This window comes from Periplaneta americana, chromosome 11 (genome assembly GCF_040183065.1).
Source record: "Periplaneta americana isolate PAMFEO1 chromosome 11, P.americana_PAMFEO1_priV1, whole genome shotgun sequence".
In the NCBI taxonomy this organism is placed as follows: domain Eukaryota; kingdom Metazoa; phylum Arthropoda; class Insecta; order Blattodea; family Blattidae; genus Periplaneta; species Periplaneta americana.
The window spans coordinates 110,451,765-110,740,122 of NC_091127.1; the positions used below are offsets into that span (position 1 = coordinate 110,451,765).

General features: G+C 34.7%; 3 protein-coding genes across 10 annotated transcripts in view; 1 reads left to right on the top strand and 2 right to left on the bottom strand.

Moving 5' to 3' along the window:
• Positions 1-1,551: 1,551 nt before the first annotated feature.
• On the bottom strand, positions 1,552-170,826 carry Isha (Insulator su(Hw) mRNA adaptor). Of its 5 annotated transcripts, none has more exons than XM_069839880.1 (20): positions 170,666-170,826; positions 168,596-168,724; positions 167,626-167,787; positions 163,896-164,261; positions 160,346-160,566; positions 156,041-156,206; positions 152,798-152,868; positions 141,088-141,279; positions 136,276-136,403; positions 134,581-134,789; positions 129,354-129,525; positions 127,380-127,775; positions 123,412-123,576; positions 119,357-119,581; positions 116,871-116,967; positions 107,217-108,008; positions 51,057-51,304; positions 21,746-22,462; positions 18,549-18,617; positions 1,552-2,867 (listed from the first exon to the last, which is right to left on the bottom strand). In XM_069839880.1, exons 1-20 carry the CDS (start codon positions 170,693-170,695, stop codon positions 1,903-1,905), a joined length of 5,520 nt encoding a protein of 1,839 aa, XP_069695981.1. In that variant the 5' UTR covers positions 170,696-170,826; the 3' UTR covers positions 1,552-1,902. The 5 variants fall into 5 exon arrangements, with proteins under 5 accessions (XP_069695981.1, XP_069695979.1, XP_069695980.1 ...); XM_069839878.1 differs by having other exon boundaries at positions 152,603-152,868; XM_069839879.1 differs by having other exon boundaries at positions 156,014-156,206.
• A 76-nt stretch (positions 170,827-170,902) lies between these two features.
• On the top strand, positions 170,903-196,056 carry LOC138709243 (glycoprotein endo-alpha-1,2-mannosidase). Its single transcript, XM_069839881.1, has 4 exons — positions 170,903-171,005; positions 189,200-189,943; positions 192,513-192,920; positions 195,358-196,056. Exons 2-4 carry the CDS (start codon positions 189,244-189,246, stop codon positions 195,762-195,764), a joined length of 1,515 nt encoding a protein of 504 aa, XP_069695982.1. The 5' UTR covers positions 170,903-171,005; positions 189,200-189,243; the 3' UTR covers positions 195,765-196,056.
• Positions 196,057-226,880: 30,824 nt separating this feature from the next.
• The window catches only part of LOC138709244 (exportin-4-like), a 117,445-nt gene continuing 55,967 nt past the window's right edge, over positions 226,881-288,358 (bottom strand). The window contains exons 13-24 of one of the 4 annotated variants that reach the window (XM_069839884.1): positions 288,178-288,358; positions 286,587-286,746; positions 283,277-283,446; positions 274,299-274,467; positions 268,279-268,396; positions 263,771-263,946; positions 255,804-255,866; positions 238,589-238,769; positions 236,522-236,868; positions 231,101-231,193; positions 228,084-228,324; positions 226,881-227,821 (exon numbers count right to left, since the gene is read on the bottom strand). The exon at positions 288,178-288,358 is cut by the window's right edge and continues 6 nt beyond it. In XM_069839884.1, coding sequence (XP_069695985.1) covers positions 228,130-228,324; positions 231,101-231,193; positions 236,522-236,868; positions 238,589-238,769; positions 255,804-255,866; positions 263,771-263,946; positions 268,279-268,396; positions 274,299-274,467; positions 283,277-283,446; positions 286,587-286,746; positions 288,178-288,358 — 1,853 coding nt within the window. In that variant the 3' untranslated portion in view covers positions 226,881-227,821; positions 228,084-228,129. Of the gene's footprint in view, positions 227,822-227,869; positions 228,325-231,100; positions 231,194-236,521; positions 236,869-238,583; positions 238,770-255,803; positions 255,867-263,770; positions 263,947-268,278; positions 268,397-274,298; positions 274,468-283,276; positions 283,447-286,586; positions 286,747-288,177 lie in introns of those variants that run through there. The other 3 variants (XM_069839883.1, XM_069839885.1, XM_069839886.1) reach the window with 3 other exon arrangements.

Here is a 288,358-nt window from a genome sequence, read left to right on the forward strand (position 1 = left end):
TGTGATTCAAAATGTTAATCCAAAACTGATTCTTTTCCCATAACACAATTTTTTTTTATTATTAACACCCATCATGATACAAGCACAACTACATTATCATACTACTGTTTTGCAAACTCTTCAATGAAATCTAATATTTATAAACTGAAAAGAACAATCCACTGACGTAGAGAAAGAAATAAAGGAGTGTAAATATGAAACATACAATTCTTATATACTATGAATACAATGAAATTCATGTTACTTTTTTGGGCCACCATTTGAACAACTTCATGTTTTCATGGGAACACAACATGGACTCTAAATTGTGTATGTCATGCAAATGTGGGACTTTGGAACCTATCTCTTTCTCCTTAATGAAATATATAAGATTATATATACATATATATTTATAGAATAGCATACAGTTATCAATATTAAGACGTATAATGTGAGTAGCTGCAGTGATCATACACTGATAGACATATTAAAAAATAAGAAATATAGTTCATATCCATCCTCTAACGTGTAAATAAATATTCACAACAGCTCTTGACTCTACATATATTTAACTACTGAAGTCAAATGCACACTCCATTTTTAAGCTAAAACACTTTCTTCTTCCATACAGTACGTAAAATCTAGCTCGCTGTATCATAATCTGAATTTCAACCAATATATCTGTAGGTCTTGCATTATTACACAAGAAATATAAATTCCTAAAGTTCTAATAACTGATATACCTTTGGTGCAAATAAGAAAAGAAAACCACAAGGACACAAAGAATTGTTAACTCTAGTATCAATATAATATTTATTATTTACAATTTACGACCTATCCTAGAGGTATGTCAATAATAAAAAGAATGTAATGAAGCGTCTGAAGTAATGCAAGAGGTAATTACTTGGTCTTTACTGTCTATATGACTAAATTGTATTTTGATCGTTAAAATTACCTGGATACCTTAATGCAAACATTTCTTCCTTTCCTACTGCCCCTTAACATCCAAAACCTCGACAAAAGGTGAATGTGCATCTGTTATCCCCCAAATCACCATATCAACATTAAGCTATAAAGCGAAGGAAAACATCTAACATTCCAAGATTGACAAAGAGGACTGCTTCACAGAAATTCTAATATCTAGTGTCAAGCCTATCACACGCTGATTGGGAGGAAAGGGGGGGAACTACCACATGAAAACATGAAGTTGAGGAGTGAGGCAGCAGAATTCGATTTCTTCCAAATGTCTTATTGCGTTGGGCACTCTGATGTCACATTTCTTCTCGTTGGTTGAACAGTCTTGCACAAGTTCGTTTACAACCAACCAACATAGCCAAAGATAAAGCACTGCCACAGTACCTTGCACTTGTCACTCCATTTGAGTGCAAGCGCGTGTCTCCTCCGTGCGCGCCGAGCCGACCGGCTGCGTTGTCCGTGAACACAGGAACACACCTACCTTGGAAGCAATGAGTGCACGCTTACCACAAACTAAATCTTTAAAAAAATCAAACGTAGGGTTTTGTACACTACTTTTCAAATTTTGCCAAAAGATGGAGACTGTTTTCTAGTATATAAAAATATAAAAGTCCTCTTTTATTGAGCATTATTTTGCACAATTTTACTGGCATTGTACTGAACCAAACTTGGATAAAATAACGACCAGCTTCGACAGTTCTTTAAACAAAATCTTTTGTACGATAGACCGAGCACCACATGCTTACTGACTAACACGTTCATGACGTATTGCACCACTATACGTTTACTAAAATCATTAACTTCCTGTGTTCACTTCATTCACAACCTCAGCACACGGGACACACCACACTTGCCGCAAAAGTTTTTTCGATTCATTCATACGAGTGACTGTAAACGACTTTCTTTGACGAGATAAAATCAAACACACCTAAATGGACTGACCAGAGGTTAACCAGTGTCTTCCCCACCTGGGGGAGCATCACCTTCTGAGCTCTGCTCAGCAGTACTTGGTGGGTGTTCGTTATTACTAGGAGTAAGTTCACTCTGGGATTCTGCAACTGGCAGGGGATTATTGTTACCAGAGTTATCAGCACCAAAATCAACACTGTTTGCGACAACATTGCCATCACCAACACTACTATCATCGCAGATTCTATCATCGACTTCAGTATTATCATGTACTCCACTGGTATTGTCAACTGTGGCACTATCATCGACTCTGCAACTATTATGAACTCCTGCATCATTGTCAAACCCTGTGTCTGCGTCAAATTCAGCAGCTTCATCAATTCTAGAGGCATCATCACCTCTGTTACCATCATCACAACTGATGTCACCGCCAATGTTGGACTCCGTGGGCTTTGGCTCCTCTGCACACAGACTTGAGTTTCTTTCCTCGACACTTGTTTCCATAGGCTCACCATCTCCACCATTATCCCCACCACCCTCTGCTCCAGCAGAAGGTTCAGAGGATGGTTCTGGAGCCACTTCTGTCATTGGAGAAGCATTGCTCCATCGAGACTTCCTAGCCCGATCCCTCTCTTTGACAGGGGGTGTGGATGGAGTCTTCTTCACATCATCTCCCTGTTTCCCACCTGCCTCCTCAGACCTGTTGCCCCTCCTGGGACTACGGCTTGAATCCTCGTCTCTCCTCCAAGGACCGGGTCCATCCCTCTCCCCCCCTCGAAACCTGCCCTCGTCACGCCCCCCTGGAGGTCCGCTGCCAGGTCCCCTCCTTGGGCCCCGTGGTTCCCAGCCACGAGGATGACGTCCATCTTCTCTTCCTCGCCTATCCATCTCATCGAACGGTGGACGCCCAAAGTACGGATCTGGTGGTCCTCCATCGACTGGTGGGCCTTCAAATCCCCGTGGATACATAGGAGGCGGTGGTCCCTGGCCTTCCATCCAGATACCTAAAATTACAGCAACATAATACATGCAACATGTAGGAAACTAACCAACGAACAGGACATCTATACATCTTAACAACAAACATGAATACTTTTTAAACATCACATAAAAGATAATAAATAGCTAGATTGCAAGCATTTTCTACAAATCAACGTTAATAACACAATAATTCTCAACAAAATTTTTGTGGATCAAAACATGAAAATCTTATTTTGTACAATATTCACAAGTCGAATATCATGTACTCCATTCTGATAAACCCCCTTGAAGACTGATAGAATAAACAAAACTGAAGTAAAAAAATTTACTTCAATCCAGGTGACTTGGTATCAGTGTCCCAGTATTAATATGTAATATCCATCCACCCACTTCTCTCTCTCTTTCTGTATAGACATCTCAGACATTCAATATTTTTAGGCATACAAAAGAATGCCATTTATGCATCAGCATTTTCTACTGAATTTGAAATGGACATGCAGAAAGCAACAAGGCGACCATTCATAATCAATAAGCCTACAGGATATATTTGAAAAACTTGTATCCCTAAGAAATTTGAAATGATTGTTCAATTATGAAGCACCTGCTATGTGTCAAAGGAAATTTTTTCAGTATTGGCTGGCAAGGATGAGTGCTCCATTCTTGAACAATGATAATAATTACATGGAAAATCGAAGGACTCATGATGATGGCAAAAATAAAGGAGGCTACTGTGAATAAAAAAAGACTAAATATATAGATATAAGGTGACAAAGTTGAGACAAGACGACATGAGACCACAGAATCTTCAATCTTATTTTGTACAAGAATATCGAGATTAAAAACAACTTGAAACAGCTTGACCGAATGAAATAAAGAAGGCTGTCAAATATTATTCATTTATTACACTTGGATACCTGCAATTTGAAAGTTCATGATGACTTGGTGTAAAGATAAACATTTATGATTAATAATAGAATATCTGGTTTTCAATATAGTGATTTTTTGTTCCTTGTTAAAGAAATTATTAACTGTTTGGATAAAGTGAACTATGTTCGCCAATGAAATCAAGTGCTCTAATAGGTACGTAACATTTCGCAAATATGAACTGCAACTATAAACTAGTTTGGGTACATATAACTGTTTTCTCTTGCATTCAGTAGGGATCTGCGTTATTTATTTTATTTTTTGGTGAAAATCTAGATTTCGCGTTATTTTTTTTAAATGGACTTAAGTGCATTTTGAAGAATGTGTCATTTTTACAGGTTTTCGGTGATATTATAATGCATGTATCAATTATCGCAGGACAATATTGAATTTTTAATTAAGAAAAATATTTTGCATCATGTCAAGTAACTAAAATTAGAGTCACTCTATAATATGTACGAGACAAATGGAACCAAACATAACCTTCCTTAATGCACAATCCACAAGCACTTACAATGGCTTTATTTCTAGTAAATACAAGGTACAAGATTAAGAAACAGATCTCCAGTGGTTACAAGCAGCTCTTATGGTAGTTAGGAGTAATTATAGCAACATTACTCATAATCAGTGGAGTGGAGGTGAAGTCAGGGCCAACATTGGGAGCAGACGTCAACCTTGACTATGATCAGAGAAAAAATGAAGAAAGGGTTTGGAGAAATGATGCAAGAAATTAAACACGGGAAACAATGGAGAGATCATAGAAAAATTACTGCAAGTGAACAATAAGCTTCAAGTTAGAATCAACAATCTGGAAGACAAAGAAAAAAGAACCCAACTTTTTCAGCATCTATGAAGTGAGAGAGTGAGAGTAATAGTGAGAGTGAGAGAGGGGGGGGGGATTCGGTCTAGAAATATACGATGTAATATATCATATATGTAGAGAAATCTTTGATTTGAACTTGGATGAGAGAGACATAGAAGCATATGGTATAGGGAAAGGCAGAAATCGCCCAATTCTAGTCAAATTTACGAGCTTGAGGGCTAAAGAATTGATTAGGAGTAGATTAAAAAATCTGAAAAGGACGAAATTAGGGTAGAGCACGATTTTAGCTTAAAAATTATAGTGAAAAGAAAACTCTTGCCTACATTCATAAGGAAAGCAAGAAGGAAAGGACATTTTGCGACTGTAGTGAAGGATAAGCTGAGTGTTATTGTTGTTTTCTAATGCCAGGCATTTGACAAAGTAATTTGACCTCTTGCACTCCAATATTTTTCAAAGATATTGTCATGATCAGTCACTGAAGCACAGATTTTGAGGTGTTCCGAATCCATTTCTCAGTTTGAGTTGCACAATGGGCAAGGATAATCTGTAAATAAACAGAAATATTTTTGACCTTGAATATTGTCAGAAAATCTATAACTCCTCACAATGTTGGATAAGTAGATTACACAGAAGAGTAAGAACAGCTACAACACTGAATTTTTCGAGACAGGAATATCGACAGAGCAAGGAACAGAAACGACTGGATGATACAGCAAAAAGTGAACATATGGGTGAGAATACAAAAATCAACAAAGATTAATCAGCTGAAGCATAAAGCTGATGAATGGAACAAAGACTTAAGAGAAAAACTAGCATAACAAGAACAATCGAGACAGCAAAAAGATCTTTGAATGAATTGATATCATCAACAAATGGGAGTCTTGCAGTTATAGAGGAGAGGAGATGAATAAACCGTGAGGTGTATGATTAGAATCATAGAGTGAAATGAAGGCTATAGGAAGAATGGAAAACAATACACAGAAATTACACATAAAACCAGGTCAGGAGGAAGGGAGTTCAGACAAAGGCAAGAATCGAGGGGAAGGGGAAAGAGATGAGAATAACTTCAGTAAAAGAAAGCATATTAACAAGAGAGGGAGAGGGAGAGGGAGAGGGAGAGGGAGAGGGAGAGGGAAACAGAAAACATATAACTTTACAAATTGGTGTATAGAAGGGCTAAAATGATGTGTGGTGGGCTACTGCAGTGTATAAAATGATAAAGAAAGGATATAATAGTGTTCTGTTGTTTTTAAGTACAGAAGGAATAAGTTTAATATTAGACCTGTCAGATTAGAAGATGCTAATTAGGATTGTGTGGAACGTAAAAAGTAATACAGGAATAAACATTGGCGTTTTATTAGAGATTAAAATGACGAAAGAAGGAAGATTAGAGCGATTAATAGGATAGTCATTGACGATACGAGACAGAATACTAAGACTAATAAAGGGACTAAGGAAAATGCTTGTTATTATTCTGTCGAGAAGCTTTTATCATCCAGTCTGCTGTCAAAAAATCTGAAAGTTAGAATTTATAAAACAATTATATTACTGGTTGTTCTTTATGGTTGTGAAACTTGGACTATGATTTTGAGAGAGGAACAGAGGTTAAGGGTGTTTGAGAATAAGGTGCTTAGGAAAATATTTGGGGCTAAGAAGAATGAAATTACAGGAGAATGGAGAAAGTTACATAACACAGAACTACACGCATTCTATTCTTCACCTGACATAATTAGGAACATTAAATCCAGATGTTTGAGATGGGCAGGGCATGTAGCACATATGGGCGAATTCAGAAATGCATATAGTATGATAGTTGGGAGGCTGGAGGGAAAAAGACCTTTGGGGAGGCCGAGATGTAGATGGGAGGATAATATTAAAATGGATTTGAGGGAGGTGGGATATGATGGTAGGAATTGAATTAATCTTGCTCAGGATAGGGACCGATGGCAGGCTTATGTGAGGACAGCAATGAACCTCCAGTTTCCTTAAAAGCCATAAGTAATAATGGGACTGTTACAAGCATAAATGTAGAAAAGGGATAGCAGATATACTAATGAAAGATCGGAAAGGTGTTATGAAGAATAATAAGGAGCTTATATGATAAGATGGTTGTATTATTATTATTTCAGGTAGGAAGGAAGAATTGTAATGAATTAATTTTCAGTGAGGGCAATCAAGGTTGTATTAGCAGAAGACAGTAATGTGGTTAAGTGTGTTTGAAGTGTGCAAAAAGCAATTTTAAATGAGTTATAGTGTAGCAAAGTGTTTTAAAATGAACTGGAATGTGGGGACAGATGCAATGGAAATGAATAGAAAATAGACTAAGATAGTAGGATCAGATTACAAAAAAGTTAAATGAGACTAATATAGGGGACTGTTATTAGTAATAGGCCAGATAAAAGTGATATTCTAATGCAGTTTTGAAGGTTATGTCAATAAAAATTATAGTTTAGGATATATTTATTAATAGCTATTATAATGATAATCAGATGGTACTTGTCAACAATGTATGCAATGGAGGGGGAAAGGAACTGGCGACCGTACCCCTTTATCTCTTGGCTTAGCTGCCTCATGAGTGATGCCTCATTGGTGTCATTTATGAAATTCAAACCTGTCTTCGGATAGTTGACTAAACAAACAATCAGATGTTAACATAAATTAGTTATAGTGTGACCAGTATACAGAAATGTGAAGGCACACCGTAACTTGTATGTGTATTGATGACATTAAACATTCATATTCATATTAAATTTATCTTTTCACCTTGCAGCATAATTTGGTATGTTTGTTCTTGAACTACACTGTACCCTTTCATGATCATTGAATCAGTTTGATTTCCAAAGAACAGAATCGACTTCACCTTTCCCACAGTGTAGTATCCACATTACTGTTAATGATGAATATAACTTGTTAGCCAGGTCTTCAGAACTGTAATTTTGTAAGTGCTATTGATACAGTGATTTTCATAGTTGTTTTAACATTCCTCTTAACATCTGCACTTTTTAAGCAATTTAGTGTCTCTTCTGTTTCAAAATACAAATTCCATTCTTTAGCTACTTCAAAATTTGTCACTATCTTTCTAAGTTCAATTGAATCAGATCAGTGATGTATTCCACTAAATCCTTGACCTTGGAAGGAATGCGGTAGCTTTCTTTTCTGGGGGGCGGGGGAGGAGGGAATGCAGGGATATCTATCTTAAGGCAAGGGAACTGGGTACAGCAAGAAACAGTTTACTGGTTACCATTATGTGGGATGAAGCTTTTACAGTGGAGTTTCAATTATAAAACAACAATAAAAGTAATTTAAACCCATGTTGCTGCAACAATTCGTTCCGAAAATAATACCTTGGCACATAATGAAACTATTATTTGCATAAAGTTGATAATTTTGACAAATTCGCGTTATTTCGCGAAAAGAAAAACTTCTTAATTTCGGTTTATTAATGTACATAACTGCTTACTGAAGGATGCACTAGAAGGAATGGTGAACGAGAAGAATTCGGGATAGAAGAAGGTATCAGATGATAGACGACATTAAGATCATATGAGGAAACAAAGACGAAAGCAGAAAATAGGATAGATTGGAGAAAGCTGGGTTTGCAGTGAAAGACCCTTCGGCAGAACAATGAATGAATGTATATAATGCCTAGAAACAGTTTCCTAAGTATTTTGTGGTATATTTAATAAAGACAGGTTTTACTGCAAATACAGATCTCTACTAATCAAGAATTGGCTATTTTCTAATTCTTGTGAAGATTTTGAACTAATTAAATATTCCCATTCTCAGAATTTTTTTTTGTCATAATTTGTGTAAGTTGTAAGATTTGTAATGATTATTGTAATATTACGAACACCTAAAATTTTTGTGCATGTTATCCCCACTCCCGCCAAATATTTAATTTCAGTTTTGAGATAATTTGAACATTTAACACATGTGAAATTGTGATATTCTATTTAATAATCCTTAATGTCTGTATTTAACAATGCTCACACAACAGAAGCTATTCAGCATGATGAAAAATTGATAAGCAGGACAACAAGAAAACCCAAAATGAATCTTGTAGATCACACCTGCTTAGCGATAGCAAGATCATTCTAGATCACAATGTTCTGATAAGTATGTTGATGTGCAGTAGATCTGTAAGGTTGTTTTTAAACATGTTTAAATTTTACTTCCTATTTCTCCAATTCAAGCCATTACTTCAAATATTTAAATATTTTTCTGTTATAAAATATCAGTCATGTTCATTACTCGTTATATTTTCATTAGCCGTTATTGATGGTGCAGTGGTCACCGTGCTTCCCATTCAATGTTTCACAGGTTCAAACATTGCTGTGAACAATAGATTTGGCAATGAAATCATTTAGTAGAGCTTCCAGAAAGAAAGCTTATCCTTACATAACAAATACTTTTCAGAATAAAGAGAGCATCAGACAAAATTATTGGTGGCCATTTTCTCACTAGGCTTCTTGTATTATGCTGACAAATGTGTCTGTGAGATTGTAGTCGTCTCTGATGATCAAATCAAGAAAACAAAATCACATTCTGGCACTGTTGTGAAGGTTCTGAAGAACTAAACAAAACATTTTCTAATGATAGTCTCCTTTCCAGACTGTCAGAAGACTCTGAAAACTCAATACAGGTTGGAACGCAGGGATCTCTCTCTGAAAACTTACTACAGATGCTGACACACAGCGATATCTATCTGCAAGGCAAGGGAACTGGGTACAACAAGAAACAGCTTACTGGTTACCATTATCCAGGATAAAGCTTTTACAGTGGAGCTTCAAATAAAACAACAATAAAAGAAACATTTAAACCCATGTTACTGTAACAATTCGTTTCGAAAATGAAATCTTGGCACACATGAATATTTTTCTTTTAGATTACAAGTTGAAACAAAATTATGTATTACAAGAAATATTATCCCTTACACTACCATTTTAGCTCATGGGTAACGAGTTAGTCTCCTGATAGAAGACTACGATGGCGCGTGGGTTCAAATTCCACTTGGACTGATAACCTGATTTGCATTTTCCCTAGGTTTTCCATAACTATAATGCACATTGTAATACACAGCAAATTTTAAGTTTCATCTCGTCAAAATATCATCTTCCTATCACCAATTCTACCAATGCTAAATAACCTTGCATAATAATGGATTTATCACACTGGTTAAAAATTAATCAAGAACAATTAAATCCATTTCACTGTTTATCTACCTCTGAGTGAGGTTCTGGCTGATAATGTACATCTATTATCAGTAGGGACCGGATTTTTATGTAATATCAAGGTGAGAAATATGTACATATTTATGTAAGAAAAATAAGCTGAATATGTACCAAAATATGTAAAATCATGAAAATATTTAATATCAATATCTGGCAGGTATAGATAGATAGGTAAGACTCTCTAGTTGTGATTTCATAGAGCACCCGAATTTTTTAACGCACACTTGACACATTACTATTTTTCCATCTGTAGTGAAAGCTTCGTCCATTGCAATCCATGATTTTATTTTTGTCGTTAGGGTTGAAAATATAGATGCCATTTTAGTTAGTTAAAAGCAGTAGATAAACTCACTTGCACTTTATAGGTACTGTTAGTACTAAAACTAGAGAACTGAGTGAAATGAATGACACAACAGTACTGCAAGCACTGTTTCGCTTTACTGGATTAGGAGAAAATAAGAGGAGATGTGGGACACATGCATTTTAGCTGCTCCGTTTAAGAAACAAGTACCTACTAAAACCTCAAAATATAGGCATTTACAAACTGTTGTTTGAAAAGTGACATTCCTGTCTCATTCAGAAAGGTAGGATTACTCCAGCTGAGAACCATCTTTCTAATTGCTCGGAAAATCCTGTTTCCGTATAGGTCTACTAAATTTAAAATAGAGGCGTCAAGCAATAACCTGAAAGTCTCAAGTCAGACTTGACATGGGTTTTCCATGGGTGGGTAAGATTGCAAATTGAATGGGAACGGCTTGTTAAGACGTATGCAGAATATTATAGTTCGAGACAAATCATGTCATTCTCGTCCCACTCCACCGCATGAAGACAGCGCTACTTTCTGAGTGATTTTTACAATACAAGGTAGTTGTATGAGAAAGGTTGCCTTTTGTTCACTCATATTTACAGTGGGCAGTATGGGGTGAGTGCCTCTATTACTTCCTGGAACCAAGGATGTTATGTTTCGTTCTGAAATATATCCTTTCTTGAGTAAGTAAAAAGGCTTTTTAAATCTGTGTATTTCAAATTGTAAACTTCCCCAGGAGAAGTTTTTTCTCCTCTCAGAGAAGTAAAAATGAATAAAACCCCTAAATATGTAGATTTATGTAATACCAAGCCATAATATATAATGTGGAATAAATATGTAAAAATATGTAGTATCAAATTTTAATATATTAATAGTAATTACAAGATTCGCAAAGATTTGTTATTTATATACGGTTGGGTTGAAAGGAATATAATATGTAATTACATAAAAATCCAGTCCCTAATTATCAGGCAGTACATCTCACTTGACAGTATGTGTCAGGGGAAGAACAACTGTTTGCATACATCTGAAGTCTGATTAGTGTAATATGTAGCTAATATGTATGTAATGGAGGGGGAAAGGAACTGGCCATCCTAACCCATTATCTTCTGGCTTAGTTGCCTCATAATGATGCCTTTTGTTATTACTTGTGAGATTCAGACCTTTCTTTGGACAGTTAACTAAGCAATGACAACACTGCTTATAAACTTAAATAAATTCTGTAAAAGTTAATGTATTTTGATAAAAAGCCATGTTCTTAAAAATTTTGGATACGAAATTAACAGCCAACATGGTCTTAGACGCCTATGTAACAAGGACAGTGGACCTGCAAAACTAAGCACAGGCACATGACTGGATGTCCAAAATTGTGCAATTGTAAATCATTCAGGATAAATGTACCAGTACATGATCCTGCAAAAATGACTGCAAGCAGAATTTTTATGGAAACCGAAGAGCTAATATGGCTTGCCTAACATGGCGAAAACATTTGTAAAAACAAATTAATGTAATGATAAAGGGTCGGTGGAGCTGAGAAAAATCCTCTCCAGCACCGGAATTAGAACCCGGGTTTTCAGCTCTACGTGCTGATGCTCTATCCACTAAGTCACACCGTATTCCAATTCCGATGCCGGATTGAATCCTCTCAGTTTAAGCTCCACCTCTTAGCTTCCCTTTAGTGGCCACTCCTCACGCACTGTCACAGATATGTGACAGTGGCACAATGTCCAACATACTAATGTGCAGAGGTGCACTCATTACGAGTGACTAAGTGGCCGGGATCTGACGGAATGAGCGCCATCTTAAATCACAAGTGATTATATACACATATCATATGACACACGCATTAAACTGAGAGGATTCAATCTGGCATCGGAATTGGAATTCGGTGTGGCTTAGTGGATAGAGCATCAGCACATAGAGCTGAAAACCCAGATTCGAATCCTGATGTCGGAGAGAATTTTTCTCCACTCCACCGATCATCATATGATAACGCAGAATTCCTGTACGGAAATACTTCAGTACATTGCAATAAATTAATGTAAGCTAAATAAAACAAATTACTCTATGTTAATAAAACTATAAATTTTAGACTATATTTTAAGATCAATTATCTATATTTAAAAATTTAACAAATTAAAAATTTTTACAGCAGAATGAAAGGAAGGAAGAAAATAGAGAAGTAAAGAACGTTAAGAGTGGTACTCATAAAGCTTCCAAATATTAAATAAAAATTCAGAAACTTACATAGTTACTGAAATTTAGTTTGTCTTTAAAGTTTTTACATCAATGTCATACATTCTCTGTATAAATAATGTCACTATTGCACAGCTTTCGGAGTACTGATGAGTCCTAGTGGAATCTGTGATTAAAACGATATGTTGGCTCATGCTTTCTTGTTCTACTTCTGGTTCTCTTTAATTAAACACCACGGGATTTATAGCTGCACAGAACAATCACATAAAATCTTTGAAGTTGGTACCAACACCTGAAATCAGGCAAGAAAACAAGAGAAAGGAGAGGAACAGGAAAAGGGAAATATTAGGCTCAATAGAAACAGTTTTGAAACGGTCTAATTGATAGCACTGCTGAAAAGAAAGGAATATATTTAGAATTTCATTATAAATCTCTATGATAGTTAACATTAATGATAAATTAATATTAACATTAATAATTAATGATGGCTGGAGAGCAAAAGACAGAGATGGAGAAGGGTGTTAAACTATAATCTGCTATCAAACTTTCACCAAGTACCAATACAGTAACTACAAACATAATAATTCAGTGATCCATTATAATACAACACAAATGCTGTTGGGGGGGGGGGGCAGGGTGAACCGTAAGTAATGTCAATTTCAGGGGGTTACTCTTCGAGATATTCAGACAAAAAAAGCACTGAACTAAATACACAATGTCGCCAACATAAGGACATGACATTGGTCTGTGGTGTCATTAGAAGGAGAAATTCGTTTTTTTTTTCCTCTCTACCGCCCTCGTTCTGAACATTACTGAGAGATAGCACCACTGTTAATGACAAGATGTATTTGCGTAAATATTGCGAGTAGATTACGTGTCTCAGATGGGGGCTCATGACAGGAACAGTTTGCTGTAGCGCATGCTTGGTCCTCTCATGCAGTGGCAGTGTGATACTTACTTGAATTTATTTTCGTGTGTACATTCCAGATCAAATCAAGAAGATCCCTTCTTGCTCCTGTTACATATCTTGCATATATGAAAGTTAGGTTTGGTTAGTTTAGGTTTTTATTAACCGAGTCCACGGATGCGCAGGCAGCTAAGATTATCCTGCTGGACATGGCCCTTATGATAGTTTTTGTTTTGTAACATTGATAAACAATACTATGATGAAAGCGGTGAATAATTTCATGGCCGATAAAAGTTTTCTTCGTAAAATGCTAGGTATTTTCTCTAGACCAAAAATAAAATGGAAACGTGGTCATAATTACGTACTTAAAACTTTGGCGAACATTAACTGGAAATTTACTTTCCTTCATTTGAATGACATTCCCTGAAACACACCTCTTCTCCCTTTATTTCGTTGTGATAGCCCTACTTTAAGATCTTACTACATCTACTCGGCATATTGGGAATTCAATCAATAATTATTGCTCTGCACCCACAATCGAATCAAGATTTTTGTAAAGTATAAGTGAAGTACGTTATAAATGTTTAACCTATGAAGATACACAGTGAGGCAGTCTTGTCCAGTTATTATTAAGAAAATTGCTGCAACTTTTCTTTGGAGAAAATAGACTATTATTTACAAATAGAATATTAATATTCCACTCTTACTTAAGTTGTGAGTTTTGAACTTTGCTGTGACTACTGTTTCAGCTCTATTTAATTTTGTAATTAGAGGAGAAAAATTCGCTCCGACGCCGGGAATCGAAGCAGGTCCTTGGTTCCATGTACCAAGTGCTCTAACACTGAGCTATGCCAAAGTTCAATCCACAGCACTGGATCGAATCCCCTTCCTCTAGTGTTTTCCCCCTTTGTGGCCTTACTCCAAATTCGACACGTATGTTGACATACAGAGTGATTCAGTAACTATGTTACAAACTTACAGGGATGATAGAGGAGACAATTATGAACAACTTTCACATGGAACCTATATCCGGAAATGTTCCGTTTTGTAGTTACAAGCCTAAATATGTTAGTCTAACCAGCTATAATCGAACTCAAGGTCATCCTTTTGAAGTTTGGTTGCAGGTGGCTTGTTCCTGTAAACGGTGATTTCTCATAAACATGATATAAGCTAGTTGGTAAGGTAAATTATATTTTTACAAGTTAAACCTTGCAACTTTCCTTCCATTTTCTTTTGCTCTTTCATAAATGAAATGCATATGAATAAGTTGCAAGGTTTAATCAGTCAAAATATCATTTATGATGCCGAATAGCTGATGCCGAATAGCTTATACCGTGATTATGAGAAATCAACAACATTTGCAGAAACAGGTCGTCTGCAACCAAACTTCAAAAGGATGGCCTTGAGTTCGGTTCTACTGTTTACACTGAATAACATATCTAGGCTTGTAACTACCAAATGGAATGTTTCCGTACATAATAATAATAATAATTCTTTATTTATACTGGCAGAGTTAAGGCCATAGGGCCTTCTCTTACACTCTACCAGGTCACAAAGTATTCAAGCAGTTAAAATTTAACAAAAAAAGTTACAGAATAGAATACTAACATATTACAAAGAGAAATAATAATAGCATAATAAAATCGACACTAAACAACAAGAAAATAATACCATAATAGAAAAAAAAAGAAAGTAAAATACATTGGCATATAGCAAAAGCAATTCATTTAGCACATAGGTTTCTACATGAAAGTTGTTTATAATTGTCTCTTCTATCATCCCTAAAAGTTTGTAACATAGTCACTGAATCACCCTGTATACTGAGTCAACTGTCATTATACAAGGAGTGCACTCAATTGAGAGACTTGGTGGCCGGGATTCCACAGTATATAATACTGTTGGACGAAGAATCTACGTAAAGATTAATTTTTGGTCCTACAGAATTTATCTGTTATGGCAACAATTACAATTACAGGAGAAAAATTCGCCTCCGGGGAAAAACATAAAATCCATGAACATCCATTTCACAGCCCTAAGGTGGTTGTGTGGTGTGCCATTTCAGAGCAAAAAATTATCATCCCCTACTTCTTTGAGGACAATAATGGTGCTGAGGCGACCATCAACTCCGAACATTACCACCACATGCTGACAACATTCTTCCTGCGTGAGTTGGTACGTAGTAACTGGAACATTAAGATCCTATAGTTTCAACAGGATGGAGCCACAGCACATATGGCACATCTTTCAATAAACATGCTGCATGCTGTTTTCCCTGGGCGACTTCTCTCCACGTTCAGTGACAGTGAATGGTTCTCCATATCCCCAGACCTCATTGCACCAGACTTTTTTTGTGGGGGTATGTGAAGGTGAAGGCTAAGGCTAAGGTCTACGCTCGTAGACTCCCTGATATCAACAGCCTCAAAAATGCAATTCGTGAGGAAATTGCTTGTGTCACACCAGACACTTTGCAGAGATTAATGACTAGTGTACAAAGAAAATTACAACAATGTACTGATGCTAATGGTGGGCATCTTAAGGATGTAATTAAAAAAAATTAGGTAATAATCTGTAAATCCAAGACTATAACGTGCCTAATAGTGTCCATGGTTTATACTTTCTTTAAACAATAATTGTGATATTTTGAAAATGAGAAACTTTGCCGGACCCTGTATTTGCTAAGAAAGGTTTACGCTCTTATTTTAAAGAAGAAAAACTTCTCCGGCATCTTAATTTATTAATGATCTCAGTTTTGTACATGTACATGTCATGGAAGTTTAACTCGTTCTGCTAACATTTCTGTCACAAGAAACTAAGATTATTTGGGCTGTGTAATTCCATACACCATGAATAAGTGAAGAGGAAGACAATAGCAAAATGCAATGTGAAAGAATGACTCCCTAGTAATCACATAAGAAACTAAGATATGTGAGAAGAGTTTGATATATATGCTGTAAGGTAATGAAAGGTATAAGAATATATAAAATGCTGAAGACAACATAAAAATTGAACAAGTAGTGAAAGGATAATATAAACTGTGAAAGGATAATATAAACTATGTTTGGTTATTACATGCGGTCCATGAAGACCTTAGTGAATCATGTTTCTAGTCTCATAGTATGAGAAATTTCTGAGATGGCAGCACCTATAAGACGGAATCTATTACCTATGACAGGTGAAGATAACTAGCAGGGTTGAATTTTTAAGTGGCAGAGAGATTTGTTCGAAACTCTCTCATTCAAGGACAGGATTCTTTTACTTTTTGTAAATACAACAGGTTCTACCTTGGCTTACAATACTTCTTTAGAAAGCCAAGTTGAGTACATTGTTTTTTTTTTTAATCCACTCTTCACCAGATTTGAACCCACAAAATAGAGATCTAATTATAATAACATATAAGCCATTACATCAACTATAATGAAATACAGAACGAGGTGATGATGAAATATTGGACATTCGAGAAAAATATGTAGTTAATAAAATAATGTGAAAAGAAAACAGACATTTTCCTAATTTCTGAAAACAATTAAGAGATACAGACTTAATTTATAAATCATAAACTTATTTGCATGCAATAAGTATTCATGTAGGCCTACTGCAATAATTTCTAGTATTATCTACTTTCCAATTTTTTTTATTAAAACTCGTATTTAAAAGTGGTATAAATATTAAATGACATTATTTGTATCACCACGAATAACAACTAATAACCTAAAGTGCACAGTGTCACAGTTCAAGTGGTCTTCGGGATCTGCATTTCTGTGACATCATGTGGCAACAAAATAATGTAGAAATTAACGTGTTTAGATTTGTTTTTTGATATACATATATATAACACGGTGTTAGTGTCAAATTGACATAGTAGGAAGCAGAAGCCAGATGACATTTGTGCAATGTTGCCAAAGCTCAGGAACACAGAGCTAAAGCTCGTAAGATAGATGTGAAAATTGTGAGATCAAACATTATTCAATACACTGATTTTGTTGCATGAATTGAATATTGTTTGTAGTTACTTTATTGGTACTTTGTAAAAGACTGATTAATTATAGTAGATTACAAGGTAACATTTGACCACCTCTGTTGTGTAGGGGTCAGCATGCTGGTCTCTTACGCAGAGGGCCCAGGTTCGATTCCCAGTCGGGTTGAATTTCCTGGTTGAGGTTTCTCAGGGTTTTTCCTCAACCGTAAGGCAAATGCCAGGAAATTCTGACCACAACATCCCTGAATATCACCGGCCTCATTCATCACCGAAATCATATTCATAGAAATCAGTAATATATATACAATCGCCATCTAGTTCACACTAATAGAACCAGTCTCAACAATATTACACAGGCCTTTGGATTTCAAGCAAAAGATTAACTCGCGATATGACCAAAGATGTCAAAGCGAGTATAAATAACAACGAAAAAAAAAAAAAAAAAAAAAAAAAAAAATTATATATAACATCTATCTCCATATAGCAAGATAATTAATGTGAGGGCTCTGAGAAGAATTGTGAGGCTAAAATATTGTTAAATACAATAATTTTGTTACTTTGTAAAAGACTGACAGCAGATTACAATCTAATGTCCATCTTCATCTGTTCTTCGCTCTCCATGTGTGACTATCAGCCATCATTCATTTTGATTATCATAGAGGTTTATAATGAAATTCTGAACACATTCCTTTCTTTTCAAGTAGTCAGCAGTACTATCAATCAGATTATTGTAAAACTAATTTTTCCATGGAGGTTTAGAACTAGGAGCTGTTAATTACAAAGAGGAACTCTTGCTTACCTGTACAGTTTTCTGTGTCGGGGCAGTGAATACTTGGAGTGAAACCAGAATAAAAGTTAAAAATAATACTGTATATTGCGTAACTTATATCTCTTAGGAAATCAATTTCTGCTTGATATGAACATTACATTTGTCAGTTTATTCTATGTAATACAATAATCACAAAGAAAATGTTCTGACTTGATTTGAAGTAAACTGTCATTATATGTTGTTGATTTCAAATAAAGACCCATTAATTTTTTTACTGAAAGTCATATTTCATGTGCATCATTCGTGGATACATTGACTTGTGAATACTGAATATTAACCTCTGACAAGTAGTTTAGAAGTAATAAAGTACATAGACATATACAAGCATGTCCAAGTCAACTTCAAAATGAGCATAACAATTTCAATTTTTTTTGTAGCATTACAATTCTCTTTCTTTACACTTCGTATAATAAGAAAGTAAATGTTAAAACTTTAGATTGATCTACGACCAAATAGGAACAGCAAGATGAAAGTGACAAAATACTTAGGTAGGGTGGAAAGGATAACTCACCAGGTCGAGGTCCTGGCCCCCTCATTCCCATTGGTCCTGGAGGTCCTCGTGGATGGAACATGGGTCCTCCTGTGAAGCACAATTTTTGCATTAAAACCAATTCTAATTTAATACAATCAATTTCATTAAACACACATAAAAGTTGATTTTCAAGATTTAGTTTTAAAATAAAAATTTTCATTATCAATTTTAATCACTGTAGCAGGCAATCAATGTTAGCAATTACTATGCCTGCCTTCCTGCAAAAGCTACATAAGTTACAAGAACTTAAATTAAACTTACCAGCATCATAAAATTAATGAAAGTGTCAAGAATTTATCAAATAAATATCAAAATGGCACTATCACTACTCACCAAATTTCCTATTTAAATAAAATTGTTACTTTATAGTATGAATCCTGCACTTATTTACTTAAAAAATATAAATTAGAGCGAAAGAGAAAACGAAAATAAAATATAAATTTGAAAGGAAAAAGAAATGGCAATAAATAATACAAAGCAAGATAAAGAAGAGAGAAAACATGGCAAGAAAATAGGAAAGAAATAAGGAAAAAGTCAAGAAGAAAATAGAATGAAATAAGAAAGAGAAACTACGAAGAAAAACAAGAGAAAATGAAGAAAACAAGAAGAAAAACAAGGTTGCAGTATGTTCAGAATAAAAAAATAGAGGGGGGGAGAGAAAAAAACAAAATATCTGTATCATTCTAATTGTACATGCATGATTGTATTACTAACACTCATTAAATTTTAGATTTTCGAATTTATGTAGTAAAATATTTTTTATTTCTTTAAATGTTTATTTAATCATACTGTATTGTTTCATTTCTAAATATTTCTTACAAGTACCAGGAAGATAGATGGGGGGGGGGGAATCCTGATGTTTAAATATATACTGCTTTTACTGTGAACATCACAAGTCTAATTCAAATCAACTTGTTTGATATGTGTTGCTAAAAAATGACAGCTGAGATTTGGCTCTACTAGCCACATAGCCTGGTTCATATAACAAGTCACAAAAAATGGAAATGACAAGGAGATAAGTCTGGGCTGTAAGGGGTAGTCTGCTTGTGTTTTCCAGTCCCTTGTTGATATCCAGTGTGAGCTCCAGCATTGTCATTGAGTAAGATTACTCTTTTGGTCAAAAGGCCTGGATATTGTCTAAGATGCCCAAGAGTGTCTTTATAGCATTGGACAATGATCATTTATCCATGTTCTTTAAATTCCACAGCAATACAGCTCGCTCATAAAAAAATATATGACACTTCCTACATTTCCTTCAACTTTTTAGGAATGGGGGAGGGGAGGAGATCCAGTGTGTTTTCATTCCATACTAGACTGACAGGAGTGTGGCTTAAAATGATGGCACCAGGACATGACACTTGTCACAATATGATGAAAGAATTGATCACTTTCCTCCTGATATCGTCTGAGGTTCTGTTGATAAATTCTCGCACATTCGGCTTTCTGCTCAGGAGTTTTGAAGTGTGGTCACCCACTGCACACAAACTTTGTGACATTGCAGGTGTTTGCAGAGAATTTTATGGATACTTCCCTGGCTATTACTCAGCAATAAACTAAGTTCACTTAATATTCTCCTAATTTCTAGAACAAGAGCATCAAATTGTTGAATTGAATTTGGTGTGACAGCATTAAGTGCTTGTCCTAGTTGTGGACTGTACTACAGAGATGTTTGGTCGGAATGAAACTGTACACAACAATCCTTTATAGCTGATTTCCCTAGGCATGTCTCTTCATATACTGCAACGATTCTGCGATGGATTTCAACAAGTGTATGACCTTCTGCAGTCAAAAAACGAATTACAGCATGCTGTTCACTTTGGGACGCTTCCATCTTGCATCATTCACTTTTCTTTTTCCATTTATTCAAAACAAAAATGACAGGAATGCCAACATCATTTACCAATAAAAAGTTTATAACCATTGTTGCCAACCATACTTACCAATAAAAAGCCTATTACCATTGTAGCCAATATTCCTAAACCAGGGCATCATTCATTTTAATTAATCATATAATTTACCTTCCATATTCCACCAAGTGAAACACCCCATGGTGGGAGAAAAAAAATTACAGCTTCGGTGTCATGCTCAGAGATGGAGATGATTAAGTAAAGTCAAGAATTTTCCCATTTTGAACTGTCTCGTGTGTTCAAAGGCTTAACTTTAAAGTATTTTCCTCAAATTTTGATCTGTGAAATATTTTACTGATGTGCAAGGTATTTTCATTTCTCATCTTTTGACACTACTTTCCTTTTGTCCATATGTCTGCAACCTCATTTTTCCACAATCCATAATGCACTGATATACACTGTATGATTATTTTCTTGCTGAAATTTCGTATGTTTAATGATATTACATATTTATTTGATTCTATTTCTTTTAGGTACCAAATAACATACTATAACCTGTATGGTTGTTTTCGAATCGTAGAACACATTTGATTCAGCATGAAAAAAAAATAATTGAATACCCTGATTCTCCGTAAAAAAAAAAGATATATATATATATATATATATATATATATAGAGAGAGAGAGAGAGAGAGAGAGAGAGAGAGAGGGAAAGGTAGCAAGGGAAGGAGGAAGGAAGAGGTAGGAGGGAAGGAGGGAGAGAGAGAGAGAGAGAGAGAGAGAGATGGAAGGGAAAAGGGAGAGGGAGGGAAAGAGAGGGCGAGAGAGAAGTTTTTTCAAGAAAACATACAGAGTTACAAACTACAGTATATGATGCAAGGAAGATAGAGGGATGAGTTGTTTACGAATCTTATGTGTTATTCTCCTCTACTTTGTCCATTGATTCCCATAAGCAAGAGGCCTCTATGGTCTCATAAGATATCCTTCAGACACTTTGCATTTTCAATAGAGACAGTAGCCAACAAAGAATTTATTTCTAAATTAAGAAATTATGTAGAATGCAAAACAACACGCAATTTTATCATCAATAACAATCTTTCTACGAGAAACGAGACTACTATTAATTTTTATCATTCCTTAAAAGTCCATCACTATTTGCTAAGTTTGACTCCCTGATCACTGGACCCAATGCCAATCACTACATTACAGGATATGTGAGCCTTGGACTATAGAAATCATTATTTGCAATGAAGGATTAAAAATCAAAATAACTTGAATTATCACTTTCATCCTTAAGACATATTACAGCATAAAATAAGAGCTTATTTACCTGGTCCACGACCAAGCATAGGTCTTGGTCCAAAACCTTCAGGTCCCATTCCCATTCGAGGACCCATCATTCCTCTTGGTCCAAATTCATGTCGAGGAGGGAAGAAATCAGGACCTCGTCCCCTATGGTCAAAGCCGTCGGGTCTACCCCGAAGGTCAAAGTCATCTGGATGAGGCATGCGAGGATCGAATCCTTCTCTTGGAGGTCCCCTTGGATCAAACCCATCAGGAGGTCTGCGGCCACGAGGTTCATAATCGTCAGGATGAAGTCCTCGTGGATTAAAGTCCTCTGGTATCGGTGGATGAATATCGAAGTCATCTGGATGTGGACCTCTGGGAGGACCAAAGCCTTCATATTCCTCTGGATGAGGTGGTAACCTAGGTTCATAACCGTCTGGTCGAGGATGCCTGGGATCAAAGTCTTCTCGTTTTGGATCATAATCATCAGGTCGTGGACCTCGAGGTTCATACATATCCCGCCCACCATAACCTTCCGGGTGTCTGGTTTCTGGGTGCCTGTCCATACCAGGTGACATAATCATGCCTTCTGGTGGGGGAGGACCACCCCTTGGATACGGTCCTGGTGGTCTCCCACCATCAGGCCTGAATCCTGGCCCTGGAGGTCTAAAGCCTTCTGGACCAGGTGGCCGGAATCCATCAGGTCCTGGAGGCCTGAAATTATCTGGACCTGGACCCCTTGGACTGAACATAGGGCCACCTGAAACAAACGACATGAATGTGTGCGATTATTGCTGATGCCATATAATTGGAATGAATTTCGAATCTTTATTATGTTTTATGTTATCTTCCCTTGAATCAATTTTTACTTTCAGAAATAGATATACTGAGCTATTCCATGTTATACTTTATAGAATGAAATAATTATATACTTTATTACCAATAATGTATACTGAGAAGAGGATTTAAGATACCTAGAAATCTGGGCAATGTAGTTAACTCCCAATAAACAACATCACAAAGGACAAGTGGATAAATTATTATAAATCCTTATGGCATGACATACCTCTGATTGAGGTTCTGGCTGATATGTACAGCTACTATCAGGCAGTACAACTCACTTGACAATATGTCAGAAGAAGAACAATTGTTTGTATACTTCTGAAATCTGACTAGTGTATACAGTAGCGTACAAATTAATCTGAACACGACATATTTTTACATTTTCTGTCATTGTTAGCTTCACAGCTGCTCATACCGCTTTAATTGACATCTGTAGTACGTGTAATTCCATTGTTGAAGGTCTGTCGTTATGTCGTTTTGTACTTATAAGCATTTCAGTTGTGTTGAAGACTTAATACTGCAATCGTATGTACATTCTGTCGTCTTCACAAATGGATACAACTCCACGAAAACGGTCTAAAATTATAACATTAGCAGAGCAGAGGCAAATTGCTGCAGAATGTCACATCGGTTTGGCTACTGTTAATTCGATCATAAAACGATACAGGGAGACTGGATCCATCACACCCCAGAAAAAGGAAACTGTGACCGGAAAAGGAAGACTTCACCTGCAGATGATCGTTTAATTGTCAGGAAAAGTAAATTAAATCCTAGACTAACTGCTGTCGACTTAACTCGCGAGTTAATGACTACCACTGGGGCGAATATTCACGTCACAACAGTGCGGCGTAGGCTTTTGGAAGCTGGACGAAGGGCTCGTAAGCCTATTAAGAAGCAACTGCTAATACCTGTTATGTGCAAAAAACGCTTAATGTGGGCAAAATTACATCAACACTGGATAGTGGATGACTGGAAGAATGTACCTTTTTCCAATGAGTCTCATTTCGAGGTCCACGGCCACTGTGTTTCTTATGTACGGAAAGGATCCGAAAAAGTAACAGCAGCTCATCTCCAACAAGCACCCAAATACCCCCCTAAAGTAATGTTTTGGGGTTGTTTTACACATTAAGGGCCTGGAGCATTAATACCTATCAAGGGAATGATGAATTCTGACAAATATATTCACTTATTGGAAACCAGAATTGTACCCCAGCTGTAAAAATCATTTCCGGATGGCAGAGGTGTGTTCCAACAAGACCTGGCACCATGCCATATGTCTCGAAAAACTACAGAATTCTTCAACAAGAAGAATATTCAGGTACTCCCTTGGCCAGGCAACTCACCCGACATCAACCCCATTGAGAACTTGTGGTCAATTTGCAAAAGAAGAATGCAAAAAATGGATTGTTCTACAAAGGAGAAGATGATTTCTGTCCTCATTGGTGTATGGTTTCGCGATGAAATGAAGAATATTTGTGGGTAATTAGTGGAATCCATGCCAAATCGTCTCAGAGCTGTTATTAGGAACAAGGGAGGCCACATAGATTACTGAGGTATGTCTTAGATCCTTTTTTTATCCCGTTTGAGTGTTTTTGCATAAGTAATTACGTTGTTCGGATTAATTTGCACGCTACTGTATGTTACTAGACAACAATGTATGCACATTTGAACAGTTTTTCTATTTACATTTTTATCACATTCATTAGGTTCAGACCTGTCTTCGGACAGCTGACTAAACAGCTACATCAATTTTTTTTTTAAACTTAAAATGGTACAGGTATGGGGCACTTTTGAACAACGTCCAAATCATCTGTAAAGAACTAATTAATGTTAAAAATATGAACGCTAATGGCTTCGTTGCCAAAGCCCAGCATTAGATAACAACAACATGTTAAAAATATTATGTAAAGAGCACTACTATGGTTACACTATTTTTTCTTTAAAACTACTTAAGTCCGCATCAAAGTGTGAGCATTTCCTCCTAAATTCTCGGGTTGTGTGATTTTCATGACAATATCACTTTTCTCTGTCTTACTGCAGTATTCAGTTTTAGGATACGTAAAATTCCATGTTTAACGAAACCTCCACATAAACCTGACATTGCCCATCACCTCTTCCACTTGTCCAACATAGAGAACATTGGTTTCCTGTTGCATATTATTTGTATGTCAGCAAAAAAATTTCCTCGGTGTCATTTCTTTCTACAGTTACTATATCCTGTAGAGTTCCACATAAAACTAACATTGTAGATGTAGCTCTTGAGAGACTGGTGTTCTAAAATTTATTATAGGGTCATTCCATATCAAATCAACAAGGCGCTCAACCCGACTGACTCAGATTTCTTTCAAAATTTGAGGGTTTGTTTTACCTGCCACGCTAACTAAAACTGCTGAGTTTCATATGTCCTGTGCTTTTCGTTTTCTGTCAGTGGCGTTTCAAACATGAAGAAAAATCATATTTTTGTAAGCACGCCGCTTCAATTAAAATTATATATCTCAACAACGTCTCCAGATAAATTTACAAAAATTGGGTGATACATTCTTAATATGTGATAGTTTTTATTGCTTATATTGTTTTCTGTATGTATTCAATTATACTAAAAAAACATGGTGAAACAATTTTCATATATTCATATTTAAAAATGCGGGGGTTCTATTTTAAGGAAAAAAATATATAGTACGCCTCAATTAGTGATATAATGAACTGATAAGTTTCAACTTGGAATCATCATAGGTTACAAAGATAAAAATTATTATGTCACTGCAAGCGTAAGCTAACCGTATAAGTCGAGATAATTATGTCCCACACATTCGTTGTATTTAATTATATTTGATCATATTCTTGAATGTCACTATGTAATTTAACATGTAGTACATAATTCGATTTTTTTTTAATTATTACCTCAAATAAATTATTGTCACATGGATTTTGTTAAACCTGAAGTTCTGTAAGAAATGCTTATCTTTCATTGCTGAGATGAAATAGCCTGATCATCTTTCCAGACAGGATGCTGCGTTGATTCAGCTGCATTTTAAAACTGCTTAGCAAGTATAATACCCATCCTAGACAGCAGGACTGTATGAAACTTGTGTTCCAGGCACTGCGGTGGATTTTGCAAATCGAAGAGCAAGCATTTTTTCCTCTTCAGTATAGCTTTTTTCAGTCACATAAACGGTAGTAATGTTTGGGAGATGATCCCTTGTCCAGTTGTACAATTCCCTAGGTGTAGTTATTTGTTTATCAGATGGTCTCTGCAAACTAGCACAAGCCGTAAACCTTTTAAGTGTCCCACCTACAACGTCGCATGCTCTTTTGCCATGCGATATGCAAAAATAATGCAATTCTGTTGGAAATCCAAAATCTTCTTCATGTAATGTGAGGTTCAGGAAATTTTTTCCTATTTTTATACTGAGCAGATCATCCATCGGAGAAATACATAATTTTTGTGGTGAATTACAGATGTTTGTTTTAATGACTCCATTAGATATTTTTGAAATAGATGTACAGCTGTAGTGTCATATTTCGGGCAGTGTGAAATTATTACCAGATTTTTAATAGAGACCATATCAGATGACAATTCGTTATAATATATTACGAAAGTATGAATGGTTGTCTGCACATTAGTCCTGTGATATGACTGAATTTCATCTTCGATTACGAAATAGTTTTCAGCGAAGTCGCATAACACAAGAAGCTGGCATGTCTGTAGAAATGATTTCATATCACGTAGAAACTTACTTTGTTCAGATGATAAAAATGAGTGAGTCAGTAAATCACCAAGTTTCTCCAAGAGACAGTCGAAAAATTTGTCTGTGGGTTTCATTATGGTCTCAAGCGTTGATCGATCAGTCTTCATCCATTCTTGTAGGTCACTGATTCACTGAAGTTTTATACGAAACATTTCTCTAAACCCTCTCTTATTTTGAATGGTTCAGGACATTCTGTACATTTCCTGAACAAGAAATTTATATGAGGAGGATTGCACACCATAGTAGCCAAGAAATGTTGATAAGTTGGAAGGTATAAAGAAAAATTTTCTAGAAATCCACGTAGACCTGAAACTTTAATAAATTACTTCCGGCATAAGTTTTACATTCTGATAAGGACACAAACACAGACAGTATAGTTCCACTAACTCCAGCTAGAATACAATTTCCTGGTCTAAGAGCTGAAAATTTGGAGAATATTACCTTCATTTCAGGGTTAGAATTTTTAAACACTGCATATAATTCATTTCTGCTCATGTGATTTACTCCCTGATTCTTTAATAACAAATATTTCTTACCAGGCATCATTCTGCTTATCTCGTCAGAACAACAGAATTCTTTAACTTTACCAGCAACAGCCGCGAGCAAGAGTTTTCCAGGTTTCGGATTTGGTGAACACAAAATTCCCTTTCCCTTTGCCAGGACTTTTGCTTTCCGAATTATATATTCGAAAGCTGAAAGAAACTCTTTTTTTATATTATTTACGCTCCAGCTTTTAGTAGTAGTGTTAAAATGGTGATTTTCTCACTTTTACCTGAATTTTGAAAATTGTCCTGCAACTGAGACAAAATTTCAGAATCAGAAAGGTCCTGGTTCCTCGGCGTCTTTAATATTGAAGACTTTATCTTTTACAATATTTTCAAATTTCTGTCTCTTATATTTCTCTTGTTGTAGCCTTTTTTGTTTAATAAGGAACACACCTTGGTCAAAAAGACTTGTATTTAATTAACTTACATTTGCTGTAGAATCGACGTATTCTTCATTACTAGAGTCATTCTGAGGATTCTGCGTAATAGCATCATTTTTTTTTTCTTTGCGACACAAAGGGCACACCTTTTGTTCCTGTTTTAAATCAGGGAATACATTAAGCATCCACGATATAACACTTCTTAAATTTTTCCTCTAATTACAATGCCCTGATTTCTCGAAGGGATTGCAGCAAACATAGGCCTATAACTTAAAACGCGACTCCATTACATTGCATAAAACTATCACATACTACAAAAACTAACGACACTGCACTTGAAACAGATCGCACGTTTTGTATAAATTGAAGACTGCATGAACTGCCACTCATGACGGCCTGACTGATCGGCGATGCAGATAATCAGACAAGTACGAACTCGCGCGCATGCAGTGTTGGTGTAAGATGGGTTTAAGTGCTACAAACCAATACACTGATATATTTTTTTTACTGATATTCCTGAAACGTTTCCAAAATGAAACTTACACCAAGGGGAGAATACTCTTACCTCTATAACATACATTTTTCGCGAAATAATTTATGACCCGCATATATAGATATTCAATGTTAAAATGTGTTTCACGTGACCATTCAATAAAGAATTCATTACTTTGATGCAAACCTATTTTTATTGAAACGTATGATCCCTTAGCTTTAAAATAAGCCCAAGTTTAAGATTGTACCTCAGTTACAAGAGAAGTTATGAATTATTTTTGTTGAAGTAGTATGCGACATTTTTACATTTTTTCTCATATTGACAGAATTGCTGTATGGATATCGTGCATTATTGAGGGCTAAAATTTTACATAATTAATTAACTTAAGGTTCTTTACCATCCCACCAAATTTAATGAAAATCTGAGGTGGTCGGGTTGAAAAGTCCACTTTTTTGTGTTGATTTGACGTGGAATGGCCCTATATATATTATTATGATGTACCGAAGTACATATGACATTTCCGTGCAGATATTCTGCGTCATCATATGATGAAAGATGAGTGGAATGGAGAAAAATTCTCTCCGGCACCAGGATTTGAACCCGGGTTTTCAGCTCTACATGATGGTGCTCTATCCACTAAGCCACACCAGATTCCCATCCCGATGTCAGATCGAATCCTCTCAGTTTAAGTTCCACCTCTTGGGTTTTCTCTAGTGGCCTACCCTCATTCACTGCGTCATAGATGTATGACAGTGGGAACATGTCCACACACACACATGTGCAAAGGTGCACTCGTTATGAGTGATTAAGTGGCCGGGATCCGACGGAATAAACTGAGAGGATTCGATCTGACATCGGGATGGGAATCCGGTGTGGCTTAGTGGATAGAGCACCAGCACGTAGAGCTGAAAACCCGAGTTCAAATCCCAGTGCCGGAGAAAATTTTTCTCCATTCCACTCATCTTTCATCATGTTCTAAAATTTTCCCATTCTGGATTATCATGTAGCTTCATGAAAACCTAAAATCAGCCAATTCTATTACTATCCCATGCTTTGGTATACTTGCAAATGACGAGCATAATCATATGCTAATTGGCATATATTTGTGTAGGTCTTAGTACATTTAATATAATTAAGTAATTGGGACTTTTGCTCCTCGGTGAACACGTGTTGACTTGTGTAACACAAACCATATTTCGCACCTATATCATTGCCTTCTTAAAGTTCATTTGGTAAAATAATACGTGTGAGACATGTCATACTTTGAAGCTGCAACTGAGAATTTTCCTTCAATGGCAGACCTTGTTGCTTCCTGAACAACTTCATTGGAGTTTTCTTTATGTATGTCCGAAAAATTTTATGCCCTAAAAACAAATATACTATCACCAATAAATTCGTTATATAAAACTTTTCAAACGGTTTTCACAGTATTGTTAAATTAATGTTGTGGGGCAGTTTTGAACACTGTTAAAATGTGCCCCACATAATCTATCAAATACGATCATTCATTAAAAGGAACAATAAGTAAATAATAGAGATCTACAATAATATGCGAAAAGTGAATTCATTAGGCTCTAATATTACATAATAAAACTCACCTCTGAAACATTCATGTTGTCGGAATATCCTTGCGAAATTAGAGAAAATACTTTCTAAGCACTTCAACAGAAGTTCATCTACTGAGTTCACACCAATAAATTAAATGGAAGGAAAATGGCAGTGAGTACATCAGAAGGGCTGCCTTCTGCTGTCTGTACCGGCAACTTCATGAAAATTATGTTGATGTGGGAAATTCAATCTGTGTCCTCTTCTGCCATATATCAGAAGATACCATTTTTGTTGCTTTGTGAGTAAACGATAAAAGTTACAAAAAAAGTTTTAGTAAAAGTTGTTTCTTTTTAAAATTAGTTTCCAATGGTACCTTCAATAACCTATGTTCTTATTTGAAATTTCGAAGTTGACCACAAGTATGCCTACTTCCGGTTTGTTACGGGAAATGGTCTACCACCAATCGATTCTTTACATAGGTTTTGGTCCTCAAAATTTTTTTATGAACAACCAGTACCATATAGTTTTCGAGAAAAAAACGCTGATACAGGTGGTCTGAAACACCCGGTATATTCTTGTTTTGTCAACTTTCCCAAGACAGGTTTGAACATAGTGACACCAACAAGGAATCACTCATGAGACAACTTAGCCAAGAAATAACGCAATAGGCTGGTCAGTTCCTTTCCCCCTCTATTGCATACATTGTCGACTAGTAGCATATCAGCACGCGCGCACATGCACGCACGCACGGACACACACACACACACACACAGAATAATATGATGTTATGTAGGTATTTCAAACATGTTTCAGAATAGATGTGCAGTTCTTTAGCCCCTCCTAATCATACTCTAGTCTCCCCCAAAACTAATTATGGCCTTGACACTCACACAAAGCATACAACACTTTTTATATTCTGTTGCTATCACACATATATTTAGACATGAAGACTATAGAGCTGCATCTCATCTGTTTCCATTATGTCATAATGGATTCTAGAATGTAAGATGGTAAGACAACAGTTCTAAAATACTGCTTGGTACTTGCAGAAAAAGGACGAGTCAAACTCAAATCCAATACAATTTATGTGAGACTTCAGATGAATGTGCAGTATCATTATGACATATCAGACTATCATACACAGGTTTTTGTGTGTAGTAGAAAATAATGTGGAGACCAAAATGCTGGTGGTGCACTAGTGAGTTGGTAGAACATCTACTCTACTCACCAGGTCTAGTCCTGAGTGACTTCAGACTGTTCCAAAAATTTGGTGGAAAAGAGACTTTTTTTCAATGAAGAAGTGATGAAAGCAGTTAACTAAGTGTTTTGCAGAGCTCGGAGAGTATTTCTTCTTAGAAGTTATAGAGACACTGAGAGGTGATAGGGCAAATTTATCAGTCTACAAGGAAACTATGTTGGAAAATAAGGTAATAACCAACTTTTGATTCCTTAGGGATGAACAGCTCACCTCATGTGCACGTAAGGACGTGTATGTGTCTATATATACAGAATGGTTGTAAAATGGTATACAAGATCTCCAAAATAAAGTACAAGTTGAAACAAGCACAAACTAGGATAGGAACCTACCTTCCAGCTTGTGAATTTTCTCAAAATTTGAATGGGGCAATTAAGTTTTGGGTATGAAACACAGCTGTACCCTAAGTGTAACACTCGAATCTCGAATTCTCATTCCTTCACTTTCTCTCTTATATATGAATTATCTCTAATCCACCTTTTGTTTCTCAATAAAATAGTTATGCAGTAATTGTGAACGTAAGACTCCAGCCTCTAACCATGCACCATGTGTAGAGAACCTAATGTGTTTACATTATGTTGGCCGCACCTCAATAGGATTGAGGGTTATAAAAGAAGACGTTTCAAAGTACTTGCAAGTAATTTATCGAAACGTTACACTGTGTGCTACATCATAGAGTACACTAAGGAAAAATACTATCTACTGTGATATGTACCTCAGCCTGCAGAATGCAGAAGTATTTCGAATGCCACTGCTAGAATGTATGCAGAGACAATGGCAGACACCACCCTGCTGTCAATCTTTTTCAAAGACTGGACTATTACATGAGAACAAAGGAGTTAGTCTCCATGTGAACACCATAGCAGAAAGTCTTTTGTGTGCTATCATTAGCAAAACAAAAATCTGTAATTCATGTACAGTGCTTGTTTCGTTGTCAGTACAACCTTAGGGCGAGAGAAGCCGTTCTCAAGTACGTATCAGTAATGAAATGGAATAGGCAGCTCAGAGAAATGGGAAGTTTGTTATCCAAAGCAGGTAAACATTCCAAGCGTAAAGTTTCTGAAGAAAATGTCAGGGATTTGTTAAGGACCAAGTCTACAGGACACCAGTATGTGATTTGGCAGACTTACAGGAAAGACTTTAAAGCTGCTGTCAACAATGTCACACCACAGATGCTTCATAACACATTGCTCGAGGTAGAATATCGATTGGACATTTCCCATGCCACTAATGGAAGCCATGTTAAGGTTTAGGGGACACAAGGTAAAAAAAATTCCCAGTTTTCACTCTTTGTAACAATTGGTTTCATCAAAAAATTCGTATTAGTTCAGAAGTTACAGCAAAATCTTTTATTATACTTATAAACGGAACACCCACACAATAACAAATACTGAACGCAAATTTTAACTTCCTTTTTAAATTTGAATCAACCAATAATATGTTAATGCTTTAAAATCCGATCATATTCAAACTTTAAAACATCAACTGACAATATTGAGTAGTTGAAGACAATATAATATCGTTTCAATTCTCTCTTACATTCTATTTTAATGCACCACGCAAACTAGACTAAATGAAAAGATGCTGAATAAAACACAAATTTCGTGTCATTAATCAGCTTAGGAAGATCTTTCTTACATGCTGGTAATTTTTCTTCGAAATCCATTGTAGAACTTGGAATGAATATCTAGTTCATATATTATACATTTTCTCTCACTTCCATGGAGCTTCACGTGCAAATTCCATTAACGCCAACTATCTGAACATATATCTGAGACTTTTATCTTAGAATAACTCTACCAGTTCATCATTTTCCTTAATATTCAATGACTCTGAAAACTGTTCTCATTAAAAGCTATTCTCTGACCCCAACATTATGTTGTAAAATGCTAGTCAGAAATATATTTTTAGGCCTATATTTAGGTTCCAATGATGCTATTTCAAATTCTGTGACACAAACATGCAAGAATGAAACTTATGAAGTGGAGTTCTGGAACCTCTACTCTCAATAACTCATCTTTCCGTAAAACTTGTCACTAGGTGGTGGTTCTTTCTTCCCCAGTACTGTAGCAGACAAATCACGCAATTAAGAGAAGCTAATCGGGTGCAGTTTTAGCCTTATCAGTGCTACTATTGTTTGTGATTGATATCTCAAGGCCTGGAGAAATTCTTACATACTTCAAATTCTTGTAGCTGGTGTGAAGTCATGAATGACACTGTTGTGGACAACGATAAGAGAGCCTTATACTAATGAAATTATTAACAAGTCTGAATGGCATACCTGAATCTTGACATGGTCCTGTTTCTTTCAGTTTACCATTGACCTTTCAGTTCAGTGGACGTGCCATTCCATTTTTCATTGCATCGTGCAGAAAGTTTTCATTGAAGTCTTAGCTTATTTAGTGCTTTGTTGTGTAACAGTACAGTATGTATCAGCGAGAATGTTGCGCGACAAAAAAAGGAAGAAATAGTGTGACATGGAAATGAAATTCGATGTGTTGAAGGGATTGGATAAAGAAGTGAACGTGAATATAATCCTGATGGACTTAGGTGGGCAGACAACAATAGGAGGCTGGAAAAAGAGGTCCGAGATTGAATCTTGTGTGAAAAGAACTTCTGTTGAGACTTTAAAGAAAAGAAAAAAAATATGAAAGGGGTGAATATGAAAAAAGTAAATAAGGTGCTTTACATGTGGTCTATACAGCAAAGGTAAAAAGGAACGCCCATTGCAGGAATCATTTTGCAAGAGAAAGTCCTAAAATTCTGCGAGGAATTTCAAGGATAACCTGGATTTACTGCAAGCACTGGCTGGCTCGACAGATGAAAAAGCACTATTGGGGTCAGACAGCTGAGTGTTTGTGGAAAAAAAATGTATGTTGATATAAAACAGTATTTCTAGATTTAAAAAGAATTTTCACAAACTGATCGAAAAGGAGGGTCTCTCTATAAACCAAGTTTACAACTGTGATGAAACCAGTCTTAATTTTCTAATACTGCCTCCAAAGACACTTGCATTCCTACTCCTCTATTAATTTGTTTACCTTTTTATTTAAAAACTTTAGTATTGTTGGTTAGCCTTTTGGGTGGTTGATTTGGGTATGAAATTACTAGGATTAATATTGGTAATAAATTATTGTCTATTAAATTTTATTTATATTCAAGATTTATAGGTTCTATATGATTTATACCATACATTTCTACTTATGGTATATCTAACATGCCTTTATTTTTGGGTTATAAATCATATAAAGTATTTGATTCGAACTGAGAAATCTGCTCCAGACTACAAGACAGTTACAATCCTGGCACGCAGCAATGCAACAGAAGATCACACTGTCATATGGAAGTCATAAAATTCACGTGCTTTTAAAAATATAACGAAGTGCACAAATGAATGGCGTTCTGTATCAACTGGCTAAGTGCCACTTTTTAAAAAATTGAGATTTTGATGCCACTTGTCATACTGGAGGATAAACTAACAGTCTTATTAATAAAAACTCTTACACATACATTTAACTATCTTATACTTACACAGCAAATAGCTCGTTTACAGTATGCAGCAAAACAAAAAATACTGAAATTATTGCTCATATGCTGTCCATTTTCCCTAGCAACCAAGTATTGGGATTGGACATATTGTATATTCAGTGTTGGGGTTAGTGCTGTAATTATGGTTCCCACAACAGAAGAGAAGGTGTTTATCGTCGAGCATTATTTGTGGTCATACGGAGTACTGAAGTTACAAACATACTCTGAAAATCAAGATAAGTAATTATAACATGCAAAGTGACATAAGACTGATCCTGTTTGACAGAACTTTTTGATGACAGCTAACATTGTTGTATTATTTGGTGCCGTATTGATAAATCGCTTTTGGTACTGTTCTTTAACATGGCACAAGGTCGACACATTATGACATTTTACTCTGTATGACCGGAAATAATGCTCGACGATAAACACCTTCTCTGCTGTGAGAACCATAATTACAGCGCTAACACTAACAATGAATATACAATATATCAAATTATCATATAAAACTTGGTTGCTTGGGAGGAAACATGAACAGCAGATGAGCGATATAATTTGAGTATTATTTGTTTTGACGCATACTGAATACTAAGTCGTGTGTAAATTCGACTAATAATCACTACATACGTCGTGGATAACAATACAACTGTTACACAGCTACATCATAGTTCCGTCATTTTTTTTATTACGGAAGGTAACAGAATAATTGAGATTCTCTATTGTATCTGATAGTGTGCACTAGTGTGCCATGCTAAGTACTGATAGTACAACTAGGCCTGATTGATTACCACACTGTATTTTGATCAAAGAGTATAGCTACAGCAATATTATTCTAATTATTCTATGCTATTTGTTTTGTTCTTCTGTGGTTACAAGGCAACCATCATAAAATGACAATTGTTAAAAGGAGGCCTTTTTTTTCTCTCTATTTACAAGGCTTAAACAGGGTGTTGCATGTGTATAACAACTGCAAAGCAATTCCCATGTATAGTTAATTATATTCTCCTTATGCATCTATCACTTATGCATAGTTTATTGGTAGCATTTTCTGTTCCAACTCTGCACAAGTCTTGTATAAAAATTATACACAGTTTATTAGTAAGACCGTAAGTGCATGCACACTTTTGGTGCCTTTCCTTTAAATATAACCTTATTATTAAACAAAACTGTACGAACCATTGCTCGAATCCGAGCATTCCAAGTTTAGCATCAAATAGCTATGCACCTAAATCTTTATAAATGCTAAACGTAGTTCTGCTCCAAGCAGCTAAGCTGTATGTTCCTGGCGCTTACATTGTTGATTCATATCTGGCATATTTTCAATATCCAGCATTGTGGAGTTTGTCACTTGAATGAGGTTGTCTAGAAGATTGTCAATCTATTGTTAATTTTATTATTGAAGTCTAGTCACTCGAGTACAAATTTCTAAACTAATAATGACAAGCAGAGCACAAAAAATTATATATATCGTCCCTCCTCTGACAAACTAGCGAAAGTGACAAATTAGCGACCCTCCACTTAAGGTCTATATTGCACTATTAAATAATGCAATATAGACCTTAAGTGCCAGGTCGCTTATTTTTTCACTTTCGCTAGTTTACCAGAGGAGGGACGATATGTTAATTAAGAATCACCCTGAAACTGAAGAAGAAGCTTTCAGCTCATTACAATTATGTGACAGTGCAATTATTACATATACACTGGCATAATTTTCCATTGCGTGAGAGATAGAATACGCAATAGGCACTACTTTGTTTACTAGGAGAGCAGAATAGGATGGGAAATATGAACTGTGACATCTTATTTTAATCATTCAGTGGTGGATTCCAAATTTGAGGATAATGAAGAAGTCGATGACCAGAAATTAAGTGTTATTTGTATATACTACTTTCGAGAAAATGTAGAATACTAAATATTATGAAATAATTCAATATTAAAATAAAATTCATAAACTAAAGAAAAATATATTTCGCTTATGACTAGAGATAATCAAGATTTCTGATACCTTTTGATTCAGCATGTTCTTTATGCCATAAGGAGTACCATAATGTAGTCGTATATTATTCAATTTATTAGTGTTCAAAAGAACTTTCGAACATAACATTATAATGTACGTTCTCCACTTCTAAACTGCAAAAGAATTCTTCCTCTCATTCCACATTATAATAGGATTGTTAGGGGCGTGCCAGGACAATGTTATACTCTGGAATTGTTTATTTCACTTCGACAGATTAATTTGGCAGCTTTAATCATACATTTTATGTTTCTCTGACAATGGTTTCATAACTAGCTAATAATAGTCCATCATGTCTGCATTTATTCTCTTGAATAATCAGGCATTTCTTAATATTACTTAACGGATGTATACATTTTATATGTACCTTCATGATTTAGAAGCTCATGAAAAAGCCTTAAAATACTCCATTTGTACTGAACTACACTTTAGGTATGATCTTCAGATATTCTTTGTAATTTTTTAATGTTCGAATAATTGTTCAGTCAACTGTCAACAAATAACATCTGTGTTGCAGATGTCGTGACCAATTAGCTGGGAAGAGTAAACAACATTTTTTCACTTAAATTGAATTATTTTCTATTTAGTAGCTGCAATATTGAAGTGGTTTGTCTCATTGTTGTAATCAGCTTGCAGGCCTTAACCCCTTCAGACCTGAATTTATATTAAAAACAATTAAAAGAAAAACTGGTCACATAATCATTCTGGGAATCCAAAATTCCCAAATCAAGTCTTTACAGAAGATCAAAATTTGGGGACAATTTTGACCCCTGGGGCCCCAAAATTTTAAATTTTATTTTTAATTCGGGTATAAAAATGTTTAAAAATATTCTCCATTTCTATCACATTGAATTTTTCAAAATATTTAAAAGTATCGAAGACATTCCAAAAAATAAAAAGGAAACAATGTACACTATAATGTACATCAGGCCTGAAGGAGTTAAGAAAAGTAACAAATTCCAGGAGAATATCTCGTGGCTGGTATAATTAATGCCAGGACCTGACGGTAAGAAACACTGCCTCAGTCAATAATCTGATAATCCTTGTGATCATTTGTCCCAAACTAGCACATATACAAGGTGGGCCAAAGAAACAAAGAGATTTTAATTTTGTTGTTGATAGTACAAGAATTATTTTAGTAGGTTAGATTCATTGTCATTGTTTAGCCTGATTGTTATAATTTATTAAACATGGAGCATTGAACTGGTGAGCAACAGGATTTTTCCGTAAAATCTTATTATCTAAATGGTCAATGTGCAGAAGCTGCTCAGAGGAAGTTTCGCTTCACATGCGATTCAAATGTGGGTTCACAATTTAGAAGAAACAGGCTCAACACTAAAGTCTCTTCCAAAGAAATTATTGGGCCATATTTCTTTCAGGATGCCAATGGTCATGTGCAAACTGTTAATGCAGATCGTTATGTGATAATGGTTCAATTTTTTTAAAGTGGTCAATTGAGAAGATAAAATTTTCGTATCAACAGATCAACTTGGTTTCAGCAAGACGGTGCAACAGCACATACGGAAGCCATCTCTATGATGGAAATGCGAAATTTGTTTGGGAATCATGTCATATCGAGAAATGAAGACATTCCATGACCTGATTTAAGTTCATGTGATATCTCTTTATGGGGCATCTAAAAGGTAAGATTACATACAGTACAAACAAATCCCGAAACATTGAACAACTGAAGACAGGAATTCGTGAAGAAATTTCGAACATCACAGTCGAAATGTTGCAAAGTGTAATGAGAAGCTTCAAAGAGTGATTACAAGAATGTATGGACGTTGATGGAGGGCATTTGAAGTATGTCATTTTCAAGAAGTAGTGGTTACATGCAAATGGCATACTTTATTCTATATTTACATATAATAAAAGTTCATTTAATACAATATCTAAAGTTTCATTTCACTATTTAGAAATGCCCCATTTCTTTGGCCCATCCTGTAGTTGGACGAATTCATACTGAAGGGGTGGTTGGACTTATTCATTACATAGGAATGGACGTTAAAATGGAATTAATTAATGTGTAGAAAAAGAGATTAAAATATGTGCAAAATAATGGACATTAATAACCAAAATGTTTAGGGAAACATCAAAGGAAATAAAAGTGAAATAAGGACTGTAGGAAAATTTAATATTCTGAAATTAAAAGACGAGAAAACTAAGCAATATTATCATGTCGAAATTTCAAACAGGTTTGCTGCTTTAGAAAGTTTCGACGAAGTTGGGGAAGAATTAGATGTTAATAGCATGTAGGAAAATATCAGAGATAATATCAAAACTGTAGCCGAGCAGAGCATAGGTTATTATGAAACTAAGAAAAAGAAGCTGTAGTTTGATGAAGATTGTCGCACGGTAGTAGAAAGAAGGAAACAGACAAAATTGAAATTCTTACAGGAATAAAGATATTTCATTTCAATGAAAGACGGGAAGTAAGTCATACACTTACGAATTAAAAGAGAGATTACTTGAAGGAAAAAACTCAATGAGGTAGAAACAAATAGAATAAAAATATTACAGACTTATATAAGGGCATAAAGGAATTGAGAGAAGTTTTATATAATATTCTTATTGAATTTGGTATTCCCAAGATACTAGTTGGATTAATTAAAATATGTACAGCAGAGTCCATATAGGCCAGTTTCTGTCAGATGTTTTTCAAATTCACTGTGGGTTAAAGCAAGGAAATGAACTATTACCTTCACTTTTTAACTTTGTTGTAGAATATGTCATTAGGAAAGTCCAGGGTAACAGAGAAGGTTTAGAATTGAACGGGTTACATCAGCTCCTTGTTTATGTGGATGATGTGACTGTGTTAGGAGAAAATCCACAAACTATTAGGAAAACATGGGAATTTTACTTGAAACAAGTAAAGAGATAGGTTTGGAAGTAAATCCGAAAAGACAAAGTATATGATTATGTCTTGTGACCAGAATACTGTACGAAATGAAAATATAAAAATTGGAAGTTTATCCTTTGAAGAGGTGGGAAAATGCAAATATCTTGGAGCAACAGTAACGAATATAAATGATACTCGGGAGGAAATTAAACGAAGCATAAATATGGGAAATGCATGTTATTATTCGGTTGAGAAGCTTTCATCATCTTGTCTCCTCTCAAAAAAGAATTTATAAAACGATTATATTACCGGTTGTTCTGTATGATTGTGAAACTTGGACTCTCACTTTGAGAGAGGAACAAAAGTTAAGGGTGTTTGAGAATAAGGTGCTTAGGAAAATATTTGGGGCTAAGAGGGATGAAGTTACAGGAGAATGGAGAAAATTACACAATGCAGAACTGCATGCATTTCATTCTTCACCTGACATATTTAGGAACATTAAATTCAGACATTTAAGATTGGCAGGGCATGTAGCACGCACAGGCGAATCCAGAAATTCATATAGTGTGTTAGTTGGGAGGCCGGAGGGAATAAGACCTTTGGGGAGCCCAGACATAAATGGGAGGATAATATAAAAATGGATTTGAGGGAGGTGGGATATGATGATAGGGACTGGATTAATCTTGCTCAGGATAGGGACCGATGGCAGGCTTATGTGAGGGGGGGGGGCAATAAACCTCCGGGTTCTTTAAAAGCCATAAATGAAATAAATGAATGGGATTTGTGACTAAAATTCAACGAAAGTACCCCAAAGAAATGTCGAATAGAAAAAAAATGCTCTTAAGAGGAAAGAATGCAAAAAAATGTCCTAACAAATATGTCAAACACTCCATTTATCAAATGCAGCTACATTTCTGGTTTACCAAAAAATAAATAAATGGAATTTCAACAAAATCCTAGCCCTAGTAATTACTCATCCATCAGAAACTTCTTCAGGTAAGTTTTAGGATTCAAAGGCATCTATACAAATTGATATGTAGAATTAAATGTAATCCTGGCCATAGGTGCCGACTTGTGAAATTTATTGTGGGTGCTCACTCAGAAAGGGAAAACCACATTCAAGTTTAATAAAAATTTATGTTGAAACTGTTGAAATCCTTCCTCATTACAACAAACGACATTGTTAATTGGTAAACATAAACACTCTGGTCCACACCTGTGGAGTAATGGTTAGCGCATCTAGCCATGAAACCAAGTGACCCGGGTTCGATTCCCGGTCAGGGCAAGTTACCTGGTTGAGGTTTTTCCAGGGTTTTCCCTCAACCCAATATGAGCAAATGCTGGTAACTTTCGGTGTTGGACCCTGGAGTCATTTCAGACGCTAAATAACCTAAGATGTTGATAAAGCACCGTAAAATAACCTAGTAAAATAAAATAAAATGAATATACACTCTGTTCATAGTCTGTTTAACCAATAATTATTTCATTATTAACACCACTACCATTTTTCATGAGGATTAATAAAATCTTAACATGTTGTACCACAGAAGGGTAACCATAGCAAATGTCTGCATGCAAATTTCATTTCTAGTGATGGACTCATTTGCTATTTCATCCAAATCTAAATGCAGAGCTTCTTCTCAGTTAGAATGAATGATAGCTACATCATTCATTTGCTGTTGACCCATGGTAGACCTAGTGTAGGATATAAGTCTACGGAGAGAGGAGAATGATCGCTCAGCAGTAGAGGTAGACACTGGTATTGCAAGAACTAGTCTCATGAACTTAACAAGTTCTGGTAGCATGTCACGAAGAAAAGCTCCTTTCCAAAGGAGATCAAAAACAGTCTGAAAATATGTAATGTGATGCAGTTTTAATCTTGCAATATCTAATATGTCCCTATGTAAAAGTAGCCTCTCCTTGTCCAAGTCATCGCCATAAAATGAGAGAATTTCTTCCATTTCCTTATTGCCGCCATTCAAACCACCAATTATAAAATTCTCAATCTTAAGAAGAAAACCTGCAGTAAAAGTGTCAGTGCAATCATCTAAACAGTTCACAATATTGTCAACAACTTAGTATTTTGATGCTTAAACAGTACAGGTCCCTAAGAATCTTACAATTTCTCCATGATTTTTGTTGCCTTTGAATATGACTTTTTTTTTTATCTAATGGCTAGTCTTGAATTGAAAATCCAGAACTTATGGAGCATGAATTTCTGGACGCTACTTCAGTGATTGAAATGTACAATGAAGTACAGCTGGTGAAAATTCTGAAGAGACAGAACAAGTCTGAATCTGACAGGAAAAAAATAGTTGAGAAGGGAATGGATAATGTAAATGGGTGGTTTTTGAGCAATGCTACAGGTGATATACTGACATCTATACTGATACATCCACAGGGACAGAACTTGCTTGCAAAGTTTTGGAAAAAAGGAAGTAACTGCTCTTGCATCTCATTATAGAGACCTGCAAGACAAGAGAAAAGAAGATATACTAGGTAAGAAAGTCTTTCATGAGTGGTACGAATTTAAAGTATGTGCTAAAAGTCTTTCATCAAAAGATTAACTGGAAAAGAAAATTTTCCATGGTGATAGGTTTGCTGTTCTTTTGAAGCTCCTTAAAATTACCTCATGGTCATTCTATGTCAATCCAACCAATATTCTTTCAAAATATCACCCACCATCTCAGATCATTTTGAATTTTGGTAAGCATGTTTGCTTACCAGAGCTATGAACATAACCAAAATATTTATTTTATCTGTTGCATCATATCTTTGTTTAACTGTATAAACTTATAATAAAGTTAAAATATGGAGCAAAATACTTTTTAAAACCACAATATATTTGACATAAACAAAATTAACCATTTATAATTGAACCTTAAGTATCAATATTTAGTACTATAATGTTCACACAAATGTTATATTCCTGTCTTTTGGAATTAGTGCGTTCATTTGTTTCGTTGGTCACTTGGTTCTTCCTGTTGCTGCATGCACACTGATTTAACATAGTACATGCTGAAAAGGAATCTCATTACTTTGAGGCCAATAATATGAAGAAGCTGGACCATGTGTATTTTAACAGTTGTGTCCAACTCATCAGTATTTACTGCTTCTGCAAATCCTATGTAGCAATGTGAATCATATGCACAAGCTATGTAGAAGTTTACACACAAACTGCAATCACTGCATGTGTCTTTTAAATTAAATTTTGAAATGATTTTGTAAGTTCATTAGCACTTAATCTTTTCACACCAATTTTATTTACTGACAAGGGCACAAATTGATACAGACTGTATCAGGAACTGTAATAGTTTGCCGGAATCGTCCATTCAGATGAACATGTGAGTATAATTTTTTGATACAAAGACAGTTTCAATTTCTTTAACTGTTTCCCTACAGAAGTTATCTGAGCTTTAAGGGACCTCTCCAAATTATGTTTCGTAGTAAGCAGTTTTAAAGTTCCACCAATACACATTGGTGACTTAACATGACTAGTAGAAAAAAAAAAAAAAAAACTATTTTCCAGTTAAACTTTAAAAGTGTTCCTATGATAACACAAGTTTACGAAATTTTTACAATTCTTGCACTATGCAGCACAACCATCAGTAACATATTCATTGTTTGATAAATCTGACAGAGGTTTTTCAGAAATGATAACATAATTTGTTCTACGTCAGACCTGTCTGTGGAACTATCTAACCATTCATTCATAGTGTTCTGCCCAAGAGTAGATCTTTCACTGCAAACCCACCATTCTCCAATCTTCCCTGTTTTCCACCTTGTAGTTTCTGCATATGAACCATTAATCTTAATGTTGTCTATCATCTGATATGTACCATATATACATCATGGTTTGCATTGTCTGATATGATGCACATGCTTTTGGCACAAGATGATCCTCAATCTTATAATAAACCACAACAGTGTGAAGAGTACAGTGCAACAATTTTTCCAGTGGTAACTCAGAACTACATCTTGAATCACAAATGTATAATTTTCACGACAATCCATAGTGATGAGCACATGTTTATCATGTAACTATTCTTTTCTCTCTTCTCTTCCAAAGCGCTGCATTAAAATTGTGTTTGGGAATGCCTAAAACTACCTCAACATGTGCAATAGAAATTGAATGTAATGTCCAACCTGTTTGGTTATATATATATATATATATATATATATATATATATATATATATATATATATATATATATGTCAGAAAATTCTTAAAATTCATCTTAAGCTTCAGTCTTCGTCAAGATGTTGTATGTTTTTTCAAATAATGGATCACAACTTCAGTAAGTTTTATAATATACAAATGGAAGACGTTCCTTTAAATGTAATTTAACGATGAAACAAAATTTAGTTGTCAATGAAACTCCACCATGGATGTGGAAAAGGCCAAAGTGTTATATTAATATTCCTGGCGATTATACTAAGAATGATGCACCACATGTTTTAAAATCTAGTGCCATGGAACTAATCTGTAACAAATATGAAAATTTTCTTCATATCTATACTGATGGGTCACGGAATCCTGATGATGGATTTTCAGGCGCAGGGTATTATATCCCAAAATATAACGAGAAGTATTATATATCATGTTCATCTCCCTCTAGTCTCGAAACAGAACTCTGCTTCATCTGATATACTTGCATGCATTTTCAGTGACTCGATGGGAGCTATTCTAAATATCATGAAATATACTCCAACTTCCTATGCACAAATTACAATCTCTATACACAAAATATTAAATAAACTAAATCTTCAAAAAGAAACAGTATTCCAATGGATACCTAGTCATTGCGACATTACTGGAAATGAGATTGTAGATAATATTGCTAAACAGACAACATCTTTGGGGCCCAAATCCATGCAAATACAACTTCTTTAACCAGCGCATATTCTGCAGTTAATTCTCACTTAACAAATTTATGGGTCGAATTATGACTTTCTTCTGATAAAGGCCAAGTACTTCAAAACATTCAAAAGAAACCTAATGATTTACAAATGTTTCGCAACATTCCCAGACACATACAAACTTTCTTGGCAAGAGCCAGGACAGGCCATATTGTCACTTAGAAGTATCTTCACCGCTTTAATCTTGTTGACTCTAGTAGTTGTTGCTGGTGCAACAATAACGAAGAAGATTTGGAACATATCCTCTTAAACTGCCTTGTCACAAGCATCCATAGAACTAATCTAAAATCTGCAATCCCTGTAACCTTGGACAATTCCCTCCAGTACATATGGATTACACCTAATCTTTGGAATGTGGCTGCTGAAATATACAACCAGCATCGTGCTTTTTACCCATCATTTGTAAGAAGAGGAAATTCACAGTGGAACACGTGTTGTCAGCAAATGGCTGGATACACTATGAAGATTGATTGATTGATTGATTTCTCTCTTGCAAATATTTAGACTGTGATTTTTAAGTGCATGTATATGGTGTAAGCTTTTCATTTTTATTAATTAGAAAGTCAATGAGATCTGAAATTTTCAAATTTTGGGTTATTAAATCTGTCCTATCAGTTGATATATTCTTTAAATTTAGTGAATAGAAACTGCTTCACACATGTCAAACAATCGTAGTCTACATACTGTTGTTCATGTCGCAAACAACCATTTAATATGATCTTTATAGTTCTCTTCTAGTTCTATACAGGCCAATAGGAGCTGAGCATTTTGGTGTATTGTGCATAACACACGAAACATGTTCCTGGTGATTCTGTTAGCACACAGTGCTTTGGTCGTAATTGGCAAAATGGATGCATGTCTTGCTTTAAAATAGAAGTATAATTCTTGCAGATTGCGAAGTATAAGGCGTTTCTGCTTTTCCTTTCATTCCTGGCAATATTCTGGTAATCTCTGAATTACTATAAAATTCAGTTACCATTTTCACCGTTTCGTCTGCTAGCTTCTTTCCTATTATATTTGGAAGTGAAAGTATCCCTTTCTTCTGCATAAGTTTTCTTGATTGCTTAACTATACAGAGTGGAATTGATATAACCATGCAAACTGAAGGGGGCAAGAGAATACATTAAAATAAATAAAAAAAAAAAACTATTGTGCACTTTGCATGGTTAATTAGAACTGAAAGTCTGTGTAGTTTGGCAATACTGCACTAAGAATGCACAACACGCACTTGGTATGAATAGCAGTGTTTCATTTCTTAAGTCACTACAGTAGAGTTGTGAGACTTCCTGATGGTAGGAAAAAACAATATCTGTTAATCTTTGAATAGTAATTAATTTGCAAGAAAATAGTTAATTTTATTTAAGAACTGCAAAGAGATAAATCATTCTTTATCAGTTTCTCTAATGATATGAGTAAAAAACAGGATCATATGGATAGTACTCACTGAGTGAAACAGTGTTAACATTTAGGGGAATTTTTTTTCTGAGGAAAGTATTTATTTGGTACTAATATTCATTCATTTCATTTATAGTGTTATGCCCAAGGCAGGTCTTTCACTGAAAACCCAGCATTCTCCATCTTTGCTACTTCCTCTTAGTCTCTGTGTATGATCCATGTATCTTAATGTTGTCTATCATCTGATTATTCTTCTGCCCTGAACTTTCCTTCCATTTACCATTCCTTCCAATGCATCCTTCAGTAGAGAGTTTTTTCCTTAGCCAGTGGCTCAGCCAATTCCTTTTTCTCTTCCTGATCAGTTTCAGCATCATTCTTTCTTCACCCACTCTTTCTAGCACAGCTTCATTTCTTATTCTGTGTGTCCAGTTCACATGTTCCATTCCAATCCATATCCACATTTCAAATTCTTCTACTCATTTCACTTCACTTTGTTGTAATGTCCATGTTTCTGCTCCCCATACAATGTCACACTCCACATAAAGCAATTCACTAGTCTCTTCCTTAATTCTTTTTCCAGAAATCCGCAAAAGATGTTCCTTTTTTTTCTAATTAAAAACTTCCTCTGCCATTGCTATCCTCCCTTTGACTTCGTAGCAGCAATTCATATTACTACTTATAGTAAATCCCAGGTATTTGAAGCTGCCCACTTGTTCCACAGCCTCATTTCGAATTATTTAGTTTTCTTCAGATAACCATGGCTATCGTTTTATTTGCATTTATCTTCATCTCATACTGCTCACAGCTGTCATTTAGCTCCAGTAGCAAATCTCTTAGTATAGTTTCCTCTTCTGCTAACAAGGTCCTATCAGCAGCAAATCTCATGCCCTACTATCATACCTCCCATGTTGTGAAAACAGTTCACTAAATCCTTCAAGTAGATGTTAAGCAAAGGTGATAAATGGCATCCTTGTCACACTCCACCCCCTATTCCACTTCCCTTTGATATTTCTCCTTCTATCCTGAGTTTGATACGTTTCATATAGGTAAATATTACAGAATGTCCTCCCCTTTTTACAGTGGGACTAATATGATATTAGAATTTTTTGTTGTACTTTATCCAAGAAATATGCCGCTGAAATCTGCACAATTATATTACTTCCATTCTATAAAGTTTTGTCACTCGAAATATTTCACTCACTTTAACACCAAGCAATTTGAGCTTCTTAAAATGATACAGAAACAAAAGCTCACAATATTCAATTAACCGACCTCTACATAATTGTAATTCCTTTGTGCCGACAAAATGGGATGCCATACCATTAACTAGGTGGCACTGTATTAGTTTTCTTTGTTTTTAAGACGAAGCTTGAAAATGAGATTTCATAGATGCTTTATGTGGCTTAATTTTTAGATTTTATCAAAAGGAACTTTTTTTCTTAAGAACCTCTCATTTCTCCATAACATATTTCTTTCTTAACAAACACTGGTGCAAAACTTAATTGTAAAAAAATATCAACAATTTTGAAGATACAGAAAGTTGTTTTTATAATTATAAAATATATGTTTTTGGTCAATTTTATAATATGTTCATTAAAACTGATAAAATACAATAACACACATATTCAATTTTATTGTATTTTATCAATTTCAATGACCTCTGTTATAAAATTGACCAAAAACGTGTATTTTATCATTAAATATGGCTAGTGAAGAAATGTCGGTCAACCTATACCACGACTTACGACTCAAAATAGAATTCTTAAATAAGAAAATATGGTTCAACATATTTGCTAATTTTTCAAGTAAATTAGATAATTTGGTAAATAAATTTCAATAAACGCATTATACTGACTTCAAAAAACCATACTGTGAAGATCGCCAATGTATACTGAACAAAATAAAGCAAGAATCAAGTCTCTTTTTCATCTTTCACTTCTTATGTCTACTTTTGTTTAATTCTGCACTCATCGATATCACAGTTACTAAGTGAGAACACATGAACTTTAACAGGCTGCAACTCAGAAACGCAACAACTAAATAGTCTAAATTTTGCCAGATTCCTATGCTAGTACATGTTGGTGGGTGACATGTTCTGGTTGAACAGACACTAAATGACTCCTCTGTGCTTCTAGTTCCCTACGCTGGCTGTGAAAGAGATTTGAGTGAGATGAATCTGATCAATAACAAATTCAGGTCATGTTTAGATACTGGAAGTTTGGATGATCTTATGGTGGTGAATCTAAATGGAATCCGACTGACACTATTTAGGTCTAACAGTCATGACCTACTGCGGTGCGGAATGTCACAACAGCTTCTCTTCTGGGCCATTCGGGGAGAGGGGAGTTTAGTGCGTCCTTCCAGTGTTTATCCTTAATTTGTTCCTCCAAACTCTTATAGAAACTTTGTCTCACTCGACTTCTTATATTTGTAGATGCTCTATGAAATGGCAGCATGTTAGGATATGAAAGGGGGATAGTTGTTCCTTCCTTTGTCAGAAAGTCTGCTGCTTCATTCCCGGTAATACCACAGTGAGAAAGTATCCACTGCAGATGTACAATTTTATTTAGTTTCTTGATGTCTTCTCTACATTGTTGAATGTCGTCATTAGCTGGTGGTAATAAGTAGTTTCCAATTGCAGATAACAGTGCTTTGGAGTCACTGAGGAGGGCAATGTTTGGAAATGGGAAGAACCTGCAAAACAGTTGTTTCACAGCAGTACATATGCCTCTTACTTCTCCATCAAAAGATGTATGGTTGTTGCCTAGAGCCTAGAGTGAGATACATAGAGAACAGTTGGCAATGAATTCCGGCTCCAGTGGGCCTGTGTTTTTCTATTTGGGAGCCGTCAGTGTACACATGTAGGCATTTGTCTTGTGGGTAGCGGATTTGTAATGTTTCTAAGGCAGAAAGACGGAGTACTTCACTACATTCGTCCTGTTTATTTTCTATTGCAATAAGATCTAGTGCATAGTCAATATGATATAACGCAAGTGGGTTGGTTGGTAGTATCAATTGCTGGGGTTTCCAGGATAGATCCAGATTATGCCTTTCAGTGATTACTTTTTGCATGAAAACCCTCTTGGGTTTTTAATCTGTGGTTGGTGTGTGAGGAGCAAGGGGAGTATTCAATATCAGACAAACAATGAGTTTTTCATGAAGTTTTAATGCTGATTGTCTTATTTCTGATTTGATGTCCATGTTATTGGTATGTAGCAATAGTGAGTTTATTGGTGTTGATTTGACAGCACCAGTAATCAGTCTCATGGCTTGGTTTTGGACACAGTCTAGCTTACTGATTGTCTGATCAGATGCAGTTGTAAGGGCACCACAGCTATACTGTATATCATGATTGGTTTCACATATGTCTTGTAAGTACAGTTTAGCATAGATGTAGCACAATGGGGTACAATGATAGACTCACCTCCTTGTGGTGTACCCTGGAAACGTTTATAATAAACGACGGCTAAGTAGTCTATCACCTAAGCACAAAAATCAATGGCACCAAAAAACCGCCTTTTTCAGAGTCTCTGTGTATTGTATTAATATGTAGTTTATTAATTGTTTCAGCAGATACTGTTATAACAGGTAAAAGTGAATGAAGGCCCAGTTTAAATTTGCAATGGAAAATTGCACTTCTGCAGTTTGACCATGCTATTGAAATATTTTCTGACTGGTGAACTACCATAAAATTTTAAAAATCATTGTTATAAAGATCATCTTTGTAATCACAGATAATATCTTAACAGACTTCTTCTCCTTGAAAAATTTACTGTCATAGTGCTATTGGTTGTCTGACAAATAAATAATGTACTTCAAATATCATTAAAAATGATAATATCATTAAAAACGACTAATACATTTTTAAATATCCCCATCAATTTAAATACCGAATTTTACAAACTTTAAAGTAATATTACATGTGGTTACATAATTAACTTCAGTCATCTAATTAAACAATAGTTAAGAAAGTAAGGTTTTATTTTTCTGGATTATGTTGTTGTTGTTTAATGCCTGGCATCTGGCAATAAAGCCATAAGCACTCTTGCTCTCCAGACAGTGTGTTGCAGGTTTTCAGAGGTTCTTTGTTCATACCAGTTTGAGTGTTGCATACATTGCAGGATGGTGAAGTCAGAATTCCTATTTTGTTAGAGGTGGCTTGCAAACAATCATGGCCTGTAAGCAATCTAAAAGCTGCTACTGCTTCTCAATTATAAAAATGACTTTTGCGCACAGTGTAGAAAACGAAAGTATATCTTCTTATATAGGTACAGAGCAAATTATTTAATTTATTTTTTATTTTTATGATGACTATTACACTTTTACTACGTAACACTACTTTCGACCAATAAAACGGTACGAAAGGACGTCTTTCAATCAATCATGGCTGCTTATCGCACAATTTTATCGTGTCCCTAGCATTTGTTTAATTTTATCGCGTCCCTAGCATTTGTTTATTTTTATCACTACCCTAGCATTTGTTTCTTTGTTTGCCAACATTTGAAACTGCACTGGTCTGGACGTCAAAAAACAGAAAATTACAAACCACTCCAGTCGATGCACAGCACTTTCAAATATGACTCGCATTGGCATGTAAGAACACGAATTAATATAGATCACTGGTCATATATGAGAAGCACCATTCGGAAATCCTCAATAAGTTGAGGGATACACCATGTACATCAACGAGTTCACTTCTTTTACGCACACGTTCAATATAACATCAACTGAACCACCTACTACTAGAACATTCAAATTTGAAAATTGTATTTCAATAATTGTTTCTTTTAAAATTATTCATGTTTATTTTTTATTTCATCATCATTAATTAAAACGTTCGTTTATTTCATCATCCCTAATTAAAACTTTTCTAACACTTGTTTATATTATTTAGGTTATGTTTGTTATAGCTTCTGCTATATGATATTATGGATAGTCACGAATCAGAGATTGTTTAATACTAAGATTTATTGAAAATCATCTGTCAAGTGACGTTGATTACTGGGATCCGGATGATTGAAGTGAAATGCAAATGTTTTAATAAAAATGAAACTGAATCAACAAAGCCTTCTTGACTAGTAACAATCCACGGAGTTCAATGATGATTCCATAGTTGGCACAACTGATACCGGTAACAAGAAAACATAATCATAAAACACTACTGCCATCTAGCGTAATGTTGAGATGGTACAATAATACATTTGAAGACAGTTGTATTTTCGTAAGCCAATTAATATTTTATTGTATTGGAGTACTTTGTTACTTCTAATCTTTATATACTTTCTTCTAATCGTGTAATAGTCAAGTAAATCCCACTCGAGTTTTGATTTTCTCTAGATAAATCAAAACCTCTAGTGAGATTACTGTTGATAAATTACAAACAGGATTACCACTAGTAGATGGTAAAGAACTTTATAATTTTTACAAAATGTGTAAGAAAGGTGATGAGAATGTGTATGTCATCGTAAAACCGATTTTTTGAACTACATAAAACGAGTGTTAAGAAGATTAAGTGATGACGTATTATGATCAATGATCTAGCAGGAATTGGGGTTATACTGGAGTTAAAACATTTCCATACATTTTAAAAATCAAATGTTCTCAGACGAAATCGGAACCTGCAACTTCAGAGGTCATGCAATGCACAGAAATCCATGAGAATTACCGTGACTTGTGTTAATATACTATTCTTAATATGGCGAAACAATATGTGTCCTACAATTACTAAGAAATGGGGTAGATACATTTATCAGTAGAAAAACCATGTTTACTTCAGGGTTAAAGTAAAGTTGAAGTAGAACACAGTATATTTGCAATTCACTGTACGAACACACTTTCTTACCTGGTCCAGAAGGGCCTCTAGGACTCTGGAATCGTGGTCCTGGTGGAGGTCCCTGATGAGGATCAGGTCCAAGAGACTTTCTATCGGAACCACCCTCCTGTATCCCTGGTGGAGGGATTTTAGGCAGGTCCAACAGAGAGGGTGGAGCATTGGGTCCAGATGCAGAACCATCTCTTTCACTACTCCGCTCTTGAGAGGAACTTCGATCTCGGCGTGAAGGTCTGGAGTCTCGTCCTCCAAACGAACTTCTACAATCAAACACAAAAACAATTCCTTACTGAATAAACAGTGTCAAATGACGTATACTTTCTTATTATACATACTACACAGTAATTATAAATAACTGTTTAAATAGGCAAGTAAAACGATCAATGAACAAATTCTTACATTTATCTTTCATTTGTCAAGATACAATATTCACATTGCCTGAATATTCAATCAGCACTAAACTTTACTCCAGTGACTTCCACTCCATTGGCAAGGTCAAAAAACTCATATATTATTACGATGTACCGAAGTACATATATTTCCATGCAAAAATTCTGCATCATCATATGATGAAGGGTGAGTGAAACAGAAAAAAATTCTCTCCGGCACCGGAAATTTGAGCTCTACGTGGTGACACTCGATTAAGTCACACCGGATTCCCATCCTGATGTCAGATTGAATCCTCTCATTTTAAGTTCCACCTCTTGGGTTCCCTCTAGTGGCCTACCCTCATGCACTACATCATAGATGTATGACAATGGCACATAGACCAGACCATAGAGGGAACCCAAGAGGTGGAACTTAAACTGAGAGAATTCAATCTGACATCAGGATGGGAATTTGGTGTGGCTTAGTGGATAGAGCGTCAGCACGTAGAGCTGAAAACCCAGGTTCAAATCCCGGTGTTGGAGAGAATTTTTCTCTGTTCCACTCACCCTTCATCATATGACGATGCAGATTTCTGCACGGAAATATCATATGTACTTCGGTACATCGTAATAATATATGATATGCGAATAATCACTTAGTGATTTAAGACAGCGCTTATTCCGTCGGATCCCAGTCACTTACTCACTCATAACGAGTGCACCTCTGCACATGTATGGTCAATGTGCCATTTTCATAAATCTATGACGCAGTGCATGAGGGTAGGTCACTAGAGGGAACCCATGAGGTGGAACTTAAACTGAGAGGATTCAATCTGACATCAGATGGGAATCCGGTGTGGCTTAGTGGATAGAGCTCTAAGTGCTGAAAACCAGGGTTCAAATCCCGGTGCCGGAGAGAATTTTTCTCTGTTCCACTCACCCTTCATCAAAAAACTCAGTTCACCAGGGAACATGTCTGACAATATTAATTACCATGCAGAGTATTCACGACATTAGTTCAGTGTGCATTGCCAAATATACATATCAGTACTTAATGCAAAGATATATACTCTTCGAAACATATATGGTAAGACATCATGGTGTTCACTGCTGTGGAATACCAGTTAGTCTGCCTGACCATGAAATGAGCAGGCACAGGTTCAAATCTTGCTTGGGACAAGTCACCAGGTTGATGTTTTTTTCTGGGGTTTTTCCCTCAATGCATTAAGAGCAAATGCTGAATAACTTTCGGTGCTGGACCCTACTCATTTTGATGGCATTATCACCTTAATATCATTCAGACGTTAGATAACACAGCTGTTGATACAGAGTCGTAAAATAACAAAAAAAAAAAAAAAAAGATGTCATGGCAACTCAAGCCAATGCATTTCAGGAAAGGGTTGCCGAAATGAAGTCATTCCTCTCCCATTTATCCAATTACATAAGAAGAGGATTTAAAGAAAAGTGTCTGCTGGAATCATCTGGTCACCTCTTTTTAAAGACTTGACTTTGGCATAAAAATATAATCAAGAAGAAAACTGTTATTGCCAACTGTGAGTAAATCACTCTTCTCTGCAAGTTTATCGTAATTAACATAAAAATTTTCTCATTAATCATATTATACAGGAACTACTGCTTTAAATAAAGGTTGATGGAATTATTCACCATCTTCTCACAGACGACAATTTCTACCTGTTATAACTCCAACCAAGGTATCTACACCACATAATAATGATGAGTGCCATACTAAACAATATCAGACTCCGGATAGTTTTAATTTCGGAATTATCTCTGATAGCAAACTAACATAGAGAAATCACATTAAACATATTTCTGGAAAAGCCAGTAAGAGGTTTCTCTCTTGAAGAGACTTGTAGGAAAAAAGTGGTGATGCTCTAGAAATACTTTAAACTTTACATATAAAATGTATATATAACTAGTGCTTGCATATTGTGGAGAAGTTCTGATAACGAATTAGAACATGTACAAAACCAAGCACTTGAACTTAACACTGGAGGAATTAAAACATCCCCAACAGATTCTATGAAATGCCTTACAAATACCATTCGTATCAAAATGACAGTAGAAGAAAAAGCACTCATTCAATACGAAAAACTCTATTACCACAAAATAATTGACATTCATATACATCTTTGTGGGATTAAAAACTCAAAAAAGTTTTATTTCACTGGTTCAGGAAATACAGCGAACTTAACCTTATAGATTAAATATATATATTAAAAATCAAATCAAATTCCCTAACTCTACTAACATAGAATACAATTTAAACCTTACAGGGGAAATATGTAAAACAGGAACAAATCTCGAAGAAATGAAGTTACTATCTTTAGAGATAATTAATATCAGATATCCTTTAAGCAATTGGCTCTATACAGTAAGTATACAGACTGATCTTTGATTTCCAGAGCACAAGCAGGAGTTACCTGCTCTTTTTTTTCACATTATAAACCTTTGGGTTATGGTACAACAAGTTTTGTGGAGAAATTAAAGCCATAAATGAAAGTCTTAGAAATCTTTTATATCGTATCACCAAATTTCGAAACACAATCATATTGTCGGATTCTAAATTGACTATTTTATCAATAGTCTCTAACTCCTACCTTTCTTTTCAAACAACTGAAATAATTCAGATGCTCTTCCAATTAATAACACTAAACAAAAAAATTATTTTCCAATGAATTCCATCTCATTGTGGAATTCTCAGAAATGAAAATACCAATGCTTTGGCTAAGAACAGTAGTACAGCCATTTACAGATTTGTTGCTAAATCCACATTTCATTCTGTAAAGCGACTCATTATATTAATATACAAAGATATTAATAATCAAAATTTTATATACAATTCGTAAGGAAAGAAACTGAATATTTTGTATCAAAATCCACACGTAATTCCTGATTTACCACGGAAATCTTCCGTAGTAGCTTCAGATTGATCACAGGACATGACTGACTGTGAATATTATAAATTATCAATCAATAGCATCAAAACTAGATTTTACAACTGATTATTAAATAATCCTTTTTATTCTGTTGCTGAGTTTTTCAACACAAATTTGTATGAAATTATATTTTAATAAATAAGTTAAATTGCAATTTAGTTAGTTTTCTTTAATTTAAAAGTTTCAAATTATTTCATGTTTTCATTGCATTATTTAAATTTTACTGTTTCTTTTATTAGTGTTTTTTAAAATGTATTTATATGTTTTTCAATGTATTCTGACGAAGCCTAAAACTGTATGTCTAATGGCCAAATAAATTGAATTGAATTGAAACATTAGCATAGAATTGAAATATATCAATCTCAAAATTGCCTGTTATGTGACTTACAAGAAGAAACGGATTTAGATCATCTTAAAATCTGTGTATCAGTAACTCATCTTGAAAATATCTATGAAAAATATTGGAGTGCGAGAGGCCAAATGGTTTTGTTGTCAATCATCCGGCAATACACAATAACAACAACATCAGACTAGTTGTAAGAATAATCCTACAGAAAACAATGGCACGTGACTGAAATGAGGCTTGATTGGCCGCAGTTTAGCGCCAGAGATTCTCTGTAAGTGATCCTGCCCACTATTGTACATTATGTTTCATGTTAAACATTTCCTGTTACTTGTCAAAGTACACTTAACCTCACTACTATGCATTTGTTTGCTTAGAAAACTGTTACTTTATAATTAATTAATTGGATTCAACTCACTTAACTTATACATTCAACACTATTTCTTTCTCTCTGCTTTTGAGGGGGTTTCCACTCTTATGTTTAGTAACTACACACATTGAGTATGCAGAAGTCATACTTATCACATGCTTATGACAACAAACTCGAGTGGCGCCATCGTATTACAAGAACAGACTACCTTGGTATTACTCTTAGTATTCATCCACTTACAACATAAATAACAAAATATAAAAGTAGCTTTTCTTTACATAGCATTTTACATGAGTGAAGTTATATGTCTCATTCAATTTTTATTTTCAAATAATATAAAGTTATGGTTTCCTAATACAGAACTATATTTTCCTGCGCCATGTGAGAGTTTCGACTGAGACCCAATCATGGGTATGACAGCCAAATGCTTGCGTTTACATTAGAATTTTTCTTACAGCGAAAAGGGTACAGTTTGCTACAATCCTATCTAACAGTTTAACAGAGAAGGCTATTCTGTTCACATGGATACAGTTTTTTTTTTAACTAATTTTCTATTTTCATATTCAATATCTACGAGTCAATTCAATTGGGAATGATTAATTATTATTATTATCTTCCTGTCATGTCACAGTACTTTAAGAACTATCACAGCCTACAGTCTAGAAGAAATTTTCCACCCATCTCTCCATGTGGTGTCCCAATGATCTCCTCCCATTTCGCTGACAATGTAATTTTGTCTTCAGGACTCTGGATCTGGACACTCTATTCCCATACTGATATCAGTCATTCTTATAGTGATGAATAAAGATATTAGATATTTGTTGTTGTTTAGTCAACTATCCGAAGAAAGTTTGAACCTCATTAGTGACACCATGAGGCAACTAAGCCAAGAGATAATGGGGCAGAGTGACCAGTTCCTTTCCCTCCTCCATTGTATATACTGTATGCTGACTAATAACACATTTCACTGATCAGACTTCAGAACTAAATTATGTATATTTGCTTTTAACCATATAAAAGTACAGACTGAAAATCAGATTTACATAAGGTTAAAATAATAAGATTTAAAACTTAATATTATTGAACTCATTGACCCTGTAGAATGGGTTTGTCAACAATGCCCCTCTTAAAATAAAGAATGATTTATTTCTTATTTACATAGTTACTTGGAAATAATTAGAAATGAGTGGAACATATCAGTTCAGAAAATAAAATCACCAGAGCACAAACCACAAAATTCACATAAGTTAAAAGAGGAATTTCAAATATGTATGGATTTATTATTATACTTATCGGACCCAACATGCCTTTGAAATTGTTAAAAGAGGAAGTTCAAACAATAAATAGCTTAAAATCAAATAAGAAGAAGATTAAAGAACTACTGCAGGAAAATAATGAAGTGAAGAATAAAATAAAATAATTTGAAGATGAACAAAGGAAAAAGAATCTGATATTTGGACATAAAAGAAGTGGGGTGTGAATATGGAATAGAAACTGATGAGGCAATGTACGTGTGTTGAAAACTATTCAATTTGGACGTAAGTGAAGGACACATTGAAGAAAGATACAAACTAGTAACAGGACCTAGACCAATTTTAGTAAGATTTACAAGCATGAAAACGAAAGAAATATTATGAGTAAACGGATGAACCTGAAAAGAACAAAAATTAGACGAATATGACTTTAATTATGAAATAAGAAACAAGAGAAGGCTATTGCTTCCATTCTTGAAGGCAGAAGAAGTAAAAGACATTTTGCTAGAATGTGTAAGCATATAAGCAAAGTGAATGGAAAAATTTACAATCTTAATTTCTGCCAAGAAAACATACATCACAAGGAGTTTAGGACAAGTAACTATGCGAAGGGAAGAGGGGATTTAGTAATGGATGCAATGAATGAAGATGAACAAACGAAGACAGGAAGAGTAGAAGTAGACAAAAGATAAGTGTCATCATCGAAGAAAGAGCAAACAGCACAAAGAAGCTGATATCAGCAAGCAACAAACAACTTGAAGTGAGGACAGGTTCCAGAGCTACAGGAAACAATATGAGGAAAAAATGTATGAGTTGGCAAAAGAAACCCAGCTGATGATAGAGGATGACAACAGGAATATACAGGTGAGGGAAAAACAGACATCAGCAGAATTCAGACAATCGACAGAAGAGAGCAATGACCAGGCACTACGATAAGCAGAGGGAAGAACTGCTGACAAAGCTAGGGTCCACTTGATATGTGGAAAAAAAGGGGAAAAAAATGGGAGTGCAAATAAAAATAATAGAAAAGGTAGAAAGAGAAGGGGATAGAAAATCGTCATCAAAGGGTCGCTAAATAAAGCTAGGAGGAACGGAAGCTTACAACCTGAGGAATTGGTGTTTGGAGGGGATGAAGTAGGTCAGGTTTGATATCATAGAGAGTGGGGTTGCCTGCTCAAAACCTGGGCACAGAGAGAACTTTAGTGTGGTCAGCCATTGTGGATTTGGGAATGCGTCACCAGAGGGTCATTTTTCTACATACTCTTTTGCAAATTGTTACCCCTTGTTTCTGTTATTTTGCTTATGTGTGGTTTCTTTCTTGGTACCCTAGCTTTGAAGCCAGCGCTATGTAGAACTCGTTTTATTGTTCGTGAAGTTACTGGATTGTTAAAATATTCTTCTACTTGAACTGCTATTTCAGATGAAGTTGTTTTAGGTTTATTACATACCTCTCTTCTTTTAAGGAAAGTTTCTTTGGACATCCACTTCTTTGACTGCTTGCACTAACACTACTGTTTTACCTTTGAATCTATTTATTATGCTTTGGAGAGTAGCTCGACTCCTTGCAACTGTTTTTGTTATCTCGGAATATGATTTTTCATTTTGAAGTGAGAGAATTATTCGTTTCTCAACGAACATTTCCTTACTTTTTCCCTGCATTTCGATGGAGCAGTCTCTCTCCAGACAATAAGACCTTCTCTATGAGCATATAGTACTGAATTGAGGAGTGGCTACTGTTCACTAGTCCATTTATCCCTTTTAACTCGCACTGTAGGAATAATTTTGTCCGGCCAAAAATCATTGTGTAAACAAATACAAGTTCGTCTTATAACTTTATTGTGTAATGTAGAAAAAGTATTTTATTATATTTATATAATACATACTATGATAACGTATTTTACTATAGAACTGTCACTAATAAACATGATTACATGAGATAATAGATATTATACTTGAATCATGACTGTATGAATACTTTTGGCTATGTCTGTGTGTGTATATGTATATAGTGATGATGGTGGACTGAAAAGCAGAAATGTAAAAGGACTAATATGTAAGGTTGTCAATAAAAAATATAGCTAGCACATATATATGAGGGGTTCAGAACCATAGTAGACCAAGTCCATCTTACTATATGTTAAGAAATCAACTCTTAAAAGTTTTCAGTAGATAATTAATTCAGGTTGAGTGATACTGTAATAATACATATGGCAATAATAATTTAAAACTATCATCTTTATAATACTCTGCATTGAAAAATAACAAATTAATATTTCTATTTTATGTTTTACCCTTTAATTAATGAGAACTTGGTTCACTATGCCTATTAAATTTTCAGGAAATATTATGTTACAGGTAAATGAAAACTATTTTATATGTTTAGAAAAGAACTTTGTATTTATTGATATTGATTTATTTATTACATTAATTCTATTGTAAAATTTAGGAAGTGAATCATGTTACCATTTGTAGTACATCAATCACAGTGCACAATATTGTCAGCTTACTCTTCTCTAGTGGAAGTAGCTTGGATTCTAGTATTTGCCTCCACTGGAAGATTCTTAAAGTATGCATGATGAATTAACAGAATGTATGGGAGAAGATCCATCATAATTATTATATTTCCTTTTGGCCACACTGATCTTTCTACGGCCTGTGTACAGTACATCTTGGGTGACATGCGACAAGGAAAGCAACTTTTGCCGAGTTTGCTTTTTCCAAATTTATTTTGTCTCTTCATTCAAGGTTTCCTTGAATTGTAATATGAAGCGACAACCTCTCAAAACTCTCATCCATCTATTGTCCATCCAACTGAAAAAAATACCCTCGGTATCATTCTTTCTGTTTATGTCAGCTTCTTCCAAAGCTGCAGTAGAAAGGAAATCAAAATTCTTAACTTTCGTAATGCAAAATTTTGGGCACTTCCTGTTTGTGTTCATGACAGTTTTCTTCCAGTTTCCAGGAACATAGATGTGTTCTTTCTTGCGACTTGCTGCTTCAATGGTTCTGAAGTTAGCATTGTTTGGAAGAAAAGTGTGGCCGGACGCCATGAATTTGTGGTCAATTGTCTGTGCTGTTGACTAGTTGTATCACCGACATTTTACCTGGCTGGAAGCCCGAGAAAATTTCGAGTCGCCAGGAAAGCTTTAGTAGTTATTTTAGTTGCAGGAGTGTAAGAGACATTTCGATATTCCGATTTTGACCACCACATGTATCAGAATATTGAATAATGCTCTTATGTCAATATCCCTACTCATGTTTACTAAAATGTTGTCTGATAGCAATGAGACAATATTCTGAACCACTACAGACTTAGTTCAGTATGGCTATGAAGGTTACATGAATTACTTCATCTCTTCTGGATTGAGGTGCTATCTCTGAAAAGTAACTGAACTATTGGCTTAGTTCACTATTACAGTGAATAGTGTAGGATTTGCTGTACTTTATACATGAAATATCACATTTTTCTTAAAAAGTGGACTTGGTCTATTATGGTTGTGAACCCTCATGTTATATATATATACACACACACACAGTATGTCTTCATTCATCTTGTTCATCCAAAATAATTTTTTTTATATAACAAATGAAAAATTGTTTCAAACGAAAGTTGTGGGGATATCTTCCTTATAACCTTCCTCATAAAATAGAAATATGTATACAATCCAGTGGCCTTGGTTTCCAGAGTTTCTAACGAAATTCCTTTAAAAATTGCAGATAACGATAAATGATCTCAGATTAAATATTTCTCTTGGATTAGCAAATCCAACAATCCAATTAAGTTTGTCAGTATATATTTGTGCTTTTTTTTTGTATGATTTAATTTCTTTTTATTTTACACATAATTTAAACATTAAGACTTATGTATAATTAACTTATTAAAATTAACAGTCAAGCTGCATGTAGCGAATTTAACTGAGCAATGAGATATTCGTCTGTCATAAGCGAAATTCTTTTTGATTTTACAACTGATCCTGTCGTGTTTATGTGAATATTGCGTAACTTCGAATGAACAAGTGATGGCTAAGGGTAGGGAGGGAGATCATGCCTTACTCCTCCACCCTGCTTGTGTGCTAAGGGATTGACTCGTGAGTAAAAAAATGGTGATCACTGCTTTATAGTAATTAAAACGTTTCACAATCTTGATCTCTCTTAATCCTATTACAGTACATAAACTTTGTAAAGTGCTTACATTGTCTAGATTCATTTTGAAGTAACTATCATTAACTTGACAATTAAGACCTTGTAACCTATCCGTAATTCATTAAAGCTACGTGTATTCGTCATACTTAGAAAATCAACATGGTTGGATTTTCTATGCTTTCAAGATTTGGATACATATTAAAATATTGGATATTTGTAATATTCCTCCCCACATACTGTAAATACAGTACATTCAAAATGACAAAATATGAGCAACAGACCACCAGTAACAAAGGTTGAAGGAAATTATACTGGATTGGTATTTGGAAGACTGAAATTAATCAATGATGTCACTGCTGCTGAGATATTTCAGACAAGTAATATATTTCGGAATATGTATGATAAGACTTTCGTGTGTTAAATTCTAACGTACCTTGTTTACATGTTTCGACCTATTTATGGGTCATCTTCAGAACTGGTCGTTGTTGGTCTTGGCACCTCTTGTTTTGTTTCCTGTGATGGTGTGTTCGTGTGGTATAATGTAGAGTCAAAGAGTATGTGTGTTCTGAAATTGAGTTGTGTGTTGAGAATTTCGTTGGGGTGTGTTTTCGTGTCTGTATATTTCATATTGCTCTAGTGTGTTTAGTTTCTGGCTTTTTGGTTGGATGTGTAAGTATTTCCATCCTGTGTTGACATCTCTATATGAAATATACAGACACATGAAAACACACCCCCAACGAAATTCTCAACACACAACTCAATTTCAGAACACACACACTCTTTGACTCTACATTATACCACACGAACACACCCTCACAGGAAACAAAACAAGAGGTGCCAAGACCAACAACGACCAGTTCTGAAGATGACCCATAAATAGGTCGAAACATGTAAATAAGGTATGTTAGAATTTAACACAAGAAAGTCTTATCATACATATTCCGAAGTGATACAGTGTTAAAAGTTGTGTAATCAAGATGTACAAGTAATATATTTAGAAATAACTATGGAATCAATAGTGTTGGTCAGGTATCCATGCAACTTCAAGTAAGTTATAGCACAGTTAGAAAAACTTGAAGAAAACATCTTTGTCTGTAATAGTGTTACGGAATTTAATCGATTAATCGATCAATTTCTGGTGTAAGATTAATCGAACAAAAATAATTAATCGAATAATCGAGTCGATTAAAATTAATCGGTTGTACTTGATATTGATTATTATTTTGTTAATGCAAACTCAGACTAAAAACTCCGACAATATTCGTCTCTCAGAAATTGCTTACTTCAAAGCACAATAGTACCCTTATTTTGTAACTGCAAAGCAAGTAGAACAGGACAAATCTTTGCACAAACACTTCAGAAAGAGATGGAGTTACTGTCTACCCCTATTGAAAGTTGAAACACAATGTGAAACCCTTATTGAGTTTTATGGTTTTTCAAGAAACCTTTCACCTTGTTGTCAGCTCTTCTTCCTAGCATATGAAATGCATTCTTTTCTGGGATTCACTCTTATCCCCTAATCATGGCTACACTCTGTGCAAGTGAGAGAGTAACAATCTTCTTCTCTTTCTAAAATTTTGTAATCCGATTACAATAGGAGCCAGTCTGCTGTTTGGTTGCAGTTTCTTTGCTGAATTTGTAGATGAAATGTTTATGTTTAGTTTGCTAAAGAAAAAAAAAATCAGATTTCTGTGGTCTGTGAAAACTCCATTATGTCATATAAGAATTTGAGAGATAAACTCAGTGAAACGTTTGGATTTAAATTGAATGATTGTGGAGAAGTGCTTGACAGAAAAAAAAAAGTTTTTCGTGTTTAATGATGCAAGAAACATTATTACTAAATGTAGAACAGCACTTAATTCGGAGCATATGAATGCACTCACATGTTTAAAATCGCGGATGAAGCAGTATTAACTAGGTGAGTCTTCATATTTTTTTTATTTGTATTTGTCTCAAAAATCCCAGGAGAAACTGACACAATAAATTATAAGCCTCGTAATAAATATGTTAGTAAATAACTAAAATATTGTTTTGTAATACAAGATACAGTACATACAGATATACAAAATTTAATACTTATGCTTATCACTGAACACAAATTAAGTTTAACAATAATTGTGTATTACAGTATATGAAAAAACTTTTTTCAAATTGATCGAAGTTTGATTAATCGATTAAATTCAAATAGTTAATTAATTAAATATTTTGATCGATCGACAGCACTAGTCTGTAATCATGATATGATTGTGATTAATTTGTGATCATAGACATTCAACTTAAGTTTTTTTTTTTTTTTTTTTTTTTTTTTAGACGAAGCACACTTCTTTCTTATTGGTGGAGTTAACACATATAATTGCTGAATTTGGTATGAAAATAACGCACAGATTTTAATTCAACAAGGCTCATGATTCGAAAATCACTGTATGTTCTGGCATGACTTTGAAATTTATCATTAGTTCATATTTCTTCAAAGAAGACAATGGAATACAGAGACTGTCGCAGTCAATGGGTAGCATTACTACAGTTTGCTACAGAACTTCGTTCTCCTAGACCAGGCATGAGCATAAGGGTGGGGAGGTATAAATGATCGATATTACTCCTGCCACAATATTTCGAACGTAGCTGCTGTGTTTACATCAATGGGTAACTACATTTCAAATTAAGTCAAATACGTAATATAGGCATTCATATGGTCACTATAGTTTAACACTCATTATAAATAATCACTTTTAAGCTCTAGATCGCCTATACTGTTTGGTCAGAATGAGTCTGACTATATTAGGATGAATACTATTACTACATAAACATACAGCAGTTACGAGATGATAGGCCATTAGATGTGCGCAATATTTTTCATCGGGTTAATTTTAGAAAAAAAAGTTGTTTGCGCACATACATGGATTCAAACATTGCAAGCATCTTAGCTGCGAAATTACGCAAGTTAGGAGATATGTCATTAGGTAATATTCATACAATTCCTTGCCGGATTTACCTAACATTTGGAAAAGGGTATTGTTCTCTATGACTTGCCTGTTTTCGAAATGCGATAAATTGATCGGACTACATTTTTCAACTAGTAAGTTGAGTGATTGTAGGTCGGCTTTTCCATTAACAAATTATTCTTGTAGATTCTTGAAAACTTTCTCACTCTTTCAACCTGCACAACTAATTAAATTAAAATAACGCATTGCTTTATAGCATGAAACAACTATTTATTAATATAAACCATTTTTAACAATCCTATTTTAAACTCTTACCAAAATCCTTCTTATGTTCAAGATCGAAGTGTCATCTGATTTATAATACGTTATATAAATCTCCACTGAACAGTTTAGGCATTGAGCTTTAACTTTATTCATAAAATAACAAAATAGTTTGTTTCCATGTTTCTTGGAAACTAAAACGAAACCTACAATTTATTTGCCATATTCCACCATTTTACACACTCTGAACAGAGTTCAACCTCTGTTTAGCACTACGTACACGCAGTCAGATAGAATATCTGTGGAGGGAGAAATGAAGGTGTGGTGTATACAGCATCTGTGAGGGAACATATTGCCCATGCCTGTCCTAGACTGAGGAATTGCGACCTGGAAAACAATCTACTTTAAAGATTGAGCACCACATCACATCTACACCCCTGTAAAATAATTACACTGATCTTTGACGATCATGTCATCAGCAGGTACTTTCCAACAATATGGATTTCACAATCTCCAGATCTAAATCCGGCTGACTTCTAAAAGAACGAATTTCCGTATCACAACCAACAACTCTACAGCAACGGTAAGATTCTATCTCGGAAGATATTTTGCTGTTCTTCAAAGTTCTCATTATTAAACTCTGATTTCGATTTACTTCACTCTCTCTCAAAAGTTATATACAGGTTGGAGATTTTAATGTTAAGAATATAAACTGGAATTAATCAAATCACAACTTTCAGAGTATTTATCGCTTACTGATCATGCAGCTCAACATCAGTACAATTTCCTCTATATTTTCAGGAAAATTTTCTGCCTGACCAAATTGTTAATTTCTTCATTCCCTTGTTTACAACTTCAAGGGTTGCACACTAGTATCCTACAATGTTCCAATATGGGAGAGACAACCAAGACAACACAAATTTCGTCTCATTTCAAATGAGAAACTAATCACAAGATAAAATTCTTAAGTGGCTAAAAGATGAGTTGAGGACAGTCAATATTTTTATAACAAGGTGAAACAAACACAACAGGTCTCCTCCTGCAGAGCGAACATTGGCGAATATCGAACATCGCTATACTCGACAAACTTGAACCAAACATAATGCCTGTAATACATGACGCTACTGCATACACATTGCTCATTTAAGGGTTTACCAGCTTATCAAACTTAAGTCGTAAATCGTTTAACCTTTGATGGCTTTGTCAATACTGACTATAACTATAGTCTGAGAACTTTACTGCTCTAATCTAAATTGTCACAACACTATTTGTTCCACATGGAACTGATATTAATATCCGGTAATGTTCGAACATAATAGAGGCAACCAAGACATTACAAATTTCGCCTTATTTCATATGAAAAACTACTGCAAGATCTGTGCTAAAATCCTTAAGAAGTAAAGTACAGCTTACAGCAGTAAATTTTTTAAAAATATTTAACATTTTTCCCCCCATTACTGTATCTTGTACAATAATGAAAATTGGTATGTGTAAAACATTGTCCTTCTGTTATATGAAAACTTTTACGATTACAAAAAATTATATATATTTTCAAAATCCAAAACGGTGGCAGTTCATTGTGCAGTGATGAAGCATTTCCCTCTAACTCATAAACTTGTTCATTTTCCACGTTCTCTCTTATTTTATTGCTAAAACTCATGTTTACAATATTATGCTCTTTCAACTACATTCCTTAATAAATAATATTTTTTTAATTTTGTGTTAGAAGAAAATACTAATATTTGACTATTTTTTAAATGAATATATTTTTATCAAACAATCTATCAAAGGTAGAGAAGTGATATTGTAGATGACATGTACAAAGACACACAAAAAATTTCATCACAGAATGTTGGATAATTTTTTAATTACGAGGGAAATGCTTCATCACTGCACAGTGAACTGCCACCATTTTGAATTCTGAAAAAAAAAAAAAAAAAAAAAAATATATATATATATATATATAAAATTTGTTTTTAAATTGTAAAAATATTTTTATCAAAAAGCAGGACAGTAATGAAGGAAAAAAATGTTGAGTATTTTCAAAATTTTACTGCTGTAAGCTGTACCTAACCCCTTAAGTGGATAAAACATGAAAAGGTGGGAGTGGAGAATAGCGAATATTTTTATAACAAGATGGAACAAACATGACAGGCCTCCTCCTGCAGAGTGAACATCAGCAATCGTTGCTATATTCAACAAACTTGAACTAAACATTTTGCCTGTAATGCACGATGCAAATATCTATCATTTAAAAATAATTCGGTATTGTTCCATATGAAATTTATTTTAATACCCTGACCTGATTTGAATAACACGTGTACAGTCTTCGTGTGGTTATGTAATACAGAAAATATGTTCTGTAAATGATGGCTATTTGGGTATAAATTAATTCATTTACCAATGAGGATAAGAGGTCAGTGACTTAATCAGTACAATTATAAAATGTAGCAAAATGAATGACCTGAAAAATTGCTTAGCGTAAGGGGAAAATTTATAATTATATCAGTGCAATAATGTTCTTAGCAAAATCGAAATGCTAAGAACAATTATACTTATTAAGGAAGAAATTTTTAGGAAAGCTTTTACATCAGTACAATTATACAACTTAGTAAACTAAATACGTTAAAAAAATTGCTTAATAATGGAAATATTTCCAGGGAAATTTACAATTACAGTATACAGTGCAATCGAAAAGTCTCTCCGCAGCTCTACTAGTTCTAGTAATCCTAGAATGCAACCCTGTAGAAAGTTGCCACTCCCCCATTCATTCCGGTTTGACAACCTCACATCTCCTGTCCATCATATGCTTAACAGCCAGTGCTGCCACTTGAATTCTCTACCAAATACACTTGCATTCTCTGCCTAGTGGATTCTCGGCTAAACAAGCACTGCAGAGAGACTTCTCGATCGCACTGTATATGTGAGTACAATTATAAAACTTAGCATAAGCAATTAAGCAAGAAAATTGTTTAATATGAGGAAAATTCTCTGGTTAATTTGTAGTTATATCTGTACAATTATAAAATTCAACAAAATCAATAAGCTAAAATAAAAACTTGTTTAATAAGGGCAAAGTTTCCAGGAAAATGTATAATGATATCAGTACAATTACATAACTTGGCTTTTTTTTTTTTTTTCTTTATTGTGCTAAAACAGCATGTTCCATTGCATAATATATTTGCAATACTACATGCTATGTTTATGTTACATAGCCAAAATTTAAAATAAATAAAATGTATCTACTCTACACAATATATGATCAACTAGTAATTATAAATCTTATGCTTAAGAACATTACAAATGCACAATTATTTAATACATCACAAATACACATTACACATCCACAATTAAATTATCTATGTACTATACAGAATCAATCCGCTCGCCAGTTACAAAGCTTATGCCTAAATGCATTATCAGAAAAATTTAAAAAAAAATCTTAATGAGAAGAAAATTTTCATTACTAATTCAAAGTCAACATACACATATTTCACATACTCATTGACCGGTTATACTGGATATTTCAGTATTTAATAAAGCTATAGCCACTTTCACTAACAACTCAACTTCTGATCATAACACTGTGATTCTTGTCTTGGACCATTCTAAAGTTTCAACAGCAGTGAGAGTTAAAATTGGCATCAACATTGATTGGAAAACTTTCAAAAGCTACAGTATTTACAACTTTTTTTTGTCCAATGGCAGGGTCCTTAATTTGCCATTATTCGCCCTGTCTCTACAAGTATGCTCATAGATGTCGCTAGTGCTGAGAAGTATAGATCACTTAGTTCATCAAAGACTATCCAGAGTGCAACACACGTGATGGAATAGACATTGCACTCATAATGTGGATGATAATGGAGAAATGCTGGGATGTCACAGAGAAACTGAAATACCAGGAGAAAATCCTTGTGTTGCCTTGATCACAGGGTCGACCTGGTTGGTGAGTTGGTATAGTGCTGGCCTTCTATGCCCAAGGTTGCGGGTTCGATCCCGGGCCAGGTCGATGACATTTAAGTGTGCTTAAATGCGACAGGCTCATGTCAGTAGATTTACTGGCATGTAAAAGAACTCCTGCGGGACAAAATTCTGGCACATCCGGAGACACTGATATAACCTCTGCAGTTGCGAGCGTCGTTAAATAAAACATAACATTTGATCACAGGCTTATTCAATGTAACTTACAAATTTAAGGGTGGATCAACTGGAATTTGAACCCGGGTTCCCTGGCTTGTAAGGCTCAGTGCTCAGTGCACTAACACTGAGCAACCGTGGTGGTTTACTTACAACAATCCACTCCTGGAAATATTCCTACAAGTAATGCTGATTTGGAAATTGCAGTAGATATGTAGGCCTATATAGCAACTACAGCCCTCAAAGAAATTATTGCATATTATTTTATTCCAAACTTGAAGAAATATGCAAATTTATTTTTGTGCTCAAAAAAGTATCGCATATTTTATAAGTTTGCAATAAAAATAATATGCAACAATTTCTTTGAGCACTGCATTAAATTTGCAATCTTAACAGCTACAAAAAGATACGACTATGCTGATCATTCTAAAACAAACCTAGAAATTAAACATTTATGCTAACTCTAAACGAAGAAAAGTGGAGGGAGGGGGAAATAGATCGAAGGCTAAGAAAAAAGTATATAATCTCAAAAACAGAATTAATTAGGAGAATATACGAGATAAAAAGTAAACAAATATGAGGCCAATATTCGAGATACCAAATCTCTCAACATAAACTCTCAATGCATCTTTACAACCTATTGAAACATCCACTAGCCTGAAATATCATCCTGTGAACAAAGCTGAAGGTCTGAAGACCGTTTTAGATAGTCTTCTATTCCTGGATTAAATAAATTATTGCACAGAAAATATTAGTATACCTTACACTACTATGTCCATCATGTGGTCTGAATAAAGAGACTTTTGAGAGCCCCTCGTCAGATGTCCAATCCTGCAGAAGGAAACGAACTACGAAAAATACTGGAGTGCAAAACGGTACTGCTAAGAGTCTGGCCAGAAAATAACACTACTCTCTCAAAGTAAAGAAGATAATTATAACTCTAATATTCTCCAAAGCTTCGAGATCTGCTAATACAAATAATCTTACTTTGGAATACTAAGATGTTTAACATATCAATTAGATTGGAATGTTTTCCTCAAAACGGAAACAAGCACTCATAATACTGTATATAAAGTCAACAAAATCCTAACAAACACAGAATAAGAGAACAATGAGTTTGCTAGATACCCATGGCAAAATTTTGGAATAAATATGAAAAGAATTGTGCCATACACAGATCAAGAAATCTCTCCTTGGCAAGCTGCATATCAGAATAGTAAATGACAATTTACTTGCATTGTTCAAAGATAGGTTTTACAAAAGCTTTAATACGAGATCATATACAGCTATCTTCTTTGATGCGCAGAATGTGTTTGACAGAATTTGGTAACAGTGATTAATATATAAAATAAGCAATTAATTTCTTTCTAAGTCAATAACATTACTAATAAGCAGTTTCCTAAACAAGTCCAAGTCCATAAGGACGGGATGTTGCCAGAACTTATAAGTTAAATGCTGGAATACCTGAAGGTCCTATATTAGGTCCATATTTATATTGCTTATGCACCACTTATAAACCTCTCACACACGATTAAAATTATTTTGTATGAAGATGACACTGTAATGTATAGTACGAGTCAAAATCCCTCTTATGCTGTCATTAAAATCTGACAATACATAGACATTTTGATACACTGATTTCAAAAATACCACATCTCCGTAAATATGAACAAATATCATGTCATAATGTCATAATCTTTACTAAATCCAGTTAGAAATCAAGGGAAATCTTTCAGATCAATAATCAAGTTCAAATTTAATACAGTATTTAGGAATCCATCTCGATCAAAAGCTTATCTTGCATTTACATATTCAATTAACTAAAGTAAGGTCAACTGAAAGGATTAGCCAACTTAATCCATTACTAAAATCATATGTTTTAAGCATTAAAAGGCGAATCACGATCTTCGAAATGTTTGTTTTGTCCATCCACGCTTATGCTGCCTTTGCTTAGTATTATATTCCAAGGAGCATCTTCAAACCATTAGAGGTAACACAGAACAAGGCCATCAGAATTACAGATATGATTCCTACTGGTACACAAGAACTCTTCAAATTCATCAAGACCTAAATATCATAACTTTAGAAGAAAGACTAATGACTGGTTTCTGGAACATCATATCTATTCGGTATCACTATTTGTTCAATAATTGTTTCTGAAACATCAGATAGCAATTGTTGACTACATAAACCTTCCCATAACTTATCTGAAGCTAAATGAGCAGATAACTCTTTACGTATTCAATACAGATTCAATATGGCAACTGAAAGCTGATATTCAAACCAGAAAATATTGATGTTACACAAATTGATGTTGTCCAAGGGAATGCAGCTTCGAGGACTACACTCAACACAAAGGGTGCTATTCATAGACATTTCGCTAGCCCGGGCTACGAGCGTGCTAAACAGGATTCATATCATATCATATATCGCTGACACTTGTTTATGAATACGAAAAACGTTAGTTTGCTGATCATTCACCGAAAGCCTGCGCTAAGAATGTCTATGAATATGGCCCTTATACTTTAGTTAAGGAGTAAAATCACATTTTTCGTATTTATGTTGGACTGTAACAATAATTACACACAGTTAATTATAACTTCAGTAATATTGAAGAATGTCGGATAATAATAATAATCATTGCATTCTTCCATGATATTTTAAAGGATTATCTTAAAATAAACGAAGTTTGACCTTTAGATATACGGAAAAATCAATATCCGCCTGTAAACCATGTCGAATTGGCGTCAATTTTCAAGACTTCTGCTTTTAATTATAATCACATCCTTATAACAGTGTAACAGGCTACACAAGAGGCTGTAACCCTAAAAAGTTGAGTAGCCTATTGGCTAACATGTGAAGACATATATCCCAGAGATTAGTAGTTGAAGCACATGCATTTCCTATTTTTTTTTTCTAGTTTTCTTTCACTGTGTCACTGTATTCTTTAATAGTTCATGTTTCTATCAACTCTCCTTATTTCTGTATTTATTTTTATTATCGTCAAATATGATGATATAAGCACATACAAACTTCAGCAGCATGAATAGACGACAACTTTCTCCTTCTTGAAATATAAGAACAAAAACGCGCAAGTTGTGCAAAAAATATTTCCATACCTACAGTCTTTAAAAAACCACAGAAATTTCTCCCACATTTGATTGTCATTTTTACATGGAGTAATTACTTAAAATCAAAGCTGGCAACTCCAATTCATGGAAGGTCTTAAAGAAACTGTCTGAAGTCGTTAAATACCTGTATCATCGATGATGGACATTGTATGTTTGTCCCAAGAGAAGTTAAAAAATTGATAAATTTCTATATAAACAATTATAAATGCTTATGTGGTAATTTCTGTACTGAAGGCACTCAAATTTGCAAGACTGCTCAAATCAAACTGAACACATGTCACCATCCAGCAGCCAAATTTAAAGCATGCTATCGAATACATAGGGTATGTACAAGACGGAGCCTGGTTGGTTACCAAGCTAGTGGCTCATAACCTAGTTGGTCGCTGGGCAGAAAGTCGGGATGTACAAGACAGAGCCCGGCTGGTTATTGAGTTGGTCGCTCGTAAGCTAGCTGGTCACTGGGCAAAAAGTCGTGATGATCAGAACAAAGCTTGTTTGCATCTGCCAGTCAGTGTAGCTGAAATTAGGCTACTCTATTTTTTCAAAATTATCTCTAAAAAAACAATAACAATTTGTAAAAGTGCCAGGATGGATTGTATTCTTCAGGATCTCCTAAATGTACCTTAGATATATGAGCACTTTCAGTACAGAAATTACCACATAAATAATTTCACTTTTTTGGAAAACATCTTCTGTCATAATAAAATCCTTTCATTAAATCCCATATAGTTCATTCTGATGCAAACAGAACATTTATAAAATATGTATTAAGTGCCGAAAGGTCAGTATCGACAATTAGATTGTTTGTAAAATCGTCACTTTCTGTAAAACATCAATTATTCATTTACATTTACAAAGTTACTTATTTTTGGTACCCATTTCACACCACCTCATTCTAGTTCCGAGATCAAGAAAGTATGGGGCTCTACCTCCATGCCCCCCCCCCCCAAGTGCCTTTATGGTATGTGAAGGGGCTAGCTTTACCTTCATTAGTAACCATTTCAACTTCTACTTCATCTGACAATTTCACAATAAGATATGGGCTTTGGTGGTCGGTTTGAGTCTATTCCAAAATTTGTAAACATTGATTATCCTACCAAAAAATTGTTTTTAGTCTTTAAAATACATCAATTTATATCAATGCATAAGAAATGAGCACATCTATTTACCTCCAACAGTTCGAAATTTAAAAATGTATGTAAACAATTTGTTATTAGTAATGATTAATTTTTAGATGTTATATTGTAATTTATGCATGTATATATTACGTATCGAATCCTCCCCTGAGCACAAGAACACACTCTTTTTCGGAAGTGCTAGAATTTTGTAAATTTACACTGCCTTTGCATTGTATTATTATAACAAACATTATTATTATCATTATTATTATTATTATTATTATTATTTGGAATTAATCTTTCGCAATTCATTATACACGTCAAAATGGATAGCAGTAGGCATTTAGCACATGGAGAAGTTCTACGGACTCGCAGGACGCATATGCAGTAAAGGCATTTAGATCGCTGGTAGTGGAAAAATGAGGTGATCCATTCTATCAGCTACAAACAGGCTAACAGGCTAGGTAGCAGTCGACCGAGCAGGTCTCGTCTTGCATGTCGCCACTGCTCAACGTTTGGGCATTCCTTCCAGTCAGGCTACCAGCTACCAATCAGGCTCCACTTGCACGTACCCATAGGTATTAGATAGACAGATTTGCTTTCAGAAATAGGCACAAACTTTTCCATTAAGTTATGGAACAGATAACTATGGAATAAATATATAGAGTTTTATACAACTGGGCATAAAAAAGGTTAAAATATTTAATGATAAAAACTAGTGAAAATACATTTAATTGAAGAGAATTTTTATTCAAATGGTTTGAACGTAACTGAACTGTCATACATTCATTCTACTTCTAGTTTCTCAATTATCTACTATACTCAGCGCATTTCGAATGGCAGACCAAGGTACGTGCAAACCACACATGAGTTCCTGAACTGAATGTCCGGGAATGGGGTAAGCACATGTGGTAAATGCAGTCCATTGCTTGACCTTGATCAGCCAGTTCAAAATGCGCTGAGTGTAGTTGATGTCATTTTCGTTGAAGCAGGACACCACATTACAAGATTTCTTTCTAGTATCTCCTATTGACCGCACAGCGTACATATTGGGCTTGCTATTATATTGATGCAATGCAGGTAATGAAGCAGACCAGCGGTCATCAGCACAGTGCACTCGCGGGTTAGTGTCTCTTACCTGAGGATAAGACACTGCACTATCATGCATCCATAGCTGCTGGCGGGTATGCTTCCTCCCTCTCCCTTCTGCACAATGGTGCATATTCAGATACACTTCTTACCCATTACCCATTTCAGTGAGTGCTGATCACCACTGACAGACAATCATTGCCTGTGGAATTATGTAACAGCTACACATCTTGGAGAATCCAGGATACATTTTACAGTTTTACTCCATTCTTTGCCTGAAGTTCTTGTTGATAGCTGAAATTGAGAAGTACTAATGCTGATCTTACAAATAAGTTTACTTATTGTGTTGGTTCAAGTTTCCCTGCAGGATTTGGGAGCCTTTCTTGACTAGGGCATCAGAGATCCAGTTTCATTTCACGCCACAAAGTCCAGGAATCCAATGGAAAACAATACACTTTTTCTCGGATAGTAACTGTTTGTACAATGTTGTACACTCTTCTATATTGGAAGATATGGGAAATTCCATACTTACTAGTTTGAATAGCAAATTTGGAGTATATTTAGAATTGCCTGATAGCCTTAACCCCCTTTTTTTCTCTGTAAATCATCTCACTAGATAAACTGAAATATCATTTTCATAATTATTAAAAAATGTAATATGGAAATATTGCTTTAATTTTATACATTACGTTTTTGTTTGGTGAATAAAACATGTTTTTCTTTAAGATGATTTTTCATCATGCCAAAGAGGAAATGTGTAGTAACAGATAACCTCAAAGAAAAATATCCACGTTTTCGTCCTGGAAGAGTACAATGGGAAGAAGAATGTATGACTTGCTGCCTAGGGACCATGTTTCACTTGCACATCATGGCATCAATGACTTGGAACTCCACATCAAGATAAAGAAACATATGAAGTGTGTTGGTGGTGTTTCGACATATGTGAGCAACTATGGCAATATGAAGATCTTCCCCATTATTGTTCATTATTCTGACCATAAGAATGCAGAGTTACAAATTAATATCACTCAGTATTGAAAGTAGGTCAAATGAAACAGCAGAAATAATGGCAACTTACGTCAGTGACTCTTAACAATTTGAAAACACAGAATATGTATGTGGCTTTTGGAATAATTGAATCGGGGATTCCAGAAACAGCACATGACATGAAAACTAATTTTTTCAGTAGACACAAATAACGGTATTACTGGTGGTAGACCACATCACTGGTTATAGTACTGGCTTCTTCAGACAGAAGCCTAATAGATGTGTCGTTTTATACCAAATTTATTGGAATCTAATGAATTGTTAATGAAATAAATCAATATATATTAGCTTGACATGTGCTGTTTCTGCAAGGAATCAAAATTGTAGTATAATAATTTCAGTTCAACTAAAGTTTATTTATATTATTTTAATGTACCGAAGTACATATGATATTTCCAGCAGATATTCTGCATCATCATACGATGAAAGAGTAATGGAACGGAGAAAAATTCTCTCCGGCGCCAGGATTTGAACGTGGGTTTTCAGCTCTACGTGCTGATGCTTTATCCACTAAGCCACACCAGATACCCACCCCGAATCGACTGAGACGATTCTGTCCAACGCAGGGGTGGGTATCCGGTGTGGCTTAGTGGATAAAGCAGAGCTGAAAACCCGGGTTCAAATCCCGGCATCGGAGAGAATTTTTCTCCGTTCCATTACTCTTTCATCGTATAAAGTTTATTTGTCAAATTAAGGATATAATTTATGCATAGACCTACTGTGTTCTTAATACACAAGTTCAGCATATAAATGAACTTATTTTTCCACAATAGGCCACTGAAGAATATTATTGTAAAATTCTTGATATTCATGTGGTATGTAATGCATTAATTTGCGTATATCGCCAAGCTTCTCTCTTTGAATTGGCACAATTGTGTCTGGAAATGCCAATGAAGAATGTAAATATGGTATTCTCCTTTGTACTTACAAACATTCTCATGGGGGCAGATAAAAAATTAATCTTTTTTCTTCCATCATTTTAATAATGTCAAAAGAAGTGTTTGCAAAAGTTTTGGCCACTCGAGAGCAATTACAAAGGCCGTAAAAAATGTTTCCCTGGGGCCGTTTACAGAAAGATAAAATTTCATGGAAAGTTTTATTGGAACATATAGCAATTGTTGAGTTATTTTTCACCAGAACTGAGACATTTGTCATTCAGTGGGATCAATTTTTGTATTCTTGTGTCGTAGATGTCTGCCGTCTGGAATCGGAACCAATGTGTCGGCACATGTCTTTGACATGAGTTGTTTCTGCGCGCTTCCAGGATTTCACAGGTCTCCAAATGTGAGATGGCTGTACTGACATATGCGGTTTCTGCATGGAATGATAGCCCTATATCAATAGTCCATGAAACTCCAATAAACTCGTTTTGCCACAAATAGTGACATGCGCTGTTTCTGCAATCCCTGATTCGATTTTAACACAAGATGCTATGGCAATAATGATTTTGCTAACATGAAGAGGTCGATTAACAAGTCACTGATTGCAGTACTCATGTACTGAACAACTGTATCCAGCATGGAACTGACATTCTTGATATTGACTTACGAGAATTAATAATGAAAATCTATAATTGTCCTTAGTCCCTACAGAAATGTTGTGAATTTGTTGAAACAGAGTATCAACAACTTCTTAGACACAGCAAGATACGATGGCTGTCCTTATTTCCAGCTGTTTTGAGACTTATCAGAAATGTTTTCTGCTTTCAAGTCCTTCATTCCATCTCAGAACAAATTTCCAGCAGTAGATCCTTTTACTTACTTATTGGTTTTTAAGGAACCTGGAAGTTCATTGCCGCCCTCACATAAGCCCCCCTTTTAGCGATATATATTTATGGCATGTGTATTTCATACATGTATCAGTCATTTAATAAAGGACAGTAACTCCCTTACAGATGTGATGAAGATTTTAGTTTATGTGATCTTCTTCAAAAAAATAAAAGATCGTAATTTCATGCCTTTAAAAGTAAAAAAGAGATTGAACCAATGGAAAATGATAGTTATGAATCTTAAGTTAAGAATTTTAAGTGTAATGTTGAAATCTTCTATGAAGAATGTTTAGAGTTTTTCAATGTGGATGCAACCTTTAAAGAAATTTTCTTGCTCTAAGTGGCTAATTTTGAAGATGTATCTTTGAAAAATGTTGAAGGGTCTATAAAGTTCTTGTTGGATGAAGGTATTCAAATTGATAATGAGAAGCGCTTTAATCAGTTTTCTGTGAAAGGAATTGCATTAGTAAAATTTAACTTCAGATATTTGATGTGCAGAACATTCTTCGACTATATGTACCAATACAAGGAATTGTTACAAAATTTCAATCCAGTGAGAAATATACAATATGGACTCTAAAATAACGCAAGGATGTCTCAAATAAACTTTCCAAAAATGTTTGTCCAGAATTTTTTCAATTATTGCAACAGCCTTTCAATGCATCAAATGTAAATACATTGCCTATTGCAGGAGTCGGCAAATGCTTACCAGCTGATATATGATATGTACTATCACCAGGCAAAGAAATAAGTCTGTCTGCTTCTACCCTCCCTCTTTCACTCAGCACACGTTCAAACGTAAACAAGCAGTGATGTACAGCAGATATGAAATCTTTCGTAATGATGATAGATGTACGGAAGTCAAATCTGCTTGAAAAGCAGTTCTACCAATTCCCTTGCCTACAGTCTCTCAGTAATGTCGTGCAATTTAATTTAAACAAACATATAGGTATGTTAGGAAAGCAATGAAAAATGATTTTGAACTTTTCACAAATCCTTTCACTGTGGACATTCATCCCTAAGGCCACAATTACAAATGAAAGTTGCGAATGTACACACAAACACGTTTCTGAAATCACAATTCGTAAATAAGGATGGTTTAGATTTATTTAGACTACTTTATTTGGCAAAATTTCCGTCTCTCCCTCCATTCATTTGCTGCGAGTATTATTGCTATGTTTGGCTCAACATATATTTATGAGCAATTTTTTTCCAAACAGAAGACGTAAAATCTAAAAGCAGATCGCGATTGACACTTATGTGCTCTGTTGAAAATAAATACTTGTAAATTAACATTACATGTATGCAAAACTGTAACACTCAAGTTGGAGTGAAGAATAAGAAGAAAAGCTAATGTAAAAACCCTATCAGTCTGTATTTATGTATTACACATAAATAAAATCAAAATTGTGTTGGGGAATTCGTTTGTGTCACACTGCCACAGCAGAGTAAGCAACCCACTCTCCAAATCCATACATCATGTGTATAGCGGGTTGCGTCTAATGATGTCACTATTCCTGCACTCGCCATGACCAATTTGCCGACTCCTGGCCTATTGGATAATGTGTCATATTACAGTTTTTTTCTTTCGGCAGTCCAAAAAACGAGCTGGTTGATATTGTCGGAATTAAGGTATTCTCATTTTGGGATTTCAGAATATGGTAATTTTATGTAATTTTTTGTACCTGCCAATCTGCCATGGAGATATGACAATGTGTGAAGAGGTTTGGACATCATCTCAACAATTTCTTTCTTAGATTACAATATTATGAATATGTTCCCAGAAATACCCAATCATCAGTTATTGCCTATTGATATCAGGAAGTAATTAGCACAAAGTGAGACATATACACCAATGTAACAAATATTGTTCAATTAAAAATATTTTAGGATTGATAGGAAGTTTATGTAGGGAAATGATGATGACTGCAGTCTCCCTGTAAGAGCTGGTGTGTCATATGGGTCTGCCTATCACAGTAAAGGAGGAACACTTGCTAAAATCCACTGTTACCCTTTGGATAAAGCATATTGTCTGATTCCCACAACAGATATGTAAAAACAAATTGCAATTTCCTTTACAACAATCCTGATTAAAAGACTGTTGAAAGATTAGCTTCAACCAAAGATTTATTTCTAAGCAGTGGTCAAAATGGAAAACGTGTCCTATTTCTCAAAATTATTATTCCACATACACTTTCTTATTTATACAGGACAAGAATCGAGCCAATAACTTTATATTATTTTAAGAAAAAACTCACTTCTTCCTTCTTCATTTCACAATTTGTCAGAATTTGCGCACTGTCCAGGCAACATAAACATCTGAGGGAAGAGCCATGTAAATAATAGTTACCATCAGGGTTGGGAGAGTAAATTACCTGTATGTATTTTACGTGTAATTTACATGCAAAATACATAATGTAGAAAACTGTTTTATACATGGAGCAATAAACTAACATTTATTGATTATGACAATATAAACATCAATTACTTCATTCCTTTTAAGTCCTGATAAGAACGATGTCTGTTGCAGCAGAATTTTTTTTTTTTTTTGTGATTTCTTACTTACTTTCATTCACTCTAATACTAAGAAAAATAGCAATGCTTTGCTTACTTCAAGTTTGTTTGTTGGAAAAACCCCATAACATCCTAACTAATTTACTTTTTTGGGAGACTTTATATATATATATATTATAAAACGCAACTAATAGTGAATAAACGTAACATTTAGCAACTAATATCACTTGTTAAATACATTTTTACAATTAAAATAAAATTAATTAAACCAAACAGTCTTTATTGATTTCCCGAAAGTTTTGTTTTTGTCACTTGTGGGGTTTTAAAAATAAACGATTTTAGTGATTAAGGCCTTTTCGTAGTACAACAGTTTAAGATAATTATTACGATTTGAACATAATAACTCAGTAAATGTAATCATTTTCCAGATTTTATGTGGTAAATGACTAATCATCAAAGAGCTGGGAAGCATGACTGAATAGACTTTTTGTATGTCAGAACATTAATAAAATTATTTTTTCAATCTTCGCTTCCACTGTCATTACTATCTTTGTTGGTTGTAGGCCATGTGTATAGTTGTGTAGAAACCTTTCACTTAATTCAGTATGTACTACAAAATCTTCTTAAGGTCTCCATTTTTTTAACATTAATTGGTATCCTTGAGTTATAAGCTAGGTTTGTTGGCAATTCAAATGGTAAATTTTATCAGAAACTGAACAAAGAAAGAGTAAAAATAAAAATTCTTGGAGGTTTTTTTTACGTATTTTACATTTATTACGTTAATTACGCATTATTTACGCGTATTTTACTGTAGTGTAAATAAACTTTTTTTAAACGTAAAGTCCCAACCCTGGTTACCATAAATGAGTGGAATGAGAGAGGAGTCTGAATTATCTTTTCGACTGTGTTACAGATCACATTCAGTTCTTTGAAGAAGCAGATGTGTGTCATATTTCCTCTGCTTTGTAAATTACTATTTTTTAACTATTCAATCATAATAATAAATTAATAATAATCATCATGTCAGAAGCTACTGGTACATCCTTTGGCTAGCCAGTGTAAGTCACTATTCGACATTGTCCTAGGCCATGCATTCAAATCCTACTTGGATTGATTATTTGGTTGGAGAAAACAGCTTTTGCCAACATGTTCCCGAAATATTACGTGAATATCAGGTAATCCCATGGTGAATCCTAAGATTCTCTCGTCAAAATGCCATCTCGCCATCACAAATGCTACATAACATTCAATTGGTACAGCAAATTAATTAATTAAAAATGTCGCAAGAACCATAATCTTAAAATTTTCAGGACGGCAGATGTGATGTATATGTATTTTCTCCCTAAGATTTACTCATGTAACTACATCTTTCCCATTTATAAATTATTGAGACTTCACTATCAACCATATGGTCACAAATATTTAAATGTGGGCATCCTCAAAAGGACAATAATGAGAAGTTATAGTACATTATATTATTAATGAAAACAGAGCTGGTTTGCAAAACCGGATTTTTGCTACCTATCATAGCTCCCCAAGTGCATCATGATGCTAGATGGGCACCGGTCCCATACACTGGCCGAAATTTCATGAGAAAATTTCTTCCCCCATGAGGATTCGAGCCAGCGTGCATTCTGTAACGCGAGTCCTAGGGTATAATAACAAGTTACTTTATATGAAAACATACTGATAATGTTCTTGGACGAATTTACAAATCACACACAAAATTTAGGCTCATTTCATGGACAAAAATGTAACTTTTATATACTTCTCTTATTGTTTTAAGCTTCCCTCAGTCGAAAAATATAATTTATTTCTATTAACCTTTAGCAGCCGTGCATCCATCATAGCAGCCAGCTAGTATTATAGTCATGACGTGATATATGTTATAAATTGTATGTTATATATAAAATACGTTGATATTATTTAATTTTATATAACATTAAAGACATTGCACTTGATTAAAACAATAAAAAAAAATTTTTGTAATTTTCTTTTCTTAAAAAAAAGGAGCAAAATCATTTCAACTGCAGTCAACTGAAACCCTGTCAGCTTCCATGCATACCATTACACTGATTGCTTTACATGGGCCCTACCCCATCCTTTACCACAGGCTCAATTGACTGCAGTGGCCGGGACGTGAATCTGTGATCTTAGACATGATATGCTGGCCGGACATATCTTGTGCGCCTTAAAGTGCTCGGCTAACGAACCCAACACGAATTTATCCAATTATGCAGGTATATGAACCCCTGGTTAAGAGTTAGGCATTTGCGTGCAATAGTGGCATAAGTCTTCCGGCTTCTAAGGCTTAACACTAATAAATTGTGGTTTCCTACTTAGTAATGAGTACAAAAGATGAGGAACACAAGTCGTTCTTTGATCCTAACTTTCACAGCTCTCAGAAGCTGATGCTGACCTGAACGATGCAGAATATTGAAGAGTGAGGGTGGTTGTGTATTGGTTGATTCAGTACAAGTAAGAAATCTGTGTTAGTTGCAATTAAGCGGCAAATTGTAGCAAAAGGTCAAGCACCTCCCAGCATTCTTGCACACAAAGTATAAAAAGGTATAGTCCTGATATGTTACAGGGATGCCTCGATGAAAAAGGAACTTACAGGAGCACTGTGTCTTGTGAATTCCGATAAATATTTGAAGACAATGGAACATTGTAAGCTCCCATCAAAAAGGAAGTTTTTTTGCTAACTTAAAATAAAACTTTATCAGCATGTTACCAATCTAAACAAAGCTTCCCTTTGTTGTCTGTGCATCAGTAGCGAAGCTAAGGTATAAATACTGGATACGCTGAAAAAAAAAAAATCTCCTCACCTTATATTTTTATACAACAGGTCCAGGTATCGATTCTTCTTGGCTGCAAAAGTATCAATTACTAGTTCCTTGAAACTCTGATCAATTGCAAATTGTTCAACCAGTTAATTTTCAATTGTCATTGTACTGAGATAACTTGATCTTTCATTCTTAATTGAATTACGAAGATAAATTTTTAACCATTTTCAATGTGTTCATACTTCTTTCGGAGGAAGCTGTAATAACGGCGAATATCAAGACCAACTAGGTAAGGTAAGTCATGTTACCTCTTTATAGATGGCTTGAAGACCATTGGTAATTATGAATTTCAGGTGGTTTGCAGGGAGTAAATGCTTTTATTCATCTACATAAATAGTATTTAATTCATTTTCTAATCGTTTTTTGTTGAAAAATAAATATGTGGACAGAAGGCTATTTAATTTCATCACAGGAAAGTTATTTTTCATCCCATAAAGCTATATTGATCTAGCAATTTAACATCTCCAAGACATGTTTCCATTTGTAAAGTCATTTGCACTTGATGCATCTTTAAAGCTGGAAGAGCACTGAAAATGCTCCTGTATAAACTGTTCTTGTCTGGAGAGAAGTTTCAATAATAATTCAAGATAATTTCCTTTGTTGTCGTAACTTTTAGCTTCATGCTCTTGCTTAACTAAGAAGCAAACAACTTCGATAAGTTTCTCAATTACAAATCTATTTTGTTTCACAATTTTGTTGTGTTTCATGGCGTGAAGCTTGGTTCCTTCAGAAATTGCATGTTCAATATTCTTCCACGACCTAACAAGAGAAAACTACCTTCATTCTGAAGATGTCTTCTTCAACTCTGATGTTTCTCGGCTTTTCTATCAAATTTTTTTGTGACAAACCCCATAAGAAGGTAAACGACCACTCATTTCACCCCCAAACAGAAAGCAGGTATAACAATATAATTGAGGACCGTTTTTGCAAAACTTGCTAACTGAAAAAAACTAAATTTTACAGGAGAGACAAAACACTATAGTAAGCAAGTTTTGCTCTATGTCTCACTTATAGGAGAAAGCAAGTTTTGAAAAAACGATCACACTTTGACACACTACAATGAAGAGAAATAACCCAATTTTACTAAGATGCTTTGAACATCATGTAGAGGCCTGCCTTATGTTAACGAATCCATCAAAATCTCAATTTTGCAAATTTTGCAGTTAGCAAGTTTTGCAAAAATGGTCCTCAATTTGTCTCAGAGTACGCTGTTATCCAAGGATATTTTTCATGCCATGAGAATTGAAATTTTCAATTTTGTTTTCCGCTATTTTAATTTGTAAGTGTGCTGTCGATTTCCTATCTTTGCAAGCACATTTTGTTTCATGTGTCCAACTGAAAAGTGGTTTCTCTTTTAATTCAACAAATAATGACTTCAATGTTCCCTCAGTATGAGTAATTTTCCACAAAATTCGTATGCAACACACACATGCATGCACTTTTGATGAAACCAATACAACATTCATGCATTCACAGAAGAACAGTACAGTGACGTATTATATACTTATTGAGCCTAGCCATCTTTCCTACGGAGCTGTAGTAGTAAATTGATAGCCCCTTCCCTCCCCAGCCTTTCCACAAGCTTGTCAGTGCTGCTGTCTATGAGGAGGCTGGTGCAATAAGCCTCTCACACAGAACTCAACATGCTGGAATGACTGCCAGCAGTGAATTTAATATATGGAAGAATTGGAGTGAAATCAAGTATTACGATGCATTGTTGTTACGAACTTGTACAGTTACTAAGTATAATAACTCAAATTTTTTGGATAGGCCAAGTCTCAAAAGACTCTGAAGAACTTCGCCACTGTTGAGCATAATGTTCCTGTGCTGCCCTGGTCTGCTAGACATCTGGTCCTAAATAATATGGAAAATGCGTGAAATCAGAAGAAAAAAATGCTAGAAAAGAACATACTCTGCGACGAGCCATCTCAGTGAAATACTGAACTAAACATCTTACACATTTCTTGAGAATCACAGAGAGCATTTAACATCAGACCTACCAACCTACAAAATATAAAATACGGCAGATAAAAGACGAAAGTTATGCAATCATCTCTAAATCCAGAAGATTATCATGTTAATGGGGGGAGAATGGTAATCATGGACATTGTACAGAGAAGTTGGTAGTCTCCAATATAACCACAATCTGATCAAACCGACAGGAGCAATCACCTTGGGATACAACTAGGATTCCCATACAAATAACATAAAAATTCAGGACATTTTGACACAAGTCTACATGTGTCTTTTCATACCTCCCACTGCATATACCAAAATGAATAACAATATATTTTGGGGATATTGTATTAACAGCACAACAAAATAAACTCGATTTTATTTTGTACAATTACACACTACTTACATTTGCATTAAAGGGGCACTGAACATAAGAAAATATTTTTTCATATATTGTAGGAAACAGGGAGCCGATTACAGCACTGAAAACCGCAACTCAAAATATCAAATGGTTCTCAATATATGAGCGAAGGAATTTTGTACACCACTGCTGCTGACATCACACTGCTGCACCTGTGGCTTGTGTTGTATAAGCTCGCAGTGCTTTTGTTATGAAAAAGAGAACGACATTTTTTCGTGATCTGAATATGAATTACAGTGAAAGCAATGTGATTGACTAAATCAAGAATGGACTAGCTGCAGTGCGACGTCACATGTATCATGAGTATCCACATTTAAAAGTATGTGATTTGAAAACGATTAGTCATAGAAAGGTCTAGTTTGCATCATTGTGTATATAATAAATGCAAGTTGTTTAGACTATCACCCCAAATATGATTTTTAGTTCAGTACCCCTTAAATGTTTTGTATGCCAGTCATACTTATTATGAAACTGACTCAGTTTTATTTTTGTTTATCTGAGCATAACACTACTGTAGAAAAGATTTTTTCGTCCTTTCTTAATGGATAACCAAAGAACTGTTGAAAGGAATAAACTTAAAGTTAACTCAGTAAAATCGATTTTAATGTTACAATATAATTTTAAAGATATGAAATATGTTGCATTTCAGGATTACTTTTCATGAATAAAGATGTTCTGCTCGTATTTAAAAAAAAAATCCCAGTCTTACAAGTAACGGGTGGACAATGTTCAAAGACAAATCGCCAGACTGTAAAAGACAAATTGCCAGACTGTAGCAAAGCTAATCAGAAAAAGTTCCAGTTTGGAATGGCATAGGAGAAGTATTTGCTGCAAAGGGGGTGTAAAGTGGACTACTCTTTGGCATTCACTGTTATTAAGAAAATTTGTCTCCCATAAGCTGGAGCAAAATGACAGCTTTGGCTCTTCTTTATCCTTCGATAAGTGGGTTAAATTTTATAAAGCTTGTAAGAATTCTGAGCAATATTTAAAAATTCAGGACATTTACAAGAAATTAATAATTCAAGCGAAGCATCTTTCTTGAAGCTAAAATTCAGGACAACTCCACTACTTCAGAACATATAGCAACCCTATTTTCAGCAGCAAATCTCCTGCATGAGAACCAATAAAATATTACTGCAGCATTGTAATGCTGCTGACTTGTGCGAGAGAAAGACAGCAAAGAGAGAGGAGATAACCATTTTCCAACTTTGTTAACATTTATCATGTTGTAGCTCCTATGACAGTCAATCAATCACGCTGCAATTTTTATTACTGATAGATGAATGTCTAAGGAAAGAACAGAAAAAAAAAATTCGAAATCAAAATCTTTTTTGAAAAGAGAGAGAGAAAAATAGTAACTTCGAAGTGATCTGTTCGAAATAGTCATTTACACCTTCAAAGGTTGATAAGCAGCAAACTACTTTATTTTTCACTTTAGATGGAGGATCAAAACCAGAAAAATGTTCAGAAAGAATGGCAATTGGTTTTAAAAGTTAACGCTCTTCAAAATCTTTACAGGTTTCAGAGTTACAGCAAGTTAAAGGAGTGTTTTCACTTGACTAAAGACTCAAGACTCAATATTTTCTCTGTTAAAAGAGAAAGATTGCTGGAATATTATGATAAAAATGAAGGAAGAATCATAAGTGTGTGTCGAGTATATGTTTGTTTTCTGTATTTTTTGTAACTACATATCTTGAGTGATGAAGGCATTCTAAATAATAGCTCTTGTTTCAGAATACGTTAAGTTCTAGCACTGAGCTATAACCTATATATTTATAATAATTGTACAGAGGGAATGATTTGACCTAAAATTACGGTATTTTCTCGGGCATACTTAAGACATTCATTCTCTTTATACCTAGCAAGTTACTGAATTTCAGAATTAAATAAATGCCCGACTGCCAATGTCCCCTTTGATTCCAATACTTCTTTACTAGGCAGGAGCCGTGAAGCTGTTTGAAGGTCATATGCAGAAGATTTGCCACTGAGAACAGTTATGACTCCTTCCTTGGACTCACAATACCAATATTAAGAAAGAGTGGACGAGAATGCTGTATGGAGTTGGGAAATCGAAATTACTGTCATACCTGTTCAGTTAATGCCAGGCAGAATTTTATATGAAATCAAAGGTGGTGCAAAAAAGTGCGACATTAACTGTTATCACACTGACATTAAGTGTGTAGTATTGTAGCATGTTCTATTTCTGTATAAACACTATTTTTCTTTAGCTTTCGTAACCCAAAGTACATCTTGTCCATGAAGACCACTGTGACTATTGTTTCATATGAAGTAATTATTCCTACAGTCCTTTGAAAGTGATTTTACTTTTTAAGAAAAACTTGTTGAAAATTTCAAGACTTCGGTGTTATTATCTTGGCTTAAGATATTAAACACCATAAGAGTGGTACAGGCAGCATTTTCAGCATCAATTTTTAGTTTTTACAATTTATATAGATTTTAATACACGACTGCATATATTTGTTAACAAAATCCAGAACGAAATGTGGCATCAGAAAAAAAAGACAAATTATGTAAATATTACTTAAAATATATTGTTAAGATTTTACAAATGAACAAATATTTCTGAAATTCGTTTAAAAACTTAATTTTTTTTTTCGCGTTATTTTACGAATTAGTGTTATCTTTCTAGTCAAAGTATTTTGATGCCAAGTTTTGGATTAAGTTAAATGTATTTACAGCTAGCATAATGTGTTTCATAACAGGATGAAGTTTTATGTGATTATCTACACAACGATACTAATAGGTTTAGTACCTATTTCTTTCATCATGAGGTAAACTTCATTCTGCTGTAATTTGCACAAAAGCCCAACTCAGTGACCATGTATTCCAGAAACATTACAAAATGCCACTTTACATACCTTAATCTTCTTGTTCTTGCAATTCTTAATACGGATATGGCCTATGGACGAGAGCTCTTTAAAATCAATCTTACAAAAATGTTCTGTTCTTCAGCAGTAGAAACTGCTGTAAATATCAACAAAATGTGGACATGCAAGGTTTCTCAAATAAGACGTTCAAATAAATAATTTCAAGGAAAAAATTGTTCCGGGGCCAGGCATAGAACCTGGGACCTTCGGCTGAGCACACCAGCATTCTACCAACTGAACTACCCAGGAACTCTACCAGACTCCGGCTCAATTATTCCCTCCTCTTTTATTATTTTTTTTATTCACATACCTCAAGTAGGTTGACAAGATGTCAGAGACCCAACATTGAGTGCACACTTTCTGAGTGACTTAAATTTGTGGTTTTCTGTTAATGAACAGTTAATTACTGAAGTTAGCTTTGCAGAAAGCTATACCTGAAAGCCAGATCTGTGTAAGACGTTCAAATATTACAAATAAATTCTCAATAGAATTATGTCTTTTCTGTTCTCTATGTATGGTAAGGAATAAGGGAATGGGTGGTTAGGGCAGTCAGTCTGGGAAGGCGTGGGACAAGTGAGGAGCATCCTTTCAAAATGTGATTTCTCCATTTTTAAAAAGTTGAACATGTAGCATTTTTTCTACATTCTATGAATGCAGAATTCAAATCTGCAACGATAAGGTAACAAATGAGTTTTCTCCTATCTTAATATGATGTTAAAATGGACTTTTCTTGGATGTAATAGACACGTATAAGTCATAGTAAAACTGATGGCCAGTTTTACCAAGCTTTTTCAAATCAGCACAAATGACTTGTCAACAAACATGTCATTTAGTTTTAACAAGAATTTTAAAAGTTAACTGTTTCACCAAGCCTCATTTCTTTAAACTTAACATGCATTTACTAACGTGAGGATTTCGTACTTGTAACTTGCATGTTATATTTCTCATATGACCATGGCTTCGAAATCGTGAATTTCATTGGTTACATATGATCATGGCCAACTTCATTTTGTTTGGCATGAGGAAACAATGATAAGCAAATAATGGGTAAGAAGCAGTAATTTTAAGAACATCTATTCGTAAAAGTTCTTAGTTCTTGATATTCTTCCTAAATATATTATGCTTTCATACAGTAATTAAAAAGAAAAAGACAGATTGAATAACGTTAAAAAAAAAAGAAAATATTTGGGTAACATATGAAAAAGAATTGAATAGTTTTCCAGACGTAAATAGGAGCAATGTAGAGCAGTTAAATGATAATTTCAAAAGGAAATCTAAGACGAATTTTGCGGATGATAAGGTGGAGAGTTTCAGAATTGATGCCATAATGTTCTTAAGCCTAACTTTAGGATGAGAATTCGCATCCTACTTTTACACTGCATTTCATGCAGAATTATACACCCTGTAACAATATTGCCCTGCTTGTAGCAGGATTCAGGAAAGGAGTCATTAAATTGGATTTTACGGGGTATCCATCGTCTCCTAAAAGTAAATCTCTTTGCATCCTTCCCACTTCAAAAGGCATCCTTCTCTTAGATCTCTGGAATGTTGTGCTATAGTGTACTGACCCTGGCCATCTACTTACAATTTCGCTAAAACTAGCGCTGAGATAATTCTGGTGATTTCGGAAGTGAAAATCGTTGAATTTTCAAGAGATTTTTTTGTGGTGATGCAGTTGACCATATATGCAAGGCATAACAAAAACTTAAACTAAGCAAATCTAATCTGTCGCAGATTCATATGTGCAAGGTGTATTAGTGGAGTATGAAGAAAACTACCTCAGTGCTAGTTAAGTCACAATCTCTCTATGTGGAGCTTTGTATATGAAATTGTTTGAATACTGAATGAAAAATAGGATCTTCTATTGCAGAAATTTTCTACCATATTACTGCCAGGAGATACGACTGGAACATGTACACAATCTATCATGTCAATGACAGGAAATTTTGCTATAGGCCTATTACAAAAATAATGACTGTATTGTGGTCGTAATGTTGATAGTACATTTCATACTTTATTCATATATTAGACAATATGGCTTTTGAAACCCATTCATATCACCAACTACTATTTCACAACTTCCCGTAACATAAAATCTTAAAGCGAGAAGAATCTGTTGAAGCATTAAGTGGGTGATTCCTATCTGTCATATTCTAACCTATATTCAGTTTCTTCTAGAATCATTCTTACTACTTATTTATACTTAAAGTATAGCTTTCGTGAATTTCTTCGAAATCATTATTCCGAGTGTTATTACTACATATAAGTTCGCCATTATGTTGAAATTCTAAATAAAGAATTTCAACATGGAATATGTCTGCCAAGTTGTTGACTTTTTAATGTATTGTTACAGTAATGTTTCAATGCAGCGAATAGGTCCTAATAAATTACGATGAGTTTAAAGATGCATTAGCAATAACAATGCTTGGTGAAACACAAAAACACATCAAATTATTTAGTGACATGTTATAATGATAACGAAGGTTAGTGAAACTGGCCATGATTCTAATAATGATTGCAAGGAAAGTTAGAACGTCAAGTATCCAAATGGACAAAATATCTTCACACATTAACATTATTTGTAAGAAACAAATCTATTCCACACTTTGCTAGTCCCATCTTTTTTAAAGTCAACAAAGAAGACCACTTGTATGTTTGGAGCACACAAAATCTATGACATTTAGTTGTCACAACACTTTCTCATCTATATTATGCATCTCCCACTCCTGTTTTACTAAAATGCATTACACGGTGTACAGTTGGTCGTGCATTTTAACTCAATATTTAAGCTCTGAACGTAAATTATCAGAACAATACCAGAATTACAAAAATCCTCTTCCTTCAAATTCTTTATGTTCTTTGTTACCCTGAATTTAAAAACACATGCTTCACTAAGTTCTCTGTTGTAACAATTCAAACTTGTGTGGATGAGTTGTGCTGCTAAAATTAGAACTTACGGGAAAAATTCCATTTCCCTCCATGTCTTCCAAGTAACATGCATCCTTCCTTCCACTGCCAAGACAGCCTGTCTCATAAATACCACCTTACAATGACTTCGCTCCTTCCTCATGCAGTCCATAAATATCATCCATGCTGGAATGCATCTCTTTGCAGTCTTTTGGATTTGTTGCGCGAAATTTCCTCAACGCTTGTACCAAAGTTTTCACCAAATCTATTATGTTGTAAGTTAGACATACATGTTTGAAATTTTTATTGCTGTGTAGATTTTGTGTGTAATTCTCACAGCTAGGCCCACTAAATTTTTTAGTCAATTAAAAAAAAAATAAATGGGCATATGAAAATATTGGTACAGCTGACTCTAGAGTAGTAGTGGGTGATTTATATAAACTGCGCTTAACCTGTAGAGGTAGCTTAGATTTTTGTCATTCTGTTTGAAGGTTTCTGATCATTTCTTTATAGACTTTCTCCTGGGCTTTCTAAGTTCTGAGTGACCAGAAAATACTGGACTCCACTCAAGGACTCAAGACAGCTGCCTGACAATGAACTTAAAGGGGATGGTGTCTGCTTGGAGAACAAATTTTTACCACTATGAATCATGTTAAGAGGGTGTGAGAGAAAGTAACAAGCTCAATGACTTGTCTGTTTTTCCCTGTCTCTCTAATCTGTTCCATGTACGACTCGTAAAAAATATATATTCTATTAGCTAAGATTAAATCATGTAATATACTTACAAATGGCTTTTAAGGAACCCATAGGTTCAATGCCGCTCTCACATAAGGCCGCCTATCCTGTGCAAGATTAATCCAGTCTCTATCATATCCCACCTCCCTCAAACCCATTTTAACATTATCCTTCCATCTATGTCTCGGCCTCCCAACTAACACTCTATATACATTTCTGGATTCACCCATATGTGCTACATGCCTGCCCATCTCAAATGTCTGGATTTAATGTTTCTAATTATGTCAGGTGAAGAAAACAATGTGTGCAGTTCTGTGTTGTGTAACTTTCTCCATTCTGCTGTAACTTCATCCCTTTTAACCCCAAATATATAACTAAGAACCTTATCCTCAAACACCCTTAATCTCTGTTCCTCTCTCAAAGTGAGAGTCCAAGTTTCACAACCATACAGAACAACCGGTAATATAACTGTTTTATAAATTCTAACTTTCAGATTCTTTGCCAGCAGACTAGATGATAGAAGCTTCTCAATCGAATAATAACATGTATTTCCCATACTTATTCTGCGTTTAATTTCCTCCCGAGTGTCATTTATATTTGTTACTGTTGCTCCAAGATATTTGAATTTTTCCACTTCTTCAAAAGATAAATCTTCAATTTTTATATTTCCATTTCGTACAATATTCTGGTGATGATATATAATCATATACTTTGTCTTTTCGGGGTTTACTTCCAAACTTATCGCTTTACTTGCTTCAAGTAAAATTTCCGTGTTTTCCCTACTCATTTGTGGATTTTCTCCTAACATATTCACGTCATCCACATAGACAAGAAGCTGATATAACCCGTTCAATTCCAAACCCTCTCTGTTATCCTGAACTTTGCTAATGGTATATTCTACAGCGAAGTTAAAAAGTAAAGGTGATAGTGCATCTCCTTGCTTTACCCCCCAGCAAATTGGAAGAGTCCATATAAATTAGCTGAAGCATTTAACAACTACTTTGCAAAAATGTTACACAAACTTTCGGAACTGCACCAACAAGGAATCCAAAGCCAATCTTTCGACATACAGGAAACAAAAATACAATTTTTTTAAATCAGTAACCACAAAATAATTTCACAAAATAATGGGAAACCTAAAATATAGCCTGGCATCTGGAATTGACGAAATCCCAGCTGCAGTAACAAAAGCTTGTACTCATCTTCTAGTACTGCCAATGGCAGACATATGTAATTTATCCTTAGTTACTGGTAAATTTCCTGAGATCTTTAAGCTAGCAAAAGTTTGCCCAATTTTTAAGGGAGATAAACAAAACATTGAAAACTATAGGCCTATATCCCTATTATCTGGGTTCTCGAAAGTCCTTGAAAAGGTTATGTACAACAGATTAGTCTCATTTCTAGAATATAATAATATACTGTCAAATTCTCAGTTTGGTTTTAGAAAAGGTAAAGGAATCAATAACACTATAATATCGTTTGTACAATCAATCCTCAATGCTAAAGACAATAAAGAACAAACCACTGGACTTTTTCTGAACTTTAGCAAAACATTTGACATGCTTAATCACGAAATTCTAATCTGAAAATTACATCAATTTGGCATAAGAGAATTAGCAAGGCACTAGTTCGTATCATATTCAAGCAATAGAGAACAGGTTGTGTTCCTCAAGGTTCAATTCTTGGTTCAATCTTGTTTCTTCTGTACATAAATGATCTCCCGTTAAATATAACTGTCTTATTTGCAGATGACACAAACATAATACTGAGTGCTAATAATGAAGAGAACTTGCAAATAAAAATTAATGAAACATCAACAAAACTAGAACAGTGGCTAGCAAATAATAAGCTTAAATTAAACGTAAATAGAAGTCTATATATCATTTAATCAATATCCAGCTAACCAGATTCACATTGTACTTAATAATACTATAATTAAGGAAGTAGAATGCACTACATTTTTAGGTATGTGGATAGATTCCAATCTGAAATGGGAAACCAAATACTACATCTGAGGCGAAAATGTAATACGGCGAACGCCAGTAGGGGAAGTTATCCCCACCCACATGAAATGTGCATTCGACACAACACTAGCCTATCACGTAGAGTGTGTAGTGAGCTTGTAGGGGGAAAAGTGGAAAGGGGTCATGGGTGGAGCTTAGCGTTGGCAGTATTACGTTTTTCCCCTAACTGAGAAGCTGAGTCGTTTATGTTAAGTCTTTCCAGTCCTTGCGAAGATATCACCCATGAAACATTTAATATCAGTCCATTTTTTGGTACGTTCATTCAATATTATCATGTGTTAATATTACTTGGGGATCTTCACCAAAAGTGACACAAGTCTTCAAATTGCAGAAAAGAATACTTAAAATCATTAAACAAGTTCCTACTTGGACTGGAAGTACAAACATTTTCAGAGAAAAAAAATCTTACCTGTACCCTGTGTACATATTTTAGAAATAGTGTGCTTTATTCATTAAAACATAGATTCGTTTAAAACAAATTGAACCTATCATGAGTATGACACCAGACCATCCCAAAACATACATTTGAATTACCACGGACTTACCAGAAGTCTTAACAGCATATCACATAGAGGCAGCAATTTATATAATAAACTTTCAAAAAAAAGATCCAAAGAACTTATAAGAAAATTAGAGAAAATTAAACAAAGAAGAGACTGGATGGAACAGTGGACACTGAAGATCGAGCTTACCCTATATATTTAAAGAATGTTTCTTTTTTGCATATCATTTAGTACTAAGTTGTTAAGCTTATTTAGAATTAAGTTTATTTGTATTATATTATATGTTACGTCATTTTTCTTGTGTACTCACGATGCCATGAATGCTTGTAATTCTATCAGTTAATAAAGATCTCATCTAATCTAATAAAACATTATACACGTTTTGTAATTTGAAATTTATCATATAAATATGGATATCAATGAGAGCATGAATGCTTATTTTCAACATTTATGGAGCATATATAACCTATGTGATGCTTTTGAAAGTACTGGCAATCGATGTTATATTTGTCACGAGAAACTGAAGTTTTTCAAATTTTCTACAAAGGTAATAGTGAAATTGAAAAATAAAGTCTATAAAAGTTAGACCAATAACAGAAAGAACAACTTCGTTAATAAAGTTTGTTTCAACATTTTGCATTAAAAAAAAAAAAGCCATGACTAACAACCTCAGACGTGTGACTAATGTAACCTTAACTGCGTGACCAATGTAGGCATTTTGTGGGCCTAGTGAACAACACTTGGTGCAATTCTCTTGAACATTTGAGTTGGGCGGTTAATATTAATAATATTTATTTCAACTGTCAGAGATAAGACTTTCTCTTACACTCAACCAGTTATTAATCTTTCGAACAGATATGTAACTTATATTTAGATTAAAAATAACAGGCCTATTATTAAAAAGTAGTAATAATAATAGCAAATGTTAAGCATTATAATTAACTATACAATATACGTCTATATGTTACATTGATATCCCTAAATTTATAAAAAAAAAAATTAAGATGGTAGGTCTAATTACAATAATAGGAAACATGTTAACTAAAAGAAAACCCTGTTTAAATTATTATTTACATTTAAATCAGTGTAAATCTTTAAAATTTCGTTACTAAAGAAAAGTGGATATCTATCCATATTCACCTACCAACCAAAATGTGTACTGTATATATACAAGGCTTATCAAAACCTGAACTAAACACACCTAACCTGTTACTGATACTCGACCTTACAGAAACTCGCTTTCTATTTATCTGTATACGTACCAAAAAGCTTACATGCAAGACATGTGATCCCGCCTCTCTGCTGACCACCACTTTCACAGCAACTTCCCACCTTTATTCCAGTGTGAAATTGGTAACCGCTCAATTTATCTTTTATTTACAGTACATATGACTCAACTACATGCCAAGTACGAAAATACATGCTACCTTTCTTTGGTAATGCAATTGTAAAGAAATACCAAATTAGTATTAATATATTATTTTATAAACATAAGTATAACTTTTCAAATATATCTAACAAGAGAGTTCACAACGATCTCTGCAAATTTAGTACCCATAATTCATTCATAGTGTTCTGTCCAAGGGCAGGTCTTTCACTGCAAACCCAGCATTCCCCAGTCTTCTATGTTTTGCCTTCCTCTTTGTCTCCTCTATGATCCATATATCTTCTTCTACCCTGAACTCTTCTCCCGTTCACCATTCCTTCCAGCGCATCCTTCAGAAGGCAGTTTCTTCTCAACCAGCAGCCAATTCTTTTTTTCTCTTTTTGATCAGTTTGAGCATCATTACTTCTTCATCCACTCTTTCCAATACAGCTTCGTTTCTTATTCTGTCTGTCCACTTCACACGCTCCAGCCTTCTCCAAATCCACATTTTAAATGTTTCTAGTTGCTTCTCTTCACTTCGTCATAATGTCCATGTTTCTAATTCCTTCTTTTGCCATTTTATACCAGAGCATTTCCCTCTTAATTGAATTGAATGCTTTTTTTAAACCTATTAAGCATCAATACATATATATCCTTTTAGAATTCAGATAGGCCTATTATTTGTCATTAACATTTTTTGGGCAGCTTAAAAGCTTCAACAAAAAATTATTGTACAACAACCAGCTTGCTTCATACACTGAAACTGGGTGATTAGTATGTTGTATTGTATGAAAGCAAGCACTACCCAGGTAAAGTCACAACAATTGATCTTATCTGGAAGTAAAGATTTTAGTGAGAATTGGATTGGATCTTACTTCTAATGACCTCAGTCCAAGGATACATATTTCTATAAAGAAGAAAACATTATAAAAAAAGTGAATCCTCCAATAGTTACTAATGACAGAGGTTATTTTACATTTCTTGATGAAATTTAAATGCGTGTTACGCATTTTTGTTGTGTTACATGTCTTCAATCACTCAGAAAAGCAATTTATAGCATATTAAATAATCTTATGATAGATTCTGATAGTGTTATTTTCAGAGTGCACATAATGTTACATTAGTCACATTCGTTAGTCACAACACCTATGTCCGAATATTATTTTATTTTATCATCTTATAATCTGTTTCATGTCTTAAGGCTTTATGTTTTAAAAGTTTAGGTATTAAATTCATTACTGAAAAAATGTGTGCTAATCTGAACAATAGGCACTGTTATCTTTTTATTACTGCAATAAGCATGGCATAAAATGTTAAGTTTGTCACATTAATAAAATAGCAATTTAAATTAAATGAATATATTTTCTCTGCATTGTTGACTGTGTTCATAGCATGAGATGTATTCGTTGATTATTAAAGTATGTATATAACAGCTTCTCTGTTGAATGGATTACTTCAGTTTGTAATTAGTCACCATGACATGACCCAAATGCACTCCATAAACAACTTCTCCTACCTGATTCCCACTCTCTTCTCCAAGTGACACAAGCTGTTATAAAGAAACAAGGCTCTGGGAACTAAATCACAGCGGTATAACTATTCCTTGCTATGTAGAGGAAATGCTACACTAGATACAGATAATGTAACTGCCAAGTATATAGTGTCCATCAATAAACAGTTACATCTTCGTTTTTCAAAACATTCCAATATGATGGTTCCTTGGAAAATGGAACTATATGGAGGTCTACTAGTCCCTTATTTAAATGTATAAGTGGAAACCTCTCTCCAAGGATCCATGCATGAGAACTCTTCATCAAATAAAATTTTACAATGACATACAGGATGATTTCTCAAGCCAAAAGAATGGAACTCAAAAAAGCTTTATTATGATAATAATGTTGATATATTCATGATTAAAATTAAAATCAAATCTAACGCAAGATAAATTACAGTATTTCCAATTCAAAGATTTCAGCATACACTGTATTTACAACCTAAAGATCGACAAATAAGAAGCAGAATATTTTAGTTGGAGTTCGAACGACTCTCACATCATCCTTTATATTAAATTATTAAGTAAATGGATAATACAGATAAAATTGAAACAGCTGAACGAATATATGGAAAAACAAAATTCAGCTACACATATATAATGAACATATTAAAATAGCCTCAAATACAATAGCAATTGGAAATTTTAACGATCATTCAAAATGTTGAGGTTAAGAAAGATCAAATAATGTAGCACATCTTTTAAACTCAAAATATTTAGAAATAATATACAATAAAAAGGATCCTTCAACTTATACCCATTATTCTGGCTCTGCTACGAATTCCAATTTACTTCTAGTACCTTAGGACTTCTGTACCTACTCGAACTTCCAAACAAATCTTAGAAGAACCACATTCTGGACACAGAACAACTGCACTCACTACTATTCAATTAATAATAATAATAATAATAATAATAATAATAATAATAATAATAATAATAATAATAATAATATTATTATTATTTTGCTTCAATGTATTCCAAACCTAGATGAAATTTCAAGAAAACTAATTTGTTGGAGTATGCAGCCGAAATGGAAGCCAAATTTGAGAAATCCCTGAATGAATTGGCAGTCAGATAAAGACGAATAGTTAAAAATTACAAACCCTTTCGGAACATACAACTTTAAAACATGAAAAGAGAAAAAGATTTTTGTTAAATTTAAAGCAGAAAAAGAAATGGTTGAAAAGATTTCCAGAAGTGAAGAAAATTAAGTGTTCTATATGGGTACACCAGCTTAGAAGGTTTAAAATTTAAGAACTTGATGAATATATACAGCCAACATTGAATTTAAGTACATGATTCAACTAGATTCATATTGAATGAAACGTTTCATTGGTATGTCAGGAACAAAGCATTTTGCGCTAGTCTAGGTCTGGTTAATGTCGGTATTACTCTTTCTTTATATATAATGTGTATTCAAGATGAATAATTTTGTATTTTGCAGTAGGCATAGAGCATAAGAAACACAATGGTTTTAATGAGCAGTACAGCTATGAAACATTCAAAGTTACCTTGTTTTCTTCAGGTAAGTGGTGCATTGTAGGCTTTTATTATTGTTGGTTATCTTTACTTTTATTCATATATTCTAAGATTGATCATTATATTATTTTTAATTTTTCATGAATGTGGATGGACCATAGCAACCATCTACAAGTTTCGAGAGAGGTTTGGAGAGTACCTGGGGCAGTAACTCCATCACTTAAGGGAAAGGGTTGTAAAAATCCTGCTACATGGAAGAATATAAACAAAAAGTTATTGTGTTACATCTTTATCAAAGCTTCCAACACTTAAACCTACAGTAGTCACTATGGACTGATACTCTGCAAGCAAATGAAAGGACTTAAAAAAATTTATTTATAATCATTATTAGATCGTGGAACTTCATGCAATTGCATGTTTTTATTGATTTGGTATATTCAAAAAGTGGTTCTTTTCCGATCATGGTTTTTATGTTCGAATGAGGCCAATTTCATTTTGTGTAATTGCATATATATTGCATATTTAAATATATATATTAACATCTTTCCTTGTTTTGCTTAATTTATTGTCTAATTTACAATTTTCTCTGTGATAAAAATAAAAATACCTAAGAAATACAAAAATTATATGAGAAATAAAACCAGTAATTAGTTAATCACTGTTTGAGGACATGAAATTGCTGCAATGACAATGAATATTTCTCCATAGTGTATTAGTGGGTATTTTCCGCTTTAACATGAGGTTAAAGTCATCTTAGTGCAATGTTTCAAGAGCCAAGGCGAAAATACATGTCGCCTAGATGTCATTCAGACTTTTTACTCTGATTTTGCAGAATCAAAAATGATTGTACCGGTATTTAGATACCTGCAACAATGAAGTCACATTGTTGAGATCATGAAATTGCTGCAACACAAGAAGTCATGACTGAAAAGAACCTCTGAAACGAGCTCTCTAATGTGGCTGAACTTCTCAGTGACAGAGACCAGCACCACCATGCTGGAAAACGTGGGTACTCCCCTAACAGAATCCCTTGCATTTGTGCAAAAGGTAAAAGACTCACTGAAGCAGTTCCTAGATCATGAGGTAAAGCAGTAGCTGCAAAATTTAAGCATGTGCTAGAGAATAATCCTGACTATGAAGAAATTGCTTATATTCTAAATAAAAAATGTGAAACAGCCACCAAAATTAGTAACATTTCTGCTTACAAGTATGTACCAATCACATCATGAGATGTAGAGATATTGTTCTCTGCATTTGAACTAATAAGAGTAGAAGTTTCATGGTAGAGAACCTGGATAAATTGTTGGTTGTATACTGTCATAATAATTACGTGAAAGGCAAAGAAAGTAAAAAAAAAAGTTGCAAAACTAGAAAGTTAAAAATGTACCAATTCGAAAGTGTGTGTAAAATGGGTAATTAATAAATTCATAGAAAAAATAAATTTAATAAAAATTATGATAGCTTGGTGACAATTATTACTTTAAATTATTTTCATTTATATCCAGTCTAACAGCACTCAATATCACTGAATTAACAAATATTTTAGATAAATGTGGCACTGCAGATATACAAGTATTAAGAGAAAAAGCGTTTGAGAATTGGAGCCAGAAAAAACAAAGAGAAAGGCATGCTCTTATACCAACAATATACCCCAGCCAATAAGTGGATCCGGAATCACAAGGGTCTTTCCTGTAGTGAATGAAAGGAAGTAATGAAAATGACTGTGAACGTGTCAGTTGTGCATAGTGTACCTGACAGGTCTTCGGACAGTAAACCTCTGTCGACATTGCGACAAGGAGGTTGAAACCCTTGCCCATGTCCAGGGGGCCTGTCCACATGGTGAACTTCTTCGAAATATGCGGCATCATACAGTAAGATCTATAATATCAACTGCCTTAAGGAACAAAGGTTATTCAGTATATGAAGTACATGGCATATCCAGTGAGGGCAGTAATCGAAGAATCGACATAATTGCATTTAAACCTCCCTCTCTTGAAGGTTACACCATAGACCCTACTGTGAGATTCGAATCACATGACCATTAGTCAGAAGTAGTACACAAGGAAAAAAAGAAATATATATATGAACCTTCAATCAATTTTTATATGGACAAATATTATCTGGAATCCATCGTCATTACAGGACTAATGACAGAAGCCCGTGGGACCATACCCAGTTCCTAGTCGACTTCTGTAAATCTTTTGGCCTGCATAACAATTGCAACACTCAAAGGATCAATAGCTATTTTCAGGCATCATACACATGGACCATGACTTTAATTCACATCTTCTTGACGTTACTTCGTATATTATTATGTTTTTCAATCTATTTCAATTTGTTATTCTTCATTGTAACAGCAAAAATATGTTTCTTTAAGCCTCAAGGCATTTACTCTATATTTATTGTATCATGGTACTTTTTGTCAATGGCAACCTGTAGTGATTAACAAAACAAAGATTATTTTGTTGTAATGGTTATTATTCAAAATATTATGTTCATTTCTGTCACTAACAGAATATTGCAAGAGCAAAATGTTTCTTGTTCATTGCAAACAGTTCCAAAATCGCTCTTGTCCAGAAAACAGTTTCAAAAGGATCCTTGTCCATCTAAATAACCTTACTTTAAATTAAACCAAAAAGAATTTGGAATAAAAACTTTCAACATGTCAATCTAAAATCAGAAATAAATAAAATATAGAAGTTTCATGAACATTTTCGATGCAAAAATACCTGTAAAACGTTCTTCCCACATTTCCTAAAATTAAACAGCATGGACAAGGATCCTTTTGGAAATGGACCCCTCAATTTTCCTCTTATAATTCGTGATTACTATAAACACAATTCATCATGCACAGCATGTGCTTTTGCTTGTGAATGCTTCAAATAACTACAGTATGCAGTTACATTTTAAAGGCAAGTACACGTGTATATACCCCATTCAAAAAGAAAATGAGGCTAAAATTGGAGTGGGGCTTATACTCTGAACAATAGGTTAGTTTACATTAGAAATAATTTAAAACACGTGTAATTTATGGAAAATTCGTTTTATTACCTTCGTTCTTACATTAGATGCATTACTTATTATTGTCACTTATCTCTTGTTCTTTACTATACCCACTTTCAAGGTCAGATGGACACCAGTCAGCATAGTCTTCACTTCCATCACATAAAAAATTTATATAACTTTGAAACTTTTCCACAGCATGTATGGGGATATTCTCTTTCATGCTGAAATTATCCAATCATTTCCGATAGCAGAGCTCTCTTTAGACATCTAGCTGACATTTCAGTTGCAGTACAATTGTCGCAAATTTACCTCGAAAGGGTGATTGATAGAAATATTGCATCGAGAGGCTGCAACATACCAGTCATTCTACTCAGTATCACTAACATGTCACACTTTACCCTTAACACTGTCTGTCAAATGACCTTTGAAAATGCTGAGCACCAGCATCGAACATGGACGTACATAATAGTGGACCTGGGCCCTGTTGCATAGTAATTTACCAACTTATAAATTTAGTTGTGATTTGTAATTTGTAGAATATTTCTGTTGCATCATGCTAAAAAGGAAATTTACAAATTATTAGTAAAAATACTATTATTATTATTAACGAATTTTACAAGCTCTTAATGAGTAACAAACTAATATCAGTTATTTTTTTCTAAAAATTTGCATTCACCCATTATTAACATTATTAGTGAGGTTAGCTTGTTTGTAGTCTATAACAGTGAACTAAATCAAGATTAACGTAATATTATCTAATTTTGAATTCTTCAACTGAAGACTTAACCAAGGCCTCCTCCTAGAGACCTAGATGACAGAAAATGTATTGCTTCAATTGATTTTCCATATTCACATATTTACAACCATTAATTTCGTCATCTTTAGTAATTGTGTCGCTACATCAGCCAAATTAATATTAATTTTTTACATTTAATTTCATTTAATATGCACAATGAATTCCCGTTGCTCTTCTCTCTTCTCCATTGCAAAAAATTTGGAAACAATACTGTTTATTTTTCAATTTACGCGGTATTTACATTCACTGCCATTGAGATTATTATAGTTTCCATCGTGATTATCATGGCACTGGTATATGCAGTTTATAGTCCAAGAGTAAGTGACATCATGACTATGGTTCTCTGACGAACTTGTAATTTCTAAAATTCTTCTAGTGAAAATCACTAATAGATTTGTTCATACAGCAGTTTCCAACAGTTTGTAACTGTCATCAGCATGCACACATCGATTTTTCTGCTCGTAAATTCCACGTGCACATGCTCATGACAGTTGCAAATTGTCAGAGACTGCTGTACGAACAAACCTAATAATATTAGTAAACTGGTCGTTATTTTGTAAAAGAAATTACTACTATTAATAATTTGTAACTTGTAATTTATTCTAATAATATTAGTGAAACCATGCAACAGGGCCCTGATCACTGAAATCAAACTGATTTCAACCAGTCCATTTGAATAGAACTTCCAGTCATCCAGCCACTTTTTTGCACGTGTATATCTGTCAACCAGCTACTTTCTTGCACTTTTATAACAAAAACAATTGGTGGTGGTAATTTTTCTAGGAAGAGTTTAATGCTTAAAAATAGCGTAGGTTATGGTAAAAGTATGTGCCCATTAGTGGTGTTGACATCACAGTAGATTATCATCTCCTAACATGGCGAAGAATACAGGAGTTTTGTCAGCATTCTCAATGGCACCAGGCTGTAGCCTTCTTCTTGTATTGCTAATCACATACTGTTGGAATTTGAGTAGCTTCTCCTAGTGGTTTCTGAAAGACATGCTATTGATGTCTGCCATCTTATTGCTACATCTGATTGAGACTGGCTGATATCAGGCAGTACAACTCACTTGATGATATGTGTCAGAGGAAGAACAATTTATTATTTGTATACGTCTGAAATCTGATTAGTGAAATATGTTATGAGAAATTAAATAAAACTATACAAAATGTAGTCAACAGAACACGATTTTTCGTACTTGAACTAATGTAAAATGGCCACTAACAATGGCAGCATTGTTGACACATTTTCACTGCCATCTATGTGTCACGCGACGAACTTTTCAAAGGCACCTCGTATTTCCTCCCTACCACTCTCTTGCATTCTCTTCTGTACATCACACCACTTCTACTTTAAGTTCTGCTGTATAGCTTACTCAAATCTGACCCATGTTTATCTCACTTTTCTATAAACTATAATCAGCTGTACTGAACTGTCACACTAAGGTTAACTTTCTCTAGTTCTTGCAGTACAGTTAATGAATACCATTTGGCAGTAAAAGAATTTACAACATTGACACATGTAGCAGAACATCTTCCCATATAAGCCTAAATATAGTAACTTAAGATGGAATACACTCAAATTCCATAAACAAAGATAAAAGGAAAGAAAAATAAAATTAAAGTGCTGAGTTTTACAAAAATTGCTGAACCTGTCGACCTCCAGCAGTTGTTAAAGCATAATCTCTTGCTTTTCTGCAAGTAACATGTCGACAAGTTCAGCAAAAATGTAACCATTCTCCATTGTTGTATCTTTCAATTTATTTAGAATCATTTTAATATCTTGAGTGTCATAAAATGATCTGTTACATAAATTGAAGATAGATATCTCGCAACACTAGTGGAAAAAAAATGAGATCTGATTTTAACATTAATGCAATGGCACGCAATCATGTGATGTCTATAAATCTTGCAATCATAATAACGCTGAATTATAAAAATGCTGTTGATGAGTTCTTGGCAATCGTGTTATCACTAAGAAGTCGTGAAGTCATTCTAATACAAACTGCAATCCTATTTTCCTTTACTATTGATTTAGGAGTACCACCCTCTAACAAACATTTTACATCGGTGACCAACTGGGTTCCCTATTTCAAACTACCAATCCAAAATCTTTCTACTCCCAGTGAGACACTGTGCTGTCATTCATTAACACCCTGCATTATAAAAGCATTTTATAGTTAGTCAGAATAAAACAGCAACTCAAGGAATACTTTGTCTAAGAAGTAATTTTTACTGCAAATGATTTATTTCTAGTGCATATTTTAGCATAAAGGGAATCATTTTTTTGGTTCATAATTACTATATTTAAATATATTATATCATCGTTGTTCCTGCAGTAACTCCTATGTGACATATTTATCGATTTTCAGATTTTTGCTCTATTAAATAACTTAAATAGTGATACAGAAAATAATAAAATCTCCTGTATGTAATTTTATTTCTTTCTTTCGAAAATGTAAGAATTCACAACCTCCTATGTACCACTGCCATAAAATGAATGTGTTTTTCTTCCTACTGAAAAATTTTATACTTTGCACATAGGAGTTATTGCAGGAACAATTATATATGAAAAAGATGGAATAGCCTATCCATAAAGCAAAAGGGTGAAGAAGATTAGTATGAATGTGTGTAGCTATGATCCATCCATAACCTCTTCATTCAGCCAGTGACGAAGAGAAAGAGATACTCGAGCTTCTGCAGTCTAGTCATAATTATATAGTGAGATATAGCAAATGAAGAAGTTCAGAAAAAGTAATACCAGCTACTGAGATGAATTTCTAGAGGCAAGAAGCAAAACCTTCTGGAATAAGAAATTATGTACAATAGAGGTGGAGAAGTCATTCTAAGTGACATCAAAACTAATGGATTAATAGTTGTCATGAACAAAGGATAAATGAGAACTTATTAAAAGTTTTAAGGCAGACACCACAAGGAATAAAGAAGGAAATAAAGGGAAGATACCTATGGACAGTTCAGAGCAGTACAAATTAGGAATTAGAAGTTGAAGAAAATTATAATTAATATAGTATATTATACCTCTGATTAAAGTTCTGGCTGATATGTACATCTATTAGTAGGCAGTACACCTCACTTGATGTGTGTCTGAGGACGAAAAATTGTTTGCATACATCTTAATGGCAAAGTACATCAACCTCGGTTAACCCTTTGCAGAATAGTGGTTGTTCAGAAGAACAGTTTTCTTTCTTTCTAAATTTTATGGCACGGATATTCTAAAAAGGAACCATCTCCTGAGTATACATAGAGGTGCCATTTGTGTTTTGAAATTGTGTGCAGAGTTAAAATGTTGAAAAAACTGATCGAAGCTTTGTTATGATCCACAATATCAAAAATATAAAAAATGAATTTGTGCTGCAAAGGGTTAAAAACGCAGTAATCATAGGTTACAAAATGATGGTTAAACAGTAATCATGGTTAAAATGAATTTCGTGCACCATTCATAATTACTGATTACTTAAATATGATTAGCTGACACTTCATTTGACAGTCATAAAGCCAATGATGATACAGTGTTTCTACAAAATGACTAAAGGAAAGCATCCATTCCTTTGCAAAGATAATAGTCAATGTCTAAAAACGACTGCATTTACTCCATTCTACATCGAAAGGAACATGTCCTATATTTTCGCGTTGCATTTATTTGCATTTGGGCGCTGTTATGTTTGCAAGTTGCATTTCTTTGTTTTTTTCAATGTGGTTACGTTAAATTCGTACAAAATGGAAAATTAAATGCAATTTGAAAAAGATGAATAGCCTATCCATAAAGGAAAAAGGTGAAGAAGATTAGTATGAATGTGTGTAGCTACAATCCATCCATAACTTTTCTTCATTCAGCCAGTGACATAGAAAAAGAGATACTAGAGTGTTCCCTCTTAAAATATACAAAATATCAGCTGCATAGAATTGTAATATAAGCAGCCGAACCACAGGAGAAATACGACTGTTTGTTTATTTTAAGTGACCCATTTGTTGCAGCAGAAATGATACTGTAGATTTTGATAAACGAAATCCCTTCTGAAGTTTTCTGTCACCTAATTCCTTGTAATAATTCTCTTTTTCCACTAAAAAAACTTCACGCTCACAGTCTTCTCTATCAAAGTAATTCAAGTGCTGTCTTAGAAATAATTACCTGTGAATCTGGCCGCCATTTTGTTTTACTTGGCTTACTAATCACTGGTTATCTCCTTTAATGGCTCAAATATGGTCAGTTAGAGATTACCGTGGTTAACCTTCTATTTAAGTCCTAACTGAGGTCGATGCACTGTAAAAATGCTTAACCAAGGGTTAGGTGGCAATTTTAACTAGTGGTTATACTAACCGATGTTGGTGCATATGGGCATAAGTCTGATTAGTGAAATATGTTACTATACTATATCCGCTTAGAGAATGACTCTGACAGTTCTCGTGTGGAAGGGAGAGAGGAAGAGAGAGAGATGAAACACCTTGAGCTGGCCTATCCCGTTACGGGAATTTGTAAACGTCTCCATGGTAACGGCTTGGCGTTGCCATGTCTCTCGTAACAGAACAACGTGATCAGTTGCCGGGCGTCCAGGCGGTGGCTGGTGGTAATAGTAAATGAAACACTTTCAATCGTCCCGCCGCGCAAGCCGAGCAGCTCCGTAGCTTTGCCCGGTGCATATTGACAACGCCGCACCCAACTGTCAGAGTCGTTCTCTAAGCGGATATAGTATAGTCAGTCAGTGACGCAGGGTGCGAATTAAGATTTCTAATGAGGGGGAGATAGAATCCTAGCTAGAGAATACCATACATAAAATTATTATCCTCCTCATTCAATACCGCTGAACGCTTGGTCGCACTGAGTTGCTTGTCTTGCATCTTCATTATTTTAATAAATTATATCCATGAGCAGGCTTAAGTTAAGATGTGTAATTCCTAAGTTATTGATTGTTGTCAGCTTGCCGGTGATGATAATACATCAATATTATTTTGTTTGCTTAATTTATACTGAACTTTGTAAAGTATACTCGTATTAAATCAATTATATTTTGTGAGGGGGGATAGAAGTTATCCCTGGCAGGGATGTTAATATGAATTTATGAGAGGGGGATAACTTTCCAATCCCCCATCCCCCTGTTAATTCGCACCCTGCAGTGATGTATCCAATGGAGGAGGAAAAGAACTGATGACCCTATGCCATTATTTCCTGGCTGTTGCCTCATGAGTGATACTCTATTGGTGTCACTTATGAATAGTATTGCCAACTTTTTTTTAAGGAAATACAAGAGATTAAGGAATAGTCAAAATTTCACATAGAAAAATTGACAAATTATTCCATTCAGTTACTAAAAAACAACTGTATTCTACACTTTGGAAGCTAGGCTTAAACTACGAGTACCTACGAGTATTCTGAGACAGATTTTGTCTCACATATAATAGTAAAGTTGAAGTCGACTGCAGTATGCAGCTCTGATTTGATTAGAGGTGTCGTGTTCCTGTTTTGAATACATGTTCAATTATTGTTCATGAGATTAAATATCCTCTGTATGAGCATTACTACTTGGTGTGCTTAGACCAAAACTAGCCAGTTTTTTTCAAATTTATAATAGTAAAAAAAGGTAAAAGGTAAAGGTATCCCCATAACATGCCATGAAGGCACTTGGGGGACATGGAGGTAGAGCCCCATGCTTTCCATGACATCGGCACTAGAATGAGGTGGTGTGGTCGGCACCATGCTCTGACCGCCTTTTACCCCCGGGAAAGACCCGGTACTCAATTTTATAGGAGGCTGAGTGAACATTTATAATACTATTTACAATAGTAATAATAATAATAATAATAATAATAATATTATTATTATTATTATTATTATTATATTCTAAATGAATGAGCATTAAAACCCATGTCTGACAAGCATTACTTTCTATAAAGACTGCACATTTCAATGCATCTCTTGAACAACAAAATTCATCATATAAACAATCATCATTCATAGCGATTTTTACATTATGCAAAAATAAGGGAGAAAAATGCTCGAAGAGAAGAAAAATACGGAAGCTGGGAGACTGTTAAAAATTAGGGGCAAATACAAGAGATCCCGGAAAATATGGGAGAGCTGACAACCCTACTTATAAGGTTTCAACCTGTCTTCAGACAGCTGACTAAACTAAACGACAGTATATTACAAAGTATATGCAGATGGTTCGGACAACTATCAGATTATGTTAGTATTTCAAGTACAAGAGAAAAAACTATGTTTGCACAGTACCTGCTGTCATCCCTGTCCACACCCGTATGTCCATCATTGGCCAGACTCCGCAACCGCTCCAAGAGGCTAGGCTTCTCAGATTTCTCCACCTGCTGTTGCTGAGAAGGCGGTTGCTCTGCCCACGGACTAGGAACTTGCTGCCTGTCTTCTCCATGATGCTGAGCATCTCTCCACTCACGATCTCTATCTCCTCTGTCTCTATCACGATCACGGTCACGATCTCTATCCCGATCTCTGCCTTTATCACGATCCCGATCACGGTCACCCCATCGATTTCTCTCTCTGTCCCTGTCTCTGTCCCTTTCCCTATCTCTTTCACGATCACGGTCACGATCACGATCGCGATCTCTATCACGATCACGACCTCTATCACGATCCCGGTCTCTATCCCTATTGTCACGGTCCTTGTCACGATCTCTGTCTCTTTCAGATCTGTCTCGATCACGATCACGATCTCTGTCACGATCACGGTCCCTGTTCCGGTCACGATTACGATTTCTTTCTGAGAATTCACTACCATCCCTCGAGGATTCCTGATCTTGGTTGAACTTGGAGCCATCTTTTTGTTGTGATGGGTGAGACTGATCGGACACTCCAGGTTGAGACTGAGATTGTGACTGCTGATCCTGTTGTTGTGGTGGTGGAGGCTGCTGCATCTGTTGTAGAGTGGGTGGCTGCATTGATGCCAAGTGTGCTGGTAGACCCTGTTGCATTGCTTGTCCTACAAGTGGGTGTCCAAATGGAGGGGCAGCCCTTCCGCTCAATGCAGCCAATAATGATTCACTTAATCTGCTAGAAAAAACAAACATTAAGTAGATACCAAATCCAGGATTGCAGGATTGAAGAATGTTTCCTTCTTTTCATCAACTAGTTAATATGCCAGTAAGTTAAGATAGTACATAATGCTAGCCAAAATTAGAGGTAGATGGTGTGCCCTGTGTTCTCCTTTATCAATCACCAATAATAGACATTTCCCCCATAATTATTTATTTTCCTATATGAAGCTGTCATATCACTTCTCACATAACAACCAAATGGGCAGAACTGTTTTCAAAAACTTCCTTGATGAGAATGCAGTTCCTTACATAACAAAACATGTGATACCATCTGGAATATTAGTAACTGCAAAGTTAGAGAGTAGTTTTATCTGGATGTGGAGATGTGATATGGTAATAAAAGACAATAGTGGTACCACTCCATTCCTGACACAACATACTTGGGCCACCATTATTGAAGTTCGATTTAATCAGTTAATTCTGAGTGATTTACTCATTCTCAAAATTTATATTAGTGAAGTATTGTCCCTTCTAAAAAAATATGCACTGGGCCTTGTAGCTCACAATATGCATAAGCCATATTTCACTAAGGGCAGTTGTAAAAATTATGAGTTTTTCAGGTGGGGAAGCGGAACGAAATTGACTGTGGACTACCAACTTATGAACGTGAAGAAAACTGTCAACCATAAAGGCTGTTGTCCATGTTATCTAGGCAGCTGTCCACGAAAATCACATTATTGTGAATTCATAAGTTGGAAGTCCACATTCGTCCTTAGTGCCCCAAGAATGACACTGGACTTCGAACCTTGCAAAAAAAGATTCTTGTAAACTACTCGGAGTTAGACTATCAGCTTTTGTTACCTGACAGAGAAGCCTTTTCTTATTAAGAATCCGAAAATAGCAAAAAAATGGAACCCACCCTTAGTGAAGTAAGATACGGATATTGAATCTTTATGGGAACTATCTCTAGAAATATACAACCAATGCATACCATATGGTTAAACTTGCATCATGCACAACCTTTCTTCAACATGGTATAATAACTATGTGTCATAAACAAGAAAGTCATCATATCACTGGTTACTTAGAAACCATAGAAAATACCTTTCACAAAATCTTACTCGAGGATTCTATGCTATAACTGCTCAGATTTGAGTGTTTCAGAAAGGTTTCAGTTAATACAAGATGTGATCAAAAAGTAACCTTTTTTTTGTGTCAATCAATTGCAACGAAGGGGAACAAGTAGCACACCATGTGACTGTGCATGTGTGATTTTTTGTTAGTATGTGTAGCCCTTCATCAATTGCCACACAGCCATGACAGTCACACTCTTACCTTGTGTTCATTGCATTCATGTTTCAAACCAAAATGACCGAGAATTTGCATTAAATATTGTTGAAAAACTCGGTAAAACACAACTGGAAACAAATGAAAAGCAAAATAGGGCTTTTGGTAATATAGTTATGATGCCACAGAGATAAGAGTGGTATCATGGTTTCAAAAATTACCAACTGAGAGTGTTGGAACATTCTGACAGACCTTCAACTAGCAGAAATCCCGAAACAATCAGAGAAGTGTGGCTGTTAGGGATAAAAGATCATTAAGTAATAATTAGAGAAAATGAGAGTAAAGCAAGGTGCACACTGTGACCATTTGTATGTAATACTCGATCTTACTAACTTTAAATCTTGAGTGGGGAAGCAGAGAACACTTTCAGTCAGGAGATTAGACTAGTTGCAGAAGTCCTACAAGAAATATAGTCACTTTGCTAACAATGATAGCAATCCAACATTATAATGAGAAAGCAATATAGCCAAGACAATTATACTGAGATTCAGTGTTGAATGAAGATGAGACAGGTCAACCCCAGACTCTGTCACCAGTCAATGTAACAGACCCGCCCTGCAATATTGCCCAGTTCGGCTAGGAGCATTCTGTACACCCCTTGCTCTGTAGAACTGATTAAAAATATGTGGTGGTTGTTTATTTTCACGTGTAGAGATGCTTACATTGGTCATGTCAGTCCAAGAATCATATTTTTATGTCAAGTGGGTGTAGAGCTATTTCCATTTACATTCTGCCCATTTATCTTATGGCAGCTGTGTAAACATACAACACGCATCAGTTATCCTTCATGCCTTATAATATAGAATGCAGTCTATAATTGTCTATTCAATTCTTAGAGTACTGTGATATTAATCGGAAGTACAGTCAAATTTAGAAAAAGTTATTCTTATTTATAATTTATATAACTTATTTGATCTTGATTGTTCATACCGTAAGTTCAAGTGGTTTTAGTGAATAAGTATGTGTGGTTTAAGTGTTTTGAAGTAGAGATAACATTTTTTATAACGTATTATTCCACATTCAGTTTTTTTAAAGTGTGTGTGTTTGGAAATATGTCGCTGGAACCTGGAACAAGTAAAGAGGGTGAGCTTAGGCTTGGCTGGCAAGAAGTTATTAGGGGGCAGAGTAGAAAAATAATGTACAATATGTATCAATTGTTAAAGAAATTAGCTTCACCCGAAATAAGGGATTGCACTGATTTTTCGAAAACACAGGAATTAACTATAGAGGAATGTGGTATTGGAAGTGTTCATACTCTTAAAAATATTTGTAATGAGGCAAAAAAATCAACAAAACATAGTGGCATGATAGATAGTACGACAGTTGAACAATGGTCAAATTGTGTTCATCATGCAGAACAGCTGCAAGTAGAAGATTTCCACAAACAAATTAATAGAGACCAAACTTTAGAACCAATTGTGATAAATCTTGAAGACGACAGCGATTCGGAAGAGAAGGATAAGGGGCACGAGGAATATGAGAATGCAGGCGAACAACTTGCTATACCTCTGGTGGGTTAAAGTGAGTAATTTTGTTCATAAAATACTACAAATAATAATAATGATAACAATACAGGAGTAGCAGCAGCAGCAGCAGAGGAATGTACAGTACAAAGCTCTCCTCCCTCCCTAACCAACCATCCCGCACATGCATATTGCAACACCATTGAGACACGCTGCTCTGCTCTGATAGGCCACACTCCATCTTCAGTCAAGTTTGACGCTCAGTATAGTAACAAATATCATTACAATACACAGTATTTAACATCTATCCTACAAGGCAAAGGATGCAGATCTGTCTGAAGACGGTGTTACATGTTACTACAATCACTTGAACTGTCACTATAATTGCTAACTCGACTGATATGATTAAGCACAATGTCATCCATCAGTCCTTCAGTTTGCTAGTGCTCATTTTCAATTTCAATTATATAGTCACACTTTTTTTTAAATTATCATAACGGTAAGACATAGTTTACGATACAACAGCCAATCAAATACAATTTCACACACACTCACTACCGAACTGTCCCAGTCTAGTGAATGACAATGTAGGTTCTACATTCTTTCAGTAACCTGTCAAACTATAGCAACAATTTTAAGACTTCCTTACTTCATTCACTGAAATCTTCCAATTCACTGCCACTACCAGAGTCTTCACCACCAACTTATAACAAGCTGCTCAATTTCAGCTTCAATAAAATGGTTACATTCCCAATAAGCAGTTTCGAGTTTCTTAATGTGTGAAATAGCACTCTTCTGTCTGCTTCTGTTAATGCTTTCTACAGTCTGCATTGTCAGATTTTATATTTCGCCAGCAATTTGATTTATGTTAGCTTTAGCAACCCATTTTTTTAAATATTCCATATTAATTCCATGGCATTTAAGTTGCAGTGATATGAAGGTACCCATATAGCACCATATCCTGTTCTTCAAAAATGGTGTTAACTAGGTATTTTGTGGTGGACATTGAATGTGCACAAGTTGCTTTAATTCAGTTTTTGCCATGTCTCCTTCAAATTCAACATTGTGTCTTTCCAGTCAAGCTTGAATATCTGCCATTTTTATTAATTTGATGGGGGTTTATTGACATATCGAATGATATGGAGCACTGTCCAGAACTATAAAAGTGTTTGGAGGGAGATTGGAATTAGCATTAATTCTTGGACCCATATGGAAAAATTGTAGGAATTCATTTTCTCATGATAATCACTGCTCTTTCCTTTGGATTTAAAAATTAACAATGCCTCAGTAACAAATCTTTGTTTGCTTCAACATGAACAAATATCCACCACTGTCCAGCAGCCATTCTTTACGATGCCATCAGCACTGAGATTTTGCCAACACTCGGCCTATCATGTAAGTTGCATGAATCCATGTTTCATCCAAAAAATTACAGGTTTCTTTCATGCCACACAAATTGTAATTTTTTCTAATCCATCTGACACTTCGTTCTCTTTGCCAAGATGTTACTCGTCTCCATTAACAATATACATTTAACAATTTCAAAGTCGTGTTGCTAAACATTGCGGTTAGGTCAGCATTCTCAACTAAATTTGTGGCTTTGGTTTCATACACCGCTCATACAGCAACACGAGCGAGCTATATACCATAGCATGTTCTACTATTTTGTAATTTATGACCACCTGCAATTGAAGATTGTCGAACTATTTTATCTCATTGTGCATTTAACCATTAGCACATTGTTATTTCAATGCTTTGTATGGTTTTAAATTTTATGTTACACGTATGTTCATAATTACATATGTTTACAATTCCTATCATTTTAACCTTTTCAAACATTTTTAATGATTGTATTTAAACCAGAAATTATAATTGTTAATTATGTGTCTTTGCTTCAATGAGACCTGAGGATGCCATATTCATTGCAAAAAAGTTTGTCGGTCATTATGTACCATTTTATGTAATAATCTAATGGTTTAAGTGTTTGATTATTGATAAGTAATTCTGACGGTAATAAATCCATACATATTTGAAATTTTAATATACGTTTAGATTTACATTTCTTAAATCTGAAGCCAATCTTTCTCAATAATGTTAGAAATTACCTTTCTCTGCAAAAGTTTATATCTTGTATCAGAGTTGCAAGCAAGTTCTTTAATAACGGAACCTGTTTTATTACAGGCATACAAATTTTGAACAGATAGTTTGCTAAACGACATGCAAGTCGTATTCATCTAAATCAATTTTCATAGAGCTGTTTTTACATCTTTTTCCTGGGGATCTCAGTTTTTCATCAGAAGTATTTGCAAATTGTTACTCTTTTTGTATTTTACAAATTGTGTGCGTGTGTTTGCATGTATCTATTGCTCAGGATTAAACAACGAAGTTATCTTCCTTCTTGGTTTCCAATATTTGGAATAAGATCCACAAAAGTCTCAAGAGATTCGCAATTTGCTAGGTGTTCCATGTCCATATCCCCTTCCTTTGCGCATAATAAGCATCTAGTAGAAGTCAATAATCTGATATGATGAAGATGTTTACTGAGGCAATCGTGACCAGTAACTAATCTGAACATGGCCACAGAGGATTTTCGAGGTAGATCAGGAATTAAGTTTAAATCTTTCAATAGATTTTTCCATCTTGAATTCTGGTGTTTCTCTAATGAATTGGTGTGATCGTTGGTGTTAATTCTCCTTTTTAAATCCTTTTAACAGATTCATATGAAAATTTGTAGTTTTTGTTGATTTTAGTTCCTTTCTTGACTAATATATCAGCTTTCTCATTACCATTAAGCCCACAGTGAGTGGGGATCCATTGGAAAACTACATTCTTATTTAATTTTTTCATCTTTTAGGGGGTGTAGTTGAACTGTTGGCCTGGATTGCAGCTTTAGAATCAGATATGAGCACTATGTTTTTGCATTTGTGTAACTGAACAAATATATTTTGAAGTGATGTGAAAATGACTAACTTCGCTATCAAATTTTGTTGTATATCTGCCAACATTTTTATAGTAAGAAATATACAGACAAGTAGCTCCTGCTCCAGTTCCATCATTATCCATGAGAAAACCATCTGTGTAAATGTACAGCCAATCATTGATTCAGATTTTCCAGCAGCAGCAAGTTCATAGCATGATCAATGGAAAATTTTAATTTTTCAGTTAACTTTTCTTCGTCAAAAAACTTTATTACATGTCTAGTTCACGACTCTTACTGTGAATGGTTGGTCTGATTGTTAATATCACACACTAAAGGTTAAAAGCCAATACAGACTGTGCACCACTGCCCATCCCTAGCCTAGCTGGTACAAGAGATAACCTGTCCAATTCTAAATCTCACCTATGCTTAGCAATTACAGCTGTGGTTAGTTTGCATATTTCCCACATGTTTTGTTAATGCAGTAGTGTAGTAGTATCATTTTGGATTTCATTGAAATCACCTGCAAGGTTGCTCTTTTGCTCCATGCCAAAGCAAAATGATACAGACACTGTTATTGGGTGCATATCTGATTTCAAGCCAACGATTAATGAAATGATAATTTTTTCAAGTTAATTTAAGACAAACTGCGGTCACTACACTCTTTTAATTGTTTATAATAATGAGCCGATCTTTTATCTATCTCTATTATCACAGTTACTGTCAAGTACACTATTTACAAAGCCATCATTACCATTTAATTTTTGGTCAGACATGTTTATTGATACTATTCAAAATAATACTGTCAAACAATGTACACTCTACATTTGATTCCAGCTTAACCTATGACTCAATGGTTGTAGTGTGTGCAGGTCCGTGCCTGTCAACATAACTCATTTGAGCTAATGACAATCGTGTTTCCGCAAAAATAGGTCTGGTTGCATCTTAACTGCTTTAATTATGCATGCATTTGCATTTAAAACAACATGTTTCATTTTTGGAGCTAAATAACTGCGTCAATACAAAACGCAAGTGTGCACTGACTGGAAATTTAATTTCGTGATCACAGCAAAATTCGTTCCAAGCTTTCTTGCTCATGTCCAGAAAGAAAACCATTATGTATATTGCAGGTACCATGCTAGAAGCCACCAATGCTAACCCTGATTCTGTTTAAAAAAATCATAACTGGGGTGAGGCTTGAATCTCTGGCCCAGACCCTAAGACAAAAGCAGGGTCACCTGAATTGAATACGTCATAGTCTCCATGGCTAAAGAAAACATGATAATCACAGAGTAATGGGAAGGTCACATTGAGAGTTTCATCAACCACCAGGTTATATAGTGCCATTGAGAAGTTGCTCTGCAGCCCTAGTGCTGCTCACCGCGTACGAGGAAGTTGGTATTCCAACCTCCCTTTCGCATTTCTTTCAGACAGGCAGCAGCTAGCCCCACTAAAGGTTGGAGTGTGTAGTTGTGCTTGTAGCTTTGCAGTGGGTGGTTGTTCAGTGAATCAAATTGTTTTCTATTGAGGAACGTGTTTTTAGTGGAAAATGATTAGATAGGACATTTTTTACTGATGAAGCCTGGTTCCATCTATCAGGTAGTTATTACATACAGAGAAAATTGGAGTACGGTGTGCAATCTCTCATTTACGAATTATTGAGCCAATTTTTTTTCAACACAAAGTTAATTCTAATGTCCATTGTTCAGATATTTTATTTCCTTTCATTGGGCAGCTAAACGAAATTGAGTTAACACTGCATTTTTTCAACAAGACAATGCCACAGTTCATACATCGCATCAATCAATGTGATTATTAAATGACATTTTTGGGGAGACAATATTTCCCAAGGACTACGGCCACCATGATCCCCTGATCTAACCCCTCTCGATTATTTCCTTTGGGTAGGGGCCACTAAATCATCAATTTTTTTTAAAGGGACAATCCCAAAACAACTGATGAATTGAAAACAGCAATCAGTAATTACGTAAACTCTAAGACGAGAGAAATTTTAATTAAAATTTTCGAACATAAATTAAAGCAAGTGAACTTGTGTCTTCAGAAAATGGTAAACATTTTTAACATCTTCTGTAAATAAATTAAACCGAGTGAATTTGTGTCTTCAAGGAAAATGGTAAACATTTTCAACATCTTCTGTAATAGGAGAGTTGCATATTATTTGTTTATTGTTTATTATTTTTCATTTTTTACGTCACACATTATTATCGCAGAGCATTATAACCATACACTAGGCGCCATCTGAATTCCCTACGCTAGCAGAATCTCAACTGCACACCATATGCTAGTGGCCACTGTCATCTGAATTTCTCTTCCCTAGTGGAATCTAGACTTCACATGCGGTGCAGAGCGACTTCTCAATGGCACTGTAGTTCATCACGAGTACACTCCTCTGAGGCAAACTGTTAACAATTATTCTCCATCACCTATGAGATGCTGTTCAAGCAAGAGACCAAGAATGTGGCAAAGTAATGAATGGCAGATCTATACAACAATGTTCTGGCCCATGCAATGCACCACATTCAGAATTATATTTGGTGACACACAACACTGTACAAGTTGGTACTCCTCTAATCCATAGACAAGTTACCCTTGGTGATCTCTCGATTACCATGCTGGCTATTGGATCCTATGTTCGAGAGTGATATATATATAGCTGGGAGTCTCATAGATTTACAGCATATAAAAGAACCCTGTCCCTAATAGAGAGCTCAAGGCAAAATCTGCCAACATTTCTTATGCACTTTGAATTTCAAGAGAACCTCAGCAGTTGAAAACATTATTAAATAAACTGCTGTTGTTACTGCCGACAATTTCTCTCATTACAATTCCCTAGACATTGTTCCAAACGATTTTTGTTTAAAAATGGCTTTGAAAGGGACGAGATTTCAGGATCGAAAGAAATAAACACCAATGTGAAGAAGTGCCTAATGACGATCCCAAAAATTTACTTCGAAAAATGCTTAGAAATGTGTTAACTCCAAAAGTCTTTGGAAGGACTACTTTTCGACTATAGAGGTTAGCTTTCCTTTCTGGCCTAAGGTCAGATACCTTTCCTTTAGACCTTGTATTATAAGGAATTATGTAAAAATGAGATTTATTCTAACATCAATGCAAAATGTAAAATTCTTACCTGAGGCCTCCATCTCCCTGTTCACTGGTCTTTGGAGCTTCACCTTCTGGAATATCTACTTCCATGTTTCTGTCATCACGCAAGGAAATGTTCCGTGCTGCAGAATAAATTATATACTTTAGTAGTATTGTCCATAAACCATTTGCACAATATACATGCACAACTACATAATAAATAAAACACAAATACATCTGAAGAAGGTATTCTAATTATTCTAAACACGAAAGTAATATTTTGTTTGAATTATAACATTCGTATTTTTACATTCAGCATAGGAGTGAAGAAACAGTTATATTTATTAAATCTTACTCAAATTGGAAGAATGTTTTCTGTTATGCATAAAAGTGAATGAGAACCAAAATGATATTCTGTACAGATTACATAGGTATTAAAGATATATATATATATATATATATATATATTAAAACATTTATTTCTACTCATTATTATTATTATTATTATTATTATTATTATTGAATTTCCAAGTTTATTGAACCCAAAGGTATATTAGGACTGCAATTAAATCACACATATTACACTTACATAAAATATATACATACGTTATAAAACACACATATTACATTATATACAAATACCAAATACGTAGATATGAGATAAAATAGATATAATACATAGAAATAGATACACAATATATGAAACAGGCATATTACATAAAAATACTTCCCCAGCATGCACGCACGCACACACAAAAATTTTCTTTCAATTTCAATTTGAATAAATGTTTCAGATTTTGTTTCGTTCTTCAAGATATGGCCAGGAAACTTTACTGTATAAGTAATTATACATTTAGTCTGATAATATGTCTTTAGACAAAAATTTTGGACTCAAGACATATATACAGGTACATGTATGTTTATTTTGCAAAATTATTGTAACTGTACCTGTTTAGAAAATAGAAAGGGATACTTCTTTTTTCTATAAAAAAACTTTCTTCACAACTGTGCCTCATATTCAGAGCTTTCTGTTGCTAACAATAAAAATTAGACAATAACTGCAAAACTCTGAATCACAGAAACATCTAAATATCACTTCATATCAAAGCTACTCATATGTACAGTAGTTTTGTTTCCACTACACACTGAAGTGATTTTTCACTCTCCACGATCTTCAACCGGGCCCTGTACTCTAGTTTTCTTTGGCTTTGACATATATCAACTTTTCTTAATCCCTGTACCACTGCTCACACCTCTTAGTGCATTTTGTCGTTTGTGATGATATTTTGCTCCGAATTTCTTAGGCATGTTTGAAATGTTCACTACTACCTCACAAACTGGGTCTCGTAACTCTCATAATTTAACTAGCAGAGGAAATAATATTTTTATCCACTGACAGTGTTGTCCTTAAGCTATAGAACGAGATACAATACCTGATATAAATTATTAAAATCACGGAACAAAAAAAGTGAAAGTGAAGAAATTGGTTTCATGGGTGTAGTAATAGTATTCTTCTGCTCGCTTCCACCTCAAGTCACACTGACACAATTGGGTTCGACACATATCTTGGCACTACACCAAAGTTGCTAAAGACAGCCATTTTTGCTGTGCCCTCCCCAGTCCCGAGTTTACATATTATTAAGAAGATATATATGTTCTCTATCCAACTGAAAAAGTTATGTCAATAAAAACATCAAAATCCTTTTGCAGCATTACAATACTTCGTCATATTTTGAAAAAAAAAAAAAAAAAAAAAAAAAAAATAGTAAAAATTAAAAATATCTGACAAATTTTAAACTGAATAATTTCAAGGAAAAATAGTTCCGTGGCCGGGTATCGATTCTGGGACCCTTTGCTTAGCGCACGAATGCTCTCCCGACTGAGCTATCCCAGGAACTATACACAACACTGTCACAATTTTTCCTTTATATCCACAAAACTCAAATGAGCTGACAAGACGCCAGAACCCAAATTTGAGTGCACACAAATTCTGTGTGACTTAAATTGTGGCTTCCTGTTAATGTACCTCCAGTAACGAATATATTATGCAAATCTGGTTTTCAGGTAGTAGCTCCCTGCAAAGCAGGTTTACATAATTTCAAGGAAAAATTGGGATCGATACCTGGCCCCGGAACAATTTTTCCTTGACATTATTCAAACCTGCTTTACAGGAAGCTACTACCTGAAAGCCAGATTTGCATAAATTTTAAACTGGTGAGAAGGAAGATGAGAAAAAGGATAAGCAAAAAAAGAAAATGAAATGAAAGCTGAATAAAAATTAGGAACTGAATTAAAAGAAGAGACGAGAAAATGTTTATAATAAAAATATTATGTTTGTCCTCTGTTGTCTCAAGGAGTAGCTGAGATATGACTAGAAGAGATCTCACCACTTGTCAAGTGTCTAATGCCAGTTCAAAATTCCCGCAAGAGAGAAATAGAGACAGGAATTAACAAAGAGCCAATCTCTTAAAGAAAGACAAGAACTACAGTTAATCATTTTTACTACTCAAGACAGTGTGTTATTTCATTTACCTGTTGCATGCAGACCTGGTGGAACTCCAAATGGAACACGAAGCAAGGCTTCATTCAAACCTGGTAGGCTAGCTTCAGAAGTAGGAGGTGGCACGCCAACAGGTGGTGCTGTGTGAGGAAGTCCAGTGTTGGGCTTGTCCTGAGGAGCCGCAGGAGCAGGCAGAGGGATCTGACTCAGCTGACCATGAGGATGAGGTCCTGGCATCATACCAACTGGAGCACCAGCTGATGAAAAGCAGAAATTGTTTATGAGAATAATTTTTCAGCAAAATAATTTCGTAAGTAATCCACTGCTGTCACATTAACTCTAAATTTACGAAACTAGTAAGTTAAATCATCATCGTATTTCAGATTTCACCTGTCAAGTTGCATGTGTGCATTAAAGCAAATCATAAGGGAGTCAGCAAAGTTACTAGCTACAGAGTACATTCCAGTTGCAAGCAAAGGCTTTTACTATTCAATTTAACTTCAAAAATGACTTTAGAAAACACTCAAATCTTGTATTTAATACTGGTGAGTATACTGACCACTTGCCTCCATTATATGTGACTAAAGAAGGAATACTACTTATGAATAGGACACAGATTCAGATGAAATTTCATTCTCTTGTTGATAAAACATAACGCACATGTGTAGGTCCACATAAAACTCTGTTCATAGTTTCATGATTGTATGCATGCACTTTTGTTTAGCTAACTTTATAACACCGTTCAATATGTTCAATCTTTCATATGATTACTCAAGGTCTTTCAACAGTTGTCAAACTGAGGAAATAATGTAGCCCTCAAGAATTTTGTAGCTTCTTTATTAGAGTATTTCTGCCATTTCTCAGCTCTAGAGTCTGGCAAGCATATCGTCAGCTCTCGCAGAAAACATTTACAGTCTTACTAATAAACAGTGTAAAGTTTTTATACGAGACTTATACAGAGTTGAGACAGAAAACTTTACTAATAAACCTTGCATAAGCAATGGATGTATAAACAGGCTGTAACCGTACAATTGGAATTGCTTTGCAGTAGTTATATATACGAAACCCCTTGTTTAAGAGTTGTATATAGAGAAAAAATGGCCACCCCTCTAACAGCTGTTCGTATCGACAGTCATTTTATGATGATGGCTGCCTTGTAAAAGCAGAAGAACAAACCAAAGAGCACAGAATAATTAGAATAATATTGCTGTAGCTTGTACTCTTTGACCAAAATATAGTGTGGTAATCGATTAGAGCCAGTTGTACTTAACACGCCACACTAGAGCGCTCTACTGGATGCACTAGAGAACCTCAGATATTCTATTACTTTTCGTAACGAAGTAATGACGAAACTACGACGTAGCTGTGTAACAGTTATACTGTTATACACGATGTATGTAGTGATTATTAGTAAGGAATTTACATACGATGTATAAACGAGCTACTCATTGTATAAGTTTAAGACAGTTAAACGTCTGTATACAGAGTTTTTGTTAGTAAGACCGTTACTGTCTTACTGCACTACAGTAATCAATTATTTATTTAATGAAATGGAGAGAATCTTATGTCAATTTTAAAGCAGTTGCTAAAAATGTCCTCTATTATGATTTATATATATATATATATATATATATAGTGCAGCGATATATGAAGTTCCGAGATATACGCTCGAGCTCATCCTCACTAATTCTGCGTATAAGCCATGTACGACGTTTTTTTCGTATTGAGAATGAAACTTCTCACAACTTACTAAATAATTTCAACAACATAATGTTTCGATTGTTCGATAGTTATTAATCTCTGGAAAGTGCCATCAAAACTTGCATAAATGTGCAATTTCAGTAGGTATATTTCAATGAAGAAAAGTGCATTGCTGTACGGTGTATCTAACCATGTTTAAAAATGCGTATTTCTCAATAGCATTTGGACAGCTGACTAACAGAGATTGTTAATCTAAGTCACAATGTGGTGAAACAATTGACGAAAAACCCATGCACAGTGTCCTGAGCTGACCTTAAAGCAAACAAAAGTTGTAGGCATTCTTAGCAATCTGTGAGATTGCTGTGTGACAATTAGTGTAATGAGTTTCCCAGATCTTCATACATAGCTGGAACACGTATACAGAACGTAATGGAGAATATTTTGAACAAGTTCTCTGAAATTCATGTACAATTCTCTCCATTTTTGTAAATAAATAATTCACTAGTTACACAAAAGATTACTTGCCAGAATGTAGCATTGTTAGATGGCAAAAATGTTGGGGAAAACCCCAACATCCAACTAGGGAATCATCCTAACAGCTCGTGACCTTATATCTGACTGCAGCTTCAGATCACGAGTTGAGATCATACCCTTGAGCTATGCTCAAGATTTCTCATGTTCATGTCTGTGACACTTATGCTTGCTTCTAAAAGAAACCGAATAAGACTATTCTTACATGAATTTTTAATATAGTTCTCACTCTCATGTACTTTTATGTATTATTTACAAGGGCCGCTCAAGAAAAATTCCCGCTAGTGTCCCTAATGCATTGCTATGAAACACATCCTGCCTTTTAATCACTGTGACATGAAGTGTACACCCCAGATAAGCTGCAAGCTAAGGTTTTGTCTGCAGATAGTATAAAGAAATATTTGTTAATGTTTACACGGATTCTGCTGCAGATAGTTTAATGAAGGACGGAAGTCCTTTGAAAAAAAAAAAAAAAAAGTCCTAATGCTGTTGGTGAAACAATAATTGAAACAATGGCTGCTATAGTGAAGACAGGTTTCTTACTGTCAGAGATGCAGTGCAAAATGTATAAATTTCAGAGGGAATTCAAGAATTAGGTCAGTAACAACTAACCAAATGCCATGTTTGTGTGTATTTTTCAGTGCAAGCTGAGGTGATTCATGAAGTGAAAGCATGCTACTTAAATTTTATGAGGATACCAGTAATCAAATATAACTCGTACTGAAATACAGCTACAAAACAGAGCTTTATTTGTGTTAAAATTGCCATTGTAGTGGTAAATTGATATCCAGGTGTATTAACTCTCTACTATGTGTAGTAACATCTGTTCACAAAGTCACATAACTTGCCACAATAATGGGAAAGAAAGTATAATCAAATTTAAAACATGTGTTATTAACAAAATGTCAAAGGTCGCACACAGTGGAAACGACGAAGCTCCTCTTCAACAAGAGTTTACACCAAACCCAGATCAATAATGGTGCTTATTTTTATTTTTATCGCACTCTGAGAAAAGTAGGGAAGAGGTACTGAAGACTGCAACAACCAATAAAAGAGAAACATCGCGTAATTCACCAAAATGTATACTGTCTGGTCGAAAAAAACCATATGTGACACCCTGACAGGTTAAAATGTCTGGAGCACAATTTTGATGCTGGCTTTCAAAATAAAATTGTACGATAAGGAATTACATTTCAAGAATGAATTTTAGAGGCACTTTAATAAAAAAAAAATATGGATGCATGTTTTCAAATGCAACAAAATCATTTCTATCCCAGAAAAAAAATTCCTCAATAGCTTAAAAAAATGTGTAGCATAAATAGTTTCAATAACTTTTTGTATTGAATAAAGCAAACAATTAAAGTGAAGCGAAATTGCATAGTTTCATGTCATTTAATTGCCTTGTATATCAGAGTGAATACACACAACACTTGCATTTCGAGTCAAGCACATTATGTACTACAGAACGTTTAATTCTGTACAAGTAAATGCAGTGTGAATCATAGAGGAGAAATAAAGTAATCAACATCTAACAATTGTCTCCAACAAAAAATGTTATTCCAGGATGGATGAAGCAACAAATTATCATTAAAAATGTCACTTTTTTATGAAATAACACCGTCATTTCAAGAAATTGAATACTTTTTTATACGAAAATGTTAGCAGCAGGCTACATAATTATGCAGTCAAAATGGCGGAAGGCAGCAACCTGAGACAACACAGGGCAATGGAAAGAAAGAATACTTGCTTGGGTAGAGAAATGAATCTACATTACTCTCTCCAATTGTGGTCCACTTCATAACTACACATGCTATCAAAAACAAAAAATGATAGAGAGTAAAACATAAACACTTACGAGCTGTACTGAATGGAGAGTTGACAGGTTGAGGAACTCCACCAATCATCTGTTGATGCATCATTTGTCCAGCAGGAGGCATGAGCAGTCCTTGCATGGCAGGTGGTGGAACTCCAATTGGAACATTTGGCATCATTCCATGGCCCATTGCCATTCCCATTGGAGCTGAAAAAAAGACAATGATAAAGATGAAAACTAATAATAATCATCATTTACAATCAATCTTCAAAAGAAATACTCTGACAAGATTTTTACAGGAGGTGAATTAAATGAAAACTATATGGCAGCAACGAAAATTGTAATGATAGGTGTTCTATATTTAACCAATGCCTAAGAGCACAGCTTTCCATACTGGTAACCTGGGTTTGGATCGCAACAGATTTAAATGGAATTTGTGGTGGACTAAGACAGTGCTTGGTGGTAGATTCACAGGGTACTCCCATTTCCACTTCCAGCATTTTCCATTGCTCAATTGATCATCGTCAAGAAGAAACACTAGACTACATTCCACTTCACTGTAATAACACCAACTATAAACTGCAGGAAAGAATGAAACACCACTCGATACATGAAATTCTCACCAATCCACAGCTCTGGAAAACTGCATACAGTGAAACTTCTCCAAACGACAACCCCTATTCCCGACCACTATTATCTGGCACAGAATATTATTCTCATAAGACCAATGTATTTTGTCCCTCTTTAAGACAGCCACCTCTTTCCCCGACCAACGACCATGGATTTTGACCACAAAACAAATGGTTTTCCTCCTTTAAAACGACCAGAATTTAAAATAAAATTGGAAATACTGTAGTATTATTCCTATACAGTATTCTTAGAACTAAAAAAACAGATGCTTCACTCTCGCCCTGCCCTCAGGCCACTTTCAGTCATTCTATCAGTCATCTCAGGTAGTTGTATTGTATCGTCTTTTGAATTTTAAGAATAATGGCATTTCAGCATCAGCAAAGAACAATAAAACCAGGTTCACTGCTCAAGGTCACTAATTTATTTTCCTAATTGCATGTCAAAAGATACAGGAGGTCTGTATGACCATTTACAATATCACTTCTGACAAAAGATTTAGGAAAGATGGGTTTGTATGAGTTTTGACAATACAGTTCCCTAACCAGTTCTTGGCCTACCTGACAAACTGGATTTAAAAGGGCAATTAAAGATGCTCTTGGCAGTATTGTAATGTATAGGTCTCTAGCTCTTGAATTAGGAAATAAAAAGCTTTATGATTTAATCAGTGAAGTGGAAAAAGAATATGAAAGCATTATCATCGATAAACGTTTGAAAAATTTAGTACAAACATCCATTTTGAAATACACCATGAAAAATGATTAACTTGGAATGCAAAGTAATTTTTATTTCTAATTTTACTGTAGTACTGCAGCCTACTTTTTGTTTCATTGTACAGTATTGAGAATATGACTATTAAATGTACGATTCATTGTGTATGATAAGTTAGTTACACTCGAATTTTAGTCTCTTATGAATCCTAAGAAATATGAAAAGGTTGAGTTTTAAATCCTTCATTAGGCTATATGCTAAATTTAAATACTGTATAAATCTAAATTGTTGATACCTCCTTAAGAAGACCATCCCTCTAGATGACCACTTTTTATGTGCAATTTCTGGTGGTCGGCTTAAAGAGATTTCACTGTATTTGATTTACAGTGGACATCATGTAATAAGCTTATAGCTGGACACACATATTAAGTTATTCATCATCATCATTATCATCATCATCATGCAGTGCTACATAGTTTGTCTTTCTTGGTGCACCAAAATCAATACCTACAGCAGCAGAAAGAACTACAGCTTCAGTGCATCACTCACAGATGGGATGATGCAAAGTCAAGTACCCGTCAGTGGATCCAGACAGTGTGAATGTGAGCAATCAATAGGACAAACGCTACAATATGGCATTTTTACGGCAAACCACGAGTATACTAACATCTCGTAATAAGTTCTGTTTCTTGTTATTACTCAGTGTAATAAAATACCAACTGTCTCAAACATTTTTCAGGTTCATTTAACACCTTGCTCCTTCTTAGATGACCAGTTGCATATGAAATCCTCTTCAATTTCTTAACAATAAATATCGTATTTTCTCAAATACCCCACACACTTTTTTTTTTTTTTTTTTCAGAAATATAGGCTACAAATAAAAAATTCGAAATGAAGTTGTTAACACTGCATGATTTTCCATCTGCACAACTTCTAAGGAGTTAGCACATGCAATTACCTTTCTACATGAGTATTTCAATTAACAATATTAAATGGCATTTTGATTAGCAGTATGCGTCAGAATCAAGTTCAAGTATGATAAGTGTATAGTTTGTGCTCTTATATTTTAAATTCTGAAAATGAGTACTACTAAAGGTATCAGATTGTGATCCTTTACTTGCAGAGATAAATTTAAAATTATCAAAAGTGCGGAGGAACATGGAAATCATGCTATGGCACATAAATATGATGTAAGTGAAAGCTGCATCAGAGACTGGAGGATCTGTTCTAGGATAAAATTTATTATTAACTGAACTGTGTCTATGCGGATGACGTGAATATGTTAGGAGAAAATCCATAAACGATTAGGGAAAACATGGGAATTTTGCTGGAAGCAAGTAAAGAGATAGGTTTGGAAGTAAATGCCGAAAAGACAAAGTATATAATTATGTCTCGTGACGAGAATATTGTATGAAATGGAAATATAAAAATTGGAAATTTATCTTTTGAAGAGGTGGAGAAGTTCAAATATCTTGGAGCAACAGTAACAAATATAAATTATACTCGGGAGGAAATTAAACACAGAATAAATATGGGAAATGCCTGTTATTATTCGGTTGAGAAGCTTTTATCATCCAGTCTGCTGTCGAAAAATCTGAAAGTTAGAAATTATAAAACAATTATATTACCGGTTGTTCTTTATGGTTGTGAAACTTGGACTCTCACTTTGAGAGAGGAACATAAGTTAAGGGTCTTTGAGAATAAGGTGCTTAGGAAAATATTTGGGGCTAAGAGGGATGAAGTTACAGGAGAATGGAGAAAGTTACACAACACAGAACTGCACGCATTGTATTCTTCACCTGACATAATTAGGAACATTAAATCCAGACGTTTGAGATGGGCAGGGCATGTAGCACATATGGGCGAATCCAGAAATGCATATAGAGTGTTAGTTTGGAGGCCGGAGGGAAAAAGACCTTTAGGGAGGCCCAGACGTAGATGGGAAGATATTAAAATGGATTTGAGGGAGGTGGGATATGATAGAGAATGGATTAATCTTGCTCAGGATAGGGACCAATGGCGGGCTTATGTGAGGGCGACAATGAAGCTCTGGGTTCCTTAAAAGCAAGTAAGTAAGTATTTTGTGTTTAATTGTTAATTTGTCGTGAATACATTTGTTGAAAGTTCTATTTTTTTGTAAATTTTTTTACCTTTCAAAGGTGGGGTGTGTGGCTTATTTGAGGGTGCGGGATATTTAAGAATATACGGTATATAATGGCAAGATAAAAGGTACCAAAGAACAATTCCTGTAATTCTCAGTTAGTTTCCAGAACTGAATGTTTTTCTATGTTGAAGGTAAACATGTATATTGCATTTTAAAAGGACACTGAACAGCTGTAAAATACTAACAGAGTTAACTACAATACACATGCAGTCTTTCACTGCAGTCTCGAAATTGTTTACTGATCTCAGCCAAGGTCACAAGCTGGAGGATGCACTTCAGTGGGGAATGAATAAAGCTTCGACAGATTCACTTCGTGTAACATCACAAATTGGAAATGTGTATAATAAATACTTTCCGAGATATAATTTATTTTACATACCTTTTATCCAAATGGCCAATATTCAGACGAAAAGGAGTCTTATATTGAAGAAAAATGGTAGTTTCGTGAGTGCAGTCTTACATTGAAGAAATAAAGTTATTTAGTCAAGGTAGTAACAAAACAACTTACGCGGTACATTAGGAAGAGCAAAAGGAGATACCATAGGCATGGCACCAGGTGGAGGTACCCCTGTTATAGCTCCTGCAGGCATGCCTGCTGGCATTCCAGCCGGTAGTCCCGGTAATCCTGGTGCTGGCAATCCTCCTGGTGCCTGACTAATTTCTGGTGGTCGCAGTGGAGGAGGCTGTGATGTGTCCACTCCAACTGCCTGCCCCACTGTGGTGGGGATAGCAGGTGCAGGCACAGGCAAACCTTCAGGAAGTGGAATGAAACCAGGTGGCGGGGCAGTCACTGCCAAATCTGCTTGTGGTAACTGGTCAGGTCCCAATGCTGGAGTGGATGGAACAGAGTTCTGCTGTTGTTGCTGCTGTTCCTGTTGCTGCTGTTGTTGCTGCTGCATATGACCTAATAAAAATTCAGAGTATCAACACCACAAATATCTGCCAACATCTGCTATTACTGCACATACCATAACAAATTATAACTGGGGTCTATTTCATGAAGAAATCTCCATCTCATCTCATTGCAGGTGTAGCATAGATAGGTCTCCTATGGTGCACATTGGGCAATGACTCTGTCAGTAAATTCGTCCACACAACTAGCTTCACATGGGTGGAAAATATTAAATAAAAAAAACCTTGCAGAAAAATCATAAAGATCTCTACAACTTTTTAAGTTGATGCATTTTCCTACAAGTCAACTGATTTTTGTCAAGTAATTATGAAGGGTTTGTGTTACAGAAGCAAATGCGAGCATTTTGGATCTTGCGCCAATTCCCTGACAAAGGAGGATAAAGTAAGGGTATGGAAGAATGTGCATTGCACAGCTGTTATCTCTGAGACTCATTCCCAATAATAAAGATTTCACATATAAGACATATCTCGTGGCAGAATTTGGAAAGAAAGTTATTGTATGTATTAAATCATTATTTATTTTCAATATAATAACATATTTTACGTGCATTTAGTTTATATTTTAAAGTTAGATTTATACATGTACCTTTATAACAAAATTTATTCAGTTTTATACACTAGTATGTATTTTATTCAGGAAACTGTGAACTAGATCATGCATTATAATTTATTTTGAAACATGTGTTTTGTTTATTCCCCTGGCAATATTGGACAATGCCAGGAAAACTGGTGCAGGTGAAGGACAAAATGCTAAACTAACAGAAGCAGATCACGCTGTCTTTCATATTATTTGAAAGAATTCGCCAACTAAATTGAAATAACCACTAACTACCAATAGAAGATGAACCGTGTAACTTTCCATGAGTAGTTTCAAACACACTACTGTAAAACCTGGATAAATGGTCCATCATAATATTGAACAATGCTATGTACCAGTGGCATACAAAACGAAAGTTCCAAGTCACTGAGAAAAACAATGAACAGTTTTCTATCAGTAATGAAAACTGATAATTGTTGATTTACTGTAATGATTTTTCTGTTCACTTAAGTGACATTTTGCTAAACTTCATATCCCAATCTACATGAATATATCTATACTATACAGTTCTATCAAGTTTTAAAATAGTTGAAAGAAATTTCATTAATATTTAAAGGAACATTCAGACGATTCAATACAGATTTCAAGTACGTAAAATTCAATATAGTAAGTCCATTCAAGATAATTGCCATCCTGTATACCTGAATATGTTTTAAACACTTAAGTAATATTACTTATTTCCAATAAATTTTGAGTAAAATATTTTAAGTTAAAACTAAAAATTATGTTGTTGTTGTTTTCTAATGCCAGGCGTTTGACAATAAAGTCATTTGACCTCTTGCACTCCAATATTTTTCAAAGATATTATCATGACCAGCCACTGAAGCACAGATTTTGAGGAAGTTATCAATAACATGCATTATGCCTTAATAATTAAATAATAAAATATGTCATTTTGTTAAGACTCTGAAACAAGGCAATTATGAATCTCTCTCTCTCAGTTAATGAAAAAAAAAAAATGATACAACTCACTTTTAATCCACTCTGGAACAGTTTCTTCATCAATCATGCCTCCCTCCTCGAGGGCATCCAAGTCAGAATCTCGAGTGAGCTTTGCCCATGGAATGTAAGAAACTCCAAGATCCACTTCCCAATAGTCTTTCCATTCTTTTCCTTTAACTCCTTTCCCTGGTGCCCAAGCCAGCTACAGGGAGAGACAAAAACAATTATCATGAAGTTGTCCACAATAGGTATCTTACTGCAGTGATATTCAACTGAGGATATGCAAAGACATTTTAGAGAGTATTCAAATTTTTAGAAGCATACACATATTTCATCATAAATGCTGATTACAACCAGATTGATGAGTTTCTGTTCTGACAAATGCAAATAGTATTGAACCATCTACGGACAAGCCTAAAATCTCGGAAAATTATTAAAGCAAACAATGCGAAATATTATTATTTATTTGTCTAATGGCTAGTACACGATATTTACTATCATTGATCGAGAAAGTGGTGAACAAAACTAAAGATTAAGTAATCAAAAACATTCAGGCTCTGGCTTCCCACTAGTGGTCGGCTTCCTTGGAGGATTTCAGAGCAGGGCATTTTGCAAGATGTTGTCTATCCATGTCTTCCTGTTGATGGCAGGATGCCAAGATGATTGAGGTGTTTACCCAGGATGTCATGTTCAGTGTTAAGGCGAAAGCTTGCAACTGCCAGTCTTCTGGGTTCAGGAGGTACAATGCGAAATATAGGAATTACAATAAATTGTATGTGCTATCCAAAATTTCCCGAAATTCATAAGTGGCATGCAACCGAGCACTAATGACAAAATGCCTTTAGGTGACACTTCATACATCTCTTGTGAGTTGGTGTGCCAAGCGGCTTCATTCTGAGTGGACGCATTTAGTATTTTTGAGCATTTTTCCCATTGTTACGGGTTGTTATATTGCAATTTCACAATGACAGATTTGAGGGAGCAGTGTGTCTGCATAAAGTTTCGTTTCAAACTCGGGAAAATTTATTATTTAACAGTTCCCCTTTTCATCATTAAAAACTTATTTAATACATTTTGGATGTTACTTATTTCATTTATTTTAGATATATTTAAATACAAATTCAATCTGCACCAAAGACTCTATACAGTACAAATTTGATGGGGAAATGCACATGTGCACATACATGTATGCATTACTGCATCTGAAGAGTTCAAAACCTGCTCAGAGTGGAAGGGTTTTAAGGAACTATGGAATTCCTTTGCATGGCTTCCTTTGGATGGAAGTGAAACCAAAGGGTGTAGCTGCAGATTTGAAAGAACTATTATTACCAGCTAGTCATTCCTTTCATCAAGTTGCCTGCTTTGAAGACAGACTTTCGTTACAGACATCTTGATTAAGACTGCCAAAGTGTCAGCAGGACATCTGCCTTCACATATCTAATGGGCATTAGCACGAAACAAAGTAGAACACATTAGGTACAGCTGGCAGCTGGCTTGTAAAGTGCACATTTAAGTGATCTAAAAATGGCTATCACAAACAATTACATTAAATTTCGAGAAAACTCGTATTTTCTTATAGATAAGATCCCCTTTTTAAAGTAAGTTTCAAATGATAGTGAGTACTCATGAACGATAAAATTATCATGTAACAGTAATAAAAGTGAATTATAATAAGACTTACTTGAAGCAAAACTGTTCTCAGAATTGAACCACCCTCCCCCCAAGCCTCTGAAGTCAAAAAATTAAATCACAGCTCTGTTTTTAGTTAAAATATTCCGTAGCTGCTGGATCGTCAATATGATTATTATGGTCAGGCACAGTTTAGTAGCTATCACATCGCCAACAATCATTCCAGTCAAGTAACTTAAAAAAAGAAAGAGAAAATGTATGAGGATACCTATAGTACTGCCAGGTAACAATAGCCTGACAGCACTTCAAACTCCTCACTTTGTTCTTGCAAGTCTCAAGAAGAGAAGACAAATTACAGTCTTCCTTGCTGGTACTTGCAGTAATGGAAATACAATATGTATATAATTATGTACACAGGAGGCCAAAAAAAAGGCACAAAATTTAAATGGTTATATTCCAATAGCTAATGATTTCACTTTAAAGTAGACCAGGAAAGTACTGTAATATTTAATTTTTTACCATTTATTAAACATTATTTTTTATTTTTTGTAAGGCAGTGCAAATTCAAACGTTTATGCTGAACTAAGCATTATAGTGACATAAGTTCAGCAGACCAAGCCATTTCTTGTGCTATCATCATTTGTTTTCTTCCATTTTGAGTTCTCATTTTGTGAATAATGGATCGCTTAATCAACGAAGACAAGATTTTCATTAAATATTTGCACCAATATGATAATTTATCTGCTCGTCAAATTGTAAGGAACTATGCTCAGCGAGAATGGTCTGTTTCAATTGTACAACGATTGATTAGCAAGATACGGACATGATATCCCTCCTGAAATATTATTGCGTGAAAGATCGCATTTCTCAGATTCTCTCAGGAGTTCAAACGAGATCTTAATCCTATGGACTATTTTGTATGGAAACAACTACAAAAAGCAGTTTATTACAAAATAAGAATTTGTAATATTGAACATTTAAGACAACGCCTTCTTGAATGTTGGGGCAAGCTTGATCAAAGACAAATATCCAGTGCTATTGGACAATGGAGAAGATGCCTACAAATGGTTTTGCGGGCAAATAGCGGTCACATAGAACATCATTTTTAATTTTGATTATTTGAAAGATCATTAATTAAAAGCGACATTTTTTGTATCATTGTGTATTGACCTCGATAAGATTTTAATTGAGCCTAAAAAAACATAATAAAAAGTCCTGCTCATCTTCTATTTCCAACAGTGTACTCATTACAAATTAATGTTATGTATTTCCGAAAATAGGGTATTTCTAATTTTGTGCCTTTTTTTTATTTTTGGCCCACTGTGTATATGCATTACAATAAGCCTAAACTAATAAATTTAACACACACACACGCACGCACACACACAGATATATATACACACAGTGAAACCTCGATCCATCATTTTTTGGGGGAACAGAGAATAAAAACGATAAATACGGGAAAACGATAATACCGGGAAACCATAAAAATTACCGTATTATGGCGTATAAAAGACGCAACAGTTATGAAGGTATCCCACTAGATGATTTACTTAAGGGGAAATGCCCACATAATCGATGCATTTAATTTTTAACAATAATCATAAATAATATAAAATCATACTGAACGTGTCTCGTAATATTTTGTTTGTAAACTTGCGATAATAAAAAAGCTATTGTTTGCTGAAATAGGATATAAAATCAACAACCAAATGGTTAGTGACTACACTGAATGTACCTTTATTAGAACATAATGTACACTATATTTTGCAGAAAAAAATCTGCAATTAGCTTTCGTTTCATGCACATTTTACGCCTGAATTCTATAGTGAATTTATGATAATAATACTGAAGTAAACAGAAAGGTGGAATTTTACCACCTCGCACAAGTCGTGTGTGTTATGAAGATGACGTATGCACTAGAAATTAGTTCGCTATTCCTTATGAGATGTTGGTCGTTACTAATTATTTAGACAGAAATGAGTATGTGAAAATCATAAACCTAGATTCGTGATACATTCAGAATAAAGATGTGTTATCACAAATCCATTCTCATTAGATTAATACTACTCTTTGAAGTAGACGGGCTTCCATTAGCCCATACTATTGCATTACATTCAACTAGAACTTGCATCACAAATTAGGCCTATAGGCCTATCAAATCGCACGAAAATAATGTCGAAACTTGTCTTGCTCTTTAGTAGCCCTACAAAGATATTTTTCCTACACATATCTAAGTATATAAACATGTGTTGAACATAAACAATGTACCGAAACACTTGTCATTGTGGAGATCGGCATCTGTGTTGTAGGACAGCCGATTCTAAACATTAAGCCACAGCATTAAGACAACAAATCTCGTTAAGTAAGACGACTGCGTAATATATTCCATAACAATACTGTATCAAATGTTTATACACCTCCATATCGTTCTTGTGTGGAAAAATATGATTAATCAATAAGTTACTATAAAATTGCATTTCTTTTCAGAATCTAATACCTGTCTTCATAGCACAGATCACACTCATAACTAATTTCCGCATTAACAGACTATACCACACGCATGTGGAGAATTTGCGCGCTGCACTAAGATGACAAATCTCGTCACATACCATGGCAGCGTAATACATTTTACGTTTCTCCGCGAAGTTTGACACAGTCTGCGGATCGCATCTTCTGCATCCTCTTACTTCAAAAATAATAATGGAGGGCAAAAAGTTCGTCCTTTCAAAGTAAAAGAAAACTATCCATGCGGGAAAATATGATGTCGGGACCGTGATTTCTCAACGATTGATGCGATAAAACGATAGTTCGAGGAACAATGGAACTGGGAAAAAATAACGTTATTTATATGGGACTATTTCCGGGAACAAAAATAGCGGACGAAAAAAGCGGGAAAACGACGATAACGGGAACGATGCATCGAGGTTCCACTGTGTATAAGTATATATATATATACACACACATATATGCATATATATATATATATATATATATATATATATATACTGCTCAAAAAAATTAGGGGACCACTCTGAAAATCATGAAGTTGAACTAAAGAAATAGAGACAATTATAAAAAATGAAAAACACTGAAGATAGTAGAAAAGAAAAATGAAGAGAATAGAAAGTAAAAGAAAAATGAAGAAAATATAGCAAGTCAGAAAGAAAATTACTGGTCCCGTAAATGTTTTGTGCCGTGTGTATACAACCCTGAAGTGTCAAAATAGCCTTGGAAATATAATTTTCCATTCTCAGAAATACGCTAATGATCTCTAGGCACACAAATATGATTAATATTTCTTACAGTAGTCTACCAATCTCCTAACTATTAGTATTTTATTAGTGCACACTTTATTTTTCTTGAGAAACTGTTTTATTTATATTTTCCTTTTCTGGCAACAGAATTATTGCGTAAGGAAGAAGTTTTGAAAAATTTATAGCAGTAAGAGTGAGGAATCTCATTTGTTCAGAAGTGCAGCATTATGACATCAATGTCAACCTCAATCATATCTGAAACAATAAGCTTCTGCATAAACATAAAGTATGAACTTTCACTTACTTTTCTCAATATCAATTCACGAATGTAACACATACTAACAAATGTATTAAAGATTTAAATTACTTACTGTAATTGCTTTTCCTTGTAATTTGTGGTTTTTTAGCCTCTGCAATGCTCTATATGCATCTTGTCGCCTATTCATACAGATGAATGCACAGCCTCTTGGAGGAATCAAGTCAATGGATACAATGTCGCCATACTCGCCAAATGTGTCTGACAATTCTTCTTGATGCACCAATTTTGACAGATGACCAACCCACAACGTTGTACTACAAACTGAAAAAAATACGAACTAGCAGTTCCTTACATTGCTTTTGCTTGACAATAATTTATTCTTCAGAGGCAATAGGAAATTGCACGCTTTTATGTTGAAAGTTGTTTACGAGAAGCAAGTAACAAGAATTATTCTCACAGTAAACAACTTTTAACAAATTCCATGCATTAAATCTCATATGCACGCAATTATAGAACACAGTCAACTCTGGATATAGTGAACTCGGTTATAGTGAACCTAAATCGTTGGTCCCGACTCGCATACATTAAGAAGTACATTAACATTTCCGTTTATAGTAAAACCTCCCTTCGGTTACAGTAAACCTTAAAAATTGAAGTTACAAGAGTTGTAACCTGACAAATTCTTCTTTGAAGTCAGATCTTCTTGTATAAAATTGAAAGAATGTGTCGAGATCATTCTTACTCTTTTAGTCAAAGTACAAAGGTAGAATTTGTGATTTTTAGACAATGAGCTGTACTGTAAATCCAGGCAACACATGACGACCTTGCCTCACTCCACTGCCGAAGGATTGTCATTCTGTTCTCAGGCACACTACTCTACTGTTATTTCCAATGCTTCACTGTCAAAGGGTTGTCTTTTGTTCTCAGAAACATTTCCATTATGACGGATAGCATCGAAACAACGGAAAATGAAATTGTCTTCTTTTATTAAAAGGGGACAGACATTATGTCCAGAACATAAATGAAGGTAAGATTCCAATGGCTTTCAAACTCCATCAACCCCCTCCCAGTTTCCATTAAGTGATCCGAGAAATTCCAAGGCTGAGTACACAGTCACACCATTTCTACCTGATCAGTCTGTTTCTAATGTTCGAACAGTGAATGTACTGTATAAAAATGTTGAAGCATAAAGTGTTTTCTTTGGAAGATAAAGTGAATATATAAGTGACATTGAAAGTGGTCTTTCGCAAGCAGACATGGGTTGACAGCATAGTTTAAGTAAATCAACTGTAAGTAATAGTATATCCACAAAAATGAAATATTTTAATTATTATACAGTATTTTATTTTCTTGTTCACTATTTCATTCATTCGTGTCATTTAAAGTTAAGTTAGAGACACTTCGGATTTAGTGACCTCAGATATACTGAACAAAATATGCAAGTCAGCAGAGGTTCACTATATCCGGAGTTGACTGTGTATATATATATATATATATATATATATATACGAGGGAGCAGAAAGGAAAAACATGTGTTAGTTATCTATTTCTGACTTATACAGACTCAGTGAAAAAAAAAAGAAAGAAAAATAAAAAGCGAAAGCTACAGAGGCTGTGATGAGATCAAGAAAGACTAATGTCTCTCACTAGATACACAGTTGAGAATTCAGACCAATACTTCTTACTTGACTGATGGAATAAATATTATATATTCAACACAAATATATAGACAAGATAAAATGAAGGCGAAATGTATCTGTTCTCTCATTACCTGATATTTGGAATCTCTAAGACAATATATACATACCACATAAATGGTCCTTCTTAATGGGAGGAAGACCTCTCTTTCTTCTTTCCCTTTCTTTCTCACGCTCTTTTTCTCGCTCACGCTCTCGCTCTTTCTCTCTTTCACGATCTCTTTCGCGAGATCTTGTCCTATGAACAAAAAAATTCCAATTTATATAATAATGCATGGATTTAATTTATTATCACTACTATTGTTATCATTAAACCTCCAAGTACATGGAGCCCTATTTTACAAAAAGTATGCCAGGATTGTTTGTAAAATTATGTATCTACTTGTTACAGCAATTATAACTAATATAGAGAAGCAAATAACAGAAACAAATTTGTCACAAACAAAACATTCAGGAAAGAAATTCAACTGAAGCAAAGAGAACAAAATTTATTATGAAAGGTACTAACAATTCAAGTGAAAGATTCAAACTGTCTAATGTAAAATGCTTATTAACAGATCACATCTCAAAACTATGCCGAAAACTGGCATGAAGTTTGTTGACATGTTTTGCTTGGACTTTGAGTAATTTTATTCGAAGATGCACTCAATGAAAAAAATCAATGGACATTTTATAATAAAATCCAGCTTTTTTCTGATGACATGAACGAAAAAATGATAACTACAGGATGAAGAAGACACTTCAGAATCCTCAGTTATGACTAGAAACCAGAATCTTACTTTTTGAAGTTAAGTAAGTATGGAGTTAGTGCAATGAGCCAAATGACTTGATGAAGAGTAGTGGTGCGTGGTACTGTATGATGTAAACTGACTACTTTCGCATAAGGACAACACACACACACTTAGAAGAATGATTTCAAAAGTAGGGCTCTGTTGTGTATTACAAAAGAATAAACAGTCTTTGCTGTAAACTTTTAATTTAAATTGTTACTGTTTCACAGGCACTACTCTTAATAGAATGTTTAAGTATATATCATAACAATCTTTTGATTTTAACTTAAAATGTTACTGTATCAGACACACTACTCTTAATAACATGTTTAAGCCTATATTACAATAATATTTCATATAAAATTTTAACTTAAAATGTTGCTGTTTCATAGGTAACACTCTTAACGCAATGTTTAAGTCCATACTACAACTTTGTTCAAAGGAAGTTTGGTATGCACCATTATTTCATACAGATCTGTGCTAAATTCGTCTGCTGACACTGAATTACTAGTTGAAGGTAGATTGTCAGGCTTATCATGACAATATCTTTGAAAAAATATTGGAGTGCAAGAGGTCAAATGACTTTACTGTCAAATGTCTGGCATTGAAAACAACAACTTTTTTCTATAAATTTCATATGGCTTAAACTGCCCGTGTCTCACTTCCTGAGCTATTTCTTTGCGGGGCAAGACGCAGAGGGGGAGGTCCTGGGTACCGCATGTGCCTACTACCCTATATTCAACACATCAGCCTTTTCAGGATTTCTTTCGTCAACTATGGAGCAAGATTAGCCGTGGACAAGCGAATGTATAGGCTATCCCCTCACAAAACAAATTATGTCCTACTCGTCAATTCCTGTAACTAAACACTAATACCAGTGGTAGACTACAGTCTCTACTCGAAATTATCGACCTAATCGTGATTATGGTTGTCATGTGTACATATCCGTAAACTCTTTCCTCTATGGCAGAGTTTCTCAAACTTTTTCCACTGCGAAACCCCTTTTAATCTAAAGTGTAACTGTGGAATTCTTGTAATATTTTATTAGTATTTAATAATTAACAGAAAAGTGAAAGCTAGTGGCTCAATAATTCTGTCAGTGGGACGAATGTATTTGCTTTTTAAGCCTGCAATATGTTTTTTGGTGGAAAGTTGTAGTCTCATTTCTACTGTAATTCTGTATTTTGTCTTTTCGGTATTTTGTTTTAGTGAACAAACACGCAGAGAATCCAGTGATGAAAGTGATAAGTATTATGGGTATTTTCCGTTTTAGATGTTCATTAAACATATTATTATTACGCATATTATTGGATTATTATTATTATTATTATTATTATTATTATTATCGGTGGTTTCATGTTATTATTGATTCATATTTTCGTAACATTTATATATTTTTATAGTAACCACTAAATATAAAATAGCCACCGGAGCAGCCCAGTTGGCTAACGTGCTTATCCATCGATCCAAAGTTGCGCTCAGGCGCAGGTTCGATTCCCGCTTGGGCTGATTACCTGGTAGGATTTCCCCCCCCCCCCCGAGGGTTTCTCCAACTGTAAGGCGAATGTCAGGTAATCCTTGGCGAATCCCCGACCTCATCTCACCAAATACCATTTTGCTACCATCAATCCCATCAATGCAAAATAACCTAGTAGTTGATACAATGTCGTTAAATAATCAAGTAAAAAAAAAAAGTCTTCTTCTTCCCTTCAAGTATTAGGCCAAATGGCCTGTTACGATCTCACAGTTGAATTTTCAATCCAGCACTTCTTTGGACGACTGAGAGATCTCTTCCCATTTGGACAATAGTGGAGCATGACTTTTGGGATTCTATCTCTATGCATGTGATGCAGATGATTTATCCAGTTGTTCTGATAATGTTTTACGTGATTAATTACAGGTTCTAGTTGTAATTCTTCCATTACATCTTCATTGCGTTTGTGATTCCATTTCGTATATCCCACTGTATATCTCATAAATTTAATTTCATTAGCCATTATTCTGCTTTCGTCTTTCTTCCTCAATGTCCATGCCTCATTGCCATAACAAAGTATAGGTCTCGCCAAGGTCTTGTAAAAGCAAATTCGAGTATGTCTTTGTACTATAAAATAAATAAATAAATAAAATTTAAAATCATATAGGGCTCACAGAACCCCAGAACATACTTTGAGAAATGCTGCTCTATGGTAATTCGGCAATTGTCCAGACTGAACAAAGAGTGGCCTAGTGTGTACATACATTTTAGGAAATCGCCATCAGAGATAATAGCGATAGTGGTAACCACAATTAGAGTATCCAGTATTATAAACAGTAAAAACCCCTGCATAGGATAATGCAGTCCGAGCAGACCTAAGAGACGTGGTTATAAGCACTCGGGAACTAGTCTCAGGACGTGAGACACGGGCAGTATGTTTTTTTTTTTTTAATTACAGTGCTGAACAATGCTTTTATGTCAGTCTTACATAAATTACATACAACTATATCACAACTTACACAGTCATACCATCTTCTGAATTCCTTTACTCACTTCTGTACTTTCGTACTTGTTTAGGCACCTTTATTTCAAATAGTAGTGCTCAATATCACAAACATTGCTAAACTGAAGTATACTGGACTTGTTTAAGAGTAAGAGACCTGTTAAAGTAACCCTGTAGTGCATGTTACTTGCATTTGTAGGCAGGGTGTCTACTGAAGGTCACGTGACATGATGTATATCCTGTGCACACACCGTCGAATGTGATATCAGGCTGATAGTCCTGAACTTGTTATATTTCTTGGCATTATTTTTCTTTTTTTGGTACTGGCAGCAACACTGTCTCCGTAAAATCTTCACACCATTCGCCTTTCTCATATATTTCAATGCATCATGATAAAATTGAAGGGGTGAGAATGAGATAGTTCAAAGCCACACTTTTAACAAATGTTAAGTTTTTATATGAATGACTGATGGTGTTGACAATACCTCATGTTGTACTGTTATCTGTTGAGTTTTTCTGGTAGATCCATTTAAAGATATTTCATTGTCATAGTACGGGAATTCACTTATTCTGTCAACTACTTTATTGTCTAAACAGATCGTACTAGTTCTTTCAGACAAAATGCCAACACTTTTCTTTTGTATGTTTATAGGCCTAATTTTATTGTTTGCAATGGTATGCATATGGTAAGTAAAACTTAAGATTCGGAGATTGCAACAAGAAAAAAAGTCTCATTTGCATAAACAGTAACTATTGTACCAGTACAATTTACAAAAATCTGTTTATTGATATGAAATTGTGCTTGTTTGTTGCTACTTCTTTATAATTCTATTCACGTACATATTCAAAAAGAATAAGACCGTGTATGTCTTATCGTTTAAAGAAATATAATTATGCCAAACCACAACAGTTTGAAAAGCAACTTTAAGAGTTCAGTTCTAAACCACTCAAAGGAAAATGAGTTAAATCCCGCAACCAATGGTGTACTGTTGCTGGTGTGAGCTCTTCATATTGGGGACCCTACACAATCCAAGTGAATAAATCAATTGATCAATTAATCTTCTTAATGTATCCAGCTGTTTGCTGACAACATGAAGTCCACTATAGTCTATTCAATTTTTGTTCTTCACGAGAAATGAGGGGTATTGTGATCGGTGTTCATTATAGATGCCTGTTGCTAGTAGCCAGAGTTGGGGTGTAGTCAATATATACTGCAGGGCTGTGTCTTCTGCAACTGGTATTGATGATTTTAATTTACTTCTTTTGTGATTTATGGATGGACAGTATAGAAGAATGTGTTCCAGATTTTCATCATGATTATTATACCACAAATAGAATTATCAGAAATGTGAAATCGGTGTAGGTACAATTGTGACCTTCTCTGGCTCTTGTTAAAAATGTTTGAACATGAAGTGAATAACATAATGAACAAGCGATTTGGGCTATGTTTTATTGGAGTACTTCCCATTTCCCATGTCAGCATTCTGTTATTTCCCAGTTACCAAAATCTTGATACAATGCAAAACTACTTCCAGCGAAATGGTCTACAGATTCAGTGTGGTACTCAAAGGCAAAAACTTGAGTCAAGTACTTATCACTGAAACTGGGTGCAACGTGAAACTGCATACAGGCTACTTGCTATATCATTAGCATATCACATATTCAGTACTCTTACCTCCTCCGTCTTGATCTTGATCGTGATCTTCTACCATCAGAAGCAGATCTTGATCGAGATCTCCTACCTCGTCGACGATCACGAGACCTTGTCCTACTCCTCCGTCGTCTGTACATTTTTGAATTACTCATTGATGGACTTCTTGAACGACTTCTATCTAAATTTATGACTTCTATACAATTTGTATCAGGACTGCAACATACAAAACGAAGTTTATAAGAAACAAACGAATTAGTAAATGTGGCAAGAAAATCAAAATCGTCTTATAATATAACTACAATATAACAAAAAATGTAAAGTGCAATAAACTACCAGTAGTTTTGGGAAAGGAAGGAGATGGACCCAATTTGTTATCAACCCCAAATAAAGAACAAAAACATAAAAATGTGCACTGCATATTTAACAGGAACATTCGGCAGAATATTATTCCAATTATTAAACACACAAGTCTCGGTAAAAAATAAATTTTATAAACACTGCTACAAATAATTGAATATTTCGCGAACACAAATTTCGCGATTTTTTAAAATTATTTTTAATTACAGTTAATACACATCCTTCAATCCTTTTATGCCCAATTTGAACCCACGAAACATTGCGAAATCTGTATCATGCCGCAAATTTCCGAATTTCTCATTTTTGCGAAAACACGCAATTTTTTAAGCAATCTGCAAATAATGTGGGCGAATTTTCAATTTTTTTTTCTATGATTCAATAGTCATATTGTAGATACAGTTGATATCTATGGTCTGCACACATTCCTGACGTCATATCTGGCTTTGGTTTGTTGTCGTATCGTAATCACTGTTAGTCAACTGAATGCACCCTTTGTTCCTATGTGCCATTTGCTAATGCAAACTGTGAACACTTCTTATTATAAAATAATGTTTTGTCTGATAAACGCCAATGTTTGTCAACAGAAAACATCAGTCTTTTTTTTTTTTTTTTCTGAAAAGCATTTTGAAAACTAGAGTGCTATTGTAGCTATCTATTTTGAAAATACCGAAAAAGTCAATCTAAGAACACTAATTTTCCCCATTTCAAAATCCCACTTTCTACATTTCGAACTCAACAAATAAAAAAATTCCAATTTCTATCTATAAATTGCTTATATATAGAACATTTTCTTTATGCCGTTATTACATCATAGAGATACTCTCTACAAAATGCAGGCTGGCTCACTGGTAGCCTATATGAAAGTACAGGTGGGGCCAAAATGGTACACCACTAGCCAAATGGTTGGTATGTTAGTTTTCCAGACCAATCATAGTGAATCCAAGCAGAACTTGCGCTAGTTTTTCACTATGGTGTCAGGTAAAAAATTCAGCACTCTGATTTGTTTGCATAACAGCCTCGAGTCTTGCTGACCATATGACTTATTCTTGGTTCATGATGACAGAATGGATCAAAAGGTCGAACACTGACAGAAGAGGATGATGGTGACGACATCAAAGATGGTGGTGTAACAGATTTTTTTGGTATTCTCAATTCCTCTACCACCATTTCACCACAAACCATTCACCTTAAAATGAAACAGATGTAAAAGATGTACAAAAGCTATGATATGTGAAAATTTACAATGAAGGATATTTGTAGTCTGTTCAATGTGTAACATATACATACATCAATCAAATTTATTAGTTTTTCCAATTTAAATAAATTTCTGATTCCTTAAAAAGATGCCTCATCACTAATCAAAACTTCTATTTAAATAACAATGCCTTCTCAGATGTAACAACACAGTTGGATGTTACATTAAATACTACTAAACCACACTATATTCCAATAGTATGCAATGCAGTTGTTACTTAAAGTACTGTATTATTATATTATTTAAGCAACCACAGTACAGCTCTATAGAACCTTCGTCTTAAGTTGGATAATCTTAAATTGAAGGACATAATCTTCCTTTACTTGTCAGTACTAAATCATTCTGAGACGTAAACCCACACTGCCACATCTATTTACAACAAATTGATGTATTTAGCGAGATTATATCTCTGGAAATCTTGATCATGATTTGCAAGTTTTTTCTGCATACATGAGAAGTCTTGAGTTCGACAATGTTCTGGAGAAATTTGTTAGTAGACAATCAAGACTGCAATTACTGTATTTTGAATAAAACTTTAATTTTTTTTTTTTTTTTTTTTTTCCATTTTGTATTATAGCTAATTACATATCATCTTAATCATCTATTATCACAGAATGAATTTGTTACTGATATATACTTTTTCATTACAGTCAACGGTGCAACAAGTTGTCTGAATGTGTTCTGATGTCTGAAGCTACATAAAGTAAATGCCAGATCCCTGTTACATAAGCATCTAGTCACCCTGCACTTTTAAAGATTTATATTCTGAGATCCATTACATGTGCCTCTCCTGCTCCACTATGTTATATGTGCCTGACATTGTCTGGCTGTGGACCTGTGTACATACATAACATAAAGAGACACAGGACATGGATGTGATTGTGGAAGATCTGCTGATTCTCTGAAAATTATCTGTCCATGTTCAAACACAGTATGTACTAGTGTACATTACATGTCCACCTTATTATCCAGTGTCAACTGGATGTAATGAGATTTGATATTTAATTTTTAACTTCACTCTAGAATATGCCATTAGGAAAGTTCAGGATAACAGACAGGGTTTGGAATTGAATGGGTTACATCAGCTACTTGTCTATGCAGATGACGTGAATATGTTAGGAGAAAACCCACAAACAATTAGGGAAAACATGTAAATTTTACTCGAAGCAAGTAAAGCGATAAGTTTGGAAGTAAAACAAGAAAAGACAAAATATATGATTATGTCTCATGACGAGAATATTGTACAAAACGGAAACACAAAAATTGGAGATTTCTCCTTCGAAGAGGTGGAAAAATTCAAATATCTTGGAGCAACAGTAACAAATATAAATGACATGAGAGGAAATTAAACACAGAATAAATATGGGAAATGCCTGTTATTATTTGGTTGAGAAGATTTTGTCATCTAGTCTGCTGTCAAAAAATCTGAAAGTAAGAATTTATAAAGGTTATATTACCAGTTGTTCTGCAATGGTTGTGAGACTTGGACTCTCACTTTTAGAGAGGAACAGAGATTAAGGGTTTTTGAGAATAAGGTTCTTAGGAAAATACCTGGGGCTAAGATGGATGAAGTTACAGGAGAATGGAGAAAGTTACTTAATGCAGAACTGCATGCATTGTATTCTTCACCTGACATAATTAGGAACATTAAATCCATATGTTTGAGATGGGCAGGGCATGTAGTATGTATGAGTGAATCCAGAAATGCATATAGTGCGTTAGCTGGGAGACCAGAGGCAAAAGGACCTTTGGGGAGGACGAGACGTAGATAGGAGGATAATATTAAAATTGATTTGAAAGGGGTGGGATATGAGACTGATTTATCTTGCACAGGATAGGGACCGATGACGGGCTTATGTGAAGGTAGCAATGAACACACCGGTTCCTTAAAAGTCATTTGTAAGTAAGCAAGCAAATATAATTTTGTGACCAAATCCAAGTCTATGCAGTTAATTCTGAAACTTTCAATGTGGATATTCAATTTTAATTAACAGCTATCTATTGAGACAAACTTTATAAAAATTAAGGGCCATGTCATGTTATGTTATCATTTATCTACAAATCATTCAATCCACTATGAAATGATATGTGCTGGGCAAACCTATGGTCCAGGCAACACAGGTGTTTTCTTCAGGTATCCTCTTTTCCCTGTGGCATCCCAACAATTCTCAATCATTCATTACGAGTGAGTGTAATGCAGACTCAACGACTGTTGTGTATTCTGGATAGTCTCTAGCGAACTAAGTGGTCTATGCTTCTCAGTTCTCAATCAGTTGCTGTTGAATAATATTAATATTGCACTGCTTTGTGAATATTCAAATGTCTGTATCTCTCTCTATCATTATATGTTTATCAGAAATATTTGTTCATATTAAGCAACACAGTGAAGTATAAAAGATTACATATATACAATTGGAACATATTATACAATTAATACAACTACATTCAAATGCCTGAATGTACCTGAATTATACTCCTTGCACATTTTTTACTTTGTTCAAACACACAGATATCCCAAGCCAACGTCAGAAATATTTAATGATAAAAACTAAGAATTTAATGTGGTCCTACAATTTTTTAAATACATAATTTAGACAACAGGGCAGAGTAAACAGATTTTACCAAAGCTGCAAGGATATCGATATCACAAGGCACCAATCTACAGAAATACCTGTTACAAGAGCAAGGTCTTACTTTATTTCTCCAAAACATATTTTCATCAACATATTTCTATCCACTTATTGAGGAATTCAATAATGTCCCTGAAACAAAACAATGTTCCAGCATCCCACCAACAATAATACAAGCAAGATCAACCATCTTTAAGGTTTAGAAGTAATGGTCTCACGTAAAATTTTCACAAAACCAAACAGATGGTGATCCCAGCAGAAAGAATTGCATGATTTCAAAAGTTCCCAAATATTTTTCTCAACTGTCTGCATAGGAAAATTCATGGGAGGTCATTCATTACTGCAGTGAAATATTTTTTCCTTCTGTTGACTTAATTTTTTTAGCCTTCCTTAAATAAAATTACACTGAATTACAAATGCTCAAGGATTGAAAAATGGACTCTCACTATATATGCATAAGCACAATTGCAGCAACCATGAACTCCAAATCTGCATTCTGAGCCACTATCTGTATAGCTTTATAAAGGATAAGAAAGACCACTACATTTGAGGTTAACGCAAAGGTCCAGCATGCTGTGCACATCCTATAGGGACACTAGAACGGAAATACAGCATGAGGGCATTTTTTTTAACTTCTTAAAAGGTAGGGGGGGAATTTTTTTAGTTGGTTATTTAATGATGCTGTATCAACTACTCGGTTATTTTGCATTGTTGGAATTTGTGATAAATGAAATGGTATTTGGTGAGATGAGGCAGAGGATTCGCAGTAGATTACCTGACATTTGCCTTACAGTTGGGGAAACCCTCGGAAAACACTCAACCAAATAATTGAACCTGTGCCAAAGCGCAACTAAGGATTGCCTTAGCCAACTGAGCTACACCAGTAGCCAAATTAATTGTTGAAAACATTTTTTGGAGAAGCAAAGAAACTTAAGACTTTTTCTCATAATGACTATATACTTGTAGACCACTTTCTTTGACAGTGATATTAACACACTTACAGCTTTGGTGCACTTTTTACTTAATTTGGAAATTTCAGAAATACTGTTAATGAATTGTATATCCCAAAGAACAATTATCCTGTCATTGCTATTCAAACGTCCACACATCTTAAGTCTTAAAAGAACACAGTTATTTGTAAGGATAAGAATAAAAAATGTAAAGACCAAAAAGTTGTGAACCATACATTACTCATAAACAGTACTTAAATTTAAGATAAATTATGATCCTATTATCTTTTTTCTTAAATTGAAATTTACTACAATTCAGATTATTAGAGAACTTGAGCTTTTTGAAGAACTGATGTGAAACAGTAATATTTCTAGAAAGTGGACACAAACAAAGAGTGCAATTTTGGAAACGAAAAGGATGATATCAAGTGAACCTCTAATGTGAGCCATACTCAATGAAAAAATGCTATCAGTTATTTAAAGTCTAGAAGACAACAAGCCACACAAAACAGAAGTCCTACAATGGCAGTGTAATCATGCCTTCCAGCCAACAAATTTTAATCTCATTAACCATAGTAAAAATTTTGCTGTACATACTAATAGACTACTGAAATTACTCGTGTATAAGCTCCGCAATTTTTGCCATAAAAACACAAGATATGGTAAGGAGGAGTTGGCGATGTGGTACACTGGCTTGCTGAGGGATCAAAGGAAGTCGCACACTGCAATAATATAAGTGACGATGGCAGCTTTGCTTAATTAATGTGTATTTCATCTCAACTTTCACATTACCATATATTATACCATAAAACACAGGAACACTTTATTTTAGGACAAAGTCTGAATTCCCATATATGAAAAAGATTTCTCTGCTGCTTTAGAAATCAGGAGTATTTTGATTAATTTTGAAATCTTACAACTGATTATGTTTATTGTATCTTTTTCTTAGGGGTAAAGCATACAGGTATCCCGATATTGAACACGAAATGTATAATTATGTTATGCAGATAACCTGTATGAAACGGTCGTCAAAGTATGTGTGAAGAATCACTTTACTGATCATTATGCAGCTTTGAAATTTTTAAATATCTAGTTCAAGAGTATGGTATCTCCCCCCCCCCCCCCCCCAAATGAACCTTAAAATTAGAGTTTCTTTTCTGATCAAGTGACCTAAGTCAGCACGTATATGCATGCACTATACACAGTATAGATCATATACAAAACTGATGTGCACTGTTGGCTGGGACATACATGAAATCCGTAAAATATACATTAAATTAATATTGAAAAATATAGTGATGCTGTGAGAGAAGCAGTTCAGTTTCAGATGCAAATGGGAAATCTATCATAACTAGAGACAGGATTTCCATGCAAATGGATGTTTTTATATAAGCTTGCTACAGTTCTCAAACTTCGTAAATATCCATTTCATGGCTTAGTGATTTGAAATATGTATACTTCTTCCATGCATATTTGCATGTTTTGGTCTTTTTAGTGGCAAATTCATGCATAATACGTGTTTTTTTTAGATTTCAAGTTTAATAATGCATATTTTGAGATTTATGTTGCATATTACGTCCATTTTTATCGTTTCAGTGTATATTTTATATTAAATCGCATGATACTGCATTTTATAAATGTTGCCTAGTAGAGTTTGGTATTTCTGAGCTTACAATATTTGAGTATATGTACTGAAAAATATAAGTGAAATGCTAAGGTTTGCAGGGTTTCTATCTGAGGAGTTTGAACCTGACCAGCTAATCCTCTCATTGTATTGTCACACTGGAATTTCATACTCTTGTTCTATACAAGTCTTACCTTGAGGCTAAAATTATTATTAGAAGGATGCCTCTTCTGCTCCCTCCCATACTTTGCAGTTTGGCGACAATAGCACTAACATGCTTCCCCTAACATGCCTTTAATTTGGAAAGGTAGATAGGTAGAAGGTCTGTAGTAGGCTACATGTACAGGTGTTTTGTGAATTAGCTACTGTATTTGTGTTCTGTGGTGATCTGTGAAGTGTTGTAATGCCCCCAATTAAATGTTCGAGAAGAGATCTTGTGACACAGTCGATCAAGGGAAAAGAATATCTTAGAAATTTGGGAAGATTGTTAGTAGTACATTGTGCCATTCGAAAATAAAATGTAAGTTTCAATTTTGCATATTTTCAATGTTTTTTTCCTTCATTGTGCATATTTGGCCATTTGATAGTGCATGGATGCATGTATATTTTACGATTTGATAGTGCATGAAAATCCCGTCTCTAATCATAACCTATTCTCATAAAGAAACACATGGTTGTAATGCCAGTAATTTTAAAAATAAATCTAGTGACAAAACAGTGTCTGAACAGAAAACTACTTAAGTTTGTGTGTCTTGCTGAAACCAAAACAAAAGACCCAGAACCTAGAAACCTAAAGCTCGTTGCAATTCTGTTCGAGTAATGGCCTAGTTGTTACTATTTGCGTTAAAACATTCTTACTGATCACCCTAGTCGGAAGAGAAGAAAATGAATGTTTTGTGTAGATATTTTATGAATCAAGGTCACAGTAGATGAGAAAGAAGAGGGAATAGCAGGCAAACTACAAAAAAATATGCACGTCTCATATTCCGGAGATTTGATCATTGTACTTAGTTCGAAACTTTAATGTAGGGAGAGCCATTATGCCAGGGGAAAATAGTGCAAGAAGCTTACTTCTCCCCCCTCCCCTCCACCAAGTTCAGTGTTAAACTATGGCTTATGTGAAAATGTGAAAGAAATAATTAAGGACATAAAATTTGCTCCTCAGAATTTTTTAAGCTATTTCATCCACGTTTTAATTTATTCTTTGCAAGTCCATATATATTCGTGTAAGTTTATTTTCCAGTCTTACTTAGATCTGTTTGAAAAACATAAAGTTCATTAAATCTATATAACAAGCAACGACTCTAAATACTTCAGAGAAGTGTCAAAATTAATTCAACTATCTAATGAAATAAAATATGCAGGCACTAGAGACGTCAAATTTGTTTTATCAGTTTTTGTCATTTTTCTCATAACTTGTCCTTTTGATTTAGGCCAGTATGGAATCCACCACTTCAATTCCTGGAAGGTAAACTAAGACCATAGTTTTTAGTGGTGTAGGGTTTATAATGTTTGCCACCATATCTTAAGAATTCAGACGTGATTAGACGAATATCCTCTTGGCATGGCTTCCTTTGGAAGAAAAGTACGATTAAAACTCGAGGTCTATGGCAAACAGAACTACTTTGAGCCAAGAAAAATTATTTATTCATCCCACCAAGTTTCTTGCAATGAAGGGTATGGCTAAGGCTGGTATTCATAGTCGACACTTTCGATTAAAGTGTCCTTTGGAAGACGCAAAGTATCACTTTTCCGTTGCACAGTCGACACTCTGGTGCAAAGGAACACTTTGGATGAAAGTGTACTTCCGACCACACTTTGAGCCGAAAGTGTCACTTTGTAGAAGAATGACGACGTCTTGGAAGTTGTCGAATTATTTATTAGAACGTGTGGAAGAGGTAGCACAATTAGTGGACAATGTACAAAAACGCTACATTAGAGATAGGCCTAAAGACAATCACGTGGAATTTTATAATGATATAGAATTTAAAAAAACGGTTCCGATTTGATAAAGAAACTGTTATTGAGATTGCTTATCTTTTCGATGACCGGTTGACAAAAACGAATAATAAAGGTTTGCCAGTGCCTCCAATAATAGTTATTGATTGCATTAAAATTCTATGCTACAGATATGTAGGCCTACCATACATTAATATCTATAATATTATAGTTCAGATATTTCTGTAGTATCAGTCGTATATTTATAACCTCAACTCGAAGTGATATGTAGGTAGATATGCCTATATAATCTATTTTTTATTACTGAAACGAATTTTTTAACTTAAATAACATTAAACTAACTTCAATCTAATGTAGGCATAAATATCTTAAATTAGCATTGAGAGACCTCAGTGCCTGCCTTCTAAGCAGATTCCATAATTATATTGGGTTTAAAATGATTTTGATTTTTGTTGACTACCTGTATTTTTAGATAAGATTTATCTTGATGTTGATATAATCATTACTGTTTTGATAATATATATTTTCACGCAGGTAAGAAATACACCAGATATGGCTGCTTCTGCTGAGATACTGTCTCTAGTTCATTTGCAGTCATAACCTCACCATGAAAAGAGATCTCATACTATTAGGTCTATTTTGTTTTGCATTGTAGAAAAATTTGGCATTCAAAATATTCCTAAAGAACAGGCAATAATGGAAACGAGAGAAAATAATAATAATAATAATAATAATAATAATAATAATAATAATAATAATAGCAGTAGTAATGTGTTTATTTCATTCTTTTTTTACTTCTATTCACTATTCACGAAAAAGACAAAAATGAAAATAAAGGAAATAAAACAATATATCAATGAAGAAGATACGTATAAAACCTAACCGGACAATATAAATTTAATGATATATATAACAAAACTTAACCTACTCAGTCCAACTTAACCTAACTATATGAACTAATAGAAGATATGTACAAAATCTAATCGAACTATATAAATCAGTGGAACGGATATATACAAAACCTAACTTAGCGACATAAATCAATGAAAAAGATATGTACAAAACCTAAGCTAACTATATAAATTAATGGATCAGCTATGTACTGTACAAAATCTAACCTAATTTCACCAGCAGTATCACTACCTATTTAATAAAATATTATATATCTGAACTGACTGAAATAATCTCAACTATCGGCAACAAAAACTAGAAACTGAAATAAAACAACTTTAAATATATATTTTCTTTCTCGCGCGATCAATTAGGCTCCCAATTCAAATCACAAGCATTGTAATTTGTAGGTTACACATTAATTTGTTATTGTTTGTTCACTTGTTTTGAAAGGCATTGTGGGACTTCTGTTACCAACCAAATTGTAACTCTATACTTCGCTGGCGTAAAGTGACACTTTGTGAAGTGCACTTCTTCAATCGTCTAAGAATACCACTAATATGAAAGAGCCACTTTCGTTAAAAGTGTCACTTTGCAAAGTGGTGATATAAAGTGTCGACTATGAATACCAGCCTAATATCTTAAGACTGCAGATGTCATTGCAGAAAAATACTGTACATATGGAACTACAGATGTCTCTGATGGACAAATTAAGAAACAACGCAGAAAAAGTGAAAAGTAATAAATCTCCTCAAGCAACGGTGCTTCACATTTTTAGTTTCTTCCACATAGAAGACTAACCAATCCTTACTCACACAATATATTGCATCAACAATATATTGCATAATATATTGTTGATGCACTTCCAAAATTCTCTATGTACAATTAAACAGATTTTTCAGAAGAAGAAGAAGAAGAAGAAGAAGAAGAAGAAGAAGAAGAAGAAAAAAAAAACATCAGTTTAATTCCCTTGCTTTCCAAAGCTACTGTCGGTATAATTTCAATCAGTACAGGAAAAGTGATTAAATTATACCGAAAGTAGCTCAGAAAGTCAAGGAAATTAAAAGTGATAATGTATTTTTCTTTCTACTGCAAAATCTGTTTAAATGCACATAGCAAATTCTGGAGGTGCAGCAACGATATGTCACTCATACATACTTTCTCCAGTCGTTCAGTTTCCCTACATTTACGATGTAATTTTACACACATTTATACTACCAAATTTCAAACATGCCACAAATTACACTAACTGTAATGAACTATGACGCAAAATAAAATTACGAGACACATTTTCATAACCAACAAATTAATGCTCATGATATACAGTATGCTTACTCTATGTCCACTCATGTTGCTAACGAACTTTTTTTTAGTAAAATTTGTACTTTTCAGTATTTCTTTAGTCCTGGACATTGCTAAGTGCTATAGGGAGTTACACAATGGACTGAACTGTAAATATAAAAATGTTTTGCATTAATGATTACATCCGTGATCAATTTGAATCTGATAATATATTTATAACAGGGTGATAGTGTGACTTCCAAACACTGTAAAGTGCTGATTAAGTTGCTGAGATTCAGTCCCAGAACTTCTGATTATTAATTATAATTTCCAGTATATTACTGGCATGTATATACTATTTCCCTCAATTTATACAACTTCCTTCTGGCTTCCTGAAAGTATAAAAGTGGAGTTCAACTATGAAATAAAAGAATTCAATACTTGTTATTATGGGCACAACTTTCCAGTCTTTAACATTTGACAGTATCATCACAAATAACCAATTTCTTTCATAATGTAGATGTATATGACATCCTCTGACCAGAACAGGTGTTTATATTTAGTCGAAAATCTTTATGCCTTCACCCACCCAGTTCTCTCTACAAATTCCACTTCAGAATCTGCCTGTTCGCCATCCTCGAGAGGACTTTCTTTCCGTAATGAAGTGTGTCCCCCAGATGCATGGTCAGTCGATAGTGTTGGTGGATATCCTGGTGGGGGTTGTGATACGTCCATCACAGGGAAAGTGTAAGCTGGTTTGTGTTCATAATCATGCTGATCATACCGCATGACTTGAGGTGGTGGTTGTTTGGTATCCACTGGCTTCAACTCGCATTCAGAAGCAAAAGGAAGGTTCTGGAATAAAACAAACGTATTTCATTTTAGGTTAAAATTTTCTTAAAAAACATTAGCTAGACTAATAACATAAGGCATTATAAAAAATAACAGATTAGGGTATTATGCATATATAGCTTGATTAAGTTTGAAAAACTTCTAGAGAGAGAAGTGTCCATGTTTATTGATATTGGAAACAGTGTTAAAAGGGCAATGTAACAGAACGAGGTCATTAAAGAACACACTGATTACATATATTACACAACTCTTCCTTTTGTAAAAAGCATTCCCATTCACACTGCTGGAGTTCTCAAGTTATTCTAACTCTTCACCTTAGGAATCTACTACACAAAATTATTCAGAAATCAACCTCCAAAAGGCAAATATACATGGGTACACAGATGTGCCTTACAACTGAGGACAAAGACAACACGCACGTATGTCTGAAGATATCGTTAAAAAGTTGGTCATATTGTTTGTGAAAGAAGTATCACGATTTCACAATCTTCTGATAAATTTTCGCAAATTTTGAGAACTATCCTGTATGGACTTATCACAAGTTCTCTGCACAGTGGGTACAAAACACTGGATTAACATTAACAAAGCAGAATCATGATACATGGGTTCAGTTCATGAAAGCAAACAGGCAAAAGAACAGCCCAAATACTAGATCCACACTCATTCTCCAAAAAACCCAAGAAATTCAAATACTGTCAAAACGAAAAATGCTGGCTACGTGTTCTGGGAGTGCAAGGGAATTTTGATGACTGAATTCATAACACCAGGAGGGTTTATTGTTAAACACTGATGTAGCTTCAGATGCCGATCTAAAAAGAGAGAAAGAGGGGGTGGGGGTCTCTCTCTCTCTCTCTCTCTCTCTCTCTCTCTGTGTCTGTGTGTGTAAAATGACTTCCACTTTCTCGAATTATTCAGCATAAGCTTCAGCATAGGTTTGGGCTCAGTTCATCAACAGTAATTCATCCTTGTCTTCTTCCTGTCTCGCTTATCACAACATATTGCCCACCGATGCAGACCGTGGTGACAACAGCAAGTCACAATCCATCCCGACCTTAAATACCGTAAGGCAACCAGCCACAGCCCCAGTTGTTCCCAGCATGCTAAGGAGATCTTTGCGCTCCCGTGTGCCAAACCACTGACAATTTCTGCCGGAATAGCAGAAGAAATTATGGTAGCAACAACTCCAACAGACCACAGCCCTTTAGCCCAGATAACATCAATCCCTAAGAGAATAACTGTTCAGGGAACTCTAAGTATGAGCAGACATAACAGGAAAATCAATAGAAACAATAAGAAAAATGACAAGAATAATAAGAAAACAACAATGAATGAAAAATTGTAAATTATATTTTATTTAACGACACTCGCTACAGCCGAGATTATATCAGCAACACTGGTGTGCTGGAATTTGTCTCGCAGGAATTCTTTTACATGCCAGTAAATCTACTGACATGACCCTGTGGCATTTAAGCATACCTAAATGTTACTGACCTGGGCCAGGATCGAACCCACCTCAGACACAGGCCAATACGCTACCGACAACAATGAATGAAAAGAACTACCAACAACATTAATCTATCACCTAACATGTTCAATATCTACTTGAATGATTTAGTGAAAACTCTTTTCATAACATGGAAGAGGTGATAGTACGAGAAAGAAGAATAAAGTGCACAAGATTTGCTGATATTATGGTGTTAGCAGAAGAGGAAACAATACTAAGGAATATGCTAACGAAGCTGAAGACCATGGCCATTGGAAGAAAAATTAAGGTAAATGTGCGAATTCTAAATGAGGCAGTGGAACACGTGGACAGCTTCGAATACTTGGGGTGTACTATACACTATAAGTAGTAACATGAGCTGCTGCTGGAAAGGCGAGAGGAGGATAGCAATGGCAAAGTAAGCTTTTAATAGAAAAAGGAGCATGTTCTGCAGGCCTCTGAAAAAAAAAAACTAAGAGACTAGTGAAATGCTTTGTGTGGAGTGCGGCGTTGTATGGGGGAGAAACATGAAAGAGAAACTACTACAAACATTTGAAATGTGGATATGGAGAAAAATGAGCATGTGAAATGGACAGACAGAATAAGAAATGAAGCTGTGTTACAAAGAGTGGGTGAAAAAAAGAATAATGCTCAAACTGATCAGGAAGAGAAAAAAAAATTGGCTGGATCACTAGCTAAGAAGAAACTGTCTAGTGAAGGATGTGCTGAAAGGAATGATGAATGGGAGAAAAATTCGGGGCAGAAGAATCAGATTATAGACAACATTAAGCTACATAGATTGTACACAGAGATTAAGAGGAAGGCGAAAAATGGGAAAGATTGGAGAATTATGGGTTTGCAGTGAAACATCTGCCCTTGGGCAGAAAACTATGAACTATGAATGCTCATCTGAACAAACAAAAGAGAAGAGAATATTGCAAGACGATAAATTAACAACACAACAATGACAACGTGGGGATATGGATACAATTTGGTATATCCATTCATTACTGCCTTCACAAAACTGTATGATTTAAACAATAGCCTTATCATATTACTTCGTCACGTGGTGTTGGCTGGTAATGGCAAACAAAATGTGCAATTTGCTACATTGCAAATACGATTTATCATGTTGTTAATAGCTGCAAGCTACCTAACATTTCATCATAATGCAATGATTATGAAGTCGCTTTTATCTCATTACAGCCATAATCAATCAATATTCCACTTCCGTTTTAACAATCACCCTATTGAGAAGTGTACTGTATGCTGTAAAAACATTACCAGACTTTCACATTTGTTTTTTCGTCAAAAACTATTGCGTTTGGACCAAGAATTCTGAACAATTTATTCTATAAAATGATGCAAATGGAAATGATAATAGGTTTTGCTGTAGAAGTAAACAGTTACCTATTACAGTAATTAAGAAAGTGATGTCCTTTTCACTTTCCACAAAAAGCTGCTGTCCCATTACCACTGCAAATGAAGAAAGCTTACCTTCATTATGAAACACAAACTGCTTGATTCTACCTTGCCTCTGACAGAATCCTCTGCAAGCATTTTCTTAAAAGATGATTCCATCTCTCTCATAGACAAGTGTTGTAATTATTCCATGCACTAAGCAATAAAATGTAATTTCTCACATCCCAAAGAAATGTTACATACAGTTTCCGTTATAGTCGAGGCACTCACAGGAAGAGTCTGCGCCAAATGTTTATCGAACTCTTCTTCCTGTTGTTTCATCTCCTGCAATTTTCTCAGTTTCTCTTCCATCTCGTGTTGCTGTTTTATCTGCTGTTGACTCATCTGTTGCTGGAGATTCTGCAGTTGCCGCATTACCTCAGGATTAGACAGGATACTAAAAAGCAAACAGGTATACAAATGATTAATCTATACCACTACTACAATGAATAAAGTTAGCACAGGGTGAACAACAAGTAAATCTGTAAGTGAAACATGTCAACTGGTTTGTAATACTTCTTCACAAAGTCCAGACTTTCTTGGACTCACTCATCTAGCACCTGTAAGAAGGATAGAGTAATAGACGAATATGATTACAGTATAGATGTCATAGTACTGCCTTGGCATTTCCCCCCCCCCCCCAGATTGGATAAGAGAAGTTCATTAAGTTCTGTTAGTAATGTAAGAAGTATAATTTACTTCTTCTGTATATATTAAGCCTTATGACCAGTTACGACATCATCACCATCATCCTGACAAGTATGAGGCTGAGTGGCCTGTTATGATCTTGCAAGAATATTGTACAGGTGTAATGGGTATATATTTGAACAATTGCAGGCCTGAAAACATTATTATGTTCATAGTTTTAGTGTTTTTGTCGATGTTCTGGGAGATATCCATTTCAGATTAAAAAGATAGGTTACCCGAAGTAACTGAATTCATTCACCCTTTCCAGAATTTTGTTTTCTAAATATATTTTACTTTGGATTGGGTCTTTGCCAGAAAATGCAACAATTTTTGTTTTATCACGTGAAATTCCATATTGTGATGAGAAATTATCTGGAGACTTTGAAGTGATCTTTATAAACCATCTTCTGAAGATACTAGTAGTGTCAGATCATCAGCACTGATTTGCAAATTTCTGTTTATTGGTATTTTGCAATGAGGTTTCAATTTCCATTCGTCCATGATTGCAATCATATGTAATTGAGGTGAATTAACACATCCTACTTCAATGTAATAACACCAATCATAAACTACAGGAAAGAATGAATAATCACTCACATGAAATTCTCACCAATCCACAGCTTTCGAAAATCGTATATTTGATTTATAGTGGACATCATGTAATCAGCTTATAGCTGGACACACGTATTAAGTAAGAAGTAACAGAGATGATAAACCACAACCTTGACAAACTCCAGTATTAATTGGTTTCCAGTTAGATAATGAACTTCTAGCTTTAAATTATATTTCAGTGTTTTTATACATATTATAAATATTTGAAATTATTTGTTGTGGAATATTATTATGTGCTAGAATTCCAAGTAATTTCTTTCTGTTAACTCTATGGAATATCTTTCTCAAATCCACAAAAGCTAAGTTTCCATATTAAATTCCCTGCATTTCTCTATCAGAATTTTGAGTGTAAAATAGCCACCGTAACAGGATTGCCCCTTGCAGAAACCGACTTCATTATAATTTACTTACATAGGATTAATAAATTATAGTGTTATGTTCATTTCAAAACTTCCAGCTTAGCATATTATTTCATGTGTAGAGGACACGATTTTGAGGAAAACACGTGGATTTAGTTTCGAGAAGGAAGTTCAAAACCACTGCTGATTGAATTTTCTGTTCCATCCCTTCATTGTCCAACCCCACTTCTGGATTTTACATTGCACCTCCTATCTTCAGACACATCATTTTAAAGGGGATGATAAACCCTATCTGCCTATCAATATATATACATACATAAATGTTCTGCCCATGGGCAGGTCTTTCACTGCAAACCCAGCATTCTCCAATCTTTCCTATTTTCTACCTTCCTCTTAGTCTCCGCATATGATCCCCATATCTTAATGTCGTCTAAATATATATATATATATATATATATATATATAATTCAATCCGTCTTTCAAGACTCTTCAGAGAAAGGCATCAAATTCTTCACGGATTTGAGGAAAGCTATGATGAAACAGTTAAGGAAGTAATTGATTCTACATTTTTACTAGGCACTAAAGACAATTTGAATATTTAAAAAAGTCTAAGAGCAAAAGCTTTATGTTCAGCAATGCATGTAAAGTATATTCTTCCTTCACCAGAGTGGAAAAGTTTAATTTGCTAAGTCTGTAGATTTAACTAGTACCTCAATACATACAAGAAATGAATCACCATATTCATAGAAAATAAAATCTTTCGAAGTTGCTTTTAAACAGAGGGTACAAGAAAAGTTATGTTTGCAGAAAGTTGTTTGTCAAAATAGATTTCAATTGTGAAGAAGGAAGGAGGTTGTGTACTAACTTCCTTAGAAGTTCTGGTATCATTTATAAATTGAACATGATTTTCTGCTTCTCATTAAAAAGATAATTGTCCACAAAACATATCACTGTTTGACTCATGTTTCTATCATAATATTAGTTTCGAAGTTACAAGGTGCGAAATTTCCCATGTGCTACTGATGCAGTACACTCCTACTGTGGTTTCATACGAATGTGCTGACCTTCATCTACAAGAAGTCATTTGGGGGTGCACTGAGCTGTGTAAACAAGGAAACGAAAATATATTTTGAACACCTGCTCTAAACAACATCCTGACATGTATTTTCACTAGGATACAGAATACGTATCGCATTATGCATCTACCCCAGAACATTTGCCATAAAATGCTTGACATTTAAAGGTCATATCTAATAGTGAAAGATAATTAATGTGTAACAGGTAATGTTCCATTTACAAAGTCTTATATTGGTACTGTAGATACCTTTAAATAATATAAAAATTGTCAGTGCCACTGCAAGTAGAATCACATAATATAAGTCGTCCTCTGCTGATAGAATTTTCCAGGCTCTGTAAATTCGAGATACATACACCTAAAGACTTTTATGTAAGAGATGAGCTATAAAAATGTAATTAAGAACAGCTGTAAGACAAAGACACACCATTCTTAGAAAGATGCTCACTAAAGCCTGTAACATATCTACATTTCTGCAGATAGTACAACATAATGTTATGGACACACTACTATGAAAATGCTGGGTTTGTAGTGAATAACCTACCCTTGGACAGAAAACCATTCAGTCCATGAATGAATGAAATATAACACTATAGACTATTGATGCATTATTTCAGGCTCACGAACACGCTTAAAATTATAGTGAAAAAATTATACATACTCCTCTCAAAACATAAAAATGATTTTCTACGTAAAATTTCAAATTATCATTACCATAAAAACAAAGTTGTGATCATTGCACTGCATGACAAATGACAAAGGAAAGAAAATTTTTGTTTATCATAGATAGTGAAAGAAAGACAATTTCCTTGTAACAACTATGATTCTATTAAAACCTTCCATCTTTTCTTGTGATGTTATATTTTCAAGGCACTATATACTTTTTCTTATGGACGTGGGACCCAAAGACTTGCATTATCACAACCTGAGACTTAATGTGCTTACCACTTCTTTGGTAGGGATGATTGTTTATGTCCATAGGACTTCATTCCTTTAAATATCGTGATTCACTGTTTGGTGTCATCAATTCAGCTACACAACCCTCAGTTCTGACACAGTCTGCGATTAACGCCCCATGTCCCCTGAGAGTTCTGCAGCCTCCACAGAATAACATGCATATGCAAGTAAGCGGACGTATCCTGTGTTGATCTGAAACTATTAATAGTTGAAGTTGAAATTTATGATGGAGAAATTAGCCAGAACTTAACCAGCAATTCTGTTTTAATTGATTAAGGGAAAACTTTAGAAAAACCCCAACTGATAACTTGTCCCTCCCAGGATTTGAACCACAGCCCACTCGTTTCAGACTTGCTAACTGTTACTCCACAACACTGGACAACCTCAGGATTCAATAAAACTTTTTCTTCTTTTTGTGCAAGGGAAGGGCCCTTAATTTGCAGTTACTCATCCCAACTATATCAGCAGGTTCATAGATGTTGCTGTGCTAAGAAGCATAGTCCACTTAGTTCGTCAAAAACAATCCAGAGCATACAGGCAGTGGATCCATATTACTCATAATGAATGGTGAAAATGGAGAAATTGTTGGGATGTCACAAGGGAGCCAGAGTAGGTACCCAGAATTGTATGAATTATGGGCTTGTCCAACACAAATTAATTCAGAGTTCAGTGCGATTTGAACCCAGGCCTCTGGCTTATAAGCTCAGTTCACTAGCACTGAGTCACTGCAGCAGTTATTTAAAAAATAAATAAATGAAACTTTTGAGGCAGCATAGCCGGAAAAAGCTTTTTCTACTTTCCCTCACCAAACAGACCAGTATACTTGGGACAATGGCTACCACAAACCTTGCTAATGCTGTGGACTGCTGAGGTTGTGGTGATGGTGCTGCATTTTCATCATCATCCTCTGATCCATAGTCGAAATCAAGGAGCTTCTTGTCAAACTTTACTTGATCTGCTTCCTGTCGAGTTGAAGAGTCCTGCTGCTGTTTCATTAGAAGCTGCTGTAAGTGTTGCAACTGTTGGATTATGTTGGCATCCATGTTATTGCCCCCTTGGTTAGGTGTCTGTGGAACAAAATTTGTTTTAAACATCAATATAGAACGAGTCAAAATGAAATTTTAATTACGATATACAGTCAACTCTGAATATAGTGAACCTAAATCGTTGGTCCCGACCTGCATACATTAAAAGTACATTAATATTTCCGTTTATAGTGAACCTCGCTTCGATTATAGTGAACCTTAAAAACTGAATTTACAAGAGTTGTATCCTGACAAATTCTTATTTGGAGTCAGACCTTCTTGTATAAAATTGAAAGAATGTGTTCAGAACAACATTCTAAGTTTCTTACTCCTTTAGACAAAGGTAGGATTAGTGATTCTTAGAGCAATGAGCTGTACTGTAAATCCAGACAATGCATAACGAGCTTGCCTCACTCCACTGTCGAAGGGTCGCCATTCGGTTCTCAGGCACACTACTCTATCGTTATTTATAATCCTCCAACGTCAAAGGGTTGCCTTTTGTTCTCAGAAACATTTCCATTATGACGGATAGCATAGAAACAATGGAAAATGAAATTGCTTTCTTTTACTAAAAGGGGACAGACATTATGTCCAGAGCATAAATGAAGGTAAGATTCAATGGCTTTCAAACTCCATCAACCCTCTCTCAGGTTCCATTAAGTGACCCGGGAAATTCCAAGGCTGAGTACGCAGTTTGTCATTTATAGTGTTCCAACAGTGAATGTACTGTATAAAAATGCTGAAGCGTATATTGTGTTTTCTTTGGAAGATAAGGTGATTATTATAACTGACAATGAACGTGGTCTTTCGCAAGCAGACATAGGTCGAAAGCATAGTTTAAGTAAATCAACTGTTAGTAACAGTACACATTGTAATCCACTCCACAAAAATGAAATATTTTAATTACTGTACAGTATTTTATTTTCTTGTTCACAATTTCATTCATTCCTGCCATTTAAGGTTAGATGAGAGACACTTCGGATTTACTGAATGAAATATGCAAGTCCACAGAGGTTCACCATATCCAGACTTGACTGTATTATGTTACTTGTCATGCAATCAACAGCACTACAAAAGCAAACTTCATGAGAAAATAATTCATGGACAATCTCTATCAAGTTCGGAAGTGATTTTACAAGCAATTTTATTGTCAAAAGTGTGATTCATTTTGGTCAAAAGTGACCTATTTCTTAACAGACTCGAGAAATTCTTACTACCTGCATAAACTCTCGTCCAAATTGGAAATTATTATTTTTTTAATTGGTTATTTTATGATGCTTTATCAACTGCTATGGTTATAGGATCTAAATGAGATGATGATAATGCTAGCAAAATGAGTCCAGGGTCCAGTGCTGAAGCGGAGCTATTGCAATAGTAACTGGAAATGGACATTGCAAGGGAACATTTGATGAGGGGTCTGTGTAGTCAATTTCATTTTAACATTAGATAATATGAATGTACTGAAACTTGTACACGAACTGGAATTGTGATAGTGAGGTACTAGGAATTCAGATAAAGCTATGAAGCTTGAATGCCTCACATTCCCAATACTAAACTAAATCTGAATGTCGTAGAGTCAAATCCTGCTTTTACATTTTCCCTACTCAAGTTTTCCCACTTTTTTTTTTTCTATTAGGAACTGCATAATCATAACGCTTTAGTCACAATGCATTTGCATTCCACATTTATATTGGCCGAGTTTCAAATTTTATATGGATTTGTGAATAAATGGACAAGTGAGAATTAGGCTTTTGGAAATTCCGTGTCCTGCAATTTGACATTTCCAATGTTTCAGAACTATGTACAAGTTCCATCATTGGAGCAGATAGGCAAGACAGATGGGGTTGCCTACTCTGTTGGGCTTGGCTGGCTGATCCAGACAATTAAGCCAAGCAGTCACAATGAAAGCCTAAAATCACATAAGTAGACAGATGTTCGAAAGAGAAGCACAACACATATAATCAAATCAGAACGTTGCAAATTGCAATCAACTTCAGCTACTCAATCAGGTAATTTTTGCAATTTGTTAAAAATGAAGAAAAATTCTTATGCAAGGCAAAATCTGTCTCAAAATATTCTAAATTTTAGTCTAACTGCCAAAGTGCTGGGCAAAGTTGCTTTTTAGAAAATGAAATCAATAATTTGTCAAACTTCTATGTGAAATGTTTTCGATTTTTCAGTCTCCCGTATTTTCTTCAAAACAGGTTGGCAACCCTAAATAGGTTGAATAAACAGTTGAACAAGTAAACTACATACTTCAGTTTTCTCAAGTGTAAGATATTGTATCTAGAAGAAACAGAAAGGCATATCCAAAATAAAATTGAAAATAGATAAACAACTTATTATGTTTAAATACATTAATAATGTTTGCAACACAACATTTGGTGCACAGTTAGTCATGAGCACAATCTTTTCTTTATCTGAACACAACAAATAATATTTGTAAGTTTTTGAAAACAAAATAACAGTTAACTTTTGCTTTTGATCAGAGTTTTGACACAATAAAAAGAATTTCGAAACAAAAAGAAAAAAGAGAGAGAGAGAGAGAGAGAGATCCTTAAAATTCTATAAAATGATGACTATATTGATATGCCTATATAGTAGCGTGAAAGCTGGGTATTGAAGAAAAAAGATCAAGATATGCAATACAGATGACATTTTTAAGAATAATGGAAAACACAATTAGATAAAATTGAGAATAATACAGACAAAAACTGGAGATATAATACATAAATTAAAAACTACAAACCTGGATAAACCACACACATTGAATGCCAATAGAGGAATTAGTTTGGAATATGTATTATATGTCTTTCTCATGTTAAATTTTACCGTGCCTGGTTAATATGTTTCGGCCTGCTATTGGCCTTCTTCAGAAATAGTTGTTGCTGGTCTTGGCACCTTTTGTTTTGTTTCTTGTGGGGGTGTGTTTGTGTAGTGTAATGTGGAATCAAAGAGTGTGTGTGTTCTGAAATTGAGTTGTGTGTTGAGAATTTCATTTAGATGTGTTTTTGTGTGTCTGTATATTTTGTATTGTTCTAGCATGTGGCGCCAAGACCAGCAACAACCAGTTCTGAAAAAGGCCAATAGCAAGCCGAAACATGTTAACCAGGTACGATAAAATTTAACATGAGAAAGACATAATACATATTCCAAAGTGATATAGTGTTAAAAGTTGTGTAATCAAGATGTATAAAGAGGAATTAGCCTAAGTCATATACAGACCAAGAGATATAGAAGTATAAGCCAACTTAGTGAAAGGGGATGAATCAATTTAGAATCCTAACATAGTCCAATGCTTGAAAAGAGTAAGAAAAATGCTAAAAGAACTACAGTTATTGACAACACAGTACAACAGTAGTAACAAGTACCTGAGATTTGCCTGATAAGAGATTAAGTCCTTCTCCTGAGAGCTGCATCAAAGTATTATTTGCTGCTTCCATTTGCGTCTGGGTAATGTTCATCCATACAGGTGTACTTGTAGCCTCAGGTTTCCCAGCATTTACAGGAGTTTTGCTCAGATTAGACGGTGTTCTATTCACAGATGGTGGTGTCTTGTTCACTGTAGTTGAATTCAGAATTCCTGATATGGATCCATTGCTAGTGTTGGATACAGTTGTTTGTTGTTCCTTGTGAATAGGATGATTGGGATCAGCAAGATCGAAGAGTGGCTGAATCACTTCAGACTGGAAAACTGAATTCTTCTGCCACAGATTCAGCACTCTTATGACTTTACTCTGAAAAAAAGAAGTTCAAGTTCGTTTAAAATTTTCCCTCATATTCTAGGATATTCATTTAACATGAATGTGTGTGTGTGTGTGTGTGTGTGTGAGTGTGTGTGTGCCTAATATGTATAGTTCGGTTCAGCTTACTTCATACCCAAAGGGTGAAACCTAACCATTTTTCCCCCATTACTACATATGTTAGTGGATTATGGTGATTTTCTAGTTTGCAGGTTGAATTTTCTTTTGCCAACTTCGTTTCGAATTTCGATACTGACAAATACTACAAATGGTAGTGAATTTGTAATTGGTATGTTGGCAGCTGAGACAAATATCGACAATATTTGTTGGTACTGGAGTTCCATAAAATTAAAATTGTACTAGATTTCTAAGCCGGTTACTGGAAGCTAGTGAAATCTGAACATACTAATAATTAATTAATTAATATCAGTATTAATATTAATACATAATAGTTATTTATATGTGTTGCGTTGTGGTTATAATTCAAGACTATAGTCAGGTAAGTTTTCAGAGTTAACACTAATAATTTCATATGGTCAAATAAAATACATTTCTAGATTAGGTCTCGTGAGTCTATTGTTTAGTCAAACCAATGAATTTCGTATTGCCAGACAAAATACTTGACATGTTGATCCCTTTCCCGCATAGTTTATCTACGAAAATATGTTACAAATTACTAATTTATTTAGAATAACCTTCCAACATGAAGTACGGTAAGTAAATAAGTCATTTAGTACGTAGGATCATGTGACATCTGGTAACAGTTGACAACACTGACAAGATGGCAATATTTGCTGTTTAGGAACTGTTCTTATGTGACCCTCACTATACAGAGGATTTTAAAATATGCATTATGAATGTCATTACACTTAATACATTTATAAAATCAATCCTTATTTGAGTGTGTGTGTGTGAGAGAGTCAATTATCGACATTGTAATGCAATCTTAAGCAGATATAGAAATCATGAACAGAATTACAGTAAAAATAGGCGTAATATAGAAAGCTCATTATTATTATTATTTTAATGTTTAGAGAAATATTTGTGTGTACATAGGTCAACAAGGAAATTTTACTTTGGACCATAAGTTCACACCTGTTGAAAATCTAATAGAAAATCTTTTCATTTGGTAACATAGAGGCATAGGCTACTGCAATAATAAATTACGACGAGAACTGATGCTTCTTTTTGTGTATGATGCAATATGTTACGTTATTGGGTTGTTATAAAGCATTATTATGACGTTTCACAAGACTTGACAGTGACAGTGTTGTAATATGCTATGCAAGTTGTAGTATCAATATGTGGCTGGCTGCAAGCCCAGGCTTCAGAGCTCAAGACCTCATTGCCGATCTAAGTTCTCTACATCTGTGGTGTGTCCAATGCCTACCAACTTCACTGAATGATTCGGGTTCTGCGTATTGCAGATAGATGGCAGGACTGTGACCTATTTTCAAGTTACACGCCACTTTGGCGTGCATGATGTGTATCTCTGGAGAATGTCTTGTATTAGGATAAGTGTATGTGTAAGTGTAGAGTAGGGACGAAACATTATCAACAGTAACATACGCCTTTTCTTCTTATGCACTGCAGAGACATAAGTTATTTAATCCAGACATTATTAAGACACTGGAAAAGATTAAAAAACGGGCTCTCAAGTGTTGTCATAATAATTCACCATTAAAATGGGACACATTCACGGACTGGAGAACGCGAATTCGATTATGCGCAATGTTCAAAACATACAGAGGTGAGCCTGCCTGAAGAGAAATAAAAAATAGGTTGCAGCTGCCAAATTACTCTTCAAGGAACGACCACTCATATAAATTGAGGGAAAGAAGACAGAGGACAGACACTGGAAAGTTTTCTTTTCTCAATCATACTATCAGGGACTGGAATGCTTTATGTCCAGACTTACTAAAGGCTTTACCAATAACCAAACATGTATTTAAAAATAGGCCTAGGGACTTTACTAATAGACGGTAATATTTTATACACACTATTTAAAGGGTGTAATTGATATCTTGTTATTTGAAGTGTTCTATCAATGAGGAAGTGTGTAGTGTCAGTGAAGTCTATTGTGTAAGTGAAGTGTGTTGGTGTCAGTGAAGTGGCTGTGCAAAGTATTTGAACAGTGAAATGGTTAGAAGTGTTAGTGAAATCAGGATAGAATCAGAGCAGTGGGTGAGTTGACAGCGAAATAAGTGTAGTACCAAAAGGTACTTGTGCAGGTATAAACCTCTCACACTCGTGGGTCTTAGTTCGAACTTAGGGTTAAGATACAGATTAGATTTACTTTAAATCTGTTGAAAACAACAACAACAGATTTACTTTAAATGTTATTTTAAGTGTTCATGCTTCATTTAATTTAGGATGCTTATTATTATTATTATTATTATTATTATTATTATTATTATTATTATTATTATTATTTATTGTTTTTTTATTAGTTGTGTTTATTATTAATTGTCATTATTGAGTGTAATTAGTTGCCATTGCCACTGGGTATATACCCATTTGCAGTGTGAATAAATACATAATGTTTCACAATCTAGTGATTAGAAAGTTGTGCACCACAATCTTTACTAGTCTCGAGGTAGATATTTTACACGAAAATCTCTGACCCTCTGGAAATCGAACTTGGTCCCCTACATATAGTTCTACATACAGACACACAACATGATAAAGCTATGAACCTGTCGTGTTTCTGTTATGGGGCCATTTTATTAGAAACTGGATGAATCTCGAACAGTTCTGGGTATTATGTCAAATAAAGAGTCCTTCAGTCTGCTCAAAATTGAACACACATTCTTACTTCAAGGTTATGATTACTCTGGGCGTATTAATCCAGTTCTGGATACATTTTATTCTATTCTAGCCCAACTCTCATCTACTGTAACGCAGTAGGTCTATTCTAAATAAGTGTGAGCATGTGTGTAACAGAGAGAGAGATATATGAGGAGGAGAATATGAAGAGTAAGGTGTTCACACACGCTACTGTAATCAAGAACAGGGAAAAGCTATAGTAATGTGTATTTAAGCTGTTCTAACATAAATTTTATCCAGGTAAAATGCTAACTTTTACTCCATTTGTATTTTCTTTGTCCAGGGAAATTACTAGTTTTTTATGAAAACACTCGTATTTTACTCACCAATTTATAGGACTATCATGGATCACTATATAGTTTAGCCAACAGCTATAGTGATTCAATATAATGTACATTTAAAAATTGTTTGCAATTGCTGCTGTTCACAAAGAGATCTGATATGGGAGTTTAATATCAGAATAAAATCAGGTTGCTGACTATGATTAATACTAACACTATTACCTATTGTATATCTGCATAACGCAACTTACTTTATCTTCTGGAGGGCATCTGAAGAGATTAATGAATGTAGTTTGCATATTCTTTGCAAATCGTGGTGCAAAAACATCTTTTTCTGCACCAAACTGATGTCTGGATTGTCGGACTATAGAGTCGATTACATAGAGACCAGGTACTTTATACTCAGGTTTACACTGAAATAGAACAAAAACAGTTCGTACAGTTTAAACATGAATTTTAATCAATATTTGATACTGACACACGAATCTTAAAAAAAAAAAAAAAAACTATGAAAAAACTGGAAAGTTTAAAAAAAATCAAGGGCGCGCTTCTGAACAGGGGCAGTAGTATTCCCTCTAAGGTTAGAGCCCAGTTTAGGTGTGTGTGTGTGTATTAATCGAAAATTAGGGGCTAGAAAATATTGAGAATAGGACGCATGTTTATGTAACATTTTTTTCGATTAATACACACACACACCTTAACTGGGCTCTAACCTTAGGGGAAATGCCACTGCCCCTGTTTGGAAGCGTGCCCAAAATCAATTGTCGATATCGAATTTTGACTCAAATTCAAAATCTTTTACGAGTTGTCTTCAGAAAGATCACTTGCACTGTCAGACTTCAGCATAAAGAACCAAACGCTACTTCATTAAATCTTACAAAGAATATACTAGGCCTACTGTAACTTTAGTATTAGTCAGCAAGTTTGTTTGCAACAATAGAAGAAAGACATACGTGACTACCAATTAATACTAAAGCACATTCACCTATTATACACATAAAAATCTGCAGACAATATATCTAATTATAAATTATACAATGAACACAATGTTATCAATACAATACAGTACAGTACAGTACAGTACAAGCAGCCAGAATGAGATGGACAGGTATACCTGTGTGGATGAAGATTAACCTATTCAAAAAACAGTAACACTGGAGGACTTTATTTTTTTAAACTAAGATCCTTAATTTCTCTTCTCAATACTAACAAATATTTTACCTTCTGTATAAATTTCTCTACGCTCTGTACAACATGTTTGTAGAATTTGATTGCTTTGATAGCTCCCCTTGTAATGGAAGTCATCTTAGCTTTAGAAATTGGAGGTTTAACATCGTACAGTGCGGAAAGCTGTAAAAGAAAAACACCATCAGTCACAATACAAGTCAACATAAAAATTTCACACACAGATATATATATATATAGAGTTACATACAGACTCAAGTGATGTTTCGTGGTGGTGAAAATTCTATTACTCGACCAAGACCAGTGGAATCTTGCAGCCTGGAGCATCACTTATATATTGTTCCTGCGTTCGTAATATGTCATCACAATAGTTCACATTACGACCGCAGCTTCACTCACCTCAGTCGAGTAATACCAACTTCTAAAACTGTAATTATTTACTTCGGTGCCAAACAGAATGTTGATCAGTATGGCGGACATCGAGGATCACTGACAGGTTAGGTTTGGTAGGCGAATCAAAAACCTGTGCAAACCAATTCTAACCTGTCACTGATCCTCGATGATGTCCGTTATACTGACCAATGTTCAATTTAGCATAGAAATAAATAATTACCCATTAAACTTGTGAGGAATTGACAAATTAACGCTTGAGAGCTTTTTTATTTCGTTTATTTTACGACGCTTCATCAACTGCTATTGTTATCTAGCGTCTGAGTGAAATGAAGGTGATAATGCCACCGAAATGAGTCCAGGACCCAGCGCCGTAAGTAACCCAGCATTTGCTCTTACTGGATGGTGGAGAAAAAAACCACAATCAGGTAACTTTTGTCTCAACCAGGATTTGAACCCTAGCCAATCGGTGTCTATTCCAAAATCGGCGGAATCCGCTCAACGCTCGTTAAACGAGCGTTGAGCGGATTCTGCCGATTTTGGAATAGACACCGACGCACTTAGGTTAGGTTAGTTTAGGCTTTTATTATCCCGTCAAGATGAAGGTGAAAGCGATTGAGTGTGATTTTTTGTTTTCTATGTTGGCAGTTCAAGTACGTCGGTGTCTATTCCAAAATCGGCGGAATCTGCTCAACGCTCGTTTCACCCAAATGTTATTTTTAAACAGTTTGAAACTGTTTTGGAAGTTATTCTTAAAAAAATATGAAACTGTTTTGGAAACAAATGAATGGAAGTTTAGGAAATAAAATATAGGACAAATTAAAAATTGAACAAACGCCTATCTTTCGTACGCATCTTTCAGCCTCAGTGCTCTGATATGATCATTTTAACTCGCAAGCCGATATCTCCAAGAAAGTAATTAACTTACTTCAAAATCTAATGGCAGGAAATTCGTAACTCAAATTGTGCAAGTAAGAAATCCTATACGGTAATAAGAAAATCAGCATAAGTTCCCCAAAGTCTAACAAAAACTTATGTTTCATTAAGAAATTATCTCCAATAGCATTAACGTAATGACCTAACCCACTAGGCCTACGGGTTTGTAATGGTCTTTGACGAACATGGTTGTTCGGCTGAAGGATAGATGCAACTTCCAAAGACGAAACACGCATTTAGGAGATTTTAATTTCTTATTTATTCACAACTTGTGTCAATTTTACAATATGTTTTCTCTTATTTAAGGGAATAACATTTCCATCGTTACAATTAGACCTGAAGACAAAAAATGTCGTCTGTTACTTTAAAATATTAATAATGTCCGTATTTAATACACAAAATTTTAGAGTTTATTTTCTCTTTGTCAAAATATGCGTTAAAACAAAGCTCAAAATAATTTATTAATGCATCTATAGAAAAAAGACGTTAATGGCAATCATTACACGCACATTCATATTCGTTACAATTTGCCAAGCCTAAATCAAAAGCCAAACAAGAAGTTTTACCAATAATGAAATAGTACTACAGTAGTTCATTTAATTAATCAAGTATCAACTCTTCGCAAAATCAAGTTTGAAATTAACCGCTGGTTAATACTTATAACAGGATTACAATAATTCATCTTAGTACGCATATAACACTTTTCGGTGGCTTCTATTTGCATCAACGCCTTCCAAAGTGCGTCAACTCACGTTATTTAATAATAATTATATCACTAACCTCCGCATTAAACGCTTTTACTGCATCCATGATTTTCACTTTGTCGTGTTGTTTAATTTGGTGTCCGAAATCTGTAACTGTCTACATTATCATGAAATTACTAACAAATGCACACTCTCCCATTATAACCCACTGTCCACCATGCTCCAAAATGGCTTCCTTCCCATGATGCTGCCGCTATTAATTAGATACACCGATTGGTCACTTTTGGTTCAGTTTCGCTGTTCCTCCGATTTAGCCTTTTCCTAGGAACAGTTGTGCGATGTTGCCAATGCCGGTTTTCGACGACAAGAAGAAGCTGTTTGCAAGAGAGATTTATCTCCTTCCATAGATCGAAAATGTAATTTAAATGCATAGCAGACAATGCAGTCTCTTTTACAGTATCCAAATATTTCTCATGACTGAATTATTATGTGTTGTGGTTTACTTGTCAGATGCGCAATCATTATAATCCTGTTTTACACTATCACGTTTAAAATAAAAAATGCTGTATCATTTTATTCACATTGATCATTGCATGATTGGTGAATATTTTATGTACGTAAAAGTTCTGCATGTTACTTATTATCATGTGGGGTATAGGTCTATGTAGCATTACTTCAAGTACACGTAATAGTGCATGACAATAGTACGTGCATGTAAAACAGCTTTGTAAATACAATTAATAACCCGGAATAGTTTATTACCCAAATGTGAATATCTCAGAACCTAAGATTTCGTGGCTTTGAAATTGGAATTAAAAGTGTTTTCAATTTTAAATCAAACTTGACAATGCACATCAATTTCAAGCTTGAACGATTATAATCCGTAATCTTCCCATGTCATTACTCATTCATTATGAACTATCTTAACACCCCAGTACTCGCGCGGCATACATTTGTAATCCACTGTTGTGTATTACGTCATCACATCTCCGCTTACAATGCTGATAGTGTGATATTTTCAGTACCTTCCTGTTACACGTTAGCTCTGATGTCTAGAGTATTTGGATGTAATTGTAATTTATATAGCAATTGTATGTTTTTAGAGTGGATTACAAATGTAATCCGCGCGAGAGTTAATGCCAGTGTTTTTAACAGGAGGGAATATAAGATCATATTTTCGATTTCCTTATTTGTAATTTGATTTTATTCCTATGAGCCCTTCACAAGACATTTTTACACGTATTTTCTATTGTTGCAGTGATTATTTTATCCTGCAATATAAATAACTAATGATTATGTGGCCATATTTGATAATACAGAACAGCGGCTTCTTCTCATATGAGGGGGTCAGAAGAAAAGGGATACAAGTGACATTTCTAAGAAGATGAGTTAAGTGCATCCAGGGCAAACTAAAGCATCAAAAATTTTAGTGGCAAAGGGATATAGCCTCCTTTTAACCACATCACATACTAAAACTGAAATAAAAGATTTGACGGAATTTACGAAAGCTTAGGGTAAGTACTTGGCGGCCGGGTAGCTCAGTTGGTAGAGCAGCTGGCTACGGACTGGAAGGTCCGGGGTTCGATCCCAGGTGGTGACAGGATTTTTTCTCGTTACCAAACTTTCAGAACGGCCCTGAGGTTTACTCAGCCTCCTATAAAATTGAGTACCGGGTCTTTCCCGGGGGGTAAAAGGCGGTCAGAGCGTGGTGCCGACCACACCACCTCATTCTAGTGCCGAGGTCATGGAAAGCAAGGGGCTCTACCTCCATGCCCCCCAAGTGCCTTCATGGCATGTTACGGGGATACCTTTACCTTTTTTTTAGGCTAAGTACTTTCAACAACACTTTCTAAAAAATAACTTAAGTGCACTTATACCTTTGCTTCTGTCCCTCTCATATGAAACAGACATGTACCAGGTACTTGAACCCAATAGTGACTTAAATTTTAGGAGTAGGAGATAACAGGCTAACTCTAGAGTACCGGAGGGCTGGGCAGTATTTGAAATACATTTGTATTTTGTAATTTGCAAGGATTTTAGAAAGTATTTTGTATTTCAAATACTCAAAATAGTTTCTTCTTCTTCTTGTCCTTCAAGTTTTGGATTTGTATTTGAAGAATGAACTTCTATCTTATTTACCTACCCATTTCAGATGTGCTAGCCATACACTTAGTTTTCTTGCCACAACTGATTTCCTTAATGTCATAAAGAAATCTCCAACAGCATCAAGGATCCATCACCCAACACTTGCTAAATGTTCAACATTATGGAATGCGTCTAGGAGACCCAAATCCTCAGATGTCTTGAAATATTCATTAAAGTTTCCTTGCCCAACTCGATGGAATTCTCTTTATGGCTCAATCTCTCAAATATTGCAATTCAAACATGATATAAACAGTATATGTGAAAAACTGGGATTGCCAACCGTCAAAGATGTTGAATTTCGGTACCTTGAAGAATAGTGTGCAGTTCTGAAATCCATTGCCATAGCCCTTGATTTAATGCAAATTGAGAAGACGTGCTATTACGGCCAACTTCTATCCACATTAATTTCCCTCAAAAACAGATTACATATTATGTTATCTAGTAATCTACGCCATCTGTTCCAAGTAACTCCAATCATAATGAGTTTGCTTTCATCAAGATTTAAAGTGATGTTTGATATGACCCTAGAAGCAAATTGAGCTATTTTGGCAGCTTGTTTCCACCCATCATTTAAGATGAGATAGCTACCTGACACAGCCTCACCAAATGATAAGAAGAGGATACAGAATATATGTGTGAAATCAGCTGAGCAGTTCTCGCTACACCTTTGGTCAGTTCAGACGATGAAGATGATGAAAACAATTTTTATGTTTTCTACTCAAGCATAACAGACTTTTAAAAGCAAAAAGAAACGAACTTGTGTACTGCGGAGTATGAGCTCATACAATTCTTCAATGGCAAAGGGACAACCTCTGCACTCTAGAGAATTACCCAACAGTGAAACAAGCTTTTATAAATTATAATACAAGTTTGTGTTCCTCTGCGCCTGTAGAAAGACTGTTTTGTTTTGCAGGATTTATTCATTCACCAGCAAGGGGATCCTTACCTGATGAACTTTTTGAGAAACTGGCTTTTTTGAAAGGAAGCAGTAATTATTCATATGTAGCATAATTTCATTGTTGACTGGGAAAAGGAAGAATTTTCAGTTACAGTGTTTATATAAAACTTCGAGATAAAAATAATTTTAATGTTAATACAATATTTTAGATTTTCGGTAATATTCTTATTTCTTTATATATTGTATCGGGTATTTGAAATACAAATGTATTTTGAGTATTTGAAATACAAATGTATTTTGGTTAATTTTTTAAAAGTATTTTGTATTTGTATTTCAAATACTATTCTTTGAAGTATTTTGTATTTGTATTTGAAATACTTGGATGTCAGTATTTTGCCCAGGCCTGGGTATAGTTTATAATAACTAACAATTAAATCTATATAATAATAACAATAGAGTTTTTAATACATTCTTTGCATCATTTTTTCTTTTTTTTTTCTCTCTTGTATGGAGGAAGGACTCAAAGGCTTACACTGTAGCCTGAGGCTTATTGTGCTTACCACTTCTATTCTTGTGGGTGATTAGATAGCCGAACAGTCGCTCTCTTGTACCTACAAGTACAGCACGCTGCACCATGAATTTAACCCGGGCTATTGTATGAATGATGATATGTGAATTAATGATGGCGAAATGAGTCTGAAGCACAGTCGAGTATCATAGTCACGAAGCTTGAGGTGATTCTTTGCATTTCTCCGATACAGCGCTCCAAGCGGTTAGCAACTGGGAGTACTAAGAATAATAGACTGTGCCAGTACTATTTCGCATTGTTGCTTGTGAAAAAAAGTTGTGTAAACTGTAAAATGTTCGTTATTGGTTGCAATAAATGTTAATGGCTAAAATACAGTAGTTGGAATAATAATATGGGACAAGGAGTAGACGTTTGTAGTGCAATAAATTGAAGAAAAAGAGGCCAGAGTTATCCTTCTTCCGAAAGATCCAGCAAGGTGAGTTTATAAAACATACTATGTACGTCATGAAAATAATAAATAAACCTTGTGTACCAGTATTTAATATTTCAATAAAGGAAGGAACGTGTTAATTTTTCCAAAAAAAAAAAAAAAACACACAATAACGAAAGTATAATACATTTTGTCGTCTGCTAGGGAAGGGATCTGTGATGAGGTGATAGTAGCGATCCTAGTGGCTAGCAACAAAAGTTCAACTGTCATTGGATGCACATTCCCTACATATTGAGCTTCGTGATTGCATGAGAGCCTACTAGACTGTGGTCCGAGGTCCAACGCCGAAAATTACCCAGCAATTCTGCTTCAATTGATTGAGGGAAAACCTCGGAAAAAACTCCAATCAGGTAATTTATCCCAATCAGGATTTGAACCAGGCCTGCTTGCTGACCATTACTTCACAGCAGTGGACTTTCTTTGCATCATAATACCACACATATTATATTGACGTCACTGATATAAATATGAAATTTAAAAAAAAGGTATCACAAACAGTTTACTAGAATCAGTAATGTTACTATTACATATAGGGCTTTCATTTCAAAACTTCCCAGTCTAAATAACTAATTATTCAAATTGAATTCAATTTAAACAAAAAAAAAAAAAAACACATCTGGAAGGAAGGAAGTCTGAAATCAGGTTTAATTGCATTTTAGATTTTAGTTCTGGTGACACAACTTATGGTGCGAGCACTGAAGGGTTAAGCTAAACAGAATGTGACACCAATAAGACATCACTCATGATGCAAATAAGCAGGGAGATAATGGGGTAAAGTGGCCAGTTCCTTTCCTCCATTGGGAGATGAAACACTAATAATAAACAACGTAATTTTCTGTACAGATAAACATTTGGATAGTGTGTTTGGCTAGTTTCTTATTTTTTTATACCGATGTGTACTGCATGTAGTAGGCTTACGTCTCTTCCCTTTCTTCCCATTTACAGTATTTTTGCTTAACACTGTAAATTACGCTATTTTAGTACCGGTATCTTAATACCAACTCTCTCTCTCCCTCCCGCCCCCTCTTTCTCTCTCTCTCTCTTTCTTTAAATTCACATTTTAAAGATGCCTACTGAATAACGAAATACAGGAATAAAATTGAAGAGTATGATACCAAAACTCGCTCAGTCCATTTGGCCATTTTTATGATTTGAGACTTCTATCATTATATTGCTTAAAAAATATAACATATATATATATATATATATATATATATATATATATATATATACTTACTTACAAATGGCTTTTAAGGAACCCGCAGGTCCATTGCCGCCTTCACATAAGCTTGCCATCAGTCCCTATCCTGTGCAAGATTATATATATATATATATATATATATATATATATATATATATATACTTACTTACTGGCTTTTAAGGAACCCGGAGGTTCATTGCCGCCCTCACAAAGCCCGCCATTGGTCCCTATCCTGAGCAAGATTAATCCAGTCTCTACCATCATATCCTACCTCCCTCAAATCCATTTTAATATTATCTTCCCATCTACGTCTCGGCCTCCCCAAAGATCTTTTTCCCTCCGGCCTCCCAACTAACTCTCTTTATATATATATATATATATATATATATATAATTATCATAAATATTTTAAGCATGTTTTCTTCCAAAACAATGCCAATCCTTGTCTAAAAGTTTGTGTTATTGTGTATGTCACTTGAAAACTCGCTCAGTCCATAGACCGATGAATAAAGAAAACTAGCCCAGTCCCTTCATAAAAATGCACTTAACACGTTTTGGGATCACACTCTTCAATTAAAATCTGTAATTTTACTATCGGAAAGTCTACAATTTTCTCTCTTTGTAATTTTTATTTCATTTTATTCGGGTCTATTATGCTAATATTTAACATAGGTATTCATTTCTTTTATTTACTGACATTTTAACATATTTATAATTTCCGTAAGTTGCTTAAAAATATAGTTTAGAGCTATGATGAAATGTTGATCTATATATTCTTTAAAATTGATAATTTTTGCTACAAAAACTTGAATTAGTCTCTTTAAATTCTTCTATTACATTTTTTAAATTAATAGCAGAAATCAGTTTTTGCTAAATATACAACAGCATAAAGGACTCTGAATGATATTGGGACTTTTGATGGCTTACTGAGCATGCGCAGTATGTTATAATTGGAACTTGGAAAATTCAGGTGACTCAAATTTTGTTTCTGGGTCTATACATGTTTGACATGCACATACTAGTGTAACAGGAATGACTGCAAAATACTTTATTGCCTTGTACACAGTGTGGAACAAAGAGAATCAGTCTGATTTCGTAAGACAATTATTCCGCCATTCTCTGGCGAAGTTTACAGGACATTCTTAGAAAGTGATTCATCATATTCCCAAATCAGTGTTACTTCAGTTTTGAAACATCAATGCGAACTTCAGCAATATAAACATCATATTATTTCTCCTCTCTTCAGCATGAAGATTTCTATTAGCACAATCTACACAAGAAAGTCCACACCTGTGGAGTAACGGTTAGCCCGTCTCACCACGAAACCAGGTGGCCTGGGTTCGATTCCCAGTTGGGACAAGTTACCTGGTTGAGGTTTTTTCCGGGGTTTTCTCTCAACTCAATATGAGCAAATGCTGGGTAACTACCAATGCTGGACCCCGGACTCATTTCACCGGCATTACCTCCTTCATCTCATTCAGACGCTAAATAACCTAAGATGTTGAAAAATAACTATTATTAAAATAAAAATTCACGTAAGAAAAAACTGTGTTCACAGCAGATGTAGTGTGAACAGTGGATGCATGTAGTTTTTGTCTTCCTGTTCCTCTTCCTATCACAGTAGCTACATCTTCCCACATAATCAGGTTCCAGTTCAGCACTTTTCTTTTCGTTACGAATTCCAAGAAATTCCTGTAGTATTATTTTTATACCGTGAGGAATACAGGCTAGTGTAGCACGATGTTCCATGTACTCACGGCATAAGGCATTTGAGAGGTTCTTGAGGAAGGTTCTGCAGTTCATTCCATTCAATTTTCTTCGGAGAATCACGTAAGAATTTATACCAGCAATATTCAGAAGTGAATAGAAAACACTCGGTGGCCACCGCACACTAATTCTTGAGACAGAGTAGTTTCCTTTTAGTTCATCTACTACATCCACTACAGCTTTCATCAAATTATAGAAAGTGACGAGCACCAGTTTATTATCATCTCCCATTGAGGGGTCAGTTTCATCACTGACATGCATGGTGGAAAGTACCAACACGACTTTGCCTCGTCTTGGTAGGTACGTATGATACCAAGACACCTGGCTGCCCAAAACCAAACACGCTGCTTTTCACTGGTCTCGATTTGTTTCAATGAAAACAGGCAGAATTTCATTTTTGTTTTTTCTGAGCGTTCCAACCAAGGTTAATCGATGATTTGTCAGCAGACTTTCAGCCAAGGAAATGGAAGTGAACCAACTGTCAGTAGTGACATTTCTCCCACTTCCTGGAATTGGCTGCACTATCCTCTCAACAACACTTTGTGCACTATTGGATACCCTAAATGGACCTGCAGGCTAAGTTCCACAGTAGATTTTGCAAATTACAAGTATAGAATGTTCTTGAGTCTGCCATGGAGAAGATTTTGTTTCCCTATTTCGCAGGTTTGTTCTGAATGTATTGTCGGAATCGACATCTCCTTCAGAATGCATCGAGCATCTCGTCCACTGTAACTTACTCTCCAGGTGAATAAAAACGCTTGCAGTAATCAACAAAGCCTTGGAAAATACCCCATATTGGAGCAAGATTATCAAGGGTCTTTCTTTCCTGTCTGTTGTTGATGTTGTCAAATCGAATAGCTTGAAGGAGAAATTGAAATCTTTTTAGACTCATGATTGTTCTGAAACGTTCCACACTAGTTCCATCTGTCGCCCATAACTTACTTACTTACAAATGGCTTTTAAGGAACCTGCAGGTTCATAGCCACCCTCTCATAAGCCCACCATTGGTCCCTATCCTGTGCAAGATTAATCTAGTCTTATCATCATATCCCACCTCCCTCAAATCTATTTTAATATTATCTTCCCATCTACGTCCCGGCCTCACCAAAGGTCTTTTTCCCTCCAGTCTCCCAACTAACACTCTATATGCATTTCTGGATTCACCCATATGTGCTACATGCCCTGCCCATCTCAAACGTCTGGATTTAATGTTCCTAATTATGTCAGGTGAAGAATACAATGTGTGCAGTTCTGCGTTGTGTAACTTTCTCCATTCTCCTGTAACTTCATCCCTTTTAGCTCCAAATATTTTCCTAAGAACCTTATTCTCAAACACCCTTAATCTCTGTTCCTCTCTCAAAGTGAGAGTCCAAGTTCCAAAACCATACAGAACAACCGTAACATAACTATTTTATAAATTCTAACTGTCAGATTTTTTGATAGCAGACTAGATGACAAAAGCTTCTCAACTAAATAATAACAGACATTTCCCATATTTATTCTGCGTTTAATTTCCTCCCGAGTGTCATTTATATTTGTTACTGTTGCTTCAAGATATTTGAATTTTTTCAACTCTTCGAAGGATAGATCTCCAATTTTTGTTTCCATTTCGTACAATATTTCGATCATGAGACATAATCATATACTTTGTCTTTTCGGGATTTACTTCCACACCTATCAATTTACTTGCTTCAAGTAAAATTTCCGTGTTTTCTCTGTCGCCCATACATCCCTCAAATTACTTTTTCCGTGTTTCATGACGCCCATTAAATAAAGTACTCTTAGAAATATCTTCATTTCAACTCTGTTGGTATCCACAGCATTTCTTGGCCGATCAAATTTCTCTCTCTCTTTTTCAAACCATATGTTCGTATACTCCACTATTTAGTCCAGTGTCTCATCCGGGAAAAAATAATTGCCAAGCCTTCAAAGGAGAATTAACAAATCTTGCTTCTTGCTGTGGTCCTGGCAGGCGGGTCATTATGTTGCGTTGTCTTATACAGCCATGGACGTTGTTCGGACTGCAGCGCCTTGCCCAGGTTGTCACACTATCTTTTGCAGTGTACTCAGGAATGCTGGTATTATTGACGTATGCTTGGTTACAATATTCGTCTTCCGATTCTGCAGAGTTTTCAGTGTCTGTAGGATGGTATTGTATTGTATTTTTTAACATTCCATGGTATTCATACATTGCTTTACAGCTAGAATATGGAACAAGTCCAAAAACTTAATACTATTATAAAGTCTTAATTTATAGTCACAGTCTAGATGAAATATATATACAGACGAGATTTACAATATAGTCTTCTGGTACAACACATAGTTTTAGTATCAATTTCATGAAGTGTTATTGAATGTCATGAATTCACTTACAGAATAGAAGGCGTGAGAAATTAGGTACTTCTTTAATTTGGCCCTAAATAATCTTATGTTTTGAGTTTCATTTTTTATATCGATAGGGAGGCTATTAAAAATTTTTACTGCCATATAACGCACTCCTTTTTGATAGCACGATAGACTTGCCGATGGAGTATGAAAGTCATTTCTTTGACGTGTATTTATGCTATGAACTGTTGAATTAGTTACAAAGTTTTCACGATTACATACGAGGAAGACTATTAATGAAAAGATATACTGACAAGTCATGGGCATTATTTGTAGTTTTTTTAAAATAGTCCTACACGATTCCCTAGATTTGGCTCCTACTATTATTCTAATTACTCTTTTTTGTAATAGAAATATACTGTTACTATCTGTGGAATTTCCCCAGAATATTATTCCAAAACTCATTACTGAGTGGAAGTATGCAAAGTATGTTGTTTTTAAGATATTGATATTTACTATCTTTTGCATGATTCTAATAGCAAAACAAGCTGAATTTAGTTTGGGGGTAATTTCTTTAATATGATTTTTCCAATTTAACACATTATCGATTTTCAAGCCAAGAAATTTGGTTGTCGTTGTTTCTAATAGGAATCTGTTGTTAATTATTACGCTAGAAGTTTGCAAGGTTGAATTTGCACAGATTTAAATTGAATTATGTTAGTTTTGTTACAATTTAATACCAATTTATTGACTGAGAACCAGTCACATATTTTGAAGAGAATTTCCTCTGTTGAAGATTGGAATGTGTTGGAGTTATTGGCTGTAATTACTATACTTGTGTCATCTGCAAATAATATGGGATGACCTACGTCTTTTATTAGGGGGGCAAGATCATTTATAAACACTAGAAAAAGTAGGGGACCTAATATTGATCCTTGGTCACTCCCTTCTATACGGTCTTCAATATCATCTGGTTCTTCCTCAACTTCTAATACCTCTGCATTTCATTCTTCTTCTGATTCACATTCTTCATCACCAAAAAGTTGTTTTCTTACACTTTCAGTTTGCGTTCGGAGCACTTTATTAGGCCACTGGCGTGGCTCAGTCGGTTAAGGCGCTTGCCTGCCAGTCTGAAGTTGCGCTAGGGCGCGGGTTCGATCCCCGCTTGGGCTGATTACCTGGTTGGGTTTTTCCGAGGTTTTCCCCAACCGTAAGGTGAATTCCAGGTAATCTATAGCGAATCCTCGGCCTCATCTCGCCAAATACCATCTTGCTATCACCAATCTCATCGACGCTAAATAATCTCATAGGTGATACAGCATCGTTAAATAACCAACTAAAAAGCACTTTATTATGTTCTTCCTTCTCAACGTTTTCAAGAAGCTTAAGAATTCGATCCTCTTCTTTTGGATCCATAATGAATAAAACGTCCAATAAATGTCTATAGTTACTCGTGAAAAGTTTATTGTTAAATGGTGTAACGGGACAGCATGCGCGCGGTTAAAAACACCACAGAAGAAATGAATCTTCCCTCGCAATCGCTCCAAGGCCACTAACAAAACTGCTAGTATGCCATTATGTCTTCCACATCCCCAGCAAGGATATGGTGGAGGGAGGAGCCAAACCAAACCAAATGCGTGAAGTAGCAAATAAAGAAATAAATTTGCGGTTAAATCTCCGCTGCGCGTGTTTTCCGGGGTTAAGAAGCTATAATAACCATTAGCATGGCTTCCTTCAGAAGAGAAGTGAAGTCAGAGCTGTTGTGTCGCAGATATATAATATGTAAAGATTCTAAAAGAAGCAAATTACGATCCAGCTGTTCTTTGCCCCACCAAACTCTTTGATTTGTGAACAGATATCTTTGTGGGTCAGTGTCTCGATTAAGGACCCTCCCTGATGGTGCAGCAGCGGTGCAACATTTGTTGGTCGACTTGGTTGGCGAGTTGGTATAGCGCCGGCCTTCTATGCCCAAGGCTGTGGGTTCGATCCCAGGCCAGGTTGATGGCATTTAAGTGTACTTAAAGGAGCAGTCCGCGATAAAATTAAGTTGGCTTTAATCAAACACGTTTTTCAATCTAAGTAGAATGTAATTTACCGCATGTCAATGCGAGGCATGGTTCTTGAGTTATTGACTCCGCACAAATACTTATGATGTCGCAGCCACTGAACTGGTGTGATTGCGTAGTAGGCTGAGAACATCCCGAGTGCAGCACTTTGTATTAAATAATCTTCTCGCGTCGTAATACACGTGAACAGAATTTCGGACTTAGTTGTGATTGAGTGAAGTTATATTTTGTATGTATTTATTTATTTACACTGCAAGTGGGCAAGCACCCCATGGCATTGGTATATACAATATTAACAATACACAGTTAAAATGATAAGCTATACACAATAAAATTTACAATACATAATACAATTTACAACACATATACAATTTTATACACAATACAATAAGAATACACAATACAATTTAACACAATAATAATGAAACATAAAATAAAACACCTAATTTTACAATACAACCTACATAATTATGTATAGGCCCTACATAAGTTTCAATAGTCTTTCACTTTACTCTCATATCATTCCCTGTAGTGGCACTATGACGCATTTCACTGACACTTTAGCACACATTTCACTGACACTCTGTAACACATTTCACTGACACTATAGAACACATTTCATTGACGCTATAAATTATCACTGATCGGAACTGTTCACTGCACTGTAAAACCATAACTTCACTGACTCACCTCGCTTCACTGATACAACAGTTCAAATAAGTCAAATAATTGCATTCTTATGCATACTTATAAACAGAACTACATTTAAACTAAATATTTCTAGTTTAAGGCCCTCGTACACGCTATTTTTAAATAATTTACAATTCAAACCAAGGAAGTAAACTCGTCAGGCTAGATAAATACATGTCACCTTAAAAAATTAAATGTTGAATGTCACCTTAATTTTAATTTTCACTTTATACACAACTCTTTAAATTATTCTTGAATCTCCTTAAGGAAGGACAGCCCTCAAAGACTGCTGCAGGTAGGTCATTCCAATCATTTATAGTTCTATTTAAAAATGAGAATTTACCTACATCCGTTTTCTGTTTCCTACATTTGATTTTAAAATCATGATCGTTCCTACCATAGTACGTTGGCTTTTCTAACCGAGCCGTTATGTCTACCCATGCTTTCTGACCTAGATGTGCTCTATACAATGATGTTATTCTAGTTTTCCTACGTCTGTTTTCCAAAGTTTCCCATTTAAGTTCTTTTATCGTATCGTTCCCATCTTCTCTTTTACCTTTAACAAATTTGGCTGCCCTATACTGGATTCTTTCTAAGGAATTTATCTGATATATTCTATAGGGATCCCAACACGTAGTTCCGTATTCCATTAACGGTCGCACTAATGTTAGATATGCTATTTCCCTCGATTTGGGGCTAGCCTTTCTCAAGATTCTCATAATAAAGTGAAGTGCCCTCCATGCTTTGCCTGTAACATTATCAACATGCTCTCCCCAAGAAAGTTTGGAGTTTAAATACACTCCTAGGTATTTACAACATTGTTCTTGCGGAATTACAACACCACTGAATTCGTAATTAAGACTAGTCTCCTCTCGGGTTTTACAAAATGTTATAGATTTACTTTTAGAACCATTTATTTTCATCCTATGCTTTAACGCCCAGTTGTAAATGTTATTCAAGTCTGTTTGAATAGACTCTACATCTGAAATATTTCTAATCTATCTATAGATAATGCAGTCGTCTGCAAATAGCCTCACATTTGATGTAATATTCTGGCATAGGTCATTTACGTATATTATAAAGAGTAATGGACCCAGAACGCTGCCCTGTGGCACCCCTGAACTTATATTTCCAATTTCCGATATTTCATGACCTACTCTAACGCTCTGTGTTCTACCTTTTAAGAATTCTTGGATCCATAGCACCACTCTTTTATCTATTCCTAGCCTACTTAACTTATCTATTAATATGTCATGTGGCACCAAATCAAATGCTTTCGAAAAGTCAATCACAACTGCATCGATTCTTCCGCCTCTATCTACCTCTTCAGCTAGATCCTGAACCAGCGACGTAATTTGACTATCACATGAGAAGCCTTCCCTAAAACCATGCTGGCGGTTGTAAAACCAGTCTTTCGCATTTAGAACATGACGAATATAATCCGATATCAAATGCTCCATGACTTTACATACGACAGATGTAAGGCTAATCGGTCTGTAGTTTCCGACATCTAATTTATTTCCACCTTTATGTATGGGTACCACTATAGCTGATTTCCAGTCACATGGAATAGCTGCATTGTTTATGGAAACATGAAATATACGCATTAAGTAAGGAATTATGGCCTCCGAACCTAATTTAAGAATCTCTGTAGCAATACTATCTGGTCCTCGAGACTTCCGATTTTTTAATTTCGTTATTCTCTCTCTAACCCCTTTGGAAGTTATTTTGAAAGTCGAATTTGGTTCACATTCACTGTCTGTGACACAACCACTCCTATCAGCGGGATTATTATTATTATTATTATTATTATTATTATTATTATTATTATTATTATTATTATTATTATTATTATTATTGAAAACCGAAATGAAATAGGAATTTAATAAGTCGGCCTTTTCTTTGTCATCAGTTATACTTTCTCCGTTCTGATTTCGTAAAAGCACTACTCCTTCATTTTTCCCTTTTCTCCTGCGTACATAATTATAAAACTGTCTCCAATTGTTACTTTCATCTTCTTTTAAAATAGTTTTTAGAAAATTTTCCTGAGCCAACCTTTTTTCACACTCAAGTTTCTTAATTAATTCGATATATTTTTTCCCAGTGCTCATGGCTCCGTTTACGTTTGCTAAATGCGCGCCTTGTCTTTTTCTTTAAGTAGTGAATATAATTAGTGTAATATTCTGGGTCCGGATTTTTCTTAATTATTTTAGAAGGTACACATTTTACTAATGCCTCGAAAATTATACACTTAAATTTATGCCACACATTTTCCATATTTCCTTCAGTCCTTATAAAGTCATCATGCTTTTGTCGTAGAAACGTTTGTAATTCATGGACATTGGTTTTGTTAAAATTCCAGACAGACAGTGGACTTGACCTCGGATTTACTGTGTTTTCCCAGAAGATTTCTAATAAGACGCTATTGTGATCACTTATTTTATGAAGACTTTCAGAGTTGACAAAGAGAGAGACAGGTCTTAGTAGGTAAACATCTAAGAGGGCATTGTCACGCGTCGGACCTGCTTGAAATCTTTACGCCAGATCAATTCATTAACAAGGGTCTGTGCATCTGAATTTGTACCTGAAATCCCGTTCCAGTTAATTTTCGGGAGGTTTAGATCCCCAGCAATTACTACGTTTCGGTCTTCTGATACTGTATTAAGATATTCATTTAGTTTGTGCAAAGTTAAATTGTTTAATTCACTGGGTGGTCTGTAACATGCTATTACATCTAAGGTTTCCCGCCCATTTCTTATCTGAACATTCAATATTTCAACTTCCTCATGTATCCACAGAAGATTGCTACTTATTTCTATCTTAGTACAAACGAAAACTCCCCCTCCCTTTTCACTTCTATCCTTTCTGAAGACTCTATAATCCGACCTAAAAATTTCCGAGTCATTTATGTCTTCCCTAAGCCATGATTCCGTCCCAATTATTATATCTGGATTATAAACATCGACCAAGTTCCAAAACGGAATAAGTTTATTTCTAATACTTCGGCAATTAACCTGCAGTAGTCTTAGTAGGCCTGTCCTTACTTGAACATTCTGAATCCCCGTGGCACCTCGCCGTCACTGCAGGTCTACGCTGCCCGCGGATAGGTCTTCGACCGCACCGCCCGCTGGTAGTCCCTCGACCCCTCCACCCGCTGGTAGACTCACACCCCCGCTGACCGCCGGTAGTCCCACGCCCCCGCCGTCGGCTGATGGTCCTTCGGTGCCGCTGCCAGCTGATGGATCCTCGATCCCGCCGCGCCATGTTGTAGTAACTACCCGCGCGAAGAGGGATCCCATGTCTGTAGCCCCCCTCCGATTTTGCTTTTCATTTAATCATAAAACAGCACATACCAACGTTGTGATTTTATGTAGGGCATATTTTCTTTTATATGAACGACTTTGAACTACAGAAGACTAAACAGAAAAAATTGTATTGCAATACAGTTTAAAATGCCGTGGTGTTGTGATTTTTCGTGTTCAGAGGGAACAACAAAAGCAGAACATGGAGAAGGGGTATCATTTCATGTATTTCCGGACTGCTGTTGTGTGTTCTAATCATTTCCATGAAATTAATCTTGAAGAATCGTGTCTATTAAAAAGACGTTTAATGAAAGACAATAGAACTTCTATGAAAATGAAGAAAACTGTTGTCCCTTATTTTTGAAAGGAGAATCTCCCCAAAATAGCTCCTCTGCTTATAAATGAAAAAAGATCGTCGAGGAAGTAATAGCAAGTTGCACTGATGCACCTATAGCTGAAAATATTGACGTATGTGTAGTTCTTGATGAGGCTGAAAATTCACAGAAACCTAATATAAACAAAGCTGTGCAGTGTGAGATAGGGTGTGAGATGCTAAGAAATGTGTGTGGTGAATCAGATGTGAGTGAGCCATAAACTGACTCAGACAGATCTTTTCAAATAGAAGAAGAAACTTAAAATTGTAATTCATCAGGTATAACGTACAAATTGTTTGAAAATTTTTCAAAAACTTCACAACTATATTTCATCGGCAAGACAACATTTTATAAAATAATTTCAAAATTCGTAGAACCAACAGTAGGTGCAGTTATTTTCACATTCATGAACAACTTATCAATTCCCTAAAAGATAAAAACGTGCGAATCACGGTGATGACCAATTTGACTCACCTGGTTACAGTGCAAAATATGTGACTTACAGTGTAATGGACCTCGATTCAGATAATCTTATAGACTTCATAGTTCTGCAAAAGGGCCTAATTGTAGGCAATCTTGAAAAAGCAGCATGCGAGAAAGTTCTAGATCGCCTAAAAGAAAAAATGAACGTTACCCTCTCTCTGTTGGACCGCAATAGAGGAATTAGGAAATTCATGAGGACCAAATATGAATGGTGGACCATCAATTTGACATTTGGCACATTGCAAAAAGCTTATCTAAAAACTTTAAAGCCGCTGCAAAAAACATATGAGAAAATACAAATGTGGAAAGACAGCATCATAAATCACTCATGGTGGTTATGTGCTACATGTGAAGGTGATTCTGACGACTTAGAAGACAGATTCATTTCTGTATTAAATCATGTTTGTAATATACACGAACAGAGACATATAAAAAATGTGCACACATTCACCCATACAATAGCGAGAGGGAATGGATCGAACCTGGATTACAATGCTCTGAAAAATGTTGTATGCAACCCTGTCCTTTAAAAGACTTAAAGCAGACTAATCAGTTTTGTCACACCAGCAAACTTGAATCATATCATAACGAGAGATTGGTTTACATTCCTAAGAGAAAACACTTTCCATTTGATGGAATAGTAACAAGAGCTGTGATTGCGATAGTGGGCCATAATTACAACATGAAAAGAGATGTAACTGGCTCCAGACTCCAGTACCCTAAAGTCACTAAACAATGGGTGGAAAAGAAAACATACAGCAGGAACGAAAACGCGTGGAGAGAAGATATACAGAGAAATGTGTTGGAAGTAGCTCGTGGTTATCCACTACTGCAATTCGATGATGCACATGTTTTAGAGATTCTCTCAAACATAGCCCCGGTGCCTAAACCGTGTGACTCAACAACTATGGTGCAATAGAATAATATAAACCATGTACTAATTTATTGCTGACGTGAGATAAACACGTATCTGTAGTCCCTTCATAACGAATATTTCACGTCTCACATACATTCACTCACTCAGTGAAGACGTTGACTTAGGTCATAATTGATCAAAATATTAAACCTTATCAGACCCAAGTCGTTCTAATCACAGAATGGAACAGAATGCATTGTACACGGGATTTAAAGTGGGATAGTTTGGGTAAGTTATTATTATTATTATTATTATTATTATTATTATTATTATTATTATTACTATTACAGTATATGCATGTGATAGGTCCTAAGTGAGTTAATAATAACTGACTGTAACATGAATTTGTATTTACTCGGTCTACGCTATATGTCAAACGGAACTACAATGCAGTCTTATGAAGCAATCAGTGGTTATGACGTCAGAGCTTGCAGTAAGACCTTTAATATTTCACAAACTAAAAGGCGTAGAGAGATGAGTTGCGAGTGTCGTTAAATAAAACATAACAAACATAACATAGCAACATTTGTTTGAACGATGTTATACCACACTGGACTCTCTCACGGTACAGCATGTCTGCGGCACACATGTGTTTTTCTCTGCATCACTCCACTGCACATTTTCTAAATTCTCAGTAGTTATTGAACCTTCTAAAGGCCATGTCGCCTAGTGATGAAGAAGATATTGCATTCTATGTGTATTTAAGGTTACGAAGGAAAAGAAAACGATGCTGAGTACATCCGTACATTGAAAGGAATATCAACTGTACAGTAGGTTGTTTGTAGCAGTGCGAGAATTGATACTAGATGATTGATTCATTAATATTTTTATTGTATTAGTAAAAAATGTTATCTGAGAGTCCTGTTTTTTTTAGCAACTTCTCTGCACGCCTTTTCTGTTATGTCTTTTCGTGAATATTCCGCAAATTTGAAACTGTAAAGACATGGATATTTTTCTTCCTCAAGAACTAACTCTACTTCCACTGACATAATGGTAAAAATTTCTTTATAACAAATGCAAATATTCACAACTTCACTCGGTAAATGCTGCTTGCTGAGTGAGAAATGTGCAGCAAGGCTGTATGCCGAAAACATGTTGTATTGATACTGTACCACGTCGACCCGTGTGAGGCTGCCAATTCAAATATATGGCTGCGACATTGACTCGGCATGCAGAGCGCTTACTGAGTTGATGCTGTACCGACCCGTCAGGGAGCGGCCTAAGACTGCATTTAATCTTGTAAGTCTGTAAAAGCTTCTGATAGGTAAAACAGAAAATAAAGTAAAAAAAAAAATAGGATGCTATATGCTTTCAAGGGCCACAGCGTGCTATGGAATCTAAAAAGGATACTACCACTATAAATAATGTAAATTTAAAATTTTCGTCTCACAGATTTTAATATACATAATGTACTCTATCTTTCAGATCTCTCTAAATATGGCTGTTGAAATCACAAACCTGTGTGTTAAATGCCGACATCGGAGTACAGGCAACAAACAAATGCAGAATTCTTCACATTAGGTGCAAAATATAACACTCAGACCATGATAATACCAATAAGATGGTGCTTGATATGCATCAAACGCTACTTGTCCATGTCAATCGTCCTCATCATCTGTTTTACATCGGTACTAAGTATTGTGCTTTACAAATGGGCAGAGCTGGATGTGAAGCTAGACTGCCTGAAGAAACACAGCACAGAGTCGCTCACCACCACACATAACAGCCCTGTGTCGTCCAGGACGATGGGGATCAAGATGCAGCAGTTGGCAGCAGGAGAGCTTGTATCCCAGCAGTTCGTAAACAAGTCTGAGCTCAGACTGAAATGGCTGCGCCAGAAGGTAGAGAAGATTTCACAGAAAGTGAGGAGATCCCAGCCCATCAAGCTGATGGAACAAGATAGCACCTCCCTCACGCGACCCAACTACAATGTCCATATTTTTTACTATGCCTGGTATGGGAATGTTGCTGTGGACAGTCACTGGCGGCATTGGAATCACGAATATCTGCCTAATTGGAAGAAGGAAGACAAGAAGATATATCCTACAGGAACACACGAGCCTCCTGGAGATATTAGTTCCAACTTTTACCCTATCTTGGGGTGTTACAGTTCGAGGGATCCTAAAGTAATAAATACACATATGAGGCAGTTGAGTGAAGCCAAAGTAGGTAAGTATCGGTACCTTATTTTTATTTACCGGTATATGTTTTAAGTTAATTAAACAGTTTTCATAAAGCACCAGTATTATACACGGTAATAATGTTATAATTGCAATACTGGCAGGGATATTCATTTTTCCTTTAAAATAACACTTAAAACCGAGTTGTACATGGGCATCTTTTTGTGAAAAGTACTCATTGAGTAAAGCAGGTGCTGCATTGCTGAAGAAGCAGGTTACCATATGTTCCAATCACAGTATTTCTTTAATTTTATTTATTGTATTCCATGATCTTACACCAGCATTGTAGCTTTAAGATGTGGGACAAGTCACAAAAGCTATGCAAAATATACAATACACAGCCAGCAGATTAATTCAATTTACAAGCACAAACAGTAATTGATCAGTTGAGTAGAAGCCTAGATCATATATATTATCATATATATATGATCTAGGGTAGAAGGTATGAGTGTGGAGAAATTTTGTTACTTCTGGTTTGAACCTTTTCTCTTGGTCCATCAAAGCTTTAAGATAATTAGACAGTACAACGGAGACCGTAAGTCTTAATACATGAATAGTGAACTCCTTTTTTATAACAGCTGAAACTAACATAGGATATATGGAGACGTATATTTTATCTTGTATTAAAATTGTGAATATTTTGATTAGTACTAAATGTATCTTGGTTTTTAATGTAACACACCATCAGGGAAAGAATGTAGGCCTGCTCACAAGGTAAGTTTATTATTTCTAAATTCTGGAAAATCTTTTTACGTGATGTCCTTTTATACATACCTGTCATTATCATTACAGCTTTCTTTTGTAAAACAAAAATATGTTTAACTTCAAATGAGTTGCCCCAAAATATTAATCCATATTTCATTAGAGAATGAAAATATGCAAAATATGACATTTTAAGGGTTTTATATTGCCAATAGAAGAAAAGGATTTTAATGTATAAGAGACAGAGCTCAATTTAGGAGCAATATATACTATGTGTGTTTTTCAAGTCAAGTAATTATCCAACTCGAAACCAAGTAATTTTGTACTTGTACATTCTTTGAGATCGGTTCTATTTAATCTAATATTGTAGAAAAAGTAAGTACTATTATGTGTACTAAATTTGATTACACCAATTTTATCAACATTAAGTGCTAGTTTATATGCACTAAACCACTCATTCATTGGATTTAACACTCTATTAGAAGTATTTATAGAGTGGTCGTATTATTTACTTAAATAAGGCAGGCGCCTTATATCTGTCAAGAGGGTGACATGGCATCCGGGACAATTCATTACTGACCCCTGCTATAGGGCCTTGAAGTTGGTTGTCCGGCTGTCAATCGTAATAATAATCCGTGACGCTCCAGCTCTTTAAGGTCCCTGACTAACTAGTTGGCTGCTGGCCTCACGTCCACATGCCGAAGTGGAGGTGGACGATCATCCAACCAGAATAGAGATATCGTATCGTGTGGTTAGCACGATGAACCCCCAGCCATTATAGCTGGCTTCCGTAACTGGATTTCACTACGTATCGTAACTCCCCAAGTGCATCACGATGCTGGGAGGACTCGAAACAGCACACATTCTATAACGTGAGTCCTGGGCAGGATACCTTAGACTACAACACCATGGCACGCGACTGCTGCATATCATACAGAGTGTAACTAAATTCAATACCCAAACTTATAGAGATGATAGAACATGAAATTTAGAAAGAAAAGCATTATTCTAACTTTATTTTTGTATATTTTACAGAAAGAATGAGTTTATTTTAGATTAGAAATCTTACCATTTGTGAGCTGCCACAAAGGACAAAGAGTATTTTAAGCATATAAATATGATTACAAGTTCATTGAAATAAATTACAATTCAATTCAATCTTCGTAGTGTATCCAGCCATTTGCTGACAACACGTGTTCCACTATGTTTCACTATGAATTTCCTCTTCTTACAAATGATGGGTAAAAAAGCACGATGCTTAGTGAAAAAGAGTGGGGCTGTAGTAGATGTTTTTTACAGCTTATGTAGGTACCTCTTGATTATTTATTAACTCAATCTAAAGGATTGAAGCTACCTCACCTTGTAATATAATACTAATATGTATTCCAATGTGTTTATTTTTATTTTTACTGTGTACATTTTTTATTGAATTATCAGCTTCTGTTTTTGTGTGATTCGTATTTGATTCTAACAACATTAATATATATTGAACTATGTTTACTTTTAATCCTGGTTGAGTGTAAGAGAAGGCCTTACGGGCTTAACTCTGCCAGGTTAAATAAAGCCATTATTATTATTATTATTATTATTATTATTATTATTATTATTATTATTATTATTATTATTATTACACATAGAGTAAACTGTAAACCAGTGAGATTATGAGTTGACATGTTTCCACTCTTCTCTTTCTGAAGTTTTCGTAATTGTCGTGGTGGTGATATCTGTCACCAGAAGTTTAGACATATTCTGGCTTTATTCATGAAGGCTGTTGAGTTGAAAATACATTATGATAGAATATCGAAATACATTAGGGAAATGTTCCGAGATAAATAATGACTCTTGTTACTGTGTAGGAGTTGTGGTGGTGTCATGGTACCCTCCAGGAATGTCCGACTCTCAGGGTGAGTCTCCTGATTCAGTGATGTCAATGCTGTTGGATGCTGCAGAACGATACGACCTCAAAATAGCTCCACATATAGAGCCATACAGAGACCGTAACCCCATCAACCTGTCTGAGCACCTTCATTACATCATCAATCAGTACGGGGAGCACCCAGCACTTTATCGGATGCAGCGTAGAGGCCGCAATCTTCCCGTGTTCTATGTGTATGACTCCTATCTCACTCCAGCTGGGGCGTGGAAGGAACTACTCAGTGCCAAAGGGAATTTGAGTGTCAGAGGAACCCAGCTCGATGGGATCTTCCTGGGACTCCTGGTTGACATGCAGCACAGATATGATATCAAAAAGTCCCACTTTGATGGTGAGTGTTGAATATGAAGGAAAATCTACAGGTTGCAGTGGCGGTTGATTGACTGAGGCAAGTGAGGCCAGGCCTCAGACACTTGGCTTAACTGTAATCAAATTTTGTGTGTTTGTATAATATATTAGTGATGTGAATGAAGCATATATCGCTGTAGAAGCATTTGAAAACTTTGTGATGTATATTGACCTGTTTTGCAGTAAATTTGTTCCTGAGGCCAGGATCACTTGTGCCGACTCTGGCTTCTGCATTTCGTGTGTTTTCGCGGGCTTTTAGGTTGCACTTGAAAAGCTGTAGCTGAGGTACAATTCGTCTGGCCTCGTGGCCTGGTCAGCTTTCACTCCTCCCATCCATGGAGCGGTCTGAAGGGGAGAATGGAGTGGGACTAGCAGTGGTAACTTGTCTCCCCTTATGTCTCTGTTTATGACTTAAGGGAGGGTGTTGTACTATTGTACTTCGTAGTACAGTAGTGAATCTGGGCCAATGTTGGTATGAGTTTCGGGAAAATATAAACAGAAACAAACGCGAGAAATAATGATGATATAGTTAATTCATTGTTAGAGTGTCCTTTTTCGAGAAGAAATGATATTGAAAGAAAGGAAGTTTTAAATAGAGAGTCTACCTTGATACCTATGCAATCGCTGACAATTTTTCTGAAAGATAATCTTAAAACGCGAGTTTCTATTGCATTTTGATATGGACAACATAAATGGTTAAGTGGTAATGTGGTGCAAATTAAACTTTTCTGTTGGCCTTGTTTGTTGCTGTTAAAGGAAAAAAATAAAAGAAAGAAAGGAGAATTTCAACACATAATATTGGTTGCTTCATCACACTGAATCAATCACTGAAACTCACAGCATAACAACTTATTTGGTGAGAGACATTATTTTGTTATGAATAATAATAATAATAATAATAATAATAATAATAATAATAATAATAATAATAATTATTATTATTATTATTATTATTATTATTTACGATGCCATATTTCATTGGCTGACAAATTTAGATTCACATTTTAAAATAAAAGAACAAATATTAGATACGTTACTTTTTGCTGACGACCAGGTTCTCATTTCTAGCTCAGAAAATGATTTACAGAAGGCCACATTTCAACAAAGTAATATTCTTAAAAATTATAATCTTAATATATCTACAAAGAAAACTAAAGTTTTAGCTTTTAAAGGACCAGATACCTTACGAGCAAAAATTATTTTGGATGGGAAACCTATTGAGCAAGTAAATAATTTTAACTATCTAGGCTGTAATATCTCCTATTTTAAGAAGGAAGATCTTTTTAATAAACTTAGTAAATTTAATTTTATATGTGGCACAATAAAGAGATCCCTGAAATACACTAGAAGAGAAACCAAATTAAAATTCTATAAGGTTATGGCTGTGCCTATATTGCTGTATGGTAGTGAATTTTGGACTTTAACCAAGAAAGAAGAAAAACTATAGAAGCAGCTGAAATGAGGTTTTTACGTAGTGTAGCTGGTTGCACACTTTTGGATAAAAGAAAAAGTGAAGATATCAGGAATGAATTAAATATTTTTAAACTGATGGATAAAATAGAGCAATATAGGAACAATTGGAAGGAGCATGTTCAGAGTATGAAACCAGGCCGAATACCAAAAATTATTTTAGATTATAATCCAGAGGGTAGAAGAAGTGTTGGTAGGCCAAAGAAGAGATGGATACAACTTTTTAATTGAAATCTATGAGACCGGAAGGAGCCTAAATGGCTTAAGCCGTGAAATGTTGATGAATAATAATAATAATAATAATAATAATAATAATAATAATAATAATAATAATACAGTATTAATGATATTAATAATATAGTACCGGTAACAATAATAATTAATGTGAATAAACATTTCCTATCAGAGGCACTTAAACTAGTTGCATCTGGCCTCACTGAGGATTTCGATCACTGGCCGCACTGACAGGTTGGTACTTCAGAATAAACGTTACTCCATATAAGTTTGGTTCTAATTTAAACAAAGAATTGGAGACAGACTGGCACGTGCGTGTGGGGAGGGGGGGGCTGTGCGTGTGCGCTTGCGTGCATGGAATGCTTGGGCCAATTGCAAACAATCAAAGTACCACCCATTAGAAAAAAATAGTTTTCAGATCCACTCTTTTTCAAATGGTTTGAGTGTTTTTTTATTATATCGCGCATCCAAATTCAAATTTCAGTGCCTCAGTGAAGTTTGTGGTGGACAAGGATAATATTGTGGTAGATTTTAGCGTACTCCTGTTTTTTGTCATTCATTAATCATTATTTTATTATCATACTTGAGGAGGTTACTTCAAAAGGGAGATATTTGAGTCAATGATAATATTAACTACCTCTCATTGAAAAAAATAATAGTTTTCATGTTTCTTTATTCTCCGCCAAGAGTAATCTTACAGTGACTTGATTTTACAGGCTTCTACACTTATTTTGCAACTAATGGTTTCACGTATGGATCATCATGGAAGAACTGGCGCAGTCTCAGCAAGTTTGCTAGGCAGAATGCTCTCCTTTTTGTACCGTCCGTGGGTCCAGGATACATTGACACTCAGATCCGTCCCTGGAACGTGGCCAACACTCGACACCGCCGCCATGGCAAGTACTACGAAGTTGGGTGGCGCAGTGCCCTGTCTGCACAAGCCAAGCTCATATCCATAACCTCGTTCAATGAGTGGCACGAAGGAACACAGATAGAGCCAGCTGTTCCAAGGGCTATTGCTTCATTTACATACTTTGACTACGAACCTGAAGGTCCTTATTTTTATCTTAACCTTACCAAATGGTGGATTAACGAGTTTAGCAAGAAGCAGGAAGAAAAGTAGGCTATACATAAGAGTCTCGTTCTATATGTCAATTTATTGGTTTACTTGGACAAATATACAGAGTGTTTCAAAATTACGTATAAAAAGACTACTGCCATGGCTTACTCAGATAGAAAATGGCCTTTTACCACAGGTGCTAATTTAAAAAAGACAGCTAGAGATCTAATATGTTAGAACTTTTGTTTTCATTTCTTAGTGACAATGATGTGTGGATGATCTAATATACGGTATTATTTAGGATCATGGATAGTGATGAGGTGAGACCAATGTGCATCTAGACATTAAAAAAAAAAATACGTAACACTGATTCTGGAAATTTTACAGTAATTACATTAAATACTATTTAATTCATTACTGCCATTACAGATTACAGAATTCGTTCTTTGTCCCTCCCATTATTTTTTGTTTATGTGTTTCTTTTTTTTTCGTTTACTGTCTTCATTCATTCCTTTTCTTTTTGTTTTCTTTTATTTACTTTACTAGCAATTTCTCCCTTCCATCCTTTCCTACCTTTCCTCCCTCCTTAGTTTCTTTTTTTATTCTTTACTTTTCCAAGTTATCTTCTTAGGCAATATCGTTATCTACAGCTGCATAATATAGTGTATTTTACACTTTGCTATGTTCAAACTGCTTTAACATTTGTTCAGATGTAACCAGGACTATCTTGAATATCTGAGCTACTGGGCCCAGGAGTAGCAGTTTCATAATAATAAAAGCCAAATGTTTCTTTCATTTAGTAGTGAATGGTCAATATTCGTCTATTTATTGTCACGGTAGTGTTAGAAGATTTTCCTCTACACACATCAGCCGGCATATTTCTTTTCTTTTCAGTAAGTTAACATGGAGCAACCATTTGAAATATATTTCTGAAAAAGCTAGTAAAAGATTCTCCATAATCGCTTTTCCTTCTCTAATTTTTCACTGTCAGAGTAACAAAATCTACATCGACATAAGGCATAGTCCTCCTACACCTCCAATATAATTCCTGTGCTTGGTGCTGCAGCATGTTCGAATTATAACAATGCTGTCTTTATTGTAGAGAGACCTACCACCTAGTACCGACCTTGTAATAAAATGAAGCTTACACAATATGAAATTTAACTTGTTGTGAAAAGTATTAAAAAGCTATGTACCTATGTGCATAACTCATTTCATATTTTTCAACCCAAATGTCTAATAATAAATGTACATGCAGCATTCTTAATCCTTTGGGTAGTTATTTAATTGTTTATTTTTTGCCTCAAACATACATACTTACTGGCTTTTAAGGAACCCGGAGGTTCATTGCCTTAAACATACATTGACTTACAAATTAATCACACATCATTAGTTGTATTAATCCTTAATGTTGGAACATTTAATCTCGGCTTTAAAAAGTGCAAGAAACAGCAGTTATCTACATTGAATGAATTGTACAGTATCTGATTATATTGCAATATCAGAATATTTTGGAAAAATCTCGAAACAATTTATATATATATATATATATATATATATATATATATATATATATATATATACACACACACACACACACACACACACACACACACACATAGGATGGAAATGATATAATTGTGCAGATTTTAACATCTTATTCCTTGGATACAGTACAACAAAAAATTCTAATACCATACTAATATCATATTAGTCTTGAATGAATACTTTTCTCAGAAAAAAAAATCCCCTAAATGTGAACACTATTTTACTCGATAAGTTCTATCTGTTCGATTCTGAATTTTATCCATATCATTGGAGGACCTGATAAGGAATGATTTATTCTTTTGCAGTTCTTAAATAAAACGAACGGTTTTCTTGCAAATTAAGTACAAAGATTAAAACCTATTGTTATTTCCTGCCATTTGGAAATCTGGCAACCTTACTGCAGTGAAGGGACGGAATGCTGCTATTCAGATTGAGTGCTTGTATGTATTCATAGGTGAGCTGGCATTGCACTGTTGCCAAACTATGCAGCTCTTCATCCTAATTTTCTGATTAACCATGTACTTAATTACAAAGCGCATAATAGGTTTTTTTTAAATTTATTTTAATGTATTCTATTGCCCCCTTCTATCTGCACAGTTATATCACTTTCTCTCTCTCTCTCTCACACACACACACACATATATATAATTTTGAAATACTCTGTATATGTTTAATATGATCTGGTTTTCTCTGGTATATTTCAGATCAGATTCAATTGATGTGTAATCTAGTATGATCTCACTTGTTTCATTTCGTAAGAAGAACAGAATAGGTACTATATGTTTTTATCATCACTGTATGAAATGAACTTCATAATTGGTCAGTTCTCTGCTAAGACTTCTTCTATTGATTCCAACCACGAAATATGCCGAAATGCTTCATTGTGATAAGAGTATGTGAGGCTAAATGCAATGCTAATGCTCAAATCATGCCATCCAATAACAAATCACATCAATCAGAAGACAAAGAAGGATATGATCCCTCCCTTGTTCCCTTTTTTTTTTAAAGAAGTAATAATGTGTGTGATTTTACTCAAGAAAACAAATTCGAGATTTGAATCTTTACTTATTGATTCTATATTATTTAAAATTATGGATGGAAACAATAGAAATTATTTGTCACGTAATGAATGAAACTGGTATATCGGAATATTTTCTAAATTCATCACAAAAATGTGCATATTGATCATTTTTGATATAAAATCGGAAAACTATCTTAACAGATTTGACCTCAGTTTCCTACTGATTTATATTGCAATTTCTGTGTGGAACTTTTTGTCACTTACCAGTATTCATTTTACGGTGTGAGTTTAATTTATTGATTAAAGAACTTATACTTTTTCAACAGTTTGGTTACTGCCAATGCCAACTGAGGTTAAATTTTAAATTTCAATTCATTTTCTTATATTCTTCGATATAATTTCCTATTTACAACATATGCTCACATAACATTAAAACTATCAATTATTTCTTAAATGAATACAGTAAAACATTAAACTATTTTCCATGAACCATTAGTGGGTATCAAGTTGTAGCTTGGTGGGTTACAACCTAAAGTTATTTAGCAAAAAAATAATTTATTTTAGTAATGCGTTGGATTCCTTTAATTTGAAATGATTAGAAATCAAGGTCATAAGTTGATAACCACAGGCATAGAATAAACAGTAATAGGAGGGTTTTCTCTAAAGGTCGATATTTTATAACACGACCTGTCACTATCAGGAAGTCCTCAAGCTGTTGAAAAACTAATGATTGGTCATTTATTGATAAGCTTTTGATAAGAACATGTTTTTACCATTATTAAGAATTTGGAAATATATGGTAATATTGCTAGTCACTTGTGAACTTTCTAATAAGCTACAATACTTGTCTAAAAATAACAAGCTAAAGTTACATATGGTCACTGCAGACAGTAAAGGCTCTGTTGCTATACAGTAGCGTGAGATTCGAAGTTTATTCGAAGGCTTGATCCTTGAGATTGTCACAGTATACAAAGTGATTTATGTCTCTCGTGTAACATGGTAAGTTTTGCTACACTCTCTCCGAGATCATTGTTGCCAGTTTATTACTAACAGACGAAGTTTGCACGAGAAAACCCAGTGAACTGTTCCGTCCTCCCTATATGTGTCAGTGCTCCGTTTGCTACTCCTCTAGCTCTTAAACTTTTCTCATTCATAAAACTACTTCCTATTTCGTCTGTTCAAAAAACTGGAAGTCAGTATAGACTGTAAAATATTGTATTCCATTTTATGTTTTTTTTGTAAAATATATACATTAGAGAAAACTTGTTTAGAACTGGAACATAAAAAAAAAAGATGATCTTACTGTTGAGTGTTATGGATTCATGTATTGAAATTATGAATGAATAGAATAATAAAAAAAATGGCAGTGAGTGTAGATAAGGGAAATTGTTATAGGTATTTTGAAATGTTAGACATTTGTTTGCTGTAATTAGTTATTAAATCTCTTAAGTTTCTCAGTGCCTCATGGGTTGTATAAAAATTGTAATATTAGAAAATTTTTTATTGTAATATGAGGAGCATCATTTCAGAACGTGTTTTGTCCATTCTTAAAGAAAGTTAGCATATTTTCTACATTCTATGAATACAGGATTCAAATCTGCAAGACGAATTTTTCCCATTGTAATATTATGTTAAAAGGAAGTGTTGGTCGGAACACACTGGATCTTTTTCACTTTAAGAAAAAGAAAAAAAAAACTCAGATGGAGAAAACTCATTTTGAAACGATGTACGTTTACTAAAATAACTGAGACAATTTATGTAAAAGTTTATGAAGACTGATTTTAAAAAGTTTATTATTTAGAACAGTTCAGAAGTGTACGGTGGTTTACAGGATTTTTAAAACTCTGTAGTTCTGTAGAGTGGTCCTGTCTTTCAAGGTATTGAGAAATTCTGAAGTAATAACTATTATTTCTTCAAATTAATTTGAACTATTTATTACTGTAGGGTTTTTTTCAGAACGATATACTTGGGCTTTTGGTATGTATTTGTTATATTGACCCAATCACTAGGCAATTTTATTCTGATAACCTTTTTCAAAATTACAAATTATTCAGAGGTGACAGTATAACATAGCTATAATAAAGATAGAGTGGAATGATGTTTATAAGAAAAACCTACCCATACTATATATTGACCACAAATTTCACAGTTTATGCCAGAAATTTAAGCCTAATGTTGTGCAGCAACTGAATCATGGTGCATATTTTCTGCCATATCAAATACATATTACTTTATATTACATAATACCGACCGAAAATTATCTAAAAATAAATAAATCGATTGATCGATCAATCTTAGAAACAAACTTAATGTTGGGTAATTCTACAAACAAGCAAAGGATTAAATTTTTAAGTCTCGATAACAAAAGTGAATTGTAATTGAATAGCACTTTTTAGAAGGGAATTGAATCAAAATCTGCTGCATTTCAGAAGCGCAAAAAATAACTTTTCTGGGAACAATTACACATTTAAAATGTTTAATTGTTTTTTTTTATATTAAGAAGGTAACATTTCATTCAGTACTGGTACTAATTGTAAAGTGCGAAAGTGTAAAAATGTAAATTGCATTTAATATTTCGTGAAAATAAACAAGCAAAATGTGACAGAAACGCTGTTTATTTAACAAAGATTTACACTATTTTCCTTAAAAGAGACGTGTAACATTTAAATACATTGTTATTATACTTAAATAAATAATTTAATGTGTAATTCATTCATGAAATTATCTAACACAGCATTATAACAATCTACTATGTAGTAATGCTCAATCATGTTGTTTATTGGAAATTTCAATGCTAGCCTAAAATAAATCTCCTAAAATGCTGATGTATTATCGCCACGCTTTCATGGTTAACATTCGGCAGGTCTTTGAGCAGCCCGTGCATAACATTCGGCAGGTCTTTGAAATTTAATTGCATTATTGTTTTCAATTTCTTATGTCGCCACTCCAATCACTCACCTCAATTTCAATATTGCAACCAATAAGCTGCTTCCATTATTAAATGACACCTACTTGTCTAGTCCACATGGACTAAAACCGAGGTTGCAATGTCTTGTGCTGAGGACGAACATTAAGGTATGTGATTAAAAATTATTATTAAGAGTTAAGAATGTCAACGTACTCGTATATGAAATAATAATAATAATAATAATAATAATAATAGTAATAGCCATTTAACAATATAACAAATTAGTGCTTATTCTTATCGAGGAAGTAGACGTGACAACATGATGCTTAGAGTGAAACCTACAGAGCAACAATCGGTCGGCAAAATTATGTTTTAAAAGCACACCGCACGTTATTGTATGATGCCGACATGTTAACCATGAGAGCGTGGTGGTAATACTCAAGAAGTTTCTTTAGGTCTTCAGTCTTATTGGTATTTATAGGAACTATTCCGTCAGGATATACCATTGGTGGTTCCATGAGAAATTTTGTAAACTTCTTTTACACAGTGAGAACATATAGTACACTGCTGTTAAGTGTACATTCGTGTATTGAAAACACTAAAGGCTGGTTCACAATGAACCGGAAACGAGAATCGGAACGAAAACGAAAACGGTAAAATTGTTAAAATGTGTACATTTAAATGTGAGCATTCACAATTAACGAAAAGCTTGCCGGAGCCCGGGATCGGGAACGGAAAGTTGGCCAAGTTTCTACTTTGGCGTTCTCGTTTCTGATCACAGCCCACTAGATTCATTCTATTGCCATCTAAAAGCTATTTTGTTGTCGTATATTTTGTAGCAAGAAGACCGTGACATAACCTATGCATTATTTTGTTCTGTGCTGTGCATCATGGAGCAAGTTTCATTTGATGAGATTCTAATATTGAGTGTTGAGGAAAATCCTCACGTTTACGATAAGCGGCGCGCCTCGTATAAAGATGAGAAAATGAAGGAGAATACATGGCTTTCAATAGCTGCATCTCTGAAAATAAGTGAATCATATTGTATTACTGTATTGGTTGTATTACACATTGAGATCACTGATTACAGACTACATATTCATGCTTCAATTCAATAACTACTGTTGTGTTCATTTTTGTTCTATTACAAATGTTTCTTCTCTAATTATTTTACGTTATGGTAGACTTAAAATAGGTTGTGATAATAAAGATGCATGGGCATATTTATAGTACCGTACCTAATGAAATGTTTCAGTTGAAATTTCGAAGTTGGTTAACCTGTGTTTATGTTGGCTGCCTTGTACTCATGAGAGAACGCCATTGGTCAATTATACACAAATAACATCAGAATGCGTAATATCGACTTTACACATCGTCATTGACATGCATATTGATATGCATAGTTGTCTACGTTCTCGGTTTATTGTGAATAAAAAAATTTCATATTCACGTCCTCTGCTTCTCGTTTTCATTCTGGTTCTCGTTCCCGGTTTATTGTGAACCAGCCTTAAGACTTTTTAAGGTATATGTAAATTCTTTGAGCATTGATGGTTTGAAAAGCACCTTTCTACTGCCAGGGTTCTTTGCATTTTCCTTTGATATGACATCCTTCTTGAAAAACTTGGACTGCCATCTATCAGAATCTAGAATGAGGTTTTCAGATTTCTCAAGAATGATTAATACATTCTGTTGGCTGTTTAAGATGATTTCCAAGAATTCTATTCTATCTATTAGGGCTTCTTAAAGACCGAAAATTCTCTGTCACAGACGAGAAAAGTGTGACCCTTTTCTGGAAAATAGTGTTTCATAATTCTGAATCATCTTGAAGCAATCAAACTAAGATAAAACTGCATCATTGTATAGTTTTTATTTTGGCTTAGATAGGCATCTGAAGATATATGTACAGATTCTATATCCTTAGCCACGAACTTGATAATTATATTAATAATTTAAAATAAAACACACCTCATTAAACTCCTTTCGAGCTTGATCTTTATGATATATATATATAAAAAATTCGTGGGGCTACAGCCCGTGAAGGGCCAAGACCGATCAGCCGGCTGCTGGCTTCACATCCACATGCCGAAGCAGAGGTGGACGATCATCCAGCCAGAATGGAGGTATTGTGTGGTTAGCACGATGATCCCCCCCAGTCGTTATAGCTGGTTTGCGAAACAGGATTTTCGCTACCTATCGTAGCTCTCCAAGTGCATCGCGATGCTGGGTGGGCACCGGTCCCATACAATGGCCGAAATTTCATGAGAAAATTTCTTCCCCCATGGGGATTCGAACCAGCGCGCATTCCATAATGCGAGTCCTAGGCAGGATGCCTTAGGCCATGATGCCATGGCACGGAACTTATGATATATAAAAATCACACATTTGTTGATTTCAGGGCCGTGCAGGATTTTTAAATGGGGAAAAAACATTTTTTCCGATGTGTGAGAATGACGTAATCTGACGTGTTTACTGCACATGAGGTCGGAATCATTCACTATTTCAATTTATAATTCGCAGATTTCTTCCCAAATGGGAGGAGGGGAAGGGTTAAATCTCCAAACCTCCCCCCTTGTGCACGGCTGCAAAATGCATTAATCACATAACATTCTTAATGCACTGATAAATTGGGGAGAGGAAGGTTCTATATAAAATCAAATGCGACATTTTGGTTGACTTAACAAAGATGTTTTGTTTCATTCATTATTCTGTAATATGCAGTAAATCAAATTCAGAGATTATTTTTTTCTGATACACATGAGTGTGGACTTTTTAGTTTAGCATTCAGTTCCTCACATTTGCGATTAATATCGTCTTTGGATCATCCAAAACAGTAATTAAAGCTTTGAACAAAATAAGATCTAAATAAGTCTCGGAGTGTCTTACAAAAGTGAGACTGTGCCACTTCTCAATGCTGAGCTAAGAATCAGGGTACTTAACACAAGACTGACAACATAAAAAAAAATTACATATTATACAGTATATGGTTTTCCAACTATCATTCAGGCTTCTTAGATAGTAAAGAAATGCACTTACTCTGTGACTTAGTTATTTTATTTACTGTACTGTAAACTTTGACACAGTGTTATGCCCATAAGGAGAGTCTTAGATTCTTCCTTTACCATTTATTGCGTTTAGCCATCTTTAGTCATCTAATTAATATAAATAAAAAAGTCAATTTTTACTTAGTTCCTTCCTAAAAAATGCAATTCAATTGGAAATTAGTGAGTTTAGTTAATAGGTTCAATCATTTGATAACAGATTAATTTGAACTGAACATCATGGAATAATGTTGTGTAATTACTGAATTTTTTTTTTCATGGCTTTACATTCATAATGTAATGAAAATGAAACATTAGGTAATCTGACATTGAATTGGTTTGGAGCACTGATATGTTTGTGAGTTTTTTGTGTTCTATGTCACGATATGAAAAAATTTCATTATTGCACTAAATTATACCTCCATGCTACATTTAAATAATAGAAAGACTCTAGGAACAATGTTAATGTTTCTAGTAGAGTATTATCACAAATTATTATTATTATTATTATTATTATTATTATTATTATTATTATTATTATTATTATTAAGTGGAAACAATGTAAAGTCAGTCTATTTGATTATTAGACATAATGATGGTTTCAGAAAACCTGAAAAGTTTGAATATGGTTATTGCCGGGAATCAAACGTATCAGCCAACCATTCTACAAGTCGTATGACAGAAGTTATAGTACAGTATAATAATATCAACGTCGAAGCAAAACATATTATAACTAGCGTGCAGTAAGGAAAGCATACACCATAAAAAATGCCAACTGCCATTGGCTAGCAAATAAATAAATAAGTATATAAATAAATAAAATGGATGGATGTATAAATTAATGAACGAATAATTGTTGTCGTCATCATCATCATCTTCATTATTATTATTATTATTATTATTATTATTATTATTATTATATTATCATTATTATTATTATTATTATTATTATTATTATTATTATTATTATTATTATTATTATTATTATTATTGGCGAGACCCGTACTCGGTTACAGTAGTAAAGCATGAACATTAAAGAACAAAGGAAGAAAGATGAAAGCGTAATTATGGCTAATGAAATGAAATTTCACACAGCAATACAGATACACAGCAAAATATGCCAAATGGGATCATAACTGTAATGAGGTTGTAATGAAAGAATTACAATTAGAATCTGTAATGAACATATAACATCATGACAAATGAATAAATCATCTGCATTACATGCATCATCATCATAACACTTTTCATGGATTTGGACCAAATGGTTGATCCATTCCAGTCTCAGTCGTCCAGTAGTCATTTCAATGATTATCCCTGATGTCTTGTTGCCCTCATTATTCTTGAGAGATGATCTCGTGGCATCCTTTGGATGTGCTCAAACCAGTTAGTTTTGTATTTTATAAAAAAAATAATAGTATGAGTGCACACGAAAGTGCATTGGTTTTGAATTCTTATGGTTCTTTACTGTATTCTGTCACTGTTTTGGTTCTCTTTTTGCAACGCTGTATATAGTAGTGTTCACACTTTTCTCCGCACAGAGAGCACACGCAATCACTGTTAACTTCGTGGAAACGTATTGTTGCATAGAGTTTATGGTGATACCCATGGACTGCTAGCCTTGTGATAACATGTCATAGCTCTTGGTTGGCTTCTGTCCATTTTCTTTCCATCATGGCGTCTGTGCAGTAAAACTCTGGCCATATCTCCTCTCTCTTCTGTCTTCTCTCTTCGAGTACTCTGTCACTCTGTCGGGTGTATGGAAGTGAGTACTTGGCCCTCATCTCCTCGATGTAGAAAGGCTCTTTTGCCAGCTCGTAGACTAGTCTTGATTGCTTATTTGTTGAGACACCTAGCACTCTCTTGAGGAACCTCGCCTTGGCTGTCTCTATGGATCTTAGATCTGCTATTGTTAGGTTGCGGTCGTCTCATATGATCTCTATCCCATATGTTATAATGGGGCGCACTACTGCGTGGAATAATCTCATTGCAGAGCTTAACAAGAGGTTTCGCAGGTCTTTTATCGTGTATGTTGACCTGATTGCAGCTGAGACCTTTTCCTTTATGTGTATTCTGTATGATTTTCCTGTCGTTTGCAAGGTGATACCGAGGTATTTATATGACCTAGCGATTTCTAGGTTTTTTCCCCTTATTTTTATGCGTTCCTTTTCTGCGATCCTACCACCTTTTCTGAATGTCATTTGCATTGTTTTGTCTTCGTTAATTCTGAGGTGGTTCTCGTCAGCCCATGCTTCTAGCTTGTTGACTGCTTCTTGTAGATGTGTGATACTTGTTGAGTCTATCACCATGTCGTCTGCGTACATGTGGAGGGATATTGCGTTGTTGTGTTCGACTATCTTTGCTACGTCGGCTGTGACGATGTTAAACAATATTGGGCTAATGGGATCTCCTTGCATTACCCCATTCATCTGGCATATTTCTCTCGAGAAGGTAAAGCCATCATTTATTTTGACTATGTTGTATGTCAGGATATTTTTAAGGAGGATTGTGATTCTGTGTCTTTCTCCTATCATCTTTGCAACTTTGTCTAAGAATTTTCCTCTGTCTAGTAGGTCAAATGCCTTGGTGTAGTCTATGAACACCGTGAAGTATTTGCCTTTCTTTGGTCGTAGTGCCTGTTCTATTTCGCTTACTAGGTTTTGTATTGCTTGTATTTTGCTGCGGTTCTTCGTGACACCGTATTGCTGCTCTGGGATGAGGTGGTCTGTTCCCTTTATTAATTGTTCAGTTATTAATCTTGTGAATATCTTGAAGTCATTGTTTTCCAGGGCAATGCCTCTGAAGGAGTTGGGGTTGAATGTGTCTCCTTTTCCTTTGTACAGGACTTTTATGATTGATCTTCTCCATGATTCGGGTATTTGGCCAGTGTCTATACATTTGTTGTACATTTCTGTCCATGCTTCTAAGAGCAGGTGCTCTGTTGCTTTCATGTGCTCGTTAAATATCCCATTTGGTCCCGCTGCCTTCTTATTTTTTGTTCTCATGATTGCTTTTTTTCACTTCCTCCTTGGTTACTGGTATATATTTTGTTCGTGTTTCCATTGTTGGGGCAAGAGTGATGGGTGGTGATGTTTTCTTCGTATTCAGGATGTTCGTGAAGTGCCGTTCCCAGGTTTCCATTTGGATGGTGGTGCTGTGATTATACCTCTTTCTTTTTAAGGCGATTAACGGGTCCTTGTTTGCTTCTTTCGCTATTTGTTCAGCTTCCTGCTCTCTGTGTTCCTTCCTCCTTCCCTTGATCAGTTGCTTGTAAGTCCTTCTGATGTTTGAGTATGCTGCCAGATCATCCTTATTGTTGCTGCTTCTGGCCTTGTGTAGTGCCTCCAGCATTATTTTCCTTTGCCGAAAGCAATCTTGGTCGAACCATGGTTTTGCCTTTCTTTCTCCGTACAGTATTGCTGCCGTTCTGATAGCTTCATTCAATAAGCTCGCGGCTTTCTCGAGGTTGTTGTCCTTTATTTGTTTTTTGGCCTCGTTTATTTCAGCTCTCAAGTTCTCTAATTTTCCTGGCTCTATTTTTCTTGTGATTCTTTCTGTATTTTATGCAGCATGATGTAAGTGTTAGTTCATTTAAAATTTCTTCATTAGTCTTGTGATCTAACAAAATATATTGCTCAGTTTTTCTCATGAACTTCATTTCAGCCGCTCCAATTCTTGACTTATCAGATGTTTTTAGAGTCCATATCTCACTGCTATACATTAACATTGGAAATGTCAAAGTGTTACACATTTTTACTTTAGTACACCTTGAAAATTTTGTAGGTTTAAAAATATTATTTATGAGTTCTGTTATTTCTAGGAACTTTTGAGATTTTATTTTGAATATCTTTTTCATTCTCATAAGATAGTAAACATCCTAAATAGTTAAATGAATTGGTTTGTTCAATGATTTTATTACTGATAACTATTTTACTTCTTACTAAATCTTGGCCTGTGAATGCCATCGTTTTTGTTTGCTTGGTTGAAATTTTCATCTCATAATCTTGTATGACTTTATTCGGTTTATGTGCTGCTATTTGTAATTTGTATTCATTATCCGATATTATCACTTGGTCATCTGTGAATAAGAGTGTTTTGAATTTTTGTTTTCGGCTTATTTTAATACCTTGTATTTCACTGATTAACTTCTCAACTTCTTTACTGTGTTAATTTTTAGGAAATTACCGGCTGACTAGTTTCGAAGTGTTTCTTGTTCCCATTTTTGTATTATTTCATTTAAGTTTATATTGAAAGTGTTGGTGAAAGGCTGCATCCTTGACGTACTCTTTTATTCATTTTTCCAGCTTCAGAAATTTTTTAGTTAAATTTTATTTTAATTTAATTATTACTGTATATATTTATTATATTAATCAGTTTATTTGATACAGTTCTTTGTTTCAGGATATCAAATAGTTTATGGCGTTGAACACAATCAATGCTTTTTTGTAATCTAAAAATAATATGTTTTTCGAGATTAAACTCCCATCTTGCATAGAATCCCAAAAGCCATGTTTCACTATCATCCAATGAAACGTTGGGTTGAAAACTCAACCATGAGGTTGTAATAGGCCATATGGCTAATGCTTGAAGGGAAAAAGAATAATAATAATAATAATAATAATAATAATAATAATAATAATAATAATAATAATAATAAAGTCTGAATTGAAATGCACACCAATACTACAGTACCATAAAAATATGCTGGAATTTATTAATTATATCAACTTCCCTCATTGCAGTGAAAGAGAAGTGTATTACGTGAGAGTCAAAGAACCGACAGTGAAAGAATCTTGTCTGTAATAATGTATTGATACAAAGCTTTGTTCGACAGTTCATATAAGGCAGTATGTCATGAGGATCATAACTTAGGCCTACAAAAATAGAAATGAATATGAACTGAAATGAAGTGCAATGGATGTATGTACTAGAAACGAATATTACACATGTCATATTATCCATTTTCTTCTTGTTTTTAAAAATTAAGTTTAAACTGAAATATAGGCCTACATGTTAGTACAATGATGAAACTATTTCAAACATGGAAGCATGCATGGGAGACAGAACAGACATACACAATTGTTTGTGGCCTATTTAATTGTGCTTTAAGAGTCTTTTTATCATCTTCTGGTAAAAATGTAATGGTGCCTAACTGTGACAGGTTCGAACATTTTAATATTTCAAACAATGAATATGAATTTTGTCACTGAATTAATTGTAAATGTAACAAGAGGTACGGTAATATATTCCTTCCTTCTCTAGAAACAGTTGCTTTACATAAATCAGAAATTAAAAACAGAATCAATAGAAATGTTAAATTTTCAACTTAAATGTACCGGTATACAAGATGTACCATACTGGTGTTCTTAATAACAATGCAAGAAGGAAGTTATTTAATGATTCACTAATGCGAAGTTTTTTTAAAAAGTGCCAAACAAAGTATACAGTAGTTTGAGAAAGTGATGACAGTGTTTAGGCCTACTATTCTCACTGAACTATACTGGTACCTACTTAAAATAAAATATAGTCTACATCAGAATCATCTCAAAAGTGTTTCTTTTATTTTTTTATGCCAACATATGATAAAACATATGAGGGGTATCATTTCAAAACGACATTAGTCCACAAATCATGATTTTACAGAAGAGCCAAAAAACTTATATTTGCTGTAGTACTTTGTAAAGTTGCGGTGTTATGTTTAGAAATCTGAATTTGAGACATTGTGATGAGTGTCGTAAATCATTGCCTTAATGCAAAGCTGTTATCACGGGTTAATTTTTTTAAATTGCTGAACTTACCTCGTTTTGCACCATTTATATGGACCTAAAGCTGTTTGAAACATATCTTCCATATAAGGAATACTAATTTGAGGCAAGTTGCTTTAATAATAAATTGTGCATTTTATTTTTTTTTTTTTTACAATGTAGGGTAACTTTATTATCTGACATTGATATTTTCTAAAATTTAAATTCTTTTTCAACAATTTGGACACAATGTAATTAAGATAGGCTCTAACAATGATATGTAATACATAATTATTGTAGTTTACATCTGAGCAAGCGATCTATCTACAAACAAAACATGAACTCCACTCAAATCAAATTTAAGCCATGTTCCTCTTCCAGTCACATTCTTCATTCTCACTCCCTTCCCATGGGTCGTTCGTCATCTTCAAATTCAATTATGTTTGAAAAAAACTTTATTATTTTCATTCCAGTTGTCACCAAAACGTTCTTCAAAAGCTTCATTAAATCATTATTTATTTATTTATTTTTTTTCCAATTTTATAGGGTTCCAACGGAAAAAATAGTAGATGCGTTAAGTATAGAAACAAAACTCTTATTCTCATCATCTAGTCTGCATGACATTTCCATTTGGAAAGAAACATAAGGCTTTTTCGCCTTCAGTTTCTTCTTAAGTATTGCCCTTTTCATTTCCCTTAAACCCCATGGTTTCTTTAAATATTTGCAAATATTCTTGAAATCATGTACATGCCAATTCTTGCCCGACTCTTGAACAGTTCCCACCTTACGATGTAAGTCAATATAATCCTCTTTTTTCTTATGTTATAGACTAGTTTTCTGATCTTTATAAGGTCGTAGGCAGGGATGGACAGCATTTAAATCTCCCTTGTTTATGTATACAAGGAGACTCGAACTCCAGCATGCTAGGATCTTTATCAATACATCTGAAACAACGATATATGAATATTGTGTCGTTAAAATAAAGACAGTAAATTGTCTGAATATAATATTTTATGTACTATGTTTTTGCTAAACATAACAAGAGAGTTGAAATTAGTATTTATTTTTCTTCTTATGCCTCTTGAATGTTCTCCAAGTTACACACTGTCTTCCATGTTTTTTAAAAACAGTAACCTGGGAATAATGTAAGCTTTGGTACCTGAGGAGTTTATACTAGCCTCAAACAATTTTATTGAAGAAAAGTTCTAAACACACTCTGCCCAGCTGGAAATACAAATTCAGCAATGAATTCTAATTACAAATACAGCCAGTATTAATATTTACATAAACAACAGATAGGAATTCCTTCTCATATTCGTGAAAATGGATATTTCACAGTTTGATCCGACCAAGGAGCTGGACTGTTCACATTTTCCACCGACACTTTAAATTCACGCTCGATTTAGTCAGAGTAACAACACGATTTGTAAGAATAAGAGCCATAGCATGATGTAGCATATCCTCAAGACGAGAAATCCACTTCAAACTAATTTACGATCACGAGTGGACTTATTGCGTTTTGAAACGATGCTCCTCATATTTTGTTATGTCTAATAGGTTCTTTTGGTTTTGGATAGGTTAAAATACTAAGAATTTATAGAAAACTAAATCAGAGATACAGTGACAAATACCTTCATGAATAATAAAATTACATCTGAAGATGAAAAGAGTGGGACGATGTAATATCCTCTTAATCTTAACATTACTGCAATACTTCAGTTCCAAAATACAATTGTGAATGTAATTGTTGTTCAGCTAAGTTCAGCTGTGTTTACACACATGTTCGAGGTGTATCAGTAATAGTGTGAAATCTCGAAGACAACAGTGTTTGGTAGTTTTTAAATAACTTAGACCACACATAATTTGTAAAACCTACCTGGAAGGAAAAAATAAAACAGATGTGATAATATTATTATAAGAAATAGTCCTATAATGTATTAATTGATCACAAAAATAACCAACAGTATTAATAAATTAAACGAACAATAACATAAAAAGTTTCTGTTTTTAGTCTCTGATTGTTTGAATTAACCCTTCCAGCATTTTATACTAGTTTTATACCTATTTTAAATTGTTTTCTTTATACCACAGGCATAATAACAAATATCTAACATCAGTTTAAATAATGAAACAGTAAAATTGCCGAAAACATACGCGGTAATACTATGTTATTGACAAGGGTTAGATTACACCAGCGTTGGAAGCACCACTCCCTTAGCTTACTTATATTATAAAACGTAGAAATTTATATCTCTACATTCTTATTATGTTACACTGGTATTGTTTAGTGTTGTTGTAAAAGTATATTACGAAAATTAAAATCACCACCACCTTCACCATCGTCGTCATAATAATAATAATAATAATAATCATCATAATTATTATTATTTTAAATGCGCTTCTCCAAATGTATGTATGTTATGCTATGCCATTGAGTTACACTGGCCAGAAAACATGTCACAATTTTAAGTAACATAAAATGTACCTACTTTGTAATTCAGTAGGTTACATCTTATGTGCTATGCTAAAAACTGTTATTCTTACGTAAAATATTTTCACTCCAAACCAATCCTTGAAATATCCCAATTGTACTTAGAGAAAGTCATCAACCATGAACTATGACATGTAAGTAATGTTAATAAGAGATTGATGGTGTATTTCAAAGTAATACGTAATGAGAATATGAAATTACCTTTTTAAGTAAATAAAGGCTACGTTATATGGTATGTATGACAATGAACTGTTTTTAAATAACCCAGATGTTTTAAATTATAAATTGAGATGAGATTAAAAAAATTATGGCTTTTCAAATCATCACTGGTAGATGCTTGAAGGGTTAAAGATGTGTAACACATTACAGGTTGCAATAAGTTTCATTATCTGCATCCCCTCACTCCTCCACATCCCTTGTATCCGAAAATTATACACATGTACTTAAATTCTAAAGCTGATGTTACTGAGAGCCATTTCTTATATAAATGTATATATTTCATTAACCAATGAGCTTCTAGTAGATGTCAGCACTTATGTGCTTGGCTGTTTCATGCTCGACTGATGTATTTATCTATGTGTATATTGTTGTTTACAATTTTATATACTCTTTTTAAAAATCATATATAAACATATTTATTTTGCGTTTATATTTATGTGTACATATCCCTTTAAGATGGATTTACTAGACATTTCATTTGGCCCAGTAGTCTTTCTGCACTTCTATATAAATAGTGTGTATACATATATTTTGGAGACAATTGAAATTTAAAAAAAAATTGAGCAGATAATTTTACAGAATCCTCTGATATTCGCAATGCACTGGAAAGACTGGCAGCTTTCACTATTGTGGGATATTGCCAGGCCCACGTGTTGTCTAGATGGCAAGGGTTGCATATTCACCCTCTTAATAAAGGAAAAGAGAGTAGGATATGGCTGGCCACTTCATACTTGAACCAATTGAGGACCTAACATTCCAATGTGCTAAAAACAACTTTCTGAAATATCGATTAAAAAAAAAACACACTGCGAAATGCATGTTGAGATACCTACAACATAGTCTTTTGGCACATGAATGAGTCACTTACAGTTGTTGAGCTACAAAAAGACAATTTAGTATGATATTCTCATATGGATGTTCTTCCTTAGATTGAATAAAATGAAATTTGAAAAATTGGCACTTAGCACATTTAGAGTGTAGGTCTTCAATTAAGGTTTACAAAACTGATGTTAGAAAATTCGAGGTACTGTGGCAAGAAGCATAAAGAACTAATCACAACAACTATTTCGTAAATGTTTGTATTGTACTGGCGAGATGATTATTCAATCTAGATTATAACAGTCATTTAGAGAAATTTCTTTAATATGTATATTTAAAATTAAATTCCAGTTTAGTCAAATTTATTAATATAGAAAAGACAAAAAACATGATATTATCAGCCTCAGTGTGATCTGCAGATTGAACAGAAAGTATTTAAGGGAGTAGCAAAATTCTGCTATCTGCAGAATATAATGGATAATGAAATCAAAATGAGTGCCACAATAAAAGACCAGATTCAAGCAGGGAATAAAGCATATTTTGCAAATCTGAAATTGCTAAAAAGTGAAATATTAACCAGGACAGATAAAATACAGATATATAAAACATTAATAAGACCAACTGTTACATATGGTGCAGAAACTTGGACATTGATAAAATCAGACGTAAAATAATGAGAAGAATTTATGAACCTGTTTTGGATAATGGCATGTGGAGAATTCGATATAATGAGGAAATCAACCAACTTATTAAAGGAGAAGATATAGTAAGATTTATAAAATCACTAATCCTGCAACGGCTAGGTCATCTAGAATGAATGGATGCGAATAGAATACCTCTAAAAGTGTTTAAAGCAAGATGTTATCTAACAAGGAAGAGAGGAAGACCTGGAATACGATGGATGGATAATGTGATGGAAGATTTGAAAATTATGAATATGAGGAGACGGAGAGAAAAGATTGGAAATAGAAGAGAATGGGGACTGATTGTGAAGGAGGCCAAGGTTCACACAGGGTTATAGTGCTGAGTAGTCAGTCAGTCAGTCAGTCAGTCAGTCAGTAAGTCAGTCAAATTTAAAAATATAATAAATAATATTTATTTCCAAAATGAAACAAAATTCAAGTTTCTTCATAAATGGTTACATGAACAGTATCCTACCAGTTGTTCCTGGTGATTGGATAGTTACCATACTTGCCATTATATCTCAAGTACCTGGAAGATGGACTTGTAAGATACAATAAAATACTACACCGCTTCTTTCGAAACAAAAGTTAAGTCAGAGGTTCCATATTATAGATTTACGGTACCTATATAGAATTATCCCACCCCTCATTGCAAAGGCTCAGGTGAAACTTACTGGCCAGCTGTTACTCGCCCCATCAAGTTCTCTGCGTTGCAGATACATCTCTCTGGGCTATCTTCGGAATTGCAACTACAGACGTCTTTGTAAGACAAAGTCTTGTAAGACTGTAGACAACTACAACAAAGTATAAAAATATGAGAGCAGATGCAATAAGCCAATAAACTACAGTGTAATCAGAACTAATTAATGAACGAATATTTAGAAAACGACGCTAATTATAAATAACAAATCAAATTTGTTTTGAATGAGGGAGAATGCAATTGTGGATTCTTCAGAAGAGTTTTATTCTGAATTTTTTCCATTGCTGGTGAATGATATCACAGAGTTTCGAAGTTATTTCAACTATGGTATTAACTAAGTGGAGATAGATCTATATTGCATCGTATGATGATGAAGTGAGCATTATGATTAGCAGCAATAATTAATGCAGAGCCAACAAAGGGAGGGAGAGTAGACTGTGAAAACCTACTCGAAACACCGTCATTCTTCTTGAACTCACTGGACTTGAATACAATTTCCAATGGAAAGCCAATGGTTTAGCCTTTTGGCGAACAGCCACATATTTATAACAAATGTACCAGTATTATCAGTTACCATACTGATATATCGTCAAATCGTATAGTTTATATTACATTATACATATAAATTGTCTTCAAAATATGTGAATGCACCATATTTTCATTAAAGTGAGAAATTTTGTACCAACTTAATATTAACTGTGCTAAAAATATGAGGATTGATGTCCCATCACAATTTCCGACAATAAACACTGGTACCAACTAAACATGTGCTTCCATTTTTTTCTGTTATTTTTAAAGGAAAAGGTTTATGAGAACATTTGACACCATGCACATGTATAAAAATACCCACTCACATATGTACAGTTGTCATTAGTGATTTGTTAAAAATCTCAATAACATTGTTTAGAAGTTGATAGACCTACTTTATGTTATACAAACTGATATTAGAAATAACCCTATACCTTAATGATAAAGAAAAGTATAGTAAGGTTGAGACTAGGTCCATGTAGTGTGTGATACCTGATAAGGAATGTATTACTAAGAAAAATTTGTATACTTGAAAATGTACTATAATGTGATCAATTTTGTGACATGAAATGGAGCTTATGAAATTCATTCCAGTATTTACTATGTAAGATTATGTTTATACTTCTGTAACTGAAATATGAGTAATCATAAATGTTAGTTACAGTAAAGAATAGATTTAGTATTTTGTAATCGTATTTAGTATATGTAATAAATAACAATAAGCTGGGATGTGTGAACTTTTAAAATTTAAATCATTTACAGACATTACTAATGTTGAATGAAGTAAGGGTCTATTCTTTTTCTGCCCTTTATTAAAGCTTGACAAAATTTAAAAGTCGATTAATTATAAGTTCATACATGTGTGAACCACCAAACTTTGATTCATTTTACAGTGGGATCAAATAACAGCAAGGCTCTGAATGTTTATTGCATTATTCTGCATCTTATAATAAGTTAATGCAGGTGAGTGAGATAGTACTTTTTCTGACAGAAAAGTTGGCAATTTTATTATTCTTCTTCCTCTTATTATTATTATTATTATTTCAGATTTCTATCAAATAATAATAATAATAATAATAATAATAATAATAATAATAATAATAATATTAATAGTAATAATAATAATAATAATAATAATAATAATAATAATAATAATCATCATCATCATTTGAAGGCTGTTTTAGTACTTTCTCTCATACAAGATGTACAGCAACTGAAAAGGCTTAAATCCAGTGGTGTTATTCAGCCAGTTCGCACTGGTTCACCCAAACTGCTTGATAAATTTGTCACAGTTTGTAGAACCGGTTGTTAAATATTTTAAGTTTAAGAAATCAGGTTCTTTACAGAAAGGAAGAACATTAATTTTACACGAAATTCTGTAGCTTTTTAATATTGTAGTAAACATAACACAATGCTAAAATCTCATACACACCAATGAAATGTAACTAGTATTCAAAAACATGATTTAAAAAAATGAATAGATTTTCAAATACAAAATACACTAATAAGATACTTCGTTTTCCTCTTTTAATACTTCTCTTACAATTTCTATTCCATTTGAATGAAATAAATTATTTTTTCATTAAGTTGGGTATTACCAATACTGAATGCATTATTGATCATTGGGCCAACAGCGTTCGGCATCATTTGAGCTGGATTTATGTTTGAATCCAATTCTAAAAGAGCAATCAGTGTAGTGCAATGGAGTGTTAAGTGTTGATCACGTATTTTTTTAGTAGTGGTGGTAACAGTATATCAAAGAAAGATAAAATATATTATGTGCAGTGTGCTTAGTACATCACCACTAGCAGCTCTTAGGAATGCCATATTGTATTTTTGTCCAAGGAAAATACTCGTCTTTTACGGAAAGACTCACTCCCATCACTTTGTAGTATTGTATTTTCCCTGGATCAAAAATACAATATGGCATTGCTGCAAAGTGGTGGTGATGTGCTGAACATTTAATGTTAAATTAACTTGACGTAACAGTAGAGGGTATAAGTGCATGTGCAGATATACCTTCGGATGTTTCAAACAATTTGTCAGTGTGGTCAAATGCTCAGAACCAGGTAGTTGTTGTCCCTTCTTTCGTGACACTAATCAGCATTTGTGAGTTATTATATTACTCTATATATAATTCTGCAATAGCATGTTACCGGTACTGCAATTTTTATTTGTAGCTGCTTATTATTATGTTATTTAATATTTCTTTGGTCGGCAGGAAAAGGCACATAAGTCAAAAAAGTCGATTTTTCTGTTGTACCTAATCACATATGTCTAATATTTTTTCTCATTTTTGAAATAATAAATTTTCTTGTATTTTAAATTGAAAAGGGTCTTACTTTCACATATATGAATTTCATTATTATATTTATATTCAGTTAAGAGTAAATCAAAAAGAAAGTCTCTCCTGAAAAATTATTATTTTTTGACTTATGTGCCTTTTCCCGCCGACCAAAGATTTTTGGTTATTAGTATAGAGAATCGGATGTTTTTTTAAGTTGGTTATTTAACAACGCTATATAAACTACTAGGTTATTTAGCATCGATGGGATTGGTGATAGTGAGATGATATTTGGCGAGATAAGGCTGAGGATTCGCCATACATTACCTGACATTCGCCTTATGATTGGAAAAAACCTAGGAAAAAACCCAAAACATAAGCCCAAGTGGGAATCGAACCCACGCCCGAGTGCAACTCTGGATCGGTAGGCAAGCACCTCAGCCAACTAAGCTACGCTGGTGGCCAAATCGGATGTTAAAATTAGAATGACACCACTGCTTAAATCGAGAGAATTTACGATTTTTTAAAATAGATTTTATACAAATTGCTTATATAACACAATGTAGCAGTTCAATTTTATTTTACACATTCAGAAATTTAATATCCTTGTAAATACAAATTTAAGGTTGTTGTTTTATATTTAACATTTTTCGTACTATATGAGATGTGTAAAGACAGCTTTTTAGATTTTGTGATACGGTACCAATAAAGTAACTACAGGTAATAGATATAATTTTTTTAAATCACCACCACCATCTTCTATTTGAACAACTTACTCTCTTAGCTATATAGGTGATGTAATGGTGCACTTTTTAAAATAAACCAGAAGTATGATATAATACAAAATTATAATTTATACTCCAGAAATGAATATAAGATATGTGGTAAAAAAAAAAAAAAACAGCTAGGTACCTTAAGAGAAAGAAAAGGTGTCAAATAGTAAAGATACAGTTTACATTCCATACCAGTACATAAATAATGATTTTTATCCTTTAACTACTAATAACAATATTTATAATTCAGCATTTTCTTTTACAGTACCAGTAACGTTTTCTCAGTTTGGTGGTTAAAATTAATGCTAACAGCACAAATGACTTCGAAACTCAAATATAAAGTTCACACAGCCCTAGTGTTTAGCAATCTATTTTGTTCATGTATTTGTTTCATGGATTGATACCGAGATATTTATGTAATGTACAGTCACAAGATTGATGTTTGATTGTAACTGTTACATTTAATGTATGAACTAGAGCATCGGTATTATTTTCAGTCCTAATATAATTCCACAAAATTTATGTGCTTCACAAATGTTGTGTAATAGTTGTATAAATGAGTACAATCATTCAGAAATGTGTACTGAGTTATCTTCAAAATTCTCTGTAAAATAATTATAACGCCTGATATTGAAGACGTAAAGGTATGTTTTCTATACAATAAATGCATGCTCAATTTATTTATTGTGGATACATATTTTTTATATCTACTGGCGGAGCACTTCCTGAATTTCTTTTGTTTAAAAATAAATTTTGAGCTTGGCCAGTTCTGTAACATTATATAAAACTACATAAATAATATGTAACAAAAAATCTTATTTTTCTCCCCTCCCCCCTTTTTTTGCACTCGAGATTTTCGCTTTCCCATTTATTAATACTGTCTGCCCGATCATGGTAATACCATTATGGAATATGACGAACTTAATCTGCTGCATCAAAAGTAACTGAGGTACAGACACGAGCTTCTGTTTGATATTACCTCTGGGTTTCTAATACGGTATTAAGTTTATAAAACAGTTCTCTGATATATGGTATTCATATGTGGTATCTCGTGAATATTTGGCCTCTGTCTCTCTTTCCATGATGTTGCTTTCGTAACAAATAACAAAGCTAGAAATTTATGACACTAGACTAAATACTGCATATATGTCAATGAATGCTTAGGTATCATTTTAATAATTCAGATTAAATGACACTCTAACACAGTCCAAGCAAAAGAGATTGGGACTCAGTATGAACGTGAAATATATTGATGGCTAAGAAGTGATCCGGTACCTTGTATCTACAAAATGGTAATTTAGTTTAAGTACATTATTATTTAGATTAACTACATTATTATTATTATTATTATTATTATTATTATTATTATTATTATTATATTTACAAAATTGGAAAGTTAACTAATATATTGTCCTCGAGTAGAAGATCTTGTAAAGCAGAAGCATATATAAAAAGTTCGTTTATTTTGAGAAAAATTAATTTTTAAAACAGTTTTTTCATTCACCTGCAAATTTACAGATGTGCGGTATCACTTCTTAGCCATCAATATGCGGTCTAAATACATATATTTTTCGAAATTATGAATGATTCAGAATGTTACACTGGCAAGGTACAAAAGTACATCACTATTTATTGCAAAACAGTAGGGCATATATTTCTGCATGATGGAATGCTTCGAAATGCGTGATACAAAAGTGGATTGCTGGGAACAGTATTGTATGGCAGATATAGTGTTAGTGTGTGTAAATGAAAATTGAGAATAATGCATCAGAATTTGTACCTAACAACTTTTTTGTCGAAGTAATATTTGAGAATCAACATTTTTCCTTGTACAATCAGGAAAATTTTCATAGCTTAGAAACTGATAAAGTTTTCACTTTATGCAAACATTTAAATGGCTTTGGGGTGAAAGTTTTAATAAAAACTATTTATTTCGTTTTTTTAATTCATTACAAGCTGAAGTATGATATAAGTTCTCTGGTATCTAAGCAGTATGTCTTGGAACAAATGACAAACTGAAAAATGACTAAAATCTAAAAATATTCCGCTTGAAAATGGCTTGCTGAAAAAAATGAATATTACAAAAAAAAAATGCGATAAGAAGCCTATGTAAATAATGCAACAGATGAAATGGCAAAAGCAGCAAACAATACTATGTGGTGGAAAAAATGTGTACAACATACCATTGAAAAAGTATAAACAAAAATGTGAGCGTTGGACAACATAACAGAAAAAAAAAACTGAAGAACCCAGCAGCAGTTCGTCTGAAATCTCTTGACAAAAACCATAAGGTTACATTATTTTAATTTCGCAACTATTATTATAGAAGTTTCTGCATATAACTGCAGAGTGTATTATTTTTATATATCTTTCTATAGGACATTGATAACATTTCACCAAAACTTTCAACACAGACACATAACATCACTTCACAAAAGGGCGAAATATATTTACCTATTCAATGCCTATATTACTCTTTACATTGCTTCATACTCAAGATCTGATTTTGGTTAACCCTATTTGCTACTTGCATACTAGCAAGAGTACCTTATCTGTGTTTACTTGGAGTTATTTGTCTCTGTAAACGGACAGTCATCATCGTCGTCATCGTCATCGTCATCATCATCATCATCATCATCATCATCATCATCATCATCATCATATATTACTGAGGACATATGCGCAGCCATGGATAAACGACAGGCTACTGTACTAGTTTTATTGGACTATAGCAAAGCCGTTGATTCTGTTGACTTCGATCTACTATTGACTAAACTACAAACACTACACCTTTCTGATAGTGCTATCACCTGGATGTACTCCTACCTTACTGGCCGCCAGCAGCGTGTCATATCTAATAATCGTTTCTCATCCTGGCGTTCTGTAGATACAGGAGTTCCTCAGGGATCAGTATTAGGCCCCTTGCTCTTCTCTATTTATATAAATGGAATTTCTAAATCATTTAAGGACTGCAGATATCAAATATATGCAGACGACGTTCAATTGTATATTTCAGCGCGTCCTGAGGCACTAAATGATAGCATTAATAGTCTTAATGAAGATCTTGATTCCATCTCTTCCTGGTCTCAACAATTTGGGCTTAACCTAAACGCATGTAAATCACAGGCTATTCTGTTCGCGAACCGTAGATTAATTCCTGAAGTCAACGACCTGAATATTCCACCTGTGAAACTGGATAAAACAATCATCCCGTTTAGCTCTACCATAAAAAATCTCGGAGTGCATTTCGAATCTAATCTTAGTTGGGATACGCATATTAAATATACATGTAAGAAGGCATTCTCTATTCTCCATTCACTAAAAAGATTGTATCATTATCCATCTAAATTAAAACAGACGCTGGTACAGACACTCATTCTACCTCACTTCGATTATTGCGACGTTTTGTTCAGTGATCTCAGGATTGATTCCGCCCAGAAACTACAGCGTGTTCATAACGCGTGCGTCCGCTTCATTTGTAATGTTCGATACTATGATCATATCTCACCTTCTTTCGAGAAGTTATCATGGCTTAGGTTACATGAGAGGAGAAATCTGCACTCACTTTCTCTCCTATATCGAATTATGCACACTTCATCCCCCTATTATTTATTCGCTCGTTTTCATACTCTCTCTCGCTATCATAATATTAATACTCGATCACAACGCGATAACACGCTAGAAATTCCACTTCACACATCATCTCTGTATTCCTCATCTTTCACTGTTGCTACCTCTCGTCACTGGAACTCTCTGCCGCCTGAAGTCAAGGGCTGCCGAACATTGAAATCTTTCAAATCCAAGTTAGAAAATTATCTTATGACGAGTTGCCAAACTAACTTAGTATAATGACAAGTGTTGTATTGCATGTTTCCACGTATTCACATTTTTTTTATGTTCTAGTGATATTTAACTTATTTTATATTTTTGTTTTCATATTTTCCGATAATGGTATATCTCTAATGTGATAAGTTGAGCTATATATAAACATAATTTTCCTTACTGTGTATACTTAAAAATATTGTATTCATTGTATGCTTTGTACCAGGCGCGGATACAAGGGGGGGTCTGGGGGGCTATAGACACCCCTATCAATTCAAAGACTTTTTTTAATTTAAAATGTACAAAGCATTATTTTTTCATTCATATAACTTATATGATTTCTTCACTCTCTAAACTTCATATTATTTTGCTATTTTACTTTCGCATACAAACTCTCTTTACAGTTCGCAGTGAATAGATCAGGTAAGTGGTCACATTCCTTAGGGGTCGTTACCATGGGGTTTAACAATAGCTCGGACTTCGGAACGGAAATCTAACGGTAACCACCCCTACCACACTGCAGCTAGGCTGCTACCAATATATTTGTTATCGTACTTTACAATAGCCACTACATTCGACTTTTGAATTGAGACGAGAAGTGATCAGTCCGCACAGGTGAATTATTTAGTGTAACAGTTATAAGAAATTATAAAATGTCGGAACGTAAGTTTCAAACAAATATCTTACAATTCGTCAAGAAGCCGTGTGGTGAAGTGAAAGAAAAGTGCAGTACGGATGACAATGATACAACTGATGAAGAAAAGTGTATGCCTGTTAATACCGTAACAGTGGAATCGGTTATGTGCGGTGAAGTGATGACGCTAGTTCGACGACTCATAATGTATTAGATATTGGTTGCTTAGTGGAAAAAGAAATATGCAGTGACGAGATAAAATACAAAGCTCTAACAAATCCATGGGTTCCAGACGAAAAATATCCATTTCCGAGGACACTAGAATCGGGACAGTCTAGACAATTTCAGCATGCGTGGCTTAAAAGATTTCCATGGCTGTCTTACAGTAAGAAGGATAAAGGTGCGTTCTGTCACGTGTGCGTTTTATTCGGACCTATAGAGGGAGGGCAAAGCAAAGTTACGTTACATAATTTAGTTACGAAACCTCTAAGGAAATTCAAAAAGGCCTCTGAAATATTCAGGAGACATTCAGAGAACAGTTATCACAAAACTGCTCTCTTAAAATGTGACAACTTTAAAGGAGTGTTTGAAGGTAAGGTAGAGAACATTCTGGTTCAATTGAATAATGAAGTGTTACAAACAGTGCGCGAAAACAGGATGAAACTTGTCCCAATAGTAAAAACAATTATTTTGTGCGGCCGACAAAATATTCCATTAAGAGGACACAGGAATGATGGTGCGATTGACTTGGAAAGCGAAAATCAAAACGAAGGTAATTCCAAGGAGCTTCTTAAATATCGCGTTGATGCCGGTGATCAGATTCTGCATATTCATCTTAAAAATGCCCCCAAAAACTCTTCTCTAACAAGCAAAACAACGCAAAACGATCTCATAAACTGTTGTGGCACCATTATTGAAAAGAAAATTGTTGAAGAGGTTAACCAAAGTAAAACATCCCAGACGACTTCAGCTTCGTTAAACTGTAAGTAACATTTAATCGACTTTCCATTCCAGTCACCATTTCCTTTAGAATTAGAACTAACTGAAGACTTAGAACCTAAGAGTGACAATATTGTTGTGGTTTATTTATTTGTTTTTAATTCCATTGTTCTGTGCTATGATTATACTACTGTATTCATATGTTAATTGAGGGGTTGGTGCAAGAAAGGCACTTCTCTCAAATGCAAGTTTTGAGAAAATTGATGTTGGAAATTCAAACCGTAATAATGTTATCTATGCATGTCTTTACATTTTGGGTACTGGTACTCCTGACCTCTATGATTACAGTATTGAACTACAACTTTGTGATCATATGCATAACAGATCAGAGAACACAATAAAGCGTTTTACTCAAAAAGGGCACATCCTCTAAAATGCCCTTCTTGCACCTAGCCCCTCAATTATTATTAGCCCCCCCCCCCCCCCCTATTATTATATTCTAGATCCGCGCCTGCTTTGTACTGCACTATTGTATTACTACTATTAGTATTATTATTGCTATTAGGCCTGTTATTATTATTTTATTTATTATTATTATTATTATTATTATCATTATTATTATCATTACTATTCTTATTTATTATTATTATAATTATTATTATTATTATTATTATTATTATTATTATTATTATTATTATTATTATTATTATTATCATCATCATCAATAATTGTCTTATTTTTTTATACTTTGTAGGCCTCATTTATTTTTGACCTGCTGTTCACATTTTATTATGCTTTTTTCTTTCTTTCTGTATGTTATATATTATGTCTGATTTCTTCTTACTTGTTGTTTACATTTTATTATTATTATTATCTTATTCAGTTTTGTGTATACTTTGTAAATTTGTAGTGTTTCTATAACGCAGTTTTTACTCCTGGTCGAGTGTTAGAGAAGGCCATATCGCCTTTACTCTGCCAGGTTAAATAAATCATTATTATTATTATTATTATTATTATTATTATCATCATCATCATCATCATCATCACCACCATCATCTTGACAAATACCAATGGAGTTATTTGCCTCTATGAACGGACAGTCATCATCATCATCATCATCATCATAATCGTCGTCGTCGTCGTCGTCGTCGTCGTCGTCGTCGTCATCATCATCATCATCATCATCATCATCATCATCATCATCATCATCCTAACAAGCATCAAATGGCCTTTTATGGTTTTGTTTTCTGTCTATCTGTCCAGCTATTTATTGCACAAGACTTGAAAGCCTATACTTTTAACCTCCCAACTGGTTGCTAGCCAGGAGGGAGCCAGTCCGGTGACGGGATGCCAGCTTATAGCTTCTGGATCAGCTCTTAAACACTGCATTTCCTCAGTGTATTTTCGAAGTAAATTTATACTATATTTAGCTATAAAGCAATGGGCAAATTTCTGTATACCATAAATCATTCTGTTGATGGCCAGATAGTCATTGCACAAGATACAGTGCTTGTTTCCTTGCTGGCCAGCAAGCTTGGTGCTCTGATGGGTACACTGCTGGCTCCCATGTTTGTTATTATGTTGGGTACTGTTCATATGCAGCTGGCTCTTTTCACAGTTCAAATATGAAAATCATCTACGGCTTCATCTGTTGCCAACACTCATGATGAAAAAGAAACTAAACTGTGAGTGGAAAACAACTGAAGTCCTACATTAACAATAGTAAATGTTATAATAAAATAATTAAAGTAGAAGTGTAAAACAGCTAAAGTCGGATATTTAATTGCTGTATCTTAGAAATTAAGAAATACAGAAAAAACAGATTTAGTTGGAAAACAACGAACATAGCAACATGGTTTCAGCGGTGATACTACTATAATACTAGCAAACTACCTATTTTAGAATTAATTAATTCATGGTAGATAGTACAGCCCTCTAGGGCGGAGTATGCAAGACAAAATAAAAGATAAGCTCAGTTCAGCCCAGCTGAGTGGGCTACATGCAGCTCTCTCAAATGCTGAATGTGACAGAGCCTGGACCATATTTGGAAACATCACTTCAACTTCACTTCCGACTTCAGTACTAGAAAACGCAGAATTTAGTCACAACTTAACTTACACTTTAGTAGTAACTTAGCTAAAAACTAAGCTAAGATTCAAGATATGTGAAGACCAACCTTGTACATCACATAGCGCTATAATTTGTCTGAACAAGAGACATTTGCTTACTACGATAAAGTGAAGTTTAAGGCCCTAAATGGATTTAGAAACTGTCAATTTTCAGGAATTCATGGATTATGCATTCTGTGTCATAGTATTTGTTTTTAAATTCTCAAGTTATGCCTGTGTAATCATAACCTCAATCTTATCTCCAGTTTGCTAGTAGTGATGGGTCCAACCAACTCTTTGGCACAAGCTAACTCTTCAGCTCGTGCTCTCAAAAGTGAGTTGTTCAAAAGAGTCAATTTGTTCGTGAGCTGATTGCCAGCTCGTTCGTTCACAAGTGGCTAGACAGCTCGTGAACAACATCATCCAGCTGTTTGAGCTGGCTGCATCACATGTCGAAACTGATTCAATAATAGTCTAATGACATTAGGAATCAGAAGGATAACAGGCACAATCGTATTAAGTTAAAAAAAAAGATTAAAACACAAAGCCTGCAACATAAATGTTATACAATGTTATACGCAGTGCCATAGTTGAAAAAAAAAATTTACCAGAACTCGGCTATTTCATGAGCTCCTAAATTGCTTCATCAGTCGTTTCCTATATTATTAATACTGGAACTGTATTCCGGTGCATTCTGGCCCAACTACAGCACTGATAATACCTACATTGGCTACCTAACCAACATGCTACTGCCACTACAAATAATTCTGTTTCCGAATTTAAAACTCTTTGCTTAAATCAAAATCAAGAATGAAGCAATGCAGCTTTAAAATGGCAGAAAAACTACGAGCACGATCTTCTCTTCATCTAATGGAGAGAAAAAGAAAAAATCAAATATTAGCAGTTTTGTCTGTCACCAATCCTTTATTACAATTAACGAAATAACGACATAGCCTATGATATAAATAATTGTTAAGGTCTCTGATGTTAACTTAATAATAATAAAATCAAAGTAAATCGCGTCTGAAAACAGAGACAATTTGGAAAGTTTTTTTAAACAGCAGTAGGATGAAGAGAAAATTGAGAATGTGGAACATTTACAGAACCGTATCATTGAAGCCTGTGCTAAAGTCACCCCGGAAATGCTACAAAATGTTCTAGCCACATTCTCAATTTTCTCTTCATATATCAAGCTCTTTATGTAACCTCGAAAGAAAAAATCAAGGGGTGTTAAATCTGGAGACCTGGCCAACCATTCTACTGGCCCACGCTGACCAATCCAATGTCCAGAAAATTATTTGTTCAGTCTGCTGCAACATTTCTGTGGCTTAACCTACCAGAATGAAGAATGATATCAATTCTTTTCTCTTTCGATAATGCCATCACGAAAGTCAAGAAATTTGTTACAGGAAAGCTTCAAATAATCACAGCAATGCATTGAAACTGTCACAGGTTAACCAAACAGTAAAGGAGGAAAAGTTAATTACCAGAATTACATAAAAACACCTTTTCCAAAGCCTCCTTAGTACCATACCATGTTACAAAATATCTGTAAATGCAGTAACTAATGTTTGTGTCATTATGACAGTTATCTTTAAATAACTTGAAAACGATTAGAGATATCTCAAAACAGATTGCACCATTGTTTTTCTCAGAAAATTTCACATGATTTTGAGTACCTACATGACCCCCTTTCCATTTAAAATTTTCAAGTTGCAGTGAAAATGGCGGCTTTTGAGATAGCTGAGGGCTAGAATCGAATGTGTCTTGCAAATACTGGTAACACCAATAGTAATCGAAAATCAAGCATATGGAAGATATTTATATGGTTCCAGACTTTTGATTCATCCTGTATAATATTCTGAAAAGGAAACCATAGAATAAAGTGTTATTAGAACCGGTAATTCTTCTTCAAATGCGAGTATGTAACAAAAGAAATTTCTAGTTCTATTATTTATTTGTAAACTTTCAAAATATTACAAAGAGTAAACAATGACAACATGTAAATGAAAGTGACAAACGATGAAAATGTTATGTAGCTGAAATGTAGTGAGAGAGATTACAGTTAAAGAATACAGTCATCTCAAAAAAATAATAACTTAAGTATAAAATATACAAAATACCTGTTTCGCTATTTCAACACGTGGCAATGCAAGCGTACAAATAAGATTACTTGACAAGCAAGAAACCATGAACGTTGACAATGAACTTCTCAAAATTGTCCCGGAACTTGACTCTATTTTGTCGTTCAGTGTTAAGTGCGAGGTTTGTTGTGAGTTCAGTGAAAGCCTTGGCAAGTCTCTCACCCACCACTTGATCCTGCTGGGAGTTCAAAAGTCCTTGAACTAATTGCTGGTAATCGTCCTGAAAATAAATATACAAACTTAGTAAGATAAGCTTAACCTGCACCCATCTAATGATTACAAGCTTGCAGGTTCAAACCTAGCTGACAACAATGGATTGGTTGAATGTCGTAAGGCTGTGCTATATACAAAAACTCAGTTCGACAAAGTCACCAGGTTTACTTCAATCTGGAAAGAATGATAGTTGGAAAATTTTCGTCCAAAAATACATCATCATCAGTCAAGACTAGTACAAGCTCAGGAGATTGCAAGTCTGGGGAATACTGTTATGATTCGCCGAAGAAAAGCATGTGACTTCCTTATAGACAATAGTGAGGCTACTATGCTTCAGAAAATATTCGTCGCAATATTCATGAATGAAATATCATTGCTTCATTATGTCTTGTCTTTCCTTTCTTTTGAGAAGTTGCCATACCGAAGAACCTGTTGAGACATGACTGAGTTAAGTCAATTAAATATAAACAATAACGAAATCTCAAGAACTGAACTCCTTGTACACAGCTGAATAGTGTACCTATGCGAAATGATTAGTAGTAAGCTAATGACAATTGCTGACAGATTATATCACAGTTAATCACAAGATTACCTCTTTTATACCCCATCTCGGCTCACACTTGCAATGATCTGAGCTGACACCAGTTAGGGTGACCAGATTTACATCGATAAAAAAGGAGGACACAAAGTTTAAAAAACGAGGACATTGTTCGAAAAAAGAGGACAGACAATATGTACTTAGATTTAGGCTTAGGCCTATATTATACTTTAAATTACGTTAATATCTATTTTATTACAATATATTTACAGTGCAGATTTAGGCTTACATCATACTCAAAAGATGTATCTGTCTGATCGTTCCTCAGAGATGACACTTCATAGTTTGATGTAAGAAAGACGTGTATCACAGAGTTATCACTGAGTTGGACGAAATGGAAACTACTAACGCCATATATGGTTTGAAAGTGGAAGTTTCGATCGTGATCTGCAATTCTGGCACAAGTTGTGGGGGGCGCATGTTGGGGTACCAAAACCTTGTTGCATAGCTGCACAAGCTCACAACTCGAGAAGTACATATGTGTCATAGGAGGGTTAGGAAAGTGCTGTTCAACAGAGAATCATTTCTTCTAGGTCTATCTAATCGTTCCTTAGAGGTGAAATTTCGGAGCTGCATGTAATGAAAAAATGCTCGGTGACACCACGATCAACATGGTCTTTACTCGCAATGTCTCCATGAATCAAGTTTCCCCATACATTTCCTACTTCTCCTATCATGACGCATGATCTCTTTGGTGTCAAGTCATGTCTTATAACAATCAAGTTTTCCCATATGTCTCCTACTTCTCCTAACACTGGCCCATTATCTCTCTGGTGTCTAAGTATCGCAGGAACCACAGTGAATTGATGCCTTCCATATCTTCCCGAGCAATTGACTTCGAGCCTAACTACCACACGATATCTCTGTTAACTCTTATATAGGTCCTACCTTGTATGAACTCTGTAAAATTTGAAAAAAATGAATTAAGTTGTTCAAAATCTTTATTTCTTTCGAACTTCCTTCAGCAAAAGTTACTTCTTTCTCACTACATGAACTCTGTTGACGTAATTCTACACCTGAAACTTCACGGACCTCTTCGTAATAGAGTACCTCACTGCTTTTTGTCGTTGGTTGTGGTGGTAGTGGTGATAAGGAGGAGAAGGAGGAGGAAGAGGAGACGAAGGAGGAGGATGAGGATAACAATAATAGTGTATATAATTATTTTTACTTTCTCTTCATATAAAGCATAGAGAGGAAATATCGTGTTGCAAAAAAAATATTCCAAGATTTTCATTTAAATACACGTTTTCAGAATTCCTGATATAAAAAAAGACTTCTGATACGTCATCTATCTGTCTGTTTATGTGCAGTGATTTCTCTAAACTACTGAATGAATTTTGTTAACATTCAGTATCTATGGGGGAATTTATTTGGGTACAAAACATATGAAATAGACCTTTTAATACCAGTAAAATAATAAATGGATCTTTATTTGTAATCAAAAACAAGGAATAGTGATTTGGTCCAAATCAGCTGTAACAATTTTCTTCAAGAATTTTTGTATTACAGTATATAGAATAAAGTGACATTTGTACTGAATGAAAATTCTTTCATAAAGAACTGGATTAACACTCCCCTCCCCCCTCCCCTCTTGTTGCACATGTGTAGATTTCCACAAAAGAAATTAGTTTTGCAATGGCTTGACTGGTGGTACTGATGGATATTTCAAAAGAAAGGAATATGTTTGAAATCTAATTATAAGTCATTAACATATCTCAACATGTACACCAACTTTAAATACAAATTTTCATAAATTGAAAGAAAAATATCAGAAATGATTATAATACACGAATACTACTTTATACTATCTATCTTTGTAGTGTATTCAGCTATTCGCTGACACGTGTTCCACTATGTTTCACTAAATTTCCTCTTCTTACAAATGATGGGTAAAAAGCACGAAGTTACTTAAAAAGCATAATGTATTAATTAAGTAAAATAGGTACCTTACTTTATAGAATTATAAGAACACCTTTTTTGTTCAAACCAGCAAGCAAAAGGTCATCATTTTATTGTTATGCAAGTAAATCATTTATGTACAAGCATGTCATACAAACAACAGTTCAAGAAAATAAATAGTAAACAGGAATATTCGCAACATGCTAAAAGGACTGAATTGTCGAGAAATGCATAAAACATGAGAATGTGACATCGATTTTTTTAAGGTACTACTAGGTGGACATACCTGGTAACAACAGATGAGCACAAACAATGCTGTGCTGGTGTTAGGCAGCAGATCCGAGTTTATCTGGTGTGATAGAATCAGGTTCATGAGTAACTGCAACAAAGGAGATTAATTCATTACCAAAGGAAATAAAGAGTGCAGTGAAAATATTATATTTTTCATTACATATATAATGCAATAATAATTACGTGACTGAGCACGATGGGTCACGCACTGGACTTTTATTTTGGAGTTACTGGGTATGATCCCCGATGCCAACGGCTTTGGTTGAGACATTTTCCATGGTTTTCCTCAACTGAATATACATATTATTATTTTAATCTATGGAAAAAATAAAGTTCAGATCGAATTTGAACCATCCACATTTATTAGGATCTGTAATTTTAACTAGGACTCATTGAGAGTGTTGAAAAAAGTGATAACCGTGGTAGATAATTTTGTGGATGGCAATAACATCTGAAATATGTTAAATATTCCTTAACTAAGGATTTAAACGTGTACATATTTGAAAACATTACATGCCAAGGGGCACTGCTATTTTATGTGAAAAATTGATTTGACCATATTATGTCTGTCCATTTATCATTTTTATACAAAACCTTGTATGATTCTTCTTCTTAACTGGTGCAACAGCCCAGAAGGGCCTTAACCTCCTCGATGAATCTCTTCCATCCCTATCCTCTGCACATCGTCTCCAATTTCTTACTCCAAACCTTGACAAGTCTCGGTTTACACAATCTCACCATCTGAATCGTGGTCTTCCTCTCAACCTGGTGCCATCCGGGTAATTATTTAAAATCATGCCGACCCTCCTTGTTGCTTCCATTTGTCCTATATGCCCTAACCACCTTAATCTTGATAGTCTTACAAAAGAGTCTATATCCGTTTCCTTGTACATTTCATACAGCTCTTGTTGTATCTGTTTCTCCATCTATCATCCATCTTCACAGACCCAAAAATCCTTCTCAAAATTTTCCTTTCAAATATGGCGATTTATGTGCATATATCTTTATTTAAAGTGCATGTCACAGCCTCATATATTAAAACTGATCGTATTAAGGTTTTATAAACCCTCAATTTTATTTCTCTTGATACTATGTTGCTTTTAATTAAGGGTAAAAGCGCATAGTATGTCCTATTTGCTGAATTTCTTCTTTGTATTTCATCTTTTGATTCGTTATTATTATTTAACAGCGAACCAAGATAAATAAATTCTTATACTTTTTCGAAGGAATAATCTCCTATCTTGATAGTGTTATTGTTAGGATTAATTCTTCTTGTGTTCTTTGTTATTTTCATATATTTAGACTTAGAAACACTGACTTCAAATCCCAATATTTTGGTTTGTACATCCAATGCCATCAGCTTTTCCTCTATATCTTGAACCCTTCTACCTGTTATTACAACATCAGCTGCATAAGCCATAACCTGGCTACACTTATTAAATATCGAGCCCTTAGTTCGAATTTGTGCCCTTGAATGATTACATTGCTTTTATGAGATATTATTAATAGAATTAATTTACTCATTGCACCTTAATAATTATATCATGTCCTTACATTGAGTTGTTTTTTTGTTTTTGTTTTTTAATTGGTTATCTTACGACGCTTTTTCAACTGATATGGTTACATAGCATCTGAATGCGATGGAGGTGATAATGTCAGTGAAATGAGTCCAGGGCGCGAAAGTTATCCAGAATTTGCTGTTATTGGGTTCAGGAAAAACCCCGGAAAAAACCTCAACCAGGTAACTTTCCCCAATCAGGATTTGAATCCAGGCCCGCCCTTTTCACAGTCAGGCATGCCAACTGTTACTCCAGACCAGGGACCTCATTGAGTTGTGACTTCATTATCTTCATCAACTCTTCAAGGATTAGGGGAGCTTTCCTGTTCCGGCTTCATGTTAGTGAGTTATACTATCGAAATTATTGCTTTATAAGTAGACATAGGATTTTTAGGCACTAAAAATTGCAGTTTTAGGCGCCTAAAATAAGCTCACAATTTGTAAAATTAGGCTCTATTTTAATGAAAATAGGCATTTTAGGCACATAAAGGTATCACACTTATTTCTTTCACTGAAATTTTTAGTTATACACTAAAATACGTACAAAAAAGTATGTTTAAACATTAAAAAAGAATACTATATTATATTTATAAACAGAGCTGCACAAATTTAATATATTGAAACTAATGAAATAATGATTATTGATATCAAGATTACTCATTTTAAGTTATTGAAATTCAGTTCCATGCTCAGACTTTATTATAATTATCTGCACAGTACACCACCAGAATTTTTTCTAAATTCTCCACAGTTAACCTTTGCCTTTTGTCACTGAGAATCATTTTGAAAGCAGAAAAACTTCTTTCAACCGAAACTGATGTGAAAGGCGCAAATTTTAAATTAGGTACAATAGAAACATCAATACTTACTGGAACATTTACACTTTCCCCCGATATCACTCTTGATACTTTTTCCAACAATGAAAATCCTACATTCTTATTTAATACGTTGTCCCACTTATTTTTAACTTTTTTCCCAGTTTCGCCCAAAGCAGAATGTATGTTCACTTGAGCTTCCTTTACTATTGCTATTTGGCTACAAAGAGATTGTTTTTCACGTTCTAATTGTTCAATGCTTGCAGGTATGAAAGAAAAGTTTGATGTTATGTAGGCAATATCGTTTTTCACTCGTGAGTCATTCAGACAATCTTTCACTGCTTTCACACACGCTGCACTATCAGTTTCAGGTAATTTATCAATAACTGTGACCACTTCTTTAAAATACTTAGAATAATACACCACTGACTGAATCCAGGTTCCCCATCGTGTAACAACCGGCTGAGGTGGGAGTGGGATATCTGGAAAGTTCTCTCTGAATATTGAAATCCTGGATGGGGCTTTACAAAAACATTTTTTTGTGTTAGAAATAAACGAATTGAGAAGAGGAAATTCATTCCGGATTGTTTCAGAAACCCTGTGAAGGCCATGTGCTAGACAGGTTACATGCGTGAGGTTAGGATAAAATGTTTTAAGAAGTGGAGCTGCAGCAACCATGTATGAGGCAGCATCAGTACAAAACAACAGAACTTTAGAATCGTCTATATTACCTGAGTATAAAGACTGTAGGCCTTTATTTACAAAATAAGCAATGGCTTGGCTATTCACTTTCGAAAGTTCCTTAACACATGCGAGGTGTGGAATCGAAGGTCCATCAGGACTAAGTTTTCCTACTACCATATTTGCTATATACCTATTCATAGGATCTGAGGTTTCATCCACAGAGACCCATATGTAAGAATCACCTATATCCTCCCGAATGGAAGCTAAAGTTTCATTGTATATTCTGTCTAAGTAATTTTTTCTTAGGGTCGACTCAGATGGGATATTTTGTTTGCAGTATTTTTGTAAAAACTGCCTTAAAACCGGATTTTCAATTGCATTCCAGGGAATGTTAGCAGAAACAAACGCTCTGGTTAAATCAGCATAGAAATTGCTGCTGAGATTGAAGTGGGCTGTGTTAGTAAAGTTTGTTGCAGTTGATTTTTCTGCTGAGCTTTAGCCTTATGAGCCGCTCCTTGCACATGATGCTTTAGGTGGCACTTCTTTTCTTGTGAAATCTAAAAATGTAAAGTAAACTGAATTAAAATAAAATCCTAATTGTTGTATTGCCGTATTTCTATCACAAAGTTAGTGGGTTCGAACAATCAAAATTTTAATGACCTGCAAATACTTTAAATATCGGAATTTAAAAGGTTAAAGTGTAGAGGTCTTAAAAAGAATTATACCTCAGGATAGCTCAGTCAATGTATAAATATTATAGGCCTACTCATTAAAATTAATAGAATTTATATATTTCAACTATTGTTACATACCTGTTTGCTACAAATCTTGCAGAATATTATTTTTCCATCATAAGTGAATTCTGAATATTCTGTTAGCCATTTCCGGATCAATGTAGATTTTGCACTTATATTTTTCGGCATTATCGCGTTAAACTTCACAGGAAAACGTCCTACCGCTCAAAACTTCTCAACACAAATAAGGTGAAGGAAAGAGCAACTGTTAACGAGCATTCAAATGAACCATTGTTATTGAGATTCAATTGGACAAAAATACAAAGTTCCACTTATTGTTGCATTTCCTGGTAGTGTTAACACTAGGAGGGCCATTCTTTTAAATATTTTGTAACGGTTTACCCTACTAATTCGCAGTTTTACGACTTTTCATAAATATTTCAAAAACACTCTTTCTCCAAAAATTGTGATTTTATGACACTCTGAAGGGCAGTACAGCTAATCGGTTTCAGACCGAAAACAGTCATTTTTATAGTATAGTATATCTCTGAATCGGTAGCAGCACATGTTGTGATTGTTGCCTGCTTCAAAACTAAGGTTGGTTCTTTGTCGGCATTTATGCCTCCAAACATGTTAAATTCGGTGAAATCTATTGCGAGTGTCGTGAGATTCAAAACATTTTGTTTCCTTTATCAATGGTTTCATGGCCGGTGTGAAGCAAACTTTCCACTTTTTAAATGCCTTAAATTTCGCAGTGAATGCATGTATAAATTATAAAAAGTAAGAGTAAAATGCGAAACTTTACAGTGAGTTAGGCATTTTTAGGCGAATATTAACAAATTAGGCTCTAATAACCGTTTTAGGGCATTTTAGGGCACTATAAAACTCTTTGAATACCTTTCAATTTCAATGAAACACAAATATTAATAATTATTTTTACTTTTCTCCTAAAGAAACAAAATAGGCATTTGCCCTAGAATCCGATGTCTGTTTATAAGTAAGCACATAATAAATAATACAGTAATAAAAACAACTTACATATTTAAGAAAAATATTTATGAAATAACTATGCAAAAAATTTTCCATGTCAATAAGATATAGACGCACATAGAATACAATAAGCAGGTATAAAGCACCTCTTATTAATAAGATGTTACTGGCAATGTTTTATTAAAATGAATACGAGATCAATGCACTCTTAGAACAGAATTCGACAATCTAAATAAGGGAAAGAAAAAAAATCACTCCCAGATAGTAGCAATTTGGAGTAACCGCAAGTACCAATGTAAAAATAATTAGACTATACACACTGACCCAGTTCACTGCTGTTGCTTGGACATGTAGTAGAAGATCTCTTTGCTCATGAATAAAAATGAATATAGAAACTTGCCAATACTCCTTATTCAACTCTAAGTGACAGAGATCGCCACGTTATTATGCAGGCCTCTGGTCAAAAATGGGCAACACTTAAGTTTAAAATCTCACTGGTCAATTAAGCCGAAACTAAATTAAGATTAATTAATGATTTAGTTTTTAAGAGCTTGACAAATCAAATAATCAGACCTTTTCATCACTAACACAGTATCTGTTGGGACTTTCTTTGGTAAGAATGTCAGCTGACTGACCTTAAGAAGTGGTCGCAGTGCTTCGTACACAGGTGCACTCTGCAGGTTGCTGGTATGGATGTGTGTGCCCAACACTTGGATGAAGTCTGAGCAAAGGATAATGACATCCTGCCCAAATGTGGTGAGTCCTAGCTCGATGGAGCTCAGCAGGCTTTTCAGCAGGTCTACAGGCAACTGACATACTTTATCAGGGTATATCTCACACACAAACGTAATCATTTTGAAGTACTGCAGACAGAGAGATGGGAACTTGAGCAGATCCACCGTCATGAGTGGCATGATGATGTTCAGACCATAGAGACAAACATCTGCTGCAGTCACTGTCTGCTCCCCATCGGAAGAACCTTCTGTAATCAATAATGGAATTAGTGAGTACACATTTTTTATACTTATTTTTTTTCTAATGGAACAGAAGTGAAACTCAATAATTAGTGACTCTTTCAACTTGCAATTTGACATGCTCAGTTTCATTGCTTCTGCAATTATAGACTATTTTCAGATTTACTAAAAGTTTCACCATTGTGAGTAATTTATTATCATAATAAAAAAAGTGGCCGTTTTTTGTGCACTGATGTGCTGTTTTATGATAATGTCCACAAATATGAATATTTCTGAGCCATTCTTTCTTCTATTTATTCCTGAATGTCAAAAGAACAATATCTTTGAAACGTCTACAATAGAAGTATTTTTTTTTATTTCTTATGAGAAGTTGAATTTTTAATGTTTTTTTTAGATAAAAAAATAAAAAAAAAACTATAAATGTTACAGCAATAATTATAGTTTATCTTGTTCACAAGTATGAAAGACAGTTGCATGTATAATTTTACTGCGGTATCTTAAAAACCAAGTTATCACAAAAAGGTTTTTAAAAATACAAGTTACAGGAAATGAGTGTTAAATACTGTATATCTTATGTGTGGAGAGCTAAATAAATGCATGCTCGCACGTTTATGGTCATATCTACCAAAATATTGTATATATAGTAAAAATTCCTTCACTAACATAAAGATAAAAGTCCAATCTTTGTATAAAAAAATAAATTGAAAAATGGCTTTTTTTTTGACCCCTCAAACCTGTGTATCACCCCTTAACGTTTTTCTGGAGACACCTTAACCTTAAATGGGGACTGATATTAAATAGGGGTTTGCTATTTTTGTTCAAAAAAGCTACAGTAAATAAATTACGAATACTGTTTTTTTTTTGGTACAATAAGAGGAAGATGGATGCTAATAAGTTGTTGTTGTTGTTATCTAATGCTGGGCTTTGGCGATGAAGCCATTAGCGGATGCTAATAAGTAAATTACGAATAATACTGTAAAAAAAAAAATAGGAAAACATTAAGGGGAAACTGGGTGCCAAACAAGTCTTCTCACCATCCAAATGTAAAGATATCTCTTTACATTTGGATTTTTTTCCATTTCGTGAACTAAATTAACCTTTTCTTCAAGAGAAAGTGTTTTCCTTTTCGCGGCCATTGTTTTCTTCACTGTAGTAGCACTGACACCATGCACCTCATCGAGCACAACACAGACAAGAAGCAATTGATGCTGTAAGTTGTGAATTGTGATGGATGGCTATCATTGAATTGACTGGTTCTTGCAAAGGGCGGGAATTAGCAGGTGGTTTGTGTTCTGTTCTACTGTGTGTTATTCTGCTCATGATTGGTTTTTGCAAAGAGCAGGTACACAGCTTCGTGTAGACGTGGGGAGGAAGTTGGGACAGTGTGGCCCACTCCATTATCACGTGGCAGTGAAGCAGCAGATTCTTAAAAAAAAAAAAATAAATAAATAAAAAATAATTATGTATTTTACGTGTTGAATCAAAATGCACTTATTTTTGCATTAGTCAGGATTAAAAAAAATTAACAACACTTTTTAATGTAAAATGGGGGTTTCACAGCAAAGTGAATAACGGTAAATCAAATATAAAAATGCATTAATAATATGTAATAATCATTGGGACCAAGAAAATTTAACGTTAAATGCAGAAAAATGTTAAATGGAGGTAACCTTAAATCGGGGTTCTATTGTATTAAAATCATCAGAAAAAGGTGAATTCTGACCTCACCTGGAGGGCTGAGATCAATGAAATCTTTCGACAGCAAGTTGGTCAGCAACTCCATTAGAAGTAGAATGTCATGGAACGTCTCCTCCTCGGCAGCAGATTCTAGGCTCAGCCGCCCAGTGTTGCAGCGCGCATAGGTCTGGATAGTCTGCAGGCATGCTTCATATATCCGCCGACTGTCACTCTGATGGAGAAGATTATTTTATTACTAGAAAAAAGTACTGTAACAAGATAAATATTAAATTGAGTAAACACAGACAAGGAAGGAAGTATGGAAGGAAATTTTTACTGCAAGTTATGCAACATAGCATTCTTGAAAGGGGAATTTGAAAGGAAAATGGTCGAAAGCTAATCTTCACAGCACAGCAAAGGCTTATTTCACAGTATTCAGTCATAAACATTCTGTAAACCGCAGATTGTAAATATACAATAGTCAGAAAGGTAAGAAAAGAGATACTGTTGCAATGCACAAAGGATGATATCTTGAAGTAGATTCTGCAAAGAAAATGGTGATGGATCAAAGAACAGAAAAATAAATAGTGTAATGGAATCCTCGTGGAACTATTAGAGATCGATCAAGAGAGATCTGGAAGAGGACAATAAAGGTTGAGATAAGACAGGAAGGATATTGGGAAGAAGTAAATAAACAGGAACTAAGTCTAATGGCAAGGCTCACAGAAGTCCTACATTACGTGTACAAGTGAAATAAAAAAAATGTCTGTCTACTAGGACATAGCACTGGGCCCCAATGACAACATTTACAGATTTACAGTCACAGTCCTGAGATGTTGTGCCAATTTTCATAAAACACTAGGACTCGAATCTGAGATGTAAATGAGTTGTTCTTCATGAGTTGACACTGAACTATAATCTTAGTGAATTCATATTTCTTGCCACTAAGGTGAAGTGCATAACTTGGTAAAACTAAATTCTTTGGAAAACAAGTAGGTTCGTGTTTCACTCTTCCTAGGATTTATTTCAACATTTTTCTTTTCACCTCAGGAAAAACTACAGGCAGGTTGGCTGTTTTATGACTTTACTGTAAGATTCACTTATAGACGATGAAAAATTTGAGAAAGTAGATAGTTTCGTATACTTAGGATCCTTGATGAATGATATTAAAGAAGAAATAAACAGACGAATACAGAGTGCCAATAGATGTTACTTTACACTACTAAAGTATTTCAAATCCAAAATACTCACAAAAGAAACGAAAGTAAGACTCTATTAGACATTAATAAAACCTGTACTGACATATGGAGCACAGACATGGGTATTGTCTGTGGGTGATATGGCTAGACTTGGGGTGTTTGAAAGTAAGATTTTGAGGAAGATCTATGGGCCGACCAATGAACACGGAGAGTGGAGAATAAGATACAACAGAGAACTCTACGAACTATATGATTTCTCAGACATTATTACGGGTATTAGAGAGGCAAGACTAAGATGGGCTGGACATGTTCTGAGGAAGGAGAGAGGGGACATGGTGAGGAGGATAATGGAAAGCAGAGTGGAGAATAGAAATGTTGGGAGACCGAGACTGAAGTGGATGGACGGGGTCGAGGAGGATGTGAAACGGTTGGGGATCAGGAACTGGTGGCAAGTTGCCAGAGATAGGGACACTTGGAAATCAGTTTTGAGGGAGGCTGTGGCCCGCTTTGGGCTGTTGAGCCGATGATGATGATGATGATGATGATGATATATTATATATTATTATGATGTACCGAAGTACATGATATTTCCGTGCAGATATTCTGCGTTATCATATGATGAAAGATGAGTGAAACAGAGAAAAATTCTCTCTGGCACTGGGATTTGAACCAGGGTTTTCAGCTCTATGTGCTGATGCTCTATCCATTAAGCCACACCAGGTTCCCATCCCGATGTCGGATCAAATCCTCTCAGTTTAAGTTCCACCTCTTGGGTTCCCTCTAGTGATCTACCCTCATGCGCTGCGTCATAGATATATGACAGTGTCCACACCTGTGGAGTGACGGTCAGCATGTCTGGCCGCAAAACCAGGTGGCCCGGGTTCGAATCCCGGTCGGGGCAAGTTACCTGGTTGAGGTTTTTTCCGCGGTTTTCTCTCAACCCAATACGAGCAAATGCTGGGTAATTTTCGGTGCTGGACCCCAGACTCATTTCACTGGCATTATCACCTTCATTTCATTCAAACGTTAAATAACCTAGATGTTGATAAGCATCGTAAAAACCCAATAAAATAAAATATATGACAGTAGGACCATGTCTACACATATGCGCAGAGGTGCACTAGTTATGAGTGACTAAGTGGCCAGGATCCGACGGAATATGCACCGTCTTAAATCACTAAGTGATTATTCGCATATCATATATTATTATGATGTACTGATGTACATATGATATTTCCGTGCAGATATTCTGCACCTCTGCACATGTATGTGGACATGGTCCCACTGTCATATATCTATGACGCAGTGCATGAGGGTAGGCCACTAGAGGGAACCCAAGAGGTGGAACTTAAACTAAGAGGATTCGATCTGACATTGGGATGGGAATCCGGTGTGGCTTAGTGGATACAGCGTCAGCACATAGAGCTGAAAACCCAGGTTCAAATCCTGGTGCCGGAGAGAATTTTTCTCCGTTCCACTATCTTTCATCATATGATGACGCAGAATATCTGCACGGAAATATCATATGTACTTCGGAGATCATAATAATATATGATATGCAAATAATCACTTAGTGATTTAAGATGGCGCTTATTCCATCGGATCCTGGCCACTTAGTCACTCATAACGAGTGCACCTCTGCACATGTGTGTGGACATGGTCCCACTGTCATTTATTTATGACGCAGTGCATGAGGGTAGGCCACTAGAGGGAACCCAAGAGGTGGAACTTAAACTGAGAGGATTCGATCCGACATCACGATGGGAACCCGGTGTGGCTTAGTGGATAGAGCATCAGCACGTAGAGTTGAAAACTCGGGTTGAAATTCTGGTGCCGGAGAGAATTTTTCTCCGTTCCACTCATCTTTCATCATATGATGATGATAATGATAACATTCACTTAAAACTCGGTCCTGAGGGCTTGCTGAAGGGAACTGCGATTAATAATTGCCAGAAAAATGAAATATATGTTCTGACACTTGGTTTTGTATTAATATAATTTATTCTAAACTGGATTTATAACATTACAACACAGTTTATAATAGAGGCTTAAGTACGAAAGAAGAAGAAAAGTTGTAAAATCTCTGTAAGTTAGATAATGCTCAATGATGGCTGCTGAAGGAGGTTTGGTTCACTGTCCTCTCAGAGGGAATACTTTGAAGTGCTTTTTTTGTTTTCATTTGTTCAACGAGTATTTCATTATTTGAGTTCTATGTACAGAATATCACTTTGCTTGGTAACAAGTCTGGCTCTCCTTGCCATTGCCAGCAGATGATGACTAAACATATGCCAGGCACTTTGATTTGCAGCAAAGTGCTGTTTTGTTTTCGAATTGTTTTAATAAAGAGTTCTCAAAATATGGTAGGTCTACAAACAATACAAAAGATGTTGAAGACTGTGCTGAATGACATAAAAGCAGCACTACACATGCGATGTTCGCCAAGTGATGAATGTTTGCAGTAGACGAACTATTTTGCTCACTTGTGCACACATGGATCTATAGCGATGCATCTGTAGTATTTGCCGAAACTGGTATGTTCATGAATACTATAGATAAACTTGCAAATATTTGCTCCACTAGGCAGGATGCTAAAATGGGTGATTTTTATGACAGAAATTTCTACTACAACTTTTGTAGTATGAGCTGTGCTTACCTGTGAATTATGAAGAGAAAGAAGCCTACAAGAAAAAGAAGGTGATGGATGGTGTCTCTCTATCAGAGCAGAAAGAGATAAGAGTATAATAATAATAATAATAATAATAATAATAATAATAATAATAATAATAATAATAATAATAAATAATAATAATAATAATAATAATAATACAGCTCGTATATTATTTAATTTATAAAATATGATTATATACAAGGTGTATCAAAACATGTGGAAAAGCTCTGAAGAATTGATATAGGACCTGAAAACATGCAAAAAAGTTCATACAAACATATGAGTCATTCCACGTCAAATCGCACAGCAATAAAACACGACCTTCTCGGAAATGGTCGAATTTTTTTTCATGAATTCCAGACATCAAATAAGGAGACCCGTATTTTTTTATTTTCACAATTATTAATTATTTGTGTAGTTATGAATATTTGAAGTTACGCAAATTATGTGCGCACTGTTACATAAACTCGCTTGGAACTTTGTGTCTACATATAATTGAGATTTGCGGTTTGGCGCATTTGAAAGACGAAATACAACACTTTTTATTACTTTAGGCCTATCACAAATAAATTTAAAATTTGGCCTATTTTTTTAATCATTTCTTTTTCAAAGCAAAATTACTATATTAAATAGCCAAGTTAAAAATCTGAAAAAAATATAGACTTGTTCACTGATGTATTAACTGTAAACTACTGCATTTATAAATATGAGATCGGCACCCATACATTTGTAACAATTTATTTTCCAGAGGCATGCATGCGCTCGCGATGCCCAGCTAATGAACTGCTTGCAGCCATAGGCTAGAAGGCTGCCCGTGGAAATTTCCCGTTGCATCTGATGTCACCATACTAATCATCAAATGATTAATACCTTAAGGAACAGTAAATATCTTATCTAAAATTATTTTATTATTGTCAGCTCAGGGGGAAGCCCTTCACAGTTTATACTGTAATATAGCCAAGTGTTTGATGATAGCAAGACTGGGTAAGGCAGTAAACTTTATGGCAGTAAACAGATGGCATGAGAGAAAAATAATCAGTTTGGGTTTGAATTTCGCGCAGTGACATGACTTCTATACAACATGAGTGATGGTAAAGATCGCGTAATATATAACAAGTTTTTAAATCCATTTACCTTCCTAATCATGCTTTTAAAAAGAAAAGTACACTAAGACGCGTAAGTCGCGACTTATTGATAAAGCTCAATTTAAAGGAGTCTTTGTGTGTGCAAATATGTGATTTGTTCCGTAAAAATCAATCAATTTCCGCATAGGTCAGGTGAAATTACATGTGAAGCTGGTAGTTCTTGTGATATTAATAAACATAAATCAAATGAAAGTGCGGACAGAGAAAGTGATTATCCCAGTATTTCTTCTAGCAGTTCTATGGATACAGTGCTAGAAATCAGTAATATTGAGGAATTAAACAAGAGTTGATGTCAATAGAATCCCCTATCAAGAAAAGAAAGATACAACAAAACGATACCCTCGTGAAAAGTTTCAAAAGTAAAAGGCTCCCTAGCATGTTAAGTTTTTCATGTAGAAGATGCATCATCATCCATTCAAAAGTCAGCCATATTTTATTTTTGACGGAATGCAAAGAAAGTACAACCTGAAAATTACATAGTTATTGCAGACTTTTCTGAAAATTATTCATTTGTAATACAAGATTCAATACAAGGTGTGCATTGGAACATATGCCAAGCCACAATACAGTACAATTTTAATTTTACTTCCTACTTTATTTTATTTTATGTTCTCTTATAGGCCTATTAATATTATATCTGAACTGTGACCGAACATGAGCGCTGCTCATTCGGTCTCAAATTTTGTTAATACTACTGCATCTCCTTTTTTTTATATTGATTGTATTATTTTATTTCTATTTCTCTTAATTGTAATTATATTCTTTATTCTGTATATTTAAATAAATAAATAAATATAAATAAATAAATAAATAAATAAATCCTTTCGTAGTATATTTCAAAGGAGATACAGAAATTCGTTACAAAAGTAATGTCATCTCAGAAACCATGAAACATGACACCGATCCCTTTCACTTTTTTTCAATCCGAAGCAATCAATTTCTTAAAGCAAGAATTCAACGATATGAAAAAAATCATCTACTTTTCCAATGGATCAAGTTCACAATACAAAAAAAAAAATAAATAAATAAATAATTTTAAAAATAATTGCTTACATGAAGACGATTATGGAATTAGTGCTGAATGATACTTCTTTGCAATGTCGCATGGTAAAGGTCCATGTGTTGGCATTGGAGATACTGTTAAAAGACTTGCCACGAGAGTTAGCCTATACAAGATCCTATAACAACACAAAAAAAACTGTTTGATTAGTCACAAAAAAACATTTCTAACATGTCATTTATATTTTGTCCATCCAATAAGCACAAAAACCACACTGAAAATTTGCAGGCCAGATACCATAATCTAAAACCAATAACTGGTACATTAAAATTATATTCTTTCATTCCGTTGTCAAAAACTGAAGATTTAGTAAAACAAGAAAGAAGGTAGGCGAATGAAAATTTAAAATGTGAATGAAAAGAAACATTTGAAAAGCATAATGTACAATTATTTGAAGATATCATAATAAGTAAATTAGCAGTGTTTCCTCGAGTAACTTGATCCGTACTGGGTGTAATGTTGCAACGTTCAGTCAATTATCCAGCGCCGATAAACCTCTTAGCACGCTTTAACGCTTCCCGTCCACTGCTGCTGCACCGACTGCTACACATTCTGTCATAAGTATTTAAATTTCCATTAAACTATTGGAGATCCCATTCTGATTTTTTCTGGAATTATTAAGAATACTTCAGTGCACCTAGTAGGCATTTTTTTAGATTTTTAATAGGGCTATTTCACATTGATGTATATGTTTTAAAAATTGAATTATAAAAAAATATTTGAAATAATTATATTAAAATTAGTTAGTAAATATTTAATAAAAGACAGTACTTTAAGCTTTTAAATGCATTTTTCAAAAAAATTTTAACATCAATATCGTCAGAAATATGACGCTTTAAATGTTGCATTGTGCGACATTTTTAACGAATTTTAACATGTAATATTTTAAAAACATGTGGACTTAGGAGGAAATAAAAATACACTTGTTGGTTTATAAGACCCATAGAGTTGGTAAAAAAAATATAAACGCAATCAGAAATATGAAGGTCAAAATTTGTATAATTTCGTGCGATTTGACGTGGAATGACTCAATTTCGCTTAGTTTTTTAGTTACAGCCCAGATCATATATAGATTGCTCATTCCTATGTTAAAATCGGTTGCACTTTGAAGAGAATAACCGCCAGGATCGCCACCCGTCTGCCGTAAACGAACATGAGATGACAGTACAGTCGCTAATGCAATTCAAATGAGAGTTATGACGTGACTCATGTAACAACTAGATGGCAGCATAGTAAACCTGACAAAAGTTGTTACCGTCAAAGCCTATCACGCCGAGCAATCTGGGTATATATGATCTAGGGTGACAGTCATTGTTTGTGATGTACATATATCTGTGATGATAAACAAGCCACATGTAATTTTCTTCTGTATTCAAGTCGTCATTGATTTGTTTTATATTCAAAGTCACCTGATGATAGTTGCCACAGCAAAATAAAACACAAGACATATGCCAGAACTTTTATTGATAATTGTGAAAATTTGTTATTTTGAGTGTAATAATTAATTACATTACAACTAGTGGTCAAAGTAAAGTACTCTAATCAGGAAATGACAGAAATACACCTTATGTATGGACGAGCTGATTGCAATGCAAATGAAACAAGGCGTTTGTATGCTGAATAAAATCCTAATAGATCCAACAACAAGATGTTCCAAAGAATACAGGACTGTCTTGTGGAAACAGGCTCTTTTAAAAAACGTGTTTCAGATGCTGAAAGGCTAAGGAGCACCAGAACACCTAACTTAGAGGAATGAATCCTCAATCATATTGAGCATAATAGCAGGAGCAGTACCAGACATAGAGCAGCAATCAAGAATGGCTGTGTGGAGAATTCTACGAGAACAACTCCTTTATCCATATCACCTTCAAAGAGTCCAAGGTCTTAATGAAGCTAACTTTTCACCCAAAGCAGCATTTTGTACCTGGTTACAACAAACATTTTAAAATTCCTTTTCACAACGAAAAGTTACATTTGTTTGGATCAAATTTCTGCACATTTAAAGGACAAAACTAAAATTCTTCCAATCATTTATTATCATAATACACTATTTTTTTTATCTCAAAAAGTAAGAAAAAATGAGCAAAATTGTATTAAACTTGTTTGTTTACTGTATTTCAAAGAATAACACCCTGATATTAACGATATTACTTATGGCATTCTTTTTCAGATAAAGCAACACACACCTCATGACAGATTTGTCTAAAAAACCGTCAGGCTTATACGAAAATTTCTCTAGTAATGACGCCATTAGCAAGCCTTTTTTTCTTTCTGATATCAGCAACTGAACAATTCACCCCTAAGTTCTCTTGAATAATTTTCCAAGCATCATGCACTTCATTCCTGTACTGATGTAGATCATGAGATGGATTCCATATTATCAGGTCTTTCTCATAACAATCCAAAAAGTGCAACATTAACTCGTTTGACTACTCTATCAAAGCAGCTTTAAACCGAAAAATAGACAAATCTATGCAACTACTACCTATTAAATCACTCGAATATTTGAACGAATGTATGGTTCATAGTTCTACATATGACCAGGACGAATCTTTCTTTATTTGATGTGAGTAAAATGTTTGACTTTGAGTGAGAAACATCTGGGTACATACGGAAAATCCCGAATGTGCAATAAACTATTCATCCACACTACTCTGTATTCGTCAAATGGCTAATATTCGTCTCTTGGAATTTGGTGAACACCACATTTATAGCACTGTATTAATAGTATCAATATTGTTTTTCAGTTCTCGTTATGTAAGGGGATTGTTCAGGTACACCTCCCTTGAATTGCATTGTATTGTATTTATTAACATTCCATGGTATTCGTACATTGCTTCACAGCTAGAATATGGAACATGTAAAAAAAATCTTAATAAAGTAAAATCCCTCTTATCCCGCACCCAAGGGACCAGGCTAGTTCCGAATACGAGATTTTGCCGGATAACTGAATAAATACCAGTATATACAAAAAAAAGTTCGTCTTTCATAGTGCCAAATGTTGAAACTGCAGCCATGTGAAGCTTATTTCTCTATCACTTGCTCATAACCGAATAAACATAAACACTGTGTGGATTTTCCTTATTAAAACACATCACACAACACAAATAATACACTAATTTTAGGTTCACATATTCACTGAAAATTAAAGTTCGTGTGAACTTCCTAATGTGGTAACATTGACAGCCCGAACATATTAAACATATTAAACTATGTGGATTTTCTTTATTAAAACACATCAGACAACACAAATAATACACTAAATTTTGGTTTGAATATTCACTGAAAATGAAAGTTCGTGGCAACACTGATGGTCAGAACATAATTATATGAACATAAAAACTGTGTGGATTTTCTTTATTAAGACACATCACACAACACTAATAATACACTAATTTTAGGTTGGAATATTCACTGAAAATGACAGTTTGTGCGCACTTCCTAATGTGACAAATTTAAAGTTTTTTTTTTTTTTTTTTTTGCCAAAAGTGCCGTTGTTTGGTATTACTGGTTATTTGGATGCCAGTTACGAGCGATTTTACTGAAGTACTACAAAGCTTTAATCATAGACACACAGATGAAAATCACAAGGATTTAAATCAGAACACCTTGGGGGCCACAAAGTACAATTAGTTCTGGGCTGTGTTCATTGTAACTCCACCCTGCTGCAAGTAACTGTAGGTTTGACCAGTCACAGTTGGATCAAGAAAAATATAAAAAGAGACTCGGGGCTCTGGGGGCTTATCAGGCACTCATCTAAGGATGGGATCTGGCTGTCAGGGCTGAAGCAAGATGGTCATCAGCACTGGATTCATAAATGTCACCCAGGTCGCCTGCTGAACTCGCATGTACAGTATTGTCTCAGTACAACGGACTTCAATTTAACGCACTTTTCAGTTTTGTATACATGTTTTAAATCCCCCACTAAAATCCCTTACATTATAATGCAAAGTCAGTTCATTTTTACGTTATCATTACATGTGCTTATTTCATTATTATATACGAACATTTCTGAAGTCAGAGGATCTTGATCAAGTCTCATTAATAGGACTGTACTCTTTAATCAATGATACAGGTTAATGAGCTGGTATTTATCAGCAACTCAGGCAAGCACAATAAGCCACAGGGTGTAATATTTCTGGAGTGTCTAGGAGATGGGCCTGTAGTGGAGAGGGGTTATTGAAGTTATTTTTTTTATTAACTTTTGCAACTTTAATTCATCTATTGTTGGTTGCAGATTTTATGTATTACGTGCACTTCTTTTTATTTTGACTGGAAATGTAGTATTGTACATAAAGTGTAGCAACTTGCATAGCCACTGACATAGCTCAGTTAGCTGAGGCGCTTGTCTGTCGATCCAAAGTTGCACTCCCGCTTGGGCTGATTATCTGGTTGGGTTTTTGCAAATGTCATGTAATCTATGGCGAATCCTCTGCTTCATCTCACCAAATACCATCTCGCTATCACCAATCCCTTGAATGCTAAATAACCTAATAGTTGATACAGCGTCGTTAAATAACAAACTTAAATAAAAAGTATTTTGTGGGCATATGGTCTTTGTCCTATGTTGTTACCCCCACTGCCACTGTCACTGTCGCTGCCACACCACCACCACTACCACTCTCAATCACTCGAAATATTCATAAAAGCATAAAAAACAACCAGTGAAGAACACAGCATTTTGTTGTTCAACTGGTATTAAGCTAACATGACCAAATCAGCTTTCTGCTTCCTCAAAGCAGTCCAACTCGACTGTATAGAGCAGATATAGGAAGGGCGCCTCCATTGTTCTCTTAAACTCTTTGGTTCCATCCACTGGCAGTCTGAATCCAACTGAATAAGGAAAATAAATATATGTGATTGGATTCACCCCCAACTTGTGAAATGAAACAGAGATCAACAATCTTTTTTTTAATTATTGTACTAGTGTGTGAAATTATAAATAATATACATTAAATTAATTTATGCACCTATCATCCTCAAGGTTCTTACTTACTTACTTCCTGGCTTTTAAGGAACCTGGAGGTTCATTGCCGCCCTCACATAAGCCCGCCATTGGTCCCTATCCTAAGCAAAATTAATCCATTCTCTATCATCATATCCCACCTCCCTCAAATCCATTTTAATATTACCTTCCCATCTACGTCTCAGCCTCCCTAAAGGTCTTTTTCCCTCCGGCTTCCCAACTAACACTCTATATGCATTTCTGGATTTGCCCATATGTGCTACATACCCTGCCCATCCCAAACGTCTGGATTTAATGTTCCTAATTATGTCAGGTGAAGAATACAATGCGTGCAGTTCTGTGTTGTGTAACTTTCTCCATTCTCCTGTAACTTCATCCCTCTTAGCCCCAAATATTTTCCTAAGAATCTTATTCTCAAACACCCGTAGTCTCTGTTCCTCTCTCAAAGTGAGAGTCCAAGTTCCACAACCATACAGAACAACCGGTAATATAACTGTTTTATAAATTCTGATTTTCAGATTTTTCGACAGCAGACTAGATGATAAAAGTTTCTCAACCGAATAATAACAGGCATTTCCCATATTTATTCTGTGTTTAATTTCCTCCCAAGTATAATTTATATTTGTTACTGTTGCTCCCAGATATTTGAACTTCTCCACCTCTTCAAAAGATAAATTTCCAATTTTTATATTTCCATTTCGTACAATATTTTGGTTACGAGACATAGTCATATACTTTGTCTTTCCGGGATTTACTTCCAAACCTATTTCATCCTCAAGGTTCACTGAAAATAAATTCAAAGTGACATTGTAATGACAAGTTTATATGAGAATTTTTAGACAGAATTTTCATACAAGCACAAGAGAATAACAGTGGGGATTACATCTGTTACAGTGAAATTGGTCCCAAAATCTGTAACAGTATATATACTATATGTTTAATATTTTATAATACATTATGAAAAGTGTTATGTTTTCTATGAAGAATGACATAGACAAATATTTGTTTCAATTTGGTTATTTAATGACGCTGTATCAACTACTGGATTATTTAGCGTCGATGTAATATTGGTGATAGCGAGATTGTATTTGGCAATATGAGGTCGAGGAGATTATCTGATATTCACCCTGTGGTTGGGGAAAACCTCGGAAAAATCCAAACAGGTAATCAGCCCAAGCAGGAATCGAACCCACACCCGAGCACAACTCCAGATCAGCAGGCAAATGTGCTACTGACTGAGCTATGCTGGTGGCTGACATAGCTTTTACTTACTATGAATCTATTTGTACACAACTTACAATACATTCTTTCACGTGCAGAATATACATAAAAGACATCACTGGACAAATATATTTTTCTGATATATTAATGTAAACTCTCTAAAGTTTAATCCAAACAGCCATTGGTATTTAATAAATCACTCATTTCCACATCTAGATCTTCAGAGAACTCAAACAGTTTCATCAAGAATTTCACAACACACAACTTTTACTGTTATGTAATGAGTGAAACAAAACCTGTATCAGTGCATGCAGAAGCTATACATATCAGTGCAAACTCATCAATACATTCCCTGTTAGAATGTCAACACACCTAATAATGGGTATATACTGTGGATCCAATTTCCATGATACTTTTCCACTTTCACATTTATCATTATTATAACTTATCATGTGAATTTTTTTTTTAACTGCCCCTCACTGGACTCAGTATAACCTCAAAAAAATTATTATACATATGTAAACATAGATACTAACAAAATTTCATTGTCTCACAGAAGATAATGATTAATAACCACACAATAACTATAAATTAATTAATTTCTTCAAGCTTCAACACATAATCTTATAATTAAATTAGTACTAGCTTCAAGTCAAAAATCAGTCACAACGAAGTTAGAGGCACATATCTTATGTTATTCATAATAGCATCTTGTAAAATATTTTATATTATTTCAAAATAATTTTAAAATGTAAAACCTTCTATCATCTGATAATTGAGATGGTTGACGTCTGAATTACAAGAAGAAATATTGTGTAAGCAGTGTTACAGCAATGAAAACAGAAAATTCCTTTTTTTTTTCTTTTGTTGTAATTCTCAGTAGCCTACTTACATTTAATGATCATGTTTATTATGTCCATGTACGCAATTCATCATGCTTTATTGACCTATCATCCACAAGGTAGTTCTGTCTATCGTATTTACAATGTCACATGACAACAACAGAGCCTTTCATACCATTCAAAAAGTTAATCATAGTAAGTAGAGTACAATGGAGTAGTACCACCTTAATTTGGCTTCGTGGACCCCAAGTGCACTATCTCAAAATGTACAGCAGAGCTTCCTCTATTTCCTGTTTAATGTTTGCATGTTTTTACTGAATCACCCTACATAAAACCTAATTCACAGTTGCTGTTTTCTAATGCCAGGCATTTGACAATAAAGTCATTTGACTCTTGCACTCTAATATTTTTCAAAGATATTGTCATAGTCAGCCAATGAAACACAGATTTTGAGGTGTTCCGAATCCATTTCTTGATTTGAATTGCACAATGGGCAGCTAGGGGATTGATATATTCCAATTCTATGCAGGTGCTTGGCCAAACAGTCATGGCCTGTCACCAATCTAAATGCAGCTACAGACGATTTGCGTGGTAAATCGGGAATTAACTGTGGATTAGGATGCAGAGAACTCACAGCCTAAACAGGAGAACTTCGAATAAGGAAGAAGTTAGCTTCCACTTTTCTCTTGACTTTGTAGCTGTAGAGGTATTGTCAGGAATTGTAATTCATTTTTCTTCAATCAAACAGAGAACATCTGTTTCTTATCACAAAATAACTGTGACCTTGTTCTATATAGCCACAACAAATTCCTACTCGAAAAATCTGGAATATAATTGAATGGGTGTAAGAAGAGTGTTAGGGGTAAAATGGTACGTTGAGAAAAAAGAAGTCAAAGTTCTGTTAGTGTCTGAAACTTACAGCAACATATGGGTATACTGAAAAATGTATTTATTAGTAAGAGATGTAATATTTGTGGACTTGGAAAAGACTTTTCGACAAAGTGAATTGGAATGAACTTATGGAGATCCTGAAGAAAATTGCTGTGGATTGGAAAGATAAGGAGACCACTCAGTAATCATTATACGAAATGAGTCAAAATCAGGATAGGAGAAGAAATATCCGTGGAAAGTGGAATATGGAGAGGAATACATAAGATTTAAACCAGCAAAGCACCGTGAGTTTGCAGATGCTGTTGTTGTTGCTTCCAATTGCAGATTTTGCAATTAATCCACTAGTCTCCTGACCTTCCAATATAACTGGACAATATTCTTCCCATTTTCATTGGAGTTGAGTTTGAGGTACTGCTTTAAATGGGAAACATCCTCTTTGCACAAGGTACAGTTGGCAGATTGGAAGATGTTCATTTTCTGAAGGTGGACTGCTAAATATTCATGTCCAGTGGTCAATCTGAATGTGGAACCGACTCCCTTTTTGGCTTGTTTTTATTTTGTTGCCATAGATCCTGTAATCCCTTCCACTTTTTCCCATTGGTTACTAGATGGACATCTTCTAGGAACATAATTTTTGTTTTCTTTTTTACGAGTCTTTTGTAGATGTAGCATTCAGTAATGATTTTTCTAATACAGTATAATGTTCTCTCCTTTCTTTGCTAAGGTATCGACTTTCTTGTTTCCTTCTATTTCTACATGGGAGGGTACCCACTGGAAATGGATCTGTTTACCTAAGCTGGTTAGTTGTTGAATTAGTATCCCAGTTTCTTTCATAGTGTCCAAGCTGGGGTAATTATTTGTCACTATTGAATCTATTAGTATAACTGCTTTATTAAATGCCTCAGGTTTATATATTAGTTGTTAAAGTGTTATATGCACGGCTTTAATTTCAGCATCAAAATTTGTTTTGTTTTATCAACTGGTTATAATGGGAAAAGAGATGGGAATGTATGCCTGCACCTGCTCTTCATTCTTCAGCTTTGTAGAATCCATCGGAGTATATTCTGAACCATTCATTGGAGGGGTACCATTCTTCTATTGTTTTTATTGTTACCTGTTTCAATTCCGTAACTACTACTACTTCTTTTTTAACATCTTCTATTACAGACAAATTTATGTTGAATGTCTGAAAGTGAATCGGATTTGGTGCTAAACAGAGGGGTTCAAATATTGGAGGTATGTTGAGTTTTTCAAGGAATTCATGGTGCCTAGTAATCAGTGAGGTATGTGTTTTTAGGTGATACTGTTCCTGTGATTGTTTTATCCATGTGGCATCTGGTAGAACTTTAAGCTTGGTAAGTGATATAGCTGTTTTTGTTATACATATCGATGGCTAAGAAGTGATACCTCGTAAATTTGCAGATGAATAAAAAAACTGTTTTAAAAATTAATTTTTCTCAAAATAGACTAACTTTTTATATATGTTTCTGCTTTGCAAGATCTTCTACTCGAGAACAAAATTATTAGTTAACTTTCCAAGTCTGTGAACATAATAATAATAATAATAATAATAATAATAATAATAATAATAATAATAATAATAATAATAATAATAATACTAATAATAATTAATAATAATAAATTAATTAAAATGTGTCTCAGTGAAACGTACAGCAGGATCCATAAAGGCCAGTTTCTATCTGATGCTTTTCCAATTCACTGCGGGCTAAAGCAAGAAGATGCACTATCACCTTTACTTTTTAACTTCACTCTAGAATATGCCATTAGGAAAGTTCAGGATAACAGACAGGGTTTGGAATTGAATGGGTTACATCAGCTTCCTGTCTATGCAGATGACGTGAATATGTTAGGAGAAAATCCACAAACAATTAGGGAAAACACGGGAATTTTAATTGAAGCAAGTAAAGCGATAGGTTTGGAAGTAAATCCCGAAAAGCCGAAGTATATGATTATGTCTCACGACCAAAATATTGTACGAAATGGAAATATAAAAATTGGAGATTTATCCTTCGAAGAGATGGAAAAATTCTAATATCTTGGAGGAACAGTAACAAATATAAATGACACTCGGGAGAAAATTAAACACAGAATAAACATGGGAAATGCGTGATATTATTCGGTTGAGAAGCTTTTGTTATCTAGTCTGCTGTCAAAAAATCTGAAAATTAGAATTTATAAAACAATTATATTACCGGTTGTTCTGTATGGTTGTGAAACTTGGACTCTTACTTTGAGAGAGGAACAGAGATTTAAAAAGACCTTTGGGGAGACCGAGACGTAGATGGGAGGATAATATTAAAATGGATTTGAGGGAGATGGGATATGATGATAGAGAGTGGATTAATCTTGCATAAGATAGGGACCGATGCCGGGCTTATGTGAGGGCAGCAATGAACCTTCGGGTTCCTTAAAAGCCATTTGTAAGTAAGTAAGTAGTAATAATAATAACAATAATAATAATAATAATAATAATAATAATAATAATGTAGTTCAGCTAAATAACTATTTTTGTAGCTATGAGATATAACTTCTTAGCCACTGATTATATATATATATATATATATATATATATATATATATGAGTCCGGATTATTAACTTTATAAAGTGGAATATCAGTTGAAACAAATGTCTTGCATAATTCTGAATATATCCTCTGATTCAGTTTCTGGCTGATATGTACATCTATTATTATCAGGCAGTACATCTCAGTTGACAATATGTGTCAGAGGAAGAACAATTGTTTGTATGCATCTGAAGTCTGATTCGTGTAGTATGTAGCTAATTGGCGATGTATGTAATGGAGGGAGAAAGAAACTGGCCACCTTATCCCATTATCTCCTCTACTAGTTGCCTCATAAATGGTGCCTTATTGGTACTTGTGGAGTTCAGACCTGCCTTCGGACAGTATTCGTAGAGTAAAAAAGACATGGAATATTACAAGAAAATTATGAAAAATGACCATTCTTTTCCTGGTCCATAAACACAGGACACCTGGCAACACTACTGCTGAGATACTATCAATTGGTCAGATATCTTTAATCTTTATACCTGCATAAAAGAATAGGGATCTGGAGTTTCTGGAAGGAAGACCTGATGGTCTATTTAATATAGTACTAATGAAAAATGAAAGGCCTGAATTATTTTAAGTGAAATTCAAGTCTGATGGATCACACATTTGTTATGTTATTCCTCATTAAAAGTGACAACCATGCAGTATCATGCCATGCATAGATCGTTTCATGGTTTACATACAAAATGTGTGGAAAGTGTCTGTATGAGATGTAGGCAGAGCTTCAAGCCAAGTTGCTTTTCCTCCTGGAGACCAATATCACAACACAGTTAGCAGTTTGTCCATACACTCAAAGCACAACATCGTTAATACTCTTATGGAACGATGATTCAATGTGAACAGTATGAGAAAAATGGTAAGTTACTTACAAATGAGAAAAATAAATGCAATACCATACACTAGAACCCTTTATTTATTTCAATACTACTGATTGAAAGTTCCTAAAAATGCAATAATCTTAAAAGATTTCAGAGACGCAATTTAAGGCAAGGCTATTACTCAAATTTTTCACCTCCACTAAAGTATGGAAATGCCAATCCCTTATAAAATTCCTTATTTCAACTAAAGAAGACTTTGATCCTTCATTGGATTTCTTTCTACTGTGGCAAAATAGACAAGGAGGCAGCAGAACTCGTAAACTAGGCAGTGAAATTCTACATACTTCCACAGAACATGTCCTATAGATCTGTTTCATTCCATATCTCACGTAATGAGATATGTTTTAAAAAGAAATTGAAGGTCGAGTAAAAGGAAGAAAAACTGAACGAACCTTTCACAATTCCTGATAGTACCGCAGGGGTACTGTTTCTCTGATTTAACTTGAATTGGCTGTGATTATCTTACTTCCTACTATCAAATAATTTGGAAATCCAAATTGGTTTATATACAAAAATAAAATAAAATAATGAACGTGAACAACCTGCAAAACTGCTGAATTCAAAAAGTACTTTGCTGCATGAGTGATATGAAGAGTCAAAAAAGCATTTATTTCAAATCAACTTAATATGTGAAAAGTTTAAACTTCTAATAATGCATTGAGAGCTACATTATGCAATGCCAAAAGCTATATTTAATGCAGTTTGAAAATACACAGCATTTATAACTTTCCAAATCAGAAGAAAAATATTCTAAAATATTATCCCACAATTCAAGAAACCATAAAATTCTCAAGTAAGAAAAACTTTGAAATGCAGCAGTCAACAAGATAAACACTATTTTTAACTGATTTATTTATTACCAATGCTTAATTTCTTATTGCTTTTCATGTGCCTTTTAGCATATCAGTTCCTTGTGCTTTTAAACTGCACAATGTGTTTCATATACATTATACATATCATTCTCATAGGTCTAGTGGTCACTGTGCTTGTCTTTATATGCAAGTTTAGCAGGTCTGAGCTTACAGTGATGGATGTATTTTATTCTCCCCCCCCCCCCCCATAAATCCAAAGTATGACTTCTTGAAAAGGAGTTAAGTTAGTGGTTCCATATTGTATTAAGTTGTGGCACATTTGACTAATTAATGAAGTAACAACATTTTTTCGCCCACTTAAAGTTCCTACTTTCGCATTCAGATCATTTTTTTGGCCAACTCCCAATGGTCTGGTATTTAAAAAGTGAGAATTGTATTACATTTCCTCTGTTAGAACCATCTTCGTCTCTTATGCTATCATTGAGGGAAATTAATTTGATCTCATAAATGAAACTGAACTCTGTCAGATTATGAGAACTCTACCTAGATCTTAGTTGATCAAATCTGAAGGCTTGGAAACCAACTATAAACCAACTATATGTAGCACATGTGGTTCACATTTAAATGGACTTTATTTTTTCTTGGATTAAAATAGTATTTACTCATAACAGTTCTAGGTGAGCTTAATCTATTATGCAAGCTTTTATTTTTCCATTACCCTTACGTATTTTTCTTTCTGTCAATAATAATTAGCAGGAGAAAATAATCATGGTGTTGTACCTGTCTCAAATGGTGTTGTTGGACAGCAAATTGTGATCAAGTTTATCAGTGCAGAAGAACTGGTGGTATTGTGAATTGGCCAAGAAAGTAAATATCAATGTTGAATTGAGTGAATTATTCACCATTCAAAAGTGTGTGGAAGATGGGCGCCTATAAAATGTGACTAAAGAAAACAAAGCAAGATGAGTTGAACTTTGTTCCTAACATCTCCAGTGCTACAACCAAGAGGGTAACGAGTTCCAGGATAGAAACGACAACCGACGAGACTTGGATATGCCAATACACTCCTGAAACCAAGACTGCTAGCATGGGATGGAGACACTGAGAAATAATCTGAGAAAAAAAGTAACTGCTATGGTATACTTGGGATGTGAAAGGGCCGATATTAATCAATTTCCTCATAGATCAATAAACAATGAATGCAGCATACTGTACTAAAGCTAAAAGGTTCAGAAGACGTGGAAAATTGTCAAAAGTTGTCATTCTCTTCATGAAAACACCCATTCTCACTGTGCAAAATTCACACAATATACTCGTACTGAACTTGACTAGAAATGCTGCCACATACTCCATAGCCTGGATTAATTCCCGTGCTACTATCAGAAAAAAGCTGAGACAAAACATCATCATCATAATCATAATCATAATCACCATCACGACAGGTTATAGTCCTAAAAGAACTGGTTCTACATCATTTTTTTTTTTTCACTTCTTTATGGAACATACAAGTGTTCTTCTTTCTCTTGATTTGTAAATCAAGAATTTCCACAGGTACTTGCTCTGGATATTCGGTTGACATGCTGAAGTACTGTTACCAATTCAAATTCATGTAAGAGTCTTCAGTTCTTTTATGATCCCATCTAGTGTACTCACATTTTCTGTGCATGAACTTCATCTCACTGGCTGCAATTATACCTTCATCACTTTTCTACAGAAAGTCCAGGCATCATTCCCATAACAAAGAATAGGTCTTGCTAAGGTCTAGTATAGGCGAATGTGATTATATCTTTGGACGAGAGAAAGTTTCATTACTCTATTTATGATGCCCATGACTTTAATAAATTTAATTTTTATTTTTGAAATGTCTAATTCCAACAAAATAAAAGTTTGATACCAAGATATTTGAATTTATTTACTCTTTCTAAAATTCTGTCATTTTTTTATTATACTGTGGTTCAATATTAAGTTTTAAAAGTTTTCTTCATGATGGGGGGGAATTACAGTTTGATCGAACTGTGCAAGAATGAGACACAAATAACACACAATAAATATTTCAGCTACACTTCGACTGTTTGCTTTATTAAATCCATTAATGTTTATTCTACTTTCAAAAGAGTGTATTACCACCTATTGCATTAATCACAGCTTTCAGCCTTCCAGGCATGCTCCTCATTAGTGCTACTATCTCCCCTTCAGGAATCAGTTTCCATTCTCATTGGAGAACCCCCTTTCTCTCGTCTTGTAGGGTGTCTGAATAATGATGGAAGACCCTTCTTTCCAGTCTGTCAAATTGATGCACGATGGAATCCAAATCTGGGCTTCAAACACGTCCTGAAGGAAAATGTACAGGAAGAATACCTCTCCCTAGTCCTTTTCCACACTCTTTCTCTGCATCTGGTGACAGAAGACAAAATCGCGATTAATCAGTGAATAACACTTGTTTTCATTGTTGCATTGTCCAGCCACAAGGTTCTAAGGTTCTCTCGCATAATGCAGCCAGCTCAAGCTGTCAGGTGAGTTCTGGATCTATGGCAGGTCTTCTGGAAAGAAGATTGACTTTTTCCAACGTCCTTTGGATAGTTTCTCACTGATGTTGATCTCTCGAACTTGTAGTCACAGGAACTGATCATCCCTAACAGATGTTCTCGAACTTTTTCCTGGCTACCTTGAGTAGGATCTAGTTTCCCTGTACCTTCACATAGCTCTGAAAATCGTGGAAGTCGTAGTTCCCAACATTCCTGCAGCATAATATATGTTGCGTCCATCTTCATCAATGTACAGCTCATGCCACATTTTCAGAATTTTATGTCTTCTTCTTCTTCTTCTTCTTCTTCTTCTTCTTCTTCTTCTCCTTCTCCTTCTCCTCCTCCTTCTCCTTCTTCTTCTAATAGTCTTCTGGTTAGGATCATCTAGCCCATTGGAAAACTAGGGTCACAATACAGATGTCCTTCTTCTGTTTTGACGAATCCAGTTGGAGTAAAGCAGTCAGCCCCTTGCATAACCCAAAATGGTCTAGGAGCTCCATGTTTACTGTTCAAAATTAATTTCAAAACGGAAAGAATTATCTGGAAATTCATTTCATTGCAAGAAAACCCATCAAGAGGTTGAAGAGTGCAGGAACAGGATAATAAACTTGATTGCACAACTTCTGGCATAAACATTTTTCAGGTCTGAAGAGGGATCACATATGGGAAATCACTCAACAGTGTCATAAAACCTGCCTCTGATGCATTATCCTGTCTCAAAATATAGCGAACAACTTTCCCCATCAAACAAAATATCAGAGAGTGCTAAACCTAGAATAATGGAAGTGGTGTCTCCTGGATAATGCTAAATGAATTACAACACTGACATGCTTCCCAAGAAGAAACACAAATAACACTTCTCAGTGCTTTTCTGGAATGTTGGTGGTATGTCACAAGCCAACAAAACTATGATGGTAAATGAATTAACAAAGACAGATGTAGATATATTTGTTATAGCAAAGGCCAACAATGACACAGAAAAAGAAAAATACCATATTACAAATTTAAGAACTACAATACCAAAAACTTAGAAAAGCATAGGCAAATTGCAAGTGGGTTATTGGTAGGCATTAATCACGAAATAACAGGGACTGAAGGAAATGAATGACACTGACAGCAGAAATAATAACAGTAACAGCATGGAAACATGGTAATAAATTCCAAGTCTATGGAATCTACAGTCTACCTAACAACAACTTTACTTTAGATCTGATAACAACGGACAAGAAAACAATAGTGCTTGGTGACCTTAATGATCACTCTCCAAGATGGGGATATACCAGTAACAACAAAGTAGATATCATTGAAGAATTTATGTATTTCAATACAATTAATATATTATACAATGATGGTAATCCAATAACATTTTTGCATTATAATGGTCAGACCAGTAATCCTGATATAGCAATAATTCCAACAGACATATCAGAAAGAACGACCAGATCTGTAATAGAGGATAGCAGCAGTGGTCATCGAGCTGTTGTAATTACAGCAGATTTAAGCACACAAAATAAAACTAACACAAGAATAAGAAACCAATGGAACTTAAAGGAGGCAAATTGGAGAAAATACAAAAGAACAACAGATAGAGCATTTAGCAAAATCAACTTTGAACAGAATATGCACAAAATAGTATCTCAAGTTAATAATATTATTATCAAAACAGCTAAACTACGTATAACTCGAGGCAGAATACAAAATTACAAACCATTCTGGAGTAAAAAAACTTGAACTTTAGAAATCAAAGAGGGATGCAGCTAGAAGGGAGAAACTACACAAAATCAAAATGATGTCTTAGCATGGAGAAAGGAAAGTGCACAACTAAAGAGAGACACAAAGGATGCAAAAAGAGAAAATTATGACAAATTTGTGTCCGAACTAGTACAAATAGTAGCAAGGTTCATAGTTTTATAAATAGTATCAATAGCAACAAGTGCCAACAAAATCAACCCCTGAAGATAAATAATAAAAAAAATTATGATGAACATCTGATCGCAATAAGTTTGCTACCTTTTATAATATGACAAGTAGTGCTAATGGCTTCATTGCCAGATGCCAGGCGTTAAACAACAACAACATAATATGACAAATTCACACAAAATTACATTTTTCTTACGCATTTATCACAACAATTGTTATAAATCACGTCATTCTTTTATAATCTCTAAGACTGTACCTTAGGATGCAAAATTGAACTGTAAAGAATCAAGTTGCTAGAACTTGTGTGATCTGTAACAATTGTTGTGATAAGCGTGTAAGAATAATGTAATTTTTTGTTAAAAATTGAAAGAAAAAAAATCTGTACAAAGCAATTAAGGAATTAAGAACACATTTTTTGCTTCAGGATACTAACCAATTAAAGAAAGTATACTTCTGAATAGTTCATTCTCTATTTGTAACATTCTTTTACCCTTAAAACTAAAGAAAAATTGTATTTTTAACAACTTGAAATTAGTTTAGAATAGGACACATGTTTAAATGGGAGTGTTTGCTCAGAAATAAGTTCTGTAAGTGGTGGTAACTCCTCGTGAATCACCCTGTATACATTTTACGGACCAATAGACCTACTGAGAAAAACGTGGATGATGATAAAGATATTACAGTAATAAGTATATACCAAAATTGGGGTACAAAGTATATGCACAGTACCAGCCTCCACTGTTGCTAGTACAATATCTCTGTTTACGTTCACGCGCCCGGTCCTACCTTACTTTGAGTCAATGCAAGGGACATGAAGCAGTCAGGAGACTAGTAATCGCTCTCTCTGTATTCGTTTGCACCTTGGAAGCACGAGTTTGACAGGCCAGCTGTAAACCTTTCAAACATTGAGATCAGCAACACAAACTTTTGTCTAATGTGCCAAAATTGCAACATCACTGAAATCTCTTCCACAAGTGAATGAAACAACTGCACTTCTATGTTCTTTGAATCAGTTCATATATACTTGCCAGAAGGCAGAAAATAATGTTGCTGATACAATAGAACTATGTATGGATGATTATAAAGTTATCTGATAGTCATTATGACAAGATAAATCTTGTTGAGAAGAGGAGAAAACAGAATCTAAATATATACAGCATATCTGCAAATATGCTTCAACTACAATAACAAGGACAGAATCTTAATGGAGAACGATAGAGAATGGATTAATTTTGCTCAGGATAGAGACCAATGGCGGGCTTATGTGAGGGCGGCAATGAACCTCCGAGTTCCTTAAAAGCCAGTAAGTAAGTAAGTATTTCATGAATGAATGAAACTGAGTTATCCACATAAGAACAGAACAGCTTTTATTGTTGTGTTTCAACAAACCTTGTCAGGATAGCCACAAAGAACAATAATTGAAAATAAGTATTGTGACAAAACTATTCTTTTGTGAAATAATCTTATTTTTATTCTTGTTCAGTCTTATTTTTAACAAAGTGTCAAATTTAAAAACTGTCCTAAATATGAGTAACCTATATGTTAAATGATAGAAATGAAAACAACAAATATGAAAGCAACAAACATCCACTAAAAATTAATAGTTTTTAAAATATATATCTACCCACCTCTTTAAAAGGCTAGAAAATTCATTGAAATTCACCGAAATTCATCCAAATATTAAACGATAAAAACAAGAAATGTCTAATGTATAAAATAATATGACGAATGTTCACAACTTCTACAGTAAACTGTCCACAAAACCTCATCTGTAAGTGTAACAATTCCGAAGGTTTAATAATCACATGAGAATATGAAACCATTAAGATTACATGGGTTTCTTTCATCCTGCCTCAACAAGTATACTCATGCATTCTTTTTATGTGATGGTGATTTTTTAATTCATTTCAATTCCACATGATCTCCACTAAATAAAGCCAGTTTGTTTAAAGAAACTAAATTGAATCCTACTGATTCGATCCTTATTAGTGTGAAATAAATCCCCATAATTTTCTGTAGAAATAGATGCTGAAGAAAGTGAAGTGAAAATATAACAATGAACAGAACAGGTAGAAGGAAAATTATTTTCTAACTTTCGGTGAAAGAATAAACACTTTTAGACCAAAAAATTTCAGACATACGAAAAGAACCAGATAAATTCAATTTAATAGAGAGAATAAAAAGAAAATTGGTATACACATTTTACGAATGCCAACGAAGCAAACTGCCCAAAATAAATCTAATTCATAGAGGATACTGAGATGTTAGATGCCTATTGACTGCATGACAAGATGAATTCTCTTTAAGTTAGGAAATGGCCAATACATTTGAACCCATAAAGTAAATTATGAAGAAAGTTTTAGCAGATAAGATATTTGAAATCATGCTAAACAGAATAACACAAAGCTTTTGAATATATGCATGAAGGCTGTTCAGGAAAACACTCACCACTTAATTAGCTGTTATGTATCAACCATCTTGTGTTGTTCAGAGTGTGCAAAGTAAGAGAGCTTACCTGAGAGAGGTAGCACAGCATTCCACGTGCACATTCGCAGTACAGCTCCAGAATGAGCTCCACGACCTGCTGGTAGTTGTGATACACCCCAACGAGAGTTGCAAACTCGGACAACATTGGGTAAAGGAACTGGAAGAGTGACTGAACTGTCAGCACTTGAGAGCCTTGTGCAACTCCTGTAAATACACAAACCCCAAATCTTAAGTATTCTCAGGTCATTTCTGAATTGAAAACAAAATGCGCTCACAGTCCTTGGAACACTAAAGCTGCCACATGATTAAGCCTAGCCACTTCTCCTCTGTATATTCCATCTTCTGATCCCATCTTCTCCTTATGTCCTCTTATATCTTCTATTTCTTCGTTAGTTGTCATTGCGGTCTAGTGGCTATTGCTGGACTTATAATCCTATGGACCTGGGTTCGATCCCCGGTGTACCCCCGATTTATAACTTGTGTTGAGCAAGTCCATGGTCCATATAAGACAGGTGTTTTCTCCAGGAGCTCCAGTTCACTGTGGCATCCCAACAAAATTGCCATCAACATCTCATCTCAGGTGTAGTGTGGACCAGCATCTGTGAAGCACCCTGCTTCATATGGGTGAATGACGAACAGTCAAGTATTCGGCATGTGAAAAAAAAAAAAAAAAATTAAATTTCTTCCCTTGTCTACTGATGCACTTCTTACCACCTTGTTCTTTTCATACACATTTTTAATTACATATGTGCCACTTCACTTCTCTCAGCATGTTTAATGCATTTAAGTTTAGAGTTTTCAATTTCTTTGATGATCTGTGGATTTTCATATAGCACTTGAAGTTCCCATTTCCCATTTTCAAAATATTCTTTGCTGTATTTCCCCGTATCCCCAAACTTCTATTTCCTTTTCGTTCTCCATATACATGTCACCAATGACTGGTTTGATTTAGTATATATTTACCTTTTTTCTGGAAAAATTCCTAGACTTCAGTGGGCCCAACAGCTTCTATTTTCTTCAATAGTAAAATACACATAATACCATAATTTTCAACACTTAAAAATCCCTATATTAAATAGATGAATTCAAAAATACAGTGATATAGTACTTTCACACTCCCAAACAGCCATCCTTACACTAACATCAGAGCAATCTAAAGCTACAGAAGATTCTAACATTTTGTCACAATTTACAACATTCAACAAAGGAATTCTTTTACAATTACTTGTGTAATAAATGGAAATACAAGAGAACATGCTGAGACTAAAAGGAACTTCGCACAAACTTACGAAAAGCTACATAAAATCTAACATTAAACATTAATGCAAACAAAATGAAAGAATCAGCTAAAGAAAGATAATGGGAAAGTATCCTATAGGAACCAAACCTAATCCTGGAAGAACCAAGAAAATCAGCTGTTGTAGCTTTCTGCCTGCTAACTAGCCATGACTTCCTGGCAAAGTATTTACATAGGATTGGAGTTCTACAGTCATCAAATTGTGTACTTCGTGACAAGGACATATACATGACGAAGATCATCTAGCTGTCTGCAAGACTTTCCGGCAGATCAAAACATCATCAAAAAGTATTGGACTGCAAGATGGCGAATGGCTTCATTGTCAACTAATTGAGCATTTTAAATTAATTAAAAGATTTACAAGATTATGTTATAAACACCAACGAAACAACAATAAGACCTAAGGAAGAAATACAAGAAGATATGCAATACTAAAAATATAATTCCTAACACATCAGAGAAAACTATGACAGCTTACAGATTGATATCAGGCCACAACTGCATGTGAACAAAATTGAAATTTTCGAGTCTGTAATTTTAGCCAATGATCAGAACTGAATTGAAGAATGAAGAAATACTATCTCAATAAAAGTTCATTTTAATCAAGATACCATACATGCAAAAGACACACTGAATGAGTTCACTATCAGTAGGCAATAACCACGATGATGATAACAAGACAATAGCAGTTAAATTAATTCTGTTTATAAATTAGAATAAAAAAATGAAAACCAAATGAGAACTATCAAAAGAATTATTTGATAGTTACATATATGTATATTACCTCTGGTTGAGGTTCTGGCTGATATGTACATCTATTATCAGGCAGTACATCTCACTTAACAATATGTGTCAGAGAAAGAACAATTGTTTGTATGCATCTGAAGTGTGATTAGTGTAATATTTATCATGTCAGTAATGTATGCAATGGAGGGGAGAAGGAACCGGCCACCCTACCCCATTACCATCTGCCCTAGTTGCCTCATAAGTGGTGCCTTCTTGGTACCACTTGTGAGTTGATTATGCAACAACAATATATGTATATTCAATACTCCAAATTACAAGTCTATTCAAAACTTTCAGAACATCTGAAATAGCACACTAACACGATGTCTTAGCAATACTGGCAAATAGTATGTGAAAACGAAAGCACAATCCTCACAATGGATTGGAAAAAATTCTCCAAGACCTAAAAGGCACAGCAATTCAGGTCGAACATGGAAGTCATGTAAAGTCATGCTGACTTTTTTTTTTTTGACATCCAGGGTGTTGTGAATTTATTTTTTTTTATTGGATTATTTTACGACGCCATATCAACATCTAGGTTATTTAGCGTCTGAATGAAATGAAGGTGATAATGCCGGTGAAATGAGTCCGGGGTCCAGCACCGAAAGTTACCCAGCATTTGCTCGTATTGGGTTGAGGGAAAACCCCGGAAAAAACCTCAACCAGGCAACTTGCCCCGACCGGGATTCGAACCCGGGCCACCTGGTTTCGCAGCCAGACGCGCTGACCGTTACTCCACAGGTGTGGACCGGTGTTGTGAATCATGAATTCTTAACTAAGAGATAAAAATGCGAACTGCTACTGCTGGTCTATTATCTCGATGTGCTGAAATGTCTAAGAGAAAATTTCGCGGGAAAAAGTCCTGAGCTTTCCCAAACTGAAATGTACTTCGAAAGGAAGACGTTTTCAGACAATTGACGACTTTACAGAAAATTTGCAGACAGAACTATGCGCGATCCCAAAAAGTGTCTACCAGGACTTACCAGAAGTTGCAAGTGTTGGGAGTGGTGAATAAAGGTAGAAAGGGAGTACTTCGAAGTTGATCAGGCTCACTAGGATCCGGGTATTTCCGAAAAAAAAATTAAAAATCTTTCTGAATGTTTTTGAATAGATCTTATATTTGATAGTCCCCATGACTAATAAACTTCCTATTATTAAACATCTGAACATATGCAGTAAGCATAAGCTTGCAAATCGTCTATTACATTAATATACAATTTTCTTCACCAGCCAAAAACAAATATTCTTGCTGTAACTATCAAAATATTATGTGACTAAAAATCATTGTTAAGGTTGGTTTTCATTGTCTTCAGATATGGTCAACTAAGATCTTTCTAGATTCTGGTCGTCTGACAGAGTGGAATTCCTTTTTGAAGCAAGGTATAAAGAAGATGAAATTTAGTGCACTATAGACAGAGTGAACCATTAGTAATGTCATTAATTTTAGGAGGTTATTCTTTAAGATATCTCAAACAAAATACAATTAAATACGCTCGTTTTTGCTTCTTTTTCGAGATAAAAAAATGTTTTATGTGAAACATTTCATAGCATATTCGGGGAAAGCCATTGATTTAATTCCCAATATGCTGAGTCAATTTAAAAGAGCAATATATTATGACATAAATGATTAAAGAATTTTAGTTTTGTCCTTTAAATGACTCGAACAACTGTAACATTTTCAAATTCCTTTTCAAAACGAAAAGTTACATTTGTTAGGATCAAATTTCTGCACATTTAAAGGACAGAACTAAAATTCATTTATTATTATAGTACACTGCTTTCTTAAATTGACTGAGCATATTGAGATTCAAATCAATGGCTTTCCCAAAACACGCTGAGAGAGAGAGAGAGAGAGAGAGAGAGTGTGTGTGTGTGTGTGTATTTTTTTAAATTTTATTATCAGCATGTGTGTGTGTGTGTGTGTGTGTGTGTGTGTGTGCGTGTGTATATAACTGCTCTAAGTAAGGATCATACTATTATCAGTCCCGCACTTAAGCTTTGAGTTATCACAAAGTAGAGAGGAAAGAGCAAAGGGTGGCAGATAATAACTATATTGTAGCCAACAACTCCGCAACTTTTGAGCATTGTGTAATTTGGCTTTGCTATTCTTTGATTTATATTATTAAATCCCATCTGTAACAGAATCGTAAAAATTAGTGATCTGAAAGTTATGTCCTGTCCCTATTGTCAGCTACGTAGATGGCTGGCACTGATTTATAACATTAACGTGATTAAAAGTCCCATTTCTGTGAAAGTACGAGACGAGAAAAATCACAGCCTGTGTACAATCAAAACAAAGGACACAGTTTCTTTTTGAAGACTGTCAGGAATGGTGAGTAGTTTATTTCTTCAGTTCTGCCCTATTTTCGTCTTCAATTTCTTTCTTCAACCTGTATTTCATTAGCTGATGCATTAAGATAGAAGAAAATTTGTTGCCTGTATAAGGTACTTACCTATAAATGACTCCAGAATATCAATAATCTCAATTTTTATATTCTCTTCATGAAATATTCTGTTAAAATTTTCTTGACAAATTATGTTCTTGAACCTATCTTGTAATGGTTTCAAAACCTGTAAAATAAATGAAGATAATTATTATTATATGCTAAATAGGAATATGCATAAGAAAACTTTTACACCATCTAATAATAGAAGAGTAATAGATAGGATCAGGGCCATATTTAGACATTCTGCTGCCCGGGGCAGTTTGTATTTTGCTGCCTCATCCTTTAATTGATTAACTGCACTACAAACAGACAATAAGGTCAATACTTCGAAAATTCTGGCAATCATAAATCATGTTTCAAACAGAGCTGTTCTGTTCTTGGAAGAATTGATGAAAAATTAAGTCATACAGCATAACTTGAAAATGTTTTTAAAAAGCTTTAAATGACTATAAAAATAAGTTTTTAAAATAACAATTAACTAATATATTTTATAACCATTGATAAGTCACTTAACAAGTAATAACTACTTCACTGTGTTAATATTGTAAATTTTGGTGGTAAATTACCTGGTAACTAGTTTCGACGTGATTTGAGTCATCCTCTGAATCCTAGTGAGTTTCAGCACTACCTTCTGGTTCCGACACAATCATGAACACACCCCACCACAATAAGAAACCAAAAGAGAGTGCTGGAATTCTCTAGGATTCAGATGACGAAAACCACGTTGAAACTAGTTAACCAGACAATTTACCACCAAAATTTACAATATTAACACAGTGAAGTAGTTACTACTTTGTTCAATGACGTTCATCAGTGAAAGTGTTAAAAGAGTGCATCCAAGAATGAAGAATTTTTATAAATTAATTTAATGTAGGTATTTTTAAACATTTTACTTATCAGGGGAAATAAAATATTGCTTTGGAATATATAATTTATTTCTTTTACGTGTTAAAACTAGGTTACCTTGTTGACTAGCTTCAGCCTGTTGTAGGCTATCTTCAGAATTGCTAAAAAGTTGTGTTAAAAGTTGTGTAATCAAGATGTATAAAATATTACTATCATTTATTGGCGAAAAATTGTTGTCCCTGCCATCTACTGCATCTGTATGATTTGAATCAATAATATTATTTCTTAACTCTGGAATGGTTACAGGGGTAACCTGTTACCCCATACAATTTTTTATTTTTATACTGTTTTTTCGTTTATGTTGGCAAATCCGATACTTTGTGTATACTCATTTTAGGTTGTTCTGAGATTGTTGCTAGGTCTACTGAGAATCAGGAGTGTTGGGGTCATCAGTTACCCCTGTATCCAACTATATATGTATTATTTCGTTACTATAACCTTACCTACAAATCTTTGCTCAAGTATTCAAGGAATATTACACATTGAGGAGGATGAAAATGAGCTAGAACTGTCGAAGAAAATGAACAGGAGTGCCAGGTGTCACCTCTGCCAAGAGCAAAAGACAGAAAAACAAAAACTGTGTGTTCTAAACGTAATAGGCCTGTATGTCAGGATCATCAACTGGATGTGTGCCATATGTGCAAGGAAATATCACTACAAACTAATATCAACAAATAAATTGTCAAAATAGAATATATTGCTTTTAGACAATCGTGTATCTTTTGGGTAACCAATTACCCCATGTATCCATTACCGAGTGTGAAGTTTCTGTATCCTTTTCAGGGTTAAGTCAGAAGCAGTGGACACAGAAATACCAGGTTGTTGGACCGAACTTTTCGAATCGAATTTCTTAAAAAATAATTCTAGTTTTAGTATTTGTCTGATTAATTCATTGTTCCAAACAACCTTTTCTTTTGATTGTATTTTGTATTGCACACCACTTAATTTAACTCTATGGTCACTTATTCTTTAATAATCACTAAATCAAAAACAAACTGACAACCTACCAGGCTACCATCATTCCGTATATGCAACTGCAAAGTTGCAAACAAATGTACCGTAGTTTCCCCTAACTATGGTCCACATTTGTCACATTTTTCTTTGTATATTCAGTACTATTCATCCAGATTAAGTGAAATTTTGGCTTCAGACACTTGTAAGTTTATATTAAATAAATATTGACATGTGTTTGAAATTATTTATGAATTAAATACTATTATAGTCACAATCATGCCATGGTATGAAAGAAAAATTTCACAACCTCGAGCGGGAATCGAACCTGCGACTTCCTGTTGATTCCCGCTCGAGGTTGTGAAATTTTTCTTTCATACCATGGCATGATTGTGACTATAACAGTATTTAATTCATTAATATGTCACATCAACGGACGTATATACGTCATCCAAACATCGTAAGATGAAGATTACATTTGTGAAATTATTTAATTACAAGTGTTAAAAAAATAATAAGCATTGGTACATAGTTGTATTCTGAGTTGCCCAACTATGGTCCACTCATATATTCATGCTTGAAAGCATGAATGGACTATAGCTGGAGCTGCAATTATTCGTAAATCAATACATTGAGTTTCTAATTTAACGGTAGAAACATAATCTAGCACAGAAATATTAAAAATAAATGAAAAGTACATGGATTCTTTTTATTAGTACACATTACATAAACACTCAATAAACAAGTGAAATCTGAAAGTTATTTTTCTGCAATAATGAACAACTACACTCACAGGCAAAAAAAATCTGGGCCACCTAAGGTTTCTCAATTTTTTATGAGGTGAGAATCAGAAATTCCTTTATGAAAAATGAAGAAAACATTGCTTCCCAGAAAAACAAAAACTTATTCATTATCATTTGCGCTATTATTTTCAACATCAAACAATGGATATAATTAAAAGGTGTAAAAACTAACAAATTATATCAATTTTCTTCCAAATGTTCAACTGATTTTGTGGCCACCCAGATATTGGTAATAGCGGGTATTACCACCCCGTGACTGTATGAATGTTACCATTCGCCGATTCAATCCTTCGATCAGATTCTGGATGTCAGTCTGGTCGATTCTATTCCATTCTTTACTTAAACATTTCGGAGCTGCTGTGAGTTGCTATGAGGAGATAGGTGACTTCTAACTTGCTTCCCTAGCAGTCCCCACACATGTTCAATAGGGTTTATATCAGGACTTCTTGCTGGCCATGCCATCCTATTCAATCCAACGTCATGAAGGAACCCATCCACGATTCTTGTAGCATGAGGGCGTGCATTGTGATGCATTAACAGGAACGTGTCACCAATAAGTGGGGCATATGGTACCATTATGTTAAATTAGATTAAATTAGACCTTCTTCTATGTATCTTGGAGCAGTCAAAGCACCTCCATTAATGAAAACAAGTTCTGTGTGAGCTTCATACGAAATGCCACCCCATACCATTACTGATCCACCTTGGAAACTGACACGTGAACTGAAGGAACATGAAGAAAAACGTTCTCCTTCTCTTCTCCACACTTTTTCACGTCCATCTGTAAACTAAATCTCGATTCATCTGTGAAGAGCACTCGTCGCCATTCCTCCAGGTTCCAATTAGCATGACTGTGAGCAAAACGTAATCGTTCAACATGATGTTGCTGGAGCAATTCTGGGCCTTTAGCTGGTCTTCTGGAATCAGCCCACATTCATCCAGACGTCCTCTTATAGTTCTCTCACTCACGTTAACTTGTCTTATTTTCTGAAAGGCTCTTCTGGTCTCTATAGCTGTGGAATGGCGATTTCTTAATATGTTTAGGACAATAAAATGGTCACGAGCCGAAGTTACTCGTTTTCTCCCTGACCCAGTTCTCCTGGAATAACCTCCTGTCTCTCTAAAGTGATGGTACACTCGTACGGTCAATTGAGGAATCCCAAGAACTGCAGCCACATAATGCTGACTATTCCCACCTTCTATCAATGCAACCACTTTTGCTGAATCGGTAGGACTTAGTGACATTTGTATACAATGAAGTACTCCAATACTGCCTCAAAAGAGCTTACCAGTCTGTAGACATCTTCAGTTTAGCTCGAAATGAGTCCGAGAAGTTTACACACAATATTACAAGAAGAACTAATCTTCTTTTCAGATCATTGTTGGCTATTACGTATTCAGTATTACAGTGTTACATATCACAAAATAAATGAATAACTAAATGAACCTCAGCACACGTACAATTATTTAAGAAATCCTACGATTTTAAAAAAATTTTAAAGAAAATGTAGTTGGCCCGGTTTTTTTGCATGTGAGTGTATATCAAAGAACAAAAATACGGTATCAGAATAAACTAACACATTCTTAGCAAAATATTATCCAAATAAATTCACTGATAATGTTTATTTATCGTACTGAGAACTACATTCATTAGGCTTATTTCGATCCTTTGAATCTCCACTTCTCTTGTAATTCTGAAATTGAATCATAATCTGTATCCAATTCAACTCATCGGTCTCATAGTCACTCACAGGGACGGTTGTTTTTCTTCTACCCTGAAGTTTTCGTTTTACCGGACCATCATTCATGCTAGTACTATTGATGCTGGAACAGCCTGTGTCTTTGTTTACTTGACTATAATGTTAAATGATATTTTAGAATATACTGAGATACAGTATTTGCAGAAGTAAATAATCACATTGATCACATTTTATTGAAAAAAATATTTCAAAATGAAATACAACTATGGTCCACGAAAAATTGTGGTACATAGCTGAGGACTGACTTCTAGCCTTCAGGTTAAACATTTTTCACGCAGAGTCCTTAACCTCTGCCAGTGTAATTATTTTGTGAAAGTAAACACTATATAGCCAGGTTTAATTGTACAAAGAATCATATATCTATAACGTACCAGCTCTACAGAGGAGAGCTTAATAAAACAGATAATCACAAACTGAATGATTTCGTGTCTTCACACATTCAATAGAATGATGCACACTGACCTTGTTAAGCATCCATATCATTGCCACGTCTAATGGTAGATAGAAGCATCTATGGGGAACAGTGGCACCTTAAATGGCAAACACCGAACTCTTGTGAGACTAAGTAGTACATAATGCGTTTTGGACCATAGTTGGGTGCCTGGACCATAGTTATGGGAAATTACGGTACCGTAAATAACTCAATAGTAAACTCTGTTAACCACAGTTCAGTGCAGTTTGAAAAATGAGTAAGGTCATTCTGCTTCACAATTGTTTCATCAGGTATGCTATATTAAGCTGTCAGTGCACGGCCAATGTTAGTCTTGTCAATCCCTTTCCATTATTTTCGTAGAATATTAATTGTCATTACTGTCGCTATTTTTAGCAAAATCCAAATAAATATATCACTGACTGTTTTAATGAATGCTACATGTTTATTGTTGCACTGAGAAAGATCATACGCCATTTCACAAATGAATCAGAAATCACTCTTTGTTGTAGCAAAAGTATTCTTGTATTTGCTTTGGGCTTGTTCGAATGTTGTATCATGATATATATTTTTTTTTTCAGAAAGAATTACATAAGGAAAATTCTAAGTACCAGTACTGATTTTTTTTAGTTTTCTTTCCTTGCTCATAAATAGCGAAATTCGTGAATGTTTCACAGGCCTTTCAGGCAAAAAATGTCACCCTCTAAATTCTGCTGACCTGGGGCAACTGCCCCGATCTGTCCATTGATAAATATGGGCCTGGATATGATATAAGATTTCAAGACTAATTTATGCTCCAAAACAGGATGAGAACGCAAGTCGACAACTAGATATGATTACGAAATTTAAAAACTTTGTAAATATAAGGCCATAACTTTTATTAAATGTAGAAGATAAAATTGTCTAGATGACCAGAATGGATGAGAACCGAAGTCCAAAGAATATTTTCAAGTAAACATTATATAGCATTAGAAGAGGAGGCCATAACAAAAACTACGAAAAATGCTGAAAATCAGGCCCTGAAAAATGAGTGCTTGAGATACAATGTATAGAAGCCAAGGTTCGATATGGACTGTAGCATCATAACAGCAACAGTATTATTACAGGAAAGTCATATGAATATTACAGTAAATAAATTAAATACAAGATCAGCTGTGTGTTCTATAAACAATTCACCTGAATCCAGTATTCTCCTCGGCTTTGTACATCGTCTACAGCTGCTCCTGCCAGAACCAAAGCTTTAAACAGTCCTCGCTTAGCTGCACCAGGAAGGGCACCTCTTTCCATTCTGGACTGTAATCTTAAAATATTCCATAAGCCCTCACTCTTCAAAACAACACTGCCTCTGCAACATGAAAAACAGACATTTGGAATGAGAATACTGTGCTGAAATTATTATTATTTTTTTTTTAATTCTCCATTTCACGTCAAAGCATAATACATATCTATTAGTTTATTTCTCCAAACAGAGTCATATGCTAATTGAAAGTCAATAAATATTGCCAAGGTATCTTCTTTCTTATTAAAACTGTCTTTTATTTCTTGGCCGAAGCATATGACTTGTTCATTAGTAGAGTGTAGTTGTCGAAAGCCGGCTTGTCTTGGTGATAAAAGATTTTGGGATTCTAAATACCAAGTTAATCTGTTTGAGATAATTGACTCCATAGTTTTTGCTATCATGCTTAATAGTGCTATTGGTCGATAACTATTAACATCATGAGCAGGTTTCCCTTTTCTGTGAATTGGTACGATTGCTCTTTTAAAGCTGCAGGAATTGAAGTGTTCCATGATAAATTGAAAATGGATAAAAGTACAGACTTGGCTTTTTCCCCCAGATGTTTAAAAAATTCGGAATGAATGTTTCCAGGACCAGGAGATTTCTTGGTTTTTAAATTTTGTATAGCTATATTTAATTCTTTGGAAGTAAAATTTTGATGAAATATTTCAGGTTTTGTGATATTACTAGTAATATTGTTTTTATTATATAAGGGCAGCACTGCTACTTACAGACCTGTTACTAAATCTACGTATTACTCTGTGAAAAGATTTATTAAATCTACATACTTAGACTTCAATAAACAAAATTTGATAATACAATCTTAAGGGAAAAAATGGAACTCTCTGCGTCATAATCCACAGTTAATTCCCGATTTACCACGAAAATCGTCTGTAGCTGCATTTAGACTGGCAACAGGCCATGACTGTTTGGCCAACACCTGCACAGAATTGAAATATATCAGTCCCCTAACTGCCTATTGTGCAACTCAAACCCAGAAATGGATTTGGAACACCTCAAAATCTGTTCTTCAGTGGCTGACCATGACAATATGTTTGAAAAATGACTTCATTGTCAAACGCCTGGCATTAGAAAACAACAACAACAACATATCTATTAATATGGATTTTGTTAGTTTTCATCCATGAGAGATACGACGTACTTGTGGGCTAAGGATTTAAGTCACACATGTGGGATTTTCCTGTAGCCATTATTATAACAGAAAATACTTACTATATTCTTAATACCATCTGAAGAGAGTTTAAATAGGTTTAAACTGAGTGTGTCTTTTCTTATAGAAATATAAAAAGATGCAAGCAAAAAATTGTTACTAATATCGATGGATAAGAAGTGATATCTCATATCTACAAAAATGGTCATTCAGTTTAACTACATTATTATTTAGAATAACTACGTTATTGTTATGTTCACAAAATTGGACTAATATTTTGTTCTTGGGTAGAAGATCTTGCAAAACATATATACAAAGTTTATCTTTTTGAGAGAAATTAATTTTTAAAACAGTTTTCTGATTCACCTGCAAATTCACAAATACGAGGTATCACCAAAGATGTTTAAGGAGAAGACACCCATCTCTTCGATATATTGCAGGACAATGACTACAGCGCACCTGGTGGCTCGACCTGGTGCAGAGAATATAACAGCTAAGTGTGTGTATATCATAATATTGTAAATACAGTATTTTCTACTTCTCCATAGGATTCGCAATTCCTTTTGCACTCCAGACTCTCTATGGCTCCAGGTTAATTTCTCAGACATCTGGAAAAGTTTGTGCAGTTTTTGGGTGCAGAAATTATGAGACTGAAAAGAACTCATGGTATTATTTTTTTGAGGAATCAAACATGGAAACAGCACTATTTGCAGATGATATAGTTTTGTGGACTTCCGGATCTCACAGTCATAAAGACAAAATTCAAAATTCTGCTCTTAAAGCTCTACATCAACTACATGAATGGAACACATCAAATTTGATGACACTCAATTTAAGCAAAAATAACTACCAAATATTTTCACTTGGTAAAAAAGAAAGAAAATTCAATATTCAATATAATGGCCAACACCTTTCTAGGACTTATGAATCCAAATATCTTGGAGTTATTTTCGACAGTAGTTAACATGGAACAACCATTTGAAATATATTTCTGAAAAAGCTTGTAAAAGATTCTCCCTTCTGAAAAGACTAGCAGGAAGGAAATGGGGACGCTCTAGAATTAATACTCTGAACACTACATACAAAATGTTTATACAGCCAGTGCTGACATACTGCGGAGAAATTTTAATTACTTCACCTTTCATAAACAAAATAGAATATGTTCAAAACCAAGCTCTCAGGCTCATTACTGGTGGAATCAAAACAACTCCAGTAGATTCTATGAGATTTCTCACTAATATTAACAGCATCAAAATGACAATAGAAGAAAAAATACTTGTCCAATATGAAAAACGCATCAAAATCACAATAGAAGAAAAAACACTGATCGAATATGAAAAACTTATCAGATTGCCAGGAAACAATTGGCATTCATACAGTCCTCTCTATAGATTAAAAATCAAAAAAGTTTCATATCCATGGTTCAAGAATTAAAACAGAAAATCAACATCCCGAATTTAAAAGAAAACTTACAAATTAAACCAAATCCTTTAACTCTTTTAAATATAGAGTATAATCTAAATTTAACAGAAGAAATACTAAAATCAGAAGTAAACACTGAAATACTGAAACAATTGTCTTTAGAGAAATTAATATTAGGTACCCTCCACAAAACTGGCTTCATTTATACACCGACGGATCCTTGATCTCCAGAGAACAAGGTGCCGGTGCAGGTGTTACGTGCTGTCTCTTCTCACTTTATAGATCACTTGGATATGGAACAACAAGTTTTGATGGCGAAATCATTGCAATAAGTGAAAGTCTCAGGAATCTTCTATGCCACATCAATAAATTTAAAAATGCAGTTATATTGTCAGACTCCAAAGCAGCTATTCTATCAACAGTCTCTAGACACACACCTTCATCTCAAACAGCAGAAATAACTAAAATGCTCTCTCAATTAATATCACTCAATAAAAGAATTGTATTCCAATGGATACCATCCCATTGTGGAATCCTGGGAAACGAGAATGCGGATGCTTTAGCAAAGAAGGGCAGCACTGCTACTTATAGACCTGTTACTAAATTTAATCTACGTATTACTCTGTGAAAGCATTTATTAAATATACATACTTAGACTTCATCAAACAAAATTTGATAACACAATCTTAAGGGAAAAAATGATACTCTCTGCATCAAAATCCACAGTTAATTCCCGATTTACTACGCAAATCGTCTGTACTGCATTTGGACTGGCAACAGGCCATGACTGTTTCGCCAAGCACCTGCATAGAATTGGAATATATCAGACCCCTAACTGCCCATTGTGCAACTCAAATCAAGATATGGATTCGGAACACCTCAAAATCTGTGTTTCAGTGGCTGGCCATGACAATATCTTTGAAAAATATTGGAGTGCAAGAGGTCAAATGACTTTATTGTCAAACACCTGGAATTAGAAAACAACAACAACAAATATAAGCAAAGCTTTGTAATTGCAGTTATAATCTGTGGATGCTGAATTGGAGGGATGATCTAGATTTTTTATATAAAAGGAAGAACCTCTCAAGATATACAAGACCTATAAAGTTTGTTCAGATCTCATTACCGAGAAAGTTTTCAGGATTTTAAAAACTCTTCTTCAGTCAGGGATAAGTTTAAGAATCTAGCAGGTTATAAATTGTCCTATAAGAAAAGTTATTAAAATATGGTTTCATTACTTCCGGCATTTTTAGACTAAAACCTAGTAGTTCCATCCCTGATTCTGCCAAGTAATTGCATGGTGCACCTCACAATAGGCACCAACAAGCAGAACCAGTCTACACAAATGGAAGAAAGAAGACAATGTTAATGACAGCAGCATTAAAACAAACAACGTTCCAGATAAATTCATCAATGTGTTGATAAAGTGTTACTTGCTGTAATAAAATAAACTGAAAGGACAGAAACATGTTTCCAAGAATCCCAAAGCATAGAAGATTATGCATGAATAAGCAATGAAGTTGTTTTATTCTTGTCTTAATAAAAGAAGAGACAGTATTTTTTTCTGTGTATTTATCCCAGTGTAATATTATTCATACTTATAAAAATAATATTTGTACTAAAGTACAACACAGATTCAATAAATTTTTATCTTGTTAATGAATTGTCGCTCTAAAAATATTCCTATTTTGAATTCCCGCTTCTTCTATAGGTCCAGCTGCTAGGAGGATTGCATGCAACTTGTCTCTACAGTTAACATGTTAATCAGCAGATCTTCTCCTTAAACGTCTTTAGTATCACTACTTAGCCAGCGAATATATTTATGTGCTCAGTAAGCATTGGAAGTTGTCAACTAAGGCATGTCAACGAATATCATTTTTATAAGTGTTTTTGACTGTTTTAGATTAAGTCATGGTTCTAGCCGTAACTTTTTTATTATCTTTTCTCCCTTAGATGGATCCCTTATTACCCACAGTAACAAGTATACAGATTATTCTTCAATTACATTTCAAAGGTATCACTGGATTTACATAAAGATGAAATTAATTAAACTTATACTCTTCAAATAAACTGCGCAATACAAAAGTTCCTAACCCATAAAGTAAATTAATAAAAACTGTAGCCTATATCAGCATAATATTATTCATTCAAATATAATGGGACTTGACAGTGTTATTGCTCATTGTGAGCTCTCCTTATACTCGTCTGAGGAGCCATTCCTGACGAGTCTTAAAAAAAATCTTTTAATATAGGATAATAAATGTGCCTTTTTCAATGTGATATTTCGCAAATATTCTGAAATTCAAAAGTACATAACAGTTAAAGACATTAAACTACATACTGACAATGTCAGTGGTATGCATTAACAGGATGAAGTCTGTAAATTGCACCAGACATGTCCAATTAATTCAATACTTCAGAAAAAAAAGGTGTAAATGTTTTGAAAAGTATTCATAATTATGAATATCAGTAAGACTACAAATTAATTCACTTATTTCCCTGATATCAACTGATAAGAATATTTACACAACATAAGCTTCAGCCTTTGTATTTGAAAGGTTTACTGATTCATGAGTATAATTTGTTTCAGATTTGTGTGCGTATATGTGTGTGTGAGTGTGTGTGTGTGTTCTTTTTCCTTAATGCAATTCAACTTGTGGAAGAACATTTATTTCGTTGTGGTGACAGTTTTTTTCATTTATGTTAGTGATTTCTTCAAATACTGAATAATAAGTAGTTTATCTTTGCAAACGAAGTTATCTATTATGAATAGAAGTACAGACTGTAACTCTGAATTTAGATTTTTCTAATATACTTATGAAGCATGTCCACAAAGTAAGTTCCAATTGCAAATATTGCTGCCACAGCACTGAGGTGACAATTTTACACATCTGTGCATTATTCATTGTCAAGCCACAGACACTATTTGGAGACAATAAAATCGTGTTGGCTTACCATTGTGTGTTTAAAATGTCCAAGTCAATAGAACAGTTTTCCTCCAGTGAAATATAATTGATCTGTTTGTAGAATGCAAGAAATGCGAAATCGAAATTCGTCAACTTTGTGAGGTGTACGGAGAATAATGCAATAAGTGATTCAATGGTAAAGAGATAGTCTATGAACCTTAATGAAGGTCGTAAGAATGTGCATGATGATCAGTGAAATGGCTGACTGTCTGTGGTCAGTGATGGTTTGGTGCATGTGGCCAAAGAGAAAGTTCATGAAGACAGGCATGTCACAATTTCGTCACATTTCCTGCTACATTTCTCACAAATTTCAAGGTCACTTCTCCATGAAACTGTCAGAACACTGGATTTTCGGAAGTTGTTCTCATGCTGGGTGCCAAAGTTGCTCACAAAACAAAAGCGGGCTGCCAGTGCATTAACCTTTCTCACACAATATCGTGAGTAAGGTGACGAGTTCTTGAGCCACATCATTAGAGGTGACAAGACATGGATGTCACACATGACTCTGAATCGAAGCAGCAGTCCATAGAGGGAAGGCATACATCACTGCCAACAGAAAAAAAATCAAGCAGATCTTCTCAACTCACAAGATCTTGTGCACAGTGTTTTGGACTAGATAAGGTGATTTGCTTGTTGAATTCTTGTTTACAGACACGGCAATCAACAGAGATGTTTACTATGAGAAACTAAAGAAATGATGTCGTATGATCCACAACAAAAGAAGTGGCATACTTACTCCTGGTGTTTATGTTGCTTCATGACAATGCTCAGGCCAAAACTCAAGAGCTCGCCAAAACATTTGGCTGAAAATAACTTCATCGTCCCTCCTACTGCCCACACCTAGTGCCAAGTGATTTTTATCTGTTCCTGCATCTGAAGAAATTCTTCATGGCCAATATTTCTTTGGAAATGAGAATGTCAAAAAAGCTGTATTATGTATCTCATTTTATGACAGGTAGTATTTCTACAATCCAGGTATACAGAGACTGGTTCCCAATTATAACAAGTGTCATAAAACATAACAATGGTGGAAACTACACAGAAAAGTAGTTTAAGATGTTTAGTGTCCAATGGGAATAAAGTTTTTAAAAAATAATTTTCGGGTTTTCCTTAATAGCCTACTAGGACTTACTTAAGGTACGGTCACACGTCGCTACTTTTGCAGCGCTACTTTTATACTGCAGCTGCAAAAGTTGCGTGTCGTGTTCACACGTAAGCCAAAAGTAGCGCGCTGCATGCTACTTTTCGTGCTGCACAACCCGAATGCTGCAAAAGTTGCAACTGGAGGTTGCGAGTCTGTTCACACGCAAGGCGCTACTTTTGCAGCCGCAGTCATGCTGCAGGTTTCCATCTCCGTATTGACTTCTCAATATACATTTTGTGGTTATGTTCGCATTATTAATAAACTCATGCGAAAGCTTCCTTATCTATTATTTGCTTTTCTGTTGTATCTAGTATTCAGAAATTGACATTATTTTTACTATAAAGCTTTCAAAAATGCCTATATACTTAAATGATAACCAACAGTATATTCACGTAATCAATGTTGGCAACCCTCCTGTTTGGAACTACGCTACGGAAAATTTTAAAAATGAATTATATCGTCACCAATTATGCTCAGACTGTGTTGTGTATTTAATAACAGTTACAAATAATTTATTTTCATCACATTTAACATTAAAATATATCCAAGCAATAAAGTATCATTGGCACATTTGGGTGGTAACACTGCTTGCAACCACAGCAAAAGTTTCAACAAAATCGATATCAAAAATGCTGCAGCTGCAACCCTGAGAACCCTGTTCACACGTAGCTACTTTTAAGTTGCGCGCAGCATGGAAAAGTAGCGGGCAGCAGGTTCGGCAGCCGCTACTTTTCGGGTTGCACCGTTGTTCACACATCGCAGTACAAGAGTTGCGCAGTTTTTTGTACTGCAGCGCTGCAAAAGTAGCGACGTGTGATCGTACCTTTAGGCCTGCTGGACATGTGTTGTACACATTCTTCAATGCTTTGATCAATAGAACACAGTGCCTTAGATTGCCAAACTATAAAATCGATAACAAAGCTTCATACATGTATGATTTGAGGCTTTCTCGGCGTTGGTTCGCTAATATGTTTTCGCGGGATATCAGCCGAGTTAAGATTTTGGAATGCTCCAAGCTTTCGACTGCTATCTCTGCAGCCATCTTCAGGGAAGTGATGTCCGAACAGAAAGTCGAAAGGTTATATAGATGTGGCACATCTATATAACCTTTCGACTTTCTGTTCGGACATCACTTCCCTGAAGATGGCTGCAGAGATAGCAGTCGAAAGCTTGGAGCATTCCAAAATCTTAACTCGGCTGATATCCCGCGAAAACATATTAGCGAAAGCTTCATACAGTTTTTATGAAAACCAAAGCTATAAGATTTCCATTAGTATATGGCAGATTGCATTCAATTTGAGTAGGTACATAAACTTACATATCAGATTTGTCCTATTTTTGACATGAGACAGTTGAAATGTCTCTACACAATGGAGTCTGGGAGTAAGGCAGTTGCCATAAGCATAGGGGAAACAGATGAATGTTAAGAGGAATTGGTGCTCTTTTATTGAAAGTGGGGACAATTATTCTAATGGGGGAAAAAAAAAAAAAAAAAAAAAAGTTGTTCTTCAAAATTTGTGATATGGCATTCTGTACAGAAAACTATTTCAAGTCTTATAAAAAAAAAAAAAAAAAAAAAGGGAGTTTTTCATGTAATGTGAACATTCTAATTATTATTATAGTAAAAGGTTTAAAAAAAAGGTACAGATATCCCCGTCACATGCCATGAAGGCACTTGGGGGGGGGGACATGGAGGTAGAGCCCAATGCTTTCGATGACCTCGGCACTAGAATGAGGTGGTGTGGTTGGCACCACGCTCTGACCGCCTTTTACCCCCGGGAAAGACCCGGTACTCAATTTTATAGCAGGCTGAGTGAACCTCGGGGCCATTCTGAAAGTTTGGCAACGAGAAAAAAAATCCTGTCATCGCCTGGGATCGAACCCCGGACCTTCCAGTCAATTATTATTATTATAGTGCACAATTTAATTATCATATAAAAATAATTAACGCACTGATAATTAGAAATATTTTGAAGAAACAGTGCACTTTACACACTTTGCATTCTAATATACTCATAGAACAGATAAAATGTTCTCCATTATCATTGAGTTAACTTAGTTCAGGATTATCACACTCTTTCACCAAACAATCTTTAACAGATGTTAGTTCAGGATTATTACACTCTTTCATCAAACAATCTAAGTAAGACTAATCTCTTATATATCAATACATACTTCTCTCGCATGTCGACTAGTGCAATGAATAACCTCACTGTATCTTTCACTAGTCCTGGCTCTGAAGAGAAGGAACAAAGGTTCGATTCAACCTTGCTCAGCAGAAAGTTCATTGTCCATGTAGCACCCTCAGTGTCCTTGCCAAAAGCTGCCAGAAGAGCCATGCTCATCTGAAATGGAAAGGCCTATTATGTCAAACTAAAGAAACACTTTTACAAGGAAGAATCAAAAAGTAACCTTAATGATTGTTTTATTAATTTAATATGCACAATAAGACTACAAACACTTCATCACTTTTGAACATAGTATAACAGGAACACTTGCATTGAACGTACTGAAGACTATGCTGAAAAGTGATGAAGTGTTTGTAGTCTTGTTGTACATATTCAATTAATAAAACAATTATTAAAGTTTACTTTTTGACTTTCCCTCGTACATACAATTTTTACTGTTTGATCTGTGATGTATCTTCTATGATTTTTTTGGATATTCTAGCAAACATTTGTTGTGATTCCTATATAAAGCTCCTTGTGAGCCTGCCTCGACTTTCTTATTCTCTAGTTCCGCCCACCACATGGTAAATCTTAGAAAGAAGACAGTCATCCCTCCCTGCCTTCCACCCTCACCACCCTTGTTTGAGAAAGGGGGCTACCCAGGTAGAAGAAACACGTTACTCGTATTGACTGGCTACTTTTTCCCCGCTGATATTGCATCACCCTGCCAGTGCATGTCCCCACACTTAGTTCACTTTATATCTGCAAGACAGCAGTCAAGCGAGACATGGACCATAAATGAGAAAATTGCCTTCTCCCCATTGGTTTGTGCCAACGTGACATCACTAGTCACATGACAGGGAGGAGCACCTCTAATAAAAGAGCGAACCAAAGCCATAATTAGAGAGCACCCATCTCCTCTTCAAACCAACTTCTTTTCTTCCCCCCTCATCACTTCAACCCCTCACAATTCTCTCTTACAACACTTCCAACTTTGAAACAGAATCAGTCCCAACTTTGGCTACTGGCAGCAGGCATTTACTGTATAATAAAATTGATCAAAGTATCCTCAACATTAGTTGAAAGCTACATTACATATTATGCTAATAGCATCCTGCTGGATACATTAAGAAAACATATAATATACAGTAGGCTATATTGTCAGTTGAGTCATAAGTGTTCTAAAACTTAGTGAACATCTTCCTGGATAAAAGGTAAGAACAAATGTTCATATGACCAATAGGTCTCAAAGGCTTTCTTGTCTAAATAATTTCTTCTTCTTCTTCTTTTTCTTCTTCTTCTACTGGCATGCAGCTCTTAAAGTTTAGCTAATGCCTCCTTAACAATGACAGCCTATTTCTCTCTATTCTAAATAATTACTACAAATAGATTTCAAGTAATTTTTAATTCAAAGTTTTGATTCAATACCTTTTGTACTTACAAGAGGTACTGAAAGTGTCCTCCATTATTTTCTACACATGCCTTCACACGACTAATACAAGACTGACACAGTCTTTCATAAGCTTCAGGATTTGTATGGACCATCTTGCAAGCTTTCTACACAGGTATCCAAAAGTCCTATGCATCATTTGCTGACATGACAGACAGTGGTTTCCAAATGATCTCACAGATAAAAATCTAATCGAGTAAGTTATGGTGATCGTGATGACCATGACACTGGGCCACCATGTCCAACCAACACATCACCCAGGATAAACGACACAGCAATGCTTTCTGACTGTATGAGAGATGTGTAGTGGGGGCTCAAACATGCAGAAAGAAGAAACCTCTGAGCAGATTTCATTTCACCGACTTCCAGGATCTGAAAGTAGCTGTCCTGACGTGGGTGTGACAAACTCCGAAAATGTGGTTCCAGGAGGGCCTAGAGATGTTGCCACATCGGTGGCATAAATGTGTACAGCTCAATAGAGACTATATTGAGAAAGTGGATGTATCTGTCGAAGTATAGAGGTTCTGGTTGAGTGTAAAAAAATAAAGTGTAATTCAATATGGAACGCCCCTCATATATATCAAAGTTAACAGTGATTAAAAAACTGTTGTCGATAATGCCCATGAAGTCACTTAAATATGCACTCCTGTATACATGACTTATAGATCTATGTCTAAAATGCAGGTAGTAGGCCATTGATGATACAAAGTAAGAGAGTTCAGCCGGCACCATGAATTGGGTCCCAGCATAGCTCAAATGAAAAGAGTGCTCAGCGCACAAAGCTGAGAGGTCCTAGGTTCGATTTCCGGTGCCGGAACGAATTTTTTTTTCCAATAATAGGTATCTACATGTTGACTATAATCTTTTCGTTGCAAGAATAATCTTACAATAAACAATGGCACGTGCCAGAAGGAAGGCCTGACTGGGTGCAGTCTGGCACCAGATATTCTCAGTAAGTGATCCCGCCCACTGTTGTACATACTGTTTTATGTTAAACATTTCCCGTTACTTGTCAAAGTAGACCTAATCTCACTAATATGCATTTGTTTGCTTAGGAAACTGTTACTTTATAATTAATTAATTGGATTCAACTCACTTAACTTACTGTATACATTCAACACCATTTCTTCTCTTCACTTTATATTTAGTAATCCTGCATAGAATTGGAATATATCAGTCCCCTAACTGCCCATTGTGCAACTCAAACCAGGAAATGGATTCGGAACACCTCAAAATCTGTGCTTCAGTGGCTGACCATGATAATATCTTTGAAAAATATTGGAGTGCAAGACGTCATATGACTTTATTGTCAAACGCCTGGCATTAGAAAACAACAACATATTTAGTAACCACACACATTGAGGATGCAGAAGCCATACTATCACGTGCTTACGAGAACAAGCTCAAGTGACACCAGAGTATTAGAACAGACTACCTTGGTATTATTCTTAGTATTCATCTGCTTACAACGTAAATAACAAAATATAAAAAGTAGCTTTTCTTTTAAATAGCGTTTTACATATGAGTGAAGTTATATGTTTCGTCATATTTAATAACTAGAATTCAATTTTTATTTTAAAATAATATAAGGTTATGATTTCCAAATACGGTGCTGTATATTTTCCTTCGTTGTGTGAGTGTTTCGACTGGAAGCCAATTACAGGTATGACAGCCACATGCTTGTGTTTACATTAGGATTTTTCTTACAGCGAAAAGGGTATACATATAGTTTCGATTATTCAATGAGTACGGCGAGGCCTCATATAACTAACATACCTGTTCATAATTTGAGATTTAAGTGTAAATAAGAAGGTATTGCTAACATACGCAGCTGCTATAAAAATAAGATTAGTACGACTTCACTTACCTCTGAGTAGTATGTTTCAACAGGAAGCAAATATGATAGAGACCACCTTCGGAGGAACCACATAATAGTAGAACCCACCTCTGGACTCAGCAGGTGACCAAGTTTCACCTGCACTGCTCTCATTTCCACTTCACACAAACGGAATACTGAAGCAACTAATCTGCAACACACAAACGTATTCTTATTAAGATAGGAAACCAACAAGGAAATATACATATGTATATGACTACACCACGAAACTTTATGCATTAAAAATACCTGAAAATATGCATTCAACTATGCAGTAAAAACTGTTGAAATATGCGCTAAAAATTGAAATATATGCACTAAAAAATACATTTTAGAGGTTTATTTTATTTTATTCTTTTATTGAGCTTCCTCAAATTAGAGGCTGCCATTAGACAAAGCATACAAAACAATACCAGAACAAATAGATAATGAAAGATAACAGAGTAAGAAAAAAAGTAAACAAGTACACAAACAAGCAATGGCAATTTACAGAATATTTACGATATAAATGAAAATAATTTGAAGCAATAAGTGTTACGAAGCCATATTATACAGAAGACGATTTTCCCATCAGTAGAAAAACAATTATTTGTCTTCAGAAACCTATTTCTTCAATAAATCTTTTCTATTACTTTTTCCTTTCAGCATGTTGGTGGTTAAACTTGTAAGCAGATCGTTCATGTACTGATTCTTCACTTGATTGTGCAGTAAAACTTGTTGAAATTAAAATGTACATGTACATTCATTTTTCGTTCTATTAAATTGAAGTAAAAGCAGTAAAATTCTGAATGACATCTAGACGACACGTATTTTTGTCCTGGCTCCTGAAAAATTAAACATGGATAGTACGTACACAGAGCAGCAGCTAGCCTCATGTTAAAGTGAAAAGCAACCCAACTTATACACTAGAGACAAGTATCCATTGTTGTCGCAGCAATTTCATGACTTCAATACTTATTAATTAATTATTGGTTTTATTCTGACATAATTTTTATATTTCTTGGGAATTATTCTTATTTTTATCAGAGAGAAATCTTGAAATTAGATAATAAATCGAGTAAAACAACGAAAGATGTTAATAGATGCATTTAAATGTGCAAAATAAAAATATATATGCGTTTATAAGGGAAAATCCTCGCGAAATATGCATTTATGCAAAATAAGTTGGCTTCATTCGAACATAAAAACCATGATCAGCAAAGATCCACTTTTACTTTTCCAATATGACAAAACAATAAAAGCATGCAATTACAGGAATTTCCACAGTCCGATTTCTAAAACAACATGGGTAGCAACATTTGCTGTTCATGACAGAGATGGACACCTCTTCACAGAACATACCGGTACCTCTGCAGATACCACTTAATTAAAATTAGATTCCATAATGCACTACATCCGGAAATATCAAATCCAATGGGATCAATGAATTAACAATGTTATGTATCCAGACACATAAAAAATCAACAGATATGTGTATAGAGGATTACAGTATGTACTCCTTGCCAGAACGTACACTAAATTTAAATCTGGCCCAATATAATGCTTTAAACAATTTTATACTTAAAATAAACCCAGGCATTACCTTACAACATGATCTGAAGACTCATCTGCTCCAGGTATGTCGAGAAGATGGTGTCCTGGAGATGCAAGGAGATTCAGAGTTGTCTCGACATTCACTTGTCCTGAGCTCGCCTGCTGAATACTGTAGTGCATGATTTCAGAGGGGATGAGTGCTGTCTCGCCTTCACTATCCATTGAAATCA

Coding starts and splice junctions, on each gene's coding strand:
- LOC138709243 (XM_069839881.1), top strand. CDS start 189,244: ATGCCGACATCGGAGTACAGGCAACAAACAAATGCAGAATTCTTCACA. Junction 189,944..192,512: donor GTTGAGTGAAGCCAAAGTAG/GTAAGTATCGGT, acceptor GTTACTGTGTAG/GAGTTGTGGTGGTGTCATGG. Junction 192,921..195,357: donor CAAAAAGTCCCACTTTGATG/GTGAGTGTTGAA, acceptor TTGATTTTACAG/GCTTCTACACTTATTTTGCA.
- Isha (XM_069839876.1), bottom strand. CDS start 170,695: ATGGATGCAGTAAAAGCGTTTAATGCGGAG. Junction 51,305..107,216: donor GTGGACAGGGATGACAGCAG/GTACTGTGCAAA, acceptor GTTTGATTGTAG/AAGTTCGTTTGGAGGACGAG. Junction 18,618..21,745: donor TATGCTTGGTCGTGGACCAG/GTAAATAAGCTC, acceptor TGTGCTTCACAG/GAGGACCCATGTTCCATCCA.